The 288,358-nt window shown below is 41.7% G+C and overlaps 1 protein-coding gene across 2 annotated transcripts; it reads left to right on the top strand.

The window, feature by feature from the left end:
- The first annotated feature begins 96,131 nt into the window (after positions 1 to 96,131).
- PREP (prolyl endopeptidase) lies at positions 96,132 to 267,950 on the top strand. 2 transcript variants are annotated; one of them, XM_079939836.1, is made up of 16 exons: positions 96,132 to 96,201; positions 97,690 to 97,874; positions 136,379 to 136,453; positions 157,067 to 157,200; positions 158,328 to 158,458; positions 160,945 to 161,154; positions 165,121 to 165,242; positions 182,774 to 182,879; positions 197,267 to 197,458; positions 201,621 to 201,818; positions 207,305 to 207,408; positions 248,143 to 248,279; positions 249,431 to 249,525; positions 252,826 to 252,957; positions 263,582 to 263,738; positions 267,212 to 267,950. In XM_079939836.1, the coding sequence occupies exons 1-16, from the start codon at positions 96,171 to 96,173 to the stop codon at positions 267,504 to 267,506; spliced, it is 2,304 nt and encodes a 767-aa protein (XP_079795962.1). In that variant the 5' UTR covers positions 96,132 to 96,170; the 3' UTR covers positions 267,507 to 267,950. The 2 variants fall into 2 exon arrangements, with proteins under 2 accessions (XP_079795962.1, XP_079795963.1); XM_079939837.1 differs by lacking the exons at positions 96,132 to 96,201; positions 97,690 to 97,874 and adding an exon at positions 130,989 to 131,242.
- Positions 267,951 to 288,358: the final 20,408 nt, after the last annotated feature.

Genomic DNA, 288,358 nt, shown 5'->3' with positions numbered 1-288,358 from the left:
AGGGCAGGGCAGACAAAGAGGAATTCTAATAGATGACCAAGAAGTAGAGGAAATAAAAAACAGGAACGATTGGTGTCATGAGATCTTAGGGTGGAGAGAATTTTCAGGAAGGAAAACGTGGTGTTAATTTCTGTAGAGAGTAAATGAGGTGAGTCCATTGGCAAGGACAGTTTCAGCGTAGGGCGGGATCAGAAGCCAGCTTGCAGGTAGGGTGAGGAGTTAGTTAGAGGTGAGGAAGCATGAAGAAGTGTAGACCTGTATGAGGCCTTTAGGAAAGGAAAGAGGGGTTAGTAAATGTACAGGCCTGTGTGTTTACGTTTTGGACTAAAGTAGCTTCATCCCCACACGGACCCCAAAAGAAACACTGTCATCTGCTTTACTTTATTGATCTAGCTTGAGTGATAGAACAATGGCGTGTAAAATGCCAGTAACAGATATCCTAAAATTTTCCTCCCTTCCTTCCTTCCTTCCATCCTTCCCTCCTTCCTTCTGTAATCCCAGAAGAGATAACAAATTATCTTTAATGAGTAGGAAGAAATACAATAATGCAGAGGAATTAGGTATAAGTTCAAAATTTTAGAAACAAATAAAGCATCAGATAACAGCAATGATACCAGTTGTAATCCCAAATGTAAGTACTTCTGCTTACTTCATTTTGAGAAATTTTGTCTTTTAAATAGAGGCCTGACTTTTTTTTTTTTTTAACATCTTTATTGGGGTATAATTGCGTTACAATGGTGTGTTAGTTTCTGCTTTATAACAAAGTGAATCAGTTATACATATACATATGTTCCCATATCTCTTCCCTCTTGCGTCTGCCTCCCTCCCACCCTCCCCATCCCACCCCTCCAGGCGGTCACAGAGCACCGAGCTGATCTCCCTGTGCCATGCGGCTGCTTCCCACTAGCTATCTACCTTAGAGGCCTGACTTTTTTTTTAAAAGAAATGGAAATATTTTTTTTTAAAAGAAATGGAAATCTTTTTTTTTAAAAGAAATGGAAATCTTTTACAGTCATCATACACAGAGGTTTAAAGTGACTCAGAAGAGTGGGTAAATAGTCCCGTTTATATGAAGAAAGGTCCAAAATGCTCTTTAAAAAGAGTAATTTTATGTTGAATATCTCCACAACAGAAGGAACTTTAGAATCCATTAACCCATTTTACAGATGGGAAAACTGAGGCCCAGAGAGGTCAGATGACTTGTCTAATGATAGGACCAGGACAAAAATCTTTATCTCAACATCTATCCAACCACTACCACCACCAAAAGATTTCTTCTTCCTGACCTAATGCAAGTTGCTATTGGTTATCAAAGGAATATAATAATTCTGTCCATTTAACTCCCAAAGTTTTCTCGCCAATAACCAAAAGGGTTTACAAAGTGCCTTGAGCTCTAGGGAGAGAAACCATTCATTGAAGGCATTTGTCTTCTACTAATTCTGCATCTTTGTATTTACATTTCCGTCTTCATATTTTCTTGGTTGCTCTCTGTACTATTACTCTACATCTTTCTTCTAGTTTCCAGTCGTTCTCTTGCCTAATTTTACACACACAGATACACCCACTTCTGTTGTAGGAGCTTACTCCCCTTTTCATAAAGCTGTCCTTGCCTCTGCCGGTTGAGGGTTTGGGTTCTACCTGGTCACCACGTGGCGTGTGTGTTCATGCACACAGATGGCCTGAGCCTCTTCACTTAGGGACAGTCCCTGTCCTTAAGGCTTGTTCCCACAATTCGGGCAAAGGCCAACCTCAAAGGACCACTACTTATGTGTCCTCTGTGGGATTAGAAACAGGAGGTTGTACCACATGTTTTCTGTACTGGTTCCATTTCTGAGAGCTCATTGCACATGGCATTAGAATTGGAGATACTTAAGAAAAGAAAGGGAGAAGAAAAGAACACCCTTAAAGCTAATACTGCTGTTGACACAAAGCAGAGTTAGAGCTTGGAAAATGTCCATCCCTTAATATCTCATATTGCTCTCATTTGTAGTGTAAAATGATGCAACTCACATTGTACTTGGTCCAGTGGTGCACTTAATCCCCATGAAAGAAAGAAATGAATCACTGCAGTGAGACTCTTGTCTTCCAAATGACTGTTTCTCAAATTAGAAATGAGTAATTATTATAGGGATAAATAATTATGGGTTTCTCAGAATAGATAAGTTTCCTCAAGTCATGAGACAGCACTCATTCCCCCATTCTAAATCCTGGAAACACTAAGCTTCTGACACCCCCTTTCTTGCGTTCAGGAACTGAGACATTGAAATGGGCATGAGTGGAAAAATCCACACTGGCTCACAGGATGTGAATACAGTTTCCTTACCTTCAAGTGGCATCTTAGTGGGAATTGTGTTTTGTACTGCATTGAAGAGGACAAGCCCCGGAGAAAGCCTCTAACTTTCAATAGCTGTATATAAATAGAGTGAGGGAGTGAACAATGACCTCGCTGCTTTCCCAGGCCAGCCATCAAGGGCATCAGACTCCAGAACCAACTGCATGAGGAATATCACTCATGTGTATTGCCATGGTGGTTTCCATCTTGAAAGCTGGTATTCACCATTCAGTCAAGAGTGTACTGTAACCAAAAAAAAAAGAATGATTGTTATTCATCGTGATAAAGCGAATCCAAGGCAAATACCAACGTTTTGGAGAAAAGAGATACTCTAAAGCAATTCAGATATCTTCAAGAGAAAAGTAATTTATCTTGCCTCTTCGTTGTTATACAAGTTCACTGTCTCTCTTCCAAGCTTCAGATGTTTCTAGTCTCTAGAAAATGTCTTGAAAATTAGGCTAACGTGAGTAAACAAACCAGCTAACGTCAAGCAGATTGATTCCCCAAGCTCTGGTCATGATGTATGAGCCGGAATGAAGAACGATCTATCAGTCGTGCACTGTTCTCTTTAGTCCTGGCTCGCTGAGTAAGAAGCTGAGTTACGGGTTCTTGGCTGAGATGAGCTGTCTCCAGGAACTTGAGTAACTATCTCCAACCCAGTGTGTGGACAGAAAGTAGAAGGGCCTTAGGTAGCCCAGAATTTAGCGAAACACAAGACTGTCAACTAGACGGCAGCAAAACTACAATTGAAAATGGACCAAAGACTCTCCTCCGAGTAAAAACATTAAAAAAAATTCTTTTATGTTTAAAGTGAATTCTATTTTTTAAAAAACATCTTTATTGGAGTATAATTGCTTTACAATGGTGTGTTAGTTTCTGCCGTATAACAAAGTGAATCAGCTATACGTATACATATATCCCCATATCTCCTCCATCTTGTGTCTCCCTCCCCCGTCCCTATCCCACCCCTCTAGGTGGTCACATAGCACTGAGCTGATCTCCCTGTGCTATGCAGCTGCTTCCCACTAGCTATCTATTTTATATTTGGTAGTGTATATATGTCCATGTCACTCTCTCACTTCGTCCCAGCTTACCCTTCCCCCTCCCCGTGTCCTCAAGTCCATTCTCTACGTCTGTGTCTTTATTCTTGTCCTGCCCCTAGGTTCTTCAGAACCTTTTTTTCTTCTTTTTTTTAAGATTCCATATAAATGTGTTAGCATACGATATTTATTTTTCTCTTTCTGACTTACTTCACTCTGTGTGACAGTCTCTACGTCCATCCACCTCACTGCAAACAACTCAGTTTCGTTTCTTTTTAAAAACATTAAAATCTAAAAATAAAATCAATATCAGGCTGGACCAGGAATGTTTTCTGGGCAGTGCTTTCCCACTACCATCGTGACCGCCAAAGATTCTAGATAAACCACAAGCATTCTGATTTCTCTCAGAAGGCCATTATGGATCTGTCATTCATGAATTGTAGCTAATTATTTTGGAAGTGATTTATATTCAGTCTAAACTATCTTTTGAGAATAACAGGTATCATATATATATACACTATTCACTATGTTAAACAGTTCATTCCTATTTGAGCTAAGTTTCTGTCTCTTGAATTTTATAGGTTATTTTCCACATTCTAGTAAACCAGATTTTGTAAACAAATCTATGTTATTTTCTTCCACAGTTTAGATGATTTTATAGGTTTTATAGATCCCTTCTCGACCTTGCTTTTTACTAAAGCGTATTTTTTATTTTGTTTTTCAGCAATTTTACTAGAAATATCAAGTAAATCTATAAATGTCAAAATCTCGGACGTAGGACCCAGATTTTTGTTTGCTCACTTCTTGATCGGTAATCCTTGTGGTGAACATGGAGATAATAGTCTAGAAAGAGATAAAATATACATTTTATTGCCACATTGCTTCTGAGGATCATTTCCAAGGATCATGTCTTACTTGACTCAAACATACAGGCCAGATTTGTCAGTTTTACAAAAAGTTTCTCAAATGATCAGCCTCCCTCCATGCTAACCCCCTTTTTGTTGCAGGTAAAGATAATAGTTATTAAGTGATTGATTATACCACGTCAGAACATTTCCTCTTTACACACACAATCTGTTTTCATCCTCACTACACCTCTGAGAAATAGGCAGGACTATCTCCATCCTACAAATAAGCAACTGAGACTTAGAGAAAGGTTAAGAAACATGCAGAAGGTCACATAGCTGGTAAGTGAGTCTTAGCAAGGCTAGGATTCAAACCCAGGACTGAGTGCCCGGTTGAACAGCTGAAATGTTTTCTAGCCCTGCCATTGGGAGGATTCTTATTCCTTTAGGTTGGTCCTCATTTTTTAGCATACAAGTATATCCTTGTATTCATGGTTCCTTTACACCAGTTACGGATTTCAGTTATTTTAGGTAAAAACCATAACTGCAGGAACATATCTACCACATCTGTCTCTGCAGCCTTTTCTCTATTTGGAATGAGATTATAGCCCATTGGCTAACATCAGTCCCATATGAGTTGATGTGAAATGCAGCACTGTTATTAATTAAAAATGTGAGATGCTACCAGTTTTCAATTTGGATGGTTGAAATTATATATATGGCTATTTCCCACTTGTAAATTAAGTCTTTTATCCTCACGAAGCATCCAAAATGAGAGAAATAAAAATACTGTTGCTAAATATTTGGGGGATTATTTTGTAAGCCAGTGAAAACAGAATCTTTCATTTGTTTCACCAACGGTGGGAAGGTTTTCTTTTTAATTTTCCTGTATAGGTCTCCTGGGAATGCGTGCACATAACACAGAATCATATTCCTTTCATTTTTTTCCAAAAACACTGTTATTTCCACATGGTGACATCCATCCCTCTTTTCCAAAATGCCCCCAAAACCTCCCTAAATAGACTCAGTACAACTCAAAAACATAAGAGATGGCTTATTTTAACTTCTGTACTGAAGTCTAAAGCAAGACAACTTTTAAAACAATGCACGTGTTAAAAACTGTAGCTTCTTTTCTCCAAATTATAATATTTTTAAAGGTAAAACAAATTTCTCCACTTTGGGGGGACTTTGGCTGTGAGAGTGTGAACCCATCAGGACACCTGGACCAAAAGGTCAGTGGCTCGTCCCTCTCCATTGTTAGGGGGACTTGTGGGTACAGTATGGCAGCTGGCTTCACAGAAGAGAGCCAGGGGCTGAATCAAGAATTTTGAACTATTAAATATCCACTAAAACACCTAAGCTCTCCAATAAGCATGCTATAAAGCAGTTTCCCATGAAAGTATTCATCTTGTCTGACTTGTTGTAGACAATCCTGGTGAAATAAGTTTAGGGAATATGGTACATTCACCTTCTTTCCTATTAACACACACTGCTCTACTGAGGGATGCAGTAAACAGTTGAATTTTCTTTAATACAACAGTTTCTACCTTCTTTGACCCTGCAAACTCTTTATCCTGTGGCATCACTTGAAGCTAATACTTGGTGGAACATACTTCAGAAACTATTGATCATCAGAGTAAAGGGCTCAAGCTCTCACTCAGATGGGGTTCAGGCTAAAGTTTTGTCTCTTAAATTTTACAGTTGTCACTTGGACAAATAATAAGACCTCGTCCAGAACATGAGGTGGGAATAATCCTTGTTCTCCCTGTCTCACAGGGAGATGGGGAGAGGAAATCAAATAATGGGTGTGAAAGCATCTCTTCAATAGTAATATTGCATGTCAAGTAGTTATTATTTTCATTATCTTTTTAAGAAAAAAGTAAGAGAAAAATTAGGTGAATTTTTGGTGCAGCACAATGGATTCAGAAGTCAGTGCTCGCGCTGACACCCCAGAGAGGCGTCCTCTGACATCAAATTTTACAATCCTGAGCGTAATCTCCCTGAGAATCTCAAGTGACCTTTGGATGTGGTCTTTGTGTTTCTTTTAATGTGCCTGAGACAGAATGACCAAGTTTTTGTTTTTTTACCTAAGCACCTTTGTGAGCCAAGATTCAGAACCACCAGAAACACAGGAGGTAGCAATGTGACCTCTACTCATTAGCTAAAATAAGAAGAAAAAAAAAAATTTCTAGGATTGCTGGTTAAAGCAAGTTGTATTCCCAACAGGACAGACAAGATAACTAGTTACTGGATAGAAACTTTGATGTCTAGGGAGTTACTGATATATATTATTTTGCGGCATGCAAACTGAAGTCTGTCTTTTCAATTATTTTGAAAAGCACTGTTAAATGCAGCTTTTCTTGAATTTGTAATAAGTTATCCATGTCCCAAGAAAAGGAATGAATAGTAAATAAACCCATAATGACAACTTGGTCCCTTCCCTGGATCTCCGTCATTGCCAATTATCATCCTCTATTGTTTGAGTTTGAAAAATATTTTCGCATGTTAATATTTAATAATACTATATACTGATATGACACCCTCTTAACTTTAAGTCTTGTAACGGTCCTTCTAATCAGATGCATGTAATTTTAACTTCACTTCTCACACTGAGATTCAGAAGAGGATTTCAGACATGTGCCTGAATCCTTAATGATAATCAACAGGATAAGTGAGCTGAAGTAAAACAACAATAAATAATATTTGTTGACGATATACCACATATCAAGCCCTGTACATATTTGGGAAGGGAGGGGTTGTTTTTGTGGTTTTTTTTTTTTTCTTTGTAAGAGAGGTACTATTTTCTCTACTCTATAGGGAATTATAGAGAAATTTTGGAGTTTAAAAAAAATGAATTTAATACCTTTTATAAGTTCAAGCAACTAAAGGATCGAGCTGGGGTTTGAACCCAGAATGGTTTGCCTCTAAGACTGACCTTTTTTCAGTGACTAGTACTGCCTCTCCAAATAACCAGTGGTGTAATTCTGAATCATGTCATAGCATGTTTTCCTTTTAAAATTATTTTCCACAAGCTTTGTTTACGAGAAAATAAAATAGCAGATTTTTCAGTATTCAGATTTGAACCTACCCCGGGGAATATTTTGCCCAGACTAGTATCATCTAATTGGGTACTTATTCTTTTCTTGGCAAAATCCTGCTTACTTCGTGGACTAAAATAGCCATTCAAAGCATACCTTCCTTCTGCATACTCATGGCAAATCTTTTCTTTCTAAGCACATGAGTCCACACTATGACTTTTTTCTTTTTTCTTTTTTTTGGTGTAAAAACTACCTTACAAACTATATGGATAAGGCTTTGCTTTCCTTGAGATTTTCAAAGCTTTATAATGTCACATGATATTTTCTACTGACTTATCAGCATGCAAAATCATGCTTAATGTTATTAATTTTTTTAACTTCTTTATTGGAGTGTAATTGCTTTACAATGGTGTGTTAGTTTCTGCTGTATAACAAAGTGAATCAGCTATACATATACATATATCCCCTTATCTCCTCCCTCTTGCATCTCCCTCCCACCCTCCCTACCCACGCCTCTAGGTGGTCACAAAGCACCGAGCTGATCTCCCTATATTATGCAGCTGCTTCCCACTCGCTATCTATTTTACATTTGGTAGTGTATATACGTCATGCCATTCTCTCACGTGTCGTCCCAGATTACCCTTCCCCCTCTCCATATCCTCAAGTCCATTCTATACATCAGTGTCTTTATTCCTGTCCTGCCCTTAGGTTCTTCAGAACCATTTTGTTTTTAATTCCATATATATGTGTTAGCATACGGTATTTGTTTTTCTCTTTCTGACATACTTCATGCTGTGTGACAGACCCTAGGTCCAGCCACCTCACTACAAATAACTCAATTTCGTTTCTTTTTATGGCTGAGTAATATTCCATTGTATATATGTGCCACATCTTCTTTATCCATTCATCTGTCGATGGACACTTAGGTTGCTTCCATGTCCTGGCTATTGTAAATAGAGCTGCAATGAACATTGTGGTATATGACTCTTTGAATTATGGTTTTCTCAGGGTATATGCCCAGTAGTGGGATTGCTGGGTCGTATGGTAGTTCTAGTTCTAGCTTTTAAGGAACCTCCATACTGTTCTCCATAGTGGCTGTATCAATTTACATTCCCACCAACAGTGCAAGAGGGTTCCCTTTTCTCCACACCCTCTCCAGCATTTATCGTTTGTAGATTTTTTGATGATGGCCATTCTGACTGGTGTGAGATGATATCCCCTTGTAGTTTTGATTTGCATTTCTCTAATGATTAATGATGTTGAGCACTCTTTCATGTGTTTGTTGGCAATCTCTATACCTTCTTTGGAGAAATGTCGATGTAGGTCTTCTGTCCATTTTTGGATTGGGTTGTTTGCTTTTTGATATTGACCTGCATGAGCTGCTTGTAAATTTTGGAGATTAATCCTTTGTCAGTTGCTTCATTTGCAAATATCTTCTCCCATTCTGAGAGTTGTCTTTTCATCTTGTTTATGGTTTCCTTTGCTGTGCAAAAGCTTTGAAGTTTCCTTAGGTCCCATTTGTTTATTTTTGTTTTTATTTCCATTTCTCTAGGAGGTGGGTCAAAAAGGACCTTGCTGTGATTTATGTCATAGAGTGTTCTGCCTATTATTTCCTCTAAGAGTTTGATAGTATCCGGCCTTACATTAGGTCTTTAATACATTTTGAGTTTATTTTTATGTATGGTGTTAGGGAGTGTTCTAATTTCATACTTTTACATGTACATGTCCAGTTTTCCCAGCACCACTTACTGAAGAGGCTGTCTTTTCTCCACTGTATATTCTTACCTCCTTTATCAAAGATAAGGTGACCATACGTGCGTGGGTTTACCTCTGGGCTTTCTATCCTGTTCCATTGATCTATATTTCTGTTTTTGTTCCAGTACCATTCTGTCTTGATTACTGTAGCTTTGTAGTATAGTCTGAAGTCAGGGAGCCTGATTCCTCCAGCTCCGTTTTTCTTTCTTAAGATTGCCTTGGCTATTCCGGGTCTTATGTGTTTCCATGCAAATTGTGAAATTTTTTGTTCTAGTTCTGTGAAAAACGCCAGTGGTAGTTTGATAGGGATTGTGTTGAATCTGTAGATTGCTTTGGGTAGTATACTCATTTTCACAATGTTGATTCTTCCAATCCAGAGACATGGTATATCACTCCATCTGTTTGTATCGTGTTTAATTTCTTTCATCAGTGTCTTATAGTTTTCTGCATACAGGTCTTTTGTCTCCTTAGGTAGGTTTCTTCCTAGGTATTTTATTCTTTTTGTTGCAGTGGTAAATGGGAGTGTTTCCTTAATTTCTCTTTGAGATTTTTCATCATTAGTGTATAGGAATGCAAGAGATTTCTGTGCATTAATTTTGTATCCTGCTACTTTACCAAATTCATTGATTAGCTCTAGTAGTTTTCTGGTAGCATCTTTAGGATTCTCTATGTATAGTATCATGTCATCAGCAAACAGTGACAGCTCTACTTCTTCTTTTCCAGTTTGGATTCCTTTTATTTCATTTTCTTCTCTGATTGCTGTGGCTAAAACTTCCAAAACTATGTTGAATAATAGTGGTGAGAGTGGAGAACCTTGTCTTGTTCCTGATCTTAGAGGAAACGGTTTCAGTTTTTCACCATTGAGAGTGATGTGGGCTGTGGGTTTGTCATATATGGCCTTTATTATGTTGAGTTAAGTTACCTCTATGCCTGCTTTCTGGAGGGTTTTTATCTTAAATGGGTGTTGAATTTTGTCAAAAGCTTTTTCTGCATCTATTGAGATGATCATATGGTTTTTCTTCTTCAGTTTGTTAATATGGTGTATCACATTGATTGATTTGTGTATATTGAAGAATCCTTGCATTCCTGAGATAAACCCCTCTTGATCATGGTGTATGATCCTTTTAATGTGCTGTTGGATTCTGTTTGCTAGTATTTGTTGAGGATTTTTGCACCTATGTTCATCAGTGATATTGGCCTGTAGTTTTCTTTCTTTGTGACATCTTTGTCTGGTTTTGGTTTCAGGGTGATGGTGGCCTCATAGAATGAGTTTGGGAGTGTTCCTCCCTCTGCTATATTTTGGAAGAGTTTGAGAAGGATAGGTGTTAGCTCTTCTCTAAATGTTTGGTAGAATTTACCTCTGAAGCCATCTGGTCCTGGGCTTTTGTTTGCTGGAAGGATTTTAATCACAGTTTCAATTTCAGTGCTTGTGATTGGTCAGTTTATATTTTCTGTTTCTTCCTGGTTCAGTCTCGGAGATTGTGCTTTTCTAAGAATTTGTCCATTTCTTCTAAGTTGTCCATTTTATTGGCATATAGTCACTTGTAGTAATCTCTCATGATTCTTTGTATTTCTGCAGTGTCAGTTGTAATGTTATTAATCTTAAGGATAGCATTAATAACAAATGATAACCCCCAACTTTATGGTTTTCAGAATTCATCCATCTGTATGTTTTGAGGCCCCTCCAAGTGCCAAGCTTGCTCTTAGGTGCTGGAGAGGAGGTGATTAATAGTGGAAATTGCTGTCCTGAGTAAACATCTAGAAGCAGGCAAAATAAATAAATATTAACCACAATACAGATAGACTAGAGTGTTATTTTAAGGTAAGTAGAAGGCACAGTTAACCAAATTAGGGGTATTAGAAAAGAATTACCCAAGGGGTTGTTATCTAAGCCGAATATTGAAAGGTGGGTCCCAGTGGGTTAGGCAGGTAGACCGATAAGATTGAAACAAGACCTGATAACCTTTAGTTTAATGTATGTATGACACATGGGATGAGTAGAAAATTCTCTGCATTTAAAAATATATTTTTGTGTATACTTGAAATATATTTCCATCAAATGTAAATAATTTTCTCAGTTGCAGGTTTGGGGGCAAAATATCAATATATCAGTGAGCCCCACCATTTTTCAGTCTTTTCTAGGTTAAAAATGCGAAAATACTGGATTTAGTGAGGGTGGGGTGGGTTGTGGAGGTGGCTAACTAGCTGATATTTTCCTGGAATCAAATTCTGATGACCAGATCTGTGATGTCAGCACACACGGCTTCAACAAGTTCCATTTACGAATTCTGTTTGATAGCCTTGTTAGACTGCAAGATTTTGAACTTCCATTATAGTCTCCTCTTTCAGGTATTTGCCTATTTAATTTACCTGCTCATTTTTCTATGAGAATGTGCCCTTGCATCACTTGTTTCTTAGGAAAAAAGAATTATTTTGTATTGCACTACTATTTTAACAGAGAAGGTGGAGCAAGAGAGTGTTCAAATGTGACAATTTATGAATTCAAAATCTTTATGCTTGTATAACACTCTGTAAAGGTCTTCTCTTTCCTCACTACTGCTCCTGTTTGAAAAAATTACATCAGAGCATCAATGAACAATAATGTAATGTAATTTCTGCTACCATTTACCGTTATCAAATATGGACATATTCAGGGTTTTTTTAAGATATAATTTTATTTTATTTATCTATAAACTTATTTATTTATTTATGGCTGCGTTGGGTCCCTGTTGCTGCGCTGAAGCTTTCTCTAGTTGCGGCGAGCAGGGGCTACTCTTGGTGGTGGTGCACAGGCTTCTCATTGCTGTGGCTTCTCTTGTTGCACAGCACAGGCTCTAGGCGCACGAGCTTCAGTAGCTGTGGCACGTGGGCTCAGTAGTTGTGGCTCATGGGCTCTGGAGCACAGGTTCAGTAGTTGTGGCTCACGGGCTTAGTTGCTCCATGGCATGTGGGATCTTCCTGGACCAGGGCTCGAACCCGTGTCCCCTGCATTGGCAGGCAGATTCTTAACCACTGCACCACCAGGGAAGTCCCCCATCTTTTTACAATGACTTAAAATATAACTCGATAGGAGAAAATGTTGAGAGGCTTTTGTTGTTGTTGTTTAAGTTCCAAAAGCATGTTGCCATTAATTTTTTTTAAGTCAAGTATTGAAAAAAGAGTGTGGGTGTGAAGCCCTTCAGAGAAAGCATTCAGGTTATCTGTTGAAAGCCTCAGTCTCATTTGGTTGTCTGGAAGCCAAGTAATTCTTACTTGGAAACTCTGATGACAATGCATGCAAGTTGGGACATGGTTTACTTCCTTCATTTTAAGTCTAGATGACTTTCCCAGGAAGAACTGGCTTGTGATCCATCTATGCAGTGCCACTCCCTGTCTTTTGTGCAGAGTGGATTTGGTCATTGCAGTTCTTTGGAATAGTCATTTGGGGTTAATTATTTTGGGTGAATTGGAATGATCTTATCCCTGCTTAACTGTAGTCTAAAACAATATCTTGGCAATCATCTATGTCATTCTGGAGAGAATATATTGCTATAGATTCTGCCTTGAAATGTTACCTGAAGGGCCTTCAGATGACCATATTTTGTTGAGTTTTAACTCCTTGGAAAATTCTTCAACTCATTCTCACTTCAAGTTTCAGCCAATGTATCTAAGTAGAAAATTTGCCCAAGAAACTAAGCTCTATTAATTAATTAATTCAGTTTGTGATATTCCTTCTGTCACCAACTTGCTGAGAAATTATGTAACATAGTCAATTAAAAGAGAAAAAGTGTTAGAGATTTAGAAATAAAAAGTATAAGAAGAGTTATAAGCTTAAGTGATTTTGCATTAGCAATCCTAGTACAAATGACTAATGACTTCATTGTTCGTTATATTTGAATCTGTTGTTTGAGGCCAGTGACTAATAAAGATGAACACCGTAAAAGATCAAGAATTGTTAATAATTAGGATCCTGGTGTAGAAACTTTATGGAGGACAATGATTTCTTAATTTTAAGATAAATCCTTTGCCATGATTAGAGCAATTAAGTATGAACAACATATTGAATGAGTTCCTACTAGGAGCTGCCACCCAATGAAATTCACTCATACTTGTGAAATTAAGTGCATAATTGAGGACGGTAAATAATTTAACATTTCAGTTAAAAGTTAAAACCAGCAGACGATTACAATGAACCAAGAAGCATAAATATTATCCTAATAAGTGAATTTGCCATTTTCTCATCTATAAAAGGCATGGGCTGATAGTCTTCAGATAAGAAAACATAATCATGATGATAAAAATAGTTGTAATTATGATTATAATTGCTATTCTTAATATTTTTGCTATTCTTAATATTTTTGTTATGCTTAATATTTTATATCACTTAATTCTCAAAGTAATTTTATGTAGCCATATGAAGATAGTATATTATACAGCCATATCTCTAACTACATTTATGTACATACATAATATTAGAAACAATTTTATAATCAGAGTGGCTAAGTGTAAGTCCAAGAAAATATTTAATTGCTTTATTGGTTTGGGTTGTATTTTGAGTTCTGTTTTCTCCTCCTGATCTAATACAGGAAAATTCACTAAGCTGTGTCAAATTAATTCCAAAATAAGTAGCTAAAGATTAAAACTAAAATGTCAAGCTGGCTGTGGTAAAAAGTGAACATAGCTAGTTTAGACTCCATATGAACATTTAAATTAATTTTATTTCTGGTAGTAAAGCTAAATGCATAACATACATTGTTCCCTAGATCATAAATATTTGCAAAATTCCTCTAGCAATTTAAAGGAAAGGCACCGGCTTCAAGAAAAACTAACCATCTTAATCATCTTAATGGATATTTCCCATGATAACATAGTCCATCTAAACCGTTTTCTCTACTAAATAAGGGACAGAGAAAACTGTCACACTGTTCAGTAGAAACTTAGCAAATACTCAACTTTAAATGCTTTATATTTGGCCAGAGGAATTTGATTTCATCCAGTATATTTCTGTAATATTATAATCCAGGTAATTCATTCGGGTAAACATTGTGGAAATCACAGAGTGGTTGATTTAATACCCTGAGGAGAGCCTGGATGGCTGTCATGTTTTGTTTTACTTAGTTCATTAAAGCCAGTATATTATTTGCGTACAGATCTTGTGGAAGCCAGGGACAGTGATTCATACAGTGAAACATGAAACTAGCATACATTTCCTGAAATTCCACCTATTCCATGAAATCGTTTATATTAACTGATCAGAAGTGACAGATTTCCTAGCTAAGAAAGCACTGTCATTTCCTCTAAGTTCACTTTTCCCCTCAGCATAAGGGTTATAACACACTTTCTTCATATGTTGTTTGAACAGCGTTAGGCCTGATAACTACATAGGGACAAATGGACAATCTGAGGGATTTTTGTTTTGCCTCTTAGACTGTAAGTTTGCCAGAAACACAGTCATCGCTGTTCATCTTCTGTTTTTGACTCAGCCTTGCTTTGCCGACGGTCATTCATATTGAGAGTGATGAGGATGATAGTGAGGAAATGGCAAAAATACCTGCGTAAATGGAGGAGGATAATAAGGTACATATTCAGAGTCCTTTTGCTGAAAAGCCTAAGGTAAGGGCAACGCAGGCAAATAATTTTAGATAAAGTGGTGAAGGGCTTTCTTTGACCTGCCTACTGAGGATTTATCTCTGAGAGGCTATAGAATGGAATTAGATCATCATTTCTTTAGATTCCTTGTGTTAGGTTTATGACTTTGGGCAAGTTATTTAACCTGTATGAGACTCAAGTTCCTCATGATAAAGAAGAACAACCTTATAAGATTGATAGGAAGCTGAGAACCTCTGTTATTAGGCTGACAAATAAAATGATTGTAACATTCTTGGTACTAGATCTGGTACTAGAGACTGGCACCTTAATAAGCGATATCTACTGTTATTGGGAATCAAAAACCTATATTTAATGCCACGCAAGGCGATATACGATTCAGAGTTAGGTCCTAATGATATCTACCCTCAATTTTGTGTTTACCTTGTGTCAAACAGTGTATTATTATAACTACTATCTCATGCTTTACACGAACGCCCCATTAAGTATTTATTAAGTGGATTACATGATTAATGAAGATGAAAGACAAAGAGTAAACCCCAGGCCCTGTGTCACCATCCTCTGTTAACTTACCCCCAAAGAGTTTTCACATCCAACAGAAATCTAAAATCTTTTTTTCCTGGTAAAAAACTTGGCATTATTTTTCGAACATCATCTTTCTCTTCAAAATCCTACCAGTAATTCGGGGTAGGTAAACACAAACTTCCACTTTGAACCTGATCAGGTGCATTTTTTAAACATTATAGTTAAACATTTGTGGATTTCTTTTTAAATGGGGACTTTTTTGAAGTAATGAATTTGTTCCCTTCAATTTTAGGAAAAATCTCTAATACTTAAAATAGTGTCTGGCACATAATGGGCATTCAATAAATATTTGTTCAAGTCATTCCTCAGCGTTCTGAGCGGTCTGCTATCTTCTCTGCTTTTTTTCACCCACTCTCCACCTCTGGCAACCACCAATCTGCTCTCTGTATCTTCTTTTTTCTTCTACATAATCTCCCTAGTTCATCCACCCTACGACTACCATGCTAATTTCACAAACTCTTTGAGCCTCAGTTTCCTCTCCCTTAAAATAAAGAAAATAATGTCCTTCCTAAAATTTTCTTGGGATGATTAAATGAGACAATAAAACATTAGGTATATGCAGCAAAATGAATGCCTATCGCATGGTAGTCAACCGATATTTGGAAGTATTATTATTGTTAAGCATGCATTGCTGACTTCTAAATCTCTATCAGCAGTGCAGACCACTTTCCGTCTCCAAACACATCTAACTTTGTGTGGCTCACCTCCACTTGGATTTTCACCAGCTGTCTCAAACACAGCGTGTACAGAACACATCTCCACATCCTCACAGGATCCCTCCTTTGTCCCATCACCATATTTTCTATTTCCACTAAGTTCCACAGTTGCCCCAGTCAGAAATCTGGAAATCATTCTAGATATCTTCCTTCTCCGGCATCCAAAGAGTCCCAAAGTCCTGATGAGTCCACCTTCTACTCACCCTTGAATCCATGTACCTTTGCATGCATCTTGTACATCTCCATGCAGTGCTTTCTCTCATGACTGTTGCAAGAAGCCACCTATACATGTGGTATCTGAATGTCTACTTTCAGTCCCCTCCAGTTCATCCTCTAGACCATCAGTCCCCAACCTTTTTGGCACCAGGGACCAGTTCCGTGGAAGACAATTTTTCTATGGACAGGTTATGGCCGGGGGTAGGGGGGGTGTGGAGAGGTGGGAGGGGATGGTTCAGGCAGTAATGTGAGCAATGGGGAGCCACAGGTGAAGCTTCCCTCGCTCGCTGCTCACCTCCTGCTGTGTGGCCCGGCTCCTAACAGGTCCCCAGGGGCTGGGGAACCCTGCTCTAGGCTGCTTCCAAAGAGAGGCTGTTGAAACTCAAATCTGAGCATGTCAACCCTTCCTTCAGGCTCAAGTCCCACTTCCTTACCCTGGACCATCTGGTCCTCATCTTTTTACCCTGTGCTTTCACCAGGTCAGGCATCATGCGCCTCCCCTATGCTATGTGCTGTAAGCCTACAAATCTTTGCACAATCTCTCTCCTCTTGCTCTCTCCACACATAACGTTCTTCAAAATTCAACTCCTATGTCACTTCCCTAGTAAATCTTTCTTTCCACACCAGTCACAAACCACCAAAACTGCTGTCTCCTCCCACTGCAGGCTGAGCAGGTCCTTTCCGAGTGCTCATCTAGTTTCCGTACCAATGAGATGCTAGCCCCTCTGATTCTGCAACTATCTTTCTTTCAGTCTCCCAAGTGATGAGTACCTTAAGGGTAGAGATTTTTTCTTTTGAATTAGTACCCAGGATGTTGCCAGAGCCATAACCTGTGCTTTGTAAATGATTATTACATAAAAATAATATATGCCTCTTTAAATTTTCTGCTCTTAATTAAATCTCTTTTTAACTAGTGGAAAAAATGCAGAATTTGGAGTTCGAAGACCTGTAATCAAGTCCCAACTGTGCTACCTACTAGTTGGAGGCCTTGAACAAATTAGTTAACCACTTCAAATTTATTACATCATGGTAAGGATCAGATATGACCACGGATGTAAACTTTGTAAATAGTAAAGGACTTTGAAAACACAACAAATTATAAGTAAGATGCAGAAATGAAATACACTGTAACTCAAGACGAAATTATGACATTGAGACCAAACTTTAATAATTGGAGCTATACACTCTGCAGGTGTCTAGGTGTCTTTCTTGGGAAACATGTAGCACAGGTATACAGATACCTATGTACAAACCTGGATTCTACTATTAAATCTTCTTGGTTGTGTGCATTTCGTAAGTTACTTAGACGTCTTAGGCCTTAATATTCTCATATGTAAAATGGAAATGGTAATAGAATTTCCTCACAGAATTTTTGTGAAGATTAGATGCATTAAGACCTATAAGAGACAGCAACTAGAACATCATAAGTACTGAAAAAATGTATGCTTTTATTATTAAAAGCCCTTCTTTGTCCTATGAACACAAGAAAACCATTCTGTTTAAAATGTTTAAGTTGTAAGAACCTCATGGTCAAATGTTGCTAAGACTTGAATCACTGAGTGTAGAAGCAGATTGGAATGTTAATGGATGCAACACCAAGACCCAGAAAATACAAAGAGAGCGGTAACAGGAGGATAAATGGGAAGTGTACTTATAATAACTAATAGAGGTTAATTCATGATTTTATTTATATCAATTTTCCCAATGTTCTTTTCAAAGAATTTGGTAACTCACAGTTAAACCTGACTCATTCTTCTGCTGAAGTTCATCCTAAACTCTGCCATATTATAAACTCACTACTATTACAAACACACACATTGTCTCACATTTTAAAAACACTACTCTTACTTTATTTGCTTAAAAATTTTTTTTATTGTTTCCCACAATGTACAAGATAAAAGCCAGATTTTGAGTTGACGTTCAAGGGCCTCCATCCCTGGGCCACCCCCTCCCAATCTGAATCTACTGCTCCTGATACAACCCTGTGAAGATGTTCTGTGAATTCCTGCTTCCTAATCTTTGTTCACGCCAACCCTCACTACTTAACCTCTCTCGGATGTCCTTCCTCCCTCTTTCTACATTTCCAAATTCTACCCATCCTTCTCTGACCCCAGTAGCCACTGGTTACGGCTAATCTCCTCTGCTGCTGATGATGATAGTAATTGACATTGATTGAGGGCTTACTGTGTGCCACGTACCAAGCTAAATGATTTATGTACGTTATCTCATTTAAGTGTTTTAACAACTCTATAGGGTAAGCACTGTTATTTGCATCTGAATGAAGCTGAGGCACAGAGACGTTCTGTAACTTGACAAGGTCACACACACAGTAGTGCCTTCATTTGAGAAAATGACTGCCAACCTCCAAATCTGTGCTCTTAACTACTAGGTTGTGCTCTGTCCTACTGTCCATATTGATTGGCCTCTTCAGTTTTGATGTTTGCCTTTCACTGCTTTGTATCGTTAGCTAACTCTTCTGTATATGTTTGCTCTCCCATTGAGATGTTTAATCTCCATTTACCTCCCCAAATCCATTCTCTGCTTTGCTCTGGGTCTTAAAAGAGTTAATGTTTGGGCTGCATCATCCAATTCTGTGACCTCTGGCTTTCTGATGGCTTGGGCCAATGGAAGACATGAGCAATAGACCAGATGTTTGGGAAGAGAGAGGTGGAGTAAACCTCCTACTCATCGCTGCTCCTTCCCTGCCTCACTAAGTTTCTCTACAACAACAGCTCCTACTGGGGGGCCTTCTCCTAGATCTGCAGGGCCCCCATGTTCTGGTTACATTGACCTCCTTGTTCATTCAGGCCCAGTGGTGGTAATAACTTCCAGCTGTCCTAGTCATCTTGGTGTTTCACCATTCCTTGTTGGTTTCCTTAATCTTGATCATACCACTATAAATAATCCTTTCTTCAAACCAGTTTCAGTTAACTATTTTAAAATACGCCATCTGATTCCTTACTGAAACCCTTATGAATCCATCACCACCTCAAATTGTGAAAGAAAGTCTTAAATGGAGAAGTCCTAAATCAATAAATTTTGATCATCACTCCCATTAGTGAGGGAGTATGTGTATGTATGTGTATACAATGAAATGAACGTATGAATATGAATCTATAGCAATGACTATCTTTCTTCTGAATTTTTCTTATAGATCTTTATCACCTGTGCCCAGAAACTGTAATCACTTCTAAGCATCAAGTCATCATAAAAGAGGAATGTGTAGAAAATACTTGGGAAGTTTTAATTTGACGTTTTACAAGTATTTCCTGAAAACTGCCTTTTTTCCTTCTAGATTACTTAATGATCTAAGATCTTCCTGATAGGTGAAATGTGTATTTTAGATATAGACTAGTCTGTCATGGAACAGGGCAACATTTGCCCATTGATCTCACCAAGCATCAACGTATGTATGAATCTGAGTCTGTGTCTCTTGAGTTGTGAGGGGTGCTTTCCCTTGGGGTTATGAACCACCCTTCTCTAGGAGGTTGTTCCAAATGCTAGTTATTCCTGAGCCCATCCTTCCTGTCAGACACAGCTCGTGCTTATGGTGATGATCTAAGGGGGCTCTCCCTTTCCAGCTCCATTTATGGAGTGACATTTATGAACATTCCGTTCAAACTAAAGCTTACTTTTTTCCATCAAAAAGATAACCTGAATTTGGAAAAATCAACAATGGCAGTAAACAAATGCAAGGTTTATCTTTGGAATTAAGGAAGGATTTCCAGTTGGCTGACTTTCTACCATAAAAGCATTGATTGCATTCTTGTATCTAGACAGAGCTATTACCATACAAAGAAAGCACACCTGTGAAAAGAAAAACATTTTCTGATATTTGTGGCAGTAAAACTTTATTTTTTTATTTATTTATTTTTTTTTTGCAGTACGCGGGCCTCTCACTGTTGTGGCCCCTCCCGTTGCGGAGCACAGGCTCCGGACGCGCAGGCTCAGCGGCCACGGCTCACGGGCCCAGCCGCTCCGCCGCATGTGGGATCTTCCCGGACCGGGGCACGAACCCGTGTCCCCTGCATCGGCAGGCGGACTCTCAACCACTGCGCCACCAGGGAAGCCCAAACTTTATTTTTTTAAACTCTAGGCCAGTCTATTTATATTAATCTGTGGAAATGAAAAAGTGAAAATTTTTCAGGAGAGAAAAAAAATCTGTGCTTCAAGCTACTCTCAGCAATTTAGAGAATGTGTGATACTCACAGATAGAGAAAACACTATTAGCTGGGCATTGATACAGGCCAATACAGTTTCTCCTGCTTCTTCCCCCCTTATCAATCTTTCCAAGATGGTAGAGCCATGTTTTAACTAGAGCAAATAGTCCAAAAAGGAGTGTGACAATAGGTCTGCTTCCCCAGCCGCAACCTTGTCTGGTTTAGGCATCCCTGCCCATCTCCCTGCCTCATGGGCAAGGGTAGCTTTGAATCTGGGGGTGAGGAGTTTATTGAAGGATTATTTTTGGATAACTGAGACAGGTGAAGGGTTGATTTGGTGCTATTTTCTTTTCCTGTAAGAATGAGGATAGAACCTAAACACTGAGTTTGATCATCAAACTCAAAAAATTCAAGTACTTACGGCTTTATAAACAATTATTAGGTGCCTATGTTTTATAGAAAATGTGTTTAGTGACTTCATTTGTTCTAATAGTTGCAGGGGAGCTGGAAATCTGTTTCTTTTGAGGGGGAGAAAGCAGCAAGAACGTAAGAACCCTTTCCAGATTCGCATTGCTGGGGAAGGATAGTTAGGCATGGTGCAATCAGTAATTCCTCAAACATAATAATTAGATGAGAATCAACCCAGCTTTCTACCCCCATGTACTAGGTAGCTTGAGGTTGTGTATCATGAGCCAGGTACAGACAACCATGATTTTCCACAGTCAGGACAATAAGACCTAGCAAATTAATTAGGAGAGCCCCATGGTGTCCTAAGGATGTGAGTAAGGATACTCTGCGTTCAAGATCTGACCTCTCACTTCTACAGACCTGGAACTTCACTAATTGACATACCTAGGATCTATCAGATCTGAAGATAGCAATTCTCAACCTACGTTGTGCAACAGAAGCGATCATCAGCAGAGGTTTAAAAATTTACACATAGCCTGATGTCACCTCCTGAAATTCTGTATCAGTGGATCTAGGGTGGAACCTTTTTGAGTCTCCCTCTATTTTTAAGCTTTTGAGTGCTTCAGACACAGCCAAAGTTAAGAATCACTGTCCTAGAACATACCACTTAACCTGCCCAAAGTCTTGAGAGCAAATGTTTATGAAGATATTAAATTAACCTTTCCTTCCCACCCTTTCTCCATCCTTTCTTTCCATCCTCAATATTAACTGAGCACATACTATGTGCCAGATACATCATAGGCACATCCCTGACACCAGTTATACATCCAGGTCCAATGGTCAACATTTTCTCTTTCCAAAAGGAGAATTTACTTGGAAAGGCAAATGAAAGTTCAAAAATTACTTGATAAACAATGAAGTCATTGATTAGTTTAACAAGAATTTGTTAAGTCTTTACTATCTACTCATCAGAATAAATGTTACTGAGTGATTTTAAGAGAATTTTATTTTACTACAGTTGCTGGATGTGTGTCTCTTTACTATCCTAAGATATTCCCTACCTGCCAACACCATCAATGCATTGTGTTGGCAAGAAAGTGTAGCCGTATTTAGGATAGCAACTGGAGAAATTACATTTGTACCACCTTTGCCAGACTGTGAAAACTTTTTTTTGCGTTTAATATACACAACATCCTTTCCTCATTTCAAAATAATTTCATAACTTCTTATCTTTCCTTAGTTTGCAAGTCTTACTGTTATTACTTAGAGAGGAAAGCATCTTCTTCATTAAATTGCAAGTCATTTTCTCAGGCGGCACGTCCAGGAAGGTTTCTTACACCCAGATACTCCTATGTTCAGAATGACAAGTAAGTAGGGGCCTCAGTTTGAGAGGCTGGACCTCCCCTATCCTGGATGGGTTCTCAGTAACATCAGGTTGAAGCAATTGAAATGCATTTTATTTGGGAAACTGTAGCATTCTGTCCAGTTGGGCTACTCCAAGAACAGATTCTACCATAGCTTAGATTCTGCCCCAGTGTGTCCCTCCTCTTAGAAGTCAACCATGACTTCCAAACTTATGAGAAGTTTCACTCATAGTTTCTCCACTTTATAAATGTATTTCCTTTATTTTAGCTATCCCCTACTGATGATGGTTCTCAACATAAATCCCTAACCCAGACCTCTTTCCTGAAATCTAGCCTCAAATCCCGCTACTTACTGTCATCTCTGACCCCAAAGATTCACTTAACACATCCAGATAGAATTAATCTTCCCCCCAAAAGTGCTCTTCCTCCTATATTCCCTGCCTTGGCTGGTGGAATGCAGAACACCCAATGTCTCAAGGCAGAAATCTAAGGGGCATTTTAGATGCCCCTCACTCCGTTCTATTTCTTCTTCTCCCTGTTTATCCCCCTCAATAAATCATCATCATCACTTTTGAATCTACCTTTTTTTAAATTGAAGTATATAGGTAATATACAGGTAATATACTGTGCCAATCTCTGCTGTACAGCAGTGACTCAGTTATACACAGAGACATTCTTTTTTTAGTATTCTTTTCCATTATGGTGTATCCCAGGAGACTGGATATAGTTCCCTGTGCTACACAGTAGGATCTTGCTGTTTATCCATTCTAAATCTTATAGTTTGCATCTACCAACCCCAAATTCCCAGTCCATCCCTCTCCATCCCCCCTCCCCCTTGGCAACCACAAGTCTGATCTCTATGTCGTGAGTCTGTTTCTATTTTGTAGATAGGTTCATTTGTGTCATATTTTATTTATTTATTTTTGCGGTATGCGGGCCTCTCACCGCAGGCTCAGCGGCCGTGGCTCACGGGCCCAGCCGCTCCGCGGCATGTGGGATCTCTCCGGACTGGGGCACGAACCCGTGTCCCCTGCATCAACAAATGGACTCTCAACCACTGCGCCACCAGGGAAGCCCATGTGTCATATTTTAGATTCCACATATAAGTGATGGCGTATGGTATTTGTCTTCTCTTTCTGACTTACTTCACTTAGTATGATCATCTCTAGTTGCATCCATGCTGCTGCAAATAGCATTATTTTGTTCTTTTTTATGGCTGAGTAGTATTCCATTGTATATATGTACCACATCTTCTTTATCCCTTGAATCCACCTTTTTAACATCCCTCATATGCATCCTGTTCTTTCCACTGCAACTGCCTTAGTATAGGGCCTTGTTAACGCTTGCAATAGTATCATAATTGGTTTCTCTACCATCCTTTCCTCCCTCAGTTCAGCCTCAACAGAACCACAACAATAATGTTTCTAAAATAAAGTTTGATCATGTTTCTCCTTGCTCAAAAATCTTCCCTACCTATCATCGGTTACAGGATAAAGGTAGGAAGTACAGAGAACAACACATGCATAAACAGGAAGGCATAAAACCATGTGGAATATACAGGGGAAACAAGCATTTGGATAGTGTCTGAGCCCATGAGTGTGAGGTGGAGGATGGAGAAAGGAGGAGGGGCCAGACCATCCACAGCTGCCCAGATATCTGCTGTTCCTTCTTCCTGGGATGCCTTGACCTACTCCCTTCATTGCCAGCTCAGAATTGACTTGTGCAAAGCCTTCTCCGGCACCGGTGCACGGAAGTTAATCACTCCTTCCTCAACACTAATGCTGTGTCTTCTACTGTTGCTATTGTGCTAATCACAATTTAATATAATTACTTGTTCCCATATCTGTCTTCCCTTTAGGAAAAGAACCATGTATTATTCATTCCTAAATCCTCATATGAGAAACTTCCTAGCACATAGTGATCCCCCAATAACTGATCTCTTTCCCTCTGCTTTCTTCTCTTCAATTTCATAAGAATGCAAGCAAGAGATAATAAAATCTGAACCAAGAGAGATGTGGGAATACAGAGGTAGAAATAAATGTTTAGCACTATTTAAGAAATTGAATAGACTTAGTCATTAACTAAAATAGGTAAGAAATGATTGACAGACTTCTTCCTAAAGAAAGTAAGGAAGAAAAGCTCATCTTCCTTATCTTCAGTTATATCATATAACTTTCAGTTATTTGGGATTTTAATTATATTGTTCATTTAGTTCTTATAGCTTGTGGTGAATCTAACATTAAGTTTGCACTGAATCACATTAAATTTCGTTACGAATATTTTTGACACATTTTCAATGTTTTAGTATAATTTTTAGAGATAGCTTTAAAAAAAAGAAGTGGGATTCAAGATAAACTTTAACAGAGTACAGGTGAATTTCAAAGCAACAAAATAACAAGTCAGAAAAGATAATTCTACTAGAATGTTACCAGAATTTGGACAGGTTATATTAAAACTCAACATAGAGGGACTTCCCTGGTGGTGCAGTGGTTAAGAATCCGCCTGCCAATTCAGGGAACACGGGTTCGAGCCCTGATCCAGGAAAATCCCACATGTTGCGGAGCAACTAAGCCCGCCTGCGCTCTAGAGCCCTTGGGCCACAACTACTGAATCCCGTGCACCTAGAGCCCATGATTTGCAACAAATAGAAGCCACCGCGATGAGAAGCCCGCGCACTGAAACGAAGAGTAGCCCCCACTCGCTGCAACTAGAGAAAGCCCGTGCGCAGCAACGAAGACCCAGTGCAGCCATAAATGAGTGAATGCATGCATGAATGAACGAATGCCAACAGAGATCACAATTGAACATAGAGAAAATAATACAGGTGAGGACGAGAGTACTCTTTGAATGGGGAAAAATGTCTTCCAGGCCATCTCAGTAGTCAAACTGGCCACAAACCACATGAATCAAGTGTCAGCCTCCCTTGCAACAAAGACAGTACTTGGTCCAGAAAGGGACACGTCCCTTCCTGAGGAAGTGGGCTCCCATTCATGGCAGGGCTGGTGGAGGGAAAGTCCTATAAGAGGCAGAGGGCATGGAGCCAGAAACAATTTTCTATTGCAAGAGAGAGGGTGAATTTAGCAATATCCACCATGCCTCGAAGTTTGAGTCTTCGAGAATCTGACCTGCTAGTCCTGAGCTCTTCTGTAAGCTATTCATCCTGACTCCAGAATGAGAGCCATGTAAAATATATGAGCTAAAAGGATACATTCTTACCTGGTCTCTCCTCCCTTCTCAGCACACAACCATTGAATCCATGCCAGAAAGAAAACTCTTTTCCCTCCCATCATATCCCTCTACTGCTGGGAATAATTTTAGGAACTCTTTCAGTCCTCAGCCATTGAACCAGTCATGACTGCAAGATGGGTAACCTCTATGAGGCAGCAAAATGGATACTGACATCACACTCACTGGATCATGATTTAGCTCCTCCATGTCAGTGTCTGTCTTTAGACACTCACTGGCCTTCCAGCACCCACTATGGCTGTGGATTGGAGGTACAAAGATTCTTCTTTCCACTACCCAGTTGATTGTCCTTTATATCCATGCAAAATCATTGCCCTGAGACAGAGGCTGCAGTGACCAACAGGGCACTTGGGGTTGCCCTAGCATCTCAACCCTTACTCTGGGCCCCCAAAAGCCCTCTGCTCTCTGATGTCCAGGTGCCAGCAATTTTTCTCATAGGCAGAAATGAGAAAACTTCTTTGGTTCTGGCTTTCTCCTCCCCCCTCTACCAAACATGTAGAATTACTTCAAAGCTTTACCGAGGCCAGGTCTCCGCAACAGGCACAAAGAATCAAACAACTTACTACTTAGGTGATCTAAGAGCTGCATAAAAGTTGCATTAGAGTCATGTGCATTAAAGCAAGAAAACCTGTAATAAAACAGTTTTGCCCTGTATCCTTAGTTTTATATTTTAATAAATATTATAAATTTACAAGGTATAAAACTGACTAAATGTGAATATAATTAAATATGATTTTAGCTAATTTAAACAGAAGATTATACAAAGGTAGTCATGTCGTATATTCAGATGTGCTGAGAAAATGTAGCTCTGTAATTTTGTCTATAATTAACGTACTTTTATTCACAACTCCAAATGCTCTGTGGATAAAAACTAACTCAAATCTCAATCTAATTTCATATTAATAAACTTTGGTAATTAAAAAACATTGGGTAACAGTATCTCATTTTCATAAAAATGCTTGAACCTTCAGAGAGCCCATGCCCCTTAAGAGGATGTCCAAGTGTGTAGAAGGCGATGTGTGACTTATGTGTCCTTGTGGGATTAAGGCAAAAGGATATCCTGGTCTCATGCGGGTCCTTTGGCGAATGCTGGGAGATCTACTGTTTTTCAGAGCTGCCTGTTATCATCTGGAAACTGTTTGTCCTGATGGTTGCCATGCTTAGCCTGCTGCAGGGGCAACTGAGAGCTGGCATTCTCAGCTTCCATACAGCCTGCTAGAATGCTTTGGGTGATTGGCCCCTACTTCTTCCTCACCTCCTCTAATGAGTCTGCGGGCTCAGCAGTTCACCCCATGGCCTCTGGACAATAGTTCCATCTTCCAGCTCAGTAATTCTCTATTCAGTTGTATTCCATCTGCTGATGAGACAATCAACCAACATTTATTTTCAAGTATTACCTTTTAAATTTCTAGATATTCTATTGTTTTTTAAATTCTGCTTTTTCCTTATTCATATTTTCAACTTCTCTTTTATTTCTTCAAACATATTAAGTATAGTTCATACTCAGCATCGGACAAATCAAACTGGTTAAGTCTTTCAAAGTCTGTTGCCAGTATCTGCTCTTTGAAGTTCTCTTTTATGTTACTTCTTAATGTGTTTTGTGATTTGTGACTGTGAGCTGCTCACTTTCCTTAAAACTTTTCCCATAAGAATCCTTTGAGGCTTGGATTGAACATCCAGTTCTCTAGAGTAGATTTGTATCTATTTCTGCCAATTACCTGGAAGTGCTACAAACTGGAAACTATTTAAATTAAATCCTCAGCTTGAAAGTATGAATTCTAACAGCTAATCTTTCCAAAACATGATTATGAATTCTCAGTGAGATTTTTTTTTTCCTCCTTTCTAGAACCAAAAGTTAGAGAGCAAGTTATTTTTTTTTTTTACCTCTTCTGTACAGTGGGGTTTATTTCTTATTCACAGTCATAGGGATGCATTTTGGCATTTGTTGACCTTTCAGGATTTCTGGTTTCTCTTTTATGTGCTTGGTGAATTTCTTTCTTTTGTGCCAGCTCAGTGAAACATTTTTCTTCTATTCAAGAATTTGTTTTGATCAGGAGTGTCATGGAGGATATCTACTACAGCATGCTACTGGAAATACCAGCAGCCCTTTTTCTATCATAAACAAGAATAAACATTTGCTGGGTTGAGGCTGTAGATCCTGGAGCTTTGGAACCAAACAGATCTAGGTTAGAATTCCAGCTCTTTGACCTACTACTGTATGACGTTAGGCAAATTTCTTACACTTTTTAAGCTCTACTTCCCTCATCTATTAAATGGAGATTATAATAAAGTCAGCTCTCAGGTTAATAAAAGAATTAAAGGTATTGTATTTGTAAAGCACTTAGCAAGCTGCCTGGAATCTATTCAGTGATTAATAGCTATTTTGATTATTAACTTTATAAATTTTCTCCATGCATTTAAATTTTTCATAAAATAATTTCAATTAATTAAACAAATATTTATCTGATGACTACCATGTTCTAGAGTTCAAATAGTGAATAAGACAAACTCCCTACCCTTTGATACTTATATTCTAGTAGGAAAGACATTCTAGAGATTCCGGTAAGTAAATAAACATATATAATATCAGGTGCTAATGGCCACAGAGAAAAATAAAGCAGGTTAGGAGATAGAAAATGATTGTGTAGGATACAGATGCAGTGCTATTTTAAATAATATGGTCAGATAAGGCCTCTCTGAGGAGAAAATAAGTTGAACTAAGTCCTGAATGAAGTAAGACAATAAGCCATGTAGAGGAGAAAAGCCTCCTGGGCAGAGAGAGAAGTATAAGTACAGGACTTTGAGTCAGAAACATGCTTGTCCTGGTGGGGACCATCGGGAGAGTGAGGATGACTGGAAGAGAATGATGAGAACTGAGGTTGGAGAGATTGGTAAGGGACCAGATCACATAGAGCCTTGTGAGTCATGACAGGGACTTTGGATTTTATTCTGGATATAATGGCAAGTCACTAGAGTATTTTGTACAAGGGAATGACACGGTCTGATTCATATTTTAATAAGGCCATTCATAATGTGTGGGGAGTAAACAATGGAAGTAGGGCAAGTTAAGCTGATGGAAAGCCAGTTAGGAAGCTTATTGCCAATCTACAGCGAGACAAAGGAGGTTTGGGCCAGGCTGACGGTGGTAGGCATGCTAAAAGGAGGGCATGACTTGAACGTAATGCTCACGGGCTTTGGTGCTAGATTTGGATATAGAAAGACATAAAGGAGTGCAGGGTAATTGATATCTAACATTTGGGGCTGAGCCACTATGGTAAGTGAGATGGGGAAGAGTGGGAAAGCATTAAACTTGTTAGGCAAGGAAATCAAGTTTGGTTTTGTACACATTAAATTCGATATGTCTATTAGCAGAAATGTTGAATAGGAAATTGGATACTCATGAGTCTGGAGCTCTGAGGGTCTGGAGATAAAATCTGGGTCAGTAGCATACGGGTGGTTTTTAAAGCAGTGAGACAGGATGACGTTGCCTAACGCTTGAGTGTAGATACAGAGGCAAATAGCTCTGAGGATTAAACCCTAGGATGCTCCAACATTTAGACACTTGACACTGAGCATGAGAGTTCGGTGAGGGTACAGGAAGATAGGGAGATCGGGGCATCTGATGTCATCGGAAGAAAATGTTTTTTAAAAAAGGATTTGTAATCAACTGCTTCAAATGCTGCTAAGAAATCAGATAAGATAAGGGTTAAAAAGGGATTTTGCAATTGACATGATAGAAATTGTTGGTAGAAATTTTAAAAATGTTTGGGGTGACTTGAGGTGAAACAGTTAATATTGAAGCTCTTTGGGGGAGTTTTATACCAAAGAAGAAAAAAATAATGGGGATGTGGATTCCAGGAGCAGTTTTTACAAGATGGCAGATATCTTACTATGTTTGTATTTTGATGGACATGATCAAGTAAAGAAGGAGACATTAGTAATGCAAGAAGATGTGGGTGAAAATTGTAGGGAAAAAAGTCTCCGAGTGGGACAAGGAGGATGGAATCCAGAGCAGAGGTGGTTAACCTTGGAAGGAAGCACAGACAGTCCATCCCTCCCTTGCTTTATTCAGATCTCTGCTCAGACCTAATCAGGGATGTCTTCCCTGAACATTCCTCCCAAAATTGCACCTGCCTGCTGATCATAGCTTTGCTTTCCCTCATAATACCTTTCACGTCTAATATTATATTGAATATGTATTTGTTCATAAATTTATTGTTTGTCTTTTACCCAAGAATATAATCACCAAAAAAGGAAGGGACTTTGTTCACTTGTCTCCAGAACTCATAACACTGCCTGGTATAGAGTACCCTTCCTAAGTACTTGTGTATTAAATGAGTGAAACAGGAAGAAAAATAGAAAAATGTGTGTACAAATGCAAGTAGGTTCGTAGGTTTGGTGGAAGGAAGAAGAATTCTTTCTCTTCTCCTTACTTCTATTTTCTTAGGGTCATGAGAGGCAGAGTCACCAGTTTGGAAATGCAAAGAAAGTGTGAAATATTTCCCCCAGAGAATAGGAGGAATACACTACGAAACACAGCTGAATTAGACTATATAAGATCTGTGGTCAAAACTGTAAAGTGAGACCAGTTAGTACATTTGTGAGATTTCTAAAATCTGCCAGTTGGGGGCAGGCACAGAGAAGGTGGAGAATGGAATTTAATCATCGTCCGGATTTTTGCTGTAAGAGTATAACAGAGGGAGAGAGGGTTATATTAGTTTCCTGTAGCTGCTGTAAAAATGTTACCACAAACTTGGCGGTTTGACACAACAAAAATCTCTCCTCTCGCAGTTTGGGGGGGCCACAAGTCTGAACTCAAGGTGTCAGTAGGATTGGTTCCTTCCTGAGGCTCTGAGGAAGAAACCGTCTCACGTTTCTCTCCTACCTTCTGGTGGTTTCCAGTTCCCTGCCTACATCTTCACTGGGCCTTCTTCCCTGTGTCTGTGCCTCTGTGTGTCCTTCTCCTCTTCCTATAAGGGCACCAGCCATTGGATTTAGGACCCAGCCTAATCTACTGTGTCCTCATCTTAACTGATTTCATCTGCAAAGACCCTATTTCCAAATAAGGTCATATTCTGAGGCTCTGAGTGGACATGAATGTTGGGGAGACACTATTCAATTCACTACTAGGGTTGAGGACATATGCAAAGACGTGATTATAGCCATGAACCAGAAACTCTAGTAGGGAAAGTGCTCTTGGGACACATAGTGGGGTGGATAATATAAGCACCGAAAAATGGTAGAGTCAATGAATGGATCAGTGGACCCTATATTGTCAAAGTAATACAGTACGGATACTCCAGTGAGTGGGTTGGAAAAGCAGCAGATGGTGAACAGACAGTGGGAAGCTTGAAATTCTGGAGGCAGTGCATGAATTGATAATGTCAAATTCTAGGGCATAACCATGGAAGAGGTTGGAGGAGGTGTCATAAAAAGGAAGAGGACATCGCAACTGAGGAGGTCAAGGAACTGTGGACAAGGTCAAGGACAGCACATTTAGCTAAATCATTGATGGGGGAGGGGGGTGGTAAAGTCCACAAGGATGGAAAGGCAGTAAGTGATGTGCTACAATCCTTAGTGACTGAGGAAGAATGACCAGGTTGTCAGTGAGTTACCTCAGTGAGGACAGATAGCAGCTGGTACCTTACGGCATATGAGCATGCAAAGAACTGGTGATTTGGAGGGAGGAGGAAGGAAGACACCCACCCACCCCCAGGTGCTGTGGGATTTAGGGCATGAGAACGTATCAGCCGCCCTCTAAGAGCAGGCTGCACCATCCTCAGAGAATATTCAGGTTTCAGGTAGAACAAGGGTGTTCAGAGCATAAGCTGAAGATGCGGCGGATTCTGCCGACAACAGCATGGTGAAGGGGTTTGGAGAGTGGTCGGAACGTGCGAGACTGGATCAGAACGTGCACCACCGTGAGGCACAAGACGCTGGGGAGGAGGTTTGGCCAAGGAGACTTCTGGTGGTGATGGAAGTAAACAGGGCAGCACAGCCTTCCGTTTTAGGGACAGACTTTAATCTAGTGAATCCTTCTCTTAATTTGAGGGATGTGCTATCCCCTACCTTTTCAGTATTATTTATAATAACACTAGAAGGAGTATTTGTACCCCATCCCAAGTGTTGCACCAACTTCACCTTCAGATTGTATGTGGTTCCCTGTGTTTATAATACCTGTCTTTCACTGGAATGGGAGGGTTTTGAGTTGGACTCATGAGCTATCCAACTCCTTTAGTCATAGCACTTTGCACATAGTAGGAGGTTCAAAATGGCTGCATGGGTTGTGGCGATTTGAAAATCTAAAAATAAAACAGTTATCAGCTCTATGCCTCTCTGCTTTCCTTTGTCCTTTTTAGAAGTGGAGGGAGGAGCAGAGTGTTATGTTAAAAGATTTTTCTACCCTCATAACAGTCTCACAGCCTGTTTACATGTTCAGGGCACATCGTCACCATGTGACAGGACGTGTGTGCTCTAAAATGACAAAGTGTGTGGATCCTAGCCAGGAGGGTCAAGAAATTACTTCATAAACAAAGCTGTAAATAACATCTGGGCTGTCCAGATACCGGAGGACCTGGTAGCTTTTCCTTTCGGCTGTTTTGTTTGGTTGTGGCCATCTCCCTGTAGCCCCAAAGGAATCAGGGAGCCGCCATCTCAGCCCCAAATCGCTCCAAGCTAATTCTTGTTGCTGAGAATGTATGGCAGGCTGTCCCAGTTGGAAAACCAGACCCTGCGGGGTGAAATGACAGGAAACCAGTGAATCACAGCATGGAGGAAGAAAGCCAAAAGGTCCAAATAATCAAGATAAAGGCTTTGAACGCTGAAGGGGAAATAAAGCTTATACACATTTTTTAAATCTCAGATTACAGAAAATATGTGTTGAGAATAATAAAAATTTAAATTGATAAAAGACTTCTCATCTGCATCCCTCAAACCACAACTTTCCATGTAGACATTAGTCAACTTAGCCATCTGATATTCAATTCATATTCTTTCTACTGCAGTTGATTTGTAGACTATTATAATAACATCCTTTAATGTTACATCAAATGAACGGTAAAAGTGATTTTTTAATATATTGAAAGAAAACTTCATTATAGGTATGTATTGCAGAAAACTCTACCATGGCTATAGATGCAGACTTCTCAGCTTCCTTGATGACTCATGTAATGATCGTGCCTTTTCTGGATGGTGAAACCTGTTTGGACAGGGTGCGAGCTCTACTAAGGCAGCCATTACAGATAAAGGCAACTTTGAGAAAAAAGCAGTGGAACCTTACAATGTGGCTTGGCTTTTCCCTTTCTCTATGTCGAAAAGTAGAGCCAGAAAAAGAAGTTTTGCCAATAGCACACTGCACCTCAGTCATTGCTAGAATTACAGAACTGAGAAGAGGAAAGATTCAATGAAAAGCTGGGTGGGGCTCCAATGTCCCCATCATGGGCTGCAGACTCCATCTGGCTGTGTCTGTGTCGCTTGTGTACCTCAGTGCCGAGCTCTGGGCACCTGCCCCTGGGAAAGGTGCCGGAAGTGCAGCTGTCTTCACCAATGCTCATGACAAAAACTAATAGAATTGCAAAGAGAAATAGATGAATCTGCCATCACAGTCGGGGACTTCAGTGGTACTCTGGAAGCATTGCTTTGTCTCTGATTCAATTCCATTCAGCAGATACTGGTCGAATAACTACCATGTACCCTGTGAGACAACACAGATGCAATACTGGACTTTGGAGTCAGGAGATCTGAGTCTAGAACCAAGTTCTATCATTTACCACTCACGACCTCAGATCCATCATTGACCTTTTTCTCAGTGTGTCTCCACATCTGTGAAATGAGTGGCAGTGAGTATTAAAGGCCATTAAGTGTGTACTGTTATATGCACAAATGTTACTTTTCTCCCTCGCTTCTTGTGGATCTTAAAATCAGTTTAAGTCGGGGTTCTGACTCAGAGAGTTGACTGTCTCGATGGGGAGACACTGGCCTAAGTCCTAGGAGAATTTTGCACAAATGCCTGGAGGTGACATGAAGGACTGAGCCCCGTCCTTTGGACCTGGGTCTCTGAGGTGCAAGCAGGAATCTTCATGCACAACAGGCTCCTGGGTGATCTGAAGCATCCTCCCAAGAAGCTAGCCTCAATCCTCCTCAACTCCATGAATGCTGACATTTTCACAGACACTCCTGAGACAAAAGACCTCAAATCCTTTAGGATTTATGTTTTATCACACCCTTTAGACCACAGGGAGGGAAAGAGAGGGAACATTTCCCACAAACTTCTCTTCCATTATATGACACAGGAGCACTGGCCACCCAGCTCCTATAGCGATTTTTTGTTCTTCTTTCATGCTGCTAATCACTTTTGACTTTACATTAGAAATTATTCTGTCCATGGTTCATTTGGTATCCCTTGGCAGTGGCCATGAGAAATACATGTTGAGGTAAATTGATTAGCGAATGAGTTCAGTAATGTATTCATTCTTCCCGACTTCCAAAACTGGGGAGACCCAAAAGGAAAGGGGGGATTGGAACGGGAAGGGGAAAGGCAGTGTCTCTGAAGGTGCATTTGTGACTCGTGGAGGGGCCGTTTCCCCAGGGATGAGAGCAAGCGCGCATTTCCCTGTCTCTCCAGGAAAGGAATGAGGGCTGAGATCTCGAAAACGCCTTGCTGTGTTCTGCCAAACCTACACACACATGTGCGAGGCTGGGGGGGGTTGATTTACCAAAATAACTTTCACAAAAGGAAAATCAGTAATCAAAGTGGGCTGTCCTACAGTGAGACCTAGTGGCCTTAAAAATTCAAGCTGCCGTGGTCTCTGGGATGTCAGCCGGCAGCTTGGTGCCCTTGTCTCTTGCAGGCGATTCTGTCCAGTGGAGAGCCCAATAGCCTGATAAGCTGAATTTGTAGGTAGGGAGAGAAACCAAGAGACTGTATAGGCGCAGAAGACAGAAAGAGGAAGAATCAATGGAGCTAGAGCTTATTCATAACGTCTCATGTGTCACTTGAGACATTGTCCAGGTTTGAATTGCTTGTTTGGAGTCCATGTTGGCATCTTGCTGAGGGCAGATACTAAGGCATGTTCCCTAAATCTCTTAGGGGGCGTCCATCCCAAAGCCAGGTGGTCCAGGTTCTTTTAGGATCTCACGTTCTTTGAAAGGCAGAAATGCCAAGCAGAGTCTCCTGGGACAGTGTAGAGAGGTCAGTCCATTAAAATTAAAGCCTTTGAGGTGTCCACCCAGATCTGCTGTTGTTAAGCAAATCAGTAGGAACAGGTAACAGCCACTCAACCTGAGTGTCATTTCAGCTGTTTAGATGAGTGGTTCCCAAGATTCACTGCCAGCCTGAATTAAATGAGTACCCCCAAACTGGGATTGGCATCGCTTGTAAAAATATACATACACATCTATGCCAGCTCCACTCCTGGGGAGCCTGATTGGGTAGGTCTGTGAATATATACTTTAAAAGCTCTCCAGGATTCGAGGCTCAGCTAGGTTTGGGAACTTCTGATGTCCATAATTAACATTGCCCAGGAGTAGCCCAAGTGTGGAACAACCCAGAGGCAGCATTACCATTCTCCAGTGAATTTTTGACCTTGAGAAATACTTCAGGTAGTGGACTAAATTTTATAGGTATATTCAAGTGCTTTACACACACACACACACACACACACACACACACACACACACACACACGCAACCAGTGTTAGAAAAACTCTAGATTTGATTCACCCAATTTCTGGCCAAATTCTTTCCATCCACTGAACTTCCTCAGAGCTCTCTGAAGTCAGCAATTACTTTGTTCTCAGAGGAGTCATTCTGTGGTGAGCAACATGTTGAAAGTTTGGCAACATATTAGGACTTTCCAAATCTGGGTCATTTCAAAATATTTATCTGTATTTTTTTTTATCCTTTTTCAGTATTTAGACTTTATTCTTTCTAATAACCAGAGCACAGTCTATTGCTATTAGGCACCTGGAAAGCACAATAAAGATAGTAAATTTGCCAGTGGTGGTAACAAAAGGCAGCTATCTTTAATAATTTCCTTAGTAACCCCCTGTCCTCTTTCAGAAGGACAGATTTAGTAACTGAATAGAGCCCTTTGCACAGTGCCCAGAACAGAATCATTCCTCAGTAAGTATGAGCTATGCTTTTCATTATTCTATTTTCATTAATTCATTACCCAGCCCCACTCTTCCTGACAGGTTACCATCAATGTTCTAAGCGAATATTTTATACACACCCTATTCCTAGCTTCTAGAATTACTGTTCTCAACCTTCTGTTTTATCCCATGTTTGTCCCTGACACTTACAGAGTGAGAAATCTTTGGGTCACATCTCCTCTGTTAGTTGAAACATGTGGCTTTTTTTAAAGATTCTCTTAGATTCCCCATTTGCAGGAAACCACAAATCCTAATGTCGATTTCCTGTATTGCTGTAGAGTCTCACGATGCAGGGATTTCACTTTTTAATGGCTCCTTCCCTGTGCACAAAGCCACCCATACAGGGCTGCTCACTGTCGTGTATGGAAGTACACTGACTCATAACTCCAAGCACAGATGCCACCCATTTCTACGCTCCATCTCTGCCCTGTGGTACTAGCTCAGCCTCACCCTCCAACTACAAAAGGTATGGAATCGTTCACTCATACCCAGTCCAGGTCCCGGTTTTAGTAACCCCTGTGTTTGTTGTTTTTTTTTTACCATGTAATGGATGAAGTGTTGATATTTATAGCAGCATTATTGATAACCCTGAGGATAAGATAGCTCTGGTGTCTCTCAAATCATTTATGTTCCTTCAGTAAATGCTTCCACTGGATTCCCTCACCACAACACTTTATGAATCAGGTGCTGCCTATCGCGGGGAAATTCACAAAGCCAGAGCATGTATGTGTCAGAGACTTTGGAAGACAGAGGCAAATTATAAAAAAGGGATAGTTTTAATGTTTTCATTTTACTGTCCTTCTACCCCCCCCCCCACACACACACGCAGCTTCTATTTTTCCAGGAGCTTTTGAAATTTTGCTTGACTCATATTCCTGAGGCCAATGGACAGGAAATGAAAATTGGATAGGAAAGGAGCTGAAAACGTGTATAAATTTTTTGTTGTGTGGGGTATGATGATTTTCCCATCTAAGATGTTTTAAAAAAATAAATTTAACAGGAAATGTTGCTTTATATAGAAGGACTGCCATTCTTTAATATTTGTATATGGTTATTATTATCACTACCAATTAACATCACCATATTAATAGCTCTCTTGAAAAATGGCTTTCATTTGACCATCTGAAAAGTTCAGAAAATATTGAGATAAATTTCCCTGCATTGTAATTATAGGGATGACATTCTAAGGAAAGTCCTATCCTGTTGAAGGACTATGTCCCATAGAATTACAGTGCTTGAAGGGAAAAGCTTTCTTAACTCTTATCAGTTAGTCTTTTAACTTCACTTACTATAAAGGAATAGTTTCAAATCATTTAATCGAAACACGAAAAATAGCCCTTCTAATTCTATTTAAGATTGCCTAGTTCCCTGTCTTCTTTTATCATGTATGCATTTGCTCCCCAATCTATATTAAAATAGAAAAAATAAAAACAATGTAATGAGGTGGTTTTCCATAAAGACCTGCTCTTTAGTTTGAGATTATTTCCTACTTCCTATTTTGGTGTTCAAATGCCCTTCCTTTTCTGAAGTTATGGATACAATAGATGGAAGGTTTTTGTTTATTGTCCTCACTTGACAAAGTGAAAAATTGACCCTTCCACGCTGCTCCCCAAATTTAATTTTGAAATTTTACTTTTTAAGGAAATTCAAAACTCCTGAAATCAGCACCATGCCTTTAGACTCCCATGACAGAACACTCTGCTAAATGCCACAACTGGGGTTGCAATAAGCCAGACCATGAAAGGATGCCTGCTGAAGACTTTGCTGCTATAACTTAAGAAATAGATTAGGTGATTGTTGCTGGTGTCCCAGCGGTCATAATTCTTCTTCAGATATTTCAAAAGGATAAGGTAATTAAGTTAATAATCCCTGTTGTTACAAATACTAGATGTGGCATTGTTCATTTATTGCCTTCTAACAGCCATGATATCAATTTACAAAAGAATAACTTGGGGGAAGTCCTGGTATTGAAGACTCTAGAAAGAAACTAGGATCAAAGACTCCTAGATTAAAGGGTTGATTTAGGATAAATGTTAAAAGGCATAATGTGAACAACACACTTATTACAAACAAGAAATCCCAGTCTTACCTACTGTTCTATCTGGTGACAGGCATTTCACTTCCTGTGAAAACAAAACAAAAATGGAAACATAAATGAGTGAAGTAAATTGTTACTTGGGCAATTAACATAAAAGCACTTGTATTTAGATACTTTTAATTTACATTTGAAATGAAGTTTAATAGTTAAAGTAGGTAAGGCCACACAGGAAGAAAAATTTGACTTCTAAATATGTACATATTTGAATAATATGTACAATAAATGTGCACATATGTTTTACAAGCCTAAAAAGTTCACTTATCTTTCTGCTGAATTTTGAGTTCATAATATTTAGAGTCTTAATCTGGCCTCTTTCAAGGAACTAAGAGAGTATAGTTTAAAAGGCTAGATGGTCCCACTTCATAAACCACAGACATCCAAATTAGCATAATCTCATAGACTCACAGAGATAAATCAGTATGTGGTCAAAGAAGAATTTTAATAAAACATGAAAATTTTAATAAAACATGAATTTTTAATGAAACATGAAAACCTATGCCAACTGTGCAGTATTTCTTCAGATTGCTGTTTCTCAGTGTCATCACATGCGTACAACTGAGGTGGCCAAGGGCTGGTGAAAAACTTCTGGAAAAAACCCAAAAACTTATGCAAAATGGTGGCATTTCAAATCTATCTGCCAAGTTGACCTAGAAAGACCATTTCATGGAACATTTGCCTTAATTAAATCTCCATTTTCCCACTTACATCCTACTCCTGGGCAATCTGCCAGGCCTACTACCTCTTTTCAGAAGCCCTGGGTGGGTATCTATGTTCAGCGTCTGGTGCTCAAGAAGGATCTATCCTCATACGTCTGTGGTCCACCTTGCCCTCTAAGTATATATGCTCTGTTCTTTTCCACATTCAACTTTTATTTTTGGTTCAATAACATATAAGGTTTTGTCCATAATGGGGTCCCAGACTACAGCTGGTGGGCCAAATCCAGCCTCCCACCTGACTCTATAAATAAGGTTTTGTTGGACCACATCCATGGCCATTTGTTTATGCACTGTCTGTGGATGCCACGGTAGTTGAATAGATGCTACAGATACTGCATGGACCACAAAGCTTAAAATATTTACTCTCTGGCCCTTTATAGAAAATGTTTGCTGACTCTGGTCTACAAGGGGTAAAACGCATGTTGTTGGAAGGGATTATCCAACTACGTGGGCTTGGGCGCTAATTCCCTATCATAGGAACATTTCAAAAGAATTTTTTTATTTAAAGTCATTGCCTTTCAACTCACTGAGGGAAAAAAAAAGTTCTATGCAAAGATAGATACCTGCCCATTTTTTTCTTCCATTTTAGTTTTTATTTCGGTCTTCATGTACATTCATAATATTTGCTGAGAGAAGGGGAATTATTTGGGGCAAGTGTGATCAATGCTGAAACAGGCAGGCTTTGACAAAATTTGAGGAAGGAGAAGCCACCCTTGCCTTTCCACCATCCTTTCTCTCCTGTCCTACCCTCTGTGCCTCCTCTTCTTCGTTGCCATGTTCTAGGTCATTCCCAGATTCCTCCTTTATTTGAGTCAGCCCTCAATTAATTTTCACTTGACTCTTAACTGATAGTGACTTTAGTGGTACTTTTCCAAATCTCCCAAATATAAATATCTTTGGCATTTATATTTTATGATGAATTTCTGAAGCTGAGAAATTATAGCAGGATCAGAGCTTGCCAGTCAGGGAGCTGAGTGTATGGGTTACCGTCATGTCAAGGTTTGGATCTCCATTGGGAAGACCCTGGGCCAGTTGCTCTCCAATGGCCAGTAACCACTCAAGAGGCAAGAAGCTTCCCCTGGGGTGATACACCAGCATTATATTTTTCTATTATGTCATGAAATGAAAAAGATTGAGAAGCACTCAACCCTAGGAATAAATCATTATGTGTTTCACTTACCCCAAAGGGGGAACTCATCTTGGGAAATCAGAGTTAATGATGACCACTTTATACTTCCTGGAGAGTTAAAAGAAGAGTCTGCCTGTAAGTAAATTAATAATCTTACTTAGATAAAATTAGATGGAGTCCAACTTTAGATCAAGCTCAATCAAGAATAAAATCAAGTTTTACTAATTAACTAACTAGGATTGTACACTGGTTACAAGGATATAAAGTACACCTCTGTCCTCCTCCCCTGCATCCTTATCACTTCTCCCAATTCCTGGTCCATAGTAGGAGCTCAGTATTCTGCAGTTGTGCTGCCCTTAGTGCGATCCACAGACCTGCAGCATTGTCATCACCTGAGAACTTGTTAGAAATGCAGAATCTCAGGCCCACCCCAATCTCCTGAACCAGAAGTTGCTCTTTAACAAAATTTACCAAATGATTCATATGCACTAAAGTTTGACAAGCACTGGGTAAGACACCAAGTGAGGTGAGAAATCTGCCTGTGCCATCTGAAATTTGGAAGATGTGAAGTTAAAAATAAGTATTTCAGGAAAGATGAAAAAAAAATCTAATGTAAAGGGGAAAACTGTTTTTCTCTTAAATAAAAATCCACAAGGGGCACTTCCCTGGCAGTCCAGTAGTTAAGATTCCACGCTTCCACTGCAGGGGGTGTGGGTTCGATCCCTGGTTAGGGAAGTTCCATGTGCTGCGTGGTGTGGCCAAAAAAAAAAAAAAAAAAAAAAATCCATAATGGGAGAATGCCATTTTGTAAACTCAGCACTGGGACGAGACTTCACGTACCATATACAACAGACAGTCTGGCCCACGGAGAGTTAAGCGGAAGTCCTGATGTGGTCCCCAACCTGTACCATTTCCTTTAAAATGCTGTGGAGAGATGAAACCCTGATGTGTTGAGCTTAGTCTAGGCTCTATTTTTCCTGGCAGAGAATTCCATCGGCTTCATGCTCATGTGGAGGGCTCTGGGCTCACAGCAGGAAGGCTCACCAGGACACAGAGATGATTTAGTGGACCGTGCAAATCTCCAAACTGGAGCCCATTCCCAGAATAGAAAGAAGCACCTGGGATTCTTGGAGTACATTGTCATGGGGCCAGAAGGAGGGATGATCCTCTCCGTGGTTTAGTGAATTTTGAGATGGTATGTGTCGGGCCACGCTGACTTCTAAAAGAAAGAATTCAAAAAGCCATCGGCCAGCCAAAATGGAAAGTGGAATTGTCTAATATTTGGGAGAAAGAATCACATTTGCAAATCTATACAATAGGAGATACAATGACACACTTGGCTTTGATCCTCGGCCGTCTTTACAAATAAATGTTTCTGGAGCCAGAGACCAGAATAAATACCACGGTGGAGAGAACTGTCTTCTGCTCTGTCCCTTCTACACAGTATAGTGTTTGAATTTGTCTGGACATGGTTAGGAATGTGCAAAGCCAATTATTCTGACTCTGAGAGGATCGTGGGCATCCTTCTTTTAGATTTCCCCAAGGAAAACAGAGGCAGAATCCAGCTACAGGGAGACTCCTGGAGATGGCCCGAGTCACAGGCATCCTTGTAGAGAGCTGACGGGGAACACAGGCCTCCTTTGGGACTCTGTAAGTGCTGGTTCCTGTGCATAAATGAGTTTAGACAAGGAAGAACCCAGCAGAGACAGAGCAGGTCTGGATGCTAACATGGAAAGAAGAAGAAAAGTGGAGAGAAGACACCTCTAAAATCCATAGTCTAGACGTGTAAACCAGCACAAGTTCAGAAGTCCCTCTTTTTTTTTTTTTTTTTTTTTGCGGTACACGAGCCTCTCACTGTTGTGGCCTTTCCCGTTGCGGAGCACAGGCTCCGGACGCGCAGGCTCAGTGGCCACGGCTCACGGGCCCAGCCGCTCCGCGGCATGTGGGATCTTCCCGGACCGGGGCACGAACCTGCGTCCCCTGCATCGGCAGGCAAACTCTCAACCACTGCGCCACCAGGGAAGCCCCAGAAGCCCCTCTTTATCCACCTTGGCAAGGTGCTGGAGGCATTTCACAGCCTGTCCTTAACCTTCCTGTCCAGCATCGATGTGTCCTGTGTTCTTCCCCAGTGCAAGTCTTCCCCCTGCAATTTCCTCTCTGATACTTCCTCTCCCCAGCACAGGGAACTAAAGGTCATCTTTCAAGACTCAGCTCTCATAATTCCTAAAAGATGTCTTCCTACTCCTGCCATGGCCAGAAAGGCAGATTATGACACCCATCCATTGGATTCCTATAGCACTTGTTACATAATTCTTTTGTAGAATTTATTGCATTGTTTTTTAATTTCTTATTCATAACACAGACACACCAATGTGTTGCTTCGAAGGGGACAGCGTGTCTTTCCTGTCCATTTCATATGTTTTATTCCTGGCAATAACGCATGGCACAAAACAGGCAATCAATATTTGCCAAATTTGAACAAAATTATTTCATATGTGAAAATCCTTTAATCTCTTTTAAACAATTTTTTTCTTTTTTTTTTTTTTTTTTGTAAAATGAGGGTGATCTATCTACTGTAGAATTATTTGAAAAATTCATTTGGAAAAGCATGAAATGAATTAATGGCCAAAGTCCATCTCAAGTCCTTCATCTTCTGTAAGTTTTTTGCTTACGGCTCTGATCCCTAGTGCTATCTCCTTTATCCACAGGGCAGTCGATATGATACAGAGAAACTGAGGTGTGTTGTCCTTTATTGCTCTTTAATTGTTTCGTATCCATAAATCTTATCTCCCCAGATACACTGTAGTTCAATTCAAACAACTTCAAATCAGCAGATGGTTATTGGATGACCAACGTGTGCGAGGATCTGTGCTGCTTGATACTGGCACCAGTTCTGGCTTTAACTTTCCTCGTTTTAATTCTTTCAACACATATTTGTTGAGCAACCACTTACACATATGATCACTGCTCTGAGAGAGATTATATTTCCTTCTAGACCTCTGTGTGTCCAAGAAAATTACCAATATTGCATAAGGTCGAGGGCAAACTGACCAGGCTGCAGTGAGCGATCCTGGATGGAGCAGCTAAGAGGTCCCAAGCTCAGAGCAGATCCACGTGCTTGTTCACATGAGATTCAGGAAACCCTTGGCATCAGGAGTTCTCACACAGGGGATGAAACATGGTAGAAAGGGATTCTGAACAGCAGTCCAGGTCAGGAATCACAAGGTCCATAGGTTATGGGACCCCTGCCCTAGGGTGAGGGAATAGTGTGGCCCAAATCCTACAGAACACCTAGAAGGTACTGAGGAGAGTAACTTGGTCAACACTTGGGACTTTTAGCTGAACCCTCATAGGCGCTATGAAGTTCTGATGAAAATGCTGGCAACAAGCCAGCTCACACCTAAAACACCAGAACCCCAGAACTCCAGAACTTATACCTTCCAGGCTGTAAAAGAGGCCTGAGGGAGCATAGGAGCCCAGGAGTAATGACTGAGCCACTGAGCTCCAGATCTGGAGAACAGAACTCAATCCTAAATTCCTGCAGATGGTGGCCTGAGACTGTCAACCTCCCATCCTTCCATCTGCCTTCATTAAGGGTGGGATTGAGCCTGCCGGTAAAGGGCTCAGAGACCCAGTGTCAGCTGAGTAGGGGAGAGACAAAGGGGGCCAGCTGGGACTAGTAAGAGGGAAGATTGGAAGGACTCTGGACCATGAATTGAACCACCAGGTATTATAAACAGCTCCCTGTGTCACTGCACTGATCGCCCTGCGTTGAAATTGCCTTTTCACTTGTTTGTCTCCCACGAAATTGCCTTTTCACTTGTTCGTCTGGGCACGAAGCTGGTCTGCCCATGAGGACAGAGCCTGGTTCTTACCTCGTTCATTATTCTTAGCACAAAACACAATGCCTGCCACAAAGTGAGTTGTCTAATAAAGGAAAGAGTGAACTCATGTCAGGCAGAGGGTCAAGTAAAGTCAGTCAAGTGAAGAAAAGTCAAAGTGCTGAAGGTGGAGATGAACTGTGGGCTAGGCGAGCAAGGGGGTCAAGCTGAGAAGCCAAGTGAGGCAATACTGAAGAGCAGTTACGTGTCTGGGCTTCAGGGTCAATCCTGGGTTTGAATTCTGGCTCTGCCTCTGCTAGTTTCTACCTTGTGAACTTGGGCATGTTGTTAAATTACTCTGAACCTCGGTTTCTACTCTGTGGAATAGCAATTTATACTACCGGTCTCAAGTGAGGATTTAATAAAGGAGTATATTAAAAAGGTCCATTCAATGCTAGATCCTGTACTCAACAAGTGGTTGCCATTAAGACAGGAAGAAGCAAATCCTGTCGTTCCAGTAGCTAACAGACCTCACCCAGAGTTGGAGATTGGAGCCCAGAGGTGATGAATCTAGGCTCCGAGACTAAAAAATAAACAACCAGGGACTCAAATGGAGACTAAACACACAGGCCAGAGATTGAGGGTTCAAGGAGCAAGATCCAGGCAAGGGATCTTGTCTCTCAGGCGTGGAGGGAGAAGAGAATGGGTGTGGCTTGGCCAAGTCCCAGCAGCTTTCCAAGGCCAGGGATCCTTCTGTGCTTTAGAGCAGAGCTGGTCACAGTGAGTGGGCAGGTAAGAGCTCATTGGAGAAGCTCAGAAGTATACTTGGCAAGAGCAGGGATGACAGAGGGTGTGAAGTCAGGCAGTTCACGACACCCAGGCATGCAGAAGGTGGTCACTAAATAGCGCTGATCATTTACTTTCATCTTTAGCACAACTGTTCCCAAGTGGGGAAATGCATAAGCCCTTGTTTTGGTTGTGAAACTCTTTCAAACTAGGCCAAGTGGGGCATCTTATTTGCAAAAGTTCTGGAGAAAATGGTGTTTTCTAAAGGATCCGCACTGTTTCATTTGTGGAATCACTGCTGTATTTTACAGCAGTGGTCCCCAACCTTTTTGGCACCAGGGACCAGTTTCATGAAAGACAATTTTTCTACAGACCGGTGGCGGGAAGGGGGGTGTTGGGGGAGGGTGGTTCAGGCAGTCATGCGAGCAACGGGGAGCAGCAGGTGAAGCTTTGCTCGTTCGCGGCTCAGCTCCTACTGTGTGGCCCGGTTCCTAACAGGCCATGTACCCATGCCGGTCCGCGGCCCAGGGGTTGGGGACCTCTGTTTTACAGAAGTTTGGCCATTTGTCATTAATCTCCATCTGACAATAGAGGAAGCACCACCTTTGCCAGCATGGAAATAAGATTTCTTGGCTGAAATGAGAGTGAAACAAATTGAGGGTTGTTAGAAGGAATCTGGCGTGTTTACCACTCTCTCTCCAGCCACCCCCTCTTACTAAAGTTAGATCGTAGTTTTGCTCGCAGAGACAGTGCTCACAAAGAATTCTGAAATTCTTCAGCTTCTTCAAACTATTCCTCAAGCATGTGGCCTTTGGGGGTTGGTTGGGGTCATTTATTTTCTGCATAATGAATCTAGTTCTGAGCATAAGAGCAACAGGCATCACACAGAATGCAAAGTTTTCTTGTAAAAAAACATCAGTTGCAATAAAAGGAATCTGGAGCCAGCCTGGCAGGCTGGAAGCTGTTACAAAATGAAGTCAGAGCTTCAGCTTGTGTCTACATGACACCAGACTTTCAATGAAAAAGTGAGAAACTCAAGCAGTCATCTAGATGTTCGGTCTGCGTGATGCCAAACATCCTGGTGCTTTTGACTATCCAGATGTTTGGAATCAGGCAGACCAACCTCCACAATCTGGACACATCTAGGTGTTCGCTTTCTTGTAGACACGGCCTTGGACTACTGGGAAAATAAAGCCCCAAACTTGGGCATCATTTATTCTGCCTGTTAGTAAGAATTGTGAATCTCATAAGACCTCCGTGAGAATAAGGCAATTCAGTTTAAAAAGGGAAAAGGGCTTGAGTCAAACACATCGTTTTAATAGGGCTTTGCCAGAGAAATCGATGCAACGAAAAGGAAAACACAACAAGGCCCACTGCAGTTCAAGTGACTCTGCAGGCTATTTCCAGTCAGTGGACCTCGTTACATGACCATACCTCCAATCCTTGGGAAGCGGCCGCAGGGAGCTAAGCTCTGAAGCAAGTCAATGTTTGAGTTTAGTCTTGTATTGATATCAGGCATTACTTATCAAACCGGACCCTCTGCTTCCCAAAAGTGAACCTGAACTTCTAGACTGACTTCAGAACTTCTTCTTTGTTCGCACGACCAGCCTGGTCATGCTGAAGTTATTTAACTTTCAAGTTGACCTATGTCAAGGAGACAGAACTGGCTCCTAAGGAGACAGAGAGAGTCAACTGGGCTTTGCCAGGACACGCTCCATTCTTTTTTCTAGCAGCCACTCTACTTCATCCTACTCCTCTTGACTCTGGCTTATTGGTCTATGCCTAACTCTCCTCTCCCTCTTTTCCCAATAATCCTGAGAATTGAGAAATGCAGAAAAAAATGATGAAGGGGGCGGGGGTGCGGATTTAGGGCAGGGAGAGGAAGGAAGGAAGGGAAGAGAGAAAGAGAGAGAGAGAGAGGGAGAGAAAGAGAGAAAGAGAGATCCAGAGGTCCCGAGGACAGCATGTACAGGGGAGTTTAAAAACAACAACATAAAAGGAACAGTAAGAGCAACCTAATAAAAGGATGAAACATAGTCATGCGACAGAGAAGAGGATCTGAGTATCTGCACTTTTTCTTATTTATAACCGTGTCAGAAAAGCAGTGTGCAGAACCTCGAGCGGGGTTTCCTCTCACTCCCGATTTTGCTAGTGTATTCCACTAGGAAGAAAGTGACCGTTTTGATTGTCTTCTATAGGCTTGAAATATACAATTCATCATTGTCTCATGCATCCTATGATTGTGAGTTAGTCGCTATTACTCATTGTTATGTGGGGGAATTCCTCTCCTACCCACATCTGGACTTTTGCTGTAACAGCCAAGGCTGGAAGCAGAGCCTGTCTGACCCTTTATCTTTTCTACATGCGATGCATCCTTTTCTCTTTTAGGATGGCTCCTTGGCTATTGTTCTACTGTCGCTGTCGCTTGTTACTAGTTGGTGGAATCGGTTTTTAAATTTTATTGTGACTATGGAAATGGCAATGGTTGTACTCAACCCAAATTAGTTCATCAATACCATCATTGTTAAGTCAATCAGGATATTAGCAATTGCTAATATACACACAATTGGGCCTCCGTAAAAGAGACAGACATCTGTTTTCCTTGGCAGCAGCCCTGTTTCCAGGCCCTTACTTGATACCATGTGCATGCCTAACTCCTGTTCACAACAATAGCTTTTATCCTTGGGGTTTGGTAGTATACTTAACTGATGCCTTTATCTTTTCATGAGAGATGCCAGCTCACATCAAAAAAAAAAAAAAAAAGAGTAAAAGAAAGAAAATGAAAACACACTACAAAGGCTTGGCTTTATATCTGGTGGAAATAGAGAACCTCAAAGCTGGACTCAGTATTAGAGAAAAATAAAGATTGCTTTCATCCACATTGCTGAAAAATTTGCCTGTATCCTCTAATTTGTCCTGCCGTCATTGAGAATTCAATGAGTATTCTGATCTGAATATTAGAATTTGACTTTTGCCTTTGAGAAACACAAGTGTCAATCAAAGTAGAACAGAGGAGGGGCAAGTTGTTTGTTTCCTGGATGGGAGCCAGTGATACCAGACAGTGTGGTGGGACCGTTTCACCTTGCGCTAGCAGGGTGACTAGGAGGCAGCTGGAAGTATGCATTTTTATAAACTCTTGAATAAATGATCAGGTTGATCGGTTGTTCTGTTGTAGTGTTCTGCAAACTGGGACACCTGTATATTGGGGAAAGAATACTGTCATGTCCTACTCCCTAGAGAAAAATCCAATTCTTTAGTAGCTAAATAATTCTGCTGTGCTCCGAGGAGTGCCTAGGTTTCTTATACAAGAGAAATTGATACATTAAAGCTATGATTATGTATTCATCACCTCAAGGAGCAGTTATTGTGTAGGAAAGCAGCATGCTGTTGACAGGAAAAACTCCAGACTGAAAATTGGATGATCAGGGTTCTGGTTTCGTTCTGTTAGGAAAATAGGCATGCAAAACATTTAAATGAAATTAAAAAACAATATACAATTAAGTACCTTAATGGATATTTGGTAAGATAAAATCTATATAAAGGGAAATAATACTTTACATTTCCAGGATGTAAGAGTTAGGAAACGCTTTTTTTTTTTTTTTTTTTTTTTTTTTTTGCGGTACGTGGGCCTCTCACTGTTGTGGCCTCTCCCGTTGCGGAGCACAGGCTCCGGACGCGCAGGCCCAGCGGCCATGGCTCACGGGCCCAGGCGCTCCGTGGCATGTGGGATCTTCCCAGACTGGGGCACGAATCCGTGTCCCCTGCATCGGCAGGCGGACTCTCAACCACTGCGCCACCAGGGAAGCCCAAGAAACGCTTTTTGAAGGCTGTCATCTTAATTATTTTCATTATTATTCATTATAAGTATGGATACTTAATCTCAAAACCCTAACCCAGGTATTTTTCTTATATGAACACAAAGACAAGCATCAAGACTTAGGTTTTGGGACAAAACTCTAATTCGAAAAGATATATGCACCCGTTTGTTCATAGCAGCACTACTTACAATAGCCAAGACATGGAAGCAAGCTAAGTGTCCATCAACAGATGAATGGATAAATAAGAGATGGTACATATATGCAATGGAATACTACTCAGCTATAAAGACAATGGTATAATGCCATTTGCAGCAACATGGATGGACCCAAAGATTATCATACTGGGCTTCCCTGGTGGCACAGTGGTTGAGAGTCTGCCTGCTGATGCAGGGGACACGGGTTCGTGCCCTGGTTTGGGAGGATCCCACATGCCACGGAGCGGCTGGGCCTGTGAGTCATGGCCACGGAGCCTGCGCGTCTGGAGCCTGTGCTCCACAACGGGAGAGGCCACAACAGTGAGAGGCCCGCATACAGCCAAAAAAAAAAAATTAAAAAATAAAAAGATTATCATACTAAGTGAAGCCAGAAAGAGAAAGACAAATACCATATATCACTTTTATGTGGAATCTAAAATATGATACAAATGAACTTATTTACAAAACAGAAACAGACTCACAGACATAGAAAACAAACTTAAGGTTACCAGAGGGGAAAGGGGTAAATTAGGAGTTCTGGATAATAATATCTTAAGATAATTTGCTTTTTCACTGAATATTATGTTTTTAAGATTTGTCCATGTTGATACTTGTATATATGTAGCTCACTAATCTTAATGGATGTATATGAATGTACTACGATTGATTTATCCATTCTGTTCATACACACTTGGGTTACTTCAAATTTTGTTATGAGAAGCAATGCTCCCATGAATATTCTTGAGCAAACCTCTGTGCATATGTGCATAGAGTTCCCTTAGGTTCAGAATTTCTGGATTATACAATATGTGCGTTTTTACTTTCCTAGATTTTTTCTAATCATTCTCCAAAGATGCTGTACTGATGTATGTACCTACCAGAAGTATAGGAGAATTTCTGTGTATCCACATCCTTGACAATGCTTGGTATGGCTGGTGCACATTTGAAGAAAGTATTATCACTCCTTCTACACTCAAAATAACTTATATTATCAAGAATAAATGCACAGTTGCTGCATTGTTGAAAATAATGTACCACCAACGCCATAGAAGAATCTCCAATGCCTACAAGCCTTCCCACTGGGGTTACCAACAGCCAGAGAGACCCTGTCTCTTCCTGAGATTTTTCAGCATATTCATCCGAGTCGTAATCAAGTTTTAAAACTAGAAAACATCTTAGAAATCATTCTTTCCAGCAGCATCATTTAAACATAAAGCCTGATGCCCAAAGTCACACAACTCTGATAATGATCATAGTATTACAATTGATTTAGAACCGACTTTGTGCCAGGTACCATTCTGGGTGTTTCACAAAGATTCTTAATCCTCATTACAATACCCAGATGGTATCACAAAGAGTTTACTCTCCAAAACACAATTATTCTCACGTGGCAAATGAGAGCAGGACACCATGCTATTTAATCTGAGTGGAACAAAATTGTACCAGACGTAGTCTGGGATGAAATCCGGGAGGGAAGGTAATACCACAGTATAAACTAGCATGTGAGAAGACCTGGGTGAAGGTTCAGACTAAGGTAGACCACTGGGAAAGGACCTTTATCCAACCAGGATCATTTAGTAAAGCATCCTGAAGGCACTGGTATGGGAATGGGGCTTTGGAGGACAGGTAGACCTTGGATGGGCACCATCTCACCTTCGATGTGCTGACTGCGTATTGCCCACTTAATGACCATGGGCAGTGAGTGGAATCAGAGAGTCCATGACCATACCCTGCCATCGAAGTGGGGCTCGTCTGGGGGTCAGGAGGAGGACAAATCAGACTGAAGGGGCCAAGGGGAAGGTCAGTCTGACAGTGCAGAAGATCTGGAGGGCTACGCAGCTAACAACTGGGAAAAATCCAGCAAAACTACTTCTTGAGAAAACGGCAACAAAGCCTCCGTGGTCCGGCCCCTGCTGAGCACCTTTTTTACCACTTTCTTTCCTTTGTTCTGCTCTGTTGGCCTCTGTTCTGTTTCTGGAGCACACTAGTCTGGTGTCCCCTGTAGGATCTTTCATCTGCAGTCTTCTCTGCTTGGAACATGTTCCCCAGGTTCACGCACAGCTGACTCCTCATCATTCAAGTCTCGCCTGAACTGCTTTCCCTGCACATCCCATCTAGGCCGGCCTCCAGCCTCCCCTTCCTCCAACTCAGCCCATGTTTTCTTAAATTAATTAATTAACTTATTTATTTATTTATTTATTTATCTATCTATCGTCTTTCTTGCTCTCTGAAATTACCTTGCTTCTTTATTTAACCGCTTGCCCCAATGAGAGAGCAAGCACCATGAGGACAGCAAATTGTCATTCTTGTTATGTGTTGTGTGGTCAGCGCGTAGAAGAGCTTCAGTAAATATTTAATGATTTGGACAAATAAACCACAGTATTCTAGTTTCCAAAGAGGCAGGTAGGCTATTAGGAAGTGTAAAGTCTTTGGGGAAGTTGGGTCTCACAGGGGTGGGATTGAGGGGCAGGATTATATTAAGGCGACAGTGAGTTAGATGTGATGTAGGAGGTTAACAAGAGGAGCTTGGAAAACAATAATGTGGCATAAATTCAGGTGCCAAGACTGAGGACTAAGGTGGGTATTGGAATCAAAGCAGAAACTGAGGAGAGTGAACAGACTAAATGACCACAAAGAGACTTTCTACCACAGTCCAAGTGTCAAGCTAGAGCTCTTTATTTTTTTTTTAATTTATTTATGGCTGTGTTGGGTCTTTGTTGCTGCGCGCCGGCTTTGGCTACTCTTCATTGCGGTGCGCGGGCTTCTCATTGCGGTGCCTCTTGTGTTGCAGAGCACGGGCTCTAGCTGCGCGGGCTTCCGTAGTTGTGGCACACAGGCTCAGTAGTTGTGGTTCGGAGGCTCTGGAGCGCAGGCTCAGTAGTTGTGGCACACGGGCTCAGTTGCTCCGCGGCATGTGGGATCTTCCCGGACCAGGGCTCAAACCCATATCCCCTGCATTGGCAGGCGGATTCTTAACCGCTGCACCATCAGGGAAGTCCCAAGCTAGAGCTCCTTAAATCCAGCCTACGTCAGGTCAGGGGTTAAGGGATGTGTATCCTGTGATCTCACTCACTGGCAGAGGCAGAGAACTGAGTGCCTGCTGAAAGCAGAAATATTGGCGAGGGGCAGAATGAAGATGGATATTTCAAGCAGAAGGGACCACAAGAGCAAGGCGGAGAGGTGGTGCGTCTCTAGTTTAGAGCAGTGCCTGGCACAGCACAGAGTACAAAAAACTCTTGTCGAAGGAATTGATTCCCAACTTTCATCTAGTGGCTATATTGAAGGCAGGGAGCCTGAACATGGGAAAACTGGTTGGAAATTTGTTCCAAAATCTGGTTTTAGAAGTCTGATTCATTGCAGTAGGGATGGGTAAGGACAGATATGGCAAAGAGAATCAACAGGACTTGATGACGAATTGATCGTGTACTTTGTTGTGGGCCGGGGGGCGAGGGGGGGTGTCGAGGCAGCAGACCGTGTAGGAAAGAGGGAAATAAAACTTGCCCTGAGCTTCAGAGTCTGAGCCACAAGGTTACACCATTACAGAGAGAGAAAAGTCCAACTGAAGAGTTCATTTAGGGCGGGGCTGGAAAGTTCAGCGTAGATATTTGAGGTGCCTGAAGGCCTGCATTTAACAGTGATGTTTAGAAGGTGGTTGAAATAAGGTTGGAGCTCTGTAGAGCCTGTAATAAAGATATACATGTGCATGTAAGCTACTTCAATCATTTTCAGAAAGAGTTAGATTGGGAATAAAACTAAATAGAATTGGGAATGTGAGCTGTGTAGCAAGAACATAGCAGGACCCAACTCATCTGGCCTCATTATTCAGCAGCAGAATATTATCAGGATTCATCTCAAACTAAACATGCTGGGCTTCTTTGGACCCAATATCAATTCCTATTCACCCTCAATCCCTAACATCCTTTAATCTAGGCAATTTACTTTTCTTAGGAGGCAATACTGCTAAGTAGTTAAGGGTATGGCCATGACTCAAGACTGCCCAGTTTCAAATTCTGACTTGGCCACTCACTACCATGTGGCTTGAGGCAGGTTACTTAACCTCTCTGTTTCTTTATCTGTAAGGTAGGAATAAAAATAGTGCCTATGCCCATAATATTGTTGTGAATATCAAATGAACTAACTCACGCATGTAATGCATGTTGCCTAGAACCTGGTACACAGTAAATGCTCAGTAAGGATACCTGAAGTTTTGTATTGAGGACTGGAACATGGGCTCTTATTTTCATTTATGATCAGAGCTTGCTTAGCCTGGGTATCTCTTAATCCCTGGAAAATTGTAGAGTATTTTTAACGAAATAGAAAAAAAAAACAAACAGAAAAACCCTATCAATGTTCATTCTACCAGAGGAGGCTACTTCTTTAGACTGAGATTCAAAAATACAACATTTAGGCACGTTGCCACCCTCTCAAGTCCTCTGTCTCACCACGACTTAGCAATTCAGGTGCACTAAATTCTCACAATTGAAACAGCCCTGGGAGATTTCAGTGCTATTGTTTTGGAGACTTCCTTTCATCCTGCTTTGAATTTGTCCCAGTTCCAGTTTTAGACAATAAATCATAAGTCTTTTAAAAGGGAATTCCATTCAATATTGAGAAAAGGGAAAATGAATCCCTGAACTGTGTGTCAATTACCAGTCCCTGACTCGGGCAAAGTCTGAACTCTTCAGCTTGGTAAATTCAACTGTGGAGTGTTGTTGCTGTTTGTTGTTGTTGTTGTTGGCCTATTTGTCTGTTTAGTTTGTTATTTAAAACAAGAAGGTTTGTTTGAAATGAGGCCGTCTTTCTCTTTTGTCCTTATTTGTTGGACCGTCCCAAGCAATGAGGCTGTGGAATTTATGTGAATTGCTATTCTTCACTACCTTTACAGAACGAACCCCGACAATAGTAACTTTTACAAGGATAATCTACCAGCAAACATCAGTAGGCCAGACATACTGGCAGTCCCTAGTCAATCTGTAACTGAAAATTAAAAGTGTAGCAGGAAGCCCTAATAATGAAACTCTCAGGGTTATAGAGCTGATGAAGCAGAAAACAAAAAGTACGTGATAACTGCTAAGAAGTGCAACCTTGGCAGTTGTCGCGTCTTTGAGGATTTTCTTCAAGTGTGGGCAGATCTTCATCTATTTTTGAATTCCCTTTAGCCATCCAAAACAACTCTTGGCTCTGGGTTATTTTCCATCTTCTTCCAAGATAACACCTCCTAGCTATCATCAACGGAGCTATTCCAACCAGAATTTTTGCTCAGTAGTCTTTCCCAAGGTAATAGAGTTCAGGTTATCATATCTCAGTGTCATGTGGAAACTAAATCACACTCCAAGGAGAGATAACAAGGCTGCCCAAGGGGGGGTGGGCGTGGTGGGTGTGGACTCTGTCCCAGCCAAGGTCCCTTTCTCTCCAGGGGGTGCTAAATGTGTTAAGCTTAAGTGCTGAGAAGAGGTAGCAGAGCTGCATGGGGTGAGGTTGGGCAAAGGAAGTATGGAAGGGAGTTCTGCCATTGACTCAAAGCATGCCTGAGTCTATCTGGGACCCACAACCAGAAACTGGGTGATTTCATCTTGTTCTGTCAGTGGATCATAAAGTGGCCTTGAGTGGTCACACCTTCCCTAAGTGTCCCAGCTTTCTCTCTTCTGAAATAGAGACCTTCACGTGATCTGCCATGTGTGGAGTGGGGGGATTGCCACGAAGGCCGAATCTCCATGTTGGACACAACCAAGACTGTTTGTCACTTTTGGGCCGTGGGTCTAAGGACCCCGCTGCCCACCTCCCATGGTCACAGACCCCAAGACTCGGCATTTGGCCCCAAGCAGGCTCTGGCTTCAGAGTCCAAAAGCCACATGCAGACTGAGCCAGGACCTATGGGGCATATGCTCCCTAGATCTGCTAACTTCCTCTGTGTTGCCCTCACCTCACCTCACACTGACTGCTGCCCATGTTCCCAGAGACCCTGCTGGTCTCTTAGTCACCAAAACTACCCAGAGACCACCGCTTCGAGCAACCATTCCCTCTAAGCCCCCTTTGGGAGTCTAGAAAGCAGCAGACTTGTCTACAGCACCTCCCTAAAGGCCAAGGAGAACCCAGCTGATGATTCAGGGAAGACTCTCAATTTACTAGAGACGTTCCAGGGACCAAGCACAAAATGACTCGTAAAAGCACAGGAAGCCATTTACGTACAAGAATCCGCTCTCACCCACTCGTCCACCATGTACACATTTGAAGTCACGCAAGCATGGCAATTATTTTTTAAAAATTTGTTTCTAGGGCTTCCCTGGTGGCGCAGTGGTTGAGAGTCCGCCTGCCGATGCAGGGGACACGGGTTCGTGCCCCGGTCCAGGAAGATCCCACATGCTGTGGAGCGGCTGGCCCCGTGAGCCACGGCCGCTGAGCCTGCGCGTCCGGAGCCTGTGCTCCACAACGGGAGAGGCCACAACAGCAAGAGGCCCGCGTACCGCAAAAAAAAAAAATTTATTTCTAGGATTGGAAACTGCTATATTTTTATTCAATGTACAGAGCTTTGTAGTTATTGAATTAAGAATATGGTATGTAAGAAGACAGAAATCAAGGCCTAGAAAATGCCTTTGCAGCCTCTCCATTGCCAGCTCCCAGAGAAAGGCAAGCACACCTTTTGCCTGAGAGAAAAACTCATTTAGTAACAGGCTAGAACGGTGATGCAGTCTCCCATTACTCGGACTGCTCTCAACTGCTCAGGCCTCTGACAGTCATAAGGCAAACCAGTATGTGAACTTGCTACATGGAAATCCATCCCACCTTCAGCACCCCCAGTGCCTGGGACACTGGGGCTGTCACGGAGCTCACTCGTGTTTCCTCTCTACGGGAGTCTAGGTTCGCCCTGGAGACAAGCCCAAAAGAACCACTGGGTCAGCCTCCAAGCACTGCCAGCTGGACCCCTAAGGGTCCCTTCAGATGAGCCAATTGACCTTGTTTGCTACAACTAGAGAAATCTGAAAGTCTTCCAGAATATTTACTGTATTCATACATGTAGGGAAAACCCTCTCAAGGAAGCTGCCTACCTCTGGTCTTCTCTTGACATAAAGACCTGGAATTAAGAACATTGTATGAAACGTATTTTAGAAAATACTGATATCTGCAGTACCTACATACGCAATACACAATGTATCATCTTCTCCTTCACACTCAGGGAGTTGAAGACATTAACTATGTATAGCTTTTTCTGTGTCAGTTGAACCCCAATCAAGTGGTTTAAAAAGTAATACAATAAAATAAAATGTAACGTATTCTACCATCTAATTTACATTTTTGTTCATGTGATTTAAATGATTTTTAGGTTTTCTATTAATGTTCTAAATCTGTTCTTTTTCCTTCCCATCACACGTGTTTGTGTATGGGGTTTCCCCCCTTAGAAGCTATATTTCACATTGGACATCACGTCATTACTCATTTTATATCTTTCTCTATACTCTAGTGAGGCTATCATGTGATTCTAGAACATGTGCTTCACTTAACTTGTCAGCTGATCGTTGCACAAGTACGTGTTGTAGAAGATAATCCAAAGCAGGATTTGGTCCTTCAGATCATCAAAAGGTTAAACCTCAGTTTCTTTTGTGACGGTTATGCCTACAGTACTCTCTCTGAAACCAATAGGGGAAAAAAGAAAAATTTTATTCTTTTAATGTCCCTCATGCGCTAGTGTTCATTGAAACTCTTTTTGCGCATCAGTCAACTGAGTGCACCTTGATGCCTGTTTAGATTATAGTGAGAATGTGGCCATTTGTCCACCCTTACTTGGCAGGAGGTCATAGAAGAGTCTATTTTGGCCTTTTAAGAGGTAGGCACTCCCACAGTGACTTGAGTGAGTAAATGATTGTTATAAAGGACATTTCAGAATAACTAAATATTGTCTTGTTTCACAACTCGGCTATATTAATATATGGTTGAGAAAAGGCTCGTGATCATTCATCTGTCTGCCCTCAGCAGCAGCAACAGCAGGATTTTTGTAATAAACTGTTTCTCTGCGTGTGACTTCTACACATATATACATAGGGATACAAACAACATGTGCCTGACTTGACCCATATTTTAAACATAATCTACCCTCAGTATGACATGATTTCAGGAGCACTTCAGGATGATATTTTGCTTCAAGGACCTCCACTGATATCATAAATTCCACCATTAGGGACTCATTCCTTTACCTTAGATTTCTTCTTCCGTTATGATACAAATGATCCTGGGATGGTGGATGTATTTAAAGCCATACCCCAAGTGCAAGTAAAGTTATCTGATTCTCGACCAAGAGTTGGGTTTGATTTCTAGGAAAGCAGAAAGGACAGATGACACTGGTTGCCCCAGGGAACCCAAGGTGAAGAGAAAGGTGTCCCAGCAGAGAGGGTAGGGTTGCTCCAAGATAGTTTTCACAATTATTCCTGGGGTCAGAATGGCGGACATGTTTCAAAACAGAGTTGACTTAACTAATAAAACTTAAAGGGGCCTTTAGCCTCAGAAACAAGAGAGAAGGAAATAACAAATAGAAGTGTCAATAAACCAGAGAGTTATGCCTCTCTTTTAAGGAACCTGCCCCCATCCCCTCAAACAGCTTCTGTGTTTCTCTGGTTTATTCTTGTTGGTGGGTCCCCAAAAAGATCTGGTAGCCTTTTAACCTTGCAGATTGGCCAGTGACCAATGCCTACATTTCCCTTGTTAAGAAAAGGAACTAATCCCCGATTGTCAAACATTTATAAACAAAAAACTTAGAGTAACTTTTCAAAACAAACCATTGTGACAATTACAGATGATCAAGATGTTGAAAGTGAAACCAAACAGGCCAGGGAAGATAACAGGGTAGAACAGAGGCCCTTAGCCACGGGTCCTAGAAGCCTAGCCACCAAACAGAAAACATTTGTGTCCCCTGCTTAGATCTGGCTGAAGTTTTGCCATCAGAATGACAAGTCTTGTCACCAGCAGGGTTGATGTGAATGAAGGTGATTTCAGTGTCTCCTTTTATAGCTTTAGGAATTGGGTAAAGTCACTTAATGTATAACACCCTGGCCTCTCAGAATCCTTTCTAAACCTCAGCGAGAGACAGACCAGCAAGTTTTAAATGTAAGGGTTGGACAGACTCTGCTCCGTCCGGGAAAAGCCAGCTACTGTGGGCTTATTGTTGTCATGAGGACCATTCTTCTTCCGCCCTGTTTTCCTGAGACAAAGAACCCAGCTGAGAATTCAACAAAGGAGAATGCAGGGAAAGGGGAGAGAATTACCTTGAGCAAGAATAGCTTGGAAGCAGCCAAAAGTGGAAAAGGAAGTCTAATTCTGTCCTGGTCAGGGGGAAAAAAGTTTGTTGAGAAATGTAAACAAATCAGGAAATCCTGGCACTTACTCCAGTTCCGATCTGGGGAAAAGCACCGGTCCTTTCCCTGAGACTGGTCTGCTGTTTGTGAATGAAATCCAGATTAAATTATTCATTGAGCCCCGCCAGGTCCGCAGTTTCCAGCTTTCTTTTTGCCTACGGGGCGGCTTAAACCTTAAAATAATAATAATAAAAAAAACATATGCATGATATTAACTACCCATATTCAAATGGAAATTCAATGCTATCATAAATCTCTCTTTTCTAATGTAAATTCCTTTCCCTAGCATGAAGCTGCAGGAAAGCCATTGTATCTGAGCAATCTAAACTTGAAAGAGAATTTTTGTTAAACCAGTTATGATAGGGGAAACATGTTTTTCACTGAGTCGAAAGATTAAAGTTGGTTGTAAAAAGGGGTGGGGGACTGAGGGAGAATTATTGGTTGCTCAGCTAATGATTAGATACAGAACTTCAAGGACAAATTAAGAGGCACAAAAGAAAGAGTCACGCAGATAAGTGAAAACAGTTCCAGTGATATTAAAGAAAAGATGCATTGTTTATCTTTATCTAATCTCCATTTCCATATTCATCTCCGTCTAAGCAGCGCCCTCCAGCCCCATTAGCTGCCCCCCAGTGAATTCCAAACTCCAAGAGGCACATCTGCAGATCAGAGTAACTCTAGGGTCTGGGGTTCCCTTTCTTGCTTACAGATCCACCCTCTCTCTTTCCTTAGTTGTGTTATGTCTGGGTGCCGCTTCTAATGAGGCTTTGACAGAGAAGAATGTGGCCGTGAGATGAAGAGAAGTAGTCTTTTTTTTGGAAACATGTTGTGAACCCTTTGGGTGATTTCAAAAAGTTCTCACTAAATATCACACATCCCTCCTTTCAAATCGACTCCACTAGTTTGTTTTGATTTGTCACTCTTCTACCCTTCCAGCCCTCTGTCCCCTCTCATGCCCACAAACTTGATTTTTCATTTCAGGAATTATCCTTTCCCATGTAGACTTGGTCTGGGCATGCAGCAACAAAAATATATCTGTTTATTACAGAGCTATCGAGAACAAATGTAAAGGGCTTCCTTAAGCTGTGATATCAGTAGGAGCTCACAGACAAGAGACAGATTTCTCTTGGATGGAGGAGCTAGTGGTGTTGAGAAGGACACAGGCCCATTACCTGCCTCTTCTCCAGGCCGAGGCCCTGGCCCCCTCACTGTGTGCATTTACGTGGAAACCTCCAGAGTGGAGTGGGTTCAGGGCTTCATTCTTCAGCCCAAAAGCTTTCTCAGTTGACTCTTAGGAACACAGCACAAGGATATACAGATAAAATAGACCCCTCTGTATAAATGAAAAGTATGAACCTTGTCCTAGAAGGGCATTCATTCATGACGAAAAGCAGCACTGAAATTGGAAATAAAAATATTAACAATTTAAAGAACTTAACTCATACAGGTTTCGCACTAAGGATTTGCAGTCAATTTATTACTAATATTTAGAGCTGAAATAATACAACTTAGAATCAGCTTAATAAAAATACCAGAGCTGGCCTCTCTGGCAGCCAGTGCTTAGAGCAAAGTCACCTCCCCATAGGGACCAATTTCTCCCCTGATCTCTTATTTGATGATCAACATTCAAGGTAGACGTTTTAATGTTCTTTCCGGACTGTTCAGAAATTGACGGCACCTATAGAAATGTTCATAAAATCTGAGGCTGTGCAAGGCTTTTGGCATCCGTCTCCTGTTATCAGAACCATAAAAATTATCACCCTCTTGTCTGTGGCCAGCCTTGTCTTTCTAGATAATATTATCCAGAGAAAAACTAAGTTGCCACTGAGTGTCTGTTTCTAGTCGTCGATGTTGTCAAGTGTGTGCGTTGAGAGGATGGTGGTGTCAGATTAAGGAAGGGAAGGAGAACACACATCAAACTGTATGTGTTTGAGGACTTACAGGGGAACTTCGTTAAACTATTTCTAGGGCAACTCATTTGATCTGTCAGGAGGATGCTGTGGTATGTACATGCTTCTCTTCAGCCTGGTTCTCTGGCCTCTGTTACCCAGGAGCGGTGGTCTCCAGAGTGTAGACAGAGAAGGGAAGCAGGTGCTTCAACTCCCAGCATCTGGTTTAGATGAACACAATGCCGAGCACACCTGCAGCCTGCATTTCAGCCAAGTCTGGCCTCCCATTGTATTCGATTGGACTTTCTGCCTTGAGCACGAAAAAAGCATTGTTTATCAGATTTGCCAAAGGATCTCCGGGGAGGTGGAGAGAGACAGGATAAACAAAGCTAAAACAAAACAAAAGTGTAAGCAAAGTGCTGGGAGACCTTGATTATATGTGACTACCCAAGGTAATCTTTCAACCTGACACAAAGTAATTAAAACCGAGAGAGAGAGAGAGAGAGGGAGAGAGAGAGAGAGAGAGAGAGAGAGAGAGAGAGAGAGAGAGAGAGAGGGAGGGAGAGAGAGACAGAGAGAGAGAGAGAGAGACAGAGACAGAGAGAGAGACAGAGAGACAGAGAGACAGAGAGACAGAGAGACAGAGAGCGAGCGAGCAAATGTGAAGTTAGCACAGACCAAGCCAGTTTCCCAAAGATCTTCGCAAAGAACTGATGCTGGATAATGTTGTGCAAACTCTGGTCCTTAGGCAGAGGCAGAAATCAGACCACATTTATTAAGGGTCTAATTTGTGCAGGACTTTGTGCCATGGGGGTTAAAAGATGAGTGGCTACTTCCCTGTCCTAGAAAAAAATTGACAAAGAAGATGATCTTGCTACTTATGGACCAGATGTTCCATTCATGCACTTTATAATTTCACATTTTATAATAATTTTGCATTGGGTGAACTGGATTCCTGCAAATCATACCAAAAGCAGTAAGGTGAGTTTAGACTTCTCTAACCCAGGTAAACAGAGCAAATACAACTGATCCAACAATATACCACCTCATGATTGGTATATGGGGACAATAATAAAATTAGTGAGTGTTTTTCCAGAGACTCAGGAAATAGTTTAGAGATAACCATATAAAATGTTTTGTTAGTAAATAATTCCAAAGGAGGCCCTTAGTTTTCTTTCCTTTGTACAGAGCCCCAACTAGTGGAAAATTGGAAAATTGCACTTAAAGAGAAATTAAATGGGAGACAAGAACTGGTTTTCCTGCAGGTAAGAGTCCGTAGGATCTTACAAATGCTGCTCTTTTGGGAGTGTGGAGATAAGGATAAGGTGCAAAGAGGAAAGAGAGGTGTGAAACTAGCTTAGACTTAGTTTTTCAAGAGGTAAAGGGCAAACTGGTACTGATGAAAACATGTATAATCTCTTAACGTTTGAAATGAGTCAATGCGCTGTATCTACAGCTAATTTGAGAAAGGAAAATATTTCTTGGGTTCAGAACTTATTCTTCTTGAAGATGTCTTTTCAAAAGGGGAAGACACTCTGTGACACAAAATTGCATACACTGGAGGAAAAAGACCTTGTTTCACAAATAAAATGAGTTACAATTGTGTCACACTAGTTCAGAACAGAACAGATAAGAATGTGTCCACGTTGGGGTGGGTGAGTGGGAAGGGAAAAGAGAGAATGGAGGCACAAAGGGAAGGAAAGGACCAGAACCTCACTACCGTAAAAAAATAAAATAGCAACACCTGGAAAAGTGATGACACAGATTTTCCTAAAGGAGTTGAATCTTTGGGGTTGTTGGATCTTCAGTTTTGTTTGTTACCTCCCCATTTCAAGGAATCTTATTTTTGTGTCGACATTTAAAGGAGCCTTGGCTCCCCTTACCAAAACGTACTAATAAAATGCAGGCAGCCCGGAAAGGTTATAAAAATGCAAGATGAATTCATCAATCAGACAAAATATAGTTTGTGTGCAACAGGGGTTCATGGACAAGATTTAAGGACTTCATGGAACTCCCTAACAAGATATGCAACTTCTGTGTGTGTGTGTGTGTGTGTGTGTGTGTGTGTGTGTGTTTTCTCTGGATTTTATAGCCCTTACTGATTCTCAAAGGAGTCCATAACCCAAAAGAAGAATAAGGAACATCACTGTACAGGGATCTGCACATCGACAAAAAACAGTCACATTTTAATGGATACCCCTCAGAGTGATCTCAGACTTCATAAAATCTGTTCTTAAGAGAGGCCAAGCAGAGAGATTAAAATACTGCAGTATATCACAGAACAGATGTCAGCCTTCTTGTTTTTCATGCAGTGACTCTTTGACAGAAAGTTACAAGAAGTTTCCTACTGCATTTTGCACTGGTGTGATGGCAGAGGGTAACTCCTCAAACCTCAACATGACGTGTATGCTGTCCTTGAGCAGTTTCCGAGATGCTTGACGTCTGCTAACCAGCTTCTTCAGTTTGCATTAAACAAAAAGGTTTATGCCTGAAAATCCAAAAGCAGTAGCAATCATTTTTTTCAGTAGATTAAGTAGTGGAAAGTAAGGGGGAAAAGCGTTTCACTTTAGGACTTGGAGGCTTACTCAACACATTTGATTGTTAAAGTCAAGAAAGCAGCATTTTTACACCACTTAATGTTTGTGGTGGTTATTCAATAAACTCTCCAGTCCTTGATTTCATTTGAAAAGGGATTTGTTGAAATATGACTTATTTGAAGATCATTAAGTCTCTAGAGGTCAAGGATAACAAGAGTGATAACACCAGGGTGATGCTATCTAACTTCTTTTACGGCATCAGCTTTCCCATAGATTTTATTTAACAAATGATTTAGTTGTGAAGAAAAGTGGTTCTATTAATCTGTCTGTCCTAGCCTTCACCTCCCAACCAGACAGTTAATCACACCAGGGGAGTCTCAGGGATAACTAGAGAACACACATCATCTACAAGTAATCCTCCTGTCAGTTGGCATGTGGTTCTATTTCACTCAGATTTTCCTACTGAGCTGTTAAGTCACACCCCCTGTTTTTTCCACCTCAGGTAGACATGGCTGTGTTTCTAAGATTTATGAAAAGCAAGATGAATAGCTGACCTAAGAAATAATGCAAACCTTCCCTGAATTTATTTATTTTGGCTTTCTGTTTCTTCTGAGACTCTAAGAAACTTGCATAATTGATTTAAATTTTTGTGTCCTTATTGGAACAATTAGGCAGAGGTCTTCAGGAAAAAAGTTTCAAAAATTGAGGTTTGGTGGTTTGTTGTTTTTTTTTTAACTCCTTTACCCCTCTTACCAGGATCACTTTAAAAGGTTATTTTAAATATTATAACCACAAACTGTTCAACCAGATGAAAATGAAAGTAGGCCACTTAGAGGTTTTTGTCTAAACTAAAGCAAAATGTCTGAAGCTAATAATTTAACCACTGGGAGTTCACTGGCTACTACAAGCAGTTACTTTGAAATTAAAAAGGAAGTATTTTCAATATTACATCTGAATTTGTAATTTTTCTCTCACAGGATATACAGAGTATAGTATTTTTCTTTTCCTTCCTCTCAGGACTAAACTGACCTTCCTGCCAGAACAGTGAAACCCCAGACTTGGACTTGAGCCAGCTGCCTTTCAGCACCAAGTCATTAAGAACTCTTGGAGGTGCTGTTTAAATGTAAATTTTCCAGCACTGCTTCATGGGACAGATAGGCAATGCTAAGGCAGTCGGGGCATGTTTGACACATCCAATTTTAAAATGGAAGAGATGGGGGGAAGCTTGCAAAAATAGGTATATCAAAGTGAAAGTTAGTGAAAATGAGGCCATTCATCTGATCTAGTGGTGTCAAAGAGTCAGATACCCACACACCTTCATGGCTTCCTTGATAAAAGCAAATCTGCGAGTCAGTTTCAAGAAGGATGAGCAAGCCTGCAAATAAAGAAGTTTTTTTCCATGCTTTCTCCAGAAGGCAAGCAGCCCAGAAATAAAAGGAGGGCACTCGTATTCCCTGCGTTCTAAGCATTTAGGATTTCCTCAGGTATTGTCAAGGTCCAGTGTGGAGCTTAGATAATCCAAAGAGAATTATATGCACACAGAAAACAAAAGAAAAGAAGTGGTGGGGGGCGGGGAGAGAAAGGGAAAAAGAAAAATCTATATTTCCTTTCAGTTGAGAGTCACTTTTTTTTTAAAAATAAATTTATTTATTTATTTTTGGCTGCGTTGGGTCTTCGTTGCTGGGCGCGGGCTTTCTCTAGTTGCGGCGAGCAGAGGCTACTCTTCGTTGCGGTGCGCGGACTTCTCATTGCGGTGGCCTCTCTTGTTGCGGAGCACGGGCTCTAGGCTCGCGGGCTTTAGTAGTTGTGGCACGCGGGCTTCAGTAGTTGTGGCTCATGGGCTGTAGAGCGCAGGCTCAGTAGTTGTGATGCACGGACTTAGTTGCTCCGCGGCATGTGGGATCTTCCTGGAACAGGGCTCGAACCCGTGTCCCCTGCATTGGTAGGCGGATTCTTAACCACTGTGCCACCAGGGAAGTCCCATAGTCACCTTTTAAGCCCGACAGAGGTTGAGACATGCAGGCAAAAATAACAAGGTCCGCTCATGAGACAGGTTTTGGACATGAGCCATTGCGCTAGCGTGAAGGCCAAGGTGCACTGATACCAGCAGGCCTAGACTTCGTCAAATAACATCATCTCCCATCTATCATAACTTGTGTCAATTGAATACCCAACAGAAAATAAAGCAGAAGCAGCCAGATAATTTGCGGAGTTTACCTTCATCTCACAGAATTGCATCAACATGTACAAAAGCGTCTGAGCACACGTATGTACACAGTCAGTTCTCAGCTGACTGTAATTATGTTCCCACCGCCACTTATAACCCACATTAATTTCTAATTGATTCTGGAATGCATTTCAAATTGGTATACCTTCTGGCATGCATTAATCTCATAGTACTATTTTAGCACTCTGTTAGAATCTGAGGGCTAAATGATAATGCCTGAAGAAATGGTCTGAGACGTTTAAGGTAGTCATGCATATTTACCAAATAGATGATCAATACGAAGATGTTGAGACCATGCAAACATTTTATTGTCTTCTTTACTCTTACTTAATTCCTTTCCTAGTGACGGGTTAAACTTATAGGCATTTTCAAATAGCTTTCCACTGCTATTTTTCTCATTGATTTCCACAATGATTGAATGTGCTAAGTAAAATATTCTTAATTTCTTTGTGGCGGAAGTATATACTTGCGAGTATTCCTATATCCTTTTAAAATAATTGATCACTTTTCCTACTTACAAATCAGGGTTGAGTTGGTGACAGTTTTTAAAGAAATTGCCTTTTCATGTAGTACAGTTTGTCTTAATTCATCTTTTCAATATACTTGGCCCTTGAGACTTCTTTAAAATGTATATCCGTACTTCATTAGAATTAATAAGGTAATTTGTAGCTCCTCTCTTGCAACTTGTACAAAATCTTGAAAGAATATAAAAGTTGGCTCTGAACAAGTCCCATGACCTGAGAATTCTGAGTTTTAGCTGGGCTTTTTTGTTAGTACATATCTTTTAACAAATCAATTCCAACATACAAAGAAAATACAGAATTGGTTTAAACAAGTTATCAGCAAAAGTACAAGTATAGAAGGGCAAGTTACATCTCCAAAAATGCATTTATCTTGGGCTTTGTAAGTCTCTGTGTCAAGCCCACAGCAGGCGGAAATATCAGTTATGTTTTGTTAAGGTCAAGCTTCTAGCTCCAGAATGTTGGCCACCTGTCCTGTACTCCTTATACCTAGTTTTAAAGGAATATGCCATTATTTTCTGGCCCACAGACTACATTTATTTTTTCAAATTTAAATGTTTATGATGTATTTTTTTACAATATCCTTGGGAAGAATACCAAAATGTTAACACAGGTATCAATAAAAAATAATATGAATCCTTTAAAGGAAAGAATGAGAGGAAAGGAAGAGAAATGATTTCACGTCTGTAGCCACATTATTGTCATCATTAAAGCAAAGTTACACTAAACGAAAAAAGAAAATAATGGTTTACATGTGTATCTAGTCATATTTATCTCCAAAAATACGTCAAATCTCCATTTTAAATTTCATGGTATTACTTTGAAGCCATCAAAAATTGCTCCTTACTTGAGATTTTTGGACTGGATACACTACATAGTGTAATTTGAGTAGTTATGGACATATATTTGTCTAATATAAAAATTTCAGCCATTAGTATAGTTATAATATCTCTTAATTTTCACTAAAACCTATAAAATTTGATACTTTTCTGCAACTATAGAACTAGGCTCTATGTCTATCGTGATGTGAGGGTGTGAGGGCCTCTTTTTTTTTTTTTTTAAGATCTTATTGGCTTTATTCAATGATTCATACACCAGGCAGCATCTCTCTCTTTTTTTTTTTTTTTTCTGGCCACACCACGTGGCTTACGGGATTTTGTTTCCCCCACCAGGCATTGAACCTGGGCCCTCGGCAATGAGAGCAGAGTCCTAACTGCTGGGCCACCAGGGAATTCCCAGGGATTCTTTAAAATAATTTTTTTTATTACTAAAGTCTTTCTTATACACTGAGAATCATTTAAATATGTATTAGGCTAAAATTGGTCTGATGAAACCAGTCTCATAGTTTTTACAGGCCACATATTATGCCAGTGAATAGAGTTTCCAAAAAAGAACAGTCATTAGAAGTCTACTCCGTATTCCTTCAGATACTATTGAAAAGAAATATCTGTGGGGACTGAGCAACAGGGACTTTTCTATTCATCTATTTCTCCTCCAATTTCTGGAGACAGAAAAAAAGTTGTTATCAATACTTAATAACATCAGTCTTTCATCTGAGAGCTAGTAAACCATTGTCAAGCCCATGTACCAATATATATATTTTTTAATTCATTTCCTAGGGCTGCTATAACAAAGTACCAAAAACTAGGTGGCCTAAAACAACAGAAATGTCTACTCTTAACAGTTCTGGAAGCTGAAATAGAGGTGTCATTTGTGCCATGCTCTCTCTGACCGCTCTAAGGCAGAATCTTTCCTTGCCTCTTCTAGCTTCTGGTGTTTGCCAACAATCCTTGGCATTCCTTGTCTTGTAGATGCGTCGCTCCAGTCACATGGCCATCTTCTCTCTATGTGTTTTCACATAGTCTTCCCTCCGTGCTGTCTCACATCCAAATCTCCCCTTTTCATAAGGACACAAGTCATATTGGATTAGGACCCACGCTAATGACCACATTTTAATTTGATGATCTCTGTGAAGACTCTTTCCAAATTCACATTCTGAGGTACTAGAGGTTAGGACGTTAACATCTCTCTTGTTTTGGCAGGGGTGGGGAGCACAGTTCAGCCCCTAACAACTGACATATCTTAGTTCAGACAACTAACTTGTTGGGTTTTTGGTTTTTGTCCTAGAAAGGGAGAGTTTCATCATGATACAGATAAAAATAGAATCCATTTATAAAGATTATGGTGGGAAGAAGAATCCGGAAGTTGACATTTAAAAACGATAAAATTTCCTTTAAAACGTACATTGTATTATGTTGAACTATATGAAATTACTGGAAAAACAACCACTTTTACCTATAAAAATGTCAAATTCATATGTTCCAAATTAATAAATTAGTGGAATGAAAAGAGAATAAAGAAGTATCAAAAAAGCTGGAGAACAAATAAAAGATAGGGAAGGAAGCTGTATAGGAGCTAGACATAAAGAGGAAATAAAATTTTAAGTAAAACATTTTCCTTGTTAACATTATTATTCTAATTTTTAGAATTTGTTAACATATCGATCAACATCTAAAGTCATTTTTATCACAACAGAATGATGCTATCATTTGTTCTTACTCATTTGATTTTTAAGTCATCCTATATCTACTAAACTGTTTTAAATATATGAAACTGTATTTGTTTTTTAAAAAAAAAAAACAGTATTGCAACAATACTGCAGATTTGTTTGAAAAAGTCCTTGTTAGCCACCATTGGGAGGGAGGCAAAATAAACCTTTCAATTAAGGATAAATTCAAAAGTTCAGAATTTCAGATTCTTACAAGGAAAATAAAAAATTTTTCAGGTCATATCTCTGTTGCTAAAAGCTAATCTAATATTCAGTAACAAACAATAATTATGAAAATAGATTAAAATTTTGTAGAACTTTATTCTAACATCTCACCATTTGTGTAAATATTATATGTTAATCCTCACAGGAGTGCCCATGATAGATACCGATATATTTTTACTTTTTCTCAACTTGAATTTTCCAGCAGGAATGTCTCCAGTACTTTTGTATCCAATATACCTGATAAAGAAATGGGACCTGCTTAAACAAACATTATAATCATTTTCCCACGGAGGCTAACTATGTGTTTACATATGAATAAAGAAAAGGTTTTCAGGAACAAATAAATGGCTTTTATATTTTTAGGTGTGCTAAGAGTAGCAAAAGTTCCACCTCCCTGATTTCTGAGAGAGTACTACAAAGTGTTTAAATTCAAGGACTTGGTACTCAATCAATACTAGTACCACACTTTCACAGCCATCATTAAATCACTGGATTTGAACAATATCTAAACTTTCAGTATCATTATAATGCTATGATCGTAACAATTATTATTCCTTTAGTTGCAAGAGACAAAAACCCAACTCAAAAACACTAAAGCAAAAAAGGAAATTTAGTGCTTATGTAACTAAACCATCCAGGAAAGACTCAAATCAGGACTCAAACTATGTCCGCAGGAACCAGTTTTTCATTTCCCACTGTTAGGTTCCTTGTCTCAGTTCTGGCTCCATTCTTTAAGTCACAAATGGCTGCAAATGACCGACAGCAGTTTCCAGGACTGCATTCTTCTGGGTGTAAATCTATCTAAAGGAGCAAACATCTTTGTCCCAGCATTCCTAGCAAAACTCCAAAATTTTCTCTGATTGGTCCATCTTAGAGCATATATTCGCCCCTGAACCAATAGTCATTGGTGACTAAAGGAATAAAATTTAAATCTGGCTAATGTGCTCTACCCTTAGGACCCTACCACAGAACTGATGGAGCAGTGGATTCTACACCAAACAAACGATGTATTGCCAGAACAAATGTAGTGTGGTGAGGTAAGCTGAGACTATTGATTTCTTTGAAATAATAATCAAATGGGTTGAGATTATAGGAATCCCCATCAGAAAGAAGTCGTGTTCAAATTAGTTTGATTCTTTTGACCTAGATAATACTTTGATTTTGCTTTTGATTGTGAAGATGGTAAAAATCAGTCAAAACTGAAGTGGGCTATTTAGGGAATCCGAAAGATTATACTCGCTAACTATTTTGGAGCTGTTGTATAAACACAGTTCTGTCATATCCCAGACATCATTTGAATGCGTAATCTGCACGGCCCTCCAGCACCTTTGGACTACATGGGAAGAGGATTCTAACATAGCCAGGGGCTGAGGAGGACCCATAAATGAGGCTATTGATGCAAAGCTGCATGGATTAAGTTCAACACCTTGAATTACATGGGAAATGAAGGGGAGCGGGGCGGTGCAGGAAGGCGGCCGCAGCTAAGGGAACACAGGTGTGGCACGTCCAGAGGAGCCCACATTCTTAGTCGACAGGCAGCCATGTTCTATTCAAGCAGCGTTCCCCGGGTGGTCCAACTAAGAAAGCTTCCTGTCATTAAGCTATCGCTCAGCACAAGGCAAGTGTATTGTGAATGCCAGGTTCAAAACAGTTCATTGAAAACTTCTTGGTTAAGTAATTAAAGCAGGCTGAGCTTTGGGAAATCCTCCAGGAGGGAGCTCATTTTGAGAACAGCTTTCCAATGCACATGTTTCATAAGCCAAGGGTAAGTTTAGTTCACATGAATAACACACACACACACACACACACACACACACACACACACACAAGCCACAAATTGTGGGATTAAAATGTAGAATTGAGGTCAGGGCTAGACCACAGCAGAATTGCGTTGGCTTAAAGAAAACTAGATATTTTGTGTCCAAAACCATCTGTTTATTGGATTGTTTTGCTTGATTCCTACTACTTGTATCTTCAGATTCAAATCTATATTAGAAAGTTTGGAGGTAAAGTTGCCTGCCTACCAGCCACACAGCTCACCTTTTTTCTTCTTTGGGTAAAAACCAAATAATAAGTTATATGTGTTTCACATGAATGAAAGGCAAGCAGAATTTTTTCTGCCAGTCTGAAAAAACAAAACAAAATAAAATGAAATATAGTCATTGTTCGCAGAGATCTTAAAAAACGCAACGGACAAACATACACCATCTATCCTGCAGACTGTCTTTTGCCTCAGGCCAGGTGACCAGAAAGGATAATTTTTCAAAATCTCTTCCAATTTTATCGTTCAGTATGTATGTCAAGTGTGCCGTTGTATGTTTTACTTTCTTCAGTTTGTAGAAACTGCCTTCGTGGTACTTGTATCAGTCTCCTGTGATTTTGCCGTAACAAAGTACCACAGATTTATTCTCTCAGAGTTCTGGAGGCCAGAAGTTCAAAATCATTTTACTAGGTTAAACTCAAGGTGTTGGAGATGTTGATACCTTCTGGAGGCTCTGAAGGATAAATCAGCTTCCTTGTCTTTTTCAGCTTCTTGGGGCCACCTCCCTCCATCTGTAAAGCACATCACTCTTCTCCCAGCTTCCGTCATCACATCCCTTTCTCTTCTGGCTCTGACTTCTCCTGCCTCTGATCCCTCTTATAAGGACTGTTATGATTACAGTGGTCCCACCTGCATGACTCAGGATTATCTCCCAAATCAAGATCCTTAACTTAATCACATCTATAAAGTTCCTTTTGGACATATTTGTGGTCCCATTCCTCAGCCTACTATAGTACTTCTTCCGAAAATTGGGTCGATGTAATTCTGTGACATTCTTCTGTGCTTGCAAGTTTTTAAAAAGCCAACATGTGCTAAATACTGCTAGGAACTATACTATCTTCAAAATAAAGGGCATAGTTTATGCCCTTGAGGAGCTTTAATCAAGTTGGGAGACATACTCGTCAGCCAGTTAGACAAGTATTAAATAGTAAATGGAGTGATACCCAACGTTATCAAACCCCCAATATCTGTCAGGTACTATATCAGATGCTGGGATGAAAAGATGAATGAGTTATGGTCCCTACCCTGCTGGAACAGGAGACCGGAGTAGAGAGGTAACATATAGGAGAAAAGTCCGTATTTATAAAGACTATAGTTTTACACACACAAATTATCTTACAGCCTGGCATGGTCCAGAAATCTGGGCTTTTCCAATATCTTGGCAAAAATTAGTTGTGTATCCTTGGGAAGATCAGGTCACTTCTCTGATTGCTCTGAGTTTTAGCAATGTGCTGGTTTTATGAGTCTGTGAGTTTTCTGAATACCTTTCAGAATCTTAATGAAAAACTGTCATCAATCCTGGAACTGATGGAAAATACCACCCTAGAAATGAAGAAAATTTAATAAAAGGATTGAAGATTATCCCAAAAACATAATTAAAAAATAAGGGAAGGCAATGGGAATTGTTACAGATACCGGGGTAGTAAAGAAGGGGGGATTCATGAAGATTGAGCTGCTATGGAAAGCGCTGCCCGTCCGCCCAGGATAGGGCTTCCATTTTTTGGAATGACCAGCATATGTCCAGTCTGGCTTTGCCTGGCTACTGCCATAACCCACAGTGTGAGACTTAATCTTTATTCATTCAGCACCCCTGATTGTTGAGATAGCGAAAGAACATAAGCGGTCAGTTGCTCCCTGGAGATAAAAGTTAACTCCTGCCTCAAAGCTGAGACTTTCAGGCACCAGGCACAAGGTTTTCTAGCTAGAGCCTGCATATTCCAGAACATTGATGAGAAAAAATAATTTATTTTAATTTATATATTTAAATTTCTTAAAAAAAATAGTCTCTATCAAGGGCGCTGTGGGAAAATATGTCTTGATCTATTGTGATGTGAAAAGCCTCAACTCACTGTATCCAGTGCTTATTGTACAATCTGACATTTAAAAAATGTTCTAATAGACCAACTTTAAGGTGTTCCTGAGCCCTTTTTACTCTCCCTGAAGTAGGGTTAGGGGAGAATATCAGTGAATGGGAAAAGAGGCCCTAAAAGAAAAAATAGAAAATCCTTTCTCACAAACAGCCTGAGGTGAAAAAGCGTTGGTTGTCACTGCTGGAGAGTCATGCTGGCCCTTTCAGTCTTGCTTTCTGAGTTTGAAAAGCCGCTGTTGTTGGTTGGTAGTATTAATGTGCTTCAGGAAGAAAATAAACAGCTTTCCACTGAAATGTTGATATTTATGGAAAAGGTGGAGTGGTCTTCTTTTCAGCCCCTAGAGTGAAAAAGAAAAAATTGGCACATTGGAGGGAAATGATATAACTTGCAAAAGGTGTTTTCAGGAACTTTCTGAGGTGGCCAACAGAAATAGTATGTCAGCTTACAGACTTTTTTTTTTTTACCCCAGTTGTGGAAATTAAGAAAGTACAAATTTTACTGGAAAAATAAAAAATTAAACTGTAATAGCTGACTTGGGGAACACGTCTTTTTCCACTCCTCTCCTGGGAACAAACTGCTAGGCATTAGGTGAGATACCAATGCAAAGCAACACAGTTCTTAGTGTAAAGAGAGGTGGAATAAATACACGTACAGTTTGTTGGTTTCTTACAACGCCTATTGCAAACCTGAAATCCACGATCCTTAAACACAAGGCTACTTTTTGTTCTAGTACAGCTGAGGTCTGTTTAAAAACAGCCTTGGAGTACAATAAATTCCCCCCACTTTCCCTAATGATTTATCCTCCTTAAGTAGGAAACGTTACACCGTTTGAACCAATGACATGAAACTGTGGAAGAGAACATTTATTCACTTCGCAGGTTAATTCATGAAAGTGTGGGTCTGATTGTTGAATTTGGCAAGTGGAAATACAACATTTGGACAGTGCTACTCATTTCCTTTCTTAACAGCAGGTTAAAGCAGATCGATATTTTGCAGCCCCACTGTTCATTTCATAGGATTTACACCCTGTTCCTAGAGCAATCAACAGCCTGTGATTGATGGTGATGCCAATTAATTCGAGTGATCTTTTCCCATGAGCTCATGGAATTTATTGTTACTGCGTACACAGTTTACATTTATATTCTAGACTTTTCCCCCTCTTTTCTTCCATAGAGTTGTCTTAAGGTATTTCTAGGGCCAAACACATAACTAATGGTACATCCCCTTGCTAACATTAGATGGTTAGTAAAACTGACATTGTCCTGCATAATAAAAACATCATCTATTTTACTATTCTTATGCATATTCTACTTCAAAACTACTAGAGCCACAAAAAGGTTTCTTTTTTTTTTTTTTTTTTTTGCGGTACGCGTGCCTCTCACTGCTGTGGCCTCTCCCACTGCGGAGCACAGGCTCCAGGCCCAGCCGCTCCACGGCATGTGGGATCTTTGCGGACCAGGGCACGAACCCGTGTCCCCTGCATAGGCAGGCGGACTCTCAACCACTGCGCCACCAGGGAAGCCCTGTCCATTTTTTAATCAGGTTGTTTTGTTGTTGTTGAGCTGTATGAGTTCTTTATTTATTTTGGATATTAACCCCTTACCAGCCATAAGATTTGCAAATATATTCTCGCATTCAGCAAGTTGCCCTTTTTATTTTGATGATGGTTTCCTTTGCTATGCAGAAGTTTTTTGGTTTAATCTAGTCCCATTTGTTTATTTTTGCTTTTGTTTTTCTTGCCTTCTTAGTCAAACCCACAAAAACATTGCTAAGACCAATGTCAGTGAGGTTATGACCTATGTTTTCTTCTGGGGATTTTATGGTTTCAGGTCTTACATTCCAGTCTTTAATCCATTTTGAGTTAATTTTTGTGTGTATGATAATGGTTTCATTCTTTTGCATGTGGCTGTACAGTTTTCCCAACACCATTTATTGAAAAGACTGTCCTTTCTCCATTGTATGTTCTTTGCACTTTTGTCATAAATTAATTGTCCATATATGTGTGTTTTTATTTCTGGGCTCTTGATTCTCTTCTATTGACCTGTTTGTTTTTCTGTCAGTATCATACCATTTTGATTACTATAACTTTGTAGTATTGTTTGAAATCAAGAAGCATGATACCTCCAGCTTTGTTCTTCTTTCTCAAGATTGTTTTGGCTGTTCAGGATCTTTTGTAGTTCTATATAGATTTTAAAATTATTTGTTCTAGTTCTGTGAGATATGCCATTGGAATTTTGATAGGAATTGCATTGAATCTGTAGATTGCTTTGGGTAGTATGAACATTTTAACAATAATTCTTCCACTCTGTGAGCATGGTATATCTTTCCATTTATTTATGTCTTCTTCAATTTCTTTCATTAGTGTCTCACAGTTTTCAGTGTACAGGTCTTTCACCTACCTGGTTAAATTTTTTCCTAATTATTTTATTCTTTTTGATGGAATTGTAAACAGGATTGTTTTCTTAATTTCTCTTTCTGATAGTTCATTATTAGTGTACAGAAGTGCTACAGATTTCTGTATTTTGGCTTTGTATCCTGCAACTTTGCTAAATTCACTTATTAGCTCTAACAGTGTTTCTTGATGGAGTCTTTAGGGTTTTCTATGTATAGTATTGGGCACAACTTTTATGTGTGTGTATGGAGTGTGGGGGTATTTTGTGTGAATACTCCTAGAATCCCTTTGAATCCCTAATTGGATTAAAACTCCATGAGGTTTGAACTGATGAAAAAGTGATGTCAGCTGCTCATTAAGCAAATTTTGTCTAAAGAAATAATATATGATCAATATGTATAAACACTTGCTTAAGAAGCAGAAATTAAACAAATTTCTAAACTTTTTTAGTACATTTTATTCTACACAAAACCCACACATTTTTTGGAAAAAGAAATTAGAAGATTAAAATTATGGTTTTGGTGTCAGGTGGAGCCGGGTAAACTTTCTGAGCCTCAGTTTCCTCATCTGTGAAAAAGAGGTAATAGTAGGTATCTCGTAAACTTCAGTGAGTATGAAGTGAAGGAATGTAAGTAAAGATTTAGGATAATTCTTGGTACATATTGTGGTAGGCACTCCTTTTTGTTGTTATTCTTTTTTTTTTTATTAAAGTATAGTTGATTTGCAATGTTGTGTTTAATTTCTGCTGTACAGTGAAGTGACTCAGTTATACATATATATTCTTTTTCATATTCTTTTCCATTATGGTTTATAACAGGATATTGAATATAGTTCCCTGTGCTTTATGGTAGGACCTTGTTGTTTATCCATCCTATGTATAATAGTTTGCATCTGTTAATCCCAAACTCCCAGTCTTTCCTTCCCCAACCCCTCGCCCCCTTGGCAACCACAAGTCTGTTGTCTATATCTGTGAGTCTGTTTTTGTTTCATAGATATGTTCATTTGTATTTTAGATTCCACATATGAGTGATATCATATGGTATTTATCTTTCTCTTTCTGACCTGCTTCGCTTAGTATAATAACATCTAGGTCCATCCATGTTGCTGCCAATGGCATTATTTCATTCTTTTTAATGGCTGAGTAATATTCCATTGTATATATATATATATATATGTGTGTGTGTGTGTGTGTGTGTGTGTGTATTCGTCTGTCAGTGGCCATCCAACACAGTTGATAGTCAGCTGGAGTTTTTGTGTTGTGCCGTGTGAGCCATCAACCCCTGCTAATTTGTTCCTTGTCCTTGACAAAAACTCTTACTTTGTTCCCCTTGCCCAACCTTAAAACTTTTAAAGATATAAAACATGTTCATTACAGACAACCCAGAACCTATAATTACAGAAGAAAAGAAATTAAAATGCTTAGAATCACATTCATCCAAATCGAGGCTTGCACATTGCTGAATACTGTTTCTCTTCTATTTGCAGATGTTTTCTTTTTTTAAAGTATGAATTTTGGGAAACACCTTAGTTTCCTCTTTGGTAAAGTGTAGATAGTCATACCTCTCTTAAAGTTTGTTGGAAGGAGAAAATGAGAATATATGCAAACATACCTGGCACATAGTAATTACTCAATGAATGGGAGCTATGAGCTGCTATTACATTTAACTCTTGATTCTGGAAGTAGTTTTGATGTCAAGAAACAAATAGAGGAGTAACTTAATTTTTCCCAAATGGTTAAATAATTGATTCAGTCTTTCAAAATTAAACTTTTAATTTTGAGATAACTGTAGATGCATATGCAGTTGTAATAAATAACACAGAGAGATCCCCTGTACCCCTCATCCAGTTTCCCCCAGGGGTAACATCTTGTAAAAGTATAGTACAGTCTCAACCAGGATCAGTCTCAACATTGATACAGTCTCAACATTGATACAGTCAAGATACAGAACATTTCTACGACCACGAGGATCCCTCCTGTTACCTTTTTTTGGCCACACCCACTTCCCTCTTGCTCCCATCTGCCTCCTTTTAACTCCTTGCAACCACTAGTCTGTTCTCCATTTCTATAATTCTGTCACTTCAAGAATGTTATATACATGCAACCATATAGTGTGTAAGCTTTCTGGATGGGCTTTTTTCACTTAGCCTAATTCTCTGGAGATTCAGTCAGGCCATTGCTATAGCATTGTTGTAATAATTCTTTCCTTTATAGATTAATTTAGGGAGAATAGGCCCATTTAGACATCATAGTATATCCATCAATTAGTCTCTTTTTAAGTCCCATGGAAATATTTTTATTTAGTTACTGTGTATGTTTTGTTAAATTTATTTTTATGTCATGTATACAAATATATGTAGTCTGGACCTACCTAACTTAAAATTTATTGGAAATATTCTAGATGAAAAAATGCCATCTCCTCAAGTACTCCAAAGCAGTTACGTTTCCTGTGCTTATAGTTTGGGGCTTGTGCTGTTTTCCTGTATTAAGTTTCCATTTTGAATTTCCTGATAGGACCTGGAGTGATATAGGGGGCACTGTATCCCCGTTGGTCCACCTCCTCCTATTTTGGCTTAATTTTAATAGAAATTTAATTAAACATTCTATTTGGTAAGAAAGAGAAATGAATGAATCCTGCCGGGAAAAAAAAAATTTGAAGAGTTAAACCGGAGGCATGATATATTTTGTTAACATTTCCTAAAGACATAACTCGTTTCTTACATAGGCAATGAGGGAAGGATAATTTATGTTCCGTTCTCTAAACACTGTGCTTATTATAGGTAACAATTTGTGAGATTTATCCTTTTTGTTTTTTCATTCAAATTCACCTTGAATCTTATGATGCCGAAGACATAAATTAACTCTTTGTTTCTGGCATTCTCTCACTTAACCTGGTGAAATGAGGTATCATTTATCATTTGCAATAAAATGTGTCCATTTTTAAATGTAATATTCAAAGAGTTTTGACAAAAGTATGTACCTGTGCAACTACCAGCACAACCAACGTAAAGAACATTTTCATCACCCCCCAAAAGTTTCTTTGTGTCTCTTCCCAGTCAGTTTTCTCACCCAACTCACAGACTTGGGCATCCGCTAATTTGCTTTCTGTCATTATAGATCAGCTTTGTCTTTTCTAGAGCTTTATATAAATGGATTCGTACAGTATATACGTTTTTGTGTGTGGGGTCTTTAGCTGAGCATAATGTTTTTGATGTTATCCATGTTGTCAAGTGTTATCAGCTCTAGAGTACCTCTCTTCATTCAAGAAATATCTGCTGAGTATCTACTGTGTGCTAGGCACTCTTCTTGACAATGGAACAACTATGAATAAAAAAAGAGACAAATCCCTACTCTCATGGAGCTTGCGTTTAGTAGAGGTGGGAAGTGAGAACTTACTACAGTACTCTACACACAGATGGTATACTTGCTATAGAGGAAGATAAAGCAGGAAATGGGTATTAGGGGATGTATGGACAACTTTAGAAAAAATTAGGAAAGCTTCACTGAACGTATGTTTCTGAGTATAGAAGGAGATGGGAGAGCAGACATCAAAATATTTAGGAGAAAGGCATTCAAGCAGAAGCAAGTACAAAAGTCCTGACACCTGCTTGGAGATTCTGAGAAACCCAGAGTGTCTGATGTGGAGTGAGAAAGGGAAGTGAGTGAGAGATGAGGTCAAAGAGGCGGGGCTGGAGGGTGGGGTGCAGATTGTTAGGTCCCTGTGAGCCGTGTAAGAGCTCTGACTTGGGGTGAGGTGGAAGACATTGGAGGCTTTGAGTGAGGGAGTGACATGGTCTGACTCGGATTTTAACAGGGTCACTGTGGTAGCTGTATTAAGAAAAGATGGTAGAAAGTAAGGAGACCAGTTAGGAAGCTGTTGCAACAATTCATCAAGAGATGATGGCTTGAGATGCAAAATATAAAATAGATAAACAACAGGTCCTACCTTATAGCACAGGGAAGTATATTCAATATCCTGTGATAAACCATAATGGAAAAGAATATGAAAAAAATACATATGTATAACTGAGTCACTTTACTGAATAGAAGAAATTATCACATTATAAATCAACTATATGTCAATAAAATTTTTTATAAAAGAGATGACTTGGACAAAGTGAGAGTGGTGGAGGAGTGACAAGTGGTCATGTTCTGAACTTTTTTTTTTTTCTGCATCTGGTCTTAGTTGCAGCCTGCAGGATCTTCGTCGTGGCATGTGAGCTCTTTGTTGCAGCACGTGGGCTCTCTAGTTGTGGCATGCGGGCTTCAGAGCGCGTGGGCTCTGTAGTTTGCAGCACACAGACTCTCTAGTTGAGGCATGCAGGCTCAGTAGTTGCGGGGCACAGACTTAGTTACCCCGTGGCATGTGGGATCTTAGTTCCCTGACCAGGGATTGAACCCACGTCCCCCGCATTGGAAGGTGGATTCTTAACCACTGAACCACCAGGGAAGTCCCTGAACATGCTTTAAAGGTAAAGTCAACAACGTTTGCTGATTGACTGAATGTGTTATGTGAGAGAAAGAAAAGAGTTAAGGATGACTCTAAGGTTTCTGGTCTGAGTTATTGGAAGTACATAGTTGAGTCTAGGAAAAAAGAGAGAAATTGGTTGTGGTATGCGGGAGAAGGACAGGAGCGCACTTTAGACATGTTAGGTTTGAGATGCTTGTTGTTGAGTAAGCAGATATGAGTTTGGACTTTAGAGGAGAGACTAAAGCTTTAAAAAAAAAAATCTGTATGCTGCTGTTGACCTCAAATGTATATTTCAAAACAACAGTGAGGTATCACCTCACACCAGTCAGAATGGCCATCATTAAAAAGTCTACAAATAATAAATGCTGGAGAGGGTGTGAAGAAGAGGGAACCCTCTTACACTGCTGGTGGAAATGTAAATTGGGGCAGCCACTATGGAAAACAGTATGGAGGTTCCTCAGAAAACTAAAAATAGAGTTGCCATTTGATCCTGCAATCCCACTCCTGGGCATATAACCAGAGAAAACAATAATTTGAAAAGACACATGCACCCCAGTGTTCACGGCAGCACTATTTACAATAGCTAAGACATGGAAGCAACCTAAATGTCCATTGACAGATGGATAAAGAAGATGTGGTATAGGGAATTCCCTGGTGGTCCAGTAGTTCAGTCTACTGGACCAGGTTCAATCCCTGGTCAGGGAATTAAGATCCTAAGATGCCACAAGTTGCATGGCATGGCCAAGAAAAAAAAAAGGAAGATATGGTATATAAACATACACATATATATATACACGTATACATATATACATACATATGCACATATGCATACAATGAAATACTACTCAGCCATAAAAAAGAATGAAATAATGTCATTTGCAGCAACATGGATGGAACTAAGATTATCATACTAAGTGAAGTAAGTCAGAAAGAGAAAGATAAATACCATATGATATCACTTATATGTGGAATCTAAAATATCTCACAAATGAATTTATTTACGAAACAGAAACAGACTCACAAACATAGAAAACAAACTTATGGTTACCAAAGGGGAAAGGAGGGGAATAAATGAGGAGTTTGGGATGAGCAGATACAAACTACTATATATAAAACAGATAAACAACGAGGTCCTACTGTATATATATCAATCACTTTGCTGTACACCAGAAACTAATACAATGTTGTAAATCAACTATACTTCAATTTTGAAAAATTAATAATTGCATCTAATTACAAGGGGAAATTGAGCATTAATAATGTTTAAAGATGTTTAAAAATAACAATTAGCAATCACAAAGGAGAAATTTGGCAACATTTAGAAAATGACTGAATGGAATAGACACAACATTTTTTGAAAGGTCAATTGTATAATTACTAATTAATTCTGTTCTCATTTCTACCCAGTTGAAGGAAGAGAGGCAGGCAGTCCTGAGGCCGGTCAGAGTTAACCACACTCTTCTAGGCAAAGGGTAACCAGTGCCTGGATTTGGGTGACGGCAGTGGGGACAGGAATGAAAGGACAGAGATCATAAAAGCTAGGAAGGAAGTGGATAAGACCTGGTGATTCATCAGCAGTAAAGAACAAGGGCAGAGAAAAGCCAAGGTATGATGTAATAGAGAAAAACAACATTGGTTATACTCTTGGTTTTGCCACCATCCAGATATGGATCCTCAAGACAGTCATTTAAAGTTCTCATGGCTTTGTTTTTCTCATCCCTACAATGAATGGTTGCTATAACTTCTAAGATCCCTCCCAGATCTGATATTTTGAGGCTGGGTGACCAGAATAATAACAGGAATATGAACAGAGATCCCAGGGAGGAATTTCATCCAGAAGGCTAGGATTTAGATTCTGAGGCTACCACTGTTGTGTGACCTTGAACAAATTACTTAACCCCTCTGTGCATCAGTTTCCGTGGTAAAAATGGGAATAATGATAGTGCCTAAATCACAGAGCCATCCCACATAAACCTGAGGGGAAGTGCCTGGCATATAATGTCTCAACAGAGCTGTGAAATTAATAACTGTGCCATCCATACTTAGAATTGATCACAGCTATTGCTCTTGGTCCCAGCACTGAGTGTCTCTGGACACCAAAACTTTTGTCATCAAATTTGACTTTTATTATGTCTCTAACCTAGTAATATGTTATGGAGGGAAGTATCGGGTGTTTATAGGAATATGACACGTAAGTACCTGGGACTTAGGCGGCTGAGTCATCAGACGTGAAGAGTTATAACCTTCAGATGCTACTTCCTAAAGTGAATGCTAGTTGTCACGTCCACTCTTTCTAGTCCTGCACAGTCATGTCCTAATATTTGTCATAGGTATTACCCTAAAGCAAGAGAACATAAAGATCTGAGTCATTGAGAAAAAAATAAGTGTTGATCTGACAGCTGTAACCGTCAGAAACAAACCACCCTGAGAACACCGGGTACCCATGCAGCAGATGGAAAGAGTGTGCCTGACCTTCCAGGTCTCAGGAGCGTATGAAGTAAGAACAGGGGGAGATGGCGAATTTATACATACCCGCTGATTCCCTCCCTGCCCAAGCTTACCCTCACTTGAATCTTACTATAAGGATGGCAGTTCAAATAATGTCTGTCAACTGAAAAAGAAAAAAAAAAGTTACAATTTGCCTAGGACTGCAGGAGGAAAATCGAGTACAAGAGGGTCAAGTTTTGGAGGAGAAGGTACCAGTGAGAAAACAGTATTGGTACATATGCCTTGACATTAAAATCATAGAAGACACCTAAATTTTTAAAATGCAGAGAAAATTTTGTTATTTTCATTTAAGATTCAATCTTCTGCATTTTGTAAAATGTGTTATTTCAGAGCCAACTTTCAATTTCGACTTACTCGAAGCTGCACACATCAGGCACTCTAAGCTGCTATCCAGAACAGGACTTAAGGGTACTTTCCAGTCTCAGGTGCGGGTAATTATCTTGACGTTCCCTCAGCTTCACTTTAAAGACCACCAAAATTGCTAGTTTGGAAATTTATAATGTAAGGGAGAAATGGTAGTTAAATAATTCTTTCTTTGTTTCTCTTCCTAGCGGCAAAGATTATTTTTGTTTTATCTCTGTTTCTAAAATTGGTTTTATTGTTCTTAAAATTATGCACTGAATAGGCAGAGTGGTTGTATCACACTTGAGTGTCTCTCATTAAAAAGGTTCATAAATGGGGCTTCCCTGGTGGTGCGGTGGTTGAGAGTCCGCCTGCCGATGCAGGGGACACGGGTTCGTGCCCCGGTCCGGGAAGATCCCACATGCCGCAGAGCGGCTGGGCCCGTGAGCCATGGCCACTGAGCCTGCGCGCCCGGAGCCTGTGCTCTGCAACGGGAGAGGCCACAACAGTGAGAGGCCCGCGTACCGAAAAAAAAAAAAAAAAAAAAGGTTCATAAATGAAAAAAGTGACTCTGTGTCTTCCCGACCACCCAGAACACTAAATCCCACTGTCAGGCTCGGGAATGAAAACCCAACCATCACAAGCATGGCCCCTGTGGACCCTGAGCACTTGCTCTTAGTAACTAACACATTGAAATTTCTTATTGTCTATCTTTTTCTCTACAAATGTTAGTAGAGATGATCTGTAGCTGTGATTGTTTTCTTTCCTGCTGACAAGCAAAGCTGTCGAGAGGAGGTGAGGTGTTAGAGAGGCTGCTGATGTAGGAGCAGTTTGTTCTCGAGCTCAGCCATGTCAGTGGTGACCTCCAGCCCTTCAAGCAGTTTTTGAAGTGCTATTTCTTTTCAACATCTTTATTGGAGTATAATTGCTTTACAATGGTGTGTTAGTTTCTGCTGTATAACAAAGTGAATCAGCTCTACGTATACATATGTCCCCATATCTCCTCCCTCTTGCGTCTTCTCCCTCCCACCCTCCCTATCCCACCCCTCTAGGTGGTCACAAAGCACCGAGCTGATCTCCCTGTGCTATGCAGCTGCTTCCCACTAGCTATCTATTTTACGTTTGGTAGTGTATATACGTCCATGCCACTCTCTCACTTTGTCCCAGCTTCCCCTTCCCCTTCCCCATATCCTCAAGTCCATTCTCTAGTAGATCTGCATCTTTATTCCTGTCTTGCCCCTAGGTTCTTCTGACCATTTTCTTTCTTTTTTTTTTTTTAGATTCCATATATTTGTGTTAGCATGCAGTATTTGTTTTCCCTGAAGTGCTATTTCTCTGTATTAAATCTCTTTCTTCATAAAATACCTGGAGGTATTTCTATTTCCAACTCTGAACTTGGACTGATAATTAATACGATTTGTCTAGGACAGATGACCTCTAGGGATGGTCCCAATATAGCATTACAAAATGAATTTTTTTTCTGATGTATAAAAATACACAATAGAATGGGTTTTTCTGGCCGCATTACTTTTTCTAAGTGGAGTTAATTTTATTGGTGCTTCCATTATTCCTGTTTTCCTAATTATTGAAAAATCAGTGGAATAAACACAAACAGCAGAGTCAGGAAGTCTTGGCTCAAGAAAATGGAATTTTTCTTTATGCTTATTTTCTTGTCTACTCAGTACTTGAAAGGAGAGGATATTATGTCATCTAGACGTTACAGAATGCAACATGTTGTCACTTCTCTCTTATTATGTCAGTTTTAAGTATGAGAAAACTGGGACATAGAAAATTTTAGTTAAAGTAAACAGCAAGTGGCCAAGCCAGGACTCAAACCTGGGATATTCTAGTTCCAGACGCCATGCTCTATCCTAGAGCAGTTTTCTATCCCATACTGCTCCCCTGTACATTACAGATCAGGCCTAAAAATTTTAAGCTGTATTATGTATATGTGTGTGTGTGTGTGTGTGTGTGTGTGTGTGTGTGTGTATAGCAAGTGACACAAAACTCATCCCTAATCATGCAGGGTCCTTAGTTTTTCAGCCATATTTCTTACTATAATTTTTTTTACAGTATCGAGATATATTTTAATCTTGGTCCTTTATGTTTTATATATGTTTATTTATAATGTTATTATTAAGTGTAACATTATAAGTATATAATGTTTTATATATAAAACATTTATGCATCTGCAAGTGTGTGTGTGTGTGTGTGTGTGTGTATATATGTATATATAGCAAATGACACAAAATTCATCCCTATTCATGCAGGGTCCTTAGTTTTTCAGCCATATTTCTTACTATAATTTTTTTTTACAGTATCAGGACATATTTTAATCTTGATCCTTTATAATGTTTTATATATGTTTATTTATAATGTTATTATTAAGTGTAACATTATAAGTATATAATGTTTTATTTATATATAAAACATTATGCATCTGCAAGTGTGTGTGTGTGTGTGTGTGTGTGTGTGTGTGTGTGTGTGTTTTATTAACCTCTGTGGTTTTGTTAGATACTCACCTTCACCTTTAGAAATTGCAAGGAGGGAGGGGCATATTGGAGCTTCGTATGCCAATCCTATTTTCTCTTTTTGGATGATCTATATGTAAATCTAACCCCTTTAAGCCTGATGTTTGTAGAGGTTCGTAGTTCTCTTTATAGCTTTTTCTCCTCTTTGAGAAACTGGTTTCTTCTCTTTTATTTCTTGTCTGTCCTGCACTTGGGCATTGTTCTTTGATATCACATGGTATCAGAAGCCTTCCTGAAATAATACAGGTAAACTTTCTCTTCCTTCAGGATATCTCAAATCTCTCAAATGGCTTCATTTTCTGTATAGTATCGTCATCCTTAATCATTTGGAGGATCTCCTGACAGCCTTTGGTGAATTTTTTGTACTTTCCTGTTTTATTGTATTTGCAGGCTTAGTACAGGCATGACTACAACCAAAGCTGCTGGCAGCTGAGCCAAAGGTGGAGCTTGAGGGGGCAGATTCTTAAATTCAGTGCACCTTAAACTTGAGACAAAGTGGATGAACAACAACAAAATATTAAATCTCTTGTTCCTTTATTTCTCTTCTGCTACTTGAGAATCTTTACTCTGTAACAGGAGACCAGCCTTGGGGATTGCCCTCTATTGTTTCAACTTGCTACATGTGTTTCACAGGGCGGGAAAGGGGAGGGTGGATGAGTTGGGAGATTGGGATTGACATATATACACTACCACGTGTGAAAGAGATAGCTAGTTGGAACCTGCCCTATAGCACAGGAAGCTCAGCTCAGTGCTCTGTGATGACCTAGATGGGCGGGAGGAGGGGGGTGGGGGGTGGGGGGGAGGAGGGGGGTGGGGGTAGGGGGAGGGGGGTGGGGGGTAGGGGGAGGGGGTGGGGGGGAGGAGGGGGTGTGGGGGGAGGAGGGGGTGTGGGGGGAGGAGGGGGGTGGGGGGGAGGAGGGGGTGTGGGGGGAGGATGGGAGGGAGGTCCAAGAGGGAGGGGATCTACGTATGCATATAGCTGATTCACTTTGTCGTACAGCAGAAACTAACACAACATTGTAAAGCAATTATATTCCCATAAATAAATTAATTAAATGAATCATAATAAATAAATAAAATTGTAAGAAAAAAATGATTAAAGAAGACAATTTTGGTGTTACAAACGAAGTAGACAACCTCCTTTTCCAGAACAGCAAAATGGAGCAGAAGTCAGGAAGCACCAAGAACAAGGAAGAGAAAAATAGAAAATATCGGATTTGCTAGGGCCACATAGTTACATTTGTTTGGGGTGAGAAGGCCCAGAGGTGGGCCTTGGGGATTGGCGTTTGGGGATTGGCTGACTGGATAGGCTGTGTTTATAGTCAGGTGGAGCATTTACAGGGGCGGGAAAGCCATCTAAGTTTCGGTTTGCTGACCTGACACCCCAGTCAGGAGTAGCTCCATCTGGGGCCTAGAAAGTTATCTCAACATATGTAATTTTTAGAAAATCATTAAATAACGTTTTAGATTATTTTTAACCAGGTGGCACTCTGTTATACAGAGCCAACTGTCTCCCACCCAGTTGGAACACGTAAAAAGGAAAATGCTGTCCAAAAGTCAGTTGACAAATCAGAAGCATGCAAACCTGGGAACACCAGCAAATACGCTGGGCAATGGGACCCTGGACTAGAAACATCATGACAGGCTTGATGAGGTGATGAGGTGAGAATAATAACGATTCAGGTAAAGGCCTGCACCTGTGCAGGATAGAGCAGCTGCTGAGGTCGGAAGAGGCTAATATTTACTGAGTATCTTCTTGGTACTGCATCCTCTTCAGTGTGCTTTTCGCTTGAGTCATCTTGTAAATGATAGTTAAATCACACACTTGGAGTATGATTTTACCTACTGGGGTAAGATAATGCAAGGTAAATGACAATGGGGCTGGGTGGGAGCTGACTATTCTATTTGCATTCACACTATGGGTGGGTGCATCATCCTTGAGTTTTATTGTACACGTTTGGAGATGCAGGATTTTGGGTTTCAGTAAGCCCTGTGCTGCTAAGGTGCTGCATATGTAGAACTATAGCATCTAGAACTGATAAGATGATAACTTCTTCTGCTGCTGAGACCACATGGGGAGTCCTGCTTCCAACTCTAAAGTGAAAGGAGGGCAAAGAGGACCACCTTCAGGAAAGAATAGAGTGAAGTCACATTCTAGTTGGGGTATAAGTTCTAAAGTCACCACACTATAAATCATGTAGATTTAAAATCAACTTTATCTTTGGAAATTCCTTAAGTAGATTTCATATTGCCAGCACCTGGGTCACAGAAAGGTCAAAAGCCACGAATGATCTCCTTTTGTTTCCCTATGTATGTTTTCTAAGGCTCCCCTTCCCAGGTTCACTGTGAATCCTGTGGGAATGGTGAGTGAAATAGGAAGAGTAGCATAAAGGGATTTCCCGCCAAAGCCTTTGTTGTTGTGGTTTGGTATAACACAGATATCACTGAATCTCTGGATGTTAAATGAGCTTTTGATGCAACTCTGCTGTTACCAGGAGAGTAAGGGAGGCTCAAAACCATGTCATATAACTCAAGAAATTAATGGTTCTCAGTCTTAGAGCAACACACTCACAGAAGACTCCATAGCTACCTTAAAATGTTTGGAGGACTGTACAGTGAAAGAGAAATTAGAACAGAGATGAGCATTTTCAAACAACTGGTAATGGCTGTCTGGAGTTCTGTATTAAAAAGAATGTCAGGTAACATCCTAGGTCAGTGGGAAGGAATTCTGCTTGACAATGATGTCAGTCCAACACATGAAAGAAAGCCAGTGCCCAGGTGTTACATGTGTTGGGAACAGAATGGCTCTAGTGGCATATACTGAGCACTTCAAAGTGGACTTCATGTGGGGTTGGAGATGCAGTTTTCTGTCATACACTCTGAAAAGTAAAAAAAAGTCAGTCTGTAACATAGTGTTGTAGGTCAATTCTACTTCAATAAAAAAATTTAAGTCAGTCTGGCAAAGAGAGAAAGAGAATGAGACAGAGAAAAAGAGAGAAAATAAGAGAGGATAGACCAATTTTTCAGAAATGAGGGAACTCACCACCCTAAAGAGCATTCTCCTTCATCCCTGATGAGTTTCCACTTCTCGTGCATTCTCTCATAAAGAAATCCATGTATCTTTCCAATAAATTTCCCTTTTTGGCTTTAGCTGGTCATCTGGGTTTCTGGCTTTTTCAACCAAACAATCCCTAAGAGACCTGTACCTCGGTGGGGGCGTTTTTCAATCTCATTTACTTCAATTCAACCGATATTTATTAAATGCCTTTTATGCTTCTTATGTCCACTAATTTGGGTCCATTTATGAGCCTGGCCTGTGACTGGAATCTATGGAAGATTCAAAGGGAATAGCTGGCATAGATTATGATGAGACATAAATAAATGAAACAAGACAGAACACAATGAGACCCCTTAGTTCTTCCCACCCAGGTCACGTGTTCTGAGTTGTCTTTGACATTCCGTCCAATCAGTGCTAGTGGGAAAGAGGTGTGGGTGGCAGTGGCTGAGACACAGCCCTTCTAATTGTCATAAGTGCAAACCTGAGGGATGAGAGGAAGTTTGACACAGGAAATCGCAGCCAGCAGCAGGGCTCTCTGATGGTGACAAACACAATCCAGTGACGCTCTCTAATTAACAAGATTTTTTTTTAAATTTCTTCAGAAACTACTGCCATAATCTCTGAAGAGAATAAGCCTCACTTAAAGTCTTGAATTGACTCACTATCCATAATGATTGAGATACAAGTAGAGCTTTTATCCCACAAAAGCCATTACCAGGACACAACTGATTAAAAAGCTAACCAAAATCTCTATCCCAAGTTAGAACCCTTACCTCTAGGAAGAGCCTCAGAGGAATAATAAACACACAAACAGTTTCTATGTGTGTTCCAACTGCAAGGTCCAAAGCAAAGGAAGCCCAAACCAAGTCCAGAATTGGGAAGGAAACTCTTTTCATTGGCCAGAGCAGCCATATTTCCTCTTCTGAGTGATCTGTGCTTAAATAACAGACACCAGAACCAGTGCTACTGCTGTCCCCAAATCAAATGTCTCTGTTGCTACCCACCACTAGAGAATGGATTCTGAATGTCTCCTCATGCTTCTTGCTTCTGAACTGAAGTCTCATACAGTGTATCTGGTCAGCAGAGCCTGGGGCACATGCTTGGGCCTTACCTGCCAGAGATGGTGGAAGAATAAGCTATTGCCTTTGCTCATGGGGAGACATCAGGAAATTCCCCAAACTCAGGAAAGTTGTTCAAAGGTTCTAGTCAGGCAGAATATGCCAGTGTTCATTATATCACCCAGAGGGTTTATTCCTCAGGCCTAAAATTCAACCAGTTAATAACCTAGTTTGGTAAAAGACTGTCAATCATCCCCCAGGACCATTCACTCCCCTTCTTCTTACTAATATAACTCTCTCCAAGTCTACCTGGGCACATGGCCACCCAGCTAAAGACTACATTTCCCAGCCTCCTTTGCAAGTATGACCATGTGACTAAATTCTCACCAATGGGATGTAAGGAAGAGATGGCATTTGCAACTCCTCCATCTTTTCCTTAAAGATGAAAGTGCTCGGTCTACACTTCCTCTTTTCTTCTTCCTTCTGGCTTAGAAATGGCAACAACCGGACAAGCTACTTTGAATCTAGATATAGAGGCATATGTTGATGTTGTCAGAACCAACCCACATGCGTGGTTCCTAGGTGAACTTGCAGGGCAGTGCTGCCTTTTCAGCCCTATTAGAACACCTTTGGACTGTTATATGGAAAAGAAATAACTTTTCTCTTATTAAGGTGATGTATTTTATGGGCTTTCTGTTACAGCAGCTTAGGCTCCACACTATCTAATATGCTTAGTCATTCAAGAGACATCACATGTGCTTCTGGAACTCTTAAGATGCCTGAAGTACTAGAGGTAGGCTTGTAAGCTACTGGTGTTCTGATTGCCTTAGCAAGTAATGCATAACAAACAGGAACCCTGCCGTGGGCCTAAGCAAAGTTGTAAAGCTCCAGGTCAGTACATGGAATATAGTAAGCACTTAATAAATGCTAGGTAGTTCTCTGACCCTTCTTTCTCAGGAATCATGGTAGCTGAGTGTCCTGAAGGAATATTATTGGCCTTACGTGGGCCTTGGGAATGTTTTAAAAAATACTCACAGAGAAAATTTACCAAATTGTTGTCACAGCTAGGTTCCAGCTTAAATTTACTCAGATAAGAATTTAGGTAAAAGCAGAGAACTAAGCTTGCATCTCTCTCTCTCTCCCTTTCTCTCCTGCCCCATATGAGTGTGTGTGTATATATATATACATATACATATATATATATATACACACATATCTATGTAATGTTCAATTATATACTGTACATATTCCCCAAATATATAACTTGTTTAGGTGGAATGCTTGCAAAGATGCGGTCCTGGTTTACATTTGAATCCTTTTTGGAAAGAAATCTTTCTGCGATCTTTCAATGGACCCTAGCCAAGAAAACTGCTGAGTTTTCCATCCATAGGGGAGAAAAAAACCCACCTTGCTTAGATAAAGCTAGTGGCAAAAGGAGGTTTCACAATATCACAGGGAGCACATAATGTTGCACGAATGGGGGAGTGGGGAGTTTGGAGGTTAAGGAGAGTGGGAATAAAAGGAACTAGCAAAGGACAGAAGATGTGGCTTCAAGCAATTACTGTACTGTAATTATCTGTGAATCTGTCCAGTCCCCTCATTAGGTTGAACATCCATCCATTCATTCATTAGATTAGTGATGTTTATTGAGCACCAACCATTTACCAGATACTGTAGGAAGCAATGAAAACATATCTGTGAATGAAACAAAAGAAGGTGTATAAAGAAAATTAAAGCGGGAGATTAGTTCAAGATGGCAGAGCAGAAGAACATGCGTTCACGCCCTCTTGCGAGAGCACTGGAATCACAACTAACTGCTGAACGATCTTTGACAGGAAGACACTGGAACTCACCAAAAAAGATACCCCACATCCAAAGACAGAGGAGAAGCCACAATGAGACGGTACAAGGGGCGCAATCACAGTAAAATCAAATCCCATAGCCGCTGAGTGGGTGACTCACAAACTGGAGAACAATTATACCACAGAAATCCACCCACTGGAGTAAAGGTTCTGAGCCCCACGTCAGGCTTCCCAACATGGGGGTCCGGCAACAGAGGAGGAATTCCTAGAGAATCAGACTTTGAAGGCTAGTGGGATATGATTGCAGGACTGTGACAGGACTGAGGGAAACACAGACTCCACTCTTGGAGGGCACAAAATAGTGTGCGCACCAGGACCCAGGGGGAAGGAGCAGTGACCCCAGGGGAGACTGAACCAGACTTACCTGCTAGTGTTGGAGGGTCTCCTGCAGAGGCGGGGGGTGGCTGTGGCTCAATGTGGGGACGAGGACACTGGCAGCAGAAGTTCTGAGAAATACTCCTTGGCATGAGCCCTCTCGGAGTCTGCCATTAGCCTACCAAAGAGCCTGTAGCCTCCAGTGCTGGGTCACCTTAGGCCAAACAACCAACAGGGAGGGAACTCAGCCACACCCATCAGCAGACAAGCGAATTAAAGTTTTACTGAGCTCTGCCCACCAGGACAACACCTAGCTCTACACACCACCAGCCGCTCCCATAAGGAAACTTGCACAAGCCTCTTAGATAGCCTCATCTACCAGAGGGCAGACAGCAGAAGCAAGAAGAACTACAATCCTGCAGCCTGTGGAACGAAAAACACATTCACAGAAAGATAGACAAGATGAAAAGGCAGAGGAGTATGTAATAGGTGAAGGAACAAGATAAAATCCCAGAAAAACAATTAAATGAAGTGGAGATAGGCAACATTCCAGAAAAAGAATTCAGAATAATGATAGTGAAGATGATGCAGGACCTCGGAAAAAGAAGAGAGGCAAAGATCGAGAAGATGCAAGAAACGTTTAACAAATACCTAGAAGAATTAAAGAACAAACACCTGGAAGAATTAAAGAACAAACAAACAGAGATGAACAATACAATAACTGAAATGAAAAATACACTAGAAGGAATCAATAGCAGAATAACTGAGGCAGAAGAACGGATAAGTGACCTGTAAGACAGAATGGTGGAATTCACTACTGTGTAACAAATAAAGAAAAAAGAATGAAAAGAAATGAAGACAGCCTAAGAGACCTCTGGGACAACAATTAAACACTTAAATTGTTTAAACACTTAATTGTTTAAAACAATTAAACAATATTTGCATTATAGGGGTCCCAGAAGGAGAAGAGAGAGAGAAAGGATCCGAGGAAGTATTTGAAGAGATTATAGTTAAAAATTTCCCTAACATGGGAAAGAAAATAGCCACCCAAGTCCAGGAAGTGCAGAGAGTACCAGGCAGGATAAACCCAAGGAGAAACACAGAGACACATAGTAATCAAACTGACAAAAATTAAAAACAAAGAAAAATTATTAAAAGCAGCAAGGGAAAAATGATAAATAACATACAAGGGAACTCCCATAAGGTTAACAGGTGATTTCTCAGCAGAAACTCTACAAGCCAGAAGGGAGTGGCATGATATACTTAAAGTGATGAAAGGGAAGAACCTACAACCAAGATTACTCTACCCTGCAAGGATCTCATTCAGATTCGACTGAGAAATCAAAAGCTTTACAGACAAGCAAAAGCTAAGAGAATTCAGCCCCACCAAACCAGCTTTACAACAAATGCTAAAGGAACTTCTCTCAGTGGGAAACACAAGAGAAGAAAATGACCTACAAAAACAAACCCAAAAAATTAAAGAAGATGGTAATCGGAACATACATATCAATAATTACCTTAAATGTGAATGGATTAAATGCTCCAACCAAAAGGTACAGGCTTGCTGAATGGATACAAAAACAAGACCCATATGTATATTGTCTACCAGAGACCCACTTCAGACCTAGGGACACATACAGACTGAAAGTGAGGGAATGGAAAAAGATATTCCATGCAAATCGAAAGCAAAAGAAAGGCTGGAGTAGCAATACTCATATCAGATAAAATAGACTTTAAAATAAAGAATGTTACAAGAGACAAGGAAGAACAGTACATAAAGATCACGGGATCAATCCAAGGAAATATAGAGCAATTGTAAATATATATGCACCCAACATAGGAGCACCTCAATACATAAGGCAGATGCTAACAGCTCTAAAAGAGGAAATCCACAGTAACACAATAATAGTTGCGGGCTTTAACACCTCACTTACACCAATAGACAGATCATCCAGACAGAAAATTAATAAGGGAACACAAGCTTTAAACGATACATTAAACATAATGGACTTAATTGATATTTATAGAACATTCTGTTCGAAAACAGATTACACTTTCTTCTCAAGTGCACACAGAACATTCTCCAGAATAGATCATATCTTGGGTCACAAATCAAGCCTCGGTAAGTTTAAGAAAATTTAAATCGTATCAAGCATCTTTCTGACCAGGATGTTATAAGATTAGAAATCAATTACAGGGAAAAAACATAAAAAACACAACACATGGAGGCTAAACAATACGTTACTAAATAACCAAGAGATCACTAAGAAATCAAAGAGGAAATCAAAAAATACCTAGAGACAAATGACAATGAAAATACAATGATCCAAAACCTATGGGATGCAGCAAAAGCACTTCTAAGAGGGAAGTTTATAGCAGTAAAATCCTACCTCAAGAAAAAAAAATCTCAAATAAACAATCTAAAGGAACTAGAGAAAGAAGAACAAAGAAAACCCAAAGTTAGTAGAAGGAAAGAAATCATAAAGATCAGAGCAGAAATATATGGAATAGAAACAAAGAAAACAATAGCAAAGATCAATAAAACTAAAAGCTGGTTCTTTGAGAAGATAAACATAATTGATAAACCTTTAGCCAGACTCATCAAGAAAAAGAGGGAGAGGACTCAAATCAATAAAATTAGAAATGAAAAAGAAGTGACAACGGACACCGCAGAAATAGAAAGCATCATAAAAGACTACTACAAACAACTCTATGCCAATAAAATGGACAACCTAGAAGAAATGGACAAATTCTTAGAAAGGTATAAGCTTCCAAGACTGAACCAGAAAGAAATAGAAAACATGAACAGACCAATCACAAGTAATGAAATTGAAACTGTGGTTAAAAATCTTCCAACAAACAAAAGTCCAGGACCAGATGTCTTCACAGGTGAATTCTATCTAACATTTAGAGAAGAGCTAACACCCATCCTTCTCAAACTCTTCCAAAATTTGCAGAGGAAGGGACACTCCCAAACTCATTCTATGAGGCCATCATCATCCTGATACCAAAACCACACAAAGATACTACAAAAAAAGAAAATTACAGACTAATATCACTGATGAATATAGATGCAAAAATCCTCAACAAAATACTAGCAAACAGAATCCAACAACACATTAAAAGGATCATACACCATGATCAAGTGGGATTTATCCCAAGGATGCAGTGACTCTTCAATATATGCAAATCAATCAATGTGATACACCATATTAACAAATTGAAGAATAAAAACCATATGATCATCTCAATAGATGCAGAAAAAGCTTTTGACAAAATTCAATACCATTTATGATAAAAACTCTCCAGAAAGGGAGCATAGAAGGAGCCTACCTCAACATAATAAAGGCTATATAAGACAAACCCACAGCAAACATCGTTCTCAATGGTGAAAAACTGAAAGCATTTCCTCTAAGATCCTGAACAAGACAAGGATGTCCACTCTCACCACTGTTATTCAACATAGTTTTGGAAGTCCTAGCCACGGCAATCAGAAAAGAAAAAGAAATAAAAGGAATACAAATTGGAAAAGAAGAAGTAAAGCTGTCACTGTTTGCAGATGACATGCTACTATACATAGATAATCCTGAAGATGCCACCAGAAAACTACTAGAGCTATTCAATGAATTTGGTACAGTTTCAGGATACAAAACTAATGCACAGAAATCTCTTGCATTCCTATACAACAAAAGATCAGAAAGAGAAATTAGGGAATAATTCCGTTCACCATTGCAATAAAAAGGATAAAATACCTAGGAATAAACTTACCTAAGGAGGTCAAAGACCTGTACTCAGAAAACTATAAGACACTGATGAAAGAAATCAAAGATGACACAAACAGATGGAGAGATATACCATGTTCTTGGATTAGAAGAATCAATATTGTGAAAATGACCATACTACCCAAGACAATCTACGGATTCAATGCAATCCCTATCAAACTACAAATGGCATTTTTTTTTTACAGAACTAGAACAAAAAATCTTAAAATTTGTTTGGAGACACAAAAGACCCTGAATAGCAAAAGCAATCTTAAGGGATAAAAAACAGAGCTGGAGGAATCAGACTCCCTGACTTCAGACTATACTACAAAGCTACAGTAATCAAGACAATATGGTACTGGCACAAAAACAGAAATATAGATCAATGGAACAGGATAGAAAGCCCAGAGATAAACCCACGTACCCACGGTCAACTAATCTATGACAAAGGAGGCAAGGATATACAATGGAGAAAAGACAGTCTCCTCAATAAGTGGTGCTGGGAAAACTGGACAGCTACAAGTAAAAGAATGAAATTAGAACACCCCCTAACACCATACACAAAAATAAACTGAAAATGGATTAAAGACCTAAATGTAAGACCAGACACTGTAAAACTCTTAGAGGAAAACATAGGAAGAATACTCTTTGACATAAATCACAGCAAAATCTATTTTGACCCACCTCCTAGAGTAATGGAAATAAAAACAAAAATAAACAAATGGGACCTAATTAAACTTAAAAGCTTTTGCACAGCAAAGGAAACTATAAGCAAGACGAAAAGACAGCCCTCAGAATGGGAGAAAATATTTGCAAACGAAACAATGGACAAAGGATTAATCTCCAAAATATATAAGCAGCTCATGCAGCTCAATATTAAGAAAACAAACAACTCAATAAAAAAATGGGCAGAAGACCTAAATAGACATTTCTCCAAAGAAGACATACAGATGGCCAAGAGGCACATGAAAAGCTGCTCAACATCAGTAATTACTAGAGAAATGCAAATCAAAACAACAATGAGGTATCACCTCACACCGTTTCGAAGGGGCATCATCAGAAAATCTACAAACAACAAATGCTGGAGAGGGTGTGGAGAAAAGGGAACCCTCTTGCACTGTCAGTGGGAATGTACATTGATACAGCCACTATGGAGAACAGTATGGAGTTTCCCTAAAAAACTAAAAGTAGAATTACCATATGACCCAGCAATCCCACTACTGGGCATATACCCAGAGAAAACCATAATTCAAAAAGACACATGGACCCCAGTGTTCACTGCAGCACTATTTACAATAGCCAGGTCATGGAAGCAACCTAAATGCCCACCGACAGACGAATGGATAAAAAGATATGGTACATATATACAATGGAATATTACTCAGCCATAAAAAGGAACGAAATTGGGTCATTGTAGAGACGTGGATAGACCTAGAGACTGTCGTATAGAGTGAAGTAAGTCAGAAAGAGAAAAACAAATATTGTATATTAACGCATATATGTGGAATCTAGAAAAATGGTACAGATGAACCAGTTTGCAAGGCGGAAAGAGAGACACAGATGTAGAGAACAAATGTATTGACACCAAGGGGGGAAAGCGGGGTGCTGGTGGTGGTGGGATGAATTGGGAGATTGGGATTGACATGTATACACTAATATGTATAAAATAAATGACTAATAAGAACCTGCTGTATAAAAAACTACAATAAAACTTATTTTAAATGGTTGAATTCATTAAAAAGAAAAAAGAAAATTAAAGCAAGGATAGGAGATGATGAGTGACAGGTGTGTTCTCAGATAGGATGACAAGGGAGGCTCTCTGAGGAGGGGATATCTGAACAGGAAACCTGAGTGAAGTGAGGAGGGAGCCCTGTGGATATATATCTGGGAGTGCCAGGCAGGCGGAGCATCTAGGACTGAGGCTCCACCTGTCTGGCACTAAGCAGGGGCTTACTTGGAAAGTTTCAGGAACAGAAAGGAAGCTGGTGTGGCGGGAGTGTAGCAAGGCAGGAGGAAAGTCAGTGGAGATGTGGGCAGAGACGGGGTCGGGGACTGGATGACAATGGCCTCGTACTTTATAGTGAAGGACCCAGATTCAGTGCTCTCAGAATAGTTCCCGATCACTGAGCCCAGGGCTTGGGTCTCACTCACCCCAAGGCCCCTGTGGCACTTTTTCACACTGTAGACATTACGCAAAGAAACTGGTTCATAACTGCGAATAAACTACCCTGGAATAAACTCTAGACAGGCACATTAGGTATCCCCAGCCATGCAAAATACCTGTGTCAGGTTTACTTAGAGATTTTGGCAATTCTCTGCACAAGTGAGCTTATCTTTCTCAATCAGCTAGTTACATTTGCTACAACAAAAGACTGATCATTCTTATTTCCACATAATTGCTGATCTTGGAACTTGGCAGGCAACCGCTCAAGATACTAAGTGCCTGAAATGTCCTGAGACCTGGAGCAGCGATGGCACATGTCTATTTTAGTAATCACTTTGGCAGACTCCTTCGAAGCATTTGTTAAATAATCTACTTCTGTGTTTTAGGAAAATTGAGTCTTGAGTCAATGACCCAGGAAATGCAAAGGAATGCTGCCTGCATGACAGATTCCACGTGTTGATAGAAACACTTTTCACTCTCAGATTCTCTAAGAAAATTATGAAATGGCATTGCTTCGCGTAGAAGTTTTCTTCAGTATATATTCATTTAGTGTTTATTTTAAAACTACATCCCCTTCTTTTTTAAGGAAGACATTTAAATTATGGGATTTTCCTTTTTCCTTTTTTTTTCCTGAGGCAAGAATGGCCTTTGACTCCAGGTTAGATGAAGATACCCTGTACAGGACATTGAGGGCTTTGTGATGGCAACAGGAAAAGCCCAAGAAAAGAGAGAACCTTGCTGAAGGATACATGCCTGAAAGGGAAGGGTGGGCACTGCTGGGGGAGGAGGGAGGAAGGCAAAGAGCAAAGAAGATGAAGGAGACCGGGAAGTGACTATTATTTCAAGAGATGTCCTGATAAGCTTATTGCAGAGTGTGGAGCACGGTCAGTGACCTTTAACTGGACTCAGGTTACATTGGCTGTCAGTGTTCGGTCGTCACAGAAATGGTCTCATCCTTTTGAAAGAAACATACGAAGTAGAACTAGATAGGAACCACGTCTTTAGTGGCATTAGGTTTTCACCTGTTTTGTGTAACATCCGTATAGGTATTGAAAGCCACTCTACCTTCTCAACACTGACCACTTACCAAGCCAAGTAGGGTGCTGTGGTCCCCAATCTGAGCATAACAGTGGTGGGTGCTCAAGTAGAAAGAGTGATTGTGGCAGGAGGTGGGGGAGACAGTCTGAGGGGGGAAAGAGACGGGATCTATGTGGGATGGTTTTAATCTCATTGAGACCATTTCTTGGAGGCTCTATTATCTTTAAGTAAGTTTTTATGGTAGTCTGCGTTATGTATTCTTGAATAATTCTATTTTTAAGAGTTTCTTCATTTTGTTTTCCCTTCTTCTCCAGAAGAGATGACATCTCTTATATTTTAAATCTCTTTTAAAGGATTTAATTTTATAGTGCCGTTAAGACCAAAACTATGTCAATTTAGTGAGGGAAGAGATTTAATTGCTTCAGAACATGCACATTTTGAAAAATAAACATGTTTCTTTTTCTCCTTGGTCAATTTGGCAGCATGAAGTCACTTATTTGTGGCTGTTATTTGTCTCCACAATTTCCCTTAATAGTAGGTTTCACAGTCTCTATATTCATGAAGCATTTCCTTATGTCTGGACCAAATCCCTTTTTGCTCTAATTTGAGGCCAGAGAGTCTGTGGAGATGCTCACAATTGTCTATTGAATAGACAAACACTTGGAGTTTGTTTTGAAAACTTGCGTCTCTTTCCCAGGGTAAATAATCCTGATCTCACAGCCTTCCTCAATGGCAGTAGAATGCATTCGTGACAATGTGTTCATGTTTAAAATTGGTCACAGTTCTGCAATCTCAGGACTAGTGAAAGAAACGCAACACAAAATTTATTTGACAATCCTACTTGATAATCCTAGTATCCCTCTTACTGGGATGGTCCTTTAATTTACAAAATACTTTTATGAACAAGAGCTCATTTTATCTGGATCACAAATCTGTGAGATAAATATGACTTATTTTTCTCTTCTTTCCTTTTTTTCTTTACAGATGAGGTCACAGTCTCCAGCCACACTACCAATAAGTGGGAAAGCAGATTCAAGTCCGGCTCTTCTGAGACAAAGACCAGGGGCACTTCCACTCCCCAGCAGCTGCCTGCTACATGCAAAGCCCTGTGCCGAGCGTTGCAAAGGATATTAGCATGGGTACTCCACTCCCAAAGACCTGCTTATGAGGTAAGGAGAAAGGTCTTGGGGAGGAAATGGAAAGATTTGGGCTCTGATTGTTAAGTAGGGTTTGGGCAGGTGGAGAAGAAAGTTAGAAACATTCCTGGTGTGAGGGGACCTGCCTATGTGAACGTATGTTGTGCAAAATCATCACATGTTAAGCCTGTATCTTCTCGTGGTAGAGGGCATCCGTCCTTGGAGGCATGATAAAGTTCCATGGTTAAGAACTAGGGCTATGAAGTTCGTGAAGTCTAGATTTAAATCCTGGATTCACCACGTACTAACTGTATCCTCCTGGGCAATTTCCTTCGTCTCTTTTTGCTTCATTTTCTCATCTGTAACATGAGAGGATTAAATGTAACTATTCATGTAAACACACCATAAACATTAGTTATCATGGCACCAAAAATGCCTTTAGTTAGAATAAAGAGTGGATGGGGGTATTCCTAACTCATATCTCAGTTTTCTATTTCCCAAGGACATGATTCAAAAGCATTCTTAGGGCTTCCCTGGTGACGCAGTGGTTGAGAGTCCGCCTGTCGATGCAGGGGACACGGGTTCGTGCCCCAGTCTGGGAAGATCCCACGTGCCGCGGAGCGGCTGGGCCCGTGAGCCATGGCCACTGAGCCTGTGCTCCGCAACGGGAGAGGCCACAACAGTGAGGGGCCCGCGTACCGCAAAAGAAAAAAAAAAAGCGTTCTTAGCCTTGCCACCAGTTCCTTGTGCTAAAGCACAAGATGATTCTAATTTCACTCTCGTTTTACAGGAAAGGAAACTGAGGAAACATCTGGTGGATAAACCCCTTATCCCTTCCACAGAGATAATTTTAATTCTCACTGTTGAATATTAGTGGGTTCAAGGAACCTAAACTGCCCACACACACAAAAAAAAACAGTAGGAGAGGAAAATATATCAACTTCTTAACTGGCCTCAACTGCCATTGACTTTCCATCTTAAACTGCAAGTTTGGGGTGTTTGTTGTGCATGATTTGCATTTTGTTTAAATTAGAGCGGCTGTTTCTATCAAACTCAGCTCTCACTGTGTCCCCATTCCTGAATGAGGCGTAAGGGGTATGACTGGAGTCACCACATACTCACAAGGGCTTGATCTTAACCTTGAGCAGCCCCAGCAAACTGTGTTGTGTGTGAAAGCTTTCTATCAAGTGTGCTCTGGACAAAAAGAAAAATGAAATCATGATTTAGGGGCCAGTGAGAAGGGCTTTTGTTGGAGAGATGGGAGAGGTGAGTGTATCTTGCTCTGAGGTTGATCAGTGTCTCTATTTTGGGGTGGGAGAATGGAGCATCACAAATCGTCTTCATTGCGCTGAGTGAGTGGTACCTGCGTACAGGTCACTAAATAATCATGGTTCTGCTTTTCTTCCTCGAAGAAGGACTGCTTAGTGTGGTGGGGGAAGGTCATTGGGAATTTCAGCATAGGTGTATTAGTTTTCTCTGGCTCCAGTAACAAATTACCACTAACTTAGTGGTTTGAAACGATGCAGATTTAATTATTTTGCTGTTGTATAGAGCAGAAGTCCAACATGGGTCTCATTGGGCTAAAATCAAGATGTTGACAGGGCTGCATCCCTTTCTGAAAGCTCAAGGGCAAAACTCGGTTCCTTGCCTTTTCAGTGTCTAAAGGCTGCCCAAACTCCTTGGCTTTGGTCCTCTGTCTCTCTGCCCAAAGCCAGCAAAAGTAGGTTTAGTTGGTCTCATACCACATCACTCTGACCTATTCTACTGCCTCTCTCTTCCATTTATAAGGACCCTTGTGATTACATTGGGCCCACCTGGATAATCTCTATTTTTAAGGTCAGTAGATTAGCAACCTTCATTTCATCTGCAACCTTCATTTCATTTTTCCATGTAAGGTAACATATTCATAGGTTTTAGTGATTAGGACATGGACATCTTTGGGGAACCATAAACCACCTGCCTACCAGAGTAGACACTGGTGCCAAAAGACATCCTCAAAGCCATTTGTTCAACAGATCCACTGAGTAGTTAGGTTATAAGCCTCTCTTTTGTCCAAAAATATCTACTAAAATTGTTAAGCCTACTAGACGTGGACACCTTGGTGTCGGCACTTATCTGGAACAGCCGCTCTGCCTGCTAACTTGGAGAGAGACAAGGAAGGAAGACAAAGAGAGTCAAGGCGCTATGTCCTAAGCTCAGTTCCTGTCACCCAACCTTTTGCTCATCTTTATTAAATGCACTGAGAGCCTCCCTTGCTCAAAAGGACCATCATCTCACACTCCAAGGATCACACACCAGGAGCTTCTATACGAAGTTCTGTTGAAGCTCTACCGTGCCCACCTACATCTCCTAACTTCAGCTAAAAGTGGGTCATAATAATCCCAGGTTCATCTCTTGTTGGCCTTCCATCCTTCCTAGGTATTGAACTTCATTTCCAAAATGCCCCAGGACAACAGAACTCCAACTCTGATCTGATTAAAAGTCATACATTCAGTTATATTTTTAAAGTTCAAGTCTATCCAACTGAGTTGCGATCATCAGAAAGGAGTAGCCAAAAGAAGGTATTAGAGATATTTCAGGACAATTAAATTTAATTTTTAAATTGTACCTTAAAATATTTTTAAAGTTCTGAGAGACCGTGAATGTTTTTTCTTCATTCATTCCTCTTCTGTACCAGAGTAAGGATCGAACCACTTACATCAAAGGAAATTATCTTGTTTTGTTTTTAAGATCTTCATTCCACCAGAGGAGGACACAACTCCACAAATTTTCTTGTCAATATATTCTGAAGTTTAACAGTTCTCCTATCCAGAATGTATTCCTGGTCCAGACTAATTTAAATCCACTTATTCTTTTATATTCTTAGTTGAAGTGTAAAAAAATCTGGTTTTCAACTTTATACAGAAAATATTTAGATACTTAAAGACTCTTATCAATGTTCATCCTTGCTAGTTTTGCCAGATCTAAAGTTGGAGAATATGGTACATATTTTGACAAGAATTATGCTAATCCTGTGCTGTCTAATCTGGACTCAGACATTGTGTGTGTAAGTGCATGTGAGTGACTGTGTGTGTGTGGGCACATGTGTGTGGGGGCATGTGTGTGTGTGTGTGCGTGTGTTCCAGCCATATGGGACATCTGGAAACCCTACCAAATTCCCTTTTTTTCCAGATCAAATAATCTCAGTTCCATTTAATTTTTCTTCAGAAATTCAAATATATAAACACTGAAAAGAGCCATTAAAGGAAGTAAGAACCACACTGTAGCTAAACAGCTAGGATGACATAAAGCCAAGCTTTCCTAGAAGCAGAGAATAAATAAGTGAGTTTTTTATTTATTTCTTATTAGCAGTAGAAATCTATGAAACAGAACCACATATACCAACAGATATTTGAGTGTCCAATAGATTTTCAGACCTGCCATAGGCTTTGTCAACCAGACAAGTCATGTGAGTCTTGGGACCTGCACACACAGGTCTCGGGGGAGCCAAGGGAGCCCTTGATATGCAATTGACTCAGACTTTTCATTCACCCAGGGCTTCAAATGTGGCCTTTGGGTTCTTTTTCCCTAAAGGAGGTCTTTGATTTACAGAAGATGTTCATCATTCAAATTTAAGCTTCTGTCCCATTACGGGTATCCCACCTATAGTACACTTAAAATTAAGTATTTTTTATAAATCCTGTAATTATCTTATGAAAAACCAAATTATACTGTACTGCTTTTGTATGAAAAGCATTAATTTATTAACCATAAACATTTAAAGTGTGCCACAATTATTTATAATCCTGTTATAAAATTGAGAAGTGGCCCAGGGCCTCTCTCAACCTCTGGGAGGCCCTGTACGTATAAAGTCCTGTCTTGGTGTCTGGGCCTTCCAGTATGAACCCACAGGCTTTCATGTGGCACTATGCCAGTATCCTCAAAAAGCAGGGTCTGCCTTTATTGACCTGATGCTCTGATGGCCTTTGATCAGGCCATTGTACCAGAGCAGCCAAGATACAGGGCAAGATGTGGCCTTTCGGTAACCTTCCTTCTTTGTGTGAGAGTAAGACAAGTTAATTGGGCTTGACAGTACAGATGACCCTTTCAAGTCAGGTAAAATGAGACTGTTGTCCTTATCACAGGTAGATAACCATTAATATTGCTTGTACTGTCTATGGCAAGAGAAAGGGGCTTGTTTGTTTTAAATGTTTTTCAAGGAAGGCAACAAAGATTCCCCGGTGATGGGGTGGGGGGGTTGCCTGGCTCACTTCATCCAAGGAAACAATGGTGCCATTTGAAGGGTTCAAGACACATTGAAAGGTAGAGAACACACTCCCATTGATAAATCATTATTATCGATAACCCTTTCTTTGTTCTTTATTTCACATAATTGTCAAAGTTCAGACTGTGGGACCTAGTGCTCGCTTCGGAGCTCTCTTCAGAAAGCTACATCTGAAAAGGAAGCCTTCTTGGATTTGAGTAGCAATGGAATGTCCCAGGCTATCTGAGCTGATATTGCTGATACTTTATTAAGCAATTTGTTTTGCTCACCATATATCCTGGAACTCTTTTTCCCTTTGTATTAGTTTGATTCTCTTTATGAGAGACACCAATGACCGTACAAGATTTCCCCCAGAAAAGGATCATTCACTCTTCTCGTTAGCCAAGGTTTCCAGGGTTGGAAGATGGTACCATCCTCTCCGCTTCCCTGTAGAAAACCAAAAACTACAGGCTAGTCTCAGGGACTCAGAGGCCCTTTGATGTCATGTGACTTTGGTGCTCACTATTCTATTTCACTTGTGTTGGTCCTGTTCTCCTGTCAGCAGTTCAGAATCTAATTTAGGAAGAAAGCAAGAGAGGCGGGGGGGAGGGCGGGAAGGAGATACTAGGGCTAGGCTCAGTGGAGGTTCCCAGGTGGCCTGCGGTGGGTCCTGCTCCCTGTGGACAGCCCTATAGGTAGGAGCATGATCTACGCATTGATGTCACGTGTCTTACATTAGCAAAGAGCGATTTCCAAATAACTCCAAGATTTACCGGTAAAATAAGAAAGAAATCTGAGTTTTGTAGCATAGCACTAATGGAATTTCATCGTTATTCTATTGCCAGGGCTACAGAAAAATAATTTTGTCCGTTTATTGCTCTAGACTTTGTGAATAGGTAACATTTCTTTTGGAGAACAACTTGACAAATGCATATCAAATACCAGACAATATAATATCCTATTTCTGGAAATATATCTTAAGAAAACAATCTAAGAGGAGACAAGCATATTATTGGAAAGTATCTCTAAATAAAGAGATATGCTTAGAGCAGCATTACCTATACTACCCAAAACTGGGAAGACTTTAAATTTCTGACAAAAGAGAGAGGCTAATCAAATAATAGAATATCAATACTGTGAATATTAGGCAACTATGAAAATAATAAGTATGATGGGCAGACAGGGAACAATACTTATGAAACATAAAGTAAAAAATAATGTAAAATTCTGTATGTATGAAAGACTACAATCATGAAATAATTTTTATGTACATTGAAAGGGTCTGTAAATAAATGGAAATTACTTCTATGGGATTCTTTTTTTATCTTTCGGAATTTCTTGATAAAATAGTTCAAAGCTGATTGAATCAGCAAAATATTTTTTATCACAATAAACTTTAATATTTTAATAAAATAAGATTAATTCATGTTTAGTGAGTTTCACTATTGCCAAGGGTACATTTTCTTATATCATTATAGACAAAGGGCTGTTAGGAGATTAGTTACCCTAGAATGCCATAGAAATACTTTCATCATCAAAGGTTTTACGTGTGGTATACTCGATATACTTGAAAAGATTAAAATGTTAGATTCACCATCCTCCCTTCATGGCATGATCAGCGGAAAATATCTTTTTTCATCATCTTGAAAAAAAAAAACCCAACACAGAATTACTCCATGCAGTTTCAGAAAAACAGTGAAAGTGCCTTATAGAGTTGAACAGAATCAGTTCTCACTTATTTTTTAAATCAGCTCAAGAGCCTTTAATAGTGTTCCATATTCACCAAACTAAATAAACTAATAAATATATTGTGAATAGAGCCTGATCTTATTAACAAAGCAAAACTTAGTTTCTTAAAGTTCTCTGGGTGACAGATGTGCTTGCATGAAGATGTTTATTGGCTTCCTTGTCGGTTACGGAAGTCTGCCTCTCACTCTTGGTTGGAAGCTCCTTTAAGGACAGATAATTTCCTTTCGCATCATTTATACCCCCTCCCCAGATGTGCCAGCACATCTAGCACATGATTGCTGTTCAAAAAATACTTGCTTAGGGGCTTCCCTGGTGGCGCAGTGGTTGAGTCCGCCTGCCGATGCAGGGGACACGGGTTTGTGCCCCGGTCCAGGAGGATCCCACATGCGGCGGAGCGGCTGGGCCCGTGAGCCATGGCCGCTGAGCCTGCGCGTCCGGAGCCTGTGCTCCGCAACGGGAGAGGCCACAACAGTGAGAGGCCCGCGTACCACAAAAAAAACAAAAACAAAAACAACTTGCTTAAATAAGTAACGAATGAACAGGCCAAGCCAAATTTTAGATCTTTTTCCTCTTTTAATTGTCTGTATACTGTTTAATAAAACACCACCAGCATCTTTGATTAAAAGCCAAAAAGAATTCATCGTTTATTAATAGAGTAAATTCTACCATATGCAGAGCCAGAGACTCCTACTTTTATATTTTGTATACTTCTGGATTGTTTTAATGTTTTATTATTAAAAACATATATTACTTCTGTAACATAAAAAAATAGGATAAAATGGTAGGCTGAAAATGTTTGGTTTGGGCGAGAACATTCACACTTCAGGAATTTGTTGTTCCTGCAGGGGTGGAAACAAAAGGAAGTGTCAAGGGTGCTGAAGCACAGAAACTGTTTCATGTAAATGTTAAGATTCACATAGCTAGACCTTAGAAAAATGCTGCTGACCCAGATCTCCCCAATCCTTTGCTAAAGCAATGAAAAAGAAGCACATTTTCCTCCACCTTTAAAGTAATAGTTTAGGGACTTCCCTGGTGGCGCAGTGGTTAAGAATCCACCTGCCAATGCAGGGACACGGGTTCGAGCCCTGGTCCGGGAAGATCCCACATGCCGCGGGGCAACTAAGCCCGTGCGCCACAACTACTGAGCTGCACTCTAGAGCCCATGAGCCACAACCACTGAGCCCACGTGTCACAACTACTGAAGCCCACGTGCCACAACTACTGGAGGTTGTGTGCCCTAGAGCCCACATACCTCAACTACTGAGCCCATGCGCCACAACTACCAAAGCCCGCGTGCTCTAGGGCCCGCATGCCGCAAATACTGGGCCCGCGTGCCACAATTACTGAGCCCACGTGCTGCAGCTACTGAAGGCTGTGCACCAAGAGCCTGTGCTCTGCAATAAGAGAGGCCACCGCAAAGAGAAGCCTGCACACTGCAACAAAGAGTAGACCCGTCTCGCTGCAACTAGAGAAAGCCCGCGTGCAGCAACGAAGACCCAACGCAGCCAAAAATAAATTAAATAAATAAATAAATAAAATAGTAGTGTATTATCACTAGACCTTGGGTGGGGACAGGGGCAGGGAACCATGTTGTTTTGCACTTCTTGAGAGTGAGTACAACTCCCCTCTGGAGAAGGGAGGAAAAAAATATTAAAGGACAAGTCATAGCCCTTCTCTTCCCCCCAGCAATTTTGTCCAGGGTTAGTAAGAACTTACAAGACTGTTGGCTGCCAAAATTACCTAATGGTCTCAGAACTGTGGCTCAGCACCGAGGAGATTTTACTCTAATATTCAGTTTATGGCAACTTGAGTTAAATCCCCTCACGAGTGGGCTGGGCAAAGTGATTTTCTTCCAGAGACAGGGGGAGAAAGTGTAACTTTATAGAGGAGACGTCTGGCGAACATTACCTCACGCAGGTGACCAAGATCAACAGCAACTATGATGAGTCTTGCTGATAGCATGTACCCTTGAGATAGTGTGATGGGACGGGCACTTTACTTCTGTGGTCCCTCTTCCCCCAAACCCTAATTCCAATATAATCATGAGGAAAACATCAGACGCATCCCAACTGAGGAACATTCTATCAATATAAAATACTTCACCAGTATTCCACAAATTTGTCAAGGTCATTAAAAGCAAGGAAACTCTAAGAAACAACCAGGAGTTGCCTAGGGAGACATGACAACTAACTGTAACGTATTACCCTGGATGGGATCTTTCCTGTAATAGAAAAAGATATTAGGTAAAAACTAAGGAAATCTGAATACAGTAAGAGTTTTAGTGAAGGTCTGTGTATTAAATAACAGTAACAAATGTACCATAGTAATATAATATGGTAACGATAGGGGAACCTGGGAGCAAAGTACATGGGCTCTCTCTGTAGCATCTTTACAACTTTTCTGTAAATCTAAAACTATTCTAAAATAAAAGCTTTAATTTTAAAAAATAAATAAAGTAGGGAAAAGGGAGAAGCAATTTAATATACCAATGTTAGAAATGAAAGACTTCTTCAAGCATGAACGTTCTGATGTCTGAGAAATGTAAGCGAGTCTTTGTGGGTTAGTGTTAATCTAAAAATGTTCTTTTATGACTCGCCCTTTCAATGCATTTGAAAAAAACAAAAAAGAGTCATATCAGAAGGTTGGAAGAGACGTTGGAAATATTCTCACCCAAACCCTTTTATGAGTGAGCTAGTACAGGACTGAGAGGCAGAGCCAGAGGGCAAGTCCCCGAACTCCAAGCCCCCAAACTATGGAGAACCCCAACCCAACAAAATGCCAACTGAACACAAGTAGTCTATCTCTCAAGTATCGAGCAGTCAGCTCGCAATCTGCCCCTGCTGTTGATCAGTTAGTTCCTAAGAAGAGACTAGGACTTTCAGTCTCGCAGGCTGAAATTTGGTATACTTGCCCGATGTTTCCCAGTAACTTAGAATTTAAAGTGATCCAGATAGTGGCATAGCTGAATATAGTACTTTAAAAATCACTGATATTTCTTGATTTGCTTTAAAGCTGCTCTGTAGCCCTGAAGTATCACAGCCAGTGTATTCAGACTTCTACTGCTCAAGGTTTGAGCAAGTTTTCAACTTATATCCAGGAACATCCCCAAGCGAGAAAGGGCTTACAGTACCTTTCAGCCATGTGTGTCCCACCTCGGTGACCCCAAAGGGATGTGAGACACCAGCTTCAGGGAAAGAACCTTCTTTCTTTTCCCATTACCTCTTGGAGTGGCCGAGGATCTCTGAGGATGTAACTAAAATGCATTCATCGAGGCCATCTGTTATGATTGTGTAGACTGTCGCTTGTACAATGAGCACAGCCACACACAACTGCCCTGCTTAGGATTGACACCAAGCCAGCCGTGAATCTGAGTTGATGTTTAAAATGAGAAGAGGCCCGGGTGTTTATATTTCCTTTAGCTCTTACGATCGCTAAAGCTCTTTGCTATCTACCTTTTCCAACATGCAGGTAACACTCTGTTAGATAGTGATTGCTCTGATAAATTTATTATTTTTTTTAAAAAAATACATGCAGGAGGTTGCCTCTGATATTCCTTCATAATTTTGTATGTCCAGAAAGCTTTTTAAACCCCTCCTACTCTCCCAGACAAAGAGGCATAGACATCCGGTGCTTAGGCAAGGTTACTAGATTTTATAGCACCTCAGCTCAAGAGTCCAGTGAGTCCATGCTAGAGACAAGTCTGATTTTCTGTGAATATGCTCACCACGCACTACATCTGAAATAGTAGAACTGTTCTGCCGTCCAGCAAAGATGTATTCCTCCTTACTAAGAGCCTCTCTCGGAGTTATTTTCACCTGGAAAACGGGGACAATAGTGTTGTGAAGTATTACTCTAAAATATCATGCCCACCCAAAATAATGTGGTAGACATTTCCAGTGGAGAAAACACTTCAATTTGACTGTTTCTAAACTCCAGGTCCCAAAGGAGAATAAGTAGCTGTTTGAGTTGGCTGATTCAACACAACTATTCTTTTTTTTACATTTATTTTACTGAGGTATAGATGATTTACAATGTTGTGCTAATTTCTGCTGTACGGCCAAGTGATTCAGTTGTACATATGTATACATTCTTTTTCATATTCTTTTCCATTATGGTTTATCGCAGGATATTGACTATAGTTCCCTGTGCTATACAGTAGGACCTTGTTGTTTACCCATCCTATATATAATAGTTTGCATCTGCTAGTCCCAAACTCCCAATCCATCCCTCCCCCACCCCCTTTCCCTTGGCAACCACAAGTCTATTCTCTATAACACAACTATTCTAAAGTAGAATTAGTAGTCACATTGATAAGATTCACTCATAGATCGAGAAGGAGATATCACAGCATCTGCTATAATTAAATGTCCTGGGCCTGCACTTCTGAAATGCAGACAGTCAAGACATCCCAGATGAACTGGGTCAAAGGGCGACCTATTCAACTACTGTCTAACTTTTCTATTTGGTGGCACAACTGTCCAGTAACAGCTAGATAGATACAGTTTATCAGGTCCGAAAGAGAAGACCTTCTAGATAGAAGAAAAACATTCTCCTATATTGATAATATAAAGTTACCTTAGAAGAGGATTTCATTGAGACATTAACTTTTAAAGATGTTATGATATTTCTTGTGACACACTCCAGCCGAGCAGTAATTAACGTCAACTTCACAAAACAGAGAGAAAACATTTTTTGAGGAGAGTAATTTCAAAGCAAGTGTGTGATTTCCTTCCAAGGTGTATTTCGTATTTTGCCAGTTGTAAAAGGTGGGCATTATATGCAGGAAAAATGACACCTGCACATGTAAAGGGCCACAGCGTTCCCCATCCTAGAGCAGTGCGATCCAGCAGAACTTTCTGTAATGATGGAAATATTCTCTATTTGTGCTATATTGTCCAATAGCCAGATGTGGATACTGAGTGCTTGAAATGTGGCTGGTGTGACTGAGGAGCTAAATTTTAATTGTATTTAATTTACATTAAGTAGCCACACGTACCTAGTGCGTACCTCATTGGGCAGTGCAGCTACAGACACTATGTTATATCCTCTCTGGAAGAAGTAAAAGTATTATGGCAGACGGATCAGGGTAAACAGTAGTGTTTGGAGAACACGGGGCTTTGTGCCCATCGTTTCATCATTAAATCTCTTCAGCTGTAAAATTGGAACTTATGGCTCAACAGAGAAGGATGAACTTCCATAGAAGTCTGAGTATTTTTCAGAATTTTATATGAATCCTGTATTCCTGATCCTATGAATGTATGTATTTATGCCACTTGATTCCATTTCATTTAATATTGTTAAGAAGACAATGATATATGGAACTGGGTAAAATGCTATGGAAAAAACTCTTGCAAATAGGAGCTATTTCGTAGGCAGTCTCTCAAAGGAATTTATAATTTTAATAATGCGACTATTTAGATAGTATGTTACTCTGAAAATTGAAGAGAGGGTATACAAACTATAGTCTTGAGCTCTTCCTGAATTGTAGACTTGTACATTCAACTGCCCACTTGACATCTCTACTTAGGCTGAGGATGGACAAGAGAATTTAATGTGAACATGTAACTTCAAGTGACTTAGATAATCAGGTACCTTGATTGGGAGATTTGATTACATTATGTATTAGCAGTGTTTGAATCTGTATAAAATTCTTTGTATTAAAAAAACACATTAGTTTTAATCAGCCATCATCATGTTGACTATCAAGATTACAGAGCACCCAATAGACAGAGGAAGACCGAAAAAAAATGCAAGGTATAATCCTTGTTAGGATTAGGAATACAGGATTCATATAAAATTCTGAAAAATGCTCAAACTTCTGTTGATGTACATCCTTCTCTGATGAGCCATAAGCTCCTAGTTTACAGCTGAAGAGTTTAATGGTGATACGATGGCGCAAAGCCCCATACTCTTCAAACTTCACATTTATTTTGTTAGACTAGTGTTTACCCTGATCCATCCACTTCAAGCTGTTAAAATCGGCAAAATTTTAATAAATGAAAAAGGCTTTACATTTTTAATAATTATTTGGGATTCATTTTGATGAGATCTGAGCTATGGTAAAATGTAATGACATTGTATGTTGTCATATATATTAACATTTCCAACACACCTAATACAAAAATGCCAAACTTATACAACATGCAAAAAGAAACTCTTACAGATGTTGGTCCATCCTTCTATATCTATGTTAAAAATAAAGATATAAAAGACCCGTCTGAATGTTACTTTATATGTCAGTTTTAGTATCCTAAAACCTTTAGCCACGGCCACATTCAAAGTGACTGGAAGAAATTACTAAATTCAATTGTTTACAAGACATATTCATTTCTAAAGCCCTACTTTTCCATTCATTTTACGACAAATATTGTCCATATTTTCTTTCTATCCCAGAGTCGTAAAATGTGGAGCTTTAATTTTCTCGTCATGTTGAAAATGAAAAAAATCAAGTAAATGTTCTCTGAAATTCTGAGGCTAAGTCAAAGGCAGCTAGCTTTCTCTTTTCAAGTCACTAAAGATTGAATATTTGCTGCCACCTGTTGACGATAATTGCAAATAATAAATCTCGTCTCCACAAATCACGAACTTCCATAGTTGAAAAAGTCCTTAGAAATCCATCTCCACTACTTCATTTTATGAACAATGAAAGGGCTCAGAAGGGTTAAGTGATTTTCCCAAGGTCACTTCAACGGGGCAGACCTGAGAGTAGACTGTAGGTTTGGGCCTTGGAGGTCCGTGTTGATTTTCCTGTACCATTTTTTCTCACTTGTTGAGGTAACAGAGCACCTGAAATGCATGGTCCTCTGCACGGTTCCTGAAATACTGATGTGCTTCAATCCGTTACATTAACTAGTAACATTTTTTGCCATATGGAGGAACAAGTCTATGTCTCTTTAAAATATTGTAGCAAGGGCTTCCCTGGTGGCGCAGTGGTTAAGAATCTGCCTGCCAATGCAGGGGACACGGGTTCGAGCCCTGGTCCGGGAAGATCCCACATGACGCGGTACAACTAAGCCCGTGAGCCACAACTACTGAGCCCGCGAGTGACAACTACTGAAGCCCGTGCACCTAGAGCCCGTGCTCTGCAACGAGAGAAGCCACCGCAATGAGAAGCCCGTGCGCTGCACCGAAGAGTAGCCCCCGCTCGCCGCAACTAGAGAAAGCCTGTGCACAACAACAAAGAACCAAAGCAACCAAAAGTAAATAAATAAAATAAATAAATTTAAAAATATATATATTGTAGCAAGTAGGTCCATTGGATCTGACATTCAACCCAGGATGGGCATGTCTGGATGGGGTGGTAAGGTGGACTCACCAGCTGTCTGCAGGAGTGACCGAAGGGCCTCCTGGGAAAGAGTCCTTCTTTCTGAGAGAAGAGAGCTGAGAGTGACCCAAGAGGACATGAGATCCTGGGTGTGTCCCAAAGTGGCTAAAGGCTCGTGTGTGAGTCTGAAAGAGAAAGAGCTGAAACAAAAGAGTCAGTAAAACCTGAAAGAGTTCTTCACACTGTGGGCGCTGGCTTCCTCGTGGAAGGAGACAGCTCCTCTGGGTCTTCAGCCCATTTCACAGGCACCATCATCTCTAGGGGAGGGGCGTGCATTCTTCAACACAGGCATCCCATGCTTGCAGGAGCTGTCACCCTGGAGAGTCAGGGCAAGGGCAGAGGACCACATGGCCCCTGCCTGACCAGATTTATGAGCACCGAGTAAATATCCCCTGCAACTCCTATAATTAGTTGAGAGGGGAGACTTTTAAGGACTTGGAGTTCTCTTGATTACTATCGGCAGCATAGCTAGAGAGATGCTGTTTGATTTGTTTTACTCTGAGCACCAGGCTAGTGCCACAGCATTGTCACTTGTTCATTCAAACGTTATAAATATGAAATTGTGGGGAGTTAATTAAAAAAAAACACAAAAAAACCCTAGCAGTCACAGTAACCTAATCTAAAGGAAAGGCGTTTGACCTTAAAATAAATCATTTAATCTCTCTAAGCCTTGGTTTCCTCATATGTAAAATGAGGAAGTTATTAACCAGCCCTTTCTACTTGCCTGAGATGTCTGAGAAAGTGCTTTAAAGTTGTAAGACTTATTCAAATGCAAGGCAGTGTTTGTTCATTTAACCTATCCTTGCTTCTTACTGGTTTGCAGTTAATTGTGACCATGTGACTTCCTTTGGCCAATAAAATATAAATGGAAGTGACCCACCACTTCCAGACAGAAGCTTTAAAAGCCAGTGTGTATTTCACTACATTCTTGTCACCCTAACGTGATGATTATGGAACAGCCATTAGGACGGAGCCTCTATCAGTCTGGATGGGGTCCATGAGGACTACACATGAACAAAGCCCCCTACTGGTCCATACTGGACATGGCCTGTGAGCAAGAAACACACTTTTGTTGATTTAAGTCACTGAGATTTGGGGATTACTACCTCAACACTACCTGGTCTATCCTGACTGATCCCTGGGCCTATCCCATATCTGGGATACAAATGTAAAATATAAAGAAACAGTATGAGTCAAGTGGAGGTGACTGAAGGAGGGCTTCTTGGAGGAGATGTTTTAGGGAAAGGTTTTTTAAAAATGTCTAACAGGGCTTCCCTGGTGGCACAGTGGTTGAGAGTCCACTTGCTGATGCAGGGGACACGGGTTCGTGCCCCGGTCTGGGAAGATCCCACATGCCGCGGAACGGCTGGGCCCGTGAGCCATGGCCACTGAGCCTGCACGTCCGGAGCCTGTGCTCCGCAACGGAAGAGGCCACAACAGTGAGAGGCCCGCGTACCGCAAAAAAAAAAAAAAAAAAAAAAAGTCTAACAGAATAAGAGAGAAGCATTACTAATGAAAGAATTATCATGTGCATATGGCTAGCTTAATTTGAAATATGGCTAAGAATCAGATGGTCAACAATAACTATGTGATGTTTTTAGACAGTATCCAATACTAATCGCTCATACACTATAATACCTGCACTGGCTTTAAGGAAAATGAATTCTTTGCCTGCATTTCTGTGAGGCTTGTCTATTAAATGAAGAGAAAAATAAAAAGCCTGACACACAGACGTCTTTTTTCTAGGTAGCACCTTTTTTTATCGATCATGCCAGTGGCGGTCTCTATGAATAGGAGCACAGATACATGATCTTTAAATATCTGAATCTGGACAAAAAGGAGACAGATCTAAGAGACATAAACAGATAACAACAAATTCTTCATGAACAAAATTTCCATCCCTGCTTATCTCTGCTGAATGTCAATTTTAAACTCTCAGTGGGGAAAGGTATCTCCAAATCTCGATTATACCACTTCTCTCCACACCTTCACAGTGTTATGAAAAATGACCCAGAAGACATTGCTGAGTGAAAGGATACCTTACCAGGGTGACACAAGTGAAAGAAAGAAATAACCCAACAATGAGGCCTTTGATGCGGAGGCTGAGGATTTCCTAATAGCAAATAGGACGAATCAGTGGTTATGAAAGCAGCAGCTGCAGCTCCCATTAAAACAACACACACGCCTCTTTCACTGCCTTCCTAAGAAGCCTCGAGGAGAGCAGCTCACAGCGCTCTCCAACCCAGACAGGTCGAACTTCTCTGCCCTTCCTGAGCGCAAGAGGAAGAAAGCATCCACACAAAAGAAATATTTTTGTTGGCTGTCAGTCCAGAGCATGTTGACATCCCTGTTTGTGACAATCCACTGGTCAGTCTGGGTGTGGTCGCTCCTTTTGAAAGTTGAGTCTTGAGGAAGTAGGTCAAGTGAGCCACTGTTGTCGTGCTCCCCTGAGCATGGCTACATCCTTGCCCTCATTATGTGTGTGTTGCCTTGGAATTTGTGTCTTGCTGACCCATAGTGCCACCTACTGATTCACCAACCAGCATTTCTGGTTACTCCAAGTGACCAGCAGGGCTGGACTCTTTCCTTCAAACAGGCTGAGCTGGGCAAGCAAACGACCTGTCATGCTGAGAGTCGGAGGGGATTGATCAAAATATGGGATGTAGTTGAGGAAAGACTGGTGGTTAGAGTTGAGATAAATAATCCAAGGGGACCAAGGTACATCTGCAGGAGGGAATTAGGAAATGAAAGAAGACAAGGACTGTGAGATGGTCAGAGGCAAGCAGACAAAGGGCTTTGAGGGAAAATGTGAGCCATAGTTCTGATTCACCGTCCACCAGCTCTTCCCCCCATCACTGTGGCAGAGACCACCAGCTGTTCCCCACAAATCCTCTTCTTCCCAGCATGTAGCTGAGCTCCATCTTCCTGGTTCCTTGCAGTTGGTGTAGCCATGTGACTGGGCTCTGACTAATGGAATGTGAGAGGAGGTGCCGTGTGCTACTGTCAGGCCTGCTGCCTACTCACAGTCCCCTTCTCCCCTTCTAGCTGCCTGTGGTGGTGATATTGGAAGCCATGCATTCATAACAGCATCTCTGCAATCAGCCTGGATCTCTGCCAGGAGTAGAGCCCACCTTCTCCCTTTCCTACCTCTACCCGCTAACTTGAAACTACTCAGTCCTGTAAAGTGAGAAAGAAAGAAACTCTAAGTCGTTCTCTAAGCCACTGATTTTTTAGGACTTCTTTGTTGCTGCAGCAAAGCCTACCCTGGCTCTTATCATTTTTATTACATCCATAATATGACCTGACTCACACACTATTATTTACTATCAATTCAGTGCAGGATTCTCCTAGTTCCCTATCAGCCATGAATATAGGAGACCTGCCTGGTTTGACCAGTTTTCTTCTCCAGCTTCATCTCTCCTTATGCCCCACATTGTCATATGTGCTCCAACCATACTGAACTCCCATGCTCCCTCACATGCATCTCTATTTCTCAGCTCTCAGCATTTCCATAGGATGCTCCCTGAAACACTCTTCACCTACCCCTCCCACCCCACCTCCTCCCTCCTGATCTGTACCTGGTTAATTCCTACTCAATCTTCTGATTGCAACTTGGCCATTACTACCTTGGGGAACCCTTCTTGTTCCCTCCAAGACTGAGTTAGGTGCCCTCTGCATTCTCACAGCCCCCTATCCCATAGGTCCTACTGCACTCATCTCCCTTCCAGAATCTAGGCTCCATGAGAACATGAACTGTGTCATATTCATAACTGAACCTTCGGATCTTAGCATGGCGCCTGGAATGTGGTATGCACTCAATAAATATTTATTAAATGAAAAACTTACTCCTGAAGTGGCCATCAAAATCCTAATATAATAATCTGAGATAATGTTTGAGAATGAGACAATATATATGACATCTTTTTATAATTCCATTGCTTAATTCAATCCCTTGTACATGGATGTTGCCTGTACATACCTAAGTGATTATCTTCTCGGAAAAAGACTTGTATTTTTTTATTTAAGGGAAAACTGGGCAAAATGTTGGTGCCTGACCCAATATTTGCATTTTATCCTATAAATGACTTTTATCCATTTTCCTAGTTGTACTTCCGTATGCATAAGAAGTCAAATGTTTCCTAAATGATAACTGGAAAAATTCCGGAAGGATCAGTATAACAATTGAAACAATGAAGTATATGTGAGGAATGGATATCCCTAATAACTGACACAAATGCAAAAGAAATACTTTAGGTAAATAGAGCAACACATCAGGTCAAGTTTAGAATTGAGGCTAAGGTGTTAATCTGAAGGATAGAAGATTTTAGTCGCTTGTCAAATCCTCTAGGCCAACAAATAAAAATCTAATCAGGAACTCTTAGACTTGTGAAAGTCTGTTGAAGAGAAGCTGATTTCAATGATGGAATGCACCCACACATTCAAGTATTCTAAGAGAATGGATAGGATTTTTTTTTTTTTTTTGCTTCCTATCCTTGTTAAAGTTTTGAATTATTATGGCAAATTTTGATTTTCCAGGTAAATTCTCAATAACACACTTTGTGTTTGTTCTGATCATGATGAGAGATTGCCTTATAGTAGATAATATATTTTTAATTTTTGTACACTATAGTAGATAATATATTTTTAATATTTGTATATTCTTTCTAGAGCAGATTAAAGGCAGGCCGTCCTGGGCTGTACACACAGGCTGAGTGTTCTTGGGAGTTGTAGGTGACATGCACATGTGTTTTCATGGGAATGGTCTTAACCAGAATAGATGGAAGCAATTGGTATCACTGCAAACCTCCTGGGTTTAGTACCTCAGGGAAGGGATATCTAACTCTAAGGAGCTAGGTGAAGTATTGGACAATGTACTTGAGAACTAAGAGAGGATCAGTAGCTTAGAAAGTAGTCTCAGAAGTTGACCTTGGAAGAAAGCGTTCCCCAGAAGGATTAAGCCATTAGCCGGTGAGAAGACTTAAGGGAAGTCTCCCGAGAGCCTCATGCAACATTCGCAGAAACTGTACCATAGCATAAGCATTTCCAAGTTCTCTATAAATTGGAAACTTCCCCAGATAAGAAGTCTAATACTTAACTGCAAGAGCTGCCCCTGCTTGAATTAAAAGCAGAGCTGCCAAGTCTGAGTCAGGCCAGCAGAGGGCAGAGCAGTGAACCTTCAAACCCGGTGACCTGGGCTTAGAGTTAGGCAGATGCGAGCGTGAACTGGAGCCTGAGAGTGAATAAGGGGTAGAGGATTGCCTGTGAAATTGGGGCTGCCTTGACAACATAAAGAAACCATCAGGACTGAGCCCAGGCTTCTGAGGAGTAGACTTTAGAAGTGTACAATTACGAATTAGTCTCTACTTCACTTCAAAGAATATGGACCAGTAAGCAGTTGGCTCCTGTTTCTAACGCCAGAGACAGGAGAAAAGGACCACAGCAAACTGTGCCCCAGACACTCTTCCAGGAATCTGCAACTGGCACCCCAGGTCCTTCTGGCCCGGGGGAGATCCTGCCACTCTGCTCTCTCTCGCACACTCCCTCTTGACAGAGGATAGGCAGGAGGCCTGCACAGTGGCACCTTGGACCTCAAAAAACCCTTACTCCCCATCTACTGCCAGCCACCTGGATGTGAGGATATCCTACCTTGCCCCAAGGTGCGAAGAGTGTGAAGATACTGCTTCCTTCTTTACCTACTGGATTCCAAATCATTAGGCTTCTACCTTAAAAAGAAGTTCATGTGTTATCAGAGATGGGTTTGGTTTGAGCCCCCATAGGTGGGTTGGAAAGAGAGGACAAGTGAGCTATATTTACTATGAAAGTTTATTTTTGAGCCCAGTACCCAGTCTAAAATGTGAAAAGAGGTCCTAGGAGCAGCCAGAGTTGCTGTCCTTGGACTCGGTGGATAGAAAGTGTTGAGAGGGGACGCAGGTACTCCAGTATAAACCCAGAAGCCTCCCTGGACAGAGACAAGCTCTTAAGAAGAAATGCATGCAGAAAGACGTCCTGCGGCTCTGAGCCACTGCTCCATAGCTTTCCTACTGGCAGCTTACTGAATACTGTTTATAAAAATGGAGACTTCCTGACATTACACTGGGATCAGTGTGCTTACTAGTGTTTCACCCCTGGGCTTTTACATCTTGTGGAAACACCCAGGCCCTGCTTTCTTGCTGGCCCTTAAATAAACCACATAGTGAATTCCCTGGCTACTGTGAGCAGTAATCAATCAGGCAAGACCTTCTCCAAGGCCCTCCCGCCCCTGTCTGTATCCTAACAGCTCAGACTCACACAAGCTCTGATTTCCCTGGCCCCAAACTCTGGGTCTCATGCCTTCACTTTGGTGTCTGCCTTTGGATGGCTCAGATTCAGCAGACTTCAGACTCTTAACCCCATTCTTGGATCTTGATCCCATAGAGTGGCTTTGCGGTTTGTCCACCACTTGATCCTACCTGAGCGGCACCCATCGGCCCAGAGGAGGGCTCCACTCCTTCCCTGTGCTTATGTGACAATCTGGTCAGTCTCTGGTCCCCAAAGCTCACAAAGGAAACTGTGACTTGACACCAGCTTCGTGGGCTATCTGGTGAAGAGATTCCCTCCATAATCTGACAAGTAAGTTGACAAAACAAGCCCAAAGAGTAGTCTTAGGCCACTAGTGTCTTTGATACCAGGGTTATGCCAGGAAATTCAAGATCAGTTAAACATGAATTTAAAACCATCAGTTTCCACAATGTCTTCAACTGAATGGATGGAGAATAAGAAATCAATAAATACTGTCTGAGATTTACTCTTGTAGTTAAGAACACACACACACACACACACACACACACACACACACACAAGCACACTCCATAAAGACTATGACATCTTGATTGTTCAAACTGTAATGAATTATTTATTCAACTGCTGCCTCTGCAAAAAGTGGGTTGGGGGGAGGAGATGCAGGTCTGTTCATTTTTTCATATTACCCCCTTAACTTCAAAGGGCTCTTTTGAGAACTATCTCCAGTTTTAAAGAAATGTCTACCTGCGTTTCAGCAATACCATCAGTTTTACTTCAATTTCTCTTGCTTCTGTTAAAGTCAAGCAAATATTAATTTTTAAAATTTATTTTAAAGCAATATGTATTGTATAATCTATTGTGTGCATACACCAAAGTTTATTTATTCAATCTACTGTTAATGGACATGTTTTGTTTCTAATAGTTTGGCGCTATTATGCTCAAATACAGCTATAAACGTGATTGTACATGTATCCTGGTGCGCATGTAAACATTTCTCTAAAGAATGGAGAACGTTACTGGAATTTTAATGGAATTGCCAGTTGTAGTGTATGTGCAAGTTCAACCTTACCAGGTGAAGCCAAATTGTTTTCCAAAATGGTTTTCCAAATCTGTGCTTCACCCCTGCCACCAGCCCCCTCTGACCCCCTCAAGTACACGAGCAGAGTTCCCCTTGCTCTACATCCTCTCTTTCACTTGATATTTTCAGAATTAATTTTTCTAATCTGTTGGATTTGTCATGGTACCTCACTGTGGTTTTAATTTGCATTTCCCCGATTACTAGTGAAGTTAAGCACCATCCTGTGTGTTAATTGGTGATTTGGATTTCTTCCTTTATGAAGAGCCTATTTAAACATTTTGTCCATTTTCTACTGACCTGATAAATGCTTTCTTGTTGATTTCTCAGAATATTTAAAATATATTCTGCATACTAGATTTTGATAGCTATGCGTGCTATAGATATGATTGTCTTTAATGTAGACTTTTCCTTTCACTCTCTTTATGGTGTATTTTGATGAATGAGGTTCTTAATTTTAACATAATTAGAATTATCATTCTTTTCCTTTACGGTTAGCGCTTCTGTTTAAGAAATCCTTCCCCATCCTAAAACTAAGGGGATTTTTTTCCCTGTTCTGTCTTAAAAAGTTTATTGCTCTTTCTTTCGTGGTAGGTCTTTAATCTACCTGAAATTTATTTTTATGTATAATATGAGCTATAAGTCCAAATTTAAAATTTCTATATTAAGACGATTGTTTTAGCATCGTTTATTATATTTCATGTTTTAGCATCATTTATTATATAAAAACCAATTGTATTCTAAGAATACAATTGGTTTTTATATATCCATTTTGTAACCTGCAGTTCCCTAAATTCTATTAATTCTAATAATTTATGCATAGATTTTTAAAAAATTATATATATATGTAGTCATACTATATTTATAACTCATGAATGGATGTTGAATTTCAATAAATGTTTCTATAGACTTAAAATAATCACATGACTTTTCTTATTTGTTATTCTAATGTGGCAAATTTTATTAACTGACTTTTTTGAATTTTTTTGGGGGGTGTACAGTTTAGTGGTTTTAATTTTAATTATTTATTTTTTTAATTGAAGTATAATTGACCAAAAAAATTCTATTAGTTCCAGGTGCACAATAGTGATTCTACATTTTTATGCATTGCAAAAAGATCGCCATGATAAATCTAGTTACCAACTGTCATCATACAAAGTTATTACAATATTATTAGCTATATTCCCCACACTATATATCTCATCTCCATGACTTATTTATTTTGTAACTGGAAGTTTGTACTTCTTAATCTCCCTCATCCATTTCACTATCACCAAATTCCCCTGTCCTCTGGCAACCACCTGTTTGTTCTCTGTATCTATGACTCTGTTTCTGTTTTGTTATGCTTGTTCATTGGTTTTGTTTTTTAGATTCCACATATAAGTGAAATCATATGGTATTTGTCTTATTTATTTCACTTAGCATAATAACCTCTAGGTTCATCCATGTTGTCGCAAATGGCAAGATTTTATTCTTTTTTATGAGTGAAGAATATTACATTGTATATATATATGTACCACTTTTTATGTATCCATTCATCTATCAATGGACACTTAAGCTGCTTCCATCTCATGGCTATTATAAATAATGCTGCAGTGAACATAGGGGAGCATATATCTTTTCAAATTAGTGTTTTTGTTTTCTTTGGAAAAATACCCAGAAGTGAAATTGCTGGATTGTATGGTACTGATATTTTTAATTTTTGGGGGAACCTCCATACTTTTTTCTGTGGTGGCTGCACCAACTTACATTCCCGCCAACAGTGCACAAGGTTCCCCTTCTCCACAGCCTCGACGACACTTGTTATTTGTTGCCTTTGTGATAATAGTCATTCTTACAGGTGTGAGGTGGTATCTGACTGTGGTTTTGATTTGCATTTCCCTGATGATTAATAATGTTGAGCATCTTTTCATGTGTCTGTTGCCAGCTGTATATCTTCTTTGGAGAAATGTCTATTCAGATCCTCTGCCCATCTTTTTAATTGGGTTGCTGCTGGTTTTGATGTTATTTTGTTTTGATGTTTTGATGTTTTTGTTTATGTTATTTGTTTCGATGTTATTTTGATGTTGAGTTATATGAATTCTTTGTATATTTTGGATATTAACCCCTTATCAGATATATTGCTTGCAAATATCTTCTATTCAGTAGGTTGCCTCTTCATTTTGTTAGTTGTTTCCTTCACTGTGCAAAAGCTTTGTAGTTTGATGTAGTCCCATTTGTTCATTTTTGCTTTTATTTCCCTTGCCTGAGGAGACATATCCAAAAAAATATTGCTAAAACCAATGTCAAAGAACATTCTGCATCTGTTTTCTTCCAGGAGTTTTATGGTTTCTGGTTTTACATTTGAGTCTTTAATCCATTTTGAGTTGATTTTTGTATATGGCGTTAGCAAATAGCCCAGTTCTCTTCCATTAATCTATGTGTATGTGTCTGTTTTGGGGCCAGTACTATACTATTTTGATTACTGTAGCTTTGTAGTATAGTTTGAAATCTGTTCACCTATCTTTTCCTTTATATCATATAGTCTACTGTTGATTCCTTCTGGTATATTTTTAATTTCAGGTATCATATTCTTCAGCTCTTTTTGGTTCTTTTTTGTATTTTCTAACTCTTTGTTAAACTTCTCATTGTATTCATCCATTCTTCTCCCAAGTTCATTGAGTAGCTTTATGATCACTACCTTGAACTCTTTATTGACTAGATTGCTAATCTCCACTTCACTTAGTTCTTCATCTGGTTTTATCTTGTTCCTTAATTTGGAATATATTCCTCTGTCTCCTCATTTTGCCTAACTCTGAGTTTTTATTTCTGTGTACTTGGTAGGTTGGTTATGTTTCCTGATCTTGGAGAAGTGGCCTTACATAGGAGATGGGTTTCCATAGGAGCAGCACACTCTGCTCTGGCCACCAGAGCTACATGCTATAGGGGTTTCCTCTACATGGGCTGCATGGGCTCTTCTGTTGTGCTCGGGCTGACTACTGTGGGTATGCTGGAAGGTGGGACTGGCCCCTGGCCACTTGGCTGCCAGGCTCTGCCTCATGCAAAGTCTGCTAGCATGCTGGTGGGCAGGGCTGAGTCCTTGGGCATTGCTTGGGGATGGGGTGGGGGGGAGCCCAGTGCTGGTGCTGACCCACTGGTGGGTGGGGCTGTGTCCCCACACAGCTGGCTGCTCAACCTGGGGCATCCCAGGACTGGTGCTGACTGGCTGGTTGGGCAGGTAATTCCCCAGTGCTAATAGGCTCTCAAAGGAGAGAAAATTCAGCATTGCTGATTAATTTTCACTGAGTATAAAATTTACATTCTGGGGAAAAGAAAAAAAACAGTACATCAAATTTGTCAATCATTGTGTTCAATTCTTCTGTATTTTTACTAACTCTGCTTGCTCTTTAATTACTAAGAAATATTTTAAAACTCCTGTTCTGATTGTGAATTTGTTCCTGTTTATTGTTCTGTTAATATTTGCTTTATATTTTAGGGGTAGTATGAGGTTTTTATTGTATGTTCAGACCACCAGCATTGTTTAAGAATCTACATCCTCTTCTACATTTAGTACTGTCACATTTGTTATATTTTGATAATTGAATGGGTATAAAATGAGACTTCATTGTGATCATGATTTCTGTTTCTCTGATTATTAATACTATTGTTCAGCTCTGAGTGTTTATTGACCATATGTGTTACCATTCTGTCCCTAACCTTCTGATTTGTATCAGAATTTGTATCTGATTTGTATCTTTTATCCATTTTTCTATTGTTCGTTCATTTTTCAATCCAAGAGGAAGTTATTTTTATGTGTAGCAAATATCTTTTCTCTGTTTGTGTCTTGCCTTTTCACTCTCTTCAAAGCGTCCTTTGATGTCTAGAAGTTCTTTATTTTAATGCAGTCAAATCAATCAATATGTCCTTTATGGTGATCTTTTTGTATGCCATATTTAAGAAAATTTTTTTCTGGCCCCAGTTAAGAAGGAAATTTCTCGGTGTTTTTGTTTAAAAGTCTTAACATTTTGCTTTTGAAATTTAGGCTTTAATCCTTTTGGAGTTTATTTTGGGGTATTTTTATTGTTTGATTTATTTTTGGAGTTTATTTCAGTATGATATGAGGTAGAAAAATAATTTTATTTTTTTCCTCATAGATAAACATTTATTCTGACTCTGTTTATTAAATACAGTTGACCCTTGAACAACATAGGGGCTAGGGACACTGACCCCCATGCCATAAAAAAATCCGTGTATAACTTTTGACTCCCCCAAAAGTTTACTAATAGCCTACTGTTGACTGGAAGCCTTACCAATAACATAAACAGTCAATTAACACATATTTCGTATGTTATATGTATTATATATACTGTATTCTTACAATAAAGTTAGCTAGAGAAAAAGAAAATGTTATTAAGAAAATCATAAGGAAGAGAAAATACCTTTACAGTACTGTAGTGTATTTATCGATACCATAAGTTTACATCATTTGTTTGCAAGATGAATAATCTGTTTGTCAGTACCTACTTCAATATTGTCTTATATGACACAAAATTCTGTAGATGTTATACATATTACAAACACTAGGCATCAAAAATGAAGAGATAATATGAAAAAGAAATTCATATTTATTTACAGGTTCACAATTCATGCACTGATAATGAAAAAGCTTCAATGTGATAGCCTAGTGTAAGCAGTGTGATTGCGTCACAGCAGGCTACACATTAATGATGAGTCATTATACAATTTTTATGACATACAGTATTGCAGTCATATGAATATGAGTTAGAAACATTGTTACCTTTTTTTAAAACCACTTACCTGTGATAATAGACTGATATGCACTTTGTCCAACTATGAGAGAGGTGTACTCTACAGGAATGTGATTCTTTGAAAGCAAAGTTATAAAACGGTAAGAAAGCTAACACATGATTAATGTTTTATTAAATATTACTTACCTTATGCCTATGTAAGGATAGCCCACTATCTACATATATTTTATGCATTCATGACATACTTTTTCTTAATTTTTTTGATATTTTTAGGCTACTTGGTTCATCTGTTTTTTTTAAATTAGCACAAATCTCCAAAAACTTTTCCAATATATTTATTGAAAAATATTCACATATAAGTGGACTAGTGTAGTTCACACCCATGTTGTTCAAGGATCATCTGTGGTTCCTCCATTCTCCACTAATAGACAATAGCACCAGGGTCACATATCAAAGTTCCCTGTATTTGTGCGATTGTTTGTGGCTATTCTAGCCTATTCCATTTTTCTATCCCTGTTCATATAGCATCCTATCTCAATTAATGTAGCTTTATATTAATTCTTGATAGGAAAAGCTTCCATTCCTTCCTCAAAAGTGTTCTGACAGTTCTTACACTTTTACTCTTCTGTATAAATTATAGAATCAGCTTGTCAAGTTCCACCAGAAAAAAAAGTAGAAGTATTGAGATTTTAACTACAGTTGCGTTGTATCTACAAATCAACTTGTGGACAATTGACATCTTTTCAATATTAAATATAGCAAGCCATGAACGTGGGCTATTTCTCCATTTATTTAGGTTTTCTTTCATGTCTTTTAAGAAGGTATTCTGTTTCTCTATGGTCCGATCTTGCACATCTTTTTTCAGATTTATTTGCGGCTCCTTTATACTTTCTGTTGCTAAGTGGGTCTTTTTAAAATTAATTTTTCTATTTGTTTGTTAATGTACCCAGAAACACAGTTGACTTTAGCACATTGATCATATATCCAGCCACAGCGAGCCACTCTCTTATCTTGAATAATTTTTTGGCAGTACTTTTGTTCTCTAAGTAAACAATTATATCGTATAAAGATAATGACAGTTTTGTTTTCTCTTTTCTAATCCTTCAGTGCAACGTAGAGTAGAAGTGGGTATTGCAGCATGCTTATTCTTCTTTTGAGATTATACATGGAATACTTCTAATGTTTCCATATTTTAAATGATTGTGGTTTTAGGTTTTTTGGTCTTTATTTTTGTTTTTTATAGTTGCCTAAATCAGGTTAAGGCCATTCTCTTCTATTCCTACTTTTCCTTGAGATTTTATTCATGAATGAGTATGGAATTTTGTTCTCTTAACATATAGAGATGATCAAATGGTTTTTCTACTTTCTATCATGTTTAATACTTGTCCTTTTCTTTCATATTTTGCATCTCTTTGTCTCTCTGTATTGCATTTAGTGTCATTTCCTCAGAGCTACCTTTCAGCTCACTAATTAACTTTCTAATTTGATATTTAATCTATCCATGACTTTATTTCACCAACTTATTTTTCATTTCTAAAATATATATTTCGTTTTTTCCAAATCCAGTTGGTCATTTTAATACTTTCTTACAACTTACTATTCAGGGGATGACATTTTTTTCTTGAAACATTTCATATCTTGGCATTCTACATTATGTATTTGATCTTTCCAATACCTAAAACCCTCAGAGAGTCTAAACATGTTGCTTGTTACTTGTTCTTACTCTTATTTATGGTTTAAAAAATGTCTAGATAGAAAAAAAATAATCACGGTAGATAATTCCAATGGAGAATTTAATACATGTAATTTGTTATACAAGTAGGATAGGCCTGGAGGATTGAAAAAGGAAAGGTGATGTTACCTGGAGATTAATAACTGTCACAGCCACTCTTTCTCCTAAGATTGGGGGAGCAAAGGGTGAAGTGGTGTCACGCAGACCCCGTGGTGCTACACCAACCACACCGTCACTGGTTACTGCCACTTCTCCATAGGAAGCCACAGCCTGCACTCCCACGGATGCTGCAAGAGCCTGGGAGTCCACAGTGCCTTTGATATTAATGAATTTGCTGCTGACCTCTTAGGCGCTGAAGGTTCCCTACGACAGATCCAACTATGCTGCAGCTCCAGCAACCTGCAGTGACCTGCAGGTGCCTGCCATTACCAGCACCTAAGAGAAAAGAGAAAAGTAGTGTCTCTCCTCCTACCCCTTCTCATCTCTGTTTTCTTCCATTGATAGAACCTAGCCAGGAACCACCTGACGAGGGCATGTAGGAAATGCAGTTTTCAGGTTCACAGCCTCTGGCAATGCAAAGGATTTTAAAGGAATGTGAAAATGTTGCTGAATGCTAACAGACTAAAGCCAATACCGTTTCCTTGCATGATCTGTGATTGTGAGTTAAATCGTGGTTGAGTTAGTGAGTAGAAAACCTCTGGGCCTAAGTTAGCATGCTTTCCTTCAAAGATGACCCCTTTTAACAGACAATTCAGATAGTCATTTGTTCTGAGGGCAGTCTTTCTGGAGTCTGTACATGGAAACTAAATTGCACAACTCCAGAGAGTAACGTATACATAGAATGTAGTGCCAATGATGCCCCTTGCAATTCTTTATCCTGGTGACTCTATTGCTTCACACTCTCCTGTTTCTGCTCATATTTTTTTAATGGCCTGTCTGTTTGGAGGGAGTGAGCAAAGTGTCCCTGGGAGCCTGGAGGTGCATTAACAATCCTGTCTTTAGCAGAAACTATCTCGTGTACCCTATCGCCCAAACTAGAAGTCTCCATGTAGTACTTTTATAAAGACAATAAAGAGATTTTCTTTCCCCGTTCCCCCACAAATAAGGAGGGAAATGGTAAGGCTAGTACACAGTCGGGAAATCTGTCAGCTACCTTTTCATGGAACGTGAGCTATCAGCAAGACAGGGCTTCGAGAACTTAGATTGCCCTAGGGAATGAGGCAATCTCTAAACCACTTGGGTGCCAAACTCTTCCGGTTTTATAGGACCCTGAATCTCCAGAGATGCAGAGAGTAATGGGCTGAAGACCAATGTTTCCCAGTGCTAATTATATATTAGAGGCCATAATACAACGCTGCGGCATACAGTGAAATGGTTAAACTGTAAATGTCAAGGGAGACCAGCACAGTGAACTTGAATGTAGATTTAATTCTTCAGAATTAGCTAGTTCAAGATGATACCTGTAAGAACTGCATGAGAGAAGCAGTAGTATATGGCAAAACAGTCTGGTTGCTACTCAGTAAGCCCAGAGAGACTCAGAGGTACTGAACTGCACTAGGAGAACCTCTAGTGCACAGGTTACATACACTGCTTAGTGTCGATTAATGAGGAAAAACACCAGCAGGTCCACCATTGCTACCCAGAGTTGTAAAAGTTCCAACAGAACTTAAAATTTTTAACGTTAATATTCTAAATGTCATATAATGAGGTGTTGTTCTGTGAAAGGCTCTCTGTGTGTCCAGCTCTGGTGTTCTGCATGTGTTGTCCTGTGTTTATTGCGTCTCCATATTAACTTTTTGTGCTTACTTTTACCTTCATATCATATCTGGGATGCTGTCTCTCCGTCTTGCTTTGTCTATCTCATTTTCTTTTCCTCTCTCGTCTTTCCTAATCCCCTATCTCTACTTTTATAGCCAAGAATTTTGAACAGGCACATTTTTGTATTGCATGTTGTATTTGCTGAAAGGTATTAAGTTCTAAATTTAAAACAGATGAATAGATCATCTTTCTTTGCTTAAATGAAACAAGTTCATTTTACATGTAGGGGCCACACCTGATTTTTCTCCTATTAACAGAATAGGAAAAAAGATTTCTCTCTCCTGATTTGGAAACACACCTAACTTGGGAACCTCATTAGAAATGGTATAAATAAGTTCCATAAGCTGAAGTGGAAAAATACTCCAGATTCATTCTTGATCCACGTTCTCCATCCAATTTTATCTGGATTTAATTCAGCCCTCTCCTCTCATTCTGGTATTTAATTCAGTTAGGCATAAGTTGAGAAGGGGAGGAGGGAGTGGAGACTTCACAGCTGTAATTCCAGACACCTCACATAACCTTTTGACCACATGGCTATATTGAGAGAAGAGTATTAGAAGGGAACAGCTACAGTTCCTAAAAAGATCAGATCTATGAATTTAGTAAGAACCACAGGCCCAGCAATGGCCTCTGAGCCAAATCTGCAGTTGTGGATGGTTTGAAAACAGGAGAAAACTACAGAGAAAGCCCTTTCAGTAGATAGACAATTACCTTCATCTGTCCACAAGGTATGGCCAGCACTCCCCCAGGGCAACTTCATTCTTAATTCCTGAGTTAGTTGTGAGGCTCCTACATCTTCATTTGAGTTCTTAATTAGAACTAAAGAATCTTAGAATTCTTTGAAGGCTTCCCTGGTGGCAGCAGTGGTTGAGAGTCCGCCTGCCGATGCAGGGGACACGGGTTCGTGCCCCGGTCGGGGAAGATCCCACATGCCGCGGAGCAGCTGGGTCCGTGAGCCATGGCCACTGAGCCTGCGTGTCGGGAGCCTGTGCTCCGCAACGGGAGAGGCCATAACAGTGAGAGACCCGCATACCGCAAAAAAAAAAAAAAAAAAAAGAATTCTTTGAAACCACCTGATCCAGTTCTCTCCTGTTGTAGATTAAAAACAGTGATGATGTAAGGACTCATTCAAAGCCAGTGAAACAGCGGCAGGGCCAAAAAGAGAAACTCACTCTTATTCCAGGTGCTATTTCACGCTGCGTGAGGCTTTGCATCTAGGAATATACACGAACTTCCATTGAGTCACACTGGAAAACGTAATATAAATCTTTGGGGGAAAGCAGTCGTAAATGACTGCGCTCCACCAATCAGTCAGGGTAAATAGCTACTTACCTGGAAACCAGAAGTCAAATTAAAGGATGGCTCATCGGGGCAAGCACACGAGGTATCAGGCTTTAAGGGGTGCTAGCTAACGAGACGGCACTCTTGGTGTGTATCAGAGAAATAGGCTTCCCCCGGGGCAGATGCAGCCCCTTGCTGGCGGACCTTTATGAGATGATAAAGACAGCCCTTCCTCCAGGTGAATGCAGCCCGTGTACGCGGAGTGGCAAGTGGAGGGTGAGGTGGATTTCAGTCTACACTTACCCCATTGACTAAGCATCCTTGTGCATTTACCAGAAATCAACTCTGGTTGGTGGGAAGGAATACTTTGACAAGAACTTGGAGCGGGGTTGAAATAGCCAAGCAGCAGTAAATGATCACTAGCCTGCCTCCCTAGGAGGGTGACTCTGGTTAACTGAGTGGGTTGCAAAGTTTGAGGTCAGGCACTAGAAAAGGGGCTGCCAGCTTCCCTGGAGGTCTTTCTGTATCTCTGCTAGTGCCCATCCCCAAAAGGCCTTGTGCTGCGGGAATGAGTTCTAGGTTAGAGCATGAGTCACAGTGTGAATTCTGTAATTCCCCTGCAAATGGTGTGCAGTGACGGGTGTCAAACGGCACTCTGAGGTTTATTCTGGAGGTAGCACTTCCATTTCTGAGATGGCCCAAATACTTCCCTTCTCTCCGTTTTCTATGGTCAAGGTAGAGCAGGGACTTTTCAGTCAAGTGACGGATTTGAATTTGAATCTTGGCTCTGTCTTAGCTGTGTGATGACATCGGACAGTTTCCTTTAAAGCTACTGAGATTCCTTTTCCTCATCTGCAAAATGTCTTTGTTAGGAGGATGAAAGCAGACAACACATATCAAGTACGTGGCAAATGTAGGTAGTGTACGATCAGCCAGGCCAGCAGGGGGCGGGATAGTGCTATCCAGTCTTCCTCTCCTTGCCACGTCACTGCAGGTGCAGACTATCTATTGCTGGCAGCTCACTGCACTGCCTGGGCCACGTACAAACCTTTGGCTTTCAGGGACCAGAGGAGCTGGGCACCAGGATAACTGCCTGGAGGGAAACAGAGGATGTTACTTGAGTTGTGATTTGTCCTTTGGGTACCACAATTCCTATAATTTCTACCTCAGGTCCTGATAAAATGAAGTCCTAGGGAAGTTCCACCTATTAACAGGTGTGCGTTAGACCACAGAATGCTACTTATTTGTGAAGAGGGAGACCATCAGAGTGGTTAAGAATGAGTGTTGGCATCAGAGCAATCTGGGAATCTTGAATCTTTTTTCTTTTTTCCATTATTTGTGAAGTCCCAGGCTAAAGACAGCCCGTTTTCCTCAATTGCAAAATTGGGATATTATTAGTTCTCATCTCACAAAGTTTAAATAAGGTGATTTCCTGGCATATCAGAAGCAGTTAATAAGCATTAACTATTGTTGTTGTTGTTGTTAGGGAATCTGCTGGGACAGGTGTTCCTAGGTTGCCCTCAAAAAACAACCACAAGCGGCAGAAGCATAAGGTAATGCCTGGTGGCCCCTGGGCCAGGTGACAGGCAGGCAAGGCAGGAGGTGATGACTGGGCTGCAGAGTGCTAAGCCTCTGTGTTTGTTTGCACAAAGTTGGCATCAGTAGTGTGAGCTCTACCAGAACTGAGGACTCTCAGGTTGCCCAAGGAGGATGGGTCTGGAAACAGATGCAAAACATGATTATCAAACATCCCACCACTAACAGAAAGGCTGAACTGTGGGTGAGGCACGGAATTGGGATGGTAATAAAAATGAAACAGAAGACACAAGTTTACAACAGTTACCGTGCCCTCCTGGAATTCAGGACGTGAAGGACTTTCTGGTCACACCCATGCCCTCCTCCCAGGACTTTTAAGAAGCCAGGAGTACAAAACACATTGGGCACACACCATAGCTCTGATAACTGGGGCTATAAAGCTTCTTCCTGATGGTCCGGAAAGCAAGGCCAGAACACGTTATCACTAGCCCGAGGACGAATAAATATAACTATTAAAATTTCATGGGTTTGAGGTCAAGCATCTAATACCCCCCCCCGCACCCCCCCATAAAAGATGCTCAATAAACAAACACACTGGCAGAAAAGAGATGCCGATAAAGGAACCGGCAGGATGAAGAAAAGACCCTAGATGATTTCCAGTCCTCCCACCTTGGTCCCCTCTCAACTGGTAAATCTCAAGGGCTCATCCATTGTCTTACACCTCATCGCACCTAAATAATCCAGCTGCCCAACCACACAGCGTCCACCAGGGGGGTTAAGAAAAGAGGTGTGTTTCCTTTATGGTCCTCACGATCCATTATTCCTTCCTTCCCAAGTCCAGGGTCACAGGCAGTGTAAATTAGGTCACCTCAAGCCCTTCGCTCTCAAGGCTGGGGAGAGGCCCGGTCTCTCCTCGCCGCCCCTACCCAGTACGGGAACAGGAAGATGGGGGAATCAATACGCAAACCCTGCGGTTCATTCGGCTCGAGGGAGGCCCTGCGAGCGCGGCAATGGCGAAGCGGCCAGCGGGGGGACTTCAGGGAGGGCGGGAGGGGGCAGGAGGCGTGGTGGCCCCGCCGGCGTGTCCGTACGTGTGCCCGGCGCGGTGGCCGGGTGGCCGGGGCCACCGTGTGGGGCGTGTGGCCGGCTCCGTGGCATTGTGGGTGTGGCGGGGATGCCTGGGGCGGTGGTCCCGGCGTGGGTGCGCCACGCGCCGGGAACAGCAGTCCTTGAGCCCGGGCGGCGCGGGCGCGGCCGGCGCTCCAGCAGAGGGAGCTGTGCGCCCGGCCTGGCGCACGCACGGCGCCGCCCCCTTCCTCTTGTCGCCGCCGCTGCCGCTGGGCCCGCCCGCCGGGGAGGGGCTGCCGGCCTCGCCGACAGCTCCTTCCTGCTTCCCGCAAGTCCTCGCCGCCGCGCCGCAGGTCCGGTCGTGAGTCCCGGCTAAGAGCTGCACGCCGCCGCCGCCGCTGCCGCCGCCGTCGCCGCCCAGCCCGCGCCCCCGCCTCTCCCCGCGGCCCGCCCGGCCACCTCGCGATCGCTCCGGAGCCCGCGCCGCCCCCGCGCCCCCGGCCATGCTGTCCTTCCAGTACCCCGACGTGTACCGCGATGAGACCGCCGTGAGTACCCCCGCCGCCCCCTGCCCTCCCCTCCTGCCCTCCCCTCCCCCTCGGCCTTTGTTTGCAAGGCCGGGCGGGGGGCGCCGGGCTCCTCCCTAGCCGAGGGGGCCCTGGTGGCGGCCACCCTCCGCCTGCTGGCGGCGGAGTCGGTGGTCAGCCGCCGCTGGGCCGCTTCCTAAGGAGATCAGCGGGGTCAAGGGCAGACGCCCAGGTGGGAATGGGCATCTTAAGGGAGTGGGAAGACAGAACGTGTCACTGCTTTTTGACCGGAGGAGGCTCTGGCTTAAATATGGTGGTAGGAAAAAGTGTGTATGCGTGTAGGTGATGTCCAATTATAAAACAAAAGCAAACTTTTTCAACTCACAAATTAAAAATACTTAGAGTTGAAGTTCATTCATTCGATTTTAAAACGTGTATCGAGCGCTTCCCCTGCCCTTGGCCGAGCGCTGGGCGACGGGCGCTGGGGATGCAGGGCCGGGCCGAGGTAGAGTCCTGGGGGAGGTGGAGCAGGGCCCCGAGCTGTGGCAGTGTTGATCCGAGTGTTCCTAAACTAGAGCAGGAGCTGGTGGGGTCGAGACGAGGTCTTCGAAGGGGAGAGGATGGCCTTTTAAAGAATGAAGTTTTGCCTAGTGCAGGGGTTAGCCACCGTTTCCTTCAGCTGTAGATGACCTCAGGGTCACTGTTGAGGTCCCCAGGGTGGAATTCTGGGCAAACACTTTTTGTGTGTGTAAAAATTAGTTTGGCATTTTAAGAACTGGAGTAAATCCAAATGTTGTGGGCATGATTCTGGTAGGAATAGCCAAATTCTTCAGATTACTTAAAATGGAATCCAAATAAAAAAGATTTTTGTAGGATACAGTTCTAGGTTTTTTTCTGTTTGCTTTGACCAGATTTATGCCAGAAAGTCTGTACTTTAAAGCAGTCTCATTTGGGGATAAAGGGTACTGGGGCTTTAGCGTAAAGGACGTATTGCTTTAAATTAAGATTCCCAAGTGGCACTGATGCATCCATGGTTTCTTTGACCTGTGGTCATCTGGTAACCATGTTTTCTCAGCCGGTTCAGCTGCTCGCTTATTAAATTTACTCTGACGCCCAAGAAGCTGTATCCCTGTGGTTCAGAGAGTTGTTTCCTTTGTGTCTGGGAGTAAAGTGATCCAGCCGGAATGGAAAAGAGGAGAGACCAAGTAAGAAGAACTGAGCGCTAGTTCTGGTTCTGTCACTCACTTGCTGGATGCTCTTTGGCAGATCACTTACCTGTTACAGGCCTTCTCTCCCATATGTGAACTATTCGGGCCGGCTTGGCTAATCACAGAGCTTACTTGCTGCTGTAGTAAGAATATCATCCTTCATTCATTCACATGATGGTCCAGCCCTGCAGTGTAACGGACTTTAGTAACGGGAAGACATGAATATCTCAGTTTGGTTCTTGAGAATCTTTGAGTTTTCAGGAGAGATTAAAATTATAAAGAACTATTATGTGGGTTTGATAAGTGCTGTTTTAGATTTGTTTTGTTTTATTTTTAAAGGCAGGGTTGCTTCTTGCTTAGTTTTTCCCTTTAAGGGTTACCAAAATCCTACAGTTCACTTATCTGTGTTTTACAGTTCTTGAAAGGGTTAAGTGAGGATTTTTTGAAGACATCAGAAAGCTTAGGAACAATTAACTTGAAAGAGTATACCGTGGATTTTAATACTCTCCAGTTCCTTTTCATCAAAGAACTCACGGTCAACCTCAAGGCCAAGGAAATGTGGTTCTAGTCCAGCCTGGACCCTGCTCTGTGGGTCCCAGTGTATCTATCCCAGCCCTGATAGCCTGCGTGGAGTATCTTTTTCCTGTGACGGAGTCCTGATTACTAACCCTACGCTTGACTTATGCATTTGCTCAAATTGTAGTCGTGATTTCTAGGATGGGTTCGTTTCTCTCCAGCAGGTGCTAGAGATTGCTGTAGCTCTCTGTCTCTCTCCCTTGAGCATCTTCCAGCTACGTACGGCACAGTCTCCTGCTGAACTGTGGGGTTGGAGCATGCAACCCTTTGTGGTGGATTTCTGCTTTAGTGAGCAGAGTTCTGGAAACCTTGCCATTCCACTGTAATGCCGTTGCCCATCCCCCCTGAGAGTGTTGCCCTCAGGGAGTTCGGGCCTGCTACAGCAGTTAGAAGAATGTATAGGGTGAGTGGAGAACACAGGGGAGGATGAGATTAATTTCCATCAGTAGGAAGAGACAGTATGTGAACTGAGCCTGGAGGTTGGCCAGTTGGTTAAGGTAGAAAGGACATTTCTGGCGTGTGACTTAAAGTCATCGTTATGTAGGGCTGTACAGTCATGGAATTGCATTTGTTTTAGGATGGCAGGAAGGCCAGAATATCCGTGGGTGGATGAGCTTGGAAGGGGGCTGGAAAGGGAAAGAAAAGAAAATGGGGCCAGGTTTGATGGGCTCTGCGTGCTGTGTGTACAAGTCTGCACTTCATCCTGAAGGCAGCAGGTGAGCTGTTGAACAATACAAGTGAAATATTGAACAGTAACAGTGTCTTGTCAGGACTCTATTTTTAAAGCCTCTCGGGAAAATAAGGCATGGTTTGCAAACTTAAATCAGATGGGAGAATCAGATACTGCACAACTTGAGTTCAGGGGATGTAGCTATGAGATCACCCCATTTGTAGGGTATCATCTTGTAAAAGAAAAATGTAGGGAGTGGGCGGGATGGGGGGAGGGCACTCGGCTCCTGGGATTCTCCTGGAGAGAATCAGTTTCTTGTCCTGGTTAAAAATGTCTGCTTGATAACTAACTTCAGTCTGCTTTAGATGGCGATGGGGCTGTTTGCTCAGAGGTAAACACCGTTCAGGAGGCAGTCCAGTGTAGGATACACTGGGTTCTGAGTCAAGGTCCAGCTGTGCACCTGCCAGTTCAGAACTGGCCTGCTTCATTAGCCAAAGGTTGAGTCCGCAGGCTTTGAGGTCGGCTCAAGGTGGGTCACGGTCCTCCCTCCCACTTATTAAGTCTGACCCTTGTCAATTGCTTTAATTCTCTCCAGCTTCAGTTTCCTCATCTGGAAAAATGAGTTGGTGAATAACCTCCCAGTGAGGACCAAATCAGATAACGTGGCTGTGGCGCAGTGTTTAGCTCACAGTCGATCTGTGGCCCTCCAGTCTCTGGGAATTGCATTCTGTAGTCTGGAAAGTAGGACTGTCATCACAGGGTCGCTTTAAAGCATCAGGCACGACAACATGGATATGCAGCGAATGCGCATTGCTTTGGGTCTAGCACTTGGCAGCACCTTCACTTAGCCGTAATGCTAAGATGACTTGCAGTTCGTCTTTTCCCCTTCTTTATGAAAAGTGAAGTCTTTGGATATGTCTGAGTTCTAACAGCATCATAATCGAGGAACGTTTTTTAAGTGTCCGGTCTGTCCCCTCCAAGGAGTATTTGGGGAAAAGCTGTCGGCAGCTCGTTTGGAGTCACAGCGCTGACTCTGAACTCGGTATGGCCCTGGGCGTGTTGCCATCTTGTGCCTGACATCGCTCCTAAAAATACCGGATTGGAAGATCTTTCACAACTTTAAATGTTTTTGATTCCTTATTGACAGAGAAAAGATGGTTGTTACTGTAAGCATATTTTGTAACCATTCCAAGGTGTGTAGAATGTAAGACACTTGCAGATGAGAAGAAAAGACAGAAAGCTTTTCTTCAGTGATGATAATCAGCTAAAATTTAGAGAGGCTTTTGGTAAGGATTGAAAATTGGTAATTTTAGGAAGACTCATCAGGAAGGCTCTCGTCTGATTTTGTCAGTTGCACTTGTCAGTCATTGTTTGCTGAGAACAGTTCCTGTGTTCCACCTGAACTGCCCGTTCTTCCAGGTGTGCATTTCCCCAGGTGCTCTCCTCTGGCACCAGATGAGGACAGATGCTGACCCCTTGCAGAAAGCCTGAGGTTTGAGGCTTGGGGGAGATTCTTCTCAGTTGGCCAGCAGCCACGCTGAAACTTTGACCAGCAGTAGAAACAGCAGGTTTTCTTTTTCCAGGAGAGTGTTCTCTTTCCTTCGGAAATAGCCCTTACATTTTGGTATTATAGAACAAAACAAGGAGACAGATGCAAAACTCATTGGAGGCACTGGTAGTCTTCTGGACAACCTCATATAAGAAGCCTTAGCCGGAATGTTAATGAGTTGTTGAGAGAGACTTGACTGGAAAGACGTTGTCCATGTGGTTTCATTTGATTAGATTAATCACGTGAGTATGAAATGGAGAGGTTCTGCAGTGACATTTACCTGTGGATAGTTTCTTTAGGCATCATCACCTGGGGAGTGGCGACTCCCTGTCATTCTTCTGGTCTCGGTTCGTCTCTGAGGGCAGGCCCAGGAATTTGGTTTTTCAGAAGCTCCCACGTGGTTCTGAAGATCAGCTCCTGTGAGCGCTCCTGGAAGTGTCCCCTCAGTCAGGCCCTTCTTGCGCTCGGCAATTTTATTCATTAAATTTCAGGGTAGTCCCAATGCGTGAGGCCTTTGCGCCTCCTTTTCTACACAGTGAAAGAAAGCATTTCATAACAGTGCACTAAACGGAAGAAAAGCTTCAGTTTTAGAAACGTTCTTTTATGGCATGTAAGTCAGCTTTCTCAGCTGACGTCACTTAGTATCATTGCACATTAGTTAACTTGCTTTCTGGCAGTTCAGACTTAAAGGCACAGCGGATCATATTGTACATTGTAGGGAGATTTTCTAATCATCAGTCAGCTTAGCGAGAACAGGGCAGTGCACTCGTGTGCGGTGGCTCCCTCCCAAGCGTGCCCTTCCGGCATCCCCACTGCACTGTGTAATTCTGTGCTTTGCTACGACAACACGTTTTCAAGTTTCTTTAGCACAGCGGCAGGCCTTTGTTTTGTGTTGTACAGATGGAGAGGTTCCTATTCTGACCTTTCATCTTTCTTCCCTCTCTAGCTAAAACGTTCTTTTCATGAAGGGTGGCTTGACACCTTTGAGAACCTGCCAGCTTTGGTTCATGTGGTAATTTGGGCAGACACGTTGCCAGTGAGCCAATTGGGCTGTTTCTGACTGCCCCTTTCCTATCTCTGTACCACATTCGGAAAGTAGTAACTTAATTGGGATTAGACACTAGTTATCTAATACCATATTTTGTCTTTTGCAGGTACAGGATTATCATGGGCATAAAATCTGTGACCCTTACGCTTGGCTTGAAGACCCAGACAGCGAGCAGACAAAGGTAAATTAGGGTTTGTGATTAAAGATAAGGCGGGGAAGGGTAAGCTGTGACAAAGCGAGAGAGAGGCATGGACATATATACACTACGAAACGTAAGGTAGATAGCTAGTGGGAAGCAGCTGCATAGCATAGGGAGATCAGCTGGGTGCTTTGTGGGGTGGGATAGGGAGGTTGGGAGGGAGGGAGACGCAAGAGGGAAGAGATATGGGAACATATGTATATGTATAACTGATTCACTTTGTTGTAAAGCGGAAACTAACACACCATTGTAAAGCAATTATACTCTAATAAAGATGTAAAAAATAATAATAATAAACATAAGGCGGGCTTCGTAGCTCAGACCAAACCCTAGACATCAATAACCGTGGCGTTTCCCTTCTGGTATCATCCTGTGTTGTCTGCAGTGAGAGGGTGAATAGACATGTTGGTACTGCCACTTTTCTGTGAAATGATTCATGGGAAAGAGGTGAAAGCATTTTTAGTCCCATAGAAGGTCACGTAACTGTTTTGAATAATGTTCATGGTTTATAGGGACACTAATGAACCAACTATTTGAAATGAAAATATTTGAAAGAAGGAAAACAGAATTTTACCAAAGGAAAATGAAACCCTACAGAAAAATTATGTGAAGGAAAAAATTGCCTAATACATTTTCTCCAAAGGAAAGAAAATCGTATATATTTAAGAAGTACCAGGTCCTGAAAACTGAATGCTGGTCATATAGATTACTTATTGATTTTAATGCAACAACAATAAAATTATAAGAGAACTAAATTCTAAGCATCCTCTTATATTTTATAAGGGGGTAGGGGGAGAATTTTCCACTCTGTGTAAAAATATGAGGCTTTCCTATTCCTTTGGAGAAACGTAGTATTTTGAGCTGAAGTCTCATTTCGTTAACGAAGCTTACCTTTAAGTGCCATGTCCCATGGGTATTTTCTCCTCCTTGGAGTGCCCAAGACTTGTCATTTGAGATTCATTATTTACATATACTCTATGTGGTTAAGTTTGCTTGGTTGAGGGAATAGTGTTTCTCCAGTCCACTCTGAGTTCCTTGACTCTTTTATTTATAGCCATGCTAACTTAGTATGTAAAAATATGTATACAATTTCTAATGTGCTCAGCATTCCAGAAGTTTATTTGAGCTTCTTTAGAATCCCAGAGTACATTTCCCATTAAAAAAAAAAAGTTAATGCATGCTGAGTAGTTCTCTAGGCCAGCTTCTAAAAGCCTATGTCTTAGCTGCTCTTATATCTTGTGGTCCCTTGCCACCGTATATACCAGTGTTCTCTGGAGAACTGAACTCAGATTTCCAAGGCAAGTCAGATTTTCCAGGAAGGCATTCCCTTCTGATGTGGACCTGGCTAGTGGAATCGGAATTCTCTCCTTGCCCATCCCCCATCCCCAACCCTTTCACACTCCCTGGCCAGTGGGGTTGCAGACTCCACCACCTTCATGTCCTTAGGGAAAAGCTTCACCAGGAACGGAGTGGAGGGAAGGGCTTAGCCAGGCACGATGATACATGGAAGAGGAGAAAGTAGAGGCAGGAATCAAGTCTTTCTTCATTTCCAAAGCACTGGCCTGCCTGCTTCCCTTTCTGCCGCCGCTCTCAGCTGTTCTTCGTGACTAGCATTTTTCTCCTCCTCTGCCCACTGCAGAAACTCTTAAAACTTCTTCCCTGTCCTTTCCCTTGAAGTAAGCACACCACCATTTTGAGATCTTCTAATGGTTTTTACTTCTATCTATACTGCCTCATTCTCACCCTTTCCTGATTCCCTTCAAGAAAGACAGAGGTCTCATGGGTGAGAATGATTGGTATCTGGGTTTTCATTTTCCTTTGGTGAAGCAGTGGGTTATACAGGTTGATGGGTAGCCATCCCCAAGTGAGAAACAGATGGGTCACTTGAGGGGCAGGCAAAGGCTCTAGCTCCGCAGGTAGGCTAAGCGGAGCAGGGAGCAGGTGTGGGCCGCCTCCTAGCCTCCACTCTGCCACAGATGACCTTGTCCATCCAGCTTTGGGCTGAGCTGTGACAGGATTGAGCCTGGGAATGGAGAGTCACAGGCAGCTTCATAGCCTGTAATGGAGGGAAGGAGATGAACTTCCTGTGCATCGCTGGAAAACTGTCCCCAAGGACTATCTCTATGACGATTACTTTGTCTGAGGTATTGGGTACAACCTGGATTCCTTCAGCCTTTGATGGTGATTGAGTGATGCAGCTGTGTTGGAACGACCCAGCTTTTGTTTACGTGTTAATGGATGCATACTTTGCTGTTCCTTAATTGATGATGGCTGGTCCTGTGGTTGACGAGCCACTTACTAGTAGATGAAACTTTGCCAATTGGTGATCTTGCAGTCAACACTGGATAGACGCTAATGACACTGACGTATACACTGTTATTTTCGTGGTCTACATTGACTGGTTGTTTACCATGTGCAGGGCACTTCACTGGTAGCTTTGCATACCCTATCCCATTCAGTTCTCAAACTCTGACATAGGCCTTTTTATTTTTCCCATTTCACAGATGAAGAAATTGAGTTAGAGTGATTAAGTAACATGTCCAAGTTCACGTAGCTAGTAAGAGTGGAACCCAGGCAGTCCAGTGGAACCCAGGCAGTCCACATTAAAGAAATGATAAAAGATCAAAGACTCTGGGTGTAATAGCTTTGGAAATGCAAGCTATAGGAATATATTCATGTCTGTGCTTGCCGTGGGACTCTGTATGTCCTCCTGCAGGTACCCTCGGCTTCCCCCCACCCCCCTCCCACGCTGACCTGTTCAGACGGTGTACCTCAGGTGTCAGAGGGCTTTGCAGCTCGTGCCTTCCCCCTGCATCCTCCATACACACCTTGCCCAGTTCCCCCTAAACAACCTCGTTATTGACGCGAGCTAGTTGTCACCTGAAATCTGATGAGTGAAATTTCGGTCTCAGACTGAAAAGACAGAGTGTGTTTTTCTAACACTCAGAAGAGCAGCAGGAACATTTTCTACTCACAGTGAGAGGCACGTACACACAGGTGTATTAGCCATACCTTGGTGTAAAGGAAAATCTTCACGTAACCTCTAAATCAAAGAAAAACTGCTTGTTACGTTTTCAATGAAAAACCAGCCCGGAAGTGAGGAACATTGATAGCTCATTTATACTAAGATCTGAAATGCTGTCGGTAAGTCTTTGATTTAATCTAGTATTTAATATAGGTTATCCAACTCTGAGAGTTCCTGGCATTTGAGGCTCTATCCTTTATAAAAGAATCTCGGAGCAGACTTGTAACTTAGAAAATTCTCAAAGACAGTGGTGGTGGGGACTTGAATCTGGGTGAATTCTTTCAAGCTCTGAAGGCCCACGTAACCCTATTTTATAGCAAATGTTCCAGTTTGTAGAAGATCCTACACAACTCAGTTGTTTCTTTGAGGTCAATTCAACCTTTGTAAAGAGGAAACAGTGTTTTCAGCACTGCCCAATAGATGATATAATGTAAGCCACGTAGATAATTCAAAGTTTTCTAGTAGCCACAGTAAGTAACAAGAAACAGATGAAATTAATTGTAATAATTTAATCTAGTATACTCAAAATATTAGCATCTCAGCATGTAATGAATATAAAATACTGTTAAGATATTTTACATTCTTTTTTTTTAAAGTAAGTTTTCAAAATCCAGTATATATTTTATACTTATAGCACATATCAATTCAGACCAGCCACGTGATCAGTTGCTTATTTGCTACATGGGGCTAGTGGCTACCATTTTGGACAGTGAAGATAGGGACCAACCTTTCTTGTGAATATAGATGTAAAGACTAAATAATGTTAGCAGGTTAAAAAAAAAAAGCAGAATTTGTCACAGGAATTCAAGAACAATTTAATATTATTACATTCATAGATTAAACCTATATTCTATAATTAACCTAGTTAATATTTTAAGAATTAAAATCCAAAGCTAAAAATAGAAATAACTTTAATAAGATAAATATTCAAAACAACCTAAGCGCTAGGCTGGAATATCTCTGTCACTACTATTTTTGTATGTTTGCAAAGCTTTGACCAGTGCGATAAAACATGAACTGAAATTTGTACAGGCGAAAATAAAATTATCATTAATTATAGATTCTATGATTATGTGTCTAGAAAACCTCAGGGAAACAACTGAAAACTTTTTAGAATTAATGCATTCAAGTGACGTGAGTATGTACCAAATAAATGTAAAATCAATAGCAATGATGAGAAATCAACCCATCTGATAGCAAAAAGCAAATACCTAAGGAAGAAGAGTTTTCAGGCCTACTGGGAGAGTAATAGTGTCACTTCAGAAATAGGGAGATCTAGAAAAGGGCCAGTTTGGGGCATTATTTTTTTTATTTTATTTTTTGCAGTACGCGGGCCTCTCACTGTTGTGGCCTCTCCCGTTGCAGAGCACAGGCTCCGGACGCGCAGGCTCAGTGGCCACGGCTCACAGGCCCAGCCGCTCCGCGCCATGCGGGATCTTCCCGGACCAGGGCACGAACCCGCATCCCCTGCATCGGCAGGCGGACTCTCAACCACTGCGCCACCGGGGAAGCTCCTGGGGCATTATTTTTAATAGTGAAAAATTGGAAATCACCATTTCCAACAATAGTTTAGTGTTTAAGTCAAATCTGGTGGATCTGCTTAACGAAATAGTACATGCCTCTATTAAAATGTTGGGCTGTAAAGATTGCTTTCTAAGTGAAAAAGTGCTTAAGGTAGAATATGAAGTGGGAGAAGGATGCAAGATTGTAGTGCTCCCAGTGATTACAACTTTATAAAGTATGTGTGTAATTCTAGGAGCATCTGTATGGAAATACAACCTAAACAGTAATAAGATAAAGGGAAGGCTCTGGGTTAAAAGCCCTTTAGACATCTCGTAAGTGTGATATACTCTTGAGGTGTCTGAACCATAGTGAAATCTCACTGGGGTAAATGGGACACCAGGGTAACCTTGGAAGTTTTCAGTGTGAGATGGCAGAGAGGGAGGTTTGCAGTCATTAAAAAGGATTTGAAGACAGATAGGCAGGTCCCAACAGATGGTCAGTCCATACTTCCCATTCAGCAGGCTCTTCCCTGGTGGAGCAGTGGTTAAGAATCTGCCTGCCAGTGCAGGGGACACAGGTTTGAGCCCTGGTCCGGGAAGATGCCACATGCTGTGGAGCAACTAAGACCATGTGCCGCAACTACTGAGCCTGCGCTCTAGAGCCCACGAGCCACAACTACTGAAGCCCACACACCTAGACCCCGTGGTCAGCAACAAAGAGAAGCCACCACAATGAGAAGCCCGCGCACCGTAACAAAGAGTAGCCCCCGCTCACCGCAACTAGAGAAGGCCCGCGCATAGCAAGGAAGAGCCACCGCAGCCAAAAATAAAAATAAATAAATCTATTTAAAAAAAAAAAAAAGCTTGTCCTTTGCAGGTCATGGAAGGAAGTATGTAGCAGCCTTGATGCACCCCGATATTTTGACACCGAGGTAACTTGAGCCTCCAGACTACTCATAGCAAGACACCCATCCCCCACCCACTGACAGTAATGTGCATGTGATTCACTTCCTAATCTTTAACTTCCTAAGTTTCCTGTGGGACACTAACAAGTGAACCCCAAACCCCACACTCGGCCTTAGCTCTTTGCAGCCTCTTTCTTCCTCTCAGTTGGTGTCCTGGCCCCTTTGGGTGTGCCCTGTTCAGATCTCATTTCAGATACTGTCACGGGCCATCTCCTCTTTTCCTGTCGATTAGCCACTCTGCATGCCCCTCCATGCAGCTGATAGCCCTTCTTCCTTTGTCCTGTCTCCCATCAGTATAAACCATTCTCTTCGTGATCAGCAGCAGCCCCATTGCCAAATCCAGTGACCTTACCATGGTCCTGTGTTCTTCACTGTGCAGATGGACCACACGTCCTGGGGAATAGTAGAGACTTGTATGTCACCAGCGAGGGGACTGCTGTGCCCCCTCAGCTTTGCATTGCCTCTCGATCCCTTGCAGTTTACGGAAGCAGCCGTCTCGCTGCCAGGTCCCTGTGAGAGTACCGAATGCGTATTTCTTTCCCCTGGCCTCCCCGTCCATCGTGGTGCAGTCAGTCCACGTGGCACCATCTGCGCCCCTTCCTGATAGTGAGAAAGTCTCTGCATCCCAGGGCTTGGTTTTGCAGCCCTAAAGTCCAGATAGAAGCAATGTCCCTGTGGCCTTTTGAAGAGTCTCCCCATTTTACTCCATCGTATTGTGGCTTCAGCCTCTTGGTTGAATATTCCAGAACTTGTTACTGAGTTAGTGAAGGGGAGATACAGAAAGGAAAAATTTACACCTTTCATGGGATAGCTGCTGTCATTGTAACTAGTTGTCAAGTCCGGCTTCCACAGAAGCTCTGTCCTGGGGCTTTGGTACAGGAGGTAAGCAAATGTAGAATACCAGCTGCAGATATCAAATGGCTAATTTATTTTTCCCTCTCTGAGAGCTGCCTCAGGCAAAAGGACAGTAACGACAGCTCCATCCCTTGTGGATCATGAGAGAAGAACTCTTAATAGGAACCAGCAAAAAAAAAAAATTGTTTTTATGTTCAGTCCTTCTAAAAAATGACATCACCATTTGTTTCAGAGAGGATCAAAGGAATACAGAATGTAGGTCTTTTCCCCCACACCCCATTTGTCTGAGTAGTTGGGGGTCGCCCATTACACCTGCTGAGAAGGGGCTGTGAAGGTAATGAACAGAACAGTCCCTCAGTCTTACAGGTGAAGAAGCTGGAAACGTCCCCTTTCTGCCCGCACTGTTCCCTTCCTTGGCAGGAAAGATTTAAATCTCAAAGGACTTCTGATCATCTCTAGGGTATTTAAATAGCCTAGGATTTCTGTGTAGGTATTTTAATGTCACAGAGGTCGGTGGAGAACAAAGTTGAGGGCAGTCAACACCTTTCCCTGGGATCCTTTCTGCCTATCCTAATATGCGGTTTTTTTCTTTGCTTGCTTGCTTTTGTTTTTGTTCTTTGAGGTTAACCCTAAAAGCAGGTAGCGTGAGGAGTTGCTGCTCTGTGCTGGTATCAGTCTGGCCTAGATCTCCCTGGGCGGTGTGCTTTCCTAAAGTGGGGCAGAGCCAGCGTGGGCAAGAACTGGTGGGGAGCTGGGTGAGCCACGATCCTTCTGTCCACTTGCATTTCCCCCTCAGGCTGTCAGGCCGCAGAGGCAACCGTGGAAGCTTGCTCCCAGGACTTCCACTAACATGAAGGGCCAGTTCAGTGTCTCTAAGCCAACAGACAGCAGATGAAGCTGACTGGGAACTGAGGAATACTGGATATAATGAACAGCATAGGAGACTTTAGGTTTTGGGTTTGGTTTATGGTGTTCTTTCGAAGACATCAGGACAAACTGTGAATATCCTCTTTTTAAGTAGTTCCTTCATCCTGTGAGTTTCCAGGCGTTTCCCATGTCACCTCTGTTGGGAGGCAGGGTGGAGAAACAGAATATTTGCCAGATGGGAATAGAAGTCATAGCCCTTGGTCTTTCATTTTCTTGGCCTTTGAGCACAGCCAGCTACCTTACCTGGGATTCCTTTTCTTCATCTATAAAATGAATATAGTCACACTCAGTTCATCTTAGCTCCAAGGTTTTAATGACACCCAACTGAGAAAATGCATGTAAAAATTCATTTTCCCCACACAGCAGAGCTGTGTACAAAGATGATACATCCTGGGCACTGCTGCTTCAATGTTTTGAGATGTAGACCTTCAGCCTCTAGTCCTCTTATTTGCTTACTCAGAATGTTGAACTTTAAAGACGCCTCTGTCTTTTTATTTTCATCCTCAAAATGAAGCAGGATTTTCCTTTTGAATTCTAGTTATTTAGAAAAAGATACTTAAATTCTAAGCACTGAATTCCCCACACCTCCGCCAACGGAACCGTGGCATCTAAGTGTGGCTTAGTTGTTCTAAAGGACGACGACTGAACTAGGCCAAACATTACCTTAAAGCTATTTGGTACTGCCTCTTTTAATTGGTGTTTTCTGAACCCACTGGCAAAGCTGGCCTGTGAAACGCCCTGCCATCCATTCATTAATGTTTCATGTAAGGACCTGGATTGAGAATTACTACTGTGTTGTTCCTCCTCTAGTGGACACAGGAAATGCTCTAGGTAAATCTGTTACCACATATCATCTCAATCTGCAAGGCGTCTCAGGTCTTAAAGGTCTCACCACCTCCTACAGAAAGGTTTAGCCTTATGTATGTTCGCAAACACACTTCTGATAAATCCGCAGTTGAAATATGTATTTAGAGAACGACATCCTTTTGATCTGTGCATGGGGTAATTGTCAAAAGTGTGATAGAGTTTGCTGGTCCTGGGCCATCCTCTTTTCTAAGCAGTGCTCTCTCTTGTCTTTTTCTGTCTTCTTTCTCTTGCTTTCTGTAATGAGCTTTTTGAGGCAAGCAGTATAAATGAATTCTGGCCATGTTAGGCAAATAAGGAATTCATAGCAAGGATATGAGGCCAGCTCCTGGGATGCACTGAGGGCCAGGCTTAGAGCAGGCAGGAACCAGACAGTTGTGGGACTCCGTGGTGGGAATTTCCACTTTTCACCCAGCACTGCTGATGGCATCAGTGATTACAGTGATTTGGCCCTCTGTCGCTTGTTCAAGTGACTGCATCCCAGGAGAGGGAGTTTTGATTGGCCAAGCTCCAGATGTGTGCTCACTTCTTGGCTGTACTGTGACAATGAAAAAAGATTTGGTAAAAGCCTTAGGGACCCTCTTTGGCTTCTGTAGTGGCAGGACAGCTATGTGAGGTTAGTATCTCACTACGCAGGGTAGAGCCCTGGGGAGGAGAATGGATGCTGGCTGGCCCTAATGCCATAGGCCCACTGGTTTCATTCCCCTTCCTTCTCCATATGTGCTCATGCCCTCCCCTTCTCCCCCTGTCCTGGGTTTACCGGTGTGCCCACTGCACCAAGCATGGGGTTAAATGGGGGTGAGGAGAGGGATGTGTTGTCATGAGCAAGACAGATGTGGCCCATGCCGGCCTGGACTCACACATCAGCCTAGGAGACCAGAGATTGGAGTTGGGCGAACCATGTAACCTTTGAGCTGCTAGAGGTCAGTGCCGAAAGGAGGCTGAGCCGCATCTTGAGTAGAGGCTGGGAGTCTTGCCCCATTTGGTCACCACCAGGGAAAGCTCCGTTTTAGAAAAGCAGACCCCAAACCATTGATGAAATTCTTAAGGTGCTTGCGTACATTTAACATTAATATGTTCCCCGTAGGCAGCTACTCGGCCTTGGTTCCAATAACCTGCATGTCCTCTATGAGAAATGCTGATATCAGACATGGTATCTTTAGGAAAACAGTTATGAAAGAACTAACAACTAAAGAACGAAGATAACTGACGTTTCTGAGCCTCTTTCTTTTCTCTTAGGTATCTGGAATCCATTCACCAGCCCATGCTGCCATGTCCAGGGGGAAAGCATTCAGTCATAAAAATCACCTGGGTATTTGTTAAAAATAGACATGCCCAAGCTCTACTTCTGTAGCATCTGATTTGGGTAGAAATCTATTTCCCAATCACCTCACCAGGTAATTCTTAAGATCCAGAAAGCTTGGGAAAACTGCCCTAGAGAATGCTTAGACATGATTAGAGAACAATAGTAACACCTTTGATTTATATAGGGCGCTTTCAAGGAGTTAAGGTTCTCATAGATGCCTCACTTGTTCGTAGCGTCTTTGTAAATTAGAGGGACAGTGTTTGCGATTCTAATTTTCTCATTGGGGGAAATCAAGGCATGTGTCACAATAAAGACCTCTGGGTCTCTCCTGTATAACAGTGGATGGCACTCTGACCATTTGGGTCAGCTCTCTATTCAATCATGCACACCGTTCTCTGGAGCTCCAGTTCTGCCTGTGTAGAATCTCATACCCTTCTTGTTTTTATCCAGGCTGTCACTGCCTGGTTCAGGCGTGCATTGCCACTGAGCTAGGCATTCAGTAGCTTCCTAACTTGTCTCCCTTCTTCCAGAATTTTTTTTCTACCCTGTTCTCCCCAGAAGCTGATGAGAACCCTTCGAGATCTTGGAACCTGTTTATTCATGGGAAAGCAGTAGTGTATATTCATTTAATGAATAGCTTTAGAGGTAGAAAGACAGGTTTGAATCTTAACTCCACAGTTTTATCAGAGTTGTGACATTGGTCATGCTTATTAACCTCTCTGAGCTTCAATTTTTTAAAAATTTTTTTTAAAATTTATTTTTGGCTGCATTGGGTCTTCATTGCTGTGCATGGGCTTTCCCTAGTTGCGTCGAGCGGGGGCTACTCTTCGTTGCGGTGTATGGGCTTCTCATTGCGGTGGCCTCTCCCGTTGTGGAGCGTGGGCTCTAGGCACGCGGGCTTCAGTAGTTTTGATTCTCGGGCTCTAGAGCACAAGCTCAGTAGTTGTGGCGCACAGGCTTAGTTGCTCCGCGGCATGTGGGATCTTCCCAGACCAGGGCTATAACCCACGTCTCCTGCATTGGCAGGCGGACTCCTAACCACTGTGCCACCAGGGAAGCCCCTAAGCTTCAATTTTCTGATTTATAATCTGGAGAAAACTACTGTGTATGGTTGTGGGTAAAATTGAGTGATAATGTTTTTGAACCGTGGAGCGGAGTGGTTGACACAAGTAAGTGCTTAATAAATGCTTGCCATTGCACTTATTATTAAATAGTTTAAATAGCACAGGAACTATCTGCTTGATAATTTAATAGGCCTCATCTTTAGAGCTATTTGGGACAAATTCTTTTACTGCAATTATTTCTTGGGCTCTGTTTAGATCTCCTTTCTTTTTGGATCAATTTTAGGCATCTGTATTTCCTAGAAAATTGTCCGTGTCATTGAGATTTTAAAATTTACTAACAGGGGATTATGTGAAATAGTTCTTGTAATGACTTTACTCTCCTTGTTTGTGTCTCTCTTTGATTTTTGGGGTTTTTTTGGCTGTGCTGGGTCTTTATTGATGCGTGCAGGCTTTCTCTAGTTCCGGCGAGCAGGGGTACTCTTCGTAGCGGTGCACAGGGTTCTCATTGCGGTGGCTTCTCTTGTTGCAGAGCACGGGCTCTAGGCGCGTGGGCTTCAGTAGTTGTGGCCCGCAGGCTTGGTAGTTGTGGCTCGTGGGCTCTAGAGCGCAGGCTCAGTAGTTGTGGCGCACGGGCTTAGTTGCTCCGCGGCATGTGGGATCTTCCCGGACCAGGGATCAAACCCGTGTCCCCTGCATTGGTAGGCGGATTCTTAACCACTGTGCCACCAGGGAAGTCCCTGTCTCTCTTTCTTTATTATTTCAAACTTCCGGCATCTGTAACTCCTCTCCCCTTTTTGACTGGTTTAGCCAGCGCTTCGGTTGAATGCATGGGAGTTTTTTGGTTGCTCTTTGTCTTTTTAGAAAGAAATGGTTCTAGGCCTTATAAGTTGTACTCTTTAATTTTCTAGCTCATTAATTTCTTTTTATTTCGCTTTGTTACTTTAAAACTTCTTGGTTTGAACGTTTAGTTAAATTTCACTCTTTCTCATTGGTGGATCACCTTTTCCAGGCTTCCCTATCCAGCCCTTGGGCAAGCTTCTGGTGGATTCCTCCTCTCCTACCCTGCCCATGCTTGGCCAGCTGAGCGGCTCCTGGAAGAGCTGTATCAGGCAGGACTCTTGACGAGCAGCACCTGAAACCCAGCTCGCTCTAGCTCATATAAAAAAAAAGGAGCTGAGTGGCTCACATAATTGAAGATCAGTACATGCCTTTAGGCACAGCCTGAGCCGGGACTGCACATGATATTTCTGGAAACCTGTCTCTCTTTGTCTCTTAGGTCATCTGCTTTTCTCTGATTGTTTTGTTTTCTAGCAGCCTCTCCCACATGGTAGGGAAAGATGGGCCTTGCCCCTTCAGGCTTTACACAGTCCTGACAACCCGAAATCTCCTAAGATTACTTCTCCTTCCAGTGTTCACCTCAGTCCCTGAAAAAGGATTCTGGTTACTTAGCCTGGGTTCACAGCTACTTTATTGACTGTTACATGTAGAGAAGCATTGACGAAAGACTCTGCTTATGAAAGTGAACAGGGTTTACTTATGTGAAGAATGTAGAAAGGAGTGAGCATAGTTAGAACATAGAGGTATCACTACCATTATGTATGACATTCAGCGTAAGCTGCCGGCCCCCAGAAACGATAAAATCTGATCAAGAGAGAGGGTAACCCCCAGACTTCCCGAAGTCGTAACTCATTTTCCAGGCCCAGCCTTTCTATCTGGGTACAGAGCACCTCCCCTGGGCCAGATGTACCTCATCAGTCACAGTGTGGGCGCTGTCCTGCAGCATCTGGCACACCCAGGCACCAACACCATCCCCCGAGCCTGTTCCAGGTACACTCCTGAATCCGTCCTGTGGACTAGATCAGGTCAGCTGCCCCGACGTGTGTGGGATTCATGAAACAAAGCCCTTAGATCAGCCTCGAGCCTCATCCTGCATGGACGTCCTGCCCGGCTCTGGATCAATTCCTGGATCTCGGGGAGGGGTACTCTGATGGCTAGCAGAGGTCACACCTCAGCCACTCCGCCCCCAGTCTATCAGTGGGGCTTCCTAAAGGTACCGAAAAGAAACAGATCTCAACTCGAAGTGTTTTTACCACATTCTGAGAACTTTAATTCTTTTTTTTTTTTAACATCTTTATTGGAGTATAGTTGCTTTACAGTGGTGTGTTAGTTTCTGCAGTATAACAAAGTGAATCAGCTATATGTATACATATATCCCCAGATCTCCTCCCTCTTGCGTCTCCCTCCCACCCTCCATATCCCACCCCTCTAGGGGGTCACAAAGCACCGAGCTGATCTCCCTGTGCTATGCGGCTGCTTCCCACTAGCTATCTGTTTTACACTTGGTGGTGTATATATGCCCATGCCACTCTCTCACTTCGTCCCAGCTTACCCTTCCTCCTAACCGTGTCCTCAAGTCCATTCTCTACGTCTGTGTCTTTATTCCTGTCCTGCCCCTAGGTTCTTCAGAACCATTTTTTTTTTTAGATTCTATATATATGTGTTAGCATACAGTATTTGTTTTTCTCTTTCTGACTTACTTCACTCTGTAAGACAGACTCTAGGTCCATCCACCTCACTGCAAATTACTCAATTTCATTTCATTTCATGGCTGAGTAATATTCCATTGTATATATGTGCCACATCTTCTTTATCCATTCATCTGTCGATGGACACTTAGGTTGCTTCCATGTCCTGGCTATTGTAAATAGTGCTGCAATGAACATTATGGTACATGACTCTTTGAATTATGGTTTTCTCAGGGTATATGCCCAGTAGTGGGATTGCTGGGTCATATGGTAACTCTATTTTTAGCTTTTTTAAGGAACCTCCATACTGTTCTCCATAGTGGCTGTATCAATTTACATTCCCACCAACAGTGCAAGAGGGTTCCCTTTTCTCCACACCCTCTCCAGCATTTATTTATTTATTTATTTTAGAAGATGTTGGGGGTAGGAGTTTATTAATTAATTAATTTATTTTTGGCTGTGTTGGGTCTTCATTTCTGTGCGAGGGCTTTCTCTAGTTGCGGCAAGCGGGGGCCACTCTTCATCGCGGTGCGCGGGCCTCTCACTATCCCGGCCTCTCTTGTTGTGGAGCACAGTCTCCAGACGCTCAGGCTCCGTAGTTGTGTCTCACGGGCCTAGTTGCTTCGCGGCATGTGGGATCCTCCCAGACCAGGGCTCGAATGCGTTGCCCCTGCATTAGCAGGCAGATTCTCAACCACTGCGCCACCAGGGAAGCCCTCCAGCATTTATTGTTTGTAGATTTTTTGATGATGGCCATTCTGACTGGTGTGAGGTGATACCTCATTGTAGTTGTGATTTGCATTAAGAACTTTAATTCTTAATGTTTTAGTTTTTCTTATTTTTCAAATACTCTTGTTATAGTTTGGATTCCCTCACTGATACAAGAATTATTCAAGAGAGGATTTGCACGTGTTTAACTTCGTCCTGGTTGGATTTTTAGTTAGGTTTGGATTTGATGTGCAGATCACCTCTGTCCTTGCCAGGCTTCTGGTCAGTAGTGTGTACACCCAAGAACGGAACCAAAAAGGGTTAGTGTTCCGACTTTGAAGGGGCGCCCTGGTGATGGCGAGATCTGAGAACAAGGCTTGAATCTAAGGTCGGAATGAGACTTTCTGTTTCCTTCCCCCTTGATTGACAGTAACTAGCCCAGTGAGGGAACAAGTTGATTTGCCTTCAGCGGGACAGGCAGAGAAGGTGGAAAGAGTCCTGGCAGGGCTTCTAGAAGGCCCCACCTGGTCTGTTACCCACATGCAGCGGGAAGCTTAGTGGGAGCCTTCCTGACCTGAGAGCAGATGGTCCCAGAGAGAAGAGAGGGACCCACTCTGGGCTTTTAATGTTCAAGGACAAGCCCCATGGGTTTTGGGCTCTCGCCTGTTGGATTTGACGTGGCTCGTCCTTGGGGTTTGTAGGGGTTTGTGGGACCAGGAAGAGAAAGGCCCCTCTCTGGGTTGAGGTAATGGCATTGTAGTTACCACCGTGACCCGAGCAAGCTTTTCTTTGTCGTCTGATGGACTGCTAATGTTTGAAAGTTCGGAGCGCACTGGAAAATAAGGGGCACTCTTCTCTCTTTTGGGTGTAGGTTCCTAAATCTGTCCGGTACATTACCCCATTCCTCCATAGCCTCCGTTTCTAAAGCGGTCTCCTGCAGCAGCTGCCTCTCACCCTCTGTTTGGCACGCCTCTGGTTTTCCATGTGACCGTCCAGCCCTCCTGGCCCTGGGTCCTCCTGCAGCCTCCGGGATGAGCTTTGCCACCTCTTGCCTTCTCATTTATGGGCATATCCCTGCACTTGGAGAGTCATTTCCGAATTCTGCTACGCTCCCAGCAGGGAGAGGGGGTCCAGGTGTGCTTCCTCCTCTGGCCTCCAGGATGCTCTCAGCCCTTCACACATGACTACGATCGGGGTTTTCTGCCAGGCCGTGCTGTGGCACCAACCACTTGCTTTAACCAGCTCATTCATATGTGCGTGTCTTTGTGTGTGTGTGTGTGTATCTATATATTTAAATAAATAATATATTTACACACACCTACATATAATTTGCAACAGAAACTCCTCTAAGTTTGTGGGTTGTAGATAGCACCATCCCTGGTTTCACCTGGGTGGTACCCATGATGGAGTGGGTCTCCCACCTGGAAGTCCCTCCTGGGCATTGGACTGCCTGCCTGCCCCACTCCCCAAGGCCTACACCACCCTATCCCAGCAGTAGTTTCCCCTTCATTTGTTCTCCTGTAGCTCTTATCTTATCCGTGTGATTCATCTGTTTCATCCTGTGTTGCCTGTCGTGATGTTCTGTATACATATCTATTTAATGAGGAGCTGTACGCATCCTTTTTATTCCTATATGTAAAAATTGTGCTTGTAGAAGGACTTGAGATATTTTGTGGATTAAAGCATAGTACATATGAGGACAACTTGAAAAAAATTCTTTCTGAAGACAGTGAAGGTAAAGGCATCTCCAGCTCCCAAACTGAGCCACCCTTTGCCAGGTAGCTTTGTTTTGTTGTTGTTTTTTGTAGATTATGGTAAGAACGTTCAACATGCGATCTGCCCTCTGAACAGCGTTTAACGTGTTAATGTGTACGGGATAGCATCGTTAACATACAGGCACGGTGTTACACAGCAGAGCTCTCAGATTTAATCGTCTTGCATAACTGGGACTTTGCTTTGAAGATTTCTGATAGTCAAGGCAAAATGCAATGTGAATTGGATTTCTTAGCTTTGAGCAGCTGTTCTTAGAACAATATTTTCAGACTCATCCGTAGCTATGGACTCTAAACTGGTGATCCCCTTTAAAGGCTCAGCTGCTGGTGTCATTTCATGGGCTTTCAGGTTTCAGTGATTTTAATAATATCCTGGAGTGTGACTTTCGATGCTGAGACTCGTGAGGGACAAGGAGAATTTCATTCCCCTCACCCTGCTTCTTTACCATTCTGCAATTCCTCCAGTTTTTCTTTTCTTTGTCCTTATACCTCTTTTCCCTTTCCCCCAAATTTGCTCTAATTTTCAGACCCAGAAGCCAGACTATCAAATCCATAAATGACCACGAAGGCATTACTGGCGTTCTTTGGAACCCCGCATTTCACAAAGCCGCCTCCATGAAAAGGACTTGCCCAAATGATAAATATGTACACTATGACGGAACTTAGACTTTCAAGAACTTGAACACTGTTTGCATCTAGATACTGGACTGGGAAGGGTGCAGTCTTTGAATATTGCTCTAGTTAAAGTAATTGACTCACATTTGTGGGCGAGAGGTAGCAAGATTGTATATAATGAGCCTAGTTATTTAGTAGCATTCCGACGGCTGACTTAATGGTTTTCTGAACATTTTAAGTGAGAAAAGCCAGTGTGCCTGCTTTGGTGTGAGATGGGTTCTGTTGCAGCAGTTGTAACTGTAGCTGAGAAGCAAAGCAAGATAGAGAAACCGTGGGAGGGTGCAGTTCCACCTTTCCAGGGAAAATGAACTGAGGATCTATGACTCATGCACCCGCCGTGGTCCTCCAAGATCCAGGGTATGAGGCCTAGATGCAGCCTCGTACAAACACAAATCAGATGGATTAGGGAAACGAAGTCTGCAGGGCTCCCTCCTCAGAGGACCCCCAGTGGAAGGGGAAGGGGCCAGCCAAGACCCTCAGTCTGCTGGGGCCTCAGGGTGGGAGCCCTAAGCAGCTAGAATGTTCTGGCGAGGCCCTTCTGGGAAACAGCCATCAAATCTAGATGTGAGCATGCGCTGTGCCCATCTTCTCTGTCCCTACTCCCATTACAGTGGTCGTTCCTGCTCCTTTAGAGCCCAGCCATTCCACTTGGCCTTGTCTGTCACTGGACTGCTGCCCCGGCTTCCTAACCGGCTTCCCTATTTCTGCTTTTGCTCCCCTATAGTCTGTTTTCCACCCAGAGCAAGAGTAGTCCTTTGAAAAGGTAAAGCAGACTATGTAACTGTCTCCTCACCCGGGCATAGCTTGTTTGCATTTGGAATGAAGATTCAAACTTCACATCTGCCCACCAGGGCCCACGGGATCTAGCTCCTGCCTGGGTCCCAGTCTCTCTCACTCATCCCCAGCCTCCCTGACCTCCGTACTCTTCTCACCTGCCAAGCTCCTCCGCCCAGGGCCCGGCACCTGCAGTTTCCTTGGCCTGGAACGCTCTTCTCGTCTTTACAGAGCTGCTCCCTCTTGCCTATCAGATCTCAATTCAGAGCCTCAGAAGAGCCTCCCTGGCCATCCTGCTAGAAGTAAGGACGCCCCCAACCCAGTGTTGCCCAGGTTTGGTGGTGAAAGATGGCTTTCAAATTTCCTTGGGGGCTTTATATTTTTGTGAAATGTAACGGAGATGTCACGGCAGCGTCCCGTTGCTGTGGCGCCCCCTCCCGGTCCCTGCGCTCGCCGTGGGCTGGCAGTAGCGGTTCAGGAGCTGCGCGTCTCGTGGATGCTACTTCGCGTAGGAGCTTCGCCCCACGGCTACCCTGCGTGCGTCCTTAGGACTGACTGTTCTCTGCAACCCTCTGGCTTGTGTCTTGTCTCCCCCGGTAGAACGTTCGCTCCACAATGGCAGGGATCTTGTCTTGGACTTCTCACCCCTCCACCCACCATGCCAGGATCGGTACTGACGCACACTAGGTTCACATTAAATCCTTGTCGACACTCCAGCACCCTGATGGGGCTGCCCAGCCCAAGCGGGAGGAGATCAGAGAAAGCCCAGGCTGCCTGCCTTCTCCCCAGTGGGTCTGCTTTGTCTCCACATCCAGTATCAGGCAAGGAGTCGGCCTCGGTCACTGTTACAGTGACTGGAAGAACATGATTCCGCTTCAGCAGTATCGCTCCCTCGCTGTGTGGTGCTGGCCAAGTGCCTTCAGTACCACCTGCCTCCCTTTCCACGTCTGTAAAGGAGGCCTGGCATTTCCTTCGCCCATGAAATCAGGTGATGCTCTTGCACACGCTTAGCGATCTCCAGAACGCTGCCCCCGCGCGGCTTCGCAGCTGTGCATTGACTTTGTAACTAAAAGACAAGAGTTAATCTCCTTGTTGACACTTTTTAATGAGATAGAGTGGGGTCAGCAGACTTTTCCTGTGAAGGGCCACACAGGAAATATTGTAGATGTGAGCCACCTAGGTCACTGCTGGGTTTGCAGCCCGCCCCTCCCCCCCACCCACCTGCCCAACAGTTAAAAATATAAAAACTATTCTAAGCTTGAGTGCCGTAGGGAAAGCAGGCCAGGGCGAGGTTTGCCAATCCCTCGTGATAAGCAGTTGGCGTTGTATTTCTGTGGGACTCAGTCAATGTTACTTTCTGTTTGAATGAAATAAGAAATGTGACCCATAACAGTTTCATTTCTCTTGAACCGATCCTCTTGCAAAGCTGTTATTCATCATTGTACTCATACCTCACACTCTTTCTCACTTGTTTTCAAGAGCATTGTAAACTTCGAGTTTTAGAACAGCTTTCTCTCGGCACACAGTCGTGGTTCTCCAGGGCGGGGTCAGTGGTTTGTGTAGGAGAGCCCGTTTAGAGACCGTTTGGAGCTGGGGTCGGCCCTTAGATCTGGGTGAACTCTGATAATAACGCATTCTTGCCTGCCGTTCCAAGTATAGCAAGTTGTTAATTTCCTGAAGTTTTCTCCTATCGAAAGGGTTTTACCTTTGTATAGACATCTGATTAAACCTTCGATTGAATTTAGAGCTGATACATTTATTCTTGTTTTATTTCTAATAGCCAGATGTGAATTATTATGCAACCAAGTTTTTATAGTATTATTATAGTATTATAAATTTTCTAACTGCTTAGTTATAGATAGGTTACGCTTGGATACAACTGATCTGTTGTAAAAACTGCTCCTTCCCCTGCTTTTGCTGCCAGGGTCTCCTGATGGCCTGCAGGCCATCTCTTGCTCATCTTATAAACCATTATTGTTGACATACTTATTCAATGCACTTTCCAATTTTGTTTTAAATATTCTTTAGTTTCAGCATTTAGCAAAGTTCTCTGGAGTTGACAAGGGTAGAAGGTCTTAGAAAGATTGTCAAAAACAAAATTGATATGGGACTTCCCCGGCAGTGCAGTGGTTAGGAATCCGCCTACCAATGCAAGGGACACGGGTTCGAGCCCTAGTCTAGGAAGATCCCACATGCCGCGGAGCAACTGGGCCCGTGTGCCACAACTACTGAGCCTGCGCTCTAGAGCCCGTGAGCCACGACCACTGAGCCCGGGTGCCACAACTACTGAAGCCCACGCGCCTAGGGCCCGTGCTCCGCAACAAGAGAAGCCACCGCAATGAGAAGCCCGTGCACCGCAACGAAGAGTAGCCCCTGCTCGCCGCAACTAGAGAAAGCCCGTGCACAGCAACAAAGACCCAACGCGGCCAAAAACAAAAGTTGATAAAGTAGTACCTAGGTATCTCTAACTTGGTTTCTTTAACTCTGATGTTTGGGGCTCACCGGCTGCTGAGGGGCGTGGAGCTTTGCACAGCGTGAGTGTAGTGTCTTGACAGTGCGTGATCTGAGTAGCTGATACTGTGTTTGGTTAGAGCGTAGATTTGGGAGCCAGCTCTGCCACTCGCAGCCGCGTGATGTTCGGCACCTTTTTGACCTCTAAGACTCAGTCTCCCCATCCAGAAAGCTGGGCTAAAACAGAACCTTCTGCATAGGATTATGAGTCCTAAATGAGTTAATACCTGCTGGGTGCATACTTAGTGCCATGGAAGTATTAGTTGTTGTTATTTATTGAGGGAAAATATGCTTTCACTGATACATTTTTTAAATCCTTTTTATCCAGGTTTCATTGAGATATGATTGATGTACAACACTGTATAAGTTTAAGGTGTTGAACGTAATGATCTGACTTACGTGTATCATGAAATGATTACCAGGACAAGTTTAGTTGACATCCGTCATCTCCTACAGATATCAAAAGAAAGAAAAAAAATATTTTTTTCCTTGTGATTAGAACTCTTAGGATTTACTCTCTTTTAACAACTTTCATATATATCCTATCGCAGTGTTAATTATAGTCCTCATGTTGTGCATTACATCTCTAGTACTTACTTATCTTATAACTGGAAGTTTGTGTCTTTTGACCACCTTCATCTAGTTCTGCTCCCTTTATCCCCTGCCTCTGATAACCACAGATCGGATTTTTCTGTGAGTTTGGGGCTTTTGTTTTGTTCTATATTTTAAGAATCCGCATATGAGTGAGATCATACAGTATTCGTCTTTCTCCGTTCAACTTAATGTAATGTCCTCAAGGTCCATCCATATTGTCCCAAATGGCAGAATTTCCTACTTTTTTATGACTGAATAATATTTGATTGTCTATATATATTCCACACCTTTTCTTTACTCATTCATCCATCAGTGGACACTTCGGTTGTTTCCATGTCATGACTATTGTAAATAATGCTGCTGTGAGCATGGCGGTGCAGATATCTCTTCGACGTAGTGTTTTTGTTTCCTTAGGATATAGTCCCAGGAGTAAAATTGCTGAATCTTGCTGATACATATTAATGGATAACACTCCCCATGGAAAATTTTATATCTGACTTGCTTTGTTCATTTAAATTTTCTCTCCAGGCTTTTGTGGAGGCCCAGAACAAGATTACTGTGCCATTTCTTGAGCAGTGTCCTATCAGAGGTTTATACAAAGAGAGAATGACTGAATTGTATGACTATCCCAAGTATAGTTGCCACTTCAAGAAAGGGAAAAGGTATGTGAAGTTGCTTTCATTTAATTTTCTTTTTACTTTTCTGATCTAATACGTTCTTAAATTTTACAGTACAAATGCGGAATAACTTATCAGTTTATAAACTTAATTCATTATAAAATCAATTCATTTCTATGCTGGAATATGAGAATAATATTTTTTGGTCTGTTGACCACTTTCTTAAAAGAAGGACCAAGAAATTTAGCAGAGATGTGTCCTAGGACGAAATCTAGATCGTAGGAAATGATTGTTGTCTCGTGGCTAGTAATTGGTGAGATAGCAGGATTCATAGACAGCAATGGAATTTGTTTGCCTCTGAAATTAATTCTCTTTAGCTTCTACTACTTGAAAAGACCTTATTATATGCATTTCTTCCATCCAGGAATGGAAATGGGCCAAGATGCAGCACCCATTAATTCACCTCTCTTGTTCCTTGCCCTCTGACACCCACTTAAAACATAAGTCTCTTGTTTGCTTTTTAACTCTCTTTGGAACCACTACCACAAATTTACTCTAGAGTTTGTTAGACTTCACATACATAGGGATCAGCACAGTATGATCTGCATGCCAAGCCCTGTCTACCCCCCGTTTGGTAAATAAAGTTTAAATGGCACACAGCCATGCGCGTTGTTGGTCTGTTATTCACGGCTGCTTTTGTACAACAACTGCAGAATTGAGTAGTAGCATCAGAGTCTGTATGGTGCACAAAGCTTAATTAATTTGCAGTCTTGCCCGTTACAGAAAAGGTTTGCCCACCCCCTACCCTAGCACCCTGGCTAGGGATGGGAACCAGCACTTCATCTTAGCAGATCTGCTGTCTTCTCCGTTGAAAAGAAAAAGTTACTGCTTTATTTGAATATCAGTTTGCACTTTAGGAAATAAAGCAGGCTTTATTTAGCTAATGTGTAGAATTACAATATATTATTTGAATTCCTAAAGCAATTCAGGGAACAAACTCTGGCTACAGGGAGATGGTGGGACCTTCCACTCTAGTCCCCATGTCCCTGGCACGGCCTGTTTGCAGTTGTACCTTTGTATGTTGTTTTCTTTTTCCTATTTGTTTGTATGTATTTGGTTTTTCTCCACAAATAGAACTCCATAGCTGAATAAAGACCATCTCTGTCCCCCAGGTATTTCTATTTTTACAATACAGGTTTGCAGAACCAACGAGTATTATATGTACAGGATTCCTTAGAGGGTGAAGCCAGAGTGTTCCTTGACCCCAACATACTCTCCGATGACGGCACGGTGGCGCTCCGAGGTGAGGGCTACACAGCCAGGCCCACGGGAGTCCCGGGGCCCTCGCTCGCAGCTCTGAAAGACCAGACAGAGTGTGGACCGTATTGTAGAACAGACGCACACGCAGTGTCAGGAAAGCTGATTTATGCACGGTAAATTCAGAACACATGGGCAGTCACATCTCCTTCTGATGGCATGAAGCAGGACCAGAGAATAATTCACGCTGGACCTAAATTAGCTTCTAGTGCTTCTGGGATCTTGAAGTATCATCATCACTTTCTGTAGCTTCTCTGAGACCTGTCTACGTTTGGAAAAAAATTAATTCTCTTCTGTAAGAAATTTAAGTTGTACAAAGAATGTTTTAACTATAAATATAAAACAGGAAAGAATATTTACGAAATCTGCTTCCTTGAGGGGAAAAAGTGGTGTTTTCAAATTTAGTTAATTGTTAGTATGTTAGAATTAAAAGTATAAAACACAGTCTTGTAGAAATTAGACAGCTTGGTACCTTGTCCCCAGAGGATGCAAGTTTAAAAGCTGAATAAGTATGTTTTGCTGTATGCAAAAATATGTATGCACTTGCTGTATGTCTCCTAAATAACTTCCCCCGAGATAACCTCCTCTACGGGCCATGAGATTACCCAGGTTTGTGCCATAAGCACCACTTCTAGGGTAAGGAAGTTGTCTACACTCTGGTTCTGTGGTTTAAAAATTGTACACTCTGAGAATCATCTCTGGCTAGTATTCTAGATGTTTTTAGTAAAGTTGGCTCAGCATTTCCTCCGTAGCATCTTCTCTTTTGTAGAAAAAGCACAAGTGTAGGTTCAGCCCTACAGAATTGAGCAGTTGGAACGCTGAAGTCCTGTAACTGATTAGGTGGGAATTAAAGAGGCCTGTTCCAGCAGATCTGTGTGAGAAGACCCTTTTATAAAGGCATTCAGTCATTTAGCACTTCCTCCTCCTCTCCCCCAATAGGCTGTGTATGTACACGATGATCTTTAATCTCGTTAGTATTGAGAGTAATCGGTATTGGAAATAAGATGCCAGCCAGCTTATTGTCAGTATTCTTCCATGAATTTGGTCTTGGAAATGAAGATCAGTTGTGAGTGAATTTAATACACTGATTCTGTGCAGTAATACACCCTAAATAGAAGTTTATTTCATTTTAACCAGGGTCTATCTTGCAACTCATCCAGAGGACTTCATTATAACAGGGTCTCACCTCTCACTCTGATAATTCATTCCAGTAACATTTTTATGTAATGCTTGTCATGTACGGACCCTGATGGATGGCAAGGTAAATTAGACATGGGACTTAGTCTCAGTCTTTGAGTTTTCTGAAAATGATATTATAGGGAAGTCACAGTATAGGTAGACATTCAGATTCTTTTGATAGTATATGATTTTTTAAACATATATTTCAAGTCCAAGTGTTTTATTTACATTTTTCCTGAAAATTTTAAAATTATATATAATTTATGTAGCATAAAAAGTGAATATTTACTCCTCATCACATTCTTGACTCTTTTCTACGTTTATATACGTTTGAGCCTGGATACTTTATAGGAATTATAAGTGATTAATAAGAAGGTTTTATGAAATTTTAACCTTATTTTTCACTAGTAGAAGTTCCACGTAAAATAGTAGGAAACCCGTGAAAATAGTGTTTCTTAGGATAATTTTTAACCCCCAGTGAAGTTTAACAGACATCATAAGAGGAAATCCCTGGTGTCAGTATCTGGTACCAAACACTACACATTCCTTATAATCATAAAGCTAATAGAAACATATAAATATTTGTCAAGAAGCATTCCACAGTGGTTAGAACATTCCGTCTGTGATGGCCCCAAAGAATGGGGGACAGTGCATTAGTCCATCAGTGGTGTTGCTTTCCTTATCTTTTCACGGTCACTTTTGGAATGTGCACTGCATGAGTCTTCATTGCAAACCCTCAGGCTTCATTTACCTGGGCTTTTAGTGGTCAGATGGTGTGGACATTAATCCTGGAGCGCCAGCAATGCTCAGAAAACGAGGTTGTAGAGAGGGATTTCAAGTAGTTTGGAGTCCATTCCAAAAATTATGTAACGGCTCCAGTTTAGTTCTGTTACACTCAGTCATTACTCTAAAAGCAGTGTCCTTACTCCTTTCCCCCCTCCTTCCAAGTATAAACCCAGATGAGCTCTACTTTTAAGTGAACTGCTTATTGAATTATAGAAAATTTTTAAATGGAAGCATCTTAGTGGTCATATAATCTATTACTTCATTTTACAGATGAAGAAACTAAGGCCTGGAAAGGTTAAGAAACTTGTCCAAGGTCATAAGGCAAATTCCTGGGAAACCTGGGTGAGCCCCCAGAATTCCTCACAGCCAGTTGCCTGCTCCTCCTGTCGCCACATTCTGCTTCCATGTGTGACAGAGAGCTTTGTCAGACAGCACAGTGGGCAGCGGGCAAGGCTGGGAGTGGTGTCCCCATGTTCACCATTTGACAGTTTCTCGTGTGTCCCTTAGGCTATGCATTCAGTGAAGATGGTGAATATTTTGCCTATGGTCTGAGTGCCAGTGGCTCAGATTGGGTGACGATCAAGTTCATGAAAGTCGATGGTGCCAAAGAGCTTCCAGATGTGCTCGAAAGAGTCAAGTTCAGCTGTATGGCCTGGACCCACGATGGGAAGGGAATGTTCTACAACGCATACCCACAACAGGATGGGAAAAGTGATGGTAGGTTGAGACTTCGGATGAAGCACCTTTTTCATGAAATGAAGTGTGACTTCACACGACTTAAAGAAAGAAGCTAAACCCCACATAGAGGTTGCTTGGTCTAGAATCATGTTTCCTGGAAGGACGTTGTATCTGTTAGCGTAGTTGTGTAACAGTTCCTGCCAAAACTTTGTGGTTCAGAATAACGACCATTCGTTTGCACTGTGAGTCTTCAGGTTGGCCAGGCAGTTCTTCTGGGCTTAGCTGAATTCTATCATGTATGTGAGATGAGCTGCTGGTCAGTTGACTGATCTTAGCGTGACGTTTTCACATGTCTGGGGCATCACTTCTGCTCCATGTGGTCTCTCATTCTCTAGCCGGCCAGTCCAGGCCTGTTCACATGGCAGCTCAGCAGGATTCCAAGGGGGAGAGCTGAAAGGCACGACCTCTTTGATGCCTGGGCTTGCTATTGGAACATCACTTCACTGCACTCTTTGGGCCAAAGCAAGTCACAGGACCAACTGCTGTTCAAGGGGTTGGGAGAGAGATACAGGGAACTGTGAAAAATTGGGGCCATTTTTATCGCCGTCCGTTCTTCACATATGCATTCTTTCTCCCAAGGGGATCATGGAGAAGATGGATTTTTTTTTTTTTTTTAACAAAACCAACTTATTTAATGATGTTGAGTGATGATAAAATTTTGCAGGAATCACATCTCTTTCTCTGCTCAGAAGTTACAGGTCACCTGTCGGTCACACTTGTCTTGATGCTTTTGTCCTCATTAACTACCAGGACACACCTTTGTTCTCTGCTTCAATTGCACAAAGATCCTATTGTGTGCAAGTGGTCCCTCTTTCTTCCTTCACCTCTCACCTTCCCAGGCAGGAAGGGCCCTGTAGCTTGTACCTTGCTGGTACAAGCTGTCGACATCATCTTCTTTACGCTACTCCATATTTCCATGTGGTGTACAGCATTTTCATGTTGTCTTGGTTGATCTTTACAGGTGGGCTGCCATCCCTTTGCTGGAGTTTTGGAGCTGGGGTGCAGAGTCTCAGTTACTTGTTGCAGGGCCTAGAGCTGGCAGGAAGCACGGCTAGTCCAGTGCTTTCTCCTGCACATGCTGTCCCCTTATCATGAATTGCTGTATCTTTGTCATCTTTAGATAGGCTTTTTTCCTCTTTTCCCCCCAGTTGAATTGGGAATAAGGCTATAATACTTTTCATCTCCTTCAGCTGCATTTATCAATAGCTTTTGCTGCCTTGGATTAGATTACTGTAGTACCTTTTTCTTAGTTCACCAATGAGCTACAAGAGGAGCTAAGAGTAGGCTTTTTATTCAAGGATGTTGGCTAAAGAAAGACCTCTGTGCTCTGTACACTGAATTAGCTGCCTGTATGAAGAGTGCTGCTGAGTTAGAAAGTGTTGGCTGTTTCCAAGTTCTAGGAGACCAAAAAAGTATATAACTGGCCATTTCTTGTTAGAGAACAGTGTTATTAACTTGTGAAAAACATGGAAATTATTATCTAGCCTTAATTTCCATTGGCAGAAATAGTAATAATTAGTAATGGTGGTTGATTTAAGAGAGCCAGCATCTTCTCCCAGCTGTAATTTTGCTGTCCTTTTGTTCGGAAGACCTCGACAGCCTTTCAGGTTGTGTGGTGGAGGACTTACAAATGAGGCTAAGCAATTCTGGCTATGTGCTGTTAGCAGTGTTCCTGGAAACCCATGGAAAATCACCAAGTTAAGCTTTTTTTTTTTTTAATGTTATGGTATTATCTTCCTTTTTTTCTTCATTGTCCTGAAGAAAATCAGCCTCCAAAATCAGCAAATATATGTGGTTATTTCCAGGGTGATACCCAACTTATACTTAACTCTCTTTTTTTTTTAATAGATCTAATCTTTTAGAGCAGTCTCAGGTTCACAGCAAAACTGAGCATAAGGTACCAAGATTTCCCATATACCCTCTGCCCCTCACACATGCATGGCCTGCCCCATTATCAGCAACCCCATCAGAGGGTACAGTAGATGAGCCTGCATGGACACATCATAATCACCCCAAATCCACAGTTTACATTAGAGTTCACTCGTGGTGGTGTACGTTCCATGGGTTTGGGCAAACACGTAACGATACATATCTACCATTGTAGTATCATAGAGTGTTTTCACTGCCTTAATAATCCTGTGTTCCACCTATACATCCTTCCCTCTCCTGCCAGCCCCTGGCAACCACTGACCTTTTTTACTGTCTCTATAGCTTTGCCTTTTCCAGAATGTCATGTAGTTGGAATCATACAGTATATAGCCTTTCAGATTGGCTTCTTTCACTTAGTGATGTGCATTTAAGTTTTTTCCATGTGTTTTTATGGCTTGATAAAAACACTAAAAAGCATTATTTCAGCATTAAATAATATTCCATTGCCTAGATGTACTATAGTTTGTTTATCCATTCACCTCTGAAGGACATCTTTGTTGCTTCCAAGTTTTGGCAATTATGAATCAAGCTGCTGTTAATATCCGTTGTACAGGTTTTTGTGTGGATGTCAGTTTTCAACTCATTTGGGTAAATACTACCAAGGAGCACAGTTCCTATATCATAACGGTATGTTTAGTTTTGTAAGAACCTGCCAAACTGTCTTCCAAAGTGGCTGTACCATTTGCATTCCCGCCAGCAATGAGTGAGAGTTCCTGTTGTTCCACATCTTGGCCAGCATTTGGTGTTTTGAGTGTTCTGGGTTTCGGCCATTCTAATAAGTGTGTAGTGGTATCTCATTGTTTTAATTTGCAGTTCCTTGATGACATATGCTGAGGGGCATCTTTTCACATGCTTATTTTCCATTCGTATTTCTTCTTCGGTGAGGTTAAGATCTGTTAAGGTCTCTGGCCCATGTTTTGAATTGGGTTCTTCATTTTCTTATTGTTGAGTTTTAAAAGTTCTTTGTATATTTTGGATAACAGTCCTTTATCAGATATTTGCTTGTCTTTTCATTCTCTTGACAGTGTCTTTTCGTGGAGCCGAAGGGTTTAATTGTAATGAAGTTTGGCTTATCCGTTATTTCTTTCATGGGTTATGCTTTCGGTGTTGTATCTAAAAAGTCATCACCAAATCCAAGGTCATCTAGATTTTCTCCTGTGTTATCTTCTAGGAGTTTTATAATTGCATTTACATTTTTAGGTCTGTGATCCATTTGGGGTTAATTTTTGTGAAGTGTATAAGGTCTGTGTCTTGATTCATTTTTTGCATGGGGTTGCCCAGTTGTTCCAGAACCGTTTGTTGAAAAGACTGTCTTTTCTACATCGTATTGCCTTTGTTCCTTTATCAAAGATCAGTTGACTGTATTTATGTGGGTCTGTTTCTGGGCTCTCTACTCTGTTCCCTTGATCCATTTGTCTATTTTGCTAATACCACACTGTCTTGATTATTTATAATAAATCTTGACGTCAGGTAGTATCAGTTGTCCACCTTTGTTTTCTTCCTTCAGTATTGTGTTGGCTCTTCTGGGTTTTTTGCTTCTCCACATAACCTTTAGGATCAGTTTGTCCATATCCACAAAATAACTTGCTGGGATTTTGATTGGGATTGCATTGCATCTGTAGACTAAGTTGAAAAGAACTGTCATCCTGACAATATTGAGTATTTCTGTCCATAATATATTGAGTATATCTTTCCATTTATTTAGTTATTCTTTGATTTCTTTCATCAGTTTTGTAGTTCTCCTATAGACCTTATACATATTTTATTAGATTTATACCTAAGTATTTCATTTTGGGGGCTGCTAACGTAAATGGTACTGTGTTTTTAACTTCAAATTCCACTTGTTCATTGTTAGTATATAGGAAAGTGATTAACTTTTGTATATTAACCTTGTATCCTACAGTCCCGCACCAGATACTTAGATTTTTAAATATTTCTAGCATTGTACAGTATGGGAGGAATAGACTTTCTTAAAATTGTCAGCTGCATTTCAGTGTACGTTTTTAATTCCTTTAGGCACAGAAACATCCACCAATCTCCACCAAAAGCTCTGCTACCATGTCTTGGGGACTGATCAGTCAGAAGATATTTTGTGTGCTGAGTTTCCTGATGAGCCTAAGTGGATGGGTGGAGCTGAGGTATCGTTCTACCGTGAGATTTTACCCACAAACACCATCTCTCTTGGATTGTGTATATAAATATTCTTCTTATGTGGTGATCTTTACAGATGGTGGAAGTCCTTTGAGTGAATATTCTTTTGTTAGAAATATCAGTACTCAAATGGACTCTTAATAATGAAGGTGAAAAATCTTTTAACTGTAATCTCAACATAAAAATCTTAATACTAAAAGTAATACATGCTTATGGTAAAATGGTAAAAGTACAAAATAACGTAAAGTAAAACATGACCATTTCAAAACTTGGAATCCTGATTCTCAGAGGTGAGGAGAGTTTCCTTCCAAAACTTTTCTTTGTATACACAGGTGAGAATGTAGGAGGAGAGAGAGTGTGTGTTTTTCTTTTTTACACAACTGTGCTCTTCATGCCTCTTGTTCTCTTGTTTTTACATTAAAATATGTACCCTTTGGATATTTATGCATCTCATAGGTGGTTCATACATTCCTTAGGGGTCTTGATAATAACCAACCTCTGTTGAAGTGATGTCTTTGTAGTTACTGTCCCAGATTTTATTCTGTATCTTACAAATCGCCTGTGAAATAACTTAGAGGTGCTTAGAGAAAGAATTGGACTCTTGTTAGCTCATTTCTGGGTACTAAGATGTATATATATATATTTTTTTTTTTTAAGAAAGAAAAGCATTCTGAATGTTTTCATATAGGTGGGCTATCATCCCATTTTAGTGGGAATGAGGAATCCACTAGAAACTTTGAAGCCCATTGAGCCTCTTACCCCTTCTCGGGGACACAATTAGAACTTTGGTAAGAAAGGGGTATTTTAGATTTGAACTTCTGTGCATGGGTCTGATTCAGTGGGGGATAGAATATGAATCCACGGTTTTTTAGTCCACGTCCGTTAATATACCTTATTCCAAATTGTCCTTGTATTTATTTTGATTCTCTAGAACCACAGTTGGCAGCCTACTGCCCTCAGCCGAAGTCTGGCCAGCTGCCTGCTTTTGTAGATTGGGTTTTGCTGGAGCACAGTCACGCCCATTTGTTTACTTGTCTGTGGCCGCTTTCAAGTTGCCAGAGCAGACTTGACTAGTTGCCACAGAAGGAGGCCCTGAAAGCTGAAAATATTTACTTTCTGGCCCTTAATAGAAGAGGTTTGCCAGACTTTAATGCAGTCTGTTAAAAGTGAATTTATAAGACTTGCATATTATTGCCTGTTTGAAACTGTGCCCTTTTTGCATACTTCTTCCCCACCCTACAAGCGTTTCTTGTGTAGTTACTGTTGTCAGTTTTCTCACATTTGTTTTTAATGGCTTTTCTGACTTTATTTGTAGATTGTTTCTACTAAGTTTTCTTCTTAGTCCAACTTCTCATACCCAAGGCTTCTGCATTCTGCAGATAGTAGGTATTTATTTATAAAATAATACACATTTTTACCTTCATCTGAGTGAAGCAATTAGGGAGGTAAATATGCTACCAAAAACATCTTGTAATGTTGGGTCATGTGTTTCTTTTCACCTTTTTGGGGGGAGAGATGTTGATGGGGAAACATTACAGCAGACCTGTTTTAATCAAGGTAAAATTATATGGTCGATAAAATGAAATACAACTGAAAGTGAGTGCCGGAATAACTGATGTACTTTAGCATATTAGTCCAGAAGAAAACAAGCTTCGCAGTAGAGTACACATGCAACTAGTTGCTCACATCTCTTTATTAGCGTTTGCTTGAAACAGCTAGTTTTTTTTTTTCTTTTTACTTCTTAAAATCATGGTAAAATATAGCTAACGTAAAACTTATCCCTTTAATCGTCAACATAAAGTTTATGAGTTTAATCATTTATAGAGTTCAGTGGCATTAAGTACGTTCACATTATTGTACGAGCATCACCCCCATCTGTCTCCAGAACTTTTTTCATCTTGAGAAACTGAAGCTCTGAACCCATTAAGTGATAACTCTGCATCCCTTCTTCCACCCAGTCCCTGGTAACCACATTCTACTTTCTGTCTCTATGTATTTGACTGTTCTAGGTACCTCATGTAAATGTCATTATACAGTATTTGTCCTTTTGTGACTATTTCACTTAGCATAACATCTTCAAGGTTTATTTCCATGTTGTACCATGTGTCAGAATTCCCTTCCTTTTAAAAATTCAATAATATTCCATTGTGTGCATATACATTTTGTTTATCCAGTCATCCGTCAATGGACACTTGGGGTGTTTCCACAGCATTATTGTGAATAATGCTGCTATAAGCCACCAGTTTTTTTAAATACAGTGGAAACATACCGTATATGCATTTAAAATATATGTATATTCTGGGCTTCCCTGGTGGCGCAGTGGTTGAGAGTCCGCCTGCCGATGCAGGGGACACCGGTTCGTGCCCCGGTCCGGGAAGATCCCACGTGCCGCGGAGCGGCTGGGCCTGTGAGCCATGGCCGCTGAGCCTGCGTGTCTGGAGCCTGTGCTCCGCAACGGAAGAGGCCCCAACAGTGAGAGGCCCGCGTACCGCAAAAAAAAAAAAAAAAAAAAAAAAAAATATATATATATATATGTATGTATATTCAATTCTGCTACTAGGCAACTGAAAAGAAAAGCAAATTTAAATAGTTTGGATGATCCTTTTACCATTCACTCAGTAGATATTCACTCTGTGTGACTTGTCTAATATCTTTACCGTAACCGTGGTAGGGTGGTGATCATTCCATTGCATGGACAAAGTAAAGTACCTGTGAAGGTGACTAACTTGCAGGTCCGTGGCTGGAACTGCCTGCTGGGTATGTTAGACCCACAGCCTGTATCTTGTTAACCTCCAGCACTCTGCCTCCCTTGTTGAAAGGTAAGAAGTTGTGCGAAAACAGCAGGAATGACCGTTTAAAGAATGGCAGTAAATGAAGAGATGGCATCTGTATTGCACAGAAGCAATAAATGAAGTTGTTAAAAAAAAAAAAAGCTAATGGGATGTGTACAGTGTGTCCTAAGGAACTTTATACTAGATCAGGGCCCTGATGAGCAAATTATGCAGAGGAAGTCTGTAAGCAAACCAGTAGGCTTAGTAGACACAAACTGGGTATAGGTTTCATTAAGCTGTATTCCAGCTGCTTAGGGGGTCTTGTTAGACATCAGCCTTCCAGTGGCCAGGGTTAGTTGGGCAGGTTCTGTTGAGAGGACCTTCTTGCTATGTGGAAGAGCAACTTTGTCACTTAAACACGGGTGCTATAGTTCTGAGCCTTCAGAAGCCTCAGGTATGCCCTGAAATTGATTCAGTTCCAAGTCAGAAAAATCTAGGTCATGCCAAAAGTCGTGATGTACGAGTTTCTTGTACCTGTCAAGGAAGTGTGATAAAGCCCATGGGGTCCAAGAAGCTGGTGGGCTGTCAGCTGGCTGGACCAGAAGCGCCCATGCCTGGTGTACGAATGAGCGCTCCGGGCATTCACTGGAAGTGAAGCAGACGGTTTCCTGACAGGCTTTATTTAGTGACCCACACCTTAGAGAAAAGCAGTAGTCCTGATCATAACCGCACAGCAAATGCACGTGCTGCAGTTGTTGCTTTTATTTTTCAAGTGGTGGCTTTTAGGATCGTCATTTTGAATCTGGTATTTCGTGAATACACTCACTCAACAGTGTCTCTGAATGGAGGGCCAGCACCATCGTGATGGGGGTGTACTGGAGCACGAATCAGGAGATTTTAATTCTAGTCCTGTCTGTGTGACCTTGGGCAAGTCACATCATCTCTCCAAGTCTGTTTACCTAAGTTTCCTTCAGCGCCTTTTTCAGTCTGTGGATGGAGGATTTATCACAGCATCTCATAGGCCCTGGAGGGTTGGGCTTTGTGGGTGTGGCTGAGTGAGTGGATGTCTCTGAATTTCTTTGGTGCGCTGCCCTCCTCCTCCCTTTTGGCTGCTGCAATCCAGGTTCACCGAGGACTTCTCTTTATATCCTAGATGCTATCTCCTCGTGACTCCTCTCCTTCCTTCACAGATACCTCCTCTGCCTTCCTACATGGACAGGTCCTTCTTGGCTTGAGCCGCCCGTCAAGTTACTATCACGAAGCAGCTTTAGTTTCCCCACTGTTGTCCCCACTAGGACAACATCCACCCGGCAGAACCCATAGCTTTCTGGACACGTTAGAGTATTTGAACTGTTACTAAAGGTCCATTGCAGCTCAAAACAAAATATCAACTCTCCAGTTCACTTGCTTCTTCCCTCTCCCCAGCTCAGGTTTCGTGAGCACGTGGGGGACTAGCAGGTGGGGTAGGTAATGTTTGTTCCCTAGACTTGGACATGAGTAGTCATAGTGGCTTTGTTCATGATAGCCCCAAACTGGACACACCCCAAGTATCCATTAACAAGTGCATGAGTGAATAAACTGTGGTACATCCCTATGATGGAATACTAGTCAGCAATAAAAAGGAATGAACTATTTTTTTTTAAGTTTATTTTATTGAAGTATAGTTGATTTACAATGTTGTGTTAGTTTTCTGGTGTACAGCAAAAATGATTCAGTTATATGTACATATATAATAGTTTGCATATGCTAATCCCAAACTCCCAATCCATTCCTCCCCTACCCTCCCTTCCCCTTGGCAGCCACAAGTCTGTTCTCTAGGTCTATAATCTGTTTTTGTTTTGTAGAAAATTTCATGTGTCATGTTTTAGATTCCACATATAAGTGATATCATATGGTATTTGTCTTTCTCTTTTTGACTTCACTTAGTAGGATAATCACTAGGTCCATCCATGTAGCTGCAAATGGCATTATTTCATTCTTTGTTATGGTTGAATAATATTACATTGTATATATACACCACATCTTTATCCATTCATCTGTCAGACATTTAGGTCGCTTCCATGTCTTGGCTATTGTAAATAGTGCTGCTATGAACATTGGGGTGCATGTATCTTTTCAAATTCTAGTTTTGTCTGACTATATGGCCAGGAGTGTGATTGCTGGATCATAAGGCAATTCTGTTTTTAGTTTTTCTGAGGAACTTTCCTACTGTTTTCCATAGTGGCTGCACCACTATGGGAATGAACTATTGATACACTGAACAAGAGGGATGAATCTCAGAGTACTTATGCTCTGTGAAAGAAGCTAGAAAAGAAAGAGTACACAGTATTTGATTCCATTTATATAACACTCTAGAAAATGCAAAGTAGTCTATAATGGCACGGAGCAGATCAGTGGTTGCTTGAGAATTGGGGGATGGGAACAGGAAGGAGGGAATATAAAGGGGCAGGAGGCAACCGATGGATGGTCAGACTGAAACGTCAGAATTTAAGTTTTACGGGGTGGGGGCAGGGGAGTGGCCATTCTGAGCAGTGACAAGATTGCCTGTTCCCTCCCCTCAGCCATTCATCGTGTTTTAGTTTCTACAGTGGCCGTGCAGGGGGAGGAGTTGGAGAAGGGGAACAGGGTTTTTGCTCATCCGGAGCTGTTTGTGCATATGTCTTCTGGCAGCTTGCGGTCATGAGGGGTTTCTAGGTACCAGCTCTTTGTGATCCTTTTGCAGTGAGATCCCCTCGATTCTGGGAACCTGTGTACTTTGTCGTTCGCTCGTGTGGACAGTAAACTCTCTGGCTGACCTTTTGCATCGTCCTCCCTTCCGCTCACAGCTTCTGCTCCCAGCAGGATTCCCCTGAGGTTCATGCCTCTCTGGCACCCCCTTTTCCATCCTTTTTCAGCAGGCTCCTTTCCAGATGACTGGAGTCCAGCTACCTTCCTGGTGCCTCTTGTTCCAGGGGAAGCCACGTCCACGGGTCGCTCCATCCTGGACGTGCAGGCAGTGTTCCCCACTGCCCTCCTCACCTGCCAGCCCAGGGCCTCCTGCCCTTGGTCCCTCCTGCACCTCCAGCGGCTGTGCCCCTGGGGGTAACATGAAACACATACCTGGCATCTGGCTTGGAGGCACAGTGATGTCACTTATTATGTAAGACAGACTGACGTTTCAGATGGAGGGCAGGATTGTGGGAGGATAGAAATAATCATGTTTTAGAAGGTTCTTTTGGACAAAAAAAGTCTATTTTAAAGTGACTTGTAGGGCTTCCCTGGTTGGCGCAGTGGTTGAGAGTCCGCCTGCTGATGCAGGGGACACGGGTGACTTGTAGAGCATTTGGAGAAAAATAAAAAACCCACAAAGCAAGCATGTTGAGGCACTTTTCCCAGCAGAGGGTGCTCTAGAGTGTAGATTCTGAAAATGTATCAAGTCCCTTGAGAAAGGATTAAGAAGAAAATGCCCAGCCTCTTTGTGATTATCTAGCTGAATCCTACATTGAGAACCTAATTTTATTGTACAAAGGTAATCTTGACCTTAATAGGTATCACATATCTCCATAAACCATCTTTATATGTTCACTGTGTTCCCTAGTAATTAAAATATGTATGTACAGCTGACCCTTGAACAATGCAGGGGTTAGGGGTGCTTATAACTTATCACCCCTTTATATATGCGGTTCCTCCGTATCCACTATTCCATATCCACAGGTTCAATCGACTCTGGACCTGTAGCATTTCCTACGGAAAAAAATCTGTGTGTAAGTGGACCCAAGTTGTTCTAGGGTCAACTGTGTTTGTGTACACATTTATGTATATCACATATATCTATATATGAACTTGTACACATTTATGTATATTTCGTATATATTAACGTTACCTAATGCTTGACTCATGGTGGGCACTCAGAATGTAAATATCTGTACTCCCCCTTCCCCTGCTGAGGTTCACACACACAAAGACCCTGTAGACAGACGCCGGTGCACCCAGCGTTGCCTTACAGAGCATACATAGTAAAGTCAGATGTTCTTCAGGAAACTCTGCCTCACCTGCCCCTTTCTTGTTGGATGGTTTCTGCTTGAGCAGTACTGTTCAGCAGCCCTTTTCCTGATCAGCACAGTTCATGCGTTTACTCCCCAGATACCTGGAAGCCCTTATTACCTTGGGTCCACCACTGTGCCGGGGCCAGGTGGTACTCAGGAGAAGAGATGGGCAGGCTCTGGCCCTGATGGAAGATGTTTTGGCTGTAGTAAACTATTTTATATAAAATTTTTTTTTTTTTTGCAGTACGCGGGCCTCTCACTGTTGTGGCCTCTCCCGTTGCGGAGCACAGGCTCAGGGCACGAACCCGGGTCCCCTGCATCAGCAGGCGGACTCTCAAGCACTGCGCCACCAGGGAAGCCCTATGTAAACATTTTAAAGTCATACATAGAGGCTTGGGGGCCCATGACAGAATACCCACCACGTTCAGTTTGTGTTTCATTCTAAAGACACCGTTGTCCTCTTGACCTTAACTTCGGTACTTGAACCTGAGGCTGCCAGCATGTGTTCTGATTGGTGACCCTTCACCGTGCTGTCCCAGGGGGTCCTGCACTTTTCACTGGCTCCTGGAGGCTGATTCCTTCTGTTCATCACAGGAGTGGCAGTCCTTATATCAGTCCCAGGGGGACTCCTCCCTGGACTGTGTGTGTCCGAGGCTCACGGCCCACGTCCTCTCTTTCACCAGCACTGCATGAAGTGAGGATCTCCATCAGGCTGATGGGCACGCAGGGACATCTCAGAGCCTGGTGGGGAAGGCAGAGAGTCAGGAAGCCGAACTAAAGACCTGGATGTGAGCAAGCCTGCGGGTAGCGCTGCTCTGAATTCATAAAACAGCTCCTGATAGGAGAGGGTTGGTTTTGTGGTAGAAGTTGGATTTGCTGGTCAATCACTTTTCTCAGCTACCCCTCTTAACTGCTCAGTGGGGGAAAAAAGAAAAGAAACAGTCGATTCTGAAATAACCGAGCTTATGTGCCAGAGAAACAATGAGGTACATGAGAAACAAGAGTGGCTATAGCATGTCGAGACCTCCGTTACTACTTTTACTTTGAATGGGTTTTCTTTTCCTAGAATTTTCTGGTATATCTGTTTCTGGCATACCAGGCAACACATCATAGAGTACTGGGGTTGATGTCCTTTCTCTCGCACTGCTGTAGTAGCACACAGTATTGGGAAAGCTGGTTTAAGGACTACCTATTAGAAATGTTTGTCAGTGCACGTCGTATTGCTTAGACTATCCCGTGCTTCTGCTACTGACACTGTCTCCTGTTTTTATTACAAATCCATAATGAGCCCCATGAAAAGCCATCACTGTAGGTGATTAGTTTGACGTTTAAAAGTTTTCCTAGATTATGTTTTGGAAACATACTTAGTAAAGAGATGTTGTCATGATTCACAACTATTATGAAAGGAATCCACAAGAGTCTGTGAGATAAAACTGATAAGAGTTTCCTGCTCTGAGAGGAAAATGATTAACTCTCAAAGCTATTAAAATCCATTTTCACACCTTTTGTTAATTTCCCAGGCAACTTTAAGTCTCACTGCTTTTTAGTATGCTATTTTATACACACAATGAATTATATTGTCATAATATATAAAAGAAAGTAGTTTCCTCGATTTGAAGAAGTGCATGTACTTTCAAATTACGAAGAGACTTTATCCACCCTCTTCTTGTTGGATTCTAAGTGGAAAAAATTATATATATTAAAGAAATTTCATGTTCGTGAAGCTTTGGTTGTTAACACAAGACCGTGTAACCATGGAGTCTAGTAGCTCTAGCATAAAACAGCTTATGAGCTTTTCTTTTGAAAAGGATAAGTTTGATGAAAGTCCACGTATTCTATGTATATGTAAATATTAGTTATGGGTCGCAACGTTTTGAAAGTCAACTTTTTAGATAGTTAAATGGTTGAGAATTTAAAACTTTAATAAAGTGATCTTCTGTTAATTTTCTCAATATGAGATGCATGAAGAAAAGCTAGCTTATTCAGGTCAGCTGGAAAGCCCAGCTGTTTTTACTAGGTAGTGTTGAGACTAAAAATGGCCAGATTCATCTACTTTAAAATTTTTATGCTAGTAATAATAAATACATTTATTGTTTAAAATAACATACAAGGGACTTCCCTGGTGGCGCAGTGGTTAAGAATCCACCTGCCAATGCAGGGGACATGGGTTCAAGCCCTGGTCCGGGAAGATCCCACATGCCGCAGGGCAACTAAGCCTGTGCGCCACAACTACTGAGCCTGCGCTCTAGAGCCCGTGAGCCACAACTCCTGAGCCCATGTGCCACAACTCCTGAAGCCCGTGAGCCTAGAGCCTGTGCTCCACAAGAGAAGCCACCGCAATGAGAAGCCTGCACACTGCAATGAAGAGTAGCCCCTGCTCACCGCAACTAGAGAAAGCCCGAGTGCAGCAACAAAGACCCAACGCAGCCAAAAAATAATAATCATAATAATAAATAAATAAATTAAATTTAAAAAATAATAAATAGAATAACATACAAAGATCCCATTCTCTAGAGAAATTACTGTTATCAACATATTTATTATTTATGTTCTGTCAACATAGAACATATGTTCTATTTCACACTTATTTGTCCATTCATATTTTTTTAAAAAGCCTCCAATGAGCTGATGGTGGAGCCAGTGACCTCTTGTGAACACGGTGCAGCTGGACCCAGACTCTGGTCTGAATGGTTCACGGTCACACCTACATGAGGCATTAACAGAAGAAATTTCATAAAAACATATTATTTGGGAGTAGATTCCCCAGAGGTTTGCTCTGGTTGCTTCTTATCTCTAAATTTCGTGTTTGATGGTTTCTGGGTTTGTGAGGGTTATATTCCTGAACGTGCTGAGTCATGTGTGTGTTGGAACAGCACATGTGAATCTTAACAGAATAAAGTATAAAATATATACACTGTCGAAGTCGAATAGTTTGCATGATGTCTGTCAAAGGTTTCCCTGGTAAATATTACTGTCCCAGGGAGGCTTAATACCACAATACGCACAGGTAAAATTTCTCAGTCAACTAATGTGGCTTCTTTAATGAAAGTATGAAGTCTGATAACCCCATACCTTATGCCCTACCTTTTGATAACTGTAAATGCACATGGCAGCAGTTTTTGGGTGCCCCTCTTCAAAACTAGAAACCACCACTTAAAAAGGTTTCCTTCAGTTAGCGTAAAATATGCTAGGATGAGAAACCAGGTGACATGATGCCTTGCATGCCGTCACAGGTCAGGTTCCCTGGGGAGCAGCCTCCAGAAGTTCAACGGGGGCGCTTTCAAAACCTTCGCCTGTGCTGGGGAGAGAAGGCAGAAGGGGGACAAGTTGAATGAAATCATGACAAGGGCCTCAGCCGGTCCTCCAGGGAGCTCTTGAGCTGGGTTAGCCCTTCAACCTTTTCCTAACTAGGGGTGAGGGGCCTGGGCCTTTATACCTTTATGCATTAATCAGTCATTGCACGTGGGATGAACCAAAAAGAATGTGTGACCTTGGGAGGGGTGGCTCTCTTTACCGGGGAGGGCAAGGCCCCAAGGTGCTCAGCTGAGAGCTGCCTGCTCCCGGTGCCCGGCAGCTGGGGGAGCGCGCGCTTCAGCAGACCCCAGTGTCCGCTACTCGCGCTGTCTTGTCGGTGAGATGTATACTTGAGAATGAGAGTCTGTGTAGCTTGAGTGTGTGTTAGACATGGCCCTCTGAACCAGATACCTAAGCCAGCATAGCAGCTATAAGAATGGAAAGAGTCAAGCAATCACTTTTAGAGGAATTCTGCTTCCCTTTTAAAAATCAGTTAGGGACCATCCATTCCCAAGAGCCTTCTCAAATGAATTTTTTTAAATTTAGTTATTTATTTTGGCTGTGCAGGACAGCACGCAGGATCCTAGTCCCCCAACCAGGGATCCAACCCACGCCCCCTGCAGTGGAAGCGCGGAGTGTGAACCTCTGAGCCGCCAGGGAAGAGCCTTCTCAGATCTCACTCTTCCTCCCAACTCGCTTCCCTGTTAGATGCTCCTCTCTGGCACTCGCGTCAATTCTTTGTATTTCTCACTATGAATGTTTACAGTATAACTTCGTGTGTGTGTCTGAGTGTCTAACTCTCCCACCTCAGCATAAGGTCTTGAATGCCCTGTCCTGTTGATCTGTGTGTTCCGGAACCTGGTTCAGCTGCAGCAGATTCTCAGTAAATGTTGGTCGAATAAACAGTCTCAGCTCTGACTCCCCAGATAGTGGACGGCTGTGTTTGGTGGCACATGTTAAATTGTGTCTCTGGTGAAGGAGATGGAAAGCTGGCTGGCGGCAGATTCTCCTGTTTAACACCAGCCACCTTTTGTGACAGTTTTATCTCCAACTTCATCTACCCCAGGAGCAAGGGAGGATGACTTTTGGCTTTGTTTTTTTATCTGGTTATGGATAATGAATAGCTAAGTACCAGCAGATTTCCAAATGTTATGTAGCCTGTCTGTGAATACCACATTCTTTGTACATTGGAATTTTTTCTCTTTCCAGATACTTTTATCAATGCAGATGTTATTCCTGTCTCCCTTAATTAACAGTTTCTAAAGATATTTAAGCAGTATTCTAAATGTAATTCAGCAAATGGCTTCACACAATTAGATTGTCAAAGTAATTTGTGTCTAAAGGGAAATACTTTTTTAAAAAATTGTCAGTAGGAAGAATGGTAAAGAGTTTTAACTTTCATCCTGTTGGTATTGTTTGAAATGCAATCAATGGACTTAAATCAGCAAATGTCAATATTTTATTTACAGTAGTTCTTAGAATTTTGTTTTTGTTAATTAATATTTATTTACATAAAAGGGAGATTCCATGAAATAAAATCATTTTGACTTAAGGAAGATTTGTTTAATATAGACATAAAGTAAAAGGAAGCTGTGATTTAAGAATTACAAATTTCATAATTGGTCAGTCTAGCATTATTGCAACCCTGTTGTGAAAAGTCAGTGCTTTTGAATGAGATTAATTGCTTCTAGAGAACATGGTTTTTCTAGCCTATGTCTTATTGTTTAAAGAAAAACAGTGTTTTGTGAACTGGAATTTATACTGTTCATGAGGCCTGAAGGGACCCTTGGCTCTCCTGCTTTTCTATCTTCCTTTTATCTGGATTTCAGGAAAGTCACTTTCTTCTGTTGAGATTTAAGTCTCCTCATCATCAACATTATTTTTGTCTTCCCCTCCCAGTGATTCCCAAAATTCATTTCTTAAATTGTCTTGAAATAGTCTGAATGTGAGGCCGTGGTTGAATATACATTGTTACTGATTAAATTTTAGTGGACAAAGGTGTATTTCTCAACTATATATTTTAGGGCAACGGTGACTTATAAATGATTTTGGAATTTGAGACCTTGAGCATTTGAAGTTCAGAGTTGTTTGCCGTTCAGCAGATTTGTCCAGTGGCTATGGAATATCTCTGGGTTGTGATGAAGAGCGTTACAGAGAAGAAGACTGACTTAATTGGCATCCCAACAGCAAGTCCCTTGGGACTTCCTGCCTTAGATTAAATATAAACTGCTGCAACCATTTGGTGCAGGCAGAAATACTGAGAAAAACTCATTAGATGTGCTTGAGACAGCTGTCATCGAAGGTTTGGTGTGGTTCTTGCAGTGTTTTACTGCCCTATCATTCTGTTGGCTGAATCACTGCAACTGAATTAGCTATCATTTATGATTGATGTAGCATGACTCTAAGCACTAAGCTATAAAGAGTCTGTCTTTATTTAAAGGACAAAAGAACAAAAGTATGAAGTATTATTAATGAGGCTGCTTTCCATTACATTTAATAAAGTTATAATTGTGAGTTTGCTAATGATATTCTTAGTATAGGATGGTTTAAAAATGAGGTGGAACTGAATTTCTAGACACTGGTTTATTAGCTATGTATATGAACAGCTTAAGGAAAATGTATAAAAGACTAGAAATAGAGTATATAACTCCCAGTGCAGTCAATGAAGGGAAAAAGTTTATAAAGAAATTTATATTAATACAGTGTAAAGAGAAAAGGAGAAGGGAAAAGCAAGGTGACTAGAATGTTCAAAATTAAGATGTGGAAGCAGTAACAATTAATAAAGACGAAATATGGATTCTTAGACTGAATTTTTAAACTCCGTCAAGCCAGATGTTCATTTTTAAGAAACCCACTTAAAATGTAATGATAGGTAATTTTCGGAAATACATTGAGAATGAGAATGGAGAAAATAATACATGAAAATCATAAATGTATATGCAGTTTCTCCAAAACCATTTGACACTCTTTGAAAAGACTAGAAGAAGCCTGGAAAGAGATGAAGAGAGTGCACCTGAGTAGTTCAGTGTCATGTGTAGTTTGTGACCAGAACTCATACAGCAAAATATTCATTTTTTGGAAAGGAGACAACTTCAGAACTCAGAAAAAATGTCACCAAGAAAGAACAGCCAGGGCTTCCCTGGTGGCGCAGTGGTTGAGAGTCCGCCTGCCGATGCAGGGGACACGGGTTCGTGCCCCGGTCCGGGAAGATCCCACATGCCGCGGAGCGCCTGGGCCCGTGAGTCATGGCCGCTGAGCCTGCGCCTCCGGAGCCTGTGCTCCGCAGCGAGAGAGGCCACAACAGTGAGAGGCCCGCGTACTGCAAAAAAAAAAAAAAAAAAAAAAAAAAAAAAGAACAGCCAAATTAAACGGGACTTTTCTAGAATCTTTTATAAAACTGTACTTAGTTGGAATCCCACTTCTATTTCACAAATACAAATTACCTCTGTGCTTTAAAATAATTGTTCTGAGAAAGAGATGTTTCACATCCAGTGTGCTGCCAAGTTCTTAAACATATTGGATGTTGTAGACACACACAGCTATTGTGACGAATTTACCAATGCAGAGAGCCCGATTGACAGACAGCTGGTTTACCAAAACAAATCTGCTGATAGAAAGTGGATGGGCATTTCTGAAGAGCTGAAATCTAATTCCTCCAAGCCTAAAAACTTGATGCTGCTAGTAAGTAAAACCCTAAAAATAGCCTACTATGTAATATGACAAAAGAAACTATATCGTTGTTATGTTTTTTATTAATCATAAATATTATATTTTAATTAGTTTTATATTACATTCTTAATTCTTACATCTCTGTATTTTAAACACACATAATACTATACCCTAAAATTGTAATTATCCAATAAAGAATTAAAAATGAGTTAAACAAATAAAAGTATAATGACAAGTTTTTGCTTCTGGCCATGATGTGTAACTGATACTGGACTAACCCTCCTGCCGTAAACAGCTAGAAAACTATCCAAAGGAGACAGAGCGTCCGTTTGCAGATATTGGTCTGCAGATGTCATACGACTGTGATGCATGAAAGCGATGTCATATGATTGCCCCAGCTTTCTGCCTGGAGGAATTTTCTGAACTCTGGCACAAGGAGGAGCCCCCAGAATATTACAGTCTCACTGAACTAAGGCTCCAGAGATTGGAATTCAGGAAGACTGAAGCCACTGGAATTTGCAGGCACAGTGCCCGAAGGGGGAACCACCCCCTAAGGGTCCCAGAAATCTTCTTGGCATTCCCCTGCATCTTAGGCTGACCATTGAGCAGTGCGTGCCTAGGATGAGGCTCCATGATTCAAGCTGAGAACAACCAGCAGCGACTGGCAAGCTGTTAACTACCAGAGGTTTAACAAGTCTGGGAGACCTTCACATTCTAACCGTTAAAGTAGAAAGGCCTTGTGAACACCCAGGGTATTCAGCAGAGACCCCAGAAGGGCCACCCATGCCTTTGCAGGAGCGCCGTAGACCTTCCCCAGCAAAGTTTGAAAATAAATCTTAGATGGACCATGCTGATCCACCAAATTAACTGCCTCAAAACAGTTTAAAGAAAGACCAAAAAAAAAAAAATAGCAAACCCAAAAGTCCTCAATATGTAAAGAAGCAGGAAAATGTGACTTATAACCAGGAGAAAAACTAGTCAATAAAACAGATCTAGAAATTACAGGTAGTACAATTAGCAGACATAGACTTTTTGAAAGCAATTATAAAAATAATTTTTAAAGGATTTTAGGAAATGTTAACGAATTATAAATGAACAAAGAAATAGGAAACATAAAAATAACCAAATATTCTTCTGGAGGTGAAAAATAAACTATCTGAATCGAAAAATTCTCTGCATGTGTTTAATAGCAGTTTAGGTACTATAAAAGAAAAGACCTGAATTTGAAGACAGCAAGTTGAAACTAAGCCACAGAAAAAAACTGAAACAAAAATGAACACAGTCTCACCGAACTGTAGAACAATACTAAGTGATCTAACTTTATGTATTTGAAGTCCTAGGGTAGGCCTGAGGGGACACACAAATCATACGAGGAGAAAAACAGCCAAAAATGTTATGAATTCGGTAAAACAGACAAACCTACAGATTCAAGAAGCTCAACAAATCTGAAAGAGGCTACTACAGCAAAGCCCATTGTAATCAATTCATAGAAGACCAAAGATAATAAGAAAAATTTAAAAGCAGCCAGGTAGGAAAACACATTACATTGTACATAGGGAGAAAAACATGAATGACTTCTCATCTGAAACAATGCAAGTCAGAAGACAGTGGAAAGACACCTTTTTTTTTTTAAGTTTTTATTGGAGTATGGTTGCTTTACAATGTTGTATTGACCTCCCCTGCGCAACAAAATGTATCAGCCATACACATACAGATATCCCCTCCCTTTTGGACTCCCTCCCATTTAGGTAGAGTTCCCTGTGCTATACAGCATGTTCCCATCAGTTGGCAAGACACCTTCTTATGAAGCCTTCCTTGACTGCCATATTTAAAACTGCAGTCCCTCCCCACACATCCTGCCTCCCTTACCCAGACCTGTTCATGTTCTGTACGGCATTTAGCATTTTATAATAGACTACGTTACTCCATATTTATGGACATGTCTCCTCCACTAGGGTGTAACTTTTCCCCCTTGATTTATTCACTGATTTATCTTTAGCATCTAGGAAAATGTCTTGCACATATTAGCTGCTTAGCAGCTATTTATCGAATGAATAAATGAAGGAATAGCAGTTGTTGGTAAGTGCATTCGTCAGGGTTCTCCAGAGAAACAGAACCAATGGAATATATGTATGTATAATATACATAGAGAGAGAGAAACTTGTTTAAAGGAATTGGCTAACATGATTGTAGGGGCTTGACACTTCCAAAATCTACAGGGTAGGCTGACAGGCTGGAAACCCAGGGAGGAGTTTCAGCTTGAGTCCAAGGGCCATCTGCTGGCAGAATTCCTTCTGGCCAGGGGAGGTCCGTCATTTTCTATGAAGGCCTTCAACTGATTGGTTGAGATTGACCCACATTATGAAGAGTAGTCAGCTTTACTCAAAGTCCACCAATTTAAACGTTAACCTCGTCCAAAAAAAAACACCTTCACAGAAACATCTAGAATAAACCAAATATATAGGTCCTGTGGCCTAGCCAAGATGACACATAAAATTCACCTTCAGAGTAGGATGTGGAAAACAGGACAGATATGTGAGTGTAAGTCAATACAACCAGTTAGGAAAATAATTTGGCAACATCTAGTAAAGTTGACTATGTGCATATCATACCACTGAGCAGTTTTACTTGTAGTTATGTTCCCCAGGAAACATGTATATGAGGCCACGATAAACATGTTCAGAAATTTTTTAAAGTATTGCTTATAATAAGGACAAAAATCACAAAGGAAGAAAATGGAAATAATCTAATTATGTGGTAGGAAAATGGATCAATTAGTTGTGATGTATTCCTAGATTGGAATATTTTACAGCAGTTAAAATAAGTGAAGCAAATATACACGTATCAACATGGATTAATTTTTTAAATTATATTGAATGAAAAAAGTTGCAAAAGGATGTATATAGTCTGATACTACTTATATCAATTTTGACAACTCAAAACCGTAATGTATTATTTGTTGCATTCGTTTTTTATCAAGATTCTTTTTGCTACCTAAGGTTCTGCTGTTTAATATTTTAAAAGAAATCCACTGAAGCACAGGTCTTTTATCTCTGCCGCCTTGTGATATATAGGGGACTAAAGATACGCATCAAAAGTTGTTTAGTTGTTCAGTAGAAACTTGCTAATGTGACCAGTATAAACCACAAATGAACGTTTGTGCATCTGCGCCCATTTTGCTAATTCTTACTCATTTAGAACAGCTTTTAAAACGTGTAACCTGTGACAAAATTTCAAATTCAGGGACATTTATATTCAAAACGACAGATTGCGTGTATTTTTCAGTTAAAGAATAGACTTTATTTTTTTTAACTTTAAAAAAATTTAAGTGTAACTGACATAGAATATTGTGTTAGTTTCAGATGTACAACGTAGCTATCCAACAGATACGTTACAAACGATCACCGTGACAAGTCCAGTAACCGTCTGTCACCATACAGAATTATCACAGTATTATTGACCATAAAGAATAGACTTTAAATAAAAGTCACACTGAGTCATGACATTCAGTTATATATAAATATTTTCAACTTAAATATTTCACTGTGTTTTGTTAAAATAAACTGTGATTCACAGTGAAATAAGTTAAAAAATTGATGTTCACCTTTTCTTCTGATAACTTTCTTATCCAGTCCAACTGTTTGGGGTAAAGATACTGCATTTGCGGTGAACCTTTATTTTTTACTTAATATTTACCAGTGTTCTCACAAAAAAATATATTCTAATCAGCCCCGTGTGCTGTTTTTGTTTCCTTCATAGTTATCTGACGACGGTCGCTACGTCTTGTTGTCGATAAGGGAGGGGTGTGATCCCGTAAACCGACTCTGGTATTGTGACCTCCAGCGGGAACCCAGTGGCATCACCGGTAAGCTGTCTTTCAAACACGGATGATTACTCCAGGAAGCTCCATTAAAAAGCCATTATGTTGGTCTTCTAATCGATTTCCCAAGAAACCTTCTTCCATTTAACCACGTCATCTCAGTTCGTATGATTTTTTTCTTTCGATATTATTCCTTAAAATGAAAAGAAATTGAACGAAGCTCTTCGTTGGCTTTAGCATTTTCTCTGTAGATTGAGGCTAACCATATTGTTTGCATGCTTATGAGTGTGAAAGTTTCCTGTCCACATTGCACATAAAGAGCGTTTGGGGGAAACTGACCCTTTGGTCTGTAAAGCATTATCACTGTCTAGATGTAATGGTGCAAACTGTCACAGGAAAGAGGACACCAGTGACAATTTATTGGGTTAAAAGATGATCACAGGACAACTGCTCAGTACTGAACACACGTACAATGTCAGCCTGATTTTGCTTCCTGAAACCCTATGTATCAAGATAGTAAGCATAGGACCAGCCAGTTACAAGTTCTAGACGTGGCTCATCTTAAATGTTGTTTTCTTCCAACATTTATTATCATACTAGCACCATCATCAAGCATTAAAGCTTTTCAGCTGCACTATTTACTATGCTGAAAATTCTCAGACCCCAAAACTCTCTCAGGGATACACTAACACTCAGACAAGGATACAATTACCCCATGGTCTGCTTAATGTAAAATAAATATATTTTAGAGACAGTTGAGACAAATTTTCAAAATATACAATATTGAGCACATTTCTAGTTGTTGATTAGATTACCTCATTATTAGTATCTAATGTATATTACATTATGATCAGAAAATATATACCTTTTTTTTTTTTTTTTTTTTTTGCGGTACGCGGGCCTCTCACTGTTGTGGCCTCTCCCGTTGCGGAGCACAGGCTCCGGACACGCAGGCTCAGCGGCCATGGCTCACGGGCCCAGCCACTCCGCAAGCATGTGGGATCCTCCTGGACCGGGGCACGAACCCGTGTCCCCTGCGTTGGCAGGCGGACTCTCAACCACTGTGCCACCAGGGAAGCCCTACCTTTTTTTTATTATTGATTGGACACTGGGTCATTTTTAAACTTCTCTGAGCAAGGTCTGTATCCTAACATTCTTAGCTGTTACAGAGCACCATTCACACATACAGCAGGATGAAGGCATCTCTCTTCTAATATTAAATATATATCCATTGAATAAAGCTACATTTTTTTTTTCTGTTTCGAAAAAAAAAAAGATACACCCATTTTGATCTCAAGAAAATTGGATCCACCGCATCAGTTTTCACATTCTCTGAGAGGAGCACACCACCGCCCGAGAATCGCTCACTTGAGTTGCAAGTCTAGGTCTGCATAGAGCTGAGCATGGAAGGTCAAATCTGAAAAAGCGAACAGCAGTTACTGTGCTGCTGTCCTGCCCAGTGTTCCTCTGTGGATCTGGGATGGTGGAAGGGACTTGGCCTTTCTCCAGTTACAGTGTTCTTCCTCCAGAGAGTGCCGCTTTCATTTTGTCTTTATTACTTCATTATATCTTTAAATTATTAGGTAAGCTAGTTTTTAAAAGGTGCACAAATTATCTTCTCTGCAGCTGGAGGAAATTAAACAGTTTCATCCACGTATATATACTGAACTGCTATTGCTCTGTCCACTTTAATAATAGATGGTATTACTTTGAATGAGACTTAGCAAGTGCTGGCGCCTCTGTTTTCTCCCTCACCTCTTCGTCCTTACCTTTTTTTTTTCCACTACCTCTCCCCCCCCCCCAACACTTTTTCAGCACTCGTGAGGAATTAGAGAAGAGGGTGTGATACCCAGAGATTGGGATTCCAGGAGGAAGGCAGTACAGAGGTGCACCGGTGCACTAGAGGTGCATGAGAGAAAAACAGGGAAGCATCTAAGAAGTGCTAGTGGCCGGGGAGGAGTCCAGATGGTGGGATAAGAGGACGCAGAATCCGCCGCTCCTCACAAGTACCTCAAGAAACCCACTGGCTGTGATGCATTCAGATTGGAAGGCATTATTTACCACATAAGCCAGGTCCTGGCCTCCCTTCCCGACTTGGTCTTTCCTTAGCTTATGTGACCATTGTCTTCTCTGGTTCTTAGATGGTTTTGTGTAGCTTAGCTGAAGAGCCCAGCACAGAGTAAGCACTCAGTAAACGTTAGCAGTTATTCTTGTCCAAATTGTTCTCCTTTTCTCTCTTTCTTTAAAAATTCTTACAGAGGAACTTTAAGATTATTTTGCCATGATCTGAACAAAATCCAGCCATGTTTGACTAGAGCTATGTGTAAATCTATGAATTTATTTGGGACTGTATCTCTGAGTTGCATAGGAACTACATCTTTCTTACTAAAGGTATTTCTGGGTGTTTTACGTTTGTGAAATATTGATGGTTTGTGAAAGTATCTTCAAGGTTTAACCAGAGAAGCAGAACCTGTAGGATATATATATTAAGAGATTTACTGCAAGGAATTGGCTTACATGATTATGGGGCTGGCTAAGTAAGTCTGAAACCAGTAGGGCAGGCCATCAGGAAGGGCAGGCTGCCGTCCACAAGTGGAATTTCTTCTTATTCATGGAAGCCTCAGCTCTGCTGGAAGGCTCAGGCCTACCTAGATTATCTAAGTAATCTCCTTTAGTTAAAGTCAACTGATTATGGTCTTTAATCATATCCATAAAATACCTTCACGGTAACACCTAGATTAAAGTTTGATCGATTAACTCAGGACATCAGCCTAGATAAGTTGAAGTAACAAAAAGACCATCCCAGTGAGCTCGTGGAAAACCACATGGAAGACAATAGAGCAAATAAGTCTTATGATACTAACCTGATGTCATTTTATAAGAAGGTTACTAAACTGACCAGTATGTGAAGTTCATTGTGTCATTCAGAAAAATACATAATATACTGTTGACAAGAAAGCAGAATTTAAGTGAGTAAGGTAGGTGAATTTAAGCTGTTGAGTTGCACACAAATGGGTTAGGATCAGTTTGGAGAGTGTTCGCATTGATAGCTGCTAAATTCTGGGTGTAATGCTGGGCCTGTAATCTTTTTTAAATTATTGCTTTATTAGTATTAAACTCGTGGGTAACATAAACCTCAGAGGAGCTCTTCTTTTGAATGGTGGTCGTGGGATTCTGAAAGCTCTCAACAGTTGCAATGACTGACCAGTACTAGAAAGATGAACTGGAAATCAGTTTCCATCCATGGGTTCAAAAGTCAATTGTGTAGGGCAAGATTAGAGAGATCTTGGGTCTTTTTGTTTTTTTAATTGATTGCTGCTTCATTATGAGTTAATAATATGATTATAACCGATTAAAAAAACAAGTACTGTGTGTGAGTTTAACTGTTGAAGACACTAAGTATATTTGGTTTATAACGGGAGAAATAGCAGATGGATATCGTAATCATTAAAATTTTTTAAATAGCTCTTACTAATTACAGTTGAGTACCTTGAGACAGTAACCTTAAGGCTTTCAAATCAGATGTGAATTTTAATCTCAGCTCTACCTCTAAATAATTGGTGACCTTGGGAAAGTTATCCTTTTCTCTTAATATTTCCACAACTACAAATGAGGCAGTGATACCTACTTCATGAGGAATTGTGAGGAATAATGAAAATGCATAGAAAAGGGCCTAGCAGGGTTCCTGGCATACGGTGGGCTCTCAAGCATGCCTTCTTTATCCTTTTGTTTTTTGACTGAAAGGGGAATATTTGGAATCACTACACAATGGTTTTAGGTGTGGATTAAAATAGATTGAAGATGCCCTAAAAATAATTTATCTTCAGTATCGAAGCGGCTCCAAACACAGATCTTGATTTTGATTTGTTTTCTGTAAAACCGGATTCATAGTCAGAAAAGAGGCCTTACATCAAAGAACACAGGAAGAGGTGTGCCTCTCGTGGGAGATGTGTTTAATTTTGCAGGTTGATAACTGAGAATTCCAGGGAGCATATGCCCAGTTGGTGACTGTGACTGCCACCTAGGATCTTTTTCTTGCTGTTTCCTTACTGCTCCCCCATTTTTGTTTCCCTGTTTAAACTAAGGAGAAGAATAATTAACATTTAAGTTGAATGCTAAATACGCTAGTTAACTGAAATGGTAGGTGAGTTAAACCTGAATAGCTGGTGACTGAAAACTAAATCCAGTGTTACAAAATCGTTAATGTTATATTGCTGAAATTGATATCCCTTTTGATAACCTCAGGTCTTTCTGTTATAATTTTAATCATTTTTGCCTTAAAGTCAGGGAGATTTATCAGTATTTTACTGTACATTAATTTTTTATTTATTAGGGGACCACTAAATTGCCTGTCTGGAGAACTAAATAATTTCACTTAAGCTCTTTTATAACATTTCCATCATCTTTGTCTCCCAGGAAACCTTTCTGCCTGTGTGCAGTTTAAAATAAGAAGCGCAAAAAAGTGGCCAGTGGCTACTTAATATCATAGAAAAAGGTAAAAGGAAAACAAAACTACATAAATACAGAATGGAAAAAAATCTTAGAATGTTGAGAATTAAACGTGTTCTCTCTGATTATGATTTACATTCATCATGTCAATTTGATTTTCTGTTCAAGGACTGACCTTCTTACTACGTGCTGCTGTGAGCTTAATCTCTCTCCTGTTACCCTTTGCCTCTCTTCGGAGAACCTCATTTCTGCCATTTACATTTGCGGTATTTTTACTTAGTAGTAATACGAACACATTTCTTGCAAACAATGGGCCGTAGCCTTTCCACAGGAACTGCAGTTCCTGTAGCTGCTCCTGTCCTTACCTGTCTGAACAGGTAACTCCCCTGACTCACTTCACTCGCCACTGTATGGAAATGGCACTAGGCCCATGATCTGGGCATTAGAAATCTGCATAATTTTCCACGTGTTCAAAACGGCTAAGCAGGCCCCCTCCAAAGAATATCACACCCTCTTTTGCGCTGGCTGCCAGAGACGTGTTCCAAGTCACTATCGGCTTTCTCTGGGAGAAGAGGGACTTGTGCCCTAGAAGTTACCATGCTTCCTCATGCTTTTGGTTGATACTTTTCCCTCTGTAGTTGGCCCTTCTTCCCCTTTCCCCTATTCTGATTTCTTTTTCTCTCCATATAAAAACACCGTGTGAGTATTTTTGAGCTGCATGAGATCAGGGATCTTGTCTGTCTTGCTCTTCTTGGAGTCCCCAGCGCCTAGAACAGTGCCTGATGACAGCAAAGATTCTCTCCTTGACCAGACTTTAGTCAGGCTCCTCTGAGCCTCTTCTCAATTAGGTCTCAGCCTTAGTTCCTTGCCCCCCACCCTCCTTGCTTGGCCTACATAGCCCAGTTGTTGTGAGAATCCTGCTAAGTCAGTTTAAAGACAGTCCCTTACCCCTGATATCTGATCGAATTCCTCATTCCCCTGTCCATTCCCCACATGCTTGACCTGCCTTCAACAAGAATCCCCCTACCCTGGTATCTTCTCTTAGTAAATTTTGATCACCAGTCCCCTCATTCTGCACATTGGCTATAAATCTCCAGCCGTCTTTTCTGTGTTTGAGTTCAGCCTGACGTCTGTCCCTAATTGCAGTAGTCTTGACACCTATCACAATAGTCCTGAATAAAGTCTTCTTTACCTTTTTACAGGTGTCAGAGTAACTTTTCTTTAACACAGACTCATAGTAAGTGGGCACCAGCTTGTCTCCAGCAACTTCCCTCACCCCTTGAGGATCCCGTGCTCAGGTGGCCCTGCTTGAGAAGCCGTCCTCCATCTGTAACTGTTAATTTACTTGTATTTTGAATCTTTACCCTTCTGGCCTCCACGCTGTTTTAAATTAAACTTTTGTCCTTTATTTAACCCTGAGAACAATCAAAAAGTACAGACCACGTTTCTCCAGTCCTGTGTATTACATGAGCAGAAGATTTCTGCTTCTCTTATTTAAAATTGAAAGTAAAAAGGTATCAAGGTATCACTTAGGACACCGGGGAGGCATGACATTTTATGAGTTCTGCAATGGAAAAGACAGCTGTGTCTTGACTCCTGTGATTCTTAATGTGATTCATGCATGCAGAGTAGTTGAAATTAATCATCCTGAACCTTGCAAGAAAATGATTTTGTCTGGATTTTCTTAGTTATATTTTCTGTACCTTTCTAAATCAAGACTATTTCTTTTGAGAGATATATATATACACACACACACACACACACACACACACACACACACACATACATACACACTTTGTTTCCTAAATTTCTTATAAATATTTTGAATACATAGAGTTGCTTCACGTAGACTAAATTTAGAAGAAATTTTCACGTATTTTTTACGATACAGTTAAATATCAGGCCTCAGAGTTGTCTGTTTTCACTCCAATATGTGGGCTTCTAAAATTTTTAATGAAAACTTAATTTAGGGACTTCCTGGTGGTCCAGTGGTTAACACTCCATACTTCTAATGCAGGGGGCGTGGGTCAAGGAACTGAGATCCCACATGCTACACAGCGCAGCCCAAAAATATATATATATTAAATAAATAAATAAATAAATACTTTGAGGAAGAGCTACAATTTAAAAGTTTCTGAATTCCAAATCAATGCACCTAATAAAGTTTCATTTTAAAAAAATGAAAAGAAAGAAAAGTTAATTTTATACCCTAAAAATATAAAAGATGGTTTTCAACACTTACACATATTTAATTTAGTGTATTAATTTCTAACTATTCTTATTGGAAAAGTGGAAGACACTACTAACTTCTTTTAAATTTGGTTACTTCTGTTGTCTTTACATTATCAAGAAGTGTATGTAAGGTTCAGTCTGAAATGTAGGATTGTGTGAATGTTATATTTAGTCATGAAGCAGACATTAATTGGTGCCCACTTTGTGCCAGGCGCTGTGTTGGGTGATGGCAGTGATGACAGCCCATCCCCCCCCCCCCGCCGGGTGTGTGCTCCCCGTCGGCTGGACAGAGGCCATGAGACGGCCAGTGCACAGCATCAGGTCTTATCAGTTGTGCTGTCGTCAAGCATACATGCCCAGGCTCAGAGTTAGGACCTCTCTGGAGTTTGGAAACTCTAGACTCACTTCTCTCTGTTGTCTGTCTTTTTAAAAATTATTTATTTATTTATTTATTTGGCTGCATCAGGTCTTAGTTGAGGCACATGGGATTTTCATTGCGGCATGCGGGATCTTTTGTTTCAGCACACGGGCTTCTCTCTAGTTGTGGCACACAGGCTCAGTAGTTGCGGCACGCAGGTTCAGTTGCCCCGCAGCATGTGGGATCTTAGTTCCCTGACCAGGGATTGAACCTGCCTCCCCTGCACTGGTAGGCGGATTCTTAACCACTGGACCACCGTGAAAGTCCCTCTGTTGTCTCTTTTGTTCGTTCTCTTTTCTTTTGGGTTCTTTCATTTTTCTGTAGAAGGTCAGATACTTTATTCTCTATTTTATAGGATAGTCAGCAGCAAGAGACACTGACCATGTGGCCCTATTCTGAATTAACGTACAACTATATCAGAGGTTTTTAAATAGAATCCGTAGGAAGTAACTGTTAGGTGCAAAGAACTATAAATGTCTAAAATCCTTGTTGTTGGTAATTTAACACCCTTCTTTTTCAGTGCAGCTATCCTTAAAACGGACCTGAAATGGTCTTTGCTCATGTCACAGCATTTATGAAGGGTTTAGGGGGAAAAGATGGGTGATGCTGACATACTGATTTTTGTAAGGAAATAGCAGTATATCCTATACCTCACCCAGACTTTCACTAACCTGTCTCTCAGCTTTTTCCTTTTTTGCTGAAAGTTTGATCATTTTCAGCACTCACCATGTGTTCATTTTAATGCTTTCATGTCTTTAAAGAAAACTGGCTTTCTCCTGCATGAGAAATCAATCTACCCTACATGCTAACATAGAACTACAAAAGGAAGCTCAGTGTTTATCAGACACTTAAATTGTTCACGCAGCCATCTCTGGCATTACGAGGCAGACGACCTCTTGTTTCTAGGTAGCTGGGACAATTTTGACTCCCATGTTCATGCCTGGTGGGGCTGGACATCTTTTGGAGATGGAGAGGAAAGGAGGAGATAAACATTCCAGAAGCTTGAAACAGATGAGTTGTCTAAAGTTTAGCAAAGTCATCGGGGTGTTAAAAGTCAGACCAACAGGGGAGGAGGGCTTCTGTGAAAGGCAGGGAATTATTAGAAAATAAGTCTGTGTTTCAGAGACGGAATGCCAACAACCCAAAAGAATTGGAACGTCGAGAGACAGTATAAAAATAAGCAAAACATGAATTTTGAAGTAAAATATGAAGTACTAGTGATAAAAGTAATAATTTTACTAATTTTTAAGTTAGTGATTATAAAGGCTTTTTCTAGGAAAATGGCTATGTGCCCTGAGAGATGGAAACTAGATTTGATTAGTTCGCCGTTAGCAAACAGTGCTGTTCAGAAGCCACGTGCAGCTTATTTTTGTCACTTGAAGAACGCTGGGGTTATTTGGGATGGTAGTTCGTATTGTTTATGTAGCATTTCCCGTGTGCCAGGTTCTGAGCCATGCGTGTCGATATTTCACTGTCTTCTTAACAACCTCTGAGGAGCACATGTTGTTATCCCAAGGAAGCTGAGGCTGGTGAGGCCAGTTAGCTTTCCTGATGCCATTGTAAGATTCAGACCCAGGTCAGTTGAATTCCACGCCCATGCTCTAACCGTCACCATGTGGCAGTTGTGACAGAATGGAGGCATCAGGCCGGAGAGGACAGCAGACTTCTGCTCTCCTCAGCCCTAGAGCATGAGCTGTGCATGCATCAGTTCCTGTTGTTAGAGGCCAGACCCTCTGTTTTGTCAAATGTAAGCGCGCTTTTTAGCTCCTATCACAAGAGAGCTTACAAAACGTTTTCTAGGCGATGTAGTTAATACCATTGATTTTCAAAGAAAGCAATACAAGTCACGACTTTGCTCTGTGGAAAGCTTTAGATTACTTATGTTAAGCTCACCTTCACTCAGTAAACAGATTATTCCCCCACCAAGAAGCAGGTTTATAAAAAGTAATTTTAGGGCTTCCCTGGTGGCGCAGTGGTTGAGAGTCCTGCCGATGCAGTGGACATGAGTTCGTGCCCCGGTCTGGGAAGATCCCACATGCTGCGGAGCGGCTGGGTCCGTGAGCTATGGCCACTGAGCCTCCTCAACAGGAGAGGCCACAACAGTGAGAGGCCCACGTACCGCAAAAAAAAAAAAAAAGTAATTTTAACTTGAATGTGGAGAAGTTTGGGAATCGAATTCTGTTGGCTTCAGAGGGAAGAATACCACTTCCAGACAAAAAGACCTCAGAAAAAGTGGGCAAAAAGTGAGATGGTTGGAGAGTCTAGCCACATCTCTTTTTTTGAAGTACCTTTCCTATTTCCCATTAAATCAACAGTGTTTTAACGTGTGAATAGCAAAACTGAATGAGCCCCATTGTTCAACTGGAATACCTTTTCTGTTAAATTATCTTGTGGCCAAAGCCTGAGGAGCAAAGGTTTCCAGAGAGCCAAGGGATTTCATGAGTCCTCATTTTAAATATGCTGCCCTGTGAGCCTGTACTTTGAACAGCTTTTCAGATTTTAATGGATTTGTAAAAATCCAGCCACATTCCTAAGTCTGCATGAATATATGACTTGTGTGTATTTATGACTAAAGTTAATGCTTCAGAAATTGGTGGCAGATAATGGCCACAAACTTTTTTATTGTTTTGGTGCTCTTTGGAGCTGGGTTATTTAAAACAAGTGCACCACATCTTCAGGCTCACCTGACTATACAGAGGTACTGAAGGAAATTTCTGCTGTGTTTTGCCTTTGGTGGATGTTCCCGTGACTTTTTTGCAGGCAGGGGGAGGTAGGGTCATAATAAATACCACTGCAATGGCTGAAAGACCTTTTCGGCAGAAACCGTAAGGTGGTTACTTTGAGAAATAAAGGTTTCACATCAGAAGATGTTTTATTGTCAGGGGAACACTTAAAGAATCTGACATTTCCCTGAACCAAGACTCTGTGTCTACAAATGTCACAGTCCAGAAAATTGTGTTTCATCATTCTTATTATAAACAAATGTAGCTTTCTGACTATCTGCAAATTTTGCATTACCAACTAATTTTTTAGCTTATTCTTATAAGGAATAGTCTTTGGGTTTCTTTTCCTTTTAAAGTATTGTTTTATGTAAACTAAGATGCAGTTTTCTTTGAATGGATCACCTGCTTTTGAGGTTAGCAGTTTGTCACTGGACAAGAAAATGTTTGGCTCAGATGCAGAACTTAATTGTTTATGGAAATTAATTGTAAGGATTTCTGTTTGTAGGAGTGTAGCAGATGATACACTCTGAATTATCTCCCAACTGAAGCAACTGAAATGTTGTAAAAAGTTAATAAAGCATCTTACTAAGTATATTGCTAATTGGCACAAAGGACGAGAAATCGTAAAGACCAAAGACAAAATGAAAGCCGGAGTCCTGGGATATAAGCTGGATTGTCCCAGAATGTTTCTGCTGGGCCTTGAGGCTGAGCTTCCCTTTGGTGGTGGTGTGAGGATTATTGAGAAATAAACCCGCCAGTGTTGGAGCCAGGGAGGAGGGGAGAGGCAGGGTATAGTAAGGAAACCTGCCTTGGAGGTTTGTCTCTACCTTGGAGGCAGGATGGGAATCCTCCTAAAACATGAGAAGGGCTGACCTTCACGTGGGTGCAAGTTGACTTGATTGTCTCGATGAGGTCCAAAAATCCTCATGCCAAGAATTTAAAGTGCTCCCAGGTTGGTTGCCTCCCAAGAGGGAAACAGAAGCCATATACACATCTTGTCTGAAATAGTGTCCCTTCAACCCAGGCCTTCAAGAATTCTCACAGATAGTGTTCCGAGGGAAGTCAGTTCACAATCAGAAATCACAGAGCAGATGAAGAAATTCACCAGCACGAGAAGTAGAGCCAGCAGAGTCACACCAGAGTGGAATTACCAGATTTCTACTGTAAAATAAGTGTGTAAATACACTTTTTAAAATAGTGATGCTGCTTTTTAAAAAAAATAAATGAGAAGCTTGGAAACATAAGCAAGAAACAAGATATTGTCGGTAATGACCAAACCTATTTGGAAGAGGATGAAGTAGAACTTCTAAAAATAGAAAAATGATTAACATTAAAAATTAAGTGATTAGATTAAAGAAGAGATTAGACATAGCTGAAGAGAGAATTAGTGAAATGAATATTAAAATAAATTACATAGAATGCAGCCCACCAAGAGGTGGAAAGCATATGAGTGGTTAAGAGACACAGAGAAGAGCAAATTGGGGCCCTCCAGTCTGCAGAAGACAACTGGCCAAAGATGTCAAAACGAAAATGATGTAGCTCTCTTAATATCCAAGTAGACTTCAAAGCAAAATGCATTACTAGAGATAAAACTCTATAATCATAAAAGGTTCAATTCAGTTTTATTTAGATATAATAATTCTAACTGTATATATCTAAGAGCATGATTTCAAAATACAGAGAGTAAAAGTTAACAGAAATACAAATAATAATGGACAAATCTACAATCATAGAGAAACATTTTAACAGACCTTTTCTTTGACTGATAGAAAAAATGGCCCTCTAAATCAGTAAATATATGGATTTGAACAAAAGATTAACAAATTACTTAGTAGACATTCTTAGCATATCACAGGGAAGGTCTGCAAAATACACGTTCTTTTTGGTCACATACAGGAACACTTTAAAATCATTTAAGAAAAAAAAATTAGGCCACAAAGCTTTTCTCAACAGATTTAAAAAGATTGAAATCATACAGAGTATGTTCTTTGTATACAGTAAGATTTAACCAGAAGTCGGTAACAATAACCAGAGGATGAATAATCTCACAAACATAATGTAAGGTCAGATATCAAGAACAGAAAGAAATCAGACACAAAAGAATAATGTGGTATGGTTTCATTCTATTAGAAGTTCAAAAATGAGGCAAAATTAGACTGTAGTGTTTGTGGCTGCATGTTAAGGCAGAAAACGAACAAAGAAAAATAAGAAAATGATTATCATAAAAGGGTGATAATTTCCTTCAGGAGGGAGGGGGCTTGTTCAGAGCATCACAGCACAAGAAGTTCCTTCTTGTTCTGTCATCAAAAATATATCAACTGTCCTTAAGTGCTTATTCTTCCAGATGAACTTCAGAATGATGTTGTCAGATTCCCTAAAAAGCTCATTTGGATTTTGGAATTGAAATTGTGTTAAATTTGTAGATTTCTTCTGGAATTATTTGCACCTTTGAAATACTGAGTCTTCCTATCTAGGGATATGGTATGTGTTTCCAGTTATCCAGGTTTTGTTTGTTGTTGTTTTTTAAGATTCCTTAGAAAAATTTTAGAGCTTTTCTCATAGAGTCCACATTTCTTGTTAAGCACATTCTTAAGTATTCATTAATTTTACTGCTAATATAAATGAGGTCCCCTGTCCCCACCATGTTTTCCAACTGGTATTGCTAACATGTGGAAAAGCAGTAGATTTTTTTTAACTGCCTATCTTATTATTAGTTTTAATTCCAGCCGTTTATTTTAAAATAATATTTGTTGAGGTTTTTGTTGTAGGGTAGGTATTAGTCACTTATAATTGTCACATTTACTTGCTGTTTCTCATCTACAGTTGAGAAAATGAGGCTCAGCAAGGTATAAAGAGATTGTTCAAGGTCACACAGCTAAATTGTCGCTGGAGCTGGGGTTTCAATTCAGTTATATCTAACTGAGAAACTCTCTGCCATGGGATTATATTTTCCCTGATTAATTTAATTCAACAACAAGTTATATAAAGATATTATGTTATAGAGATGAATGAGACAATGAACGTAAACTCGCCAGGAATATAAATGAACCATCTAAATTAATGTAGCAATTTCATTGTGAAATCGAAGGTAGGAGATTAATTGGAGAATAGCTGAGATCCGGCATTGCCTTTGAGCAGTTTAGAAGTCATAGAGCTTTTTCGTTTATAAGATTTTTGAGATGTCCTCTAAACATTTATGTCTGATACATTATGAACCAGATGTCTTCCCAGTGGATTTTTTTTTTTAATATTAACAGTGACATTTAGTGAGCCGTTTAAATGATGATGATGGGGGACACATTTAAGATCTCTTTGTAGCGTTGACCTTCTCCAGACTAGTTCTTAGAACAGAAGGACTGGAAAGTGTTCGTCCTTGCATTCAACACCAATTTTATTTTGCACCTTTGAAGGTGCCACTCTGTCTGGGTGCTGAGTATTAAATAGTGAATAAAAAAGACAAATTATAAACAAGCAAATTAGGTACAGTTGACCCTTGAACCACTTGGAGGTTACAGTTGGCCCCCTGGATACATGGTCCCTCTGCATCCGTGGATTCAACCAACTGCAGATCAGGTAGTACTGCGGTATTTACTATTGAAAATAACCCCCTATAAGGGAACCCACGCAATTCAAACCCATGTTGTTCAAGGCTCAGGTGTATGTATCTTGAGAGAAGTGCTGTGAAGAAATGATCTGGGTGCAGGTGAGAGGGACCTAGCCATTTGAGAGTGGGGTAGGCAAGGGAAACAGCTTGTGACAAGGCCCTGAAGTGAAGCATGTCTTAAGGAACCTAACAGAGGCCACTGTTGCCAGAGGACAGGGAGCGAGGCAAAAGTTGGAACATCTGAGGTTAGCTAAGTGGGCAAGGACTGTAACATGCAGGACCATGGAGACCGAAAGAAGGAATTTGGATTTGATTCAAAGAGCAGTGGGGAAATTTCTCGGAAGGGTACCAACAGGGACCAGCTTAGGATAGTAAGACATGGTGGTGGCTGCTACCGAGAAGAACAAGAGGGGCAGTGGGCAGAGCAGGTGGGAAGCTGATGCCGCACACCAGGGTTCCCCAGCCACGTACTGACATCTGGGGCTAGCTGGCTCTTTGTCAAAAGGGTATCTTGTGCCTTGAAGCAGCATCTCCGGCCTCTTCCCACTAGATGCTCGTAGTAGCCCTCCTCTCACTTGCCAAGTTGTAACAACCAAAAGGTCTGCAGACATTTCCAGAAGTCTGCTGGTGGGGGTGAGATCATCCCCAATTGTGAGCCACTGCTCATAACCAGAGGGAAATAAAGACTTGGGGTGGAGTGATGGCAGTAGAGGTAGAAAGACGTGCTCGGATTTGAGACCCTCTCAGGTAGAAGGGGATGTGCCGGATTATGTGGGGTAATGGGCTGAGAGAATTCTCCACTCTCCTTCATTGCCAGGTTTGCGTTATTTGGAAACCTTAAAATTTACCCACATTCGCCCTTGCTCTTTCTCATGCCTTAGGTCTTCCAAATATTGTGTCTGCTTTGTGTTCTATAGACAGAAAAGATCCATCCCCCGCCCCCCACATACAAACCACACCATTTCAAACCCTGGAGAGGTGACAGAGGTGCTTGGTCTCTCACCAGGAATCCTGAAGTGGGTGAAGCTGATCGACAACTTCGAAGGGGAATATGACTATGTAACCAACGAGGGCACGGTGTTCACGTTCAAGACAAATCGTCATTCTCCCAACTACCGCCTGATCAACATTGACTTCACAGATCCCGAGGAGTCCAGGTGGAAGGTGCTTGTTCCTGAGCACGAGAAAGACGTCTTGGGTAAGAGTACGTGCCGCTTGGAAGTTGTGCTTTTGTTTCTGGTAAGAACGTCAGGAAGTTGGTGCATCTCTCATTCTCCGGTGACCGGTTACAAGGTGAAGCACCTTCAACCTCTAATTGTGAAATGTCTCAGTAGCGCAACTAGGTGTTTACCGTGTGACGTCTTTGTAGTTAGTACAATACTGTGTGGGGTCTTCAAAAAATTGTGAAGGTGTGAATCCAGACCTTCAAAGGTAGTGCTTTTCTTTTATTAGAAAAAAAAATGTCGGCCGTCTTTGTGTAGTTATTGTCTGATAATCACTAATGTTTAGTTTTTTTTAAATCAGTTGGATTCAGAATCCTTAGCTTTTAGCTTCTGAATAAGCTTTGGCTGTTCATAGTACACCTATTGTAGATCTTAGGGTGGGTTTACAGTCCTCTTACCGGAAAAGGGAAGAGACTCTTGTCAGAGTTAATTGAAATACATTGCACTTGATGCTGTGTGCACTGCGCTACGGTAACCTCTTGAGAGCCTCAGTTCTTTATCTGTCATGTTTCAGAGTTCCTTTAAGTTCCCATTACTGATTTTCTCAGTGATTTTCCAAAAATAATATACTGCTTTATAAGTTACTTCTTGCCTGAAAGCTGGATTTAAAATGAGACTCTCTAATTTTGTTACACTTTTTGACACAAAAGGAGAGTCGAGTACGTTCAAGCCAGTGAAGAGTTTGCTTGTGGAGGTGAACTTCTGCTGATGGGTTGAATGGGGATAAAATCTAGGGCCATCCCCCAATGGGAAGGTATAAGGTGTATATAATCAGGAAAATAATTCCTTTTGAGAGCTGCAGAGTGCCCCGTTGTCACATAAAGCAGTCCTGGCATGGGTTTTTCAGTGAATTAAGGCACAAGTATTGGAGTCAGATCCAGGTGCACATCCTGGAAAAGTAAGGACGTCTTCCGCACTGGCTCAAGGCAGTGTGCTCTGTGCCTGCAGATATTTCAGCCTGGCCTTGCTTAGCGGGTAGAGCGGAAGGTGGTCAGCTGATTACAGCTGAGTCTCTGAGCGCTTCCCAAGGGCGCTCCCGCCGGGCCCTTGCTTGGGCAGTTCCCTTGGCCCAGGAGGAAGCGCTGCTCTGGGTGTTTGCCTGGGATCCCCTTCACCCCTGGGCTTCTGGCTCATCCCTCCGCCTGCTTCTGTAAAGAGGTCTGCAACACCTCAGGCAGTTCTGTCAGACAGGACCCAAGGCAGCCCCACCCATGCTCTTTCCTACACAACCCCCATTTGCAGCCCCAGGGCAGCAGCCCATCCGGGGCTCCACAGTCCACAGTCCATACGTGCTTCTCAGCTTCGGATTAGGCACCGGTGCTCTGTCTCTCTCAGGCTGGGGTTTTCCCCAGCGGGGAGGGGGACTTACAGCATGACAGGGGCTCTTTCCAAGGAAATCGCTTCACCCTGTGTCCTCAAAACCTTCCATTCCGTCTCTGACCCTCGTATATTTGGTTGAGGGACCCACGAATCCTAGAACAGGTTTTCTGCCTTTTCCATGAACACCTTCATGCGACTTTGGTAACCTGATGACTTCTGTCCAAACTGAGACAGAATGTCCCCCCTAAGGGTGGTAAGAGCCAGCATTTAGTGAGTGCTTCCTAAGTGCCGCAGGAGGGGCCCTCAGGCCTTGGTGGGTCCAGGGGAGACTTGGTGGGCATGTCTTCCTGAACAGCGAGTGCCCTGGGTGTTTTTCAGGTTCGAGTTCAGGTTGGAACAGCGATTCTCACATAGGGAAGCATCAGAGGTACAAATATTTCCCAAGGCGTGTGAATTTTCTGCCTTTTAAAGCCCCCCTAAGGCAGTTTTAACTGTACCTTAAGGTGACATCCTATCTCACTTGCAGATCTAATGAAATGCAAATCAAGATTATATTTTTATAACCTTTCCTCTAAAAGGTTATAAGTTCTTTAGACTGGAAAGGGGAAACCTTCCATATTCACAGAACTCATCAATTCAAAGAGAAGCACAGTTGAATTTGCAGTGTGTCATTAGCACAGAACGCCCTATTGAGAATAAAAACTAGAGATGAGTCATAAAGTACAGCTGTAAAGTCAGAGCTTTTATTAACGACAGTCTACAAATCACCTTGTCCTTTTCTTATTCACTTCGTCTGTTTTAGAATTCTGATGTACTCGTAGTTAACACAGATTGATTATTTTTGGACAGAAATAATTTACTTCAGTTTTTTTCCCCTTACTTTCCTTAAAACATTAAAGCCACATGACATATATTGCTTGACTGAAGCACTTAAAAAGTCGTATTGGATGAGCAAATTACTTTCAGGTGTAAGAGTTCTTCCTTCTATCCTGACTTGAGGAAAAGTTTGCGGTAGTAATCTAAACCACCCGCCGAGACTGAGGCCCCTGGGGATCCTCAGAGCTCCCTCTGGCCTGTGTCTTGTTGATCATTCATAACGTTATATGCGTGAACTACTAGTTTCTTGGGTTTAAAAATAAGCAGTGTCAAGAGCCCCTTGCCCTGCATCCCACCATGAGACCCAAGAAAGGCTTTTCTTTTCCACGCGCTAGAGCTGTTCCCTGCAGCCCTGTCCTTGCTTCCACTTACTAAAGCATCTCTCCCTCTGGATGGCCTGTCCTTAGCGCTGGCGCATCTCATCCAGAGCACGACGGACTGTGCTTGGTGCCTGCCCCCCTGCTTTCTCCTTTCCTCCTCTGCTCACTCACCTCCGCTCTCCCAGCTCCGTCTCGGACGGTACCATACTGAAGCTGCAGCCCTGGACACGGAGGGGCCTCCTGTCTCTGCCTCACTTTCCTGTCCCCACACTTGCCACGTCCTGGTGAGTCTTCCTGGGAGATGCCTTCTGTTTCTTTGCCCCCTCCTCCAGACTTTATCCCCAGCTTGATATGGTGTTCTGCCCGGCTTCTTACAGTTGTGTGTTCGGGTCTCCCCTCCACCCTCTGTGCACCTCTGTTGTTCTCTGGTCAGTCGTCGGATGCATACATCTGATGCCATCTTTATGTGTGTCACCCTTCTCTCCAACAGTAGCTCCTCAGTAACGGCTGAGTCAGAAAGGCCTAAACTCGCCCCTACCTGGCTCACCCAGTCCCCCATCAAACCACCACTACTGCCCCCGCCCACCCCCGAATGGAGCAGCAGTTTTCTTCTTCTTCTTCTTTTTTTTTTTTGCGGTGTGTGGGCCTCTCACTGCCGTGGCCTCTCCCGTTGCGGAGCACAGGCTCCGGACGCGCAGGCTCAGCGGCCATGGCTCACGTGCCCAGCCACAAAGTGGGATCTTCCCCGATCAGGGCACGAACCCATGTCCCCTGCATCAGCAGGCGGACTCCCAACCACTGCGCCACCAGGGAAGCCCGGTTTTCTTCTTCTTGAAAATGGATCTCTACCTCGTTCTTTCTCCCAGTCTCCTTCCCTCGCTCCCTTCCTTCCTGCTGTTGGTTCATTCATGTTCCTTTTCTCTCTCCTCATCCCCAGCTCTGGCCTTCATTCCTTGAGTCATGTTTTCCCACCTTCTCGTCCCCCAGAGAGCTGTCCTGGTCCCGACACCACCAGGCCCCCCGCCTTCACACCCCTGCCCTCCAGACATAATTCAGCATTTGCTCAAGGGCTCTCTCTTATTTGGGGTCCCAACCAACCACTCACTCACCCTTGTTTACAAGTTACTACGTGTATTTTTACGCGATTGTGTCTCAAGGACAGAAATGACCTCATCTTCTTGCTGGTCCGTCCAGCACCCTGTAGAGTATCTGGCACATACATTTACATTTAATACAGATTGTTGAATAAACGATCCTGACAGATGTGGATCGTGATTCGGGCTTTGTTGTTTTCCTTCTTATACCTCCTGTAGCATGATATTGGACACAGAATAGGTAAGCAGGGTTATTTGTATCACACACGTTATCTAAATCATCCAAAGCTCCTGGCCCCAGGTGGAGACTCTCTTGTTACCTCTGGAGATGACAGTGGCAGTGATTTATTAAAGGGATACGCTGAAAACATGATGCATGATTAACACCAATTATAAAATCCCTTGCAAGTCTCACTGCCGCAGAGCACAGTGTTGATTGAACTCAAGAACTATTGTTCGGTGACATGAGTATATTTTGGGCTGATTTTCAAAACCGCATTATGCTTGATCTGTTGTTATCTTTTCAGAGTGGGTAGCTTGCGTCAGGTCCAACTTTTTGGTGTTATGCTACCTCCATAACGTGAAGAACACTCTGCAGCTTCACGACCTGGCCACCGGTGCTCTCCTCAAGACCTTCCCGCTGGAGGTCGGCAGCGTCGTGGGGTACAGCGGTCAGAAGAAGGACACCGAAATCTTCTATCAGTTTACTTCCTTTTTATCTCCAGGTGAGCGTCTTTCCACCAATGTTGTCCAATTTAAAAATCAGACTCACGTTTGGGTTTCTTTTGAGAAATCGAAATACAGTGCTGCGTTATTGAAAATCACATATGCTGTATTACAGCCAAAAGTACTTAGTGGGAATAAAACAGTAAAACAGACACTCAGAACAAAGGGAAACACGAACACCTAGAACTGCACTCTCATTAATCTTATATCCTGAGTCTCTCTTCCAGGGACAGGACCATCTGTTGTTCTAGGTTGATGTGAAAAATTAGTATGAACAAGTATAACCTTAGAGTCAGCCTTTGGTCTACAAAACACACACAGTGCAAATAACTAAAAGTGTTCCATAAAAAGCTGTAGTCACATCTGACATTAATAAATTGTTTTAAAACTGAGAATAAATTCTGCTCTTGTTAAACTGGATTAAAATGTAATTGTGAAAGTTTAGTCTTACATCATATGGGGGGGCGGAATTTGTTACTTGGTTCTAGTAGAAAAGGAAACACTTGTAAATTGCAATTTTACGGTATCAGTTAATTTTCCCCAAACTAAACATAGCTTTCTGTATAACTTGTTTTTTTTTAAGTTGGTCACACTCATTTTGCTTGTTTCGGTTTTTTCCCGTTTCTCCACTTGGCTGCAGTGTTTCTGTTACAGCCGAAGCCATAACACATACCCTGATTTATCCCAGGAGCCTGGCTCAGTTGGCAGTGTACCGTTGACTGGGTAGACCCTATCCTGAAAGCAGTCTGGCTGAAAAGATGTCTGCACTTTCCTTGTTTGTTTTTTGAGCTCCTTCATCGTCCTTTTTGTCCTACCCGGTTTTGTTGCAATAGTTTGGTCCTCAGCAAATAAAGCAGACGTAGGGGAGAGCCCGGCAGGTGCACAAGTGGCCTTGTCCTCCTCCTGGGGTTTGGCAGGTGACAGTGATGCCTGATACACTTTTTTTTTTCGTGCCTCTGAGTCACAGAGCAGGCAGTCTTTAAGGAATCTTATCGTCATGACAGGTTGCCGTCAGGGTTATTAAAACCAAAAGAATGATGCTCTGTACGTAGGGCTGATGGTACCTCTGGAACACCTAGCAAGCTTTACTTGCCCATGTGCCTTTCAGAGGATCTCAAAGAGATGTGGAAACCACGCCCAGGGCCAGGAGTCTGGAACTGACAGGTCAAGAACCTCACATCAGGGTGTCTCGAGCCTCACCCCTCCTCCCCTGGGGCTTGGGGGACAGTGGCAGCCAGTGGACAGGAACCAAGAGAAGTAGCTTTCCTCCAGAGATCCATTCTCAACCACTGCCGTGGGATCCACACTTTATTTCCTCAACTTACACTGGTTCCAGAAATTTGACTTTGGAAAACCTCATAGCCTTGAAACAGTGATAATGGATAAAGGGCAATGAGGAGAACGGAGCAGTGCTGACTCACCTGCTCGTCATAAAAGCCAGAGTCCCCAGAGGCCTGTAAACCACCTTCAGTGACCCCATGTGGCCATTTATTTCAGGAACAAGTTCATCATTACCCAGGGCTGAAAGGGCTCACTGTCCCAGCATAAAATGATGAGTTCTGTACCAAGCAGTGAAATCCTATCCGTGACCGTGGCCGTGCGGTTTGGAAGGAGAAGTGTGTTGTCAGTGCTGTATGGACAGGACGCTCCTGAGCAAGCTTTAATTTGGTGCTGCCGTGCTTTGTTCTTCTCCTTTGTCTTTTCTTATTCATTTTGCCTCCTGCTTTTTCTTTTCTCTCTTTCATGTAATTTGATATCTAAAACCGGAGAACGGGGCTTCCAGACTCAGGCTTTCTTATCCAAATGTAAAAATGGCCATCAGACAATTAAACTAGATTCCTCGAAAGCAGGAATGGCAGTGTGTACATACACACTCCCACATACATGCATGTCCACTCAAAGGCTGTCTGGCGCTGGTCTCTGAAGATTGGCTGTCCACTACCGCAGTAAACAGCAGAGACACTAAATTATAAATAAAGCCCTGGGGCCAGAAATACCTGCAGTGCCAGCTGCTGTGGACACGTGGTACGTCTGGCAGGTGAACACCAGCTGACTGTTTCCCATGGAGGTACATCGTGAAGACACGTCTTGAGCCAAGCCATTTGTACCTTGAGTCGCACTTGGAAGAAAAGAGGCAACCAGGCAGGTTTGGAGCACCATACACTTATTCCCTGGGGCTCAAACCACTTAGTGGTCGAGCCGACTGATTCTGTACTCATGGAACCATGGAGCGTTGTCTAAGGCTCACTCCAGACTTGCGTGTGTTGGAATAATCCAGTACAGGCGTCCCAGCTGCATGGCTCTGAGAGACGGAGAAGAAATCAAAGAACCTTTCCCAGGCTCTTTGGGAAAGGCATAAAAATGTTTCAAGACTTTATTTTTTTAGAGCAGTTTTAGGTCCACAGCAAACCTGAAGGGCTGGTACAGAGATTTCCTATGCACTCTCTGCCCCACACATGCACTACCTTTGCCGTCATCAGCATCCCTGCTACAGGGTACATCCCCTGTGACAACTGATGAACCTGCATGGACACACGTCATAGTTGCCTGAAGTCCGTGACTTACCTTAGGAGTCACTCTTGGTGCTGTACATTCTAAGCTTGGAGAAATGTATGACGACGTGTATCCATCATTATGATACCGTGCAGAGTGTTTTCAGTGCCCTTAAAAGCCTCTGTGCTCAGCCCTTTTCATCCCTTCCCCCCGCCAAGCCCCTAACAACCACTGATCTTTTCACTGTCTCCATAGCTTTGCCTTTTCCAGAATGTCATGTAGTGGACTCTTAGATTACGTAGCCTTTTCAGGTTGGCTCCTTCACTTAGTAATGTGAGTTTAAGGTTGTTCCGTGGCTTGATGGCTTATTTCTTTCTAGCACTGAGTAATATTCCATTGCTTGGATGTCCCACAGTTTATTTACACATTCACCTACTGAAGGACATCTTGGTTGCTCCCAACTTTTGGCAATCATTAATAAAGCTGCTGTAAACATCTGTGTACAGGTTCTTGTGTGGACATGTTTTCGACTCCATTGGGTAAATAACCAAGGAGTGCAAACAATTTTTGAGAGACTTGTTCTAGTTTGTGGGGTTTTTTTCTTTTAATAACCTTAAAACCCAACCTATAATCGGATGAAACAGTATCTACATGGGTCATCTTCACAAATTCCTTTTGCCTTCTTTTTGCACATCCGATTTTCCAGATTCCTCTGATGATTCTTTAGCAACCTCTAGGGTTGCCCCTTCCTCCTAACTCCCATTTCTTTCACCTCCTTACATTTATTCAGATTATATATAGCAGGAATATTCGAGCTGATCGTCCCTGCCTCTTTCCTATTGCTAGAATAGCCTTGTTAAAACACTGTTTCATCAGGAGACCCATGTCAAGTGCAGACACCTCGTGTGGTCTTAAGGGAATTCCATAATTCAGTTCTCTTTTGCCCTTAAACTTTGAAATTATTCCCCAGAGATCACCTGACCAGTCCTCTCTGATTCATGACTCTAGGATGGTTTCTCCAATCCCTTCCCCGCTCCTTGTACTTAAGCAAACCAATTCAGACAGGACACAAAGCATCATTAGACTACAGGAATTCATGTTACAGAGTGAATATGCAGTGGGCTAACCTGGACTGACCCCGATGGATCTATAAACAGAAAGTATCCATCAAATATATTAAGTACCAGTACCTTTAGGTTTAACCCAGCCTCCCCCAAGGTGCCGCTTCTGCCCCAAACAGAAGAATTAAAGTCAGGCACTCGGCACCCTTTCTCCCAACAGTAGCCAGCCCGTGTCCTATACTTATTTCATTCTGCTATTGGAGGGTTTGATGTCTCGATTATTCTAGATAAACAGGCATTTAGAGTGTGTTTCCTACTCACTGTCTTTCACTGGGGTCACTGCCCCAGTAACTGGCCAGAGCTGGGAATCCTGGCCCCAGGGTCCTTCGTCGTTCACCGTAGTACAGGTAACAGTGATGCCGGGGTGAGTCCGATGCTCAAATGGCACATGCTTGTTCTGCAGTCTCTTGTCGTCGTCGTTGTTTGGTCTAGAGTTTTTTCCAAGGATTCAGATGCTTTTTGTGTTTGGATGAAGTGGGGCAGGTACTAATGAAGAAGCTCTTCAAAAATTAACATACATGTGAAGATAGCAATTTGCCCTCGAGATTACATTTATCTGGGCAAGTACAGTATTCAGTGTATCTGGTAATTTAGAATGTATGCCCAGAGTGTAGTCTGGAAGTATTTTATATATAAAGTCATATTCCAACAAACATCCAACTATAACTTAAACTAAGAAAGCCAGGACTTCGGTCATGTTACACATCTCCCCACTGTCAGTGTTAATCATATTCCCTATTATAAACCTTAAAATAATTTGTAAGCATGAGAAGTGAGATAACATTCATAGGGATTAGCAGTCCTGCTGTTAAGGAATCTGAATGTATTACTCTTTGCCAGTGGGGGGGCAGAGTGCTGTTTCTCAGCTGTTAGTGAAGTTCATACGTACACAGAGGAGTTGAAAAGAAAGCAAGCTGCCATTTTAACACATGATCAATCAATTTGAATGTGCCCTGTGGGAGTACCGCTTAGTTTCTGGTTTTCCAGCAAGTATCAGGATCTCTAAATTGATTTTTCATATACTTGACAGCATATGTTTAAAGTATTCTGTGGGAGGGCTGTTTCCACACCAGCCACTCCAGATGACTAATTCTGTTTCATAAACTATAGCAATGTTGTTGTTTTCAAACAGTAACGATTCGTCTTAGTTATTGTTTCTTTGGTTTAGTTCTTGAATGTTAGAGTGTAGTAGCGTTAAATTAAGGAAATGGAATTTTCATTAGTGGTTAAAATAAGCTAAAATGTTGTGGTGTGTGTTCATCAATCTGTGTTGTGCACAATTACTGGGATAATCAAAATTTTAAAGGCAACTCCAAAAGACTACCCTAAAAGGCTACCCTAAAAGGCTATCTTTGGTCCTTGACTGCTCTCCACATGTGTGTCCACAGATGGGTGGGTAGCAGGTAACAGGTGCCCCAGAGTTCCCATCAAGAGACCCCTGAATGGCTGTTGACTTTAGGCAAGTCATTTGAGTTTTCCATCTTAATCACTTCTCAGGTAAAACGGCCCTACATGAAGTTTCCCATCTTCTTTGACCTGTTCTCCTAAGTGACCTGGCGTGGGGAAGACCTATTAAGTTTCTGCAGTTAGGTTTAACTATTCTCATGGTCACAGAATGCATTAGAATCTTCTAAAATGAATACCCAGGTAACTGTTGTAAAACGGAAGGCCGAACACGATGGTGATGATGAAGTGTGAACTGGTGATGATGACATGGTGATGATGAAGTCAGGCACTCCACACGCCTGACCATTATGGGCTCTCTTGCTACAGTGACCTTACACGGCACTGCTGACTGTGCTTTGTGATCTTTGCCCCCCTTGTATCTAGTGAATTTGTGGACTGAACTTAAGACTTCCACTTCCTTCTAGGTATCATTTATCACTGTGATCTGACCAAAGAGGAACTGGAGCCCAGAGTCTTCCGAGAGGTGACTGTGAAAGGAATCGATGCTTCCGATTACCAGACAGTTCAGGTATGGAGCATTTGATCCTGACAATGTGAGTCAGAAAAATCTGACTTTCGGGCCCTGCACACCCCACTTTGTCAGGAGCCGTGGAGGTAATCCACAACAATACGGGCAACAGATATTGGGGGAACTCCTGCTGTTTCTGGGCATTGAGCCAGGCGTGGTCCCTGTCCTCCTAGAGTTTAAAGGTTCTGCTCCCGGCACTGCTACTCTTGACACGAAGCCAGAGCCCCTTGTCTGGGTGCTCAAGGCAACACAGTTTGTCTGCTTGCTTGAAAGTGGGTTGTTTTCTGGCTCAGGTCTCGTGGTGTCATAAATAACAACATAGATCTGCTCTACATAAAATACTCAAGTGCTAGGAGCCAGCCCTTTCAGTCTGAAATTCGTCTGTATGTCTGGCTGGCACAGGGTGAGCGCGCCATAAAATATTAGAACGGATGAATTAACTGCTTAATTGTCATGGTACCACCAGTTCAGTCTCTGGTCACCATCTTTTCAGGTTAAGAATCTCCATTTTTGTTTTCGTAGCGCCCCAACTGTACTGAGTTTCTCAGAAACGGAATCACTTACTAATGGATGATGCAGGATGACTCTGTTCCTTTGCAGTGAGAGGTCACCTGTCAGGCACCAGGTGTTTATCAGGGCTCTCCCACCAGGAGGCTGGACCGCAGAGACCACAGATTAAGAATCAGACTGTTGTTTGTGAAGGAAAGTTAGAAAAAAGAGCACTGATGCCCCCGAGGATGTTTCTGTGAAACTAGGGCATCATTTTACCTCAGTGAATTGCCCTTCACCTGTCTAGGAGTAGTCTAGATAATGGGCTAGATGTAGTTCAAAAATAAATAAAACCTTTTTTTTTTTATGAATTATGCTTTTTATTTATTTATTTTTGTTTATGTTTTTTTAACATCCATATTGGAGTATAATGGCTTTTCAATGGTGTGTTAGTTTCTGCTTTATAACGTAGTGCATCAGCTATACATATACATATATCCCCATACCTCCTCCCTCTTGCATCTCCCTCCCACCCTCCCTATCCCACCCCTCTAGGTGGTCACAAAGCACCAAGCTGATCTCCCTATGTTGTGCGGCTGCTTCCCACTAGCTATCTATTTTACATTTGGTAGTATATATAAGTCCGTGCCACTCTCTCACTTCATCCCAGCTTACCCTTCCCCCTCCCCATGTCCTCAAGTTCATTCTCTACGTCTGCGTCTTTATTCCTGTCCTGCCCCGAGGTTCTTCATAACCTTTTTTTTTTAGATTTTTTAGATTCTGCATTAGCACACGGTGTTTGTTTTTCTCTTTCTAACTTACTTCACTCTGTATGACATCCACCTCACTACAAATAACTCAATTTTGTTTCTTTTTACGACTGAGTAATATTCCATTGTATATCTGTGCCACATCTTCTTTATCCATTCATCTGTCGATGGACACCTAGGTTGCTTCCATGTCCTGGCTATTGTAAATAAAGCTGCAGTGAACACTGTGGTACATGACTCTTTTTGAATTATGGTTTTCTCAGGGTATATGCCCAGTAGTGGGATTGCTGGGTTGTATGGTAGTTCTATTTTCAGTTTCTTAATGAGCCTCCATAGTGGCTGTATCAATTTACGTTCCCACCAACAGTGCAAGAGGGTTCCCTTTTCTCCACACCCTCTCCAGCATTTATTGTTTGTAGATTTTTTGATGATGGCCATTCTGACTGGTGTCAGGTGATACCTCACTGTAGTTTTGATTTGCATTTCTGTAATGATAAGTGATGTTGAGCATTCTTTCATGTGTTTGTTCTCAATCTGTATATCTTCTTTGGAGAAATGTCTATTTAGGTCTTCTGCCCATTTTTGGATTGGGCTGTTTGTTTTTTTGATGAGCTGCATGAGCTGCTTGTAAATTTTGGAGATTAATCCTTTGTCAGTTGCTTCATTTGCAAATATTTTCTCCCATTCTGAGGGTTGTCTTTTGGTCTTGTTTATGGTTTCCTTTGCTGTGCAAAAGCTTTGAAGTTTCATTAGGTCCCCTTTGTTTATTTTTGTTTTTATTTCCATTTCTCTAGGAGGTGGGTCAAAAAGGATCTTGCTGTGATTTACGTCATAGAGTGTTCTGCCTTTGTTTTCCTCTAAGAGTTTGATATTGTCTGGCTTTACATTTAGGTCTTTAATCCATTTTGAGTTTATTTTTTTGTATGGTATTAGGGAGTGTTCTAATTTCATTCTTTTACAAGTAGCTGTCCAGTTTTCCCAGCACCACTTACTGAAGATGCTGTCTTTTCTCCATTGTATATTCTTGCCTCTGTTATCAAAAATAAGGTGACATATGTGCATGGGTTTATCTCTGGGCTTTCTATCCTGTTCCGTTGATCTATATTTCTGTTTTTGTGCCAGTACCATACTGTCTTGATTACTGTAGCTTTCTAGTATAGTCTGAAGTCAGGGAGCCTGATTACTCCAGCTCCGTTTTTCTTTTTAAGATTGCTTTAGCTATTCGGGGTCTTTTGTGTTTCCATACAAATTGTGAAATTTTTTGTTCTAGTTCAGTGAAAAATGCCAGTGGTAGTTTGATAGGGATTGCATTGAATCTGTAGACTGCTTTGGGTACTATAGTCATTTTCACAATGTTGATTCTTCCAATCCAAGAACATGGTAATCCAATCCAATCCATCTGTTTGTATCCTCTTTATTTTCTTTCATCAGTGTCTTATAGTTTTCTGCATACACATCTTTTGTCTCCTTAGGTAGGTTTATTCCTAGGTATTTTATTCTTTTTCTTGCACTGGTAAATGGGAGTGTTTCCTTAATTTCTCTTTCAGATTTTTCATCATTATTATATAGGAATGCAAGAGATTTCTGTGCATTAATTTTGTATCCTGCTACTTTACCAAATTCATTGGTTAGCTCTAGTAGTTTTCTGGTAGCATCTTTAGGATTCTCTATGTGTAGTATCATGTCATCTGCAAACAGTGACAGCTTTACTTCTTCTTTTCTGATTTGGATTCTTTTTATTTCTTTTTCTTCTCTGATTGCTGTGGCTAAAAGTTCCAAAACTTTGTTGAAAAATGATGCTGAGAGTGGGTAACCATGTCTTGTTCCTGATCTTAGTGGAAATGGTTTCAGAGTTTCACCATTGAGAACGATGTTGTCTGTGGGTTTGTCTTCTATGGCCTTCATTATGTTGAGGAAAGTTCCCTCTATGCCTACTTTCTGGAGGGTTTTTATCATAAATGGGTGTTGAATTTTGTCAAAAGCTTTCTCTGCATCTATTGAGATGATCATACGGTTTTTCTCCTTGAATTTGTTAATATGGTGTATCACATTGATTGATTTGCATATATTGAAGAATCCTTAAGGGCATTCCTGGGATAAATCCTACTTGATCATGGTGTATGGTCCTTTTAATGTGTTGTTGGATTCTGTTTCCTAGTATTTTGTTGAGGATTTTTGCATCTATGTTCATCAGTGATAATGGCCTGTAGTTTTCTTTCTTTGTGACATCTTTGTCTGGTTTCGGTATCAGGGTGGTGGTGGCCTCGTACAGTTAGTTTAGGAGTGTTCCTCCCTCTGCTATATTTTGGAAGAGTTTGAGAAGGGTAGGTGTTAGCTCCTCTCTAGATGTTTGATAGAATTCGCCTGAGTATCCATCTGGTCCTGGGCTTTTGTTTGTTGGAAGATTTTTAATCACAGTCTCAATATCACTGCTTGTGATTGGTTTGTTTATATTTTCTATTTCTTCCTGGTTCAGTGTCAGAAGACTGTGCTCTTCTAAGAATTTGTCCATTTCTTCCAGGTTGTCTGTTTTATTGGCATAGAGTTGCTTGTAGTAATCTCTCATGATCCTTTGTATATCTGTAGTATCAGTTGTTAACTTCTCCTTTTTCATTTCTAATTCTATTGATTTGAGTCTTCTCCCTTTTTTTCTTGATGAGTCTGGCTAATGGTTTATCAATTTTGATTATTTTCTCAAAGAACCAGCTTTTAGTTTTATTGATCTTTGCTATTTTTCCTTCATTTCTTTTTCATTTATTTCTGATCTGATCTTTATGATTTCTTTCCTTCTGCTAACTTTGGGGTTTTTTTTTTTTTCTTCTTTCTCTATTTGCTTTAGGTGTAAGTTCCGGTTGTTTATTTGAGATGTTTCTTGTTTCCTGAGGTAGGATTGTATTGCTATAAACTTCCCTCTTAGAACTGCTCTCGCTGCATCCCATAGGTTTTGGGTCATCGTGTTTTCATTGTCATTTATTTCTAGGTATTTTTTGATTTCCTCTTCGATTTCTTCAGTGATCTCTTGGTTATTAAGTAGTGTATTGTTTAGCCTCCATGTGTTTGTATTTCTTACAGATTTTTTCCTGTAATTGATATCTAGTCTCATCGTGTTGTGGTCAGAAAAGATACTTGATGTGATTTCAGTTTTCTTAAATTTACCAAGGCTTGATTTGTGACCCAAGATATGATCTATACTGGAGAATGTTCCATGAGCACTTGAGAAAAAAGTGTATTCTGTTGTTTTTGGATGGAATGTCCTATAAATATCAATTAAGTCCATCTTTTTTAATGTGTCATTTAAAGCTTGTGTTTCCTTATTTATTTTCATTTTGGATGATCTGTCCATTGGTGAAAGTGGGGTGTTAAAGTCCCCTACTCTGATTGTGTTACTGTCAGTTTCCCTTTTTATGGCTGTTTGCATTTGCCTTATGTATTGAGGTGCTCCTATGTTGGGTGCATAAATATTTACAGTTGTTATATCTTCTTCTTGGATTGATCCTTTGATCATTAGGTAGTGTCCTTCTTTGTCTCTTGTAATAGTCTTTATTTTAAAGTCTATTTTGTGTGATATGAGAATTGCTACTTCAGCTTTCTTTTGATTTCCATTTGCATGGAATATATGTTTCCATCCCCTCACTTTCAGTCTGTTGGTGTCCCTAGGTCTGAAGTGCGTCTCTTGTAGGTAGCATATATATGGGTCTCGTTTTTGTATCCATTTAACTAGTCTATGTCTTTTGGTTGGAGCATTTAGTCCATTTACATTTAAGGTAATTTTCGATGTGTATGTTCCTATTACCATTTTCTTAATTGTTTTGGGTTTGTTATTGTAGGTCTTTTCCTTCTCTTGTGTTTCCTTCCTAGAGAAGTTCCTTTAGCATTTGTTGTAAAGCTGGTTGGTGGTGCTGAATCCTCTTAGCTTTTGCTTGTCTGTAAAGCTTTTAATTTCTCCGTCAAATCTGAATGAGATCCTTGCCAGGTAGAGTAATCTTGGTTGTAGGTTCTGCCCTTTCATCACTTTAAATATGTCCTGCCACAATGTGTCCTGCCACTCCCTTCTGGCTTGCACAGTTTCTGCTGAAAGATCAGCTGTTAACCTTATGGGGATTCCCTTGTATGTTATTTGTTATTTTTCCCTTGTTGCTTTTAATATTTTTTCTTTGTATTTAAATTTTGATAGTTTGATTAGTATGTGTCTTGGTGTGTTTCTCCTTGGATTTATACTGTTTGGGACTCTCTGAGCTTCCTGGACTTGATTGATTATTTCCTTTCCCATGTTAGGGAAGTTTTCAACTGAAATCTCTTCAAATATGTTCTCAGTCCTTTTCTTTTTCTCTTCTTCTTCTGGGATCCCTATAATTCGAATGTTGGTGAATTTAATGTTGTCCCGGAAGCCTCTGCAACTGTCCTCAATTCTTTTCATTCTTTTTTCTGTATTCTGCTCTGCAGTAGTTATTTCCACTATTTTATCTTCCAGGTCACTTATCCGTTCTTCTGCCTCAGTTATTGTGCTCTTGGTTACTTCTAGAGAATTTTTAATTTCATTTATTGTGTTGTTCCTCATTGTTTGTTTGTTCTTTAGTTCTTCTAGGTCCTTGTTAAACGTTTCTTATATTTTCTCCATTCTATTTCCAAGATTTTGGATCATCTTTACTATCATTACTCTGAATTCTTTTTCAGGTAGACTGCCTATTTCCTCTTCATTTGTTAGGCCTGGTAAGTTTTTTCCTTGCTGCTTCATCTGCTCCGTATTTCTCTGTCTTCTCCTTTTGCTTATCTTACTGTGTTTGGGGTCTCCTTTTTGCAGGCTGCAGGTTCGCATTTCCTGTTGTTTTTGGTGTCTGCCCCCAGTGGGTAAGGTTGGTTCAGTGGGTTGTGTAGGCTTCCTGATGGAGGGGACTGGTGCCTGTGTTCTGGTGGATGAGGCTGGATTTCGTCTTTCTGGTGGGCAGGACTGTGTCTGGTGGTATGTTTTGGGGTGTCTATGACCTTATTATGATTTTAGGCAGCCTCTCTGCTAATGGGTGGTGTTGTGTTCCTGTCTTGGTAGTTGTTGGGCATAGGGTGTCCAGCACTATAGCTTGCTGGTCGTTGAGTGGAGCTGGGTCTTAGGGTTGAAATGGTGATCCCTAGGAGAGCTTTCGCTGTTTGATATTACGTGGAGCCAGGAGGTCTCTGGTGGACCAATGTCTTGAACTCGGCTCTCCCACCTCAGAGGCTCAGGCCTGAGACTCAGCCAGAGCACCAAGACCCTGGCAGCCACACAGCTCAGAAGAAAAGGGAGAAAAAAGAAAGGAAGGAAGATAGAAAAAAATAAAATAAAATAATGTTATTAAAATAAACAATAAAAAGTAATTATTAAAAATAAAAAATTTTTATAGTAATAAAGAAAGAAGAGAGGAACCAAACCAAAAAAGAAATCTACCAGTGATAACGAGCACTGAAAACTATACTAAAAAAAAAAAAAGAACGGAACCCTATGACAAATGGTAAAAGCCAAGCTATACAGACAAAATCACACACAGAAGCATATACATATGCACTCACAAAACGAGAAAAGGGAAAAATATATATATATCATTGCTCCCAATGTCCACCTTCTCAGTTTGGGATGACTCGTTGTCTATTCAGGTTTTCCACACATGCAGGTACATCAAGTTGATTGTGGAGATTTAATCCGCTGCTCCTGAGGCTGCTGGGAGAGATTTCCCTTCTCTTCTTTGTTCTCACAGCTCCTGGGGTTCAGCTTTGGATTGGCCCTGCCTTTGCGTGTAGGTCGCCTGAGGGCGTCTGTTCTTCGCTCAGACAGGACGGGGTTAAAGGAGCAGCTGATTCGCTGGCTCTGGCTTACTCAGGCCGGGGGGGGGGGGGGGGGGGGGGAGGGGTATGGATGCTTGGTGAGCCTGCGCGGCAGAGGCCAGCATGACATTGCAACAGCCTAAGGCACGCCGTGTGTTCTCCGGGGGAGGTTGTCCCTGGATCCTGGGACCCTGGCAGTGGTGGGCTGCACAGGCTCCCGGGAGGGGAGGTGTGGATAGTGACCTGTGCTCGCACACAGGCTTCTTGGTGGCGGCAGCAGCAGCCTTAGCATCTCATGCCCGTCTCTGGGTCCACACTGATAGCTGCAGCTCGCGCCGGTCTCTGGAGTTCGTTTAGGCGGTGCTCTGAATCCCCTCTCCTCGCGCACCCCAAATCAATGATCTTTTGCCTCTTAGGCAGATCCAGGTTTTTTCCAGGTAAATAAAACTTTGTTTACAAAACCAATGGCGGACTGGATCTGGCCGCGGGCTGCAGTTTGCCAGCCCCTCTTCTATATCAGAGGTGAACATACTGGCCTCCGGTTTTATTGGAGAGCAGCCACACCTGTTTGTTCACACAGTGTCTGTGGCTGCCTTAGTGCTTTACCTGTGCAGCAGAGACTGCCTGGCCCACAAAGGCTAACGCTCTTAGTATTTGGCCCTCTAAGACAAAGTTTTCTGATCCTTAGTCTGTAGAAATAGTATTTATAAAATCAGAGTGTTCTCAGTAGACATACAGGGCCTTTGTCTTGAAGCTCTGTCAGGCCTGAAATCTACATGTACTTCTTGGGTGACATTGGGTGAGTCATTTAACTTTCCTGCCACAGTTTTTTCAGCTGTAAAACAGAGTTAGTGCGTATTTTGCAGCATTCCTGCAGGATTCTGTGAGATGATATATACAGGCATACCTTGTTTTATATATACAGGCATACCTTGTTTGATTGTGCTTCGCTTTATTGCACTTTGCAGATACTGTATTTTTTTTACAGATTGAAGGTTTGTGGCAACCGTGTGCCGAGCAAATCTGTGTTGGTGCCATTTTTCCAACAGCGTTTGTCCACTTCATGTCTCTGTGTCGTATTTTGGTAATTCTTGCAAAATTTCAAACTTTTTCATTTTTATTACTATATTTGTTGTGATCTGTGATCAGTGATCTTTGATGTTACTATTGCAAAAAAGATTATGACTCACTGAAGGCTCAGGTGATGGTTAGCATTTTCCAGCAATAAAGTGTTCTTTAAGATATGTATATTGTTGGGCTTCCCTGGTGGCGCAGTGGTTGAGAGTCCACCTGCCGATGCAGGGGACACGGGTTCGTGCCCCGGTCCAGGAAGATCCCACATGCCGCGGAGCGGCTGGGCCCGTGAGCCATGGCCGCTGAGCCTGCGCGTCCGGAGCCTGTGCTCCGCAACGGGAGAGGCCACAACAGTGAGAGGCCCGCGTACCGCAAAAAAAAAAAAAAAAAGATACGTACATTGTTTTTTAGACTTCATGCTATTGCACACTGAATAGACTACAGTATAGTGCAAATGTAACTTTTCTTTGCACTGGGAAACCAGAAAATTCATGTGACTGGCTTTTTTCTGATACTTGGTTTATTGTGGTGGTCTGGAACTGAACCTGCAATACCTCCAAGGTATGCCCATATTAAGTGTCTGGCACATAGAATATAATCAGTGTTAGAAATAAATTCAGCAGACTTTTAGTTTTCCACAGCTATTTTGGCTTCTTTCATTTTCAGGGTGAGCCATTGCCTGTAGAGGTATCTTTTAGGGGCAGTGGCCCCTGTCTGGTGCTTATATGGTTCGTTAATTCACCATAGTCCTGCATTAGACTTTTAAAATCACTTGTAGGCTGTCATTCTTTGCTGTTTTCCGTTTTCTCCATGTGTAAAAAATCTGTCCCTATCAACTGTAACATTTGACCTTCTCAGGAACTACTTCTAGTCCCTGCCTGGGCATCCTCAGGCGCACGCGCACGTGTGTGTGTGACGCGTACCACTGCCTCTCCCATCAGTAATGCAAAGGACGCCCACAGGCAGCAACCAGTGACTGTCCCTGCCTTCTGCCCTCAAAGGTACAGCCTTGGCTGCCCTAGGATTGGGCAGAGTTGCCCATGAGAGACACCCCCCCCCCATCCCACCCCCTGTCTTCTTCTCATCTCTACTGTGCAGCCCCTCTGGTGTATATTTTCAAAAAACATGATTCTCATTTTTTTCTGCTTCCCACAATTCCTGCCAAAGTGAGTAATTACCTTTGGAGTTTGGGGCAGGGAGGGGGACCTGTAATCATGACAGCTTCCAGCGAGGCAGCCTCTTCTAGGGAAATGACCTTTATTTCTCAGTGAGGATGGTGGAGTTGTTTTTCCTATCAGGTAGCTGTGTTTTTCTGTTCTTCACAGAGGATACACCAAGAAACTACTTACAACCTAATACGTACTGTTTTCATTTATAAATGAAAAGATAAAACTTTACAGTTGAGCACATGCTTGTATGGAGTAGAAATCCCTCAGCCGTGTGCATAGCAGCCTGAAATTTCCAGATTAAACTGGGGAGGAAGCGTGCTTGGGTGATGCCAACTGCTATGCTGTTGGAAAACTCACTGAACTCCTCTGTGTCTGGCTCTCCACTTCTCTGACGTTGAGCTACTGAAATGCTTACACCCTTTTATTTGTACTGCTGCAATAGGAGGAAAAAAAGATTAAAAGATTCATGGTAAATATTTAAGAAGATAGTAACTGAGTAACTGGACAGAACACATTGGTTTTACAGATCTTAAGGAGGTATGCCTGGGGCAGAGCATAGCCTCTCTAGTATAATGGCAATAGAAGATTTTAATCGGTTGATTATATACATCACACACATTGCACTGAGTTATTTAAATAGAATTCTTTCTTTGTGTAAAGGTGCCTTTGGAATGTACCGTGACGTCACAACACCGTCGACTTAAAATCCACTTTGCAGTGGTCTAGCTCAGGTGTGCACAGCAGAGCTTTGACAGGAAATGTGAGCGTGACAGATGTGCTCACAATTCGATCAGGCTGTCAGTGGTGTTGCCAACAGTGACCAAACTGTAAAAGCAGACCCGAGAGAGGAATCTGTGCATGAATGGAAAAAATCCCTTATAGTATGTAATAGAAACCACAGCATTTTTTGGGGGGAAAAAAAAGATACTCTTTGTTTTCAGTTCCTTCAGGGTAACGATGCTTTTGATTTCGCTTGACTCTGGTGTTTATATTTATCCTGTAAGTGATTTTAAAATAAAATCCCCTGGGCTAATCGTCATTCCTTCTTACATTCTGTGAGGCACATTATCGTTTTGAAGCAAATACTGCAGCACAGATTACCCTGCATGGTTAGACAGTACAATTAATGGTGGTCACAGCCATGCACATCTACCTGGTGGTATAGCTGGTCAGGCGGACCAAGCCAAGGAGAGAAAAAGAGGAGGCTCGAAGAAGCACACGGCTAAAGAAGCCACAGAGGGCTGTTCTTTCATTTAGGACCCAGAGCATCTTGAATGGTGGTGGGACAGGGGGTGGGAGTGTTCTAGATTGCTGCTGGACACAGAACAGAGCTACTGTCTGTGTAATCTTTATCCAATCCTGACTACAGCTGTGGGTAGAAAATTGATCTGTATCGGAAATACAATTTTGAAAATCTGATCCTGGAAAAACTGTTTCTCTTCGGATCTGGGGTACACATAAGAATTTAGTTTTGGATAGGTTTATCAAATCTGCAATTGACTGATCGTTTTTCTCCTTTTATTGTGAATGACATGACCATGTAATATTGGTTAGCACATCTGTGCCCGTGTCTTTAAAAAGAAGTTGAAATACTGAGCATTAGAAATTACATTAATAACACAGGTTTGGCGATGAGTGATTTACCTGAAAAATCTGTCTACATTTATAATCAGTAATACGTTTCATTTTAAACAGAAGCAAAGGAATAGAGAAATGTAGTCTGTCAACAAATATTTATGATGTGACATGCAATGCCAGGTGGTACTGTTTGAAGACAGAGGAGTTCCAGACAGAGGCACTGTCCCTGGGAAATTTATAGTCAGTCTGGAAAGTTGAGACAGAGATCTGAAAGGTCAGACACCCCCAAGGATGTTATCCCAGTGATCAAGGGAAAGGTGAAAGCTTCCATCAGCAAGGCCACGTCCTGGTCAGGGTCGTGGAGGGAGTCTTCCCAGGAGAGGTGGAAACTGGGCAGGGCTTTGAGGGATGGCTGCTTCCGTAATTCCCAGGTCCTTACTGGGACTCCTGAAGAATTTTACCACAACCCTTCATTCAGAGACTGCCTCTGCCTTTTTGTAGCAGGATTTTCATAATTTCACAGGAAGTTCGAGAAGAAAGGAATCATGCCCTCAACATCCTATGCAGGTAGGGTTGCCTTGGGCAGCTGTCTTTTGCGGACGGAATAGTGTTTGCACTGTGGTTGAACGTGGCATGACAAAGGATATAGTGTAGCAGAAATGCAGTTTTTGGTTTCTCATTGTCTCATTTTTGTTCAGCCAGCTGAGAGATTGGATTTTCTCCTCCCAAAGTGAAAGACAAAATTTATAGACCTGAAAAAGAACAGTGTACTCTGAATCAACTCCCTTAACAACAGTTTCCACATTTTATAAACGAATACATTAGAAGGAAGATTCAGTTTTATGGGGCGATAGCAAACCTAAGGCAATAGAGTATAGAAATAGTAAGAATTATAAGCATTTAACACAGATTTTAGTATCTTGATTCCTGTCCTCTTGAACTGAGGAATGTTACCTTCTGAGGTTTACCTGCAGTAACGCATGTGAGACATCAAGAACATCCCAAAGGCAGTTTGCATTGTAGCCGACCAGCAATGCTAAAATTAGGTGATTCTTTGGGTTTACCAAGATGCCTTGGCATAGACAGAGTGGCATTTTCTTTCTTTAGATTTTTTTCTCACCTTGGCGATATCTAATTTGTAGTTGCTAGCATACGGGTTTTGCCATTCAGAGAACATGTTCTCAGAACATTAATTATTGTTTTAATACTCATTAACTTCTGTGCTGAGTGCATGGCATATGCAATTTTTGACTCATCCACATCCTTTGTGAGCTGACTGTTGAACTAACGATACTATTTTCCTGTAGCGCTGTATTCTCACAGTTAGGAATAGGTCAGAAATCTTCAGGAAATGTTAGTGAAGAGTGAATGGGGGAATGTTTTCAAAAAGAACGTTTTGAGAGGATACAGTGCTTACATATGATTAGGAAGTGGCCTTAAACTGAATCAGTTGTTCTTGACGATTTGTGCCTAAGCTTTCATGTTATTTTTTATAGTACGCTTCGCAGTGACATATTCTTGCATAAACAGATTCCTGCCTTCCTTTAGGATTCTCTTTGTCGCCCAGCCATTCTAGATTGACAGCATAATATTCATATTCAGAGGGCGTATGTTTGTACCTGTTTCCTCTTTAGATAGCAACTGTGTTAAAATAATTTGACTGTAAAAGATGATAAGAGGGCTTCCCTGGTGGCGCAGTGGTTAGGAATCTGCCTGCCGATGCAGGGGACACGGGTTCGTGCCCCGGTCCGGGAAGATCCCACATGCCGTGGAGCGGCTGGGCCCGTGAGCCATGGCCGCTGAGCCTGCGCATCCGGAGCCTGTGCTCTGCAACGGGAGAGGCCACAACAGTGAGAGGCCCACGTACCGCCAAAAAAAAAAAAAAAAAAAAAAAGATGATAAGAAAGAGTCTTGGTTTTCTTGCTATCTTATAACAGAGAAATAGGTTATGGGGCCCAACTGCGTGGTTGGTGCAGTTTCCATACCATAAAGAAATCCTCTTCCATGTTTTGAAAAAGGACATTGCTTTGCAGCAACCTGAGCATATGTAACCCACTTAGAGTAAAAATCACAAGGTTGCCTTGAGAATTGAGCAACCAAGTCCCCGGAACGATAGGCCTGGGGAGATTCCTTGAGTCTCCTGCGGGCTTCCTTGTTGCAAGGTGGAAAACAGCTTGAGGCACTTAAATAGTGCCCACTTAAGTATATTCAGTTTTTGTTTAAATTTTTCCAAGAGTCATGGCTGTTGAAATCCATAAAAGCTGCGGGTTGCTGAGCTTTGCTGATACTGAGGTCAGTAGATTTCCGATTACTCACAGCTAACAAGTAGCTCCAGCTCCTTGCTAGAAAACTATCCTGGGAAAAAGAAAGTTCTGTTTCATTATCCTATAAAAACAAAGTAGAAAGTCACTTCCCTCTTATTAGTACTGAATCAGTAGTGTAGTTGCCATCTATGAATAGTATGTGCTAATGGTGCTTATCTTTTGCCATTTTAATAATTATTTCTGGTTTTAGAAATGAGTCTGAATCTCAAGGTGTGTTATTCAGATTAGATTAGATTTCTCCTGTGAGCAACAGGAGAAAACGTCAAAAATAACCATGGCTTAAAGGAAAGAGATGTTTCTTTTTCCCTGTCACATAAAAGAAGTGCAGGGGACATCAGTCCAGGAACAACTTGGTGTCTAAGGGGTAAGGAATCCAAGCTCCTTCTCTCTTGCTGCTTTAACCGTACATGGCTTCCATTCCCGCCATCACTTCATGGTCCTAGAAGGCTGCAGGGGTTCCAGCCATTTTATATCCACTTTCCAGCCAGCATGAAGGCAGCAATAGGGAAGAAGAGGGAAGGGCAGGTGTTTGCCCTGTTTGCCAGAGGTGACATGTATTATGTCTGCTTTCACCTTATCGGCGAAAACGTACCCACGTGGCCACGCTTGGCAGAAGGAGGTTTAGAGATGTAGTGCTGATGCCATGCGCTCAGCACAGAAGTTAATGAGTAAAACACGAATTAATGTTCTGAGAACATGTTCTCTGAATGGCAAAACCCGTATACTAGCAGCTACAAATTAGATGTAGTTTTATTCCCAGAAAAAATGTACCAGCTAAAAATTAGGGCCTTATTATCAAGGAAATGGGAATGGATATTGGCGGACAGCTAGCAGTCGGCCACAGAAAGCAAAACAGGCCTTCAGCAAAAACTTGGTGGGGACCCTGAAACCAAGGAATCCAGACGCCACCTGGTGGCCAGGTTTCTAAATCTCGGTTTCCCACTGGAAAAACTAAGACTCCAAAAGAGTTGAATTTTCAAATATTATCATTGTGAACAGTAGAAGTCACACACTACAAAGACAGGAGCACCCTTTAAAGAGGCTCTCCTGTCCCAAGAAGAAAGGCATTTAGTATTTCCTCTAGGACATGAGTATTCGCTCTTCCCGAACGCTTGTCCTGACTTTAGCAGAAGTGATGCAAGAGTATATGAGACTATTTGAGCATTAAAATCAAGGTGAACTGAGGGGCTACCTCTGGCATGATGAGGAGGCCAGGTAAGCAGTGTCCAGATGGCTGTCCAGGTGTTCTGTTCTGTGCTAGCGTCATCTTCCTGCCTGGGGTAGCAACTCCCAGCCACACCCCCTGCCCTGTCCCTGCAGAGGATGTGGACACAGGCCATCCTCAAGAGCCTGCTCCTTGGAATGGAAGCATGGCACAAATCAGCCTTTGGGCAGGTGTCAGGTCCCGAATTTCATAGCCACCTCTTGCTTTGTTCCAGATGGTATGTTTTTCCACTATTGGTTTGGGGCTCTGGACAAATTGCACATACATTAGGGTTCGTCTGTTTGAACCCTCTCATTTTAAAGATGAGGAAACTAAGGCTCAGTCTACTCAGTGTTTTAACAAAGGTCACACCACCAATAATTGACAGAGCCAAGACTAGAACACAGAGCTCCAGAGCTGTGCTAATCCTGTGCGTTTTGTTATGAGGACAAGTTATTTGCTGTCTCTATACTCGGTTGGGATTTGGTTTTCGTTTTTGTTTTTTCCACCTTTAAAATAAACAAATTAGCCTAAAAGCCTCTAAATCCCTACGCTTCCTTACCTCTAAAAGTATGTTTCTACATCATGTAAAGATCTAGTGAGTACTTTGTAGAATTTTATGGGACCTATTAAATAATAAAAAATACTCTCTGTGTGAAAGGAGAGGCAAGAAGGGCCCATAAGTTCATTTTTTAATGACTTATAAATACTGTTATGATTTATTTAAATATTCACTTCCAGTCTCCTTGTTGCATTTTAATGGAGGTCCTCATTGCATTATCCATTTATTTATGTCATATATATTATACACATAAACATTTATACATTTATGTTTTAATGTATTAAAATATACAGAGGGGCTTTAAGTCTTAAATGTCGGTCACCACGTGGCAACTTGAAACTCCATTTAAAGTATGTTCAGAAGTAAAAAACTTAAGTATTTATGTTTTTGCTTTTGTCATCTTTGCTGGACTTGCCCCAAGGTATTATTGGGGGAAGGTTGGCAGTAATGCTAATTCTGGCACTCGGTTGCCTCTGATTCAAAATCAGAAGAATATTCACAGATTTATTTTGGAAACTCTAGCCTGAGATGTTTGCTTCTTATGCAGTGAGCCTGGAAAGCAACTTCAATGGCCGGAGCAGGAGACCTTCTCTATGGCTTTTCCTTAGAGAGGGGCATCCGTTCCAGTGTCTGTCTGCAGATTTCTGCCTTCTCCATCGGTGAAGTTAGACAAAGAATTAATAGAATTGGGAGGGTGTCTAGAAATCTGATAATTGTTCAGATTTCCTCTGCATTGAGAAAGCTCAGCAGGAGAGAGTTGGGGCTTATCTTTTCTGTAACAATATCACTCCTAGCCCCAGGGTACATTTTATGTAGGTTGCCAGCTAGACAAGTGTTCTCTGGCTTCCTGCTCTGCTCGACCTTTAGGGCAAAAGGAGAGAAGAGACCATAGTGTGGGCTCTTTACTTGCCACACAGTTTCCTCCCTGCCTTCTGCCTTTGCCTGGAGCTGCACGGATGGTCCGTGGATGATGGCAGGAATACCAAGCCCTGTGGGTAGTCCGTTACCTCCCTGGAGGAAAAGCCATTTCTGGCCTGTCGCTGGTCTGTGAAGAAGGGAGGAAATTCTTTCCCTAAGTATAATCCTTTGATGTGGATTAGGTGTGCCCTGACATGGGTTTAGCGAAGCCGACGTGATCCTCCTCTGTGCACTCCCAGTGCTGACTCAATGTACGGAGTAGATTAGAAATGTAACAATGATAAACGTGATGGTACAGTATCGCGAAGTGGAAGGCATCGCGAGGGTATTAAGCAGGGACACACACAGGCTCCTGGTCACTGTCAGTGTCAAGTGTGAGCTCCTCTACCAACTCTTGGTGCCATGCTTCATCCACCCCACAGAGGTACCGCCCCACCGCCCTGAGTCCCCGCCCCAAACACTGCACACCACCCAGGCTCAGCTCCTAAACGGCCCTTGACCACCATGCCCAGACTCGCCTCTGCCTGGCTCTCCTTCCTCTGTGCTCCGTGCTGGCACTGCTCGTCTTCTTTACTTTGTTCTCTGAAACGCCGCACGTCTTTCAGAGATGCGCCGCACGTCTGCCGAGATGCCTCTTCTTGTTCCTGCCCTTGGGAACGCAGTCAAAAGCAAAACACAGGGAGAGGGGATATTCAGCTGGTGCTTGAAAACATAGCAAGGGTGTGTACACATAATATGCCAGCCTCCATGCCAGGGTTCTCTGCATTATCTCATCGCTTTAGAGAAGAGCCATCCCTGGAGAGCTATACTCTTGTGACCTCAGCTTTCTGGATGGGGAGCCTGTGGTGTAGGGAAGTTAGATGAGTCGCCCCAAGTCGCACCGTGGCATAAGCGGGGCGTAAGCCACATCTCTGATTGTGCAGTGCGCTTGAGCACCTGAGCAGCTGTGCCCACCTCCCCGATCAGGCTGCCACAACTCAGCAGTCAAGTGCCCTGAGGTCGGTAGTTCTAGGTCTCCGTGTAGAAATCAACATAAGACATTGTGGTTTTATTAAGACTGTAGAGAAAGCTTCACCATTGACCTTGGTTAATGTCTCAAAAGAAAGAACTGTAAGTCATCTCCTCAGGCTGTATTGATAAATGCAGCCCAGATTCTTGTGCATTTAAAGTCATCTGCAAGTCAAGTCTGCTAAGTAATGGATGACGCCTTGTGTCCTCCTTGCCTCCAGCTGCCTTCGTTTGTATACATATGTATATAAACATAAATATTAATATGCATACAGACATGTTTTTAACAGAATATACTCTTCGATCCCAGTTAAGGTAGTGGGTAATTCTGAAACTGAATCTCAAACAGAAAACCGTCGAGGGTGCAAGTAAAAATCATTATATAAAAATCATTTTATGCTGCCTACATCTGGACCCTCCGCTTCTCTGTGTTTTGCAAAGGATATGTCTAGTTCAACTCTAAAATTTAATGTGAATATAGCTAATGTAAATATTTGGAAGAGATTAGAGAAAAGTATAAATGCTCTAAACTGTGGCTGGTGTGTTTGAGAATGTGCAGGTCTGGCTGTGTCGGAAGCACTGACTTTGATACGTTGCTCAGAATCTTCAGAGATAGGAAGGACAGGCGAGTGTTACGGGGCGTTGCCAGAGCTGCCTCCACTCACCCATCTAGACTTTGACACCTTGTTCAAGTTCATTTACGACTGCCAGCTGGTCCCCTTCTCCTACTCACCTTGCATCAGAAATTCCTGGTCTGCATTGATTGGTGGAGGTGGGATGGGGAAGAACCACTGCATTTATGCAGTCCCTGTACGTATTAAAAATGTACTTTGTGCCAAGCGTTGGGCTAAACACTGGGAATGTAGCAGTGACCTAGAGAGACGTGGTCTTTGCTCTTATGAGGACTATGGGCAAAAGCAAGTGAACAGAAAATAAATGTGAACATTGCAAGTTGGAACAAGGGCTGTGAAGAAAACAATGACTGTTGCTGGGAATGACAGAGGGGCCCAGTGTGAATTGGCCCAGTCGTCAACAAAAGTTCCCTTGAGATTTCATTTAAGTGGAAACTTAAAAGCTAAGAGGGAACGAACCACGTGAAAATGAGGGAAGAAGAGCCCAGCATGTTAGAGCAAAGGCCCCGAGTATAAAGTGCTTGGCTTCAGAGAGGATCGGAGAGAAGACTGGGAAATGGTGAGTGGAGGAGAATGGGGGCTGGGTGGGGGGGATGGCAGGGTTTTGTGGCCATGTTAGGAGTTTGTTTGGGATCCCAAGTGTGGTGGGAGTCCCTACAGGGTCTTTACTGGAAAGTGACATGTTCTGATTTAAGAAAACCATCGTCCGTTTTGTGGAGAATAGATTTAAAGGGCAGGTATGGACGTGGAGAGAGCTGATACACATCTGTAACAACAGACCAGGTAAGAGATAGGGTGGCCTGGACTAAAGTGTAGCCTTTGGACGTGGGGAAAAGTGTGTTTGGAATACACCTGGGAGGTAGAGTAAGCAGGATAGGGTAAGGGATTGAACGTGCAGGGGACAGGGGAAGGGACACATCAAGGATGACTCTGAGATTTTGAATCTGAGTAGCTGGTATCGTGTATCAAGTTGTCAGCATGTATCAAGTTGTCAGCAGTGGGTTGGGGAGGATGGGTTTGAGAGGGAAAATGTTTTGGACCTGTCAAGTTTGTGGTGCCTGTTACATTTTCATCCAGGCAATGATGTCAAGTATGGAGTTAGGCATTTGGGTCTTACGGTCTAAGGGTTGGAGTGATAAATGTGGGCATCTTCAGCATTAGTGTGCTGTTTAAATCCAGGGGCAGGAACAGAGTCACGTGGAGGAACACGTAAGAGTGGAGAAGGCTCGAGGCTGAGCTCTGAGGAACCCCACATCTAGGGGTTAGTTGGAAGAGGAAGAGCCAGCAAAGAGCTGGGGAAGAAGCAGCCAGAGAGATGCAAGGAAAACCAGCAAACCGCAGGCCGGGTAGACCAGGAAGCCAAGAACAGTGTATGAAAAGGAGGGAGTGGCAGATGACACTTAGTGTGTTTGGTTGGTCAATAAGGAAGAAAGAGGAGTTCTTGGATTTGACAAGGTGGGGTCATTGATGATCTTGACAAGGACACTTGCAGTGAGCAGTGGGGGCAGAGTGGTTGCTGAACAGGGTATACTGAGAAAGAGGAGGGAGGGTGTAGATGGGGTTCATATATAGACGGTTCCCGGCTTACGAAGGGTTGACTTGTGATGGTTCAACTATATGATGATGTGAAAGAGATACACATTCTGTAAAAACTGTACTTCGAATTTTGAATTTTGAGCTTTTCCTGGGGCTAGCAACATGCAGTAAGATACTTTCTCGTGATGCTGGGCAGCGGCATTGAGCCTCAGCTCCCAGGCAGCCGTGTGATCAAGGGGGTAAACGACTGATACACTTAACAACCATTCTCTTCCCATACAACCATTCTGTTTTCCACTTTCAGTACAGTAGTCAATAAATTACATGAGTTATTCAATGCTTTATTATAAAATAGGCTTTGTGTTGGACGATTTTGCCCAAGTGTAGGCTAATGTAAGTGCTCTGAGCACATTTAAGGTAGGTCAGGCTAAGCTACGATGTTCGGTGGGTTAGGTGTATTAAATGCATTTCGACTTAGATATTTTCAACTTATGATGGGTTTATCAGGATGTAGCCCCCTTGTAAGTTGAAAAAGACTTAAGTATTGTTTTCTCATGGGTGGGTGTTATTGAGGGATTGGGGGATTAGCTTTGCTCTCATATTATTTTGTATTGCCTTATTTTCCTAATTGCAACAATCTTCTCTTAATGCTGTAATCGGAAAGGCTTACATTTTCATTGTTTAAAAAGTCTTTTTAGAAAAAAGAATCCCCCCTAGGTTAACTGAACATCTCTGACTTTTAACAGCTGTGGTTTATACTTCACACTCTCTTCCTCCTTCTCCAGACTACTTTTCAAATTTGTCATTTTCTTCCTGTAGAATAACTTGTATAGCTATGCTAAAAAAGCAAATCAATCCAAAAAAATAGGTTTTAATTTTATAAGACATTTACAAATGGAGCCTTCCATAGCTTTCATGGCCGTGAGTTCAGGGAGAAGGTCTGAGAGAAGAGGAAATGGAGAACCATGTGTACACAGGCTTTTGAGAAGTCCAGTGGCATGTTACTAAGGTGGGAGAAACCAGATTGTTTTGGTGTGTCGATGGGCTGGTTCCAGAAGGAAGGGAACCACATAGGAGCCGAGTTCTCGAGAAGGTGAGGGGATCTCAAGCCCTAGTGGAGGGACTGGCCTTCAGATAAGGAGGGACGTCTCCTCCACTCCACCTGGAGGGAAGGAAGAGAATGTGGGTGTGAGAGCGCCTGCATCTCCAAGTACTGGCTCCCCACTTTCCTTCTGTGAAACTCCCTAGGCCCTGAATTCTCTGTCTTCTCACCTTTTTTTTTTTTTTTTCCCCCAAACAATTTTTGAGTTTCAACTCAAAATCAAAAAGTAGTTTGGAAAAAAAAAAAAAAAAGGTCATGAAGAACCTAGGGGCAAGACGGGAATAAAGACACAGACCTACTAGAGAATGGACTTAAGGATATGGGGAGGGGGAAGGGTAACCTGGGATGAAGTGAGAGAGTGACATGGACATATATACACTACCAAATGTAAAATAGATAGCTAGTGGGAAGCAGCCGCGTAGCACAGGGAGATCAGCTCTGTGCTTTGTGACCACCTAGAAGGGAGGGATATGGAGGGTGGGAGGGAGGGAGACGCAAGAGGGAAGAGATATGGGAACATATGTATATGTATAGCTGATTCACTTTGTTATAAAGCAGAAACTAACACACCATTGTAAAGCAGTTATACTCCAATAAAAACGTTAAAAAAAACGTAGTTTTGAAATTTTGAAATACATACATTTTGTTATGTACTCAGTTTAGGAGTGGGAAGACTCAAATATCGAGTGTTAGGATTTTCTACTCACTATGAATGGGTTCCTTCCTAATTGCTCTTTTCTATCAGTCAGGATAGGCTAGGCCATTGCAGTTAACAGGCACCTCTAAAATCTCAGGAAAGCTTGTATTTCATGCTGTCTGTGGGCCATCAGCCTGGGCTCCCTCCAGGCCCTGCCCAAGGAGCCTCTCCACCCAAGCATGGCCTGTCCCTGTGCTGCAGAGGGAAAGTGTATCACATACTTGCTGTGATGAATTCCTTTTCTGTACAAGTGTCACCTCCCAACCCAGCCACACATCGTTGGCCAACACCATGTCCTGGGGACAGACCAGCCTTGGAGTGGGCAGCCCTCCGTGTGCCGGGAGGAGAGAGAACAGCACTGGGGGGGCTCGCCCTGCAGACGACCGCACATCCCTCCCCAGAGAGGGCCTCCGTGGAGTGTAGGGTTGCCTCTGCACCCAGCCTCATCCTTTGACCACAGCATCTAAAATTCTGTCACTACAAATCCATTCTGTTAGTTTTAAGCTTTCATTTTTCCAAGTATTTTCTTCAGAAATACAAACCGCTCTGGAAAACCTAGTGAATAGTCAACGTTTCTTTTTTCTCCAAGGACCTTTATTATTTTCTCTGGCGGACTCGAAGCTGTAGGAGAGTTTGTATCCTGAACGCAGTGTTTTTAAAGTAATGTTTATTTTCCTACTTTACTTAATAAAGAACGCATAGAACTGCCGATCAGCTGCACAGCCCGAGTTGCTGATAACTGCAGTCTGATCTGTGCAGCCTCGTCTTACAGGTCTGCTTCCCATTGGGCTTCTCCAAATTCTGCCCATAGCTCTCGGACCTCCATTACTCCTCTGTGGACCCATCTGGATCCAGGAGCTGGGATTGGGCCCACGGTTCTCGGATGCCACGGGTCTGCGAGAGGAGGGCAGGATGATGCTAGAGGCAGGGAAGCAGACCGAGGGCTTGCAGCCACACGTGACCCCCTCAGCTGCATCGCAGCCTAGCCGGCCGCTGGCCTGTCCGCATTCTCCTTAATTTTTCCATCCGTCCGCTCCAGCCCCTCCTTGCCCCCTGCTTTTTGTCTTACCCCTCAGGCCTCCTCCCTCTCTCCCCAACCCCTCCAAGAGCTGGATCCCCTCCGTGGGTGCTCTGTCCTCCATGGCCACAGGGCTGGCCAACAGCAGGGTGAGTCTCTGGGAGATGAAACTGGCACGCTCTGCTTGTGGCACTCTTTCATCAGTGGGAGAATACACGTGTGATCTAGCCAGAGTCTTGCCTTGGGGTGATGTTGGTGAGTTACAGTCCTCTGTACCCCACAGTATTGAGGGTTTGGGGTGATGTCTGCTTGGGTGAACGACTGATGTTGTTATTGATACAGTGGCGGGCAGGCTCCTGGCTGGGGTCAGTGTGAGCAGGCAGGGCAGCCAGTTCTGAGATGGGTGGTCAAAAGGCAGTGACTATTTGCCGTTGTTTCATAGGCTAGTGTGGCTTCTTATTAAATAGCACATCCCTTATGTGACCAGCCTTGAGAAATGCCCACGGACCCGCACGGTCTGGCCCCTGCCCTCTCCCCCTCGTCCACTCAGCTGCAGAGTGGCCGCCCCACTTTGTTTGCATGTACGCACTCACACTCCCCGCCCCCCAGCACCCCCTCCTCTCCCCACTCTGCCTGGAATGTCTGCCGCCCCCCTGGCCCACCCCTTCACTCACTCTCACTGCACAGATGAGAGACCCTGTCCCTCTCCGTCCTATGTGAGAGAGCAGCCCTCTGCATCCCAGTCCCACATCCAGCTTTATTGCTTCCCCACTGCACTTATCCCTAGCTGACATCATCTTCTCATCTGTTTATGTGTTCATTCCTCTTCCCTTTAGAGAGTGGTTTTGCCCCCCCCCCACTATGTCCCCAGAGCCCAGAGTAGATACATATAAATACTTAGCAAATGAATGAGAGAGGCCACAATAGATGAAGCATGTTACATTGTCTAGTTATCATGGCCAGAAACCTATACAAATGGAACGTTTCCTTTCTGTAAAATTTCTGTGTCAGACCGTCTCCCTCTCCTCTCTTACGATAATTGGTTCCGTCCATTCAAAACCAACAAATAATGCCAGAAAATGAATGTTTACCACCATTTGAACTGCTGTGAATTCTTCTGCGTGATCTAATCTTTAAGACTATTTTGGGTCGTAGTCTGACAAAAGTAGGGAATAGCACTACTTCTCCCTTTTAGAGCATCAAAGTAAATTTTTCTTTATATTTTCCTTGCACACATTCATTGTTACCTGCTTGCAAATGTTTGCAAATCTGTTAGACAAGTTGAGCAATAAAAAAAGTAGTTCTGGGCTTCCCTGGTGGCGCAGTGGTTGAGAGTCCGCCTGCCGATGCAGGGGACACGGGTTCGTGCCCCGGTCCGGGAAGATCCCACATGCCGCGGAGCGGCTGGGCCTGTGAGCCATGGCCGCTGAGCCTGCGCGTCTGGAGCCTGTTCTCCGCAACGGGAGAGGCCACAACAGTGAGAGGCCCGCGTATCGCAAAAAAAAAAAGAAAAGAAAAGTAGTTCCACTAACATGTAAATTCAGTTGACCCGTTCATTCCTTGTTGTGTGTTATGAGAGTCTGTGACCATTACTTTGGATTTTTTTATTACTTTTCCCAGATTTTGGAAATCTCACTTGTTTTCTAAAGCAGCCTCTTATTTCATGCATTCAGTTTCCCTTTCCTTCTTCACTTTTCAACATCTTTATTGATTTGTGTGTATGGTTTTTATAAGGTCTTTCCACACTGTGTTAGTCTATGTGAGGCCCCAGAAGACCCTGTGCCTAAGAGAGAAGCCAAAGGATGCCTAAGACAGTTTTACTAATTAATACTGATTTAAATAAAATGGAATTTTCAAGTGAGGAATTCCAGTGAGTATCTAGGAATGACTGGGTGAAAAGGTGGCTTAAGTAAATAAAAATAATTGTTTCACAAACATTTATTAAGCAACTACCTTGTATCTGGGAGTGCTGGGAATATAAGGGAGGATAAAGTTTACTAGGGAAATGGGGATATAATCAAAGATTTTTAGCAGTTTGCTTTCAGTTGATCACAGGTCTTATGGGACCCCAGAGGAAGAGGAGCATCTAAGACTGTTGCTGGGAAGAAGGGCTTCCTGGAAAGGAGCTCTGGGCAGACGGGGAAGGGCGCTGGAGGGAGGAGAGCTCCTATACAGCAGGGGTGTCCTCAGCACCACAGCTGGAGCCTAGTGGCAAGAGATGGGCCTGGAAAGGGAGACGGGTCCAAACCCTAAGGGTCTGGTGTGCACCCAGACGGGGTGAGGTTTTTATCCTGTGTACAGTGGGGGGCCCTTGAAAGCACCTGTGCGAGATGTACATGGGGCATCTGCCCGGTGCTCAGAGAATTAGGGTCAGGGGTCAGGCAGAGTCCTGAGGAGTGGCAGGGGTGGTGGTGAACGAACCCATGGGCACAGCTTGAGCACCTCAGTGGTGTGCATAGAAGGGGCAAGAGGAACAAAGCCTCAAGGGAGCTTCAAGGTTTAAGGGACAGGAGGGTTGAAGAGGTGGGGAAGAGGAACCAGGAAAGCTTGCAGCAGCGGGGGAGTAGTTCCAAGGACTTGGAACCTCTTGTTCCAAGAAATTCCATGGTCTTGCAGGGAAGTCACAGTGGCTGTGGGTTGGGCAGTGTTGGGATTGCCCGTGAGCATTTGGTGGTGAGAGCAGCCAGCCAAAGCCTGGCAGCAGTGGACTGAAAAGGCTGTGAGTGGAGCCTGTGAGCCTGGCCGCTTTAATGGAGTGAGGTGGGGGGTCTCCTTACAGTCCTGGGCTTTGTGTGTTAATTCCTAGGCAGTAGAGGTATCACACAAAACTCGCTAAATAAAACCTTTGGAACTCAGCATGCTGGCTTTGTAGCCAGCTTTTCTGCACACACAGCCCTGATGCTTCATAAGCGTCAGATGTTCTCCGTCCACCATCCTGAATGCCATCTATCATCACTACAGCACAATGTTCTTTTCTAGATCTTCCAGGAACATGATTCGATTATTCATCTTAAGCTTTCATTTTTCTTAGACTTTGATCTTCACTGCCTTAACGCTGCCTTGATTACAGGTGATAATAAAAAGGTGTGTGTGTGTGTAATCCAAAGTATATTATTTCCACATTTTAAAACATTTTTAAATGAATAGACAAGATCGTCCGTCCATGATAGTGCTGGGGTAGACAAGGTAGTGGGAGGCATTTCGTAGCCATCAAAAAAATATATATATGGTTTCATTGATGAGATTTTTGCTGTTATTCTACTGCACAAATATAAAACATTCACACAGCCAAGCTTAGAACAGAAAGCAAAGAAGAATCACGGTAGGATTTCTGAACTTTGTGATTTGTCTTCATCCCCCCCCCCCCCCCCCCCCCCCCGCCACCGCCGTTCTCTTTTCCGCCCCCCGGTGAGTTGCCTCCCAATGGCTGTTTGTGATGCTCCTCTAAGCCTCTGTTCTGTCCCTTCTAACGGACCATCTCTTTGCAGCTTGCCCTCGCCAGCACGAGTCTACTTCTGGCCCCATGCGTCCCAGTGGGGGAGTGAAATGCACTGTGTGCTCATGAGCTTCCCAATGATTGTTTTTTAAGCAACATGAAATCATCTATGGTGGGTTTCTTGTTTTGCCTCTTACTCACCTGAGGGGTCTATTTTGATGGTTTGCAGTTGTATTGTCTGAGAGACTCTAGGTAGAAGTAGATCAGAGGGTAATAGCAGCATTGGATGTGTCCAGCAGAAACCCACATGAATGTCTTTGTGCCTGTGAATTTTACTTGCAAATTCACCTTTTCGGTATTCCAGTCATTCATTTTTCTACAACAAAATTATTTTGTGTGCATTTGCTTCTCGCAGTGTTTTGCTGCATCTCAGTTTCCCCTTGGAGGTACAAATGAAAAGTGGTACTTGGACAGTTGTGCCAGCTTCCTGGTTCGGGGGCTTTTGCCAATGCTGTCCTTGATTCGGGGCCCCCCTTGGCTTTGTGCAGGTTATTCCATCCCCCACCCCACGGGTGCAAACTGCTTGATTGCAGGAACACCGCTCCCCTTTCTCCTCTTTTAACATCTGTCTCTCTTTAATAGTTCACACTCTTAAGAATGCATAACGGCCAGCCACAAATGGTTAAGCTGCAAAGTTCTCTTCTGTTCTGTTACTGAACAGTCTGGCTAGAGTTTGTCTTTTCAACATTGGTTATTTTATTTTTCTAGTGCAATAAAATAAATAAGTGGTCTGATGTAGGTGTGAGTTAATGAGGATTTGAAATGGATTTCAAGCATTCTTTTTTTTTTTTTTTTTTTTTTGCGGTACGCGGGCCTCTCACTGCTGTGGCCTCTCGCGCTGCGGAGCACAGGCTCCGGACGCACAGGCCCAGCGACCGTGGCTCAGGGGCCTAACCGCTCCGCGGCACGTGGGATCCTCCTGGCCTAGGGCACGAACCCATGTCCCCTGCATCAGCAGGCGGACTCTCAACCACTGCGCCACCAGGGAAGCCCTTCAAGCATTCTTATTGGGTGTTTATGATGCAGTTGCAATCTCATGAGTCAATTACCAGAACCAAACAGTGCAAGAGCCATAAAGCTCATCCACCGTGGCACTGCTAAATTAATAGATTAACAGCTACACACAGGAAAATGGCAGATGTTAAATATCTTTCATTAGTAATAAGTTGGAAGTTTGGGATCCCTTATCCATGCTTATACAGCATCTTAAGTACCTCAACCAGAGTTAATTTATATTTTTTTACTTTTCAGCTTACAGGCACTGTGATGCCAGACTCTAGATTGCTGTGTTTGTATGGATTTTTAAAAAATTTTTATTCAATTTATTTAAACTAAAAACAAAAAACAGTTCACCCATTTCTCCTACCCCCCACCTCTGGCAACCACCACTCTGTCCTCTGAATCTATGAGCTTAGTTTTTGTTTTTGTTTCGTTTTCTTAGATTCCGCATATAAGAGAGAGCATATGGTATGTGCCTTTCTCTGTCTGACTTAATTTCACTCGGCATAATGCCCTCCAGGTCCATCCACGTTGTGGCAAATGGCAGGATTCATTCCTTTTTATGGCTGAGTAATATGCCTGTGTGTGTGTGTGTGTGTATCTCACAATTTCTTTGATCCATTTATCTATTGATGGACACTTAGTTGTTTCCATATCTTGGCTATTTTAAATAATGCTGCAATAAACATAGGGGTACATATATCTTTTTAAATTAGTGTTTTCACTTTCTTCAGATAAATACCCAGAAGTGGAATTGCTAGATCATGTGGTAGTTCTATTTTTGATATCTTTTGAGGAACCTCCATCACCATTTTCCATAGTGGCTGCACCAATTTACACTCCCCCCAACAGTGCACAAGAGTTCCCTTTTCTCCACATTCTTGCCAACACTTGTTACTTCACGTCTTTTTGATAATAGCCATTTTAACAGGTAAAGTGATATCTCATTGTTTTTTGTTTTATAAATTTATTTATTTATTTTTGGGTGTGTTGGGTTTTCGTTTCTGTGCGAGGGCTTTCTCTAGTTGCGGCGAGCGAGGGCTACTCTTCATCGCAGTGCGCGGGCCTCTCACTGTTGCGGCCTCTCTTGTTGCGGAGCACAGGCTCCAGACGCGCAGGCTCAGTAGTTGTGGCTCACGGGCCTAGTTGCTCTGCGGCATGTGGGATCTTCCCAGACCAGGGCTCGAACCCGTGTCCCCTGCATTGGCAGGCAGATTCTCAACCACTGTGCCACCAGGGAAGCCCTGTCTCATTGTTTTGATTTTCATTTCCCTGGTGATTAACGGTGTTGAGCATCTTTTCATGTGCCTGTTGGCCATCTGTATGTCTTCTCTGAAAAAATATCTATCCAGATCTTTTGCCCATTTTTTAATTGGATTATTTGGTCTTTGCTATTGAGTTGTATGAGTTCTTTATATATTTTGGAGAGTAGCCCCTTACCAGATGCATGATTTGCGATTATTTTCCCCCATTCAGTAGGTTGCCTTTTCACTTTATTGAAGGTTTCCTTTGCTCTGCAGAAGTTTTTTGGTTTGATGTAGTCCCACTTATTTATTTTTGCTTTTGTTCCTTTTGCTCTTGGTGTCAGATTCAAAAAATCATCAAGACCCATGTCAAGAAACTTACCATCTATGTTTTCTTCTAGGAGTCTTATGGTTTCAGGTGTTATGGCCAAGTCTTTAATCTATTTTGAGTTAATTCTGGTGTATAGTGTAAGACAGTGGTCCATTTTCATTCTTCTGCATGTGGCTGTCCAGTTTTCCCAACACCATTTATTGAAGAGACTGTCCTTTCCCTATTGTATATTCTTGGTTCCTTTGTTGTAAATTAGTTGACCATATGAGCATGAGTTTATTTCCGGGTTCCCTATCCTCTTACACTGATCTATGTGTCTGTTTTTGTGCCAGTACCATAGTGTTTTGATTACTCTTGGTTTCTAATATAGTTTGAAATCTGGACACATGATTGCCTCCAGCTTTGTTCTTTCACAAGGTTGCTTTGGCTGTTCCGGGTCTTTTGTGGATCCATACAAATTTTAGGATTTTTTTTTCTATTTCTGTGAAAAATACCATTGCAATTTTGATAAGGATTGCATTGAATCTCTATATTGCTTTGGGAAATATGGATATTTTAACAATATTAATTTTTCCAATCCATGAGCATGGGATGTCTTTCCATTTATTTGTGTCTTCTTCAATTTCTTTCATTAATGTCCTGTAGTTTTCAATATATAGGTCTTTCATCTCCTTGGTTAAATTTATTCCTATGTCTTGTATTCTTTTTGATGCAATTATAAATGGGACTATTCTAATTTCTCTTTCTCATAGTTCATTATTAGCATAAAGAAATGCAACAGATTTTTGCATACTGATTTTGTATCCTGCCACTTTACTGAACTTGTGGATTAGTTCTAACAATGTTTTGGTGGAGTCTTTAGGGTTTATATATATATGATATCGTGTCTTCTGCAAATAGTGACAGTTTTACTTCTTCCTTTCCAGTATGGATACTTACTCCTTTTTCTTGTCTAATTGCTCAGGCTAGGACTTGCAATACTGTGGTGAGTAATTAGTGGCAAGAGAGGATATCCTTGTCTTGTTCCTGACCTTAGAGAAGGGCTTTCAGCTTTTCCCCATTGAGTATGTTGTTAGCTCTAGGCTTATCGTATATAGCCTTTATTGTGTTGAGGTATGTTCCCTCTATACCTGCTTTGTTGAGAGTTGTTATCATAAATACATGTTGAATTTTGTCAAGTGCTTTTTCTGCATAAGATTTTTAACCCTTTTTGTTAATGTGGTATATCGCATTGACCGATTTGTGGGTGTTGAACCATCCTTGCATCCCTAGAATAAATTCCAATTCAATATATCGTTGGATTTGGTTTGGTAATATTTTGTTGAGGATTTCTTTTAATGAACTGCCACTTAAAATACTTTTTCTTATGTTTGATTGAAGCATGGGGTCCCGTTTGAGCGTTCACTTCCGCATTTGTCCAGCACTCATTTTCTAAGTGCCTACTGTGCTCTGGGCACTGTATTAGGTATAGATGTAAATTGATGCACGGCCCCAAGAGGGAGATGCATGATGGTGCAACAGTTGTGCCATTGAGCGTTCAAGAGGAGCCCCTGGGGGAGGGGCCAGAGGATTTGCTGATCCCTTGTTTACAGGGGCTAACAGCATGGAGTCTGGAGTCAGACAGCCCAGGTTCAAATCCTGACTCTATCACTTAGGAGATATATGTTTTGGACTAGTTACTTTTCTGTGTCAAAGTGACTTCCCTAAAAAATGGCAGTATTCACGGTATAAAGTGTGAATTAAAATGAGGGAATATTTATAACGCTCTTAGTGTTTGGTACATGGGAAAAACTATGTAAGTGTTTTAAACAAATCAAGTAAAAGAAATACTGTATATTGTGACCAAAGTAAGGACTAAGGAAAACTCTATATTGTGAAAAATATAGAAACTAAGTGGCAGGCATTTTAATATTTGTTTTTAAATGTATGGAAACTTTAGTCGATAGTTAACTTATATAGGAATTTACTATTACTAGGTTCTGTCTCCAGAGCCTTGGATAACTTTTGTTCCCTGTATTTTCAGTTATTTTGACTTTTTCAGGTAGAGAAGAACTTTGTAACAATTAGGGAAGTTCCGAAATGAAATGACCTGCCATTTGTCTTGTTGTAAATTTCTTTCTCATTATAGAAATATCCAAGCAAAGGTTGAACCTGCCTGAGATGTAGCTCTGGGGATGCCTGCATTGGGTAGGAGTAGATGGGGGTCAAACAAGTGAACTCCTAAGAGCCGATGATTTGTTTCTTTTCAGTCATACTTTAGTCTACTCAGGCATGTGACATTGGGAGCCAGGGTCTGGAGATGTGAAATGGCAGTTTCACTGGAGAAGATAGCTGGGAAGGATTCACAGATGTTGAAGGCGGAGAGTAGAGTCTCAATTGCTGGTCTCAAACGTGGACTTCATTTTGTGGAAAATGGGAGGCATTGCAGTTTTCAGTAGGGGAATGACCTAGATTAAAAGGAAGATGTTTTTTTGATTGCAGGCAGATTAATCTGGTAGCAAGTATCCAAAGATTGGAAGCAAGAGTCCTGTTAGGAGACAAGGCCACCATGTGGATAGGCAGGGCTAGATAAGATGACATGTGAGAGGCATCCAAGATGACTTTGAGCCTCAGGAACTGATGAGGCTGGCTGGTGTATAGGAATTTGTGGGATCGGAAAGAGAGTGTTTAATATGTAATTCTAACTCATTTATTCAGTCAACAAATAAATTCATAAACAAATGTTACTGAATGCACACAGTGCAGTGCTCATAGTGACCTGAGGTTGGACTCATCATGTTGTTTTCATGAAGAACAAAACAGACACACATGCATTCCACATGCAGCCTAAAAGCCCACTGTGGTGAGCCTCATTACGGGGCAATGTATGCATTCTTAGAGAGCACCTCAGAAACGATGCCTGTTAAGAAACAGAAACTGCTTTCTCTGAACCTCTGCATATAGTAAGTAGGTCCTTCACTTTTATGAAAACGTCTGATTGTGTGTTTGCCTTGACCACAAGGAAATCGGGGCAGTGGAACTGACGGCTTTTATGTTTCACAATCAAGTCATATTTATTCATCATAGCCCCTTATGTCTTTCTACCTTAAAATACGTGAATACCTCTAAATTTTAAAAACTCATCAAAGTGCCATGTTCCACTTGTGTCTGTACCACTGGCTTTCTTTCCTCACGTTCAGAACCTTCCACTTTCTATTTCACTTCTTGCTGCACAGTTTGAGACCGGGAATAGGTTTATTATTCCAAAGAACAGATGGCTGAGCCTTTGAGAGCCGGTGCATTTCTGCAGAGACTATGCATATAGCACTTAGCACATCGTTGGTGCTCAAGAAATGTCCCAAAAATTAAAACAGATTTTTTAAATAGACCGACTTCGCTGTCGTTGAGGTGCCCCACAGGAGTTTTTTAAATCTCCAGTGTTACAAAAATGTCCAGCCATCCTGTGGAAAGCAGACTAAAACAATCTGAAATAAACACTTCCCTTTATATTTTCTGCCCAAAGGTGACCCTTAAACTCTCCCCCACTCCTCCAAAGTTAAAAGTCTAGAAAAGAGATAGGGTTACAACCTTCCTTGTATCTGAAACAGGCTAGTATTTTTAACGTAAGCACAGCTCAGAAACGTGCAGCGCCTCCCGAAGTTCTTCGTATACTTGTTTTACGAGCTAATGGGGGCACAGAGGTTGCCTTCTGCCCAGTTCTGTGGGTGATGGAATGTCCTGTTCCCTGTTTGCATTGAGCACGGAATTTCTGAGCAGCTCTGCTCCTCGTCACATGTGTCTGCCATCCTTAGCACAGGCCACACAAGGGGCTCTGTCAAGTCTGATGGGAAGGGAAGCTCAGCGCCCTTTATGAACATTCTCCTTTCAACCCGTCAGGCTCTAAAATTAGGCAGGAGTCGCCCTCACCAGACATTCCTCTCTGCAAAGGGCTTGCCCTTTACCGTTTTCCTTCACCTTGCGTGGACGAGCACATCCCATTACCCGTGATAACGAGAGTCCTGGCGTTTGCCTCAGAGAGCACCAAGTCTGAATCAGATTAACTGTGGGGCTGAAGATTGTTTGTTTGGGGAACTTAAATGGTCTCACATGTTCAAATGTGTTAGCAAAATTGATTTTATTACTAAATGTATTATTATCTCCAGAAAAGTAATCATTTCAGCAGAGAGAGCTGATCTTTTCATAACTGATGTCATTCTCTTGAAGAACAGTAACGTTCCCTTGGTTTATGTTCACTTGCTCCTCTTTTTCCTTTAAAGGAAGAGGTTTTTATTTCATCTGTATGAAGCCAGATTCACATGACAGCTGGACATGCATACAGATGAGCTGGACATGCATACAGATATACATGCATATCCGGAGAAAGACCACCTGACATTTGGTGATGCCTCGGCACAGTCATGCGGACAGTAGGGATGGTCATTTCTGACATTTTGGACTTATATAAAGTATAAACCTTTTCTCTCTTTTCCTCAAGAGTTTTTTAATTTAAAGGATGCAGATCAGGGATCGGTGAGCTCTTATCTGTCAGTCATTTCATTAGAATACTGGTTTTAAATGTGCAAAATTAGAAGCTGCTTTAAACTGATTACTTATCAAGTTGGGGTTAGTTTTTCTTATGATACTCTCAAGCATTTTGTGTTTCATTTCTGAAGTGAATTGTGCCTTTTAAGAATACTATTGAAACTGAATTTTTTTAGTAGAATGGCATGGCAGGATATAGTGGGATTTTTATTATTCTTTTAATAATCTGTCCTCAAGGTGGAAACACTGATGACTGTTTAGAGAAGGATCATCTTTCTAAGCAGACCCATTCTGCTTTAAGAAATAACGATAAGTAATAACTCCTGTATCTGAAATATGGCTTTTGACATGATTGAATGAGTCTCCTTTTCAAGAGGGTAACGAAAACAAAAAAGCGAAGAAAGGGTAGTATCTTGGCCAGAGTACTTGTCCCCTGGATTCCCTAGAGGCCAGTGATCATTGTCTTGGGGGTGGGGGTGGGGAGAATATATTAAATTTATGTCAAAGTTTCTAACGTTTGCAAAATTTTGCATAATTACACCCAGTAAAGATGCTTACAAGGAAGTAATAGCTTGAAGTGAATTACTTTCTAATAGGGTAGAAAAAACGCTGGACCAGGGGCTTGGTGTTAATTTTACGTAAGCTAGCAGTGTTACCTTGCAGTTATCTTTATGGATCTTGGGTTTCTCGTTTCTAAAATAAGAGAGGGTGACCAGCTAGGTGAGGTCCCAGAGTGACATTCTCTCCTTGTATCTGAAACATTTATTGATTGATTGATTTTTATTTTTTGTGCATTGGGTCTTCGTTGCTGCGTGCGGGCTTTCTCTAGTTGCGGTGAGCGGGGGCTACTCTGTTGCGGTTCGCGGGCTTCTCATTGCGGTGGCTTGTCTTCTTGCAGAGCACTGTCTCTAGGTGCGTGGGCTTCAGTATTTGTGGCATGTGGGCTCTGTAGTCGTGGCTCGCGGGCTCTAGAGCACAGGCTCAGTAGTTGTGGCGCACGGGCTTAGTTGCTCCACGGCATGTGGGTTCTTCCCAGACCAGGACTCGAACCCATGTCCCCTGCATTAGCAGGCAGATTCTTAACCACTGGGCCACCAGGGAAATCCCTGAAACATTTTAAATACCCAGAATTTGGGATGATCATCTTGATTCCCCAGGGCTGAGAAAGAGCTGACACCAGCTTTCTTTCCCAGGTGGAACAGCCTCACAACTACTTGAAAATACCCATCTCTGTCCTCTATCGAGGTACAGCGTGGGCTTCCCAGAGGGTGTGCTTCCTTATCGCCTTGTTGTGCTGAATGTTCTTGGTTTTAAATGTGGACTAACTTTGTTATGCTGCTGTGAGTCTACAAAATGAAGTACGTAAGTTTTAAAGGGGAGGAACACGGAATTAAGGCAGGAAACATTCTGAAGTCAGTGTGTGATCAGTCTCTGGTTGGCTTACTAATGTCTAGAACTAACTGTGGCTTTGAATCGCCGTCATGATGTTTATTTTTCATCTGTGGTGTCCCTGATGAAGGTTGCATATCAAAACACAATAGTCCCTCTCATGTGGTCTCACGGGTGCTTCCAAAGACACTGTCTTAAATTCTTCGGTGGTGCTTGTGTCGGTGAAGGTGGACAGGCGTGCCAGGGGAAAGACCCGGTGCTGACCCTGGTCTCACAGGCTCCTGGTTGGACTGGACCTATCGCACGGACCGTTTGCTCTCCTGCTGACAGGAATGGGGTAGACGGGGCCCGTCAGCCTCACATGATGAGCTGTTGGACCTAGATGACGGACAGACTTTTTCTGTTACTCAAGTGGGTGCCTGCTGGATCCCATGGGAGCACTTTGTTGTCCTGTCCGTTAAGGGTCCCATAATGGCTTTGGCATCCCATCAAAGGTCTGTGCCCACAGTGGACACTCAAAATGAACGGATGTGTATTGTCAGCTCGCTCTCAATTGGTTACAATTATGAGGGCGAAAAGTCTTTTTGCTTTTTAGCTTGAACCTGGGTGGTGGTGTAGCAATAAACTATTGAAAACAGCCCATGGGTTCAAGCGTCAGCAGTCGCCTCCTCATCAAGCAGTAACGGCTTGTGTATCATATAAATAGATAAAATATATTATGGTTGTTGTGTGTTACTAATAATAGTTCGAGGCGCCACTGCTCCTACCACCGCTTCACTTTAGCCAGTGAGAGGAGTCAGGGAGACCAGGTGGGTTTGAGGCTAGTGTGGCAGGGAGTCCTGAGCAGGGTCACCAGCACACATGCGCGAGGAGAGGCCTGAGAATTGAAGTGGCCGAGTGATGCCTGGGCGTGGGGTCCTTGGCACAAGATGTGATTCTGAGAGTTGGCAGTTGGGTGGCTGAGGAGAGAGTGAAGTAAGGGACCACCGCTACTACCCAAAATGAGAGAGCCCCAAAGAGGAGCCTGTACAGGTACACCTAGAGCACGTTGGCTTGCAGATGTAGACGGGCCACCCACCGTGTGACATCACGGCCCTCACAGTGGAGCAATCTGAGGGGCTTTCTAACCAGCCCCTCAACAGGGACCTGCAAATGTGGGCGTGAAGGTCCTTAGCACGGAGTAGTTTATTGGAACTCTCTGAGATGGCAAATGGGGCATTTGCAGAGAGAAAAGAGAAGACCAAGTATAGAAAACTGCAAAACAGTAGCATTTGGCAGCAGGAAGAAGAGCTAGTAATGGATCAATTAGGAAGGTTGAAAGAGAATTAGAGAAATACCGCACCCAGGAAGCCAAAGAAGCAGCTGCGAGATAGGGATCGAAACAGATGAGGCCTGGGAAGAAACCAATTCAAAAATGGCATTTCTGAAAAATGGGAAAAAGAATTATTCTTTAGTAAATGGTGTATAATAGTTGGCTATTTGGGGAAAAGTAGTTAGATACCAGATCATATGTAAGAAGAAACTTCATTTGGATAACCATAAATGTAAAAATTCAAAATGAAAATATAGACAAATATTTTTACACCTTGGGGTGAGGGAGTCCTATCTGTATATGTGCTATGTAAATATATTCAAGATACCACAAAGAAAGTTTAAAAACAGGCTATAGACTGGGAGGAAATACAAACAAAATATATGACAGAAAGAAAGGTAAATGTCCTTAATGTAAGAAGAGTTTCTGTTAACTAATCAGAAAGGTAAAACACACTAAAAGCGTGGGCACACTTTGTTTTCTGAGGAAGAGATATAAAATGACCAATTAACAGATGAAAATCTTTGCTAATCTAAAAACTGAGCCTTAAAACTGATGAGATGGTAATGTTTGCCTTTTACACTAGCAAAAATTAAAATCCATCTTAACACCCACTGCTAATAAGAAATTGACACTTAGGTAATATTGTCATTAGGAGCTTAAGTTGATACACCGTTTTTAGAGTATTAGTCAGAATCTATTGAATTTTTTTATTGGAGTATAGTTGATTTACAATGTTACATTACTTTCTGCTGTATAGCACAGTGAATCAGTTATACATATATCCACTCGTTTTTAGATTTTCCCATATGTCATTACATAGTATTGAGTAGTTCCCTGTGCTATACAGTAGGTCCTTATTCGTTATCTATTTTATATATAGTAGTGTGCATATGTCATTCCCATTCTCCCAATTTATCCCTCCTCCCTGTTCCCCCCGTAACCATAAGATTGTTTTCTACATCTGTAACTCTATTTTTATTTATAAATAAGTTCATTTGTACCATTTTTTTAGATTTCACATATAAGCAATATCATATATTTGTCCTTCTCTGTCTGCTTTCACTCAGTGTGACAATCTCTTGGTCCATCCGTGTTGCTGCAGATGGCATTATTTCATTCGTTTTTATGGCTGAGTAATATTTCATTGTATATATGTGGCACATCTTCTTTATCCATTCCTGTCGATAGGCACTTAAGTTGCTTCCACGTCCTAGCTATTGTAAATAGTGTTGCAGTGAACTTTGGGGTGCATGTATCTTTTCGAATTATGGTTTCCTCCAGATATATGCCCAGGAGTGGGATTACTGGGTCATATGGTAGCTCTGTTTTTAGTTTTTTAAGGAACCTCCGTACTGTTCTCCATGATGGTTGTACCAATTTACATTCCTACCAATGAGGTGGATAACCTCATTGTAGTTCTGATTTGCATTTCTCTAATAATTAGTGATGTTGAGCATCTTTTCATGTGCTTTTTGGCCATCTGTACAGTATGGACCATCCATGTGGGTCTTACTCTGTCTTGCCTGCCACAGACCGCTTCCTGCACTCTCCTCCGAATCCCAGAAGCTCCCTCTCTGTCCCAGCTGATCCCCCTGCCACCGGTGAGGGGGCTTCCCTGAGTGCAGGAACCTTTCCTCTCCTATAGCTCCCCCCTGCCAGGGGTGCAGGTCACGTCTCGTTTCCTTTTTTTTTCTTTCTTTCATCCTACCCAGTTGTGTGGGGATTTTTCTTGTCCTTTTAGGTGTCTGAGGTCCTCTGCTAGTGTTCAGCAGGTGCTCTGTGAGAATCGTTTCATTTGTAGATGTGTTCTTGATGTACTTGTGGGGAGAGGTCAACTCCACATCCTCCTATTCTGACATCTTGGCTCTAACTCCTGTGTTGAATTTTTAAATGCACATACACTTTGATTTAGCAATCATGTCTAAGAACACATCCTATAGAAATTATAGCATGAGTATGTAAGATTTGTGTAAAAGGGATTTATTCTATCAATCAGTGTTGATAACAGAAAAAGGGTAGTCTGAATAGCCTTTGGTGAGCAAATGGTTAAATAAGTTTGTGTACTTTCATACGATGAAGTACGAGGCAGCCACTTTGTTAAATGAGGTACATCTGGGTATCTTTACCTGGAAGGAATTCCACATTAGGTAGCTGAGTGGGGAGAAGCCGACTAAGTTTTATCCCAATATTGGCCTGATTCTGTATATTGCCTTTTAATAATAACCTGTGTATGTGAATACGTGTAAACAGATGTGTCTCTATAAGCATGCAGAAAAGTTCGGAAGGATCTACACCACCAGGGTAGAGGTAGGGGTGGAGGGGCAAAGACAAGAAAATTCATCACTGCCCTTCGAAAGGGCAATGGTGAGGATAGGACTGAACGAGGCAGGCGAGTGTGAGCTGTGGGTGTAGGTTACTGTGGATATGTTTGATCGGGAAGGAAGCAGGAGGGACAGGCATGGCAGTACAAAAGATTTGGGGCGTTGTTGTTGTTATGTAGGATAGGAGAAATTTGAGTCTGTTTGTACGCCAAGGAAAGGGAGACAATACAAAAAGAAAAAGTTGTGGTAATCAGAAGAGTGTGGTAGTAGTGGACTTAGTAAGAAATGAATGATCCTTCTTTCTATGGGGTTCAGAGGGTGAGTGAAGTTGGCAGAAGGTTTTTCCAGAACTCCAAGCAGATGGCCCCCATGAAGATAGGAAAGGCCAGATACAAAAGAGTAGGGGATGCACATGGGTGGTGTTGGGAATGGAAGAAAATGGGAAACAATGGGAACAGCTGGGGGATGTGCTAAATCTGCAGGTTTGGTCATCCACCTCCTACTTGTGGGACCAGAATTTCTGGGAATGAAGCCTAGGAAACTGCACTGTTAGCATGTTTATCACAGATGCTTAGGCCCAACCCATAAGGTTCAAGAACCACTAGTGTAGATTATGAAGTGGAGCTTTTCGGTTGGGCCAGGTTTGGGAAGCAAGTGGAAACAAGGAGTGTGCTGCCTTTTCTTCCTTACCAGGCAAATCTAGAAAGAAACTTACCCACAAAGCCCCTCTGAAGAAGAGGCTTCAAGAGGAAATCAGTGTCAGTAAAGTCAAAGGAATGGAAAGAGCAGAATGGGAACTAGCTGGGCTATTTTTAATGTCTGTTTCCAAACTGTCCACATGGATTCCTTCCATAGTTATCAAAAGACCCAGGAGTCACTCTGCCCGTCTGTTGCGGGCAGGTTAAGGTTTATTGCCATCAATTGCCACTCGATCAATGGAAATGGCGTAAACACCGCTCTGTGCGTATGTATGGAGATTTGATAAAGATTTATACACGTATATATGTTACGTGTGTATGTTTATTTCAAGTCTGAAATAGCCTTCTCTTAAGGAGTTGTCCTGAAGGTGATTCTATTGTAGTCATGCTCACAGTGCCCTTTCACTTCTGGACAGCGTTCACGGTGTTGTTATTTTAACATCTCAACTACACCAGCTTAAAACTTGGGTATATTTTTGCAGCTATGGGCATAAGGGGGCCTTTGTGCTTTTGACTGTATTCCACAAGGATGCCTCTCTGTCCTGGAGCCGGATGGGAGCATTGCAGACGGAGGTGCAGGCACTGGAAATCCTACAGGTGGTAGCAAGCAAAGCAGTGCCAGAGGAGGAAGCCACGTTGCCCCGAAGCAAGAAGACAGAGCACTTTGCAGACAGGAGGCTCTGAGGGTCAGCTTAGTAGGGACAGAAGTGCGCCAGTCCAGCTGACCGGGTGAAGAGTAGGACGCAGAAGGGGAGGTGCCTGAGGAGGGCTCAGCCGGGCTGGGGAGGGATTGGGTGCCGGGGCTGGGATTTGAGGATAGGTGGGAAGTCGGGAGGTAGCCGGGGGGGAATGCTATTTTTTAAGCAGATGATTCAGTTAGGGTAGAATCGTGTGAGACAGTTTGCTCCCCTGCCCACCCGCCCCCACGCTGTCTCCTCTGTGGTTAGAACGCGCCTACCTGAGGGCCTGGGTTTAGCTCATTAGCCCCAGCCGTCGCCTGTACCTCTCACTCTGCATTTGCTGGTACTGCTCGCACGGTTACTCTCTATTAGTGGCTCCTAACCGGCACTAAATAACTTTAACTAAACCCTGTCTCCTCTGATAACTTTGAACTCTGCCATGTATTCTCCATAATTCCTAAACAGTCAACTTTACATATATCTCAGTATTTCTCTCCAAAGTCAGAAGCAAATGCTTGTTATACTGTTCCTTGGCAGGTTTCAAAAAACGACCAGACTCGCAGGCATTAATGGTGGCCATGTAGTGCCTTTCTCCAAATCTGCCTCGCCTCCCCCCTCCCCTGCCCGCCCCCCACTGTTTATTCCCAAGGACTTTGTGGACACTTTCCACGATAGAACTGCTACCTTAAAAAGCTTTGGATAGAATATGGCTCCGAGTCACACTGCCTGTAGAGGTTTATGTCCCTGACTGTGACGTGTGAGGTCAGCAAGACGTTTCTAAGCCGGGGCACTTTCCAGGTGTCATTTGGGATAAAGATACCACGTTTGACCAGAGAAAGCTATTTACAGATTGTCTGTCTGGAAGAAGCCATTATCAGCTTTGGGTGGCTTACCGTTTGAATAACATTTCATGTTCTCTTTCTAATCCTTTTTCTCTTATTCCTTTTCTCCAAAAAGTCATGAATCTAGAAATGTTAACTGAACTTACCAGATTCAGGAAGGTTTGATGAGCCTTAATTATCAATCCTGGAGAAAGTGTCTTTGTTTAATCAGAAACAATAGGATTCCTATGTTGCTTCTTATCTACTCTCTAAAGCTAACATACGTTTTGTTGTTGCTAACATTTAATTAATAGTTGAACCTAGGAAAATGAAGAGGGGTTGAGTGTCTTAACATTTGGAGAGGAAGTTGAATATGAAATGTCTTTCCTAGAAAAACAGTCTTCCTAGATTGGGTTGTTTGGCAGAAGAGCCAAATCTGAGTTTCCGCTGCCGGGAGGGGTGCTCGGGAGCAGAGAACTGAATGCCTGTTCTCTTATATGGGCTTCGTGGAGACCCTAAGAGGTGGGCACGGTGGCCACATTTTAGGGATAAAGAACTAAAGCTGAGGGGCTTCCTTGGTGGCGCAGTGGTTGAGAGTCCGCCTGACGATGCAGGGGATGCGGGTTCATGCCCCGGTCCGGGAAGATACCACATGCCGCGGAGCAGCTGGGCCCATAAGCCATGGCCTCTGGGCCTGCGCGTCCGGAGCCTGTGCTCCGCAACGGGAGAGGCCACAACAGTGAGAGGCCCGCGTACCGCAAAAAAAAAAACTAAAGCTGAGTGAGGACAGACTTGCCAGGGGTCACCTAGCTTTTGAGAGTGGAAGAAGAATTCAAAGTCGTCTCCCTGTATTCACTACTCCACACTGTCTCCATAAAAACGGAAATATGCTTCACCATCAACTAGCCCCTTAGTGGTACTGGATTTTCACTGTGCTACTCAACAGCTTGAAGAATTTACTACCTGTCTGTTTTTCCCATGTAAAAGCATGCAAGTGTTTACTCAGGAACGCTAAATCTAGCTGTTCTGCTTTCTTTTGTTCTAGATTTTCTACCCTAGCAAGGATGGTACAAAGATTCCAATGTTCATCGTGCATAAAAAGGGCATAAAATTGGATGCCTCTCATCCCGCTTTCCTATACGGCTACGGCGGCTTCAACATATCTATCACACCTAACTACAGGTAAGCGTGGCACCTCGGAACTTCAGCGTGCATCTGACCTTCTCCAGACAGTGAGGAGAAACCAGAGACTGCCTCTGCACCAGAGCCCCATCCCCTTGGTCCCCAGAGGAGAACCTGGATGAAAACAACACTAATTCCTGAGCAGATCTTACCTTTGTTCATTGTGCAACGAGTATTCGTTAAGCCTGCTCTGTGTTGGGAAGTGAGACGAGTAAGGAAGTGTCCTTACACCATTTTCTTCCCTGAACCAGTGGATATGCTGGTAGTTTCAGTAGAGACCCTCCGAGGTATAGGAAAAATGTTGAAGAGAGGACCACATGGGTGTATGGTCTGTACCTACCTCAAACTCTCCTTTCCTCTGATCTTCAACATCCAGGGAATTAGCAGCCAGACCATCTTGAGCCTCAGGTTGCAGAAGCCCACAGTTTCCCCAGTTACTAAAAGGAAGAGTGAATAAATTTCAGAAATAGTTCTCAAAGCACAATTAATTTTAGTTAACAGCAAACAGAAAAATAACCTCAGTACTGTTAGGGTCAGAGTGGAACGAGAAGGAAGAAACGTAAAATCCAAACTTTCTAAAGAAGCTTTGTGCTATAGTTTCTTCTGTTTATTTCTAGAAAACATTCTCTAGCCCTGGGCACGCGTTCTTATTTTCTGGTCAGTGTGCCTGATCTCCTCTACCTCTCTCACACCTAGTTTCAACGTCTAAATTTCTGTAAAACTGGAAAATCTGTTTAAAATTCATATTTCAGAAGGAGCTTTCTTTTTTCCAACTTGAACAATTTGGAGAGAGCTACTGGGAGAGATGGTAGCAGGGGCTTTTACCGGGTGTGTAACGAGCACAGCACCATTCATACCAAGGCTGTGTCACGTGGGTGGCAGTATTTTGGTTGCCAAGACAGTTGTTTAAAATGAGGTATACTGCACGCTCCTGAAAACGTATGAGCTTTGCAGTTCATCACTAGTCAGAAGTTATAACATTTCACTTAAACCGAGCAATGTAAAAGCACTGGGCTTCCACGCAGATGACAGCACGTGCGGAGCATCTTCAGGGCTGTGTGTGCGGGTGCGGGTGCAGGTGTGGTGGAGGAGGACAGCGGCCCTCACTGGGCACAGGTAGTGGCAGGTTAACTGTTTTTACCATTTCTCAGTGTGTCCAGGCTCATCTTTGTGAGACACATGGGTGGTGTCCTTGCAGTGGCCAACATCAGAGGAGGTGGGGAGTACGGAGAGACGTGGCATAAAGGTGAGGTATTTTCTCTGCAGAAACGCAAATATGGCATAGAGCAAGCCGAGGGGATTAGGGGCAGAAAAGGATGCTTCCAAACACATTGCAGACACCAGTCCCCCTTTCAATTGAAACAGCCCAGTCTCTTCAGTTTATTTTCCTTTGCAGTCTATTTTAATGAAGGACACCTTTTTCAGACGCATCTCCTACATACCATAATCAGTTTTGTTTTGTTTTGTTTTTAGCAATGTATAGGGTACATTTTTATCTATCACTGTCAGAAGTGAGCCTGGGGATACTTTTGGTATTTATTGTGTCTCCTTCTCCTGTTAGCCTGGCTTTTTACTGTTTAGCATTATCGGCTATCTCAAAACAGACTGCAAAAACAGGCCATTTTCTCTTAAAAGAAAAGAGCACTCTACAATAGAGCTTTCCTATTCCCAGTTCGGGCATCTTTTGCTTGTTTTCTCTGATCTTCCCCACGTTGCTAAGAAATAGCATCCTCCTAGTGTTGCTGCTGGGACTCTGATAAAACCTGCACGTGCTAGATAAACACAAGAACACAGTCAGTTTTCTTTTCTGGTTTTAACGGTTCAGTCCCTGTTCTCTGGCCTCCTGAAGCATGTATTCTAGTTGATTGAGGAAACTGCTCCTATATTCAACTTTATTCCCCAGATTATCATTCTTTTAAAAAAAAATTATGGCAATCTTTACTTTTAAAGCCCCATCTCTTCCTTTTCTCTCTATACGGAGCACACCCCATCTCCCAGGCTTTTGTGTATCTGGAATGCATAGACTAACCAATAACTTGAAGAAGATGTTCTTCCCTTACCTTATTCCTGTGTTTGTGGGAGGAGGGTGTGGGAAGCCCCTTCACTCCCGCTGGCTCCCTGCTTCTCCCCTCTCAACATCAGGCGTCCTGTGTAAGACAGTCTGCGGGCACGAGGGCGGCCCCCAGGGCTCAGGCTTGGCCAGCAGCACGTGGCGAGAAGGCTCTTCTCCTGCAGCAGGAGCATCCGAGACCACCCTTTGGATCCGTACACCCACTTGTTCTTCTCTACCTCCTAAGGCCAAGGCTCTGGTTTTCTGCATCGATCAGATCAGCAAAGATGAGGGTAGATCTGTAAAGAGCTTTTTTCATAAGCACCTGTTAGATGTCAGGAGGCAGGAAAGGCCCAAGCCTAAATCCTCGGTCTTCAGCATGCACGCCAAGGACTGATGTCAGACAACAAACTATTTGAGCATCTTAGCAAGAGTGAGTGTCCCTAATGAACACATGGGCCCCCAGCCTGCCAGCCGTCGTCGGGCCAGCTGCTGCCAGGTGTCGTCCTTGAAGGCTTTATTGATCGTCACTGTATTTGAAACAGCATAGAATTCATTGTATAGTTTTGACTTGGACCTGATATTAGAGTTTAATTACACTAAAATCATAGTGATATCTTACTGTGATAGTAAGAGATAACTAAGAAAGGAGGAATAAAAGTAAAATCTCTACACACCTTATGTTGGATGTACATCCCAAATCCATATGCTAAGTCTGAACCCCCTGACTCACCCAATTTCCTGGTTAAAAATGTTTAATGTAACACTTAAACACCCACCTGCACGGACTCCTGACCCAGTGGCCTTCTCCTCAAAGAACCCAAGTTCTTTGCCATAGAATTCCTCTGGTCCTCAGGTGTCCACCATGCTCTGGTAGGGAAGAGTGCCCTTGGTCTTGGTCAGCTCTTTCATCTCTGTATTAATTATAAACAAGTTATTATCCAGAAGTCTTGGGGGGTGGGGGAGTTTGCAGCTTGACTGAAGCTAAAAGTTGATTACCTCTGTTTAGACTGATCATAAACTTTCTCCTAATTTAGGCAGTGAAGGGGCCTGAAATGGAACTTTTCTAGTTAGACCCTAGCATACTGAACCTCGATAAATCTAGATTTCATTCTGTTAATTGAGTTTAAAATTTAATGCTCTTCAAAATATTATTATTCCTGCAAACTAAGTAATCCTAGCCATCTTAATTCACCAATACTTTCTTATTAAAATCTTAATAACATTTGTTTTGATATGAAAAAATTTCTTCTGAAAAAATTTCTTCAGTAGCGCTGCTTCATCTTGAATTGAATTTCTGCAAAAATGGTTAATCTCAAATAGCTAATTAGATCTATGTCTGCTTTTTGTTCATTTCATTGGCAGTTATTTCAGACATCCGTTCCTCTGCGGGCATGACTTTGACTTTTGGCCTTTACTTTTGGATATCACAAGGCCTTACAAATGTTCCTCTCTTTAAGTGGTTTCTTTGTTTGGCTCTACACTGGAATGGCTTCTAGATGAGAAAGCCCAGATTCTCTGAGGAGATGCTTGAGATCCTCTTCATTCAAGCACAGAGAAACTAATGGGCTGCTCTGTGCAGCACCACGTCCCCACCTAATTCCTACCTAAGTTCCTTAAGTACCCGTGGGCAAAGTCAGAGAGCTTCCTTCTCGTAATCACGTCCCCACCTCAGACTCCGGCAGAGAGGAGGGGTGAGAAGTGCACCTCTCTGCACAGAGCACTTTCTTTATTTTTAAATTTATTTATTTATTTTATATTTTATTTTTGGCTGCGTTGAGTCTTCGTTGCTGTGCACAGGTTTTTCTCTAGTTCTGGTGAGCAGGGGCTACTCTTCGTTGTGGTGCGCGGGCTGCTCATGGTGGTGGCCTCTCTCGTTGCGGAGCGCAGGCTTCAGTAGTTGTGGCGCACGGGCTTAATTGCTCCGTGGCATGTGGGATCTTCCTGGGCCAGGGATTGAACCCGTGTCCCCTGAACTGGCAGGCAGATTCTTAACCACTGCGCCACCAGGGAAGTCTGCGCAGAGCACTTTCATCTTCCCAGGGAGGGGGCAGCGCACTCGTCCCCATTGTCGCATGCTGTGTGGAACTCGAGGACTGGACTCTGCTCCGGGTCTTGTGTCAGTTTTGAGTCCAGCTCCTCCCAAGACACAGGTTCTTTTTGTTGACATGCTTTCACATTTTCATTCTCATGGTTGTCTGACGTCATAACAGATCATCTCTTCCCTTTGGGGCATTTGCCTTTTAAGTTCTAAGAGGTTTTAGAAAAATACAAAGGCACCGTATGGATTAGCAGTTGTGGTACTGATGATGGATTTCCACAATGCATAACAAAATTTAAATTGAGGCATTTTTCTAAATGTAGTGGTAGTCCATTGTTTAAGTTGATCAGTAGTTGAAACTATGCCCTATCATCATTTGAATTCCCCTTAGGTTAAAATGTGATTTTTTTTTTCTGTTTTGTTAATTAACTGTCTTTCACTTTGGCACATTGTAGGTGGTATCTTGGCCAACAAACAAAACTGCTTTGATGACTTCCAGTGTGCTGCTGAATATCTTATCAAGGAAGGTTACACGTCTCCCAAGAGGCTGACTATTAATGGAGGTTCAAATGGGGGCCTCTTAGTAGGTGAGAACTGGGTTTCTTATTCATTGTACTTTACTAGTTAACTCTTGGAGTTTTCAGGTACTCTGATTTACTTTGGCTCATGGATGGGAGCAGTGGTACAGAAAAAGCAAAACCCATTTGTATTTGGGCATCTAATTAATGACATTTGAAGACACAACTACTGACTCAACTCATCATAGCCTGAAAAGCCCTTCCTCCTCCCTGTTCTGAGCTCTATCGGACTGGACCGCAATTCTGACTCAACTCATCATAGCCTGAAAAGCCCTTCCTCCTCCCTGTTCTGAGCTCTATCGGACTGGACCGCAATTCTTACCCTTCCCTCTCCCGCTCCCCACAGACTGGACCCACAGGTCTCTAGGGTTCAGTCAGCACATGCCTGAGCCTAATAACACACCTCTGACTGTTACCCAGAACTTGTAAGCTGTGATCACCACTAAACGTTTGTTGAATACCTATGCCATGGGATGCTAGATGCTGTGGGTTCAGAGAAATAAGTCATGAAGGACAATGAGGTACATGCAAAGATGGATCCACAGCTTCACAGTCATGAAACAGTTCACAGTAATGTTCACCCTTGCTGAGCACCTTGCCAGGCTCAGTGCTGAGCCCTTGACATGCACATGGCCTGGGAGACGGGGACAGGTATTATCTCCATTTTACAGAGGAGGACGCTGGGGCACTGAAGGGGTTGAGTAGCTAGTGTGATGGTGGTGCTGGTGTTGATGCTTAGCACTGTGGCTTTAGAGTCTGCTCTTTTAATCTCTATGTGGCACTGCCTCTAAGTGGATTTTCCTAATTTTTGGTAGTTAATGAATTTTTACTTTTCTTTTCGTCTCTCAACAGTACTTAACATTGTAATGAACATTTATAGTGGTCCTGAACTTTGCTTGCTGGGTCCTACATCCAGTGTCATTAGGATACGAGGGGCCGTTGTACAAATGGAGAAGAGCACAAATAGACTCAACCTAAAAAGCACATGTGACCATTTTTAGCTTTCCATCCACTGTTGTCAGGGGACCTTGTCACATTCACTCCGTTTCCTTGTCTTTGAAATTTACTGACTTGTGTCAAAACCTGAATTCCTGTCCTTATTACTCCTTTACCCCAATGGAATATAGTCTTGGAAAAAACATTTTCCCAGGGAGGTAAAATATATATTTGTCCAAATAATTTGTTTAAATTTGGAAAGGGTAGCGATGTGGCCGAGATGGCAAAGTAGGAAAACCCCTGAGCTCACCTCCTTCCACGGGCACACCCAAATTACAACTATTTACAGAACAACTATGTATGAGAACAACCTGAAGACTAATAGAAAAGATTTTCCACAACTAAAGATATAAAGAAGGAACCACAATGAGATGGGTAAGGAGGGGGCAGATGCACAGTATAGTTAAGACCCACAACCTCGGGCAGGCAAACCACAAATGGGAGGATAATCACAATTGCTGAGTTCCTTCCCAAGGAGAGAGGGGTTTGAGACCCACATCAGGCTCCCCGGTCCAGAGGTCCTACACCAGGAAAATGAGCCCCTAGAACATCTGGCTCTGAAGGCCAGCGGGGCTTACTTTGATGAGAGCCAGAGGGCTGTGGGAAATAGAGACTCCACTCTCAAAGGGTGCACACAAAATCTCACATGCTCTGAGTCCTGGCACAGAGGCAGTCATTTGAAAGGAGCCTGGTCAGATTCCTTTGCTAACCTTGAAGAGCCTCCCAGAGGGGCAGGAGGCAACTGGGACTCCTACTGGGGACACAGGTGCTGGTGGCAGACATTTTGGGGAACTCGTTCTACCACAGGGACACTGGTGCTGACAAGCACCATTCTGGATCCTCTCTCTGGCCATTAGCGCTCCGCCACCAGCAGACTGGCACCAGCTCTGGTCATGCAGAGATCAGACCTTGCCTATCAGCATGCCCAAAGTAGTTGGCCCTGCCCCAACAGAAGGGCCCGTGCAGCCTACATAGGAGGCACTCCTAGAGCATGTAACTCTGGTCACCAGAGGGAAGTCTGCTGCTGGGCCCTACAGGATATCACCTATATTAAGGATACTTATCCAAGCTCAGAAAACATAACCAACCTACCTAATACACAGAAATAAACCCAGAGAATTAGGCAAAATTAGAAGACAGAACTATGTTCTTAAACTAAGGAGCAAGATAAAACCCCAGGAAAAGAACTAAGCAAAGTAGAGATAAGTAATCTTATCCAATAAAGAGTTCAGGTAAGTTGTACAATCACAAAAATTGTGTTGAATCTGCATTGCCAATGAGTATTGTTAATTGTGTATAATTATGACTATGTATTTATTATGTATAAATATGTACAACATATTTTCTCTATTTTTCCCAATTTGAGATAAACCTGGCTAAATCAGTAATACCTAATCTCTACAAGTTCTTCTTGTATGTGCATACAAAACATAAGCTTACAATGCAATTGTTTTAGAACAACTCTTTCAAGAAAATGTTGACATAAAAATATGTGTATATGTGTAAAAAAAAAAGTTCAGGTAATGATTACAAAGATGCTCAACAAACTCAGGAGAAGAATGGATGAAGACAATGAGACATTTAACAGAAAGTTAGAAAATATAAAGAAGAGCCAAAAAGAGGTGAAGAATACAATAACTGAAGTAAGAAATATACTAGTAGGAATCAACAATAGATTAGATGATGCAGAGGAATGGATCAGAGACCTGGAAAACAGAATAATGAAAATCATCCAAGCTGAACAGAAAAAACCATTCTAAAAAATGAGAATAGCTTAAGAGACCTCTGAGGCAACATCAAGCAAACTAACATTCACATTTTAGGGGACCAAGAAGGAGAACAGAGAGAGGGGCAGAGAACTTATCTGAATAAATAGCTGAAAACTTCCCTAACCTGGGAAAGGAAACAAACATCTAGGTTGAGGAAACAAACACAGAGAGTCCCAAATAAGATGAACCCAAAGAGGTCCACACCCAGACACAGAGACTCTTAAAAGGAGCAAGAGAAAAGCAACTAGTTACTTATAAGGGAACTTCCCTGGCTCTAGAAGAAATGTTAAAAGGCCTTCTCTAAGTGGAAAAAAAAAGACCACAACTAGAAATATGAAAATTATGAAAGGAAAAAAAACTCATTAGTAAAGGTAAACATCAAGATAGTAGATCAGCTACTTACAAAGTCAGTAAGAAGTTTAAAAGACAAAGTAGTAAAATCATCTATATTCACAATAGTAGTTAAGTTGGTACACAAAACAAAAAGTTTTAAAATATGACATCAAAACATTAAATATGGCAGGGGGAATATAAATGCAATATTATTAGAAAGTATTCGAAGTTAAGAGATCATCAACTTAATCACAAAGATATAGAGGTGGTTACGTATGAGCCTCCTGATAACCAAAACCAAAAATCAATAGTAGATACACAAGCAAAAAAGAGAAAGTAATCCAAACATAACACTAAATATAGTCATTACATCACAAGGGAGGAGAGCAAAAAAGAAGGAACAAAAAAAGAACTACAAAAACTACCAGAAAAGTTTTTTAAATGGCAGTAAGTACATACCTATCAACAATTAATTTAAACGTAAATGGACCAAATGGTCCAATCAAAAGATAGAATGGCTGAATGGATAATAAAATAAGACCCAACTATATGCTGCCTGCAAGAGACTCACTTCAGATCCAAAGACAGACACAGACTGAACGTAAGGGGATGGAAAAAGGTATTCTATGCAAATGGAAACAAAAAGGAAGCTGGGGTAGCAATACTCAGACAAAATAGATTTAGACAAAGTTTGTAACAAAAGACAAGAGCATTACATGTGATAAAGGGGTCAATACAAGAAGAGGATATAACATTCATAAATATTTATGCACCCAGGAGAAAAGGGAACCCTCCTACACTGTTGGTGGGAATATAAATTGTACAACCACCATGGAGATCAGTATGGAGGTTCCTTAAAAAACTAAAATAGAACTATGATATGATCCAGCAATTACACTCCTGGGCATATGTCTGGAGAGAACCATAATTCGAAGAGATACATGCACCCCAGTGTTCACTGTGGCACTACTTACAATAGCCAAAACACAGAAGCAACCTAGTTGTCCATCGACAGAGGAATGGATAAAGACAACATGGTACATATATACAATGGAATATTACTCATCCATAAAAAATGAAATAATGCCATTTGCAGCAACATGGATGGACCTACAGATTGTCAAACAGTGCAGTAAGTCAGACAAATATCAATATGATATCACTCATATGTGGAACCCCCAAAAAACGATACAAATGAACTTGTTTACAAAACAGAAGCAGATTCACAGATCTCAAAATCAAACTTATGGTTACCAGAGGGGAAAGGTGTGTGGTGGGGGGGATAAATTAGAATTTTGGGATTAACAAATACACACTACTATATATAAAATAGATAATCAACAAGGACCTAATGTATAGCATAGGAAACTCTACTCATATTCTGTAATAACCTATATGGGAAAAGAATCTGAAAAAGAATGGATATATGTATATGTATAAATGAATCACTTTGCTGTACACCTGAGACTGACACTGTAAATCAACTATAATAAAATTAAAATTTGAAAGATATTTATGCACCCAACATAGGAGCACCTAAATGTACACGGCAAATATTGACAGACATAAGGGAGAAGTCGAGAGTAAAACAGTAACAGGGAACTTTAATACTCTACTTACATCAGTGGATAGATATTCCAGACAGAAAAATCATTAAGTAAATACTGGCTTTAAATGACACATTAGATCAGATGGACTTTAAGAACATTCCACCCAAAAGCAGCAGAATACACATCCTTTTCAAGTGCACATGGAACATTCTCCAGGATAGATCCTGCTAAGCCACAAAACACGACTGACTAAATTTAAGAAGATTAAAATCACATCAAGCATCTTTTCCAACCACAACAGTATAAGATGATTAGACACTAACTACAAGAAGAAAACTGCAAAAAACAAACACACGGAGGCTAAACAATATGCTACTAAACAACGGGGGAGGGGGGGTCACTGTTAAATCAAAGAGGAAATTTAAAAATACCTGGAGACAAATGAAAATGGAAACAATGATCCAAAATCAATGGGATGCAGCCAAAGGAGTTCTAAGATGGAATTTTATAGCATTATAAGCCTGCCTCAGGAAACAAGAAAAGTCTCAATCTAACCTAACACCTAAAGTAATTAAAATAATAAAGATCAGAGCAATAATAGAGTCTAAAAAACAATAGAAAAGATCGATAAAACTAAGAGCTGGTTGTTTGAGAAGATAAAAAGCTAAACCTTTTACCAGACTCATCAAGAAAAACAGAGAGGGCTTCCCTAGTGGCACAGTGGTTGAGAGTCCGCCTGCCGATGCAGGGGACACGGGTTCATGCCCCGGTCTGGGAAGATCCCACATGCCGCGGAGCGGCTGGGCCCGTGAGCCATGGCCGCTGAGCCTGCACGTCCGGACCCTGTGCTCCGCAACGGGAGAGGCCACAACAGTGAGAGGCCGACGTACCGCAAAAAAAAAAAAAAGAAAAAACAGAGAGGGCCCAAAGAAAATCAGAAATGAAAAAGAAGTTACATCAAACACCACAAAAATGCAAAGGATCATACGAGATTACTATGACTAATTATACACAATAAAGTGGACAATCTACAGGAAATGGATAAATTCCTAGAAACTTACAATCTCCCAAGACTGAATCAGGCAGAAATAGAAAGTATGAACAGACCAATTACCAGTAATGAAGTTGAATCAGTAATATAAAAAAAAAAAAAAAAAACTCCCAGCAAACGAAAAGTCCATGACCAGATGTCTTCACAGGTGAATTCTACAGAACATTTAGAGAAGAGCTAACACATATCTTCTCAAACTCTTCTGAAAAACTGAAGAGAAAAGAGCACATCTGAACTCACTTTACAAGGCCAGCAGCATCACCCTGATACAAAAACCAGACAAAGACATCACAAAAAAAGGAAATTATAGGCCATTATCACTGGTGAATACAGATGTAAAAATCTTCAAAGTATTAGCAAACCAAATTCAACAACACATTAAAAGGATCATACACTACGATCAAGTAGGATTTATCCCAGGGATATAAGGATGGTTCAATATCTGTAAATCAATCAGTGTGATAAGCCACATTAACAAATTGAAGAATAAAAACCATATGGTCATCTCAATAGATGTGGAAAAAGCTTTTGACAAAATTCAACATCCATTTGTGATTAAAAACTCCTAGCAAAGTGGGTATAGAGGGACATACCTCAACATAATAAAGGCCATGTATGACAAGCCCACCACTAACATCATACTCAACAGTGAAAAGCCAAAAGCATTTCCTCTAAGGTGAGGAACAAGACAAGGATGCTCACTCTCACCACTTCTATTAACATTGTATTGGGAGTCTTAGCCCCAGCAATCAGACAAGAAAAAGAAATAAAAGGAATTCAAATTGGAAAAGAAGTAAAACTGCCACTGTTTGCAGATGACATACTATGTATAGAAAATCCTAAAGATGCCACCAAAGAACTAATAAATGAATTCAGTAAAGTTGCAGGATACAAAATTAATATACAGAAATCTGGATTTCTGTACCTTAAACTATCAGAAGGAGAAATTAAGAAAACAATCCCATTTAAAATTGCATCAAAAAGAATAAAATACCTAGGAATAAATCTCACCAAGGAGGTGGAAGACCTGTACACTGGAAACTGTAAGACACTGATGAAATTGAAGATGACACAAATTAAAAGATGTGCCATGCTCATGGATTTGAAGAATTAATATTGTTAAAGTCACCCTACTACCCAAGGCAATGCATAAGATTCAGTGCAGTCCCTATCAAAATACCAATGGCATTTTTCACAGAACTAGAACAAATAATTCTAAAATTTATTTGGAAACACAAAAGACCCCAAATAGCCAAAACGGTCTTGAGAAAGAAGAACAAAGCTGGAGGTGTCATGCTCATTGATTTCAAACTATACTACAAACTCTAGTAAGCAAAATAGTATGGTACTGGCACAAAAACAGACATATAGATCAATGCAACAGAAGAGACAACCCAAAAATAAACCCACACATGTATGGTCAGTCTAAAACAGAGGAAGGAAGAATATACAATGGGGAAAAGACAGCCTCTTCAGTAAATGGTGTTGGGAAACCTGGACAACTCCATGCAAGAGAGTCAGACTGTACTGCTTTCTCACATCATATGGGAAAATAAACTCAAAAATATTTAAATGTAAAACTCTAAGAAAACACAGTACACTCTTTGACATTGGTCTTCACAAACTTCTTTTGGGTATGTCTCCTCAGGCAAGGGAAACAAAAGCAAAAAACAAATGGGACTATAACAACCTAAAAAGCTTTTGCACAGTGAAGAAAACTATCAACAAAACGAAAAGACAACCTACTGAATGTGAGAAGGTATTTGCAAACAATCTATCTGATAAGAGGTTAATGTCCAAAATATCCAAAGAACCCATACAACTCAACATCAAAAACAAACTCAATTAAAAAATGAGGGCTTCCCTGGTGGCGCAGTGGTTGAGAGTCCGCCTGCCGATGCAGGGGACACAGGTTCGTGCCCCAGTCTGGGAGGATCCCACATGCCGCAGAGCGGCTGGGCCCGTGAGCCATGGCCGCTGAGCCTGTGCGTCCGGAGCCTGGGCTCCACAACGGGAGAGGCCACAACAGTGAGAGGCCCGCATACGGCAAAAAAAAAAAAATCAGAGATATAATATACAGATAACATAGGGAATATAGTCAATAATATTTAATAATTTTGTGTGATGACAGATTGTAAATAGACTTACCATGGTGATCACTTTGTGATGTATAAAAATACCGAATCACCGATTTACACCTGAGACTAATATGTTTTAAGTCAGGTATACTTCAATTTAAAAAAAGAAGAAAGAAAGAAATGGAGGGACTAACCTGGCGGTCCAGTGGTTAGGAATCTGCACTTCCACTGCCAGGGGCCTGGGTTCCATCCCTGCTCTGGTCAGGGAACTAAGATCCCACAAGTCGTGTGGCTTGTGGAAAGAAGTCGAGAAAGGAGATGGAGAATATTCTTACGTACCGAATAACTACAAATTTGATTCGTTCACTCGCCAAATATTTATAGAGCACCAAGAAGTGCTGGGCATTTTTCCAGATACTGGGCATATGTCAGCAAACGAAAGAGACAACAGCTCTGCCTTCGTGGAGCTTTTGTTCCAGTCAGAGGAGGCAGACGATATGTCCAAGGCCAGCAATGGGCCCCGGAGGCCCATGTCTGTGGCTGGGCACAGAGAGCAGGGGAGAGAGATGGGAGAGGTTAGGGGTGGGGGGAGGCCAGAGCAGGCAGGACCTCGTGGCCCATGCAGAGAGCATGGTTTACTCTGTGAAATGAGAAGCCTTTGGGGGAGTTTTGAGCAGAGGAGTGTCATGATTTGACATGTTTTTTTTAAATCGGGATCATGCATTGATCCCGTTACTGTGTTAGGGCAGACAGAAGGGGAGGCAAGGGCAGAAAAGCAGGAGCCCAGGTAGGTGGCTTCTGTCCCAGGGAGAGAATATGGTGGCTTGGACCTGGGTGTGGCGATGGAAGTAGTGAGAAGTGGTCTGATTCTGGGCATATTTTGAATTTGAGCCAACTGAATTTGCATATGAATTAAATATGAAGTGTTAAAAAAAGAACTAAGGGTGAATCTAAAATTTTTAATGGGAAAGGACATTGAAAATACCATCTGATTTCAGTAGTGGGAGAATTGTGTTGTAACTTACTGGTTCATCCAATAAAACTCCATTTTATTTTTGGAGTTTTATATTCAGGAATTCATTTATGCCTTTTAACAAACTAGGTCCTTTAAGGGACCTTCAGAGATGGAGTTCCTCCATCAGGATGCTGAGATGCTTATTAAAAAGAACAGTTTCCAGATTCCTGCGCCTCCCACCTCTGAGTGGGAGAAAAGGATCTGCAGGGGTAGGACTCAGGTTTCAGTATCATGAATCAGCACTGAAATCAGAACTGGGGTGGGAACAGTTTTTTTGTCAGAGGCAGCAAAAGTTCACATCCCTTGACTAACTCCTAGTCGTGCCAGCTTTGATCTTACTTCCTCCCAAAGCCTCCCCAACTTCCGCACTCTGGCCTACGCCCTACTTCCATAGCACCCGTATTTTCTCAACAGTAGTGATTGCCACACTATAATTGCCTGTTCACTTCTTTATCTTTCCCACTAAATTATTCACTGACATATCCCCAGGCGTAGTGCCAGGCACATGGCAGGTGTTCAATAAACATTTATTGAATTTTCCAAAAAATAAGTTTTTAAGTGTACAGAGAAGAGTATTCTTACAACAGGACAAGGAGGTGTGTCAACATCGGTTAGAGCTCTGAGCGGGGTTTTAGGCGCTATTCTGCCTTGGGCTGCATGAGCCGTTTCTGCTCACAACATTTCTGATGCCAAATGTGGGAAGGGGGGCATACCACGCCAGCCAGTTCTCCAACTCTCCATACACCACCTGGGTGTCTTACAATTCAGTTCAGTTCTGACACTACCCAGAGTTAGCACAGACCCAAAAGGGTGAGGGCTCAGTCCCATAGGACTGCCCCCACTGCAGACACCAATCACAAGTTCTGGACCTCCCATACTTCTGACTCACAGCTATAAATCGGGGGTTCCCATGTCCCCCTCCTCTTTCCTTACGTTTACCAGTTTGTTATAAGGGATAGAACTCGGCCACAGTCAGATGGAAGAGATGTATAGGATAAGGTATGGGCGGCGCACGCAGAGCCGCCACACTCCCTGTTAGCGCACCACCATCCCAGCACCTCCCTGCGTTCACCACCCTAGAAGCTCCAGATTTCATTGTTTGGTGGATTTTATGGAAGTTCTATTATGCAGGCAAGATTGATTAAATCAGTAGCCGTTCATCACTAACTTGATCTCCACCCCCTCTCCTCTGCCCAGAGGTCAGGGGTGGGACCAGAAGATCCAATCCTCTAATCACATGGTTGGTTCCTTGGGCAGCCAGCCCCCATCCTGAAGCTATCTGGGGACCCACCAAGACGCATCTCATTAGCATGGACTCAGAGACGGCTGAAAGGGGTTACTTATGAATTATGAGAGACACTCCTCTCACCCTGTCACTCAGGAAATTCCAAGAGTTTTAGGAGCTCTGTTCTAGGAACTGGGGACAAAGAATAAACAGGTATTTCTTAGTGTGTCACGATATCACAGGCTAGTTTTCAGATCCTGAACAAGTTCGTTAACCTCCTGCATCACCTGTGAAAGCAGCTGGGGATGGGAGGAGGAGACACAGGTTTTACAGAAAGCCCTAGAGGTTTTCATATAATGTTCCTGCATTGAGATTCACTTTGAGGAGTAAATCTCTCCTACTGATGACAATACCCACCCCTCCGATATATTGGAAGGAGGGGGAAGAGCTTGTGGGCTGTTGGGCAAGTGATTTCTGATGGTTTCTTTCTGTGCTCTTGGAAAAAAGACAACCAGGGTTCTGAAAGCATTTAAGTGTTGTTTTGTTCTGTTTTGATTTTGCTTATTACATAGATGTTTAATGATGGACCACCTCCCTTTTCTATCTTGATTTTTAGCTGCATGTGCAAATCAGCGTCCTGACCTCTTTGGTTGTGTTATTGCCCAAGTTGGAGTAATGGACATGCTGAAGTTCCATAAATACACTATTGGTCACGCCTGGACCACTGATTATGGGTGCTCAGACAACAAACAACACTTTGAATGGCTCATCAAGTAAGGTTTTAATTCGTATGACATATTTGTGTTGCTAACAATTTGATACCAGAATACTGAACATAGTCAAAAGGATAAACGTTTGACTCCATGCCCTTCAATATCTCATATTTGCGTGTAATTTACTGCAAAAGTAGGGCAAGTGGTGGGAGTACCTGTCTTCCTGGTTTTGATCTGGTCTTTAACAAAAACAACAAACTACAAAGATGTGATGGGCAAAATTTTAAAGGTGGTCCTCCAGGATTCCTGTCCCCTAGTTCTTCAGTCAACCACTAATCTAGGTACTTCTGTGAAGGGACTTTGCGGATTAAATTAAGGTTACTAATCAGCTGACCAGGATAAGGAGATTATCCTGGATTATCGAGTGGGCCCAATCTAATGACAAACCCTTAAAGGCAGAGCATTTTCTCTGGTGGGAGTTGGGGATGCAGCAGAAAGGGAGATGAGAGAGATTGGACGCATGAGGAAGACTAAAGCCACCAATGCTGGCTTTGAAACTGAAGGAAGGGGGACTGTTCGACCTGAGATCAACCCCAACCAACAGCCATCAAAGAAACAAGGACCTCAGTCCTACAGCCACAGGGAACTGAATGCATTCTGCCAACAGCTGGAATGAGTCTGGAAGTAGATTTTTTTCTAGAACTTCTTGATAAGTGCCCAGCTAGCCAACACTTTGATTTCAGCCTTGAGAGAGCCAGAGAACCCAGTTGAGCCAAGCTAGACTTCTGACTTATAGAACTGTGAGATAAGAAATCCATGTTGTTTTTAAAAGCTGCTAAATTTGTGGTAATTTAATGCAGCAATTAAAAAATAATTTTTACAAAAAAGGTCATTATAACTTACATATATATGGGATTTCTTTTTCTAAATTAAGAAATAAAGGGCTTCCCTGGTGGCGCAGTGGTTGAGAGTCCGCCTGCCGATGCAGGGGACACGGGTTCGTGCCCCGGTCTAGGAAGAGCCCACGTGCTGCGGAGCGGCTGGGCCCGTGGGCCATGGCCGCTGAGCCTGCGCGTTCGGAGCCTGTGCTCCGCCAAAAAAAAAAAAAAAAGAAGTAAGGAAATGAACTTTTTTTGTGCTCTCAGTATAACCACATATATTTGAAAATACAAGTTGCATTACTGAAATATTCGTATCCCTCAACACTTTGGCGATAACAGTGAGAAAATGGCAAACATTTAGATTCTCCAGACTGCAAGCTACATTCTTTTTTGGCTCCTCACTCTCTTTACTTCCCACATGTAGGGGTTTTTGGATTTTTACCAGCAGTATTTAGGAATTACTCCTGGAATAGCACCAGCAGCCTATGTCCCCTTCTCCCCAGTCTCCTCTGTCAGTTATAAATTTTGATACAGTAATTTCTCAAGTCAGGTTTTTTTCCTTCATTTGATGTGTTTTGTATGGTTAGCTCCACTTAGAAATTCCGCTAAAATGACTTGAATTTTTTTAATTGAATACTTTTAAACTACTCAATTCTGTTCTGTAGGAGGGGGAGAGTTTAGCTTTTAAAATACACAGGTAGCCTCACTGACACATCCTGGTGAAAGCTGAATATTTGAAGAAGCCATAGTTCCAATTAACTTTAAGAAAATATGCACTTAGCGGGGGATAAGTCCCATTTAAACTCAGTTGAAAATACTGAGTTAACTGTATAATGAAGGCAACAAAATATTTGCTGGAACCTGATACTTCTGAAATTAATTTGAAAGCAAAAATAGTTCTAAATATTTTTTCTCTCAAGATGTCTGTGATATTCCTATTTCAGACTTTATAATTTTTTAACCTAGCACCACCCACAGAGCTGTATTTTCCTCTTACTTGCTACTCCCAGTGAACAGAGAGCTCAATCCAATATATTGAAGGGGGTCCCCCATGCCCCCCAAAATTTAAATTTCCAAGTTTGTGAATGGCTGGGAAAAATAAAGCCCAACAGACTTTTTTTCTACAGAACGTCTCAGTCTTGAATGTATAAATGTGGCACGTGAATCTTGAGGTGGGGAGAGGCATTATTAGTAGGCAGAGTTTCCAGACATGTTTTCCCACAGAACTAACCCTTATCTGGAGGACGGGGGTTGATCCAGAAATACTCTGCAATGAGAGCAGAAAACAGACCCATTGGTACCCCCATCTTATCTATTAGGAGACTAAACCCCAGAAGGTTTTAGTCTTAGCTTGGTTAACTGAGTAGAAATTTTACTATTTTTGCCTATTTACCCTCCAAAATAAAACTCTACTAAAACAGTTTAATTCATTAATACTGAACACTTTGGAAAACATGACACCCATATGGACTAAAATGTAAAGAAAAAGTATCCAGAGATGTCTTTCACTTAACTATTATCAATCGCTGTTTAATTTGATTGCACTTATGTTCTTAAAAACCTTTTTGTTAACTGGAAACTTATCTTGTGCTTCAGAAGGTGTCTCCTCCACTAGCTTTCTCACCATTGGCCAAAGGCAGTTTCTTTCTGCTGGACTGTGAGCCAGCAGGGGGTCAGCAGCTTAGGTTCCCTGGTTTCAGACAGGAAGCTAGGCCCAGAGGGGACCCGTGGTCTTCCTAAGACTGCCAAGCTGAGCTCAGAATAAAGGTTTTATAGATACTAAACAGGCAAAAAGCTGTACACTGGATTTCAAGTTCTTCAACAAAAGAAAGGCTTGCACCCATTCTATTCACAATCAGTGATTTAAAAGAACAATCAGGGCTTCCCTGGTGGTGCAGTGGTTGAGAGTCCGCCTGCCGATGCAGGGGACACGGGTTCGTGCCCCGGTCCGGGAAGATCCCACACGCCGCGGAGCAGCTGGGCCCGTGAGCCATGGCCGCTGAGCCTGCGCGTCCGGAGCCTGGGCTCCGCAACGGGAGAGGCCACAACAGTGAGAGGCCCGTGTACCGCAAAAAAAAAAAAAAAAAAGAAAAAAAAAAGAAAGAAAGAAAAAAAAGAAGCTACAAGGATATATTGTACAGCACAGGGAATATAGCCAATATTTTATAATAACTTTAAATGGAGTATAATCTATAAAAATATTGAATCACCTGAAACTAATATTGTAAATCAACTATACCTCAATTAAAATCTTTTCATGTAAAATATAAACAAAGGGACAGTCAGTCCACTTTGTAGCAGTGAAAAAGTTAGTCTGAAGAATATGAAAATATTCACCTCAGTATGTACATACTTTGGGTTGTTTCAACAGCCCTGTTTCTTTCTTACACAGGCTTCCAAAGTGGGAGCGAAGTAAACGACACAGCTCCCCAGCTTCCAGTAGCCCTGGCCAGTCACAGCCTAAACGGTGAGGTGATGTAACTTAGTCTGCAGTGGTCACCCATGGACCACTTGGCTGCAGTCCTCACTGCTGGTGACGGTAGGCAGGTAGACGACGCAAGTCACTATGCCCACTGGTCCCCGTGATTATCCTAGTGGACACACAACTCCCATTTTGATATCCGGCCTCATGAAAGTGCCTTTGCCTTTCAGATATTCTCCACTGCACAACGTGAAGCTACCAGAGGCAGACGACATCCAGTACCCGTCCATGCTTCTCCTCACTGCGGACCATGACGACCGCGTGGTCCCGCTTCATTCCCTGAAGTTCATTGCCACCCTTCAGTACCTGGTGGGCCGCAGTCGGAAGCAGAACAATCCCCTGCTTATCCACGTGGACACCAAGGCGGGCCACGGGGCTGGGAAGCCCACGGCCAAAGTAATAGAAGAAGTGTCAGACATGTTTGCATTCATAGCGCGCTGCCTGAACATCGACTGGATTCAGTAAATGGCATTTCCCACTGCCTCTGACCGCTGCGGAAAACCTCAAGGGCTCTCACACCATTAAAACCGAGAAACCACTGGGCGTAATGCCTCCCCACACGAACACTGTTCCTGCACTCGCGGACTGCAGCTGAACAGAACTGCCGTGGGAATTTTATCTTTTCTAGGCTTCTCCTTTTTAGCAGGCCCTTGGCGTTTCTTTTTCCACCCTGTGCAGGCACATATTTTAAAAGGAACAAAAGGCATGTTCGGATAAATAGCTAATGGCAGCCAACACATTGTGATTAGATTGCTGAATTCAGAGTCATGGTCAGGCATACTTCATATAGAGCACCTCAGTGAAATTTGCTTCTATAACTATAACCAATACACCTTTACATAAATGTGAGAGACTTGTTCTCCTGAAAAAGACTTCTTTGCCACAATAATAAATGTTATTTAAGAATGAGAGGCTTTATTTCTGGTTCCTTTGTGTTGAGGAGCAACCCCAGAAGCGCAGTCATTCTGCACTGCGTCCTGTCATTTGTCTATGGGAATAAGCAATGAAGTCATAGACTGTAAGCGCTGCACGGAGGTGGAGCGCGTCCATCTAGCTCCCTTGTTTATGGTGAGGAAGCTATTAGGGGTGGCTTACTGTCTTACCTATTAACCACTCAGCCAGCTGATCGTATCGTCCGGGGCTCTTTTGGTTTGGATGCCTCCTAAAAATCAGTGGACCCGAAGCTTCAGATTATTCAGCCTATTTGTCTGTCTGTCAATTTGGTTACAAAGTAATTGTGGAAAATAATAGAGTACCTGGGATTCTAAAACTAAGAGACCACATGAGTGAACTCTCCAAATTTATCTTACAATTAGAAATTTCAGCATTTGCCAAGCAGTTCTTCCCCCCATAGACCACTTCCTGGAAATAAAAATAGTCATACTTTAAAAAGTGTGTCTCCCCAGCCTGAAATCTTCAAGAGGAAAATATATCATTCCTCAGACTTGTCCATAAGAAAAAAAAAAATTAAGGCATTTGGTTTAACATTTCATGAAATACTATTCCTTTGGGTATCAGTTTGGGAGGTGGTGATCTAATTTATGAGAAAAAAGCAGCTGCTGCTTTGTCTTGCTTCATGAGATATCACAAAAATTACTATTTTGTATAAAGTATTTTAACCTTAAAAAATTAGTTTAAGGGCTTCCCTGGTGGCACAGCGGTCAGGGAAGATCCCACATGCCGCAGAGTGGCTGGGCCCGTGAGCCATGGCCACTGAGCCTGCGCATCTGGAGCCTGTGCTCCGCAACGGGAGAGGCCACAGCAGTGAGAGGCCCGCGTACCGAAAAAAAAAAAAAAAATTAAAAGATTACTTCATTAATCTAATAGCTTGTTCTTTTCCAGGTAAGTGCTATTTTCCAAATCATACATGTTTGTGCTTCTCTTGAGATCTCTACCTCTCAAATTGTGGTCTAAAGTTAGACACACTATTTTCTGTCCAGCTTATCACTACATACAAGCTCAGTTGAAAGGTGGATACATGGTTTGGCTTTTCTCTTCTACAGTTATGTTTTCTCTCACTGTTCAAATAAGCATTGTATATAACGCAGCTGTCATTGAACATAGGATTCATTATGAGCCCCTCCACCCAATCCCTGGAGAAAAGGTATGCCACTAGCTAGCAGTGCATGCAGGGGTTGACATCATCACCATCTACCTGGAGAGATGCTAACACTAGCTAACTGCCATGTAACTGCTGACCAGCATGACAGGAAGGAAAAAAATGTATTTGTATAGATAAGGCAAAGGCAGCCTTTATCCTAGACCAGCTGGGTCATCTGAGGTGCAGACAGCTGAGTTGTACCCATTCAGTCCAGAGCATTTGCAAGTTTGCACAGAATCCGGCTACACTTTCCCACTGAGGTTTTCTACTTAGCAGCAGAAAGTGCAAGTATAGTGTGTAGAGTCTCAGCTTCAAGAGAAATCAGGACCAGGTTCAAATCCCAACTGTCAATTAGTAACTGGTGATTATGAGGAATAAACAAGCTAATATACTTACACGCGCCTAGCATATAATTGGACTCCAACTGGGAGTATTCTTTCCCAAGCTAATTTTCATATCGAGATTTTAGCTGCACAACTGAGCGCACAGACTGAAGGTAGCTTTTTTACACCTTAAACATTGGATGACTTAGAGGTTGGGCTCCTCCCCAGATCTCAGAGTGTCTTTCTTACTAGATGCCACCCTCCTCTGTATCCTGTGCTCTGCCCCTGTGCTCTGTCTTACGTTGCTCTCTGGTGTTCTGAGGAAAAAAGCTGCATGTGGTGGCCAGGTGGTCTAACTGCCTTGTCACAGGGCCTTGCAAACACGCCACAGAGCATTTGCTACCTTAGTAAGATAAAGTCACATTTATGATGTTTAATATGTACACACCTGGAATATTGTAAAACTTTGCAATTAGTCATGTTTCCTAATACTCCCACTAAAGCTTAGGCAGTTACACCCAAATGGTGCTGCCAGTATGGAAGGTTACATTTTAGCTAAGAAAGTCTGTCACTAAATTCTCCATATTTATCAGATCATTTTACCAGCCTCAGGGATTTCCCTGGGCAGACTGCATAGCCAGTACCCAGAAGGCTTACAGAGCCTCAAAGATGAGTTAAGGCTAGACTGGAAAGCTGTAAGGGGGGCTTTAAAAAAGGTGAAGGTCAGACTATAAGGGGGTAGTCAGGAAGGCCAGTGGGATGAGGGCTGAGGCCAATGAATAAGGACCATTTAGCTGTATTTTGCATCCATTCATATTCTAGGGGCTTGGGAGTGCAAAGAGAAAAAGTCCTGCCCTGATGAAGTTGAGACTCCAGGGGGAGGAAACAGGCGATAAACTATGTCCTCGGTCCCCTGTGCTCTAAGCTTTCTGTGTGTGTGGATATGTTTGTCCTCAAGCAACCTTATAAACCATGTGCTACCCTTATCCCCATTTGGCAAAGGCCCAAGTTCACCAGCCAGGAAGGAAGCAGGTAGGGCAGTTAACCCTGGCAGCAGGACCCTGGAGACAGCACTCTTACCCACTAGTCTAGTAAGACAAAAAAGCAAGAGGCTTCCCATTCAAGATGGCGACTAGGAAGGTCCTGAACTTACCTCCTCTCATGGACACAGCTAATTGACAGCTGCATACAGAACAATGCGCTTTGAAAGAAACCCAAAAACTAGATGAACAACTCCTACACATGAGGTGAAAGAGAAGAAACCCACATGGAACCGGGTCGAAGAGGCTGAGACACAATCTCACGATACACCCCAGCCCTGACACAGCCACCCACAGTCAGGAGGGAACCCACAACTCCGAGCTTCTCCACGAGGAGCAAAGGGTTTGGACTTCACATCTGACACCCCAGCTTTTAAGATTTGCATCTAAGAGACGAGCCTCCAAAATATTTAGCTTTGAAAGCCAACAGGGCTTGCATTCATGAGACCCACCAAGATATAGCAAACAAGAAACAATTTTTTAAATTTGTTTTGTTTTTTTCTCTAGTCACACTTTTAAAGAAAAGTTTAATATATTTAATATATTAAAAAATACCTCACACCAGTCAGAATGGCCATCAACAAAAAGTCTACAAATAATAAATGCTGGAGAAGGTGTGAAGAAAAGGGAACCCTCCTACACTGTTGGTGGGAATGTAAATTGGTGCAGCTACTATGGAAAACAGTATGGAGGTTCCTTAAACCAAAAATAGAGCTACCATGTGATCCTACAATCCCACTCCTGGGCATCTATCCAGAAAAGACAAAAACTCTAATTTGAAAAGAAACATGCACCCCAATGTTCATAGTAGCACTATTTACAATAGCCAAGACATGGAAGCAACCTAAATGTCTGACAGATGAATGGATAAAGATGTGTTGTGTATACACACACACCACACACACACACACACAGGAATGTTACTAAACCATAAAGAAGAATGCCATTTGCAGCAACATGGATTGACCTAGAGATTACCATAAGCCAGACAGTGAAGTAAGCCAGAGAGAAATACCACGTAATATCACTTACACATGGAAACTTCGAAAGAAAAAAAGAGACAGATGAACTTATTTACAAAACAGAAAGAGATTCCCAGACATAGAAAACAAACTTACTGTTATCAAAGGGGAAGGAGGGGAGGGGAGAGAGGGATAAATTAGAAGGTTGGGATTAACATATGCACACTACTATATATAAAATAGATAAACAACAAGGACCTACTGTATGGCACAGGGAACTATACTCAATATTTTTCAATAAGCTATAAGGGCAAAGAATCTGAAAAGGAACATGTATATGTATGTATGTATAACTGAATCACTGTTCTGTACACCTGAAACTAACATGACATTGTAAATCAACTATACTTCAATTAAATAATTAAAAATTATTTTAAAGATCTACATAGGGACTTCTCTGGTGGTCTAATGGTAAAGAATCCGCCTTCCAATTCAGGGGACACAGGTTCAATCCCTGGTCGGGGAACTAAGATCCCACATGCTGCGGGGCAACTAAGCCCTGGGGCCACAGCTACTGAGCTCTTGCGCCTCAATGAGAGAGCCCATGTGCCACAAACTACAGAGCCCACGCTCCCTGGAGCCCACACGCCACAACTAGAGAGAAAACCCGCATGCCACAACTAGAGAGAAGCCTGCGTGCCTCAACAAAGACCCAACGCAGCCAAAAAAATAAAATTTAAAAAATAAAAAAGATCTACTTAGTAAGTTTCAAATATACAATACAGTATTATTAACCATAGTCACCATACTGTACATTACACCCCCAGAACTTATTTATAACTGGAAGTCTGTACCTTTGACCACCTTCAATTTAACCACCCAAAAAACAGTTCTTAAAAGGGCTCAAGCAGACTCATCTGGCTACCCCCCAGGGTCCAGCAGAGAGTCCTCTGCCTGAAAAGTGCCCAGTCTTTCTGTGAAAGACACCTACCTGCTCATCTTAAAGCTTTGGTCCGAGGGGCAAGATTCTAACTGAACACACATCTAGAAGCCTATGGAAACACCCTCCAAAGTCCACAGAGGCTGGTGGGGCCATATTCGCAGTCTCCCTCCACTAATATCTCCCAGAAAGACCTTGGTCACTAATATCTCCCAGAAAGACCTTGTGCACACACCTAGTGCCCTGGTTTCTGTGACACCCACTGATCATGTGGCTCTAGTGGCCAGTGGGTCCTGTAGGGCTGTAGCAAATGGACAAACAGTTCTTAACTGGCTAACCACCCCAGGGCACAGCACAGAGACAGCAGACTGAAATGCACCCCCAGACTTCCTGTGAAAGAGACCTATTAGCTTATCTTCATAGCTGTGGCCTGAGAAGCAGACTCCTAACTAAACACATCTAAGGGCTGATTATAATCCTCTCCAGAGATCACGGAGGCCAGTGGGTGTCATCCTCACACTCTCCCTCTGTCCTGCCCGACATCACCAGCATCTCCAGGAAAAGAGCTTGTGTATACGTGTGGTGCCCCAACTTTTGTGGCTGTGCTACGTCACTTGATAGCCTGAGTCTGGTGGCCAGCGAGGCCTGTGTTCTTGCGTTTATGGGCCAGCTGCAAACAAAGAAACTTCTTAACTAGGTATTACCTCAGGGCTCAGTGCAAAGAGAGCAGACAGAAATGCCCATCTGCCCCTGAAAGAGCTATATTTGCACATTTGAAAAGCTGCTGCCTGAGGGCCTAGCTTCCAATTAGCCTGCACCTAGGTGCTGACTGAGATCCACCCTCTTTGGGACACCAACAGGTCTTTGCACACCCTCAACTACCAGAAGCCACTAAGAATAAAGCAGGCTGCTTGAACAATCACAAAGATTTGAGACAACCAAGAGCTAGAGCAGGGTGGAACAATAAGGTTCACCTCCTACACAAGGCTGCTTCTTTAAGACTGGGAGAGGTGACTGTTTCAGCTAATGCATAGAAAAATAACACAGACTGTCAAGGAAATGAATAAACAAAAGGAATATGTTCCAAACAAAAGAACAAGATAAAACCTCAGAAAAACCCTTAATGAAACAGAGATAAGTGAAAATTTACCCAGTAAAGAGTTCAAAGATACAATCATAAAGATGCTCACCAAATATATACGCACCCAACATAGTATTTGCCTTATGTATTGAGGTGCTCCTAACAGCCATAAAAGGGGAAACTGACAGTAACACAATGATAGTGGGGCACTTTAACAACCTGCTTTCACCAATGGACACATCAGACAGAAAAATCAATAAGGAAACACAGGCCTTAAATGACATATTAAGCCAGATGGACTTAATTGATATTTATAGAGCATACATTCCCAAAGCAGCAGAATACATATTCTTCTTAAGCGGACACAGAACATTCTCCAGGACAGATCAAATATTGGGTCACAAATCAAGCCTCAGTAAATTTAAGAAAACTGAAATCATATCAAGGATCTTTTCGGACCAAAACACTATGAGATTAGAAATAAATTACAGGAAAAAGAATGTAAAAAACACAAACACGTGGAGACTAAAACAATATATTACTAAACAACCAATGGATCACCAAAGAAATCAAAGAGAAAATCAAAAAATACCTAGAGACAAATGAAAATGAAACATGATGATCCAAAATCTATGGGACACAGCAAAAGCAGTTCTAGTAAGGAAGTTTATAGCAATACAATATTATCTCAGGAAACAAGAAAAATCTCAAAGAAACAAGCTAACCTTATACCTAAAGAAACTAGAGAAAGAAGAACAAACAAAACCCAAAGTTAGTGGAAGGAAAGAAATCATAAAGATCAGAGTGGAAATAAATGAAATAGAGACGCAGAAAACAATAGAAAAGATAAGTGAAACGAAAAGCTGGTTCTTTGAAAAGATAAACAAAATTCACAAACCTTTATCCAGGCTCATCAAGAAAAAAAAGGGAGAGGGCTCAAATCAATAAAGTCAGAAATGAAAAAGGAGAAGTTACAACTGACACCACAGAAATAAAAAGGATCATAAGAGACTACTACAAGCAACCCTGGACAAATTCTTAGAAACGTACAACGTTCCAAGACTAAACCAGGAAGAAATAGAAAGCATGAAGAGACCAATCACAAGTACTGAAATTGAAACTGTGATTTAAAAACTTCCAACAGGGACTTCCCTGGTGATGCAGTGGTTAACAATCTACCGGCCAATTCAGGGTACACGGGTTCAAGCCCTGGTCCAGGAAGATCCCACACGCTGCAAAGCAACTAAGCCCGTGTGCCACAAATATCTGAGCCTGCACTCTAGAGCCCATGAGCCACAACTACCGAGCCTACATGCCACAATTACTGAAGCCTGCACACCTAGAGCCCATGCTCTGCAACAAGAGAAGCCACCACAATGAGAAGCCCATGCACCTCAACAAAGAGTAGCCCCCACTCAACACAATTAGAGAAAGCCCGCGGGCAGCAATGAAGACCCAATGCAGCCAAAAATAAACAAATAAATTAAATTGATTCTTTAAAAAAAAATTGGAAAAATTTTTTAAAAATAAAAACTTCCAACAAACAAGAGTCCAGGACCAGATGGCTTCACAGGTGATATTTATCAAACATTTAGAGAAGAGCTAACACACATCCTTCTGAAACTCTTCTAAAAAACTGCAGAGGGGGGCTTCCCTGGTGGCACAGTGGTTAAGAATCCACCTGCCAATGCAGGAGACACGTGTTTGAGCCCTGATCCGGGAAGATCCCACATGCCGTGGAGCAACTAAGCCTGTGCACCACAACTACCGAGCCTGCTCTCTAGAGCCCATGCTCTGCAACAAGAGAAGCCACCACAGTGAGAAGCCTGTGCACTGCAACAAAGAGTAGCCCGTGCTCGCCGCAACTAGAGAAAGCCTGCACGCAGCAACGAAGACCCAATGCAGCCAAAAATAAGTAAATAAATAAATTTATTAAAAAAAAAAAACAACTGCAGAGGAAGGAACACTCCCAAACTCATTCTATGAGGCCACTATCACCCTGATACCAAAAGCAGACAAAGATACCACAAAAAAAAGAAAATTACAGGCCAATATCACTGAGGAACATAGATGCAAAAATCCTCAAAAACTACTAGCAAACCAAATCCAACAATACATTAAAAGGACCATGCACCATGATCAAGTGAGATTTACCCCAGGGATGCAAGGATTTTTCAATATCCGTAAACCAATCAGTGTGATACACCACATTAGCAAATTGAAGAATAAAAACCATATGATCATCTCAATAGATGCAGGAAAAGCTTTTGACAAAGTTCAACACCAATTTATGATAAGAACTCTCCAGAAAGTGGGCATAGAGGGAACATACCCCAACATAATGAAGGCCACATACGACAAACCCACAGCCAACATCATTCTCAATGGTGAAAAGCTGAAAGTACTTCCTCTAAAGATCAGGAACAAGACAAGGGTGTCCACTCTCACCATCTTTTTTTTTTTTTGGGCTGCGTTGGGTCTTTGTTGCTGCACGCACTTTCTCCAGTTGTGGCAAGCAGGGACTACTCTTTGTTGTGGTGCGCAGGGTCATTGTGGCGGTTTCTCTTGTTGCACAGCACAGGCTCTAGGCATGCACGCTTCAGTAGTTGTGGTGCGGGCTCAGTAGTTGTGGCTCACGGGCACTAGAGCACAGGTTCAGTAGTCGTGGTTCATGGGCTTAGCTGCTCCATGGCATGTGGAATCTTCCTGGACCAGGGCGCAAACCCATGTTCCCTGTATTGGCAGGTGGGTTCTTAACCACTGAGCCACCAGGGAAGTCCCATCACCACTTTCATTCAACATAGTTTTGGAAGTCCTAGCCACAGTAATCAGAAGAAAAAGAAATAATAGGAATCCAAATTGGAAAGGAAGAAGTAAAACTATCACCTTTTACAGATGATATGATACTATACATACAAAATCCTCAAGATGCTACCAGAAAACTACTAGAGCTCATCAATGAATTCAGTAAAGTTGCAAATATACAAAATTAATACACAGAAAATCTCTTGCATTCCTATACCCTAAAAAATGAAAGATCAGAAAGAGAAATTAAGGAAACAATCCCATTTACCATTGCATCAAAGAGAATAAAATACCTAGGAATAAACATACCTAAGGAAGCAAAAGACCTGGACTCAGAAAACTATAAGACACTGATGAAAGAAATTGAAGATGACACAAACAGATGGATAGATATACCATGTTCTTGGATCAGAATACTCAATATTGTGAAAATGACTATACTACCCAAAGCAATATATAGGTTCAATGCAATCCCTATCAAACTACCAATGGCATTTTTCACAAACTAGAACAAAAAAATTTTACCATTTATATGGGAACACAAAAGACCCCGAATAGCCAACCAATCTTGAGAAAGAAAAATGCAGCTGGAGTAATCAGGCTCCCTGACTTCACACTATATCACAAATCTACAGTAATCAAAACAGTAATGGTAGTGGCACAAGAACAGAAATACAGATCAATGGAACAGGATAGAAACTCCAGAACTAAACTCAAAAAAGGTTAAAGATCTAAATGTAAGACTGAATATTATAAAACTGTTAGAGGAAAACATAGGCAGAACACTCTCTGACATAAATAGCAGCAATATCTCTTTGGAGCCACCTCCTAATGAAAATAAAAACAAAAATAAATAAATGGGACCTAATGAAACTTAAAAGCTTTTGCACATCAAAGGAAACCATAAACAAAACGAAAAGTCAACCTACAGAATGGGAGACAATATTTGCAAATGATGCAACTGACAACGGCTTGATTTCCAAAATATATAAACAACTCATGCAATTCAATATCAAAAAACCAAACAACTCAATCAAAAAATGGGCAGAAGATCTAAATAGACACTTCTCCAAAGAAGACATACAGATGGCCAAAAAGCATACGAAAATTGCTCAACATCACTAATTATCAGAAATGTAAATCAAAACTACAATGAGGGGCTTCCCTGGTGGCGCAGTGGTTGAGAATCTGCCTGCCAATGCAGGGGACACGGGTTCGAACCCTGGTCTGGGAAGATCCCACATGCCGCGGAGCAACTAGGCCCGTGAGCCACAACTACTGAGCCTGCGCGTCTGGAGCCCGTGCTCCACAACAAGAGAGGCCGCAATAATGAGAGGACTGCGCACCGCGATGAAGAGTGGCCCCCATTTGCCGCAATTAGAGAAAGCCCTCGCACAGAAACGAAGACCCAACACAGTCATAAATAAATAAATAAATAATTAAAAAAAAAAAAAACTACAATGAGGTTATCACCTCACACCGGTCAGAATGGCCATCATCAAAAAGTGTACAAACAGGGAGACCTTCAAGATGGCGGAGGAGTAAGACGTGGAGATCACCTTCCTCCCCACAAATACATCAGAAATACATCTACATGTGGAACAACTCCTACAGAACACCTACTGAATGCTGGCGGAAGACCTCAGACACCCCCAAAGGCAGGAAACTCCCCCACGTACCTGGGTACGGCAAAAGAAAAAAGAAAAGACAGAGACAAAAAAATAGGGACAGGACCTGCACCTCTGGGAGGGAGCTGTGAAGGAGGAAAAGTTTCCACACACTAGGAAGTCACTTCACTGGAGGAGACGGGGGGGGGTGGCGGGGGAGAAGCTTCAGAGCCACAGAGGAGAGCACAGCAATAGGGGTGCAGAGGGCAAAGCAGAGAGATTCCTGCACAGAGGATCAGTGCCGACCAGCACTCACCAGCCCGAGAGGCCTGTCTGCTCACCCGCTGGGGTGGGTGGGGGCTGGGAGCCGAGGCTCAGGCTTGGGAAGTCAGAGCCCAGGGAGAGGACTGGGGTTGGCTGCGTGAACACAGCCTGAAGGGGGCTAGTGCACCACAGCTAGCCGGGAGGGAGTCGGGGAAAAAATCTGGACCTGCCTAAGAGGCAAGACAACGTTGTTTCGGGGTGCATGAGAGGATTCAGAGCACTGCCTAAACAAGTTCCAGAGACAGGCGTGAGCCGCAGCTATGAGCTCAGGCCCCAGAGATGGGCATGAAACACTAAGGCTGCTGCTGCAGCCCCCAAGAAGCCTGTGTGCAAGCACAGGTCACTATCCACACATCCCCTCCCGGGAGCCTGTGCAGTCCGCCACTGCCAGGGTCCCGTGATCCTGGGACAACGTCCCCTGGAGAACACACGGCGCGCCTAAGGCTGGTAAAACGTCACGCCGGCCTCTGCCACTGCAGGCTCACCCCGCATTCCGTACCCCTCCCGCCCCTCGGCCTGAGTGAGCCAGAGCCCCCCTAATCAGCTGCTCCTTTAACCCCATCCTGTCTGAGCGAAGAACAGACGCCCTCAGGCAACCTACACGTAGAGGTGGGGCCAATCCAAAGCTGAACCCCAGGAGCTGTGAGAACAAAGAAGAGAAAGAGAAAACCCACCCAGCAGCCTCAGGAGCAGCGGATTAAATCTCCACAATCACCTTGATGTACCCTGCATCTGTGGAATACATGAATAGACAACAAATCATCCAAAAATTGAGGCAGTGGACTTTGGGAACAACTGTAGACTTGGGGTCTGCTCTCTGCATCTAATTTGTTTCTGGTCTTATGTTTATCTTAGTTTAGTATTTAGAATTTATTATCATTGGTAGATTTCTTTATTAATTTGGTTGCTCTCTTCCTTTTTCTTTTTTTTAATGTACAGATATATATTTTTTTCCTTTTTCTCATTTTTTGAGTGTGTATGTGTACGCTTCTTGTATGATTTTTGTCTGTATAGCACTGCTTTACCATTTCTCCTAGGGTTCTGTCTGTCCATTTTATGTTTGTTTGTTTTCTGTATAGTTTTTAGTGCTTTCTATTGTTGGTGGATTTGTTTTTTGATTTGGTTGCTCTCTTATTTCTTTCTTTTTCTTTTTATTACGTTTTAATCTTTTTATTTTTAATAATTTTTTTTATTTTAATGACTTTCTTTTTTCTCCCTTTTCTTCTGAGCCGTGTGGCTGACAGGGTCTTGGTGCTCTGGTCAGGTGTCAGGCCTGTGCCTCTGAGGTGGGAGAGCTGAGTTCAAGAAATTGGTCCACCAGAGACCTCCCGGCTCCACGTAGTATCAAACAGTGAAAACTCTCCAAGAGATCTCCATCTCAATGCTAAGAACAAGCTCCACTCAACGACCAGCAAGCTACATGCTGGACACCCTATGCCAGAAACTAGCAAGTCAGGAACACAACCCCACCCATTAGCAGAGAGACTGCCTAAAATCATAATAAGGTTGCAGACACCCCAAAAACACACCACTGGACATGGTCCTGCCCACCAGAAAGACAAGATCCAGCCTCATCCTCCAGAACACAGGCACCAGTCCCCTCCACCAGGAAGCCTACACAACCCACTGAACCAACTTTAGCCACTGGGGGCAGACACCGAAAACAACAGGAATTATGAACCTGCAACCTGCGCAAAGGAGACCCCAAACACAGTAAGATAAGCAAAATGAGAAGACAGAGAAACACACAGCAGATGAAGGAGCAAGGTAAAAACCCAGCAGACCAAACAAATGAAGAGGAAATAGGCAGTCTACCTGAAAAAGAATTCAGAGTAATGATAGTAAAGATGATCCAGAATCTTGGAAATAGAACAGAGAAACTACAAGAAACGTTTAACAAGGACCTAGAGGAACTGAAGAGCAAACAAACAATGATGAACAACACAATAAATGAAATTAAAAATTCTCTAGAAGTAATCAAGAGCAGAATAACTGAGGCAGAAGAACAGACAAGTGACCTGGAAGATAAAACAGTGGAAATAATTACTAAGGAGCAGAATAAAGAAAAAAGAATGAAAAGAATTAAGGACAGTCTCAGAGACCTCTGGGACAACATTAAATGCACCAACATTCGAATTATAGGGGTCCCAGAAGAAGAAGAGAAAAAGAAAGGGACTGAGAAAATATTTGAAGAGAATATAGTTGAAACCTTCCCTAACATGGGAAAGGAAATAGTCAATCAAGTCCAGGAAGTGCAGAGAGTCCCATACAGGAGAAATCCAAGGAGAAATACGCCAAGACATATATTAATCAAACTATCAAAAATTAAACACAAAGAAAAAAATATTAAAAGCAGCAAGGGAAAAGCAACAAATAACATACAAGGGAATCCCCATAAGGTAAGAGCTGATCTTTCAGCAGAAACTCTGCAAGCCAGAAGGGTGTAGCAGGACATATTTAAATGGATGAAAGGGCAGAACCTACAACCAAGATTACTCTACCCAGCAAGGATCTCATTCAGATTTGACGGAGAAATTAAAAGCTTTACAGACAAGCAAAAGCTAAGAGAAATCAGCACCACCAAAACAGCTTTCAAACAAATGCTAAAGGAAATCTCTAGGCAGGATACACAAGAGAAGGAAAAGACCTATGATAATAAACCCAAAAGAATTAAGAAAATGGTAATAGGGACATACATATCAATAATTACCTTAAATGTAAATGGATTAATTGCTCCAACCAAAAGACATAGACTGGCTGAATGGATATAAAAACAAGACCCATATATATGCTGTCTACAAGAGACCCACTTCAGACCTAGGGACACATATAGACTGAAAGTGAAGGGATGGAAAGAGATATTCCATGCAAATGGAAATCAAAGAAAGCTGGAGTATCAATTCTCATATCACACAAAATAGACTTTAAAATAAAGACTATTACAAGAGACAAAGAGGGACACTACCTAATGATCAAAGGTGAATCCAAGAAGATACAACAATTGTAAATATTTATGCACCCAACATAGCAGCACCTCAATACATAAGGCAAATGTTAACAGCCATAAAAGGGGAAATCGACAGTAACACAATCATAGTAGAGGACTTTAACACCCCACTTTCACCAATGGACAGATCATCCAAAATGAAAATAAATAAGGAAACACAAGCTTTGAATGACACATTAAACAAGATGAACTTAATTGATTTTATAGGACATTCCATCCAAAAACAACAGAATACACTTTTTTCTCAAGTGCTCATGGAACATCCTCCAGGATAGATCATATCTTGAGTTACAAATCAAGCCTTGGTAAACTTAAGAAAACTGAAATTGTATCAAGTATCTTTTCCAACCACTACAATATTAGCCTAGGTATCAATTACGGAAAATAATCTGTAAAAAATACAAACACATGGAGGCTAAACAATACACTACTAAATAACCAAGAGATCACTGAAGAAATCAAAGAGGAAATCAAAAAATACCTAGAAACAAATGACAATGAAAACACGATGACCCAAAACCTTTGGGATGCAGCAAGAGCAGTTCTAAGAGGGAAGTTTATAGCAATACAAGCCTACCTCAGGAAACAAGAAACATCTCAAATAAACAACCTAACCTTACACCTAAAGCAATTAGAGAAAAAAGAAAAAAAAAACCCCAAAGTTAGCAGAAGGAAAGAAATCATCAAGACCAGATCAGAAGTAAATGAAAAAGAAATGAAGGAAACAATAGCAAAGATCAATAAAACTAACAGCTGGTTCTTTGAAAAGATAAACAAAATTAATAAACCATTAGCCAGACTCATCAAGAAAAAAAGGAAGAAGACTCAAATCAATAGAATTAGAAATGAAAAAGGAGAAGTAACAACTGACACTGCAGAAGTACAAAGGATCATGAGAGATTACTACAAACAACTCTATGCCAATAAAATGGACAACCTGGAGGAAATGGACACATTCTTAAAAAAGCAGTCTTCTGACACAGAACCAAGAAGAAATAGAAAATATAAACAGACCAATCACAAGCACTGAAATTGAGACTGTGATTAAAAATCTTCCACCAAAAAAAGAGCCCAGGACCAGATGGCTTCACAGGCGAATTCTATCAAACATTTAGAGAAGAGCTAACACCTACCCTTCTCAAACTCTTCCAAAATACAGCAGAGGGAGGAACACTCCCAAACTCATTCTACGAGGCCACCATCACCCTGATAGCAAAACCAGACAAAGATGTCCCAGAGAAAAAAAACTACGGGCCAATATCACTGATGAACATAGATGCAAAAATCCTCAACAAAATACTAGCAAACAGAATCCAACAGCACATTAAAAGGATCATACACCATGATCAAGTGGGGTTTATCCCAGGAATGCAAGGATTCTTCAACATATGCAAATCAATCAATGTGATACACCATATTAAATAATTAAAGAAGAAAAACCATATAATCATCTCAAAAGATGCAGAAAAAGCTTTTGACAAAATTCAACACCTATTTACAATAAAAACCCTCCAGAAAGCAGGCATAGAGGGAAATTACCTTAACATAACAAAGGCCATATATGAGAAACCCACAGACAACATCGTTCTCAATGGTGAAACTCTGCAACCATTTCCACTCAGATCAGGAACAAGACAATGGTGTCCACTCTCACCACTATTATTCAACATCGTTTTGGAAGTTTTAGTCACGGCAATCAGAGAAGAAAAAGAAATAAAAGGAATCCAAATTGGAAAAGAAGAAGTACAGCTGTCACTGTTTGCAGATGACATAATACTATACCTAGAGAACCCAAAGATGCTACCAGAAAACTACTAGAGCTAATCAATGAATTTGGTAAAGTAGCAGGATACAAAATTAATGCACAGAAATCTCTTGCATTCCTATACACTAATGATGAAAAATCTGAAAGAGAAATTAAGGAAACACCCCCATTTACCATTGTGACAAAAAGAATAAAATACCTAGGAATAAACCTACCTAAGGAGACAAAAGACCTGTATGCAGAAAACTATAAGACGCTGATGAAAGAAATTAAACATGATACAAACACATGGAGAGGTATACCATGTTCTTGGATTAGAAGAATCAACACTGTGAAAATGACTATACTACCCAAAGCAATCTACACATTCAATGCCATCCCTATCAAACCACCAATGGCATTTTCCCCATAACTAGAAAAAAAATTTCACAATTTGTATGGAAACACAAAAGACCCTGAATAGCCAAAGCAATCTTGAGAAAGAAAAACGGAGCTGGAGTAAGCAGGCTCCTGGTTACTACAAAGCTACAGTAATCAAGACAGTATGGTACTGGCACAAAAACAGAAATATAGATCAATGGAACAGGATAGAAAGCCCAGAGATAAACCCACACACATATGGTCACCTTATTTTTTATAAAGGAGGCAAGAATATACAATGGAGAAAAGACAGCCTCTTCAATAAGTGGTGCGGGGAAAACTGGACAGCTACATGTAAAAGAATGAAATTAGAACACTCCCTAACAGCAAACACGAAAATAAACTCAAAATGGATTAAAAACCTAAATGTAAGCCCAGACACTATAAAACCCTCAGAGGAAAACATAGGCAGAACACCCTATGATATAAATTACAGTAAGATCCTTTTTGACCCACCTCCTAGAGAAATGGAAATAAAAACAAAAAGAAACAAATGGGACCTAATGAAACTTAAAAGCTTTTGCACAGCAAAGGAAATCATAAACAAGATGAAAAGACAACCCTCAGAATGGGAGAAAATATTTGCAAATGAAGCAACTGACAGGATTAATACCCAAAGGTTACAAGCAGCTCATGCAGCTCAATATCAAAAAAACAAACAACCCAATCCAAAAATGGGCAGAAGACCTAAACAGACATTTCTCCAAAGAAGATATGCAGACTGCCAGCAAACACATGCAAGGATGCTCAACATCACTAATCATTAGAGAAATGCAAATCAAAACTACAATGATATATCACCTCACACCAGTCAGAATGGCCATCTTCAAAAAATCTAGAAACAATAAATGCTGGAGAGGGTGTGGAGAAAAGGGAACCCTCTTGCACTGTTGGTGGGAATGTAAATTGATACAGCCACTATGGAGAACAGTATGGAGGTTCATTAATAAACTAAAAATAGAACTACCCTACTACCCAGCAATCCCACTACTGGGCATATACCCTGAGAAAACCATAATTCAAAAAGAGTCATGTACCACAGTGTTCACTGCAGCTCTATTTACAATAGCCAGGACATGGAAGCAACCAGAGTGTCCATCGATAGATGAATGAATAAAGAAGGTGTGGCACACATATACAATGGAATATTATTCAGCCATAAAAAGAAATGAAATTGAGTTATTTGTAGCGAGGTGGATGGACATAGAGTCTGTCATACAGAGTGTAGTCAGAAAGAGAAAAACAAATACTGTATGCTAACACATATATATGGAATCTAAAAAAAAAATTGTTCTGAAGAACCTGGGGGCAGGACAGGAATAAAGATACAGACGTAGAGAATGGACTTGAGGATACTGGGAGGGGGAAGGATAAGCTGGGACGAAGTGAGGGAGTGGCATGCATATACATACACTACCAAATGTGAAACAGACAGCTAGTGGGATGCAGGTACATAGCACAGGGAGAGGAACTCGGTGCTTTGTGACCACCTAGTGAGGTGGGATAGGGAGGGTGGGAGCGAGATGCAAGAGGGAGGAGATATGGGGATATATGTATATGTATAGCTGACTCACTTTGTTATAAAGCAGAAACTCACACACCATTGTAAAGCAATTATACTCCCATAAAGATGTTAGAAAAAAAAGTCTACAAATAAATTCTGGAGAGGGTGTAGAGAAAGGGATCCCTCCTGTACTGTTGGTGGGAATGTAAACTGGTACAACCGTTATGCAGAACAGTACGGAGCCTCCTTAGAAAACTAAAAATAGAACTACTGTATGGACCAGCAATTGCACTCCTGCGCATATACCCAGAAAAAAACCATAATTCAAAAAGATACATGCACCCCAATATTCATTGCAGCACTGTTTACAATAGCCAAGACATAGAAGCAACCTAAGTGTCCATCGACAGATGAATGGATAAAGAAGTGGTACATACATACAATGGAATATTACTCAGCCATAAAAAAGAATGAAATAATGCCATTTGCAACAACATGGAGATTATCATATTAAGTGCAGTAAGTCAGAACGACAAACATCATATGATATCCCATCTATGTGGAATCTAAAAGAATGATACAAACAAACTTATTTACAAAACAGAAACTGATTCGCAGACTTACAAAACAAACTTACGGTCACCAAAATGGAAATGTGCAGGGTGGATAAATTAGGAGTTGGAATTAACATATACACACTGCTATATATAAAATAGATAATCAACAAGGACCTACTCAATACTCTGTAATAACTTATGTGGAAAAAGAATCTGAAAAAGAATGGATATATATATAACTGAATCACTTTGCTGTACACCTGAAACTAACACAACACTGTAAATCAAGTATACTCCAATATAAAATAATGTTTTAATTAAAATAAAGATACTAAGCAGAAAATGTATTTCAAGAATAAACTGAAGAAACAGCGGGGCAAATGAACAGGCCATGACAAAGGATGCCATTTTAGTCAAGGAGTTCAGCAAGGACTTAAGGGAATTAGCATTTGAACAAAGGCCTGAACCCGGCAGGACAGACTGGAGTAGATTAGATGGTTCAGCGCAGGTGAGGCCACCCGAGGTGCTGAGCAGGGAAAGAACAGGGTCAGATCCAACAACCACGTGGAATGCTGACTGCAGGGGGCATGAACAGAAGCAGGAGGACCATAGAAGGACAGGTGGTCTTAGCATCTTTAAGGAATTTGGGGGTTGGGGCAGCGGGAACCCACCATCACAAAAATAACTCTGACCTGCGACCTCATGGATGACCCTCAGAAACATTATGCTAAGTGAAAGAAGCCAGACATAGACGACCACGTCCTGCATGGTTCCATTTATAGGACGTGTCCAGACTAGGCAAAACTATAAAGACAGGAGAACATAGGTAAGAGGTTGCCTCTAGCTGGGAGTGGAAATGGGGCATAACTAATTGGGCATAAAGGATCTTATTGGGGTGATGAAAATGTTCTAAAACTGTATTACAGTAATGGTTGCACAACCCAGTAAACTTACAAAGATGTCATTGAATCGCACACTTGAAATGGATGAATTTCATGGTATGTGCATAATACTTGAATGAAGTTGTCAAAATAGACTGTGATAATGAAATAAAAAGGAACAAATGAGGGCTTCCCTGGTGGCGCAGTGGTTGAGAATCCGCCTGCCGATGCAGGGGACATGGGTTCGTGCCCCGGTCCGGGAAGATCCCACATGCCGCCGAGCGGCTGGGCCCGTGAGCCATGGCCGCTGAGCATGCGCGTCCGGAGCCTGTGCTCCGCAACGGGAGAGGCCGCAACAGTGAGAGGCCCGCGTAACGCAAAAAAAAAAAAAAAAAAGGAACAAATGAACCTCTGGATGAGCACTATCAGGGATAGCCACCTGGAGGACTGCAAGGTCACGTAGGAAAGGCAGGTAATGGGAGCAATTGAAATTAAAGCTTGTTCATCAGGTTTGGCCGAGGAGGATGAAGACTGTTTTGAGCAGGGTCCTTATGGCAGAGTTCACCCCCCAAGGCAGAGCTGTCCCTCTCCCCTCTACTGAGCCTGGTTCTGTAGATCAGACTGCTGACACCATGTCTTGCGAATCATGCCCTGAATCCACTTCCCTCAGGAACTCAGGGCCTCCTGCAGACTCACTTCTGCAGCAGCTGAAGGCAGACAGACACAAAGGCACGCAGGCTCTGTTTAATGCTGGGTGAACGCCTGAGGAAGCTATCGTTTTCTCTGCTGTTCAAGAGAAAGTGTCTTGGTGGCCATTTATGGGAGTTATTAATGCCAAGCAACCCTACGAACTGTAAGCAAACCACCTACGTGGTCACATGTGATTTAAAAAGTGATTTGCATTTGGTGGGCAATGAAAATATATTACTGTTCTCTGGTTCCGAAGTATTGAAGGGTTTGATAAGTATCAACGGCAAGAGCTTACAGTCACTTTGAAGAGGGAGTCAAACTGAGGTTAACCTGAAAGCAAGATCAGCGTCAAAACATAACCCAAAATTCTGGGGGAAATGATGGAAGTTTACACAAGTAACAGCATGTTACCTCTCCCAGGACATTCAGGTGCTAGGCCCGCAAATGGTGTTTTCCAGAGCGCTGGCTTCACCCTCCACCTCAATCCCCAGAAGTTGCACATACCTGATAACTCCAGGGACACCGGGAACTCCCCAGCTCTGCCGCCGCTCTGGTTTTGCCTCAGTGTAAAACTCCGTCTAACGCCTCCGAGAGAACTGTTAAATGGGAATGTCTTGGGGCGGGAAGGTGAGTGGGAGGGGCTTCGTCAGTTGTTAACACCTGAACTTCTGAGTTGATTTTGCTATTTCCTAGTGAACAGCAAGGCTGTGCCTGCATGTGGGTGGAAGTGGGTTTCAGGTTTACTTGGCAAGGGAGAGAATGGTCAGAATACGGTGGTAGGTTCTGGGAAGGGACGATTCCAGAAGGGAAATTAGGGAACAGATATTGCAGAGTTTGCCTACCTCTCACTCTTGCTCCCGGGTCTCAGCCCAGGAGTGCTGCTACTCAGCCTCACCTGTCATGGAGTTTATCCCCGCCCCAATCCCACGAGGTGTAGAGGCCCAGCTGAGAGCAATGATCAAGGAGGTAAAAATACAATTGATCCTTGAACAAAATAGGTTTGAAGTGCATGGGTCCACTTGTACCCAGATATTTTTTTCAATAAATACTACAGTACTACAACAATCTGTTGAATCCACAGGTGTGGCACCTTGGAAACCAAGGAACAATGTATCCGGCAGGGCAACTATAAGTTATACATGGATTTTCAACTGGGCGGATTGTCCATGCCCTTCACCCCAACGTTGGTCAAGGGTCAACTGTACAGAGGTTTTGCAGCCTGAACCAGTCCAAACTGGTGAAGGAAAATTATTAGACACACAGGAACCAGAATTAATTCACATAGATACTGGCCACCTTATATACAGTCT

This window comes from Stenella coeruleoalba (genome assembly GCF_951394435.1).
Source record: "Stenella coeruleoalba genome assembly, chromosome: 12".
Taxonomy (NCBI): domain Eukaryota; kingdom Metazoa; phylum Chordata; class Mammalia; order Artiodactyla; family Delphinidae; genus Stenella; species Stenella coeruleoalba.
The sequence above is the reverse complement of the archived record's forward strand: the minus strand, read 5'-3'. Positions and strand labels throughout refer to the sequence as shown.

Bases quoted from the DNA above. Each gene is read 5' to 3' on its own strand.
- PREP (XM_079939836.1), top strand. From the start codon at position 96,171: ATGGCATTGCTTCGCGTAGAAGTTTTCTTCA. The intron at 96,202-97,689 runs GTATATATTCAT...TTTTCTTTACAG, and splicing joins TCGCGTAGAAGTTTTCTTCA to ATGAGGTCACAGTCTCCAGC. The intron at 165,243-182,773 runs GTATCGTTCTAC...TTTCCTTCATAG, and splicing joins AGTGGATGGGTGGAGCTGAG to TTATCTGACGACGGTCGCTA.